The following is a 288358-nucleotide window of genomic DNA, read 5'->3' on the forward strand; positions in this document are numbered from 1 at the left end:
ACAGTGATGTTGCGCTCGGTTGGTGGTTTCCATCCGTTAGGCCTTTTGCCGCGTCGTTTGGGGCTGTACAACAACGGCTCCGATTCGGCGGAGGAGCACTTGAGGCCCGTGTGGTCGAGGTAGGATTCGACAGTTTCGGCTGCCTCCTGCAGAGCGGATTCGATAAAGCCATCCGACCCCGCGGAGCACCAGATGGTGATTTTCTCCGCGTATACCGTATGGTTGAGGCCTTGTATCTTCGACAAGCCTTCGGAGAGCCCAATCATCACCAGGTTGAACAGCGTCGGCGAGAGGACGGAGCCCTGGGGGGTGCCACGCTGTCCGAGCTCGACTTCTTCCGACGTGAGGTCTCCGACACGGAGCAAGGCCTTGCGACGGGTTAGGAAGGCGCGGACGAACTCGTAGAACCGGCGCCCGAGCCCTAAGGCCATGATCGCCTTTAGTATTGCCGAGTGCTGTATGTTATAGAAAGCCTTCTCCAGGTCAAGGCCAAGTATGGCGCGCGTGCCCCAAGTAGCCCCGGCGTCTACGATTTGGTGTTTCAGGAGAAGCATCGTATCCTTAGTCGAGAGCCCGGGTCGGAAGCCGATCATGTGGTGTGTGTAACAGTCCTGGTCTTCGAGATACCGGCCGACTCTGTTGAGTACGACATGCTCGGCCACCTTACCCACGCACGACGTCAGCGAGATGGGGCGAAGGTTATCGACGCCAGGCGCCTTGCCCGGTTTCGGAATGAGGATCGTCTGGGCGAGTTTCCAGGCATCAGGTAACTCGCCCAGCCCCCACACGTCATTGATGGCGTCCGTGAGGTACATGGCCGAGGGGTCGTCTAAGTTCCGCAGGAGCTTGTTGCTTATGCCATCGGGGCCTGGGGCGGAACGGCCGTTTAGTTCGTGGAGAGCCCGGCATATCTCTTCGACGGAAAAATCGGCGTCTAGGAGACTGTTGTCGGTACCGGTGTAATCGGGATGTAGGGTCGGCGGGCCTTTGGGTATCGACAGGTACTTATGCACAAGCGTCTTGACGATGTCATCCGGCGAAGCGGTGCCTTTGGCCTGGTGAAGGACTTTGGTGAGCGAGTGGCGCTTGTTTGTGTGGGTGTTGGTGTCGTCCAGCACGTGAGAAGTAGTATGAAAGTATACGACTGGGGTAAACAACAAATACATTGAGAACTTTTTAGAATCATATCTTTAGTCATATAGGCTCTTAAGTCGGAATCTAAGCTCGCTGTTTGATGACACTTTTCTTAAATCGTAACCTATGCAACGCAAGAACTTTGGAAATTGCACAGGAGGAACAGCTAAGTGGCAATATCATCATCAGCAGCAGCAGCAGCAGCAGCAGCAGCCTGGTTATGCCAACTGCAGGGTAAATGCCTCTCCCATACTTCTCCAACTACCGCGGTCATGTACTAATTGTGGCCATGTTGTCCCTTCAAACTTCTTAATCTCATCCGCCTACCTAATTTCTGCCGCTTCCTGCTACGCTTCCCTTCCCTTGAAATCCAGTCCGTAACCCTTAATGACCATCGGTTATTTTCCCTCCTCATTACATGTCCTGCCCATCCCCATTTATTTTTAACGCGATAGCGTTAAGGAGCTCGTGTCGTAGAAAAGCCGGTGTCGTCGGCGTCGGTGTCGGGTGTCGGCGTCGGCGTTTTGCGGCGTTGACCGTGAGCGATAAATCACGGCAGGCACTCCATAAATAAAAAGCAACTTCCAAGATGGGCTGGGTGGGAATCGAACCAGGGTCTCCGGAGTGTGAGACGGAGACGCTACCACTCAGCCACGATTTCGTTGCTTCCAAAAGGTACAAACGCGCCTCTAGTGAATGCGGTGTTGCCTTCGAAACGAGCCGTGGAAAGTTATACTGTGGTGTATATCGGTAATTATGAACATGTAACTTACAGAAGTCGCAATTACACGAGTAGCGAAGTGCGTTTCGCTGCATTTCTTCTGCGCTTTCCGCACACGGAGAGCCATCTTGCGGCAAACACAGAAGACCCCCTCCTCTCCATGTACGGCGCTGCCCCGACAGATGGCGCGCCACGTGCGCATTGGAGCTGTCGCTCGGACTCTCTCCCCTGACAACGCTTCGCCTTGCTCCCTCTGTAGAATCAAGCGTCCTTCCTTTCTTTAGATCACTATCTCTCTATCTCTCTGCCCGTGCCGATCACGGCGTTTGGCTGGCGTGCATCATTTCCCCCTCCGGGATACCGAGTTCTTTGGTTCGCTCCGCTTGCTCAGGCGCACGTTTCGTTGCTGCGCCGAACGCCGCGTTGCTCGACCATATGGCTCGACGCTCACCGCGTCTGATGCGGGGCGCCTCGTAACTGATGGCTGCCCTGTAGCCCATTGTCTTACACCCATTGGCGGGTCGACGGGAACGCTGTCGCGTTCCACTCTTGAAGGCGAAGCTTAAGCGTCCTCCAATTTTTCTTGATATCAACTAAGATGTCATTAACTCGCGTTTGCTCCCTCACCCAATATGCTGTTTCCTTATCCCTTAACGTTACACCTATCAATCTTCTTTCCATAGCTGGTTGCGTCGTCCTCAATTTAAGTCGAGCCCCTTTCGTAAGCCTACAGGGTTTCTGCCCCGTACGTGAGTACTGGTAAGACACAGCTGTTATACACTTTTCTCTTGAGGGATAATGGCAACCGGCTGTTCATATTCTGAGAATGCCCGCCAAACGCACCCCATCCCACTCTTATTCTTCTGATTATTTCATTTTCATGATCCGGATCCGCGATCTCTACATGTCCTAAGTAGATGTATTCCCTTACCACTTCCAGTGCCTCGCCACTTATCGCAAACTGCTGTTTTCTTCCGAGACGGTTAAGCATTACTTTAGTTTTCTGTAGATATATTTTTTGACCCACCTTTCTGCTTTGCATCTCCACGCCAGTGAGCATGCATTGCAGTTGGTCCCCTGAGTTACTGAGTGAGGCAATATCATCAGCGAATCGCAAGTTACTAAGGTATTCTCCATTAACTCTTATCCCCAATTCTTCCCAATCCAGGTCTCTGAATACCTTCTGTAAGCACGCTGTGAATAACATTGGGAGATCGTATCTCCCTGCCTGACGCATTTCTTTATAGGGATTTTTTCCTTTCTTTATGGAGGCCTACGGTGGCTGTGGAGCCGCTATAGATATCTTTCAGCACTTTTACGTTCGGCTCGTCTACACCCAGATTCCGTAATGCCTTCATGACTGCTGATGTTTCGACTGAATCAAACGCTTTCTCGTAATCAACGAAAGCTATATATAAGGGTTGGTAATATTCAGCACATTTATATGCCACCCGATTGATGGTGTGAATATGGTCTATTGCTGACAGTAAAAGCCACGGTCAGAAAAACAAATTCCTAATTATCAATCGGCCCACTCTAAGCTCGTAAAAAGAGCTATAGCAAAAAACTGCATCCGCTCTGCTCTAGAGAAGTCATGCAAACATCAAGTTCGTGACAGCGTCGACGCCCAGCTAAGGCGTCTGGAGAAGGCTGGGTACCACGGAGAAATCGCGGCCTCAATGGTAGAGAGCCAGATTCGCGAGGTAAAGGCTGGTGGGAGGTGCAGGCTGAAAAAAGACGCATGGCCGCTAAAGCACCCTGTCGTAGTGCCCTATTGACACCAGGTTTCTCACCACCTCAAGAAGGTTGGCGACAGGTGCGGGGTGCGTGTTGTGTTTTCAGCACCGGAATAGCTGGGACAAATGTGTCGCCTAGTAAACGTATCCCAGAAGAAGCCAGCCTGCACAATAAAGCACACCAAAGCCCTCGTTGAATGTGACGTCGGTGCTGTGTATAGTATTCCCCTCGACTGTGGGACATGCTATATTGGCCAAACCGGGCGCTGTCTGAATGAACGCTTGCTAGAGCATCACAGGATTGCTACTTCACTAAGTGGCGCTGGTCATTTAGCAGACCACATTTGCCGTTGCTCGCACAAGCCAGCATGCAAGGCGTTTTTCGAAGGAACACGTGTGTTGCGCAAATATAGCAATCAGAAAAACCAGAAAATGTTTGAAGCATTTTGTACCTCCAATGAAAACGAATAATCTGTCAGTGCTCCTTCTGTTGTACTCGGGAAAAAAGAAGTTGATTATCTCAGGGCAAACGGGTGTGTCGAATCAGCTAGGTAGGGTGGGAGATGAGCAAGATTGTACGGAGTGATGTAAAAAAGACAGGGAAAGGTTTTTTCAGCTTTTTCTTTCATATTTTGCATTTATTCCTTTCTTCTTTTGGTTTGACACTTCTGATGACTGTTGCTTGACAAAGCAAATATTTTTGGGTGGTCCTGCGCACTAGCAGCCTCCCCCCTCCCTCCCCCTGTGTACATAAAGCCCTGTTTTCCTTGAATAAAGTTCAGTTGAAGTCCGGCGTTCGTGTTGTCTTTCTCTTCTCGTCCGTGTTCAGTTTTGCGCTGGAACGATGTTTCATAATGCTAACCACAACCAACTAGCCCAGCTGTCCAAACTTACGTGTTACTTAGTTGTTCCAATACATTTCATTGAAGCACTAAAAGCTCAAGGAGTGAAAGAAAGGTTCTTTGCAACCAGCTTCCAAACCCTAATGACGAGCCCATCTTTTTACCGGGTAGAAGCTCCATCTGAACTTGCATGTACAGCACGACGTGCAGGCGCCTGTGCGAAACAGCGAAGCTTTTAGTCAATTTCCCCGCAGCCAGAATGAATCTGCGATGAAGCTTCCTAGACCGATTTATTCAGAATAAATCCAACACAATATCCAGACGCAAGGTGCAAGATCTACAAACACGAACACGCAGAAATGGCACACATCTTGTGGAAGTGCACACAGATCGGTTCAGTATAGGTAGAGGACAAGATAGAACCGGACCTTCTCGAGGAGCGATGGCTAAGCGCTCTGACTAGCTCAGAACTACACGACCAATTATGGGCTATCCAGTGGGCCCGGGCAGCGGTGGAAAGGCTATGCCTCACCGCACACAATGCCCGGGTGGCCTGAGCCCGGGCTGGCAACCTCGCAGGTCGTTTTTCCATTCAAGTTTTTTCCGTCCGTCCGTCCTAGTCCGATGAAATCCTTTTTAGGTTATTATAGCTGTATAGACTTGGTAAAAAGTTATTGCGTAGTCCGCTTCCCGAAGTGCCAAATGTTTGTTCCAATGTAGTTAACTTCATAACACAGTCATGAAATAAACACAAAATAAGCATACTAATGAGCCATTACGCTTGGTTGGGCTGTAGTCGAGTTTCCTCGATAAGCCCTGATCGAGCCCACGGGTCATGCTGGTTTGAACTCACCGTTTTTCCTTCGCGCAGCAGATGTTTCATGCCTAACTTGGCTTAGCTTAGTAATTAGCTGCACATGATAAAGCAACTAGTTCTAGCGTCGTATAGGGAGTTTCGGATAATAAGGCAGAGGGGACGACGCTTTGTAGTGAAGACGCCAAGTGGTACTTACATATGCCTAATTGCTGGGCACCAGGAACATTGGGTTTATTTATTTTATTTGTATTCAAATCGCCACATCTTATTGCAAATTCAACAGGCAGGACGGTTATGAGAAGAGCCATAGTTTGTGGTGGAGAAAACTGTTTGCGCTCCACGCCTTCACAGCTATGCATCAAGTTATCCGAACTTTGTATTTCACTCAAACTGGTTCTAAAAACTGCGTGTTGAATTGTGCTTCACTTAGTTGGCCATTTTGATTTTTTGAGGCGCTCAACCAAACAACTTCGCATTCCAATCAAAGAATCCCTCATGTCACCTGGGTTGGCTGCTAAAGAAAGTGAAACCAGAGATGAATGGTGAGATCAGCATGGCAGAATCTGAAATGGACGGCATACATCAAGGATCTTTCTGAAGCGCAGTGCGCACAATTATATTCTGTTAAGTCACCTACAATGTTGCAGTTTCGCCCGATAAGGGAAGCATTGAGCGCGATAGCACATTGTTAGACAGTTATACGAAGCGAGTTGTTTATTTTCATCGTCTGTAAAAACTGCCGAGAACATTCGCCTACAACCTAAATTAACAAGCACGGTGCCATGCTCGCGCATGCAAACTTGAACGCCTCTCTCCCTGTATGACCGGCGACGCTCACTGTCAGAGCACTCGAGTCAGGAACAGCGGCAGCAGCGGCGACGGAATTCCCCTTCGCGCAGCCTCTCGCTTCAATTCGAGGCAGGCGCTCGTAGACGCGGCGCAGCTGAAGTCCCGCCGATAACCTGTGCTAGCGTACGTGCGTCCCCGCTCAGGCTGCGCCTTGCGATGCGGCGACCGTAGTCGCAAAGGTGCACCCCTGACCTGGCCCATTCCCCGTGAGGACGCCGCCGCACCAAGCTACGATCCTTCTCGGCTCACGCTCGCTCGCCTGACCTTGCACCCACGGCATGCGGCTCGCGTTCGCGACCTTATCGCAGTTGTACTTGACGCGGAACGTCGCGGCGGCGACGACAGTGGAAATTCCCCTCGAGCGTCCATACAATTGCTATCGAAATAAAACATTTGGAACGCACTGTTATGACCATCTCATGTCGCGAAAGTAGGCAGCAATCGTGAGAGTGAGAGAGAGATCAAGACATTTATTACATGGAAAAAAAGAAGAATCTAACGAAATATAAGGCAAGCACAGTAGCTTTCTGTTGTGAAAACGCATAATGTTTAAGCCATCCCAAAAGATAGGCTTAATAACCATGAACATGGGCGAATCGAGCTGCTCTAAGGTGAGACAATGTGCTCCCTCAGCGTCAAAAATGTTTTGCCATTGGGATCAATCTTGTGACAAGGGACTTTCTCTGTAGTGAAAAAAGCAAACTTAAGTGACTTGAGAGCGGGGTTTTTTTTAACCCCCAGAAGGACTTTGGAGTCTCGATGGAAATTGGTTGCTAGAATTCCGCTATCTACACTCCAAAAATGTTGGTAAAATGTTAGTAACAGTAGCAGTTACTACTTTTCGGGGCCACTATTACCGTTTTATTAGCTTTTTCCTAAAAAGGTTGCGTTATAGTTAACCTGTTCTAACGTAAATCCTACGTCAATGCAGTCATTATGAGTCGATACATAATACTTAACCTATAGTAATCGTGGCTATACCGTTTCTCCTATTTATTATAGCATGTGCGGTTTGGCGGTTCCTAATGCAACGCTTAGGTGCAGCTTACAAATACCACCGCGCAGCTGGATTTAAATTTATATTGTACTTCACTTACCTCTAAGCAAGGCAACGAAACCAATGACATTGCATGCAGAGAATCCCGCAAAACACTGAAACAAAATGTGAATCTAGTGCAGACAAAGCCCAAAGAGAACGGATTAATGGATAATTAAAGTGTTCTCCAAGTTATTTAAAATACTCGTTGCTTTCCGTTCGTGACGATGTTAAACTTTCATCATAACCAATCACCAGCGGCTGTCGTTTTCCCTTCACGAACCGCCATCTCGCGAAACGTTTCTTTCTTTTTGTCTGTGCACATATGGCACCGCACATAACAAATATAGTCCCCCAGAAAAAGTAAACGTACAAGGAATTCTAGGATAACGCCGATTTCCTCCTCCGCATACAAACGTAAATGAAATTGTGGGATAATACTCGAAGCTTGGCATTGCGTGCTTTCCAGTTCAGCCATCAATTTCACTTTGACTTCATTCAGAATAAATTAGGCTTTTTCTGTGATCCTGTGGTGCATGTACTTTCGCTCAATCTAAGTTTGGAGCACAGTTCCTGCTTCTTAGCGGACAGATTCAAAACCTTAGTGTGTGAACCGCGTTTCACTGAGAAAAGGCAGAACCGAACAAAGCTGTAGGCTGACATTGCCTGAGGATATTATGACGTCCCGAATGTGAGACCCACAACGTTTGCGATTAAATTAACATATGCTATATTGTGGCAACCATGGTAACCATAATGAGCCCAATGGTGGTCCAAGTTTCTTCTCTTTGAAGCTGTTACTGCAATATAAATCATTAGAAAACGAAGTGCTGCACTGCTTAGTAGAAAACAAGTTCGATTAACGATAAAATTAGGATTATAAGGTATCATAGTACTCTGACGAGTTTCGAGTTTTGCGCGAGCACACGTCGCACGAGGCTTGTTATTGGCTGCTGTATTATATCCGGTACCTTGCATTGAGCCGCGGATGCTTTCCATTATACAGGGACTTTTTCGTCTCGAATCACCCTCAATGAACAACTTTCAGGTAAATGTATACTAATCCAAAGAACCTTGAAGTATGGTCTGGAGGAAGGAACAGAAAGGGATACTGGCAGCCTGGTGCAGCTTCTGTTAAAGTGCATGCACTGGAAACGTTTAAGACGTCAAATAGTGTTGAAATAACCCATCTTTTAACATGCCGATTCTTAAAATCTTAGGTATTTTCAGGCATGCAGTGTGAATACGCTATTTATGATTTCCACCGTTTTCTTTCACACAACATTAAGCACTTCACTCTAATAGAGCTGCGTAGAGAAAACAGCACTCTCTCGTTCTGATAGTGGGTCATGTCCAATGTCAGTTTTGGGAACTTATTAATATGCACTGCAATCAGACGTGCGAATTGAAAAACAAATGATCTGACACGCTCACCGACGCCTCTTGGTTCTGAGCCGCACGGTAAGTGCGGGACCGGTGTTTTGCGTCGAATTATGGTTTTCAACATTCGTGGATTGCGCAAGATTGTCGCGGATTTCATTCGAATGTGCGAGTTCAACCTTATTTTTCAGAGATCACACACAAACACGCACGCACGCACACACGCACAAACACAAAACCTTTTAAGCAGAATACATCTGGTAAGCTTAGCTGACAAAATTTGAGGATTGATTAAAGACTACATGATGGTTAGAGGATCGTATGAGATATATCAATGTTGATAATAAGCACCTTTCGTAAATGCTTGCATGTACTGGCATCGCCGTGTGAGAGCGTATTACAATTCAAATATCATGTGTTGGAAAAATTATCAGCCATGAAAAGTGAACACATCTCTAGTTCCTTGTTTGGAAATGCGCCTAGACACAAACAGATATGAGGAGTAATTGCGTAAGTATATATATACTACCCGGTCGCGTTGTTAGATTTAAAGGCGTGCATAAATTGATGAATATGAAGTCCAGCTATACATCATACCGACTGGTATAAAGCATGACATAATACTGAGGACATCGTCTGTTACCCGAAAGTAGTTAAACGCTAGACTTATAAACATTTGCGACCAACAATAAATATTTGTGTCTTCTAACTAATCATTTCTGTTTCCTTCTGTTGCAGCAACGCGGCCAGCATCTACAATGAACTGTGAAGACTACACCATTATCCGAGGTCTGCCAATGGCCAACTTGTTTCCCGAAGTCAACGTTCGTTCAGCGATGAATTACCAGCCACGCAATAGGGATGTGATCATCGTTAGTTACCCAAAATGTGGCACGACGTGGACCCAATACATTGTGTCTAACATTATAACCAAAGGCAACCCGCCAAATGATCCAGGAGAATTTATGCTACACTCTCCCTTCATAGAATTGTATGGTGCTGAATCTGCAATGAACCCATCGAGGAAAGGTCCCATTATAACGCATCTGCCAATGAACGTGTTCCCGTACACCACGCACGCGAAGTACACTTACGTCGCCAGGAACCCTTACGACTGCTGCGTCTCGAAGTATCACTTGTTGAAAGGCATCACTCCAAAAGCTTACGAAGATGTCTCCTTTGAAAGCTTTGTTAAAAAATTTGTTTCCGGAAGACTGCTCTACGGAGACTACTTTGATCACCTGCTTCCTTGGTATGACCAACGAAACGAAGCAAATGTGCTCTTCCTCACCTACGAGCAGCTCAAAGCCGACACGACGCAATGGATTTTCAACATTGCCGAGTTTCTTGGCGAGGAGCATATTATGGCTCTTAGGGAAGATGACTTGCTCCTTCAAAGGGTAGTAGAAGCGGCGAGTCTGAGGAATATGAAGGTTGTCTTCAATTATAGCCCACACGATAGAGTAAATCGCATGCTTGAACTTCCACCGGAAAAGTCTCTGAAACTTGCCGAAGTCTTTAAGAAAGCACCCGTAACGTATAAAGAGACGCACGAAGGTTGCGGTTATGTCCGCAAGGGAATTGTTGGCGACTGGAAGAGCCACTTCACACCGGAGCAGATTAAAAAAATGAAGGCGTGGACTGAAAAGAAGACTAAAGGAAGCGATGTCATGGACTTGTGGAAAGACATAGATCTCCCTAGAGGTGTAGGGCACTGAATATTCGTCATTGTTCAATAAAACACCAGAGGGCTTGGAGACAAAACGGATGTTTTAAAAATAACAGTGCTTGTTGTTATTAGAGCATTGCCGCCCAATTGTAGCTTGCTCAATTTGTAACCTCGTTACAAACATAGATATCTCAGCGAACCGGGGAAAGGTAGTATATCAATCTGTGCAAGTTCTATAGCTTATGAAGAAGCTAACACGCCTTGCAGTTAAGTGGCGATTTTAGTACTGTTGGTATTCACGACACTAACTTCATGCTGCAGCATGATATAGGCATAAACAGTAACAATGCCTACATTTTAATTTTTTTCTGTCAAAGAAACACAATATAGAAGAATAAGGTTACGTGAAAAAGGACATCACTCTTCCACAATGGCGAAAAAAAAACATCCCCTCTTGCCGTGAGAAAAGGCGAGGGAAGGCAGAAGGGCCAAGACAAAGGACGAGTGGCACAGCCATCTTGAAGTTCTCGAACCGCCTCACGGCGGCCTCAATAATTTCGATGATGCATGTTGGGACTAAGGTAATGTCTTCTTCGTTAACATGGAATAAATCGTACTTTTGAGAGACAAAGACTGAAGTAAACGTGTTTTGAGGACATTTACTGAGTCGCAAGGGCACAAATACGAATAACGGAAAGGTAAAATTTTTGATGCCTTACTGGTATACTCGATCTCTCGTGGTGGCGCGAAAGTGCTAAAAGCCACGCCCAAGTTTCTTTTTAGATACTGATTTATTAAAAAAGAGTCTGCTAAAACATTTTAGCACGGTTGTAAGATAGCAACTGGTGCGCACCTGGTCCAGCTGTATTCACGCCGTTGTGCGGGCGGTGGGTGAACTTGGCAAGTTCGCCGGTTGGAACGTGCCGTCATATCGGAGTTTATCCTACTATACGTTAGGTACGTGTAATCGCATAATGTTAAAAATAAGTTTCCTTCATATTTGTTTCAGTACATCAAATGCACTCTCGCAAAGCCTGTGAGCATATCGCGGAATCCATATAAACAAATTTTTTTCTATATTTTCGTTGCTACTACACTACATAGAGTACGCTTGAGTGTGCACAAAATTTGCGAAACACATGATCCATAAGTATACGGTAAGCGTGACAAAGAAAATTATCTACCGAAAAAAAGCCGGTGGGAGCTGGACTGAAAAACAATCGAATTCCCCAAGCCGAAAAGAAACGCAAATTAGGGGGGGGGGGGGGGGGGCAAATTTTGCAAAAATAAAAGGAAAGTGCAGAACCAACTCAAAGGACATTCAATTTACGTAACGCTTAACTTCGTGGCGACTCGTAAACCAGTGATCAGCTGACAGAATAGCGAGCCCTATTGCAAAACACACTACTATTCGTACCAAATACCCATGTCTGCGCCTCAATGTGGGCCCAGCGTCACAATGGATGTTGCAGCGCTGCACTGGTGTATCATAGTATGAGGTACTTGGTATTGGTGCACAAAGAGACTTCAGAGCGAAAAAAAAAATGACAGCACGTGCACGGATGCTCGCACCGCGTCGCAATTGTGCTCACTATTACGTATGTGAGCACTGCAGACTACGGATGGCAAGAATACCGTTGACAAATCTGTACTCTATATAATTTTTTCTTGTCAAATTTGTTTATGCTTGAGTTCACTAGCGCCAATTTTGTGCAAAGGAACTCAGCTGCCAGGCTTATTCTTCACTTCATTGGAAGGGAACCAACTCGGCGAAGGTGCTCGGCGAAAGCTAAAGTTTGCGCATTTGAGCTTCAGAAGATTTTCATTACTTTATTGAGTATAGCTAACGCAAACGAAAGCAATAAACTTATCTGAGCAGTGTTTTCGGTCTGGGCCTGGCTTCTTCGTACCTGTTCTAACGCGTTAGAACTACTGTGGAAGGTGCATTGCCTGCAAACCCTCAAAGATGGCGATAATATCATCCCAGCGACACCTCAGGGATCTGCCATTGACATAAGAAGGGTGGTCAACGTGCGAGGAATGAAAGCATACGGCTGATGCTGGGCATAAGCCCTCGTTGACGCTGCATGCGTAAAAAAAAGAAGAAACAAAAAACTACTCAGCAAGTAGGTACCTGGGTTCACGCATTGCGGGTAAACAACATAACAATTCGCAAATTCTGAAGGAAAAGCTGACTTCAGTATTGTTATGGAAGAATTAACGCAGTCGAGCAGCTCGTGCACCTTCAATCCAAGCTGGTAAATTGTACAGATATTTGTAACGGTCAAAATACATGTACATTTACGACAGGAGAATAGAACATCCCAAAAATACGAGATCAATCATTTCTCGTTGAACGAGATCCGCTCAGGAACGTGTGCAGGAACGTGTGCGGAACGTGTGCGGGACAATTACTACCCGCACGAGTTGCCGTACGCGCCAGTCAGCCCCAACAAGAACCAGCTAGCTTCCAGCGCCTGCTAGTGCACCCCATTAGCACAGCCGTGGAAGCAGCGCTCTTCCATTGCGGTGCAGCACTTCTCACCTGATCTCACCGGTGTTCCAATGACTCCCAGCAAGCACCAGTTTCACTAGGGCAATACGGTGTAAAAGCGCGGGCTGGCCTCGCGATTCGAGGCGGGGGAACACGCTGGTTTTCGCCATCTGCAGAAGTTTGAAGTAAAGTTTACATTGAGGCTGGAGCAATCAGTGCTGCCCCTCGTGGCAGTTCGAGCCGTTCTTTGAGAAGGTTGAGTCCTACCACCAAATTTAATTTTTGGCGTGGTGGCTCATGTGGTCTCTCTAGCCTTCTCTCATACAAAATTGTTCTGCCTGCTCAATGAAGATGCATCCCTTCATGAAGGGGTGTCCTCTATGCATCCGTGAAGTACTCCAACGGTATGTTTCAGTAAAATGGCGCTTTCTTTCTTTGTATGTGACGAAGCACTTAAGTTTGTTCTCCTTGTGAACATTTTGCCGCATAGTTGACAGAGTTTATCCACGTTAGCGATGTTGAGAGACTCTATCCACGTTAGCGATAACGTAGATGAAATGAAAATCAAGTCAAACGTCCAATAGTTCGCATTGGTAATTCGACGTGTTAAACGATAGCGCTAGCAGAAGAAACTACGTGAACATTAATTGGCGAAGCAAATTTTTGAAAATTATCATGTCGCAATAGGACATATTTCTCCCTTAAACTATCACGCTCTAATTGTCGACAACAGCTTTCATATGCCCGAAAGTAATGTGGTTTCCTCAAACCTCTATATTACATGTGCGTCTTTAGGCATGATTTATCTTTGTTTCATCTTTTGCCACGCAATATCGTGCGGGGGATCCTGATCCCGAGAAGAAAAGTTACAGAAAATTGACCACTTTTGTTGAAAATTAAACCCCAAATTTGTTGAATTTTGCCGTTGATAGTTTCTAGGGAAACAACCTGGAAGTTCATAGTGAATATCTAGGGCAAGGAAAGGACTGGGAAAAGAGCGATGGAATGAAAAATTCGGGGCGTAACGCCAAGAGACACAAAACGAGCGGTGAGAGAGAGATGCAAATGGGAGAAATGCGGGGAGGTAAACCGGACCTAATACCTCAGGTATGTTACCCTGCACTAGGGAACATGAAAGACGAAGAAAAGACGGAAAGAAGAGCGTGACAAAAATAAAAGTGTGAAAAAAAAACTAAAAGGGATGGAATGGAATCGTTACAGTATTTCTAATAAGCCACTGCCACGTAAAAAGGTCAACAAAGCCTCGACCGACTTTCGGTGCGACGGCAGTTCATGTCGGCATTCCAAGCCTTAGGCCCAAACAATGAAACGTTCCTTTCCTTCGAGCGTTTCCTAACCTTACGTGAGGCCTCCTTACAGCGAAGGACCGATTGAGGAAGCAAGCATACTCTGAAAGCTCCCTTCACCCGTCCTCACGTAAGGAGCGGTTGCCGCCATGCCTGGGTTCGAGATTATCTCTTAAAAGCTTTAGGCGAACACCAGAACACCACTCTTCAATAAAAAAAGGTTGTATCCTCGCACAATCTTTAAGTTGATGAGCTAATATAGAGAAGCGTGGACGCTTTTTCTAGTTTTCTTTACTAAACCTAAAGAAGTTGCGCATTACAGTGCAAAACTTGATGTGCTCCAGCAACGCTAGCACGCCGGCGTCGTGCAACGCCTAGCAACGCCTAGCAACGCTTACATGCCGCACGCGTGACTGAAACGAACGTGCCTGGCAAGACGTACCGTGCTCGCGCTTCTCCGAAGGTGGGCGACAGCGCGCATGCGCAAGCAAACGTCACGTGGTCGAGCAGTGAGGCGAAGCCGTCGTTCAGGGCCAGGAGTGGCGTAAGGACGCATGAAGGTGGCTTGGCCCAAACAATAAACCGTTCCTTTCCTTCGAGCGCTTCCTAACCTTACGTGAGGCCTCCTTACAGCGAAGGACCGATGGAGGAAGCAAGCGTACTCTGAGAGCTCCCTTCACCCGTCCTCACCTAAGGAGCGGTTGCCGCGTGCCTGGGTTCGAGATTATTTCTTCAAATTTTTCCGCGAACACCATTATTCTATTAAAAAATTTTGTATCGTCGCACAATCTTTAAATTGAATAGCTAATATAGAGAAGCGTGGACGCTTTCTTCTAGTTTTGTTTACTAATGTTAAAAACAAGTTGCGCATTACCGTGCAAAACTTGATGTGCTCCAGCAACGCTGGCACGCCGGCGTCTTGCAACGCCTAGCTACGCCTAGCAACGCTTTCATGCCGCATGCGTGACTGAAACGAACATGCCTGGCAAGACGTACCGTGCTCGCGCTTGTCCGCAGGTGGGCGACAGTGCGCATGCGGAAGCGAATGCCACGTGGTTAAGCAGTGAGGTGAAGCGCTCGTTCAGGGCTAGGAGCGGCGTAAGGACGTGTGAAGGTAGCTTTGGAGCTACCTTATGCTGAGGAAGCACCAAGGAAGCCTTCACCGAGGGCCCCTCAGTAAGGAAGCTTTCAGAGTGACATAAGGTAGCCTCACCGCAATGATGGCTTCCTTAGTGAGGTAAGGAAGATTTATTTCTTTGGCTCTTTATGCTGAGGAAGTACCAAGGAAGCCTTCACCGAGGGCGCCTAAGTAAGGAAGCTTTCAGAGTGACATAAGGTAGCCTCACTGCAATGAAGGCTTCCTTACTGAGGTAAGGAAGATTTCATTGTCTGGCCCGTACTGTTCTGAAAGTGGCCTGTCATCAAGGCGCGCCAACGCGGTCGCAAGTAACAGCCTGTGCGCGCTGTGTCGAGAACAGTGCCAAAGTACGTGTTCTATAGTCTCCTCGCCACCGCAGCTACTGCAAGCGGAGCGGTGTTGATCAGAGAGCTAGTGTGGATAGCCGACAGTCTGGTTGACGTTAAGAGAAATAAATGGAGCAGGGCAGGACATGTAATGTGTAGGGCAGACAAGCGCTGGAGCGTAAGAGTTACAGGATAGGTCCAAGGGAAAGATATTGGCTTCGAGGACGGCAGAAAATTAGGAGGTTGAAATTGAAAATTTGCACGTGCAAGTTGAAATCAGCTGGTTCAAGACAGGGGAAATCGAAGACCGCTAGAGAGGCCTTTGTCTTGCAGTGAACATAAAGATTGGCTGATGATGATGATTATACTTCAGAGTCATGAGAATTCACTTACACCAAAAAGCTTGCTACTACGCGTAATGCTTACTTCTTAAATCTATCTAACAATTTGCAATAGGGATCGATGCTTCAATTTTCGGTAAAACTGAAACTTCCGTTTCTTTTCTCGCTAGGTATTATCAGCACTTTGCAATCGCTTAATTTCCAACCATTCTTCCCGAGAAAGGGGACGTTCGTGTCTGAATTTTCAGATTGTGTGACGGCTTATAGGCCGGGCGGGAAGAGGAAAGAAAAATTGGTGCATCAAGTTGAATTTAATTCAGTATTCTTTGAAGCCGCTGCTTTATCTGCTCATGAAATTGGTAATTATCATATAACGAAATTAGCCAAAACTCTACTAGCAATGCCTCTTGAATGGCAGTTGCACTCCCTTCTCCCGATTTATTCACTGTAGGCAGCTGATTGCACATTTTTTATTTTTAGTTTGCAACCTAATATCTAAAAATCTTACATCTTACTCACCCATGCAGGGCATACTACGACTAGTTTGAGTGCAAAAACTGCGTTGTTGCCTTGATTTATTACCACACTGATGAGCGTAGTTTTACTACACTGCATTATATTGCCGCATTCGCCCTCAAAGAGTTTAGCAGCAAAGTGTTCTCTGTGTTTCCAAATAGAAATGTAAACATGCCTCATGCACCAGTACCACCGTCAACCGCCGCCATAAGACGGAACTTCAATTCTTACTTAGGTGTTCGATGTGTGTATGGTTTGCAGTTTGTTCTCTTTGTTACCATGAAACAGAACTTGTGCGGCATACCGAGCCAGGCGGTTATATCTCAAAAGCTCAGACTGAGAGCCATTCCTGTGCCAAGTTCCAGTGCTTTCTTTCCGGAGACTTATGACCTATTGCTTACGTTTTCCAGAGTGGAATGCGGCGTTCACCCATATATCCACTCCTAGCTCTATATTCGAAGACTCAACAGTAATCTGAAACGCTTCTGCGAAGTCTTCTGCATTTCGGGGATCTAGAACTGTATTTCTTAGCAGTATTATCAGTATGCTGGATCTAGCAGTATTTCTTATGTGGAATAAATTAAAGTTGGCCAGTTATAAAAAGCCGTAGATGTTTGTTGGACATTATTATATTGCTAGGTGGAAAGATGCGGGAGGCCGCAATATTGAAGTACATTTTCAAATGGACAGGCTACACCGGCCTTTTGGCAAAATCCTTGGCTAGCTTTAAATCATCATGCACGATTTATACATTACTAGTTTTAGCATCCTTTTGTGAGACTGGTCTTTAACAGTGTCATAGGGCACAAGCCGGATTTATTTATTGCCATCCTTAAAATTTCGAGTGGGCAGCAGGTGTATCAACAGCAATCTAAGAGGAATGCTCTTTGCAATCTAGGATCCATGACTGCGTGTGTGCACGTTTCAAATAAATCGCTTGAGGATATATAAAAGGCGAGCTATTTTGCTAGAAACCAATAAAGATATGCTTTTCTCGTATGATAGTGCTTTCTTCGGTATTAATTATTTTTAGCAAACCACACATTTGGTGGTTGTGTAACCGTGACAGCCCGCACGCTAATCAGCAAACATTCAAATTACCTTTTGATTTGCCAGCTTTTTATTGTATAGCGATGCCGCAACAGGCAATACCAGCATCTGTAAGTTCACAAATGACACCTCATTGTTCAACAAACCATGGAGAAAAATTCGCCTTGCGTCACGCTCATCCCAATATAGGGCGCACCAAGAGCGCTGGCATCATTGCCACGATGTCCTTGACGCTGTCATGACGTAAAGCAGCTTACTACGATGACCTCCTGAGTAGTTCAATCCGTCATCGCGGGTCTATACCATAAGCGGCGGCAAATCGCCAAGACAACGGCTTCGAGAGGAAAGTGATGAGAGCCGCATGCAGTCGTCAACCCGTATAGGTACAGAAACAAAATGAGGTAGGAAGGGCCACCTGGGCAGTTTTCACTGCTGAAGCGGGAAAAAATGAAATTTCCTTTACTAATATGTTAACAACGGATGGGGCTTCCAAGATATCGTAAAAAAATTTTGCTTCCATTGGCGCGATACTCCTACACGCTCATTCTATCGTGGGCGTTACAACCAGCCATTAGAAAAGTCAGTTACCGATCTTAATTATTCAGTGAACGGATTGCTACGGTCACTGGACCAGCGTGTATCCGCCGAGCTGGAGAACTACTAGGGACCGAAGATTTATTGCATGTAAAAAATTACTTAAAATTAAATTCTCATATAATACGTCATTGGCTGTGCCCTACAACAGCGTACATATTAAATTATGGAGCTTTACGAGGCACGCCTTACTGAAGGACCCCCGAAATTTCGGCCACCTGGGGTTCTTTACCGTGCTCCTAAATCTCAGTACACGGGTGTTTTCGCCTCCATCGAAATGGGGACGCCGCGGCCGGGATTTGATCCCGCGAACTTGTGCGCAGCAGCCCAACCCAATAGCCACTGAGCAACTACGGCGGGTAACAGACTACACATAAAGAAAAATATTTTAAAAAATGATCAGGGTTCAAGATGCCAATAAATGTTCACCTACCGTCCGTGGGTATTCATGGCGAACTAGTTTTGGAGTTAATGCATTCGATTATTCACGTGTTTCAGTGCACGGCTCCTATGACACATTTATACGGAAACACTCGAAGAATGTAGTGGTGCGGAACCCACTTCGGCGGCAGCAAAATCCGCCGGAATAGGCCTGTGCGCGTCGATATTTCTCAGACCGACTCTTGCTGCAGCTGCTTCCGGATTCCGTGACTGGGGAGCAATCGGAGCATGATTAGGAAATTCGAAAGATGCCGGCCAAGTGCGACGCGCTCGTCATGTCGCAGTCTTCAAAGTTCGCGGCGACATCGAAAATGCTCATCGTATTGCTGCGTTAGCAACCCGTTTTTTCAACAAGAAACACGCCAAGCAGAAGGAGAACGTGCTAAACGATTACCTGTGGAATAAGATCGGCCACGAACCCAACAACACCGCTAGGATCGTCTCTTCGGCGAATGCTTCTTCTGAGGGTCATGCATCGCCAGAAAGGTCTTTGCCAGCCGTCCTAGCAGTACTGCCTCTTCTTGCTCAGGGTGTCTCATCGTGGTGGAAGCAGTGATGAAGAGGCGCAAAATAAAAAAAAAACACGGAAGGTCTACATGAACGGAGATAGCTGCACAGTTTCAAGCCAGGGTAACATCTGAGATATCCGGCACTTGCTTGGAGGTTAGCACACTAAACAGCGGATGGCGCTGTATCACGTTCCGCAAGCGCGGTGGGCAAGCAGAGTGAAGAGCGCGAACTTCGATGGCTTGAGAATTCTGTTTGCCGTAGACGCCAGATTCTCCAATGTCAACGTGCTCTTGGGCGGCCTTTCCTGCGGCGAGGGTCAGCGTCGTCCTTCCGCTTCCTCGTAACCGAGCAAAGATAAAAGCGTAAGACAGAATAAGTGAACAAGGAGAGCGTATGAAAGACGGCTATAGCGAAAAGAGCGTGAGGTGGAAAGCAGGCGAGGCGGGAATCACGAAAACATGGGAAGAAAACGTAGTGCCGCGCAAGACGGCCTTTGCGGCGACAATGGCAACAGGGTAGCACCAGAGTGGCGCACGTTCCCTGTATAGAAACAAAGCGCTGCATGAGCTGAGATCTGTCTGCGGTGTCTGCTGTGAATCATGCCCACCCCTTAACCACGCGTTACCTCTCGCTATTTCCCCAGTTGCGGCACTTCCACACTTAGTGCCACACTTCGCTAAATTTGCAACCTGCCGCACGAGACAAATTGCCCTTGCCATCATATATATCGAAATGAAGTCACGTCTACAGCTGCTCACAAAATTCGCATTAGGGAAAACCATATTCACCGCTGAATTTTGGGGATGCCTCTCCTGAACTTCTTTGTTTCCTGTTACGCAATTTATGTCATTAGCCAAGAACTGCATCAGGCCCTAAATATTTTAACGGAATATTCTAAAAACAACAACAAAATATGATGTATGTGGGCTTCTTTATGATATTTTCTGTTTATCTGCGTCTGAATAACCTTTCGATCGAAAATCACAAATACTCCGTAAATCATACGCGACTTCACTTCAATGAGAAAAATCTACATCGCAAGTTTTGCAGTGGAGCTGTCCGAAGCGCGCTGGGTTTCTCTTGACGTGCGCGCCTTCGCCGGTCTGGGGGAAGAAGAGCTGAGAGAGAGTGAAAGAAATCGAATGAACGTTAGTGGAGAAACCAAGGAAAGACAGCTTGTGCAAAATAAAAGAATGACAAATTCTGTGACACGCCTGAAAATCAAGTAGATTTCAGTCGGCGTCCAAACCTTTATTGAATGAGAAAAGTACATTGTGAAAAACACTTATTAATTGTGTAACGCGCAAATGTACGCATCAAAATTCTTATTGTTATTCCCAAAAAAATATATTGATTGCAATTTTTCGGAATATGCTTGTGTAAATATCGTGCTGAGGGACTTTGCGAAAGACTCTAGTTCGATATTGGGCCTGTAATTAGTCGTACTTTCCCCATACCTGCTTTTATAAACTTGAACAATGTTAGCAGTATTCCGATCGTCAGGAGGTTCATGACTAGTAAGTGACTTGTTTGCATTACTGACAAGTAATTAGAGATGATATCAGCGAAGAATTTCTGGACAAAACTGGAAACGCCACCAGACCCGGGTGCTTAGATGTGTTTTACTTTTTGAGGTAAGTACGCTGGTGTGAACAACAGATATATCAGTCATTAAATTGTTAATTCATGCGGTTTGGAAAAACAATGGGGATTGGTAGTTGCGAAATAGAGCAATACTGACTACAAATACTTATTTATGCAATGAGCTTTGTGTCTGGAACATTGCTAATGGAATTGTTGTTGCATGTAAGAGGCGGTGTGCCGACGCTATCTTTGCCATTTGTTTTCACCATGTTCCAGAACTGTCAGGGGATTATTTTTGATATATGATCTCAGCGAGTCAAAGAAGGCTGCCTTGTTTTGTTGAAACGTTGTATTCAATTTATATTTCTATATGACTGTTGCTACTTTCACCAAAATTGCCTCACTGTACGTCTTCTGCACATCATCGTTTTCTACAAGGAAATTGAGCCCTGAAGACGAGTGCCAGAACACGGGTGTACTTGAAGGAGTGTGTGCACTCGGACTTATGTTTTGGTTGTACTATGTTCACCTAATCGATTTCATTGTGATTCTTTGTGATAGGAGTTTGGACTATTTGAATGTCGCGGCCGAATGCGCGTGATTGCTGTGCGGCGGCGACGGACGAAGAAGAAGAGAAGAGCCGGTGTCTGGGCGGAGACGGCAGCCATGCGATCTGCCTGAGCTGCCTGGGCTGGCCTTCCGTACGAGCCGAGCAGTCATCTACCCAAGGCCGGTGTTCCTGGGTGTGCTGGCAGAACAGGCCGGGCTGTCCTTGGTCTTCAACCGGCCTGCTCCACTGCTGGGCGAGCATCCGACAGCGGCATGTTCCGGCGCAGCTAAGCCTCACGAACGGTCTACCCTGTGGCGGGCCGACGTCCCGACCCTGCTGTCGCGCGAGTGGCTCGTCGTGTGCCGGGCACCCGCCCCGGCCTCCAACACCTGCGCCACTCGCCGCTCGAGATTCATCTCTGCGCCTCTTCGTGCCGTGAGTGTGTGAGACCGACGCGCTATCGGACGCCTTCCGACATTGACGCTGAGCGCGACGATACTTACGCGACAGACATTTATGAAAGGAACTCTGTGTGTGTTATCGTGTACGTTATCCTAGTCCCGTCCCCGTGTCATTAAAGCCTCTCTGTGTTCATTGTGCCATCCCTGTGTGCTTGAGGCCTGGGCCCACATCCTCCTATCACATTCTTGTAAGAAAGAAGAGTCGCACTGCAATGTTCCGTCGCCATGGTGCGTCTCTGAGCCATAAGAAGATCGGGCCGCAAGAAAGTGACGCCCCTATCACATTTCGCACGGCCAGTTCGCCGATCTACCAGAGCTATCGGTGCTGCCGCTGCGTTACTGGCTCACGCTTCACAGGTCCGATAAACTTTGTCACACACTTTATATCTGCGAGATGAAGGAAAATTGAGTACGGTAGAAATATTTTCGTACCTTAGTACCTATGCCTGCTGCCTAATACGCATAATCGTCGACTATCAAAACAAAATTGGGTGTCTTATGCTGTCACTCAGTTTATTATGACTACTTGAAGGCTGTTCACGTTACCATCACCCAGTGATGAGCTAACCAAGAAGTATATTGTGACGAGCTACCAGTTATCGGCGCTCTGGAAAAACTGAACCCACTACCAGAATTTTTATCGGCCGCAATTTCGCGACATACGACTCCATACTCGACGTGACGTCTGGAAGTATGGAGCCAGTTACGAGGGCTGCTATAGTGGAGCGCTCTGCAATAATTTTGTCCACCTGTGGTTGTTTACCTTGCTATAGAAGCCCCGTACACAAGGGGCCGTTCATTGCCCCCCCCCCGCCTTAGAGTCCGAGAACCGGCACCACGATCAAATCTGCGACCTCGTATTCAGCAGGGCAACGCCACAGCCATTGGAGGGCCCCAGCAGATTTAAAAGAGCATGCGTTTCGGTAAGGTCGTGAAAAAATGTCGAAAATAAATGTAATAGATCTTTCGAAATGAAACAGACGCGCTATGAGATCAGCCGGCTTTATTTGTTGTCCTCCAAAATCATGGCAGCGCCCTTCTCCCCAATCATATAGACGGCTGCGTTCGGATTGCCTGTCACAATATCGGGCATTATAGAGGCGTCCACTATGCGGAGTCCAGTGATACCACCGCGGACTCTGTAAAAAAAATCGTTGATATCTGTTTCAGGGGAACTGAGAAACGCTGAATCAACATAGCCACACAACGGATCGCGACAGTCAAAAAGGGCTTATCAGTGCCGCCGCCGGGAGGCCTGGAGTGGCATCCCAAATACATGACGCAACTTTGCGCGCGAACGTTGAGGAACGCGTCATGCGAGATACGGGCTTTTCTCTCACGCTTCTTTCTGGACACGCTGCACCGTCAAGTAGCGTTGCCCAGAAGTCCGCCCGTAGCATCCGAGATATGAAGCGCGGCACGCTAGCACCTGCGAACGCTTATAATTATACTCTGGCTTGCCTCAAATTGAAGGGCACATACTCAGTTACGCAAGTTGATGAGAAGTTTATTGAAGAGCGGCCTTCAAGTGCATTCACGGCGCAGCTAACTAAAGCATTGGCGTAAAGCGCATTCATTGAAAAGCGACGCACATACATGGTGCATTTGTTTCCAAGACTACAGACGGGTCAGGTTGCTGTCTTCGAGCAACCCTACTGACCTGGGTTCCATTCCGTTCAGTATAGAAGAAATTTAACGGAACTTGTTTCTCATCAGAGGGCGTCTACCTGCCAGTGGCCGATAACTAGTTACCCAGCTTGTCGTCAAGGAGATTTATTGAAGAGCAGCGCACTCATACTAGCACACACCTGGGGACTCAAGACAGCATCGACAAGGTTCATTGAAGAACAGTCCAGACAGATTAGCACATACCCAGTGTTCCATATCAGCGTCAGCAAGTTTTTTTGAACATCGGTGCCTACCCAGTCCCGTATCTAGTCACCCATATCGGCGTGGAAGAGCTTAGTTGAAGAAATCTACGTATGTACATTCTGGCACATGCTGAGTGACCCAAATTTGTCCGATGCGTGCGTTCCGATTCCGTTACCTCAGCACAGCAACCATATGTGCTAACCATTCGACCCCGGTAGGCTGTAAAGCGGCAAGATACAAATATTGATACATGTATGTACATACAGATATATAGCCCTGGGACGTACGTGTAGTACCCTAATAATCCTAACGCATCAAAAGCAGTTGCAGCCTTGTTGCATATTCAAAAAAGAGGTCCATAAGTGTGCAGCTCTCTTAGGGTACTTTAAGCTCTTTCTGGGTGCTAGCGATCTTTTTCTATACATGTAGATATGTTTGTATCTAACCACTTTGCCGCCGTCATGTGTCACTGGGTAGGCCACGGACAAATGGGTAGCGCATCAGGTTGCTAATCTGAGAGAACACGGTTCGAAACCAAACTTCGGACCAACTTGCGTCTCTGATTATATGCCAATGTGCATATATGTGCCACTCTTAAAAGAGCTATAAAAGAGCTTCTGTTGGATTCTATAAACTACAGTTTCGCACGAAAGGTAAAGGAATGACGGGATGGCAAGCACGCAAGGCATGTGCTGCTGCGCAGCATTAAAAGCACTGCGACGGTCGGGCGACATGTGGTATAGACCATAACTTCTGTCGCTTATAGACAGCCAAATAGAAGTGAGGCATGCAGACAGGACACACGAGTAGAGAAGTGGACAACACTACTCTTGTGTCCGGTCTGCACGCCTCACCTCTATTTTGCATAATGCGCACTTACCAACTAGCTCAGCTTTCTGTCGTTATAGACAGCCGCGGTGCTTTTGTTGTGTCTATAATAATGGTTAGTACACTGCAGAAACGGCGCGAGCGGCATTCACCAACAGCGCATTTACGTTTGTCATTCGCCTGCGATGGCAGTTCCAAAAACACTGCAGCTACACTGTCGCCTTTAAGGCAGGTTAATGTGCCTTCTTTAATTTAGTCACATTTCAGGTCACAGAAATATATCGCAGTGAAAATTAGGTGAGAACACTCTACGGCGCCATCTGCTTCGATGTCTCCAGCTTCATCTTCTTCAATGGTATTGCAACGTCGTGCAGTTGCCCAAACTTTTTTCGGAGAGACCTACATAACTATATCTCATAACAAGTACAGCTAGACAATTGCACAACTAGTATCAAAGATATTAGTTGATGTATTGTAGAATATGTTTTATTTTAAATACGAGCAACATATTTATGCCGCGCCCTCCCGCCATACATTGTGCTGCATTCTTACCCTCCTTTGTCGTCACCATCGCAGTGCGCTCTTAGCATATCCCGATCGATATAAGTACAATACAATTATTAAGGCGAAAGCCCGATACGTCTCATCAGTCAGTCGACCTTCAAAGACTGAGCGAGAACGTGTCGACAACACGAAATGTACAAAAAAGGCTATGAGCATTCATATTTAGTTGGAGTCAAACGCACAACCTTTGATAACACTGAAGGCGAAGTGAATTCAGACACAGTTTCATTTCATTTCATTTATTTTCGCTCAGGGCCGAAGCATTACACAGACAAGTGGGCGGTATAAAAACAACACACATTTTAGCGGCGAAGTGGCCTTAGTAGTAGTTGACACGCGTTTTTTTGATGTCTTGGCATTGGCGATTGAAACTATAGAAGCAGGAAGGTGGTTCCAGTCACCGCTCCTTCTGGGAATTAATTAAGACGCAGTCAAGGCAGTCAAACCCATTATCATTGGTGGGAGTCGAACACATTAGCATAGCTAGGAGTTGAACCTTCAGCCTTTGGCGGGAGTCGAACGCTTCACCTTTGGTGGAAGTCGAGCCCACCATATTTGGTGGTAATTAAGCCGAAGTTAATGAAGCCGAAGTCACTTAAGGCACTCGAGCCCACTACATTGGATGAGAGTACGAATTAAGAGGATGAATATGCAAATTAAGAAGGAGCACTGAGAGAAGTACTAAGCAAATTAAGGGGGATGTGCATTTCACGTGTCCGTCTTTATTGCATCAGCACTGAGGCTTTAGCTTTCAAGTCGTCTTAGGGATAAGATAGCAGACCCTGTGGATTTCTTTATCTTCTGTAGGCTTCATGCGTTTCCAGGAAAAGCTCTATACGATAGGTGTTCACGTAAGAGTTTGTCAGGAAACAAGTATGCACAGCCTTTCACGCCCACAAGGGACACACTCAGCTTCATAGCTAATCAGGGGGCAAGCATAACTATTTGGATCCTGTGTGCAGTTACAGCGGTTCTATTTTCTCTCTTGGAGCTGCGGAACACAAAATTATTTGCGCATCCGTGTGTAGTATAGCTTAAGGGGACATCACCTCCATTAAGAACGGCAGGACATGTTTCTCGTGTGGCTTAGTGTAAGTATCGCACAATTATAGTAGTTGAAGCACCCGCCTATTGCGCGTAGGAAAAAAAAATCAACTGGAGCACTGACGCGAGGGCCATGCTGTTTCTGTGCACGATATTCACATATGGCTCTCTATTTTTTGTCTTCACGAGCACTCGAATGTGACTTATTCATGCGCAAGAAAAGCACACCAGACAAAAACAACGCAGTTCCGTGCACTCTTGTTTATTTGCGCTAACGCAACCATGGCTGTGAAAATTTCGGAGGATGTTTTTCTGCTTACAGTTGTTTAGTATTGAAAACGCAGTTTTAGATGCTGGTCGACTTCCCTGGCCTTTCCATTCCGAAAGTGATTCGATGACGCCGAAAGATCCTAAACGGCACTGTTATATTTTGCCCCAGGCCCACAGCAGGGGAAGGCAAGGCGTGCACTATCGCCTAGTTTACTGCAACAGAACAAATACCAAACCGAGCAAGCTCTGTGGGCACCAGGTCAGTTCTATTTAAAGCCACTCTCTTATAGTGTTGTTTCTCAGGCGCTGCAGGAACATTGTGCGCATATCGAGCGCAATCCACAGAAACGCAAACTTGTGCCTCTGTGAACATCGATCGCACGGCTCTTGAATGAGCAGCTCGCTGGTTGTTGAGGTAGCAAATGACGGCACAGTGCCGCTCTGGCGAATAATCAACGTACATCCAACTCAGCAAATGCTGTATGACGTCGTCTAAAGCAAACAGCTGAGCAGATGACGGAAAGACCATTGGCGCATCGCGTCCGGGACGAGAAACGTCGTGCGCCTGCGGCAGCGAACGCTGAAAATTGTCCTCTCGCTTGCCCCACAATGAGAGCCACATACTCAGTGACCGAAGTAGCGAGACGTTCACTGAAGAGCGGCACATGCCGAGTGCATTTGGTTCGCAGCCTGCAGATGGGTCGGGTCACTGTCCTCGAGGAACCGTTATGAGATGGATTCGATTCCGCTCAGCATCGGATAAACTTAACGGATTATTTTCACCCCTGTAGAAGGGCACATTCCCAGTGGCACTGACCCAGTTACTCAAGTTATCCTCAACGCATTTCATTGAAGAGTGGCGCAGACCTACTGGGAATCCAGGGATACAAGTTGACATCAAGGAGGTTCCTTGGAGATCAGCACAGATTGAGTGGCACATACCCAGGGCTCCAAGTCGGCGTGAAAGAGGTTCGTTGAAGAGCAGCACGTATGCACACATTCTGCATACTCAGTGACTCAAGTTGGTAAGACGGGTGGTTTCGCACCCTGTTGCTTCAGTAGAGCAGCTCCACGAACTAGCCATCTCATCACTGAGTACCCGTTGGCCCACGTATGTGGGAAAATGGTTAGATATAAATATTCATAGATAGGTACACACATGCTAAGAAACAATCAAACACACACACACACACATGGCCGCACGCACGCACACACACAGACAAACATATATATATATATATATATATATATATATATATATATATATATATATATATATAGCGAGAGAGAGAGAGACAAACTGTTGCCGCTACTTTGGCTGCACATAGTGTTTTGCCTTCGATAAGTGAAGTTTAGCGGATGGCTTCTGTATTCTACATTGTCATAGGCAGAAGACGTGATAGAGCACGCGAGATAAGACCATCTTTGACTAAAGCGAATTTCATGATAGCCGCTATCGTGATTGTTAACAATGGGAAAGTGGAGGGTCTATTCCCTTTCAGAAATAACGTATTCAGCCAGAGAGCGAGAAAATCCCCTTCTAAATAAAATATCTTGTAAATTGCTTTTAAACCAATGCCTCTCGTGATAACTTGTGACGCACCAAAATACAACAAATACCGTGATCCGATTTCGCCAGGATCGTTTGATCAGTAACACCAATAAGCAGACCAATCAGTAACATAATTGAAATTAATAAATCAAAGTAACTCCACTGAAATGAAGGAGACTGTTCGTACCATAGTTGCCCCTTTTATTTATTTATTTATTTATTTATTTCACAATACTGTCAATCCCGTTTGGGATTATTACAGGAGTGGGCATATGGTCATCAAAAAGTACAGTGTGAGCAAACACTGAGCAAACAAGGAGTTAGCATAGAAAAACATGGACGCTTTCATTTATAGAGTAACACACTGGTCTTCGCACAGTTGCTCTTGCAGAAGAGAAAAAAAAATAACTAAAACACTAAGTGGCGATTACGATTTCTTCTTCTAGATGATTGGTAAATGTTTCTAGTGTGGGCTGGGCAGTAATAGCAGGGTTTAAGCAGTTCCACTCTCGCACAGCTCGCGGAAAGAATGAAAAGAAATAAGTGTTGTTATTACAAAGAAATTCCTCTAGCGTGAAAGCGTGTTTATGCCGAGTCGGTCTAGTGAGCTTGTACTTTAGAAAAGTGGCGGGATCCAATTTCAGTGCACTGTGTAATACCAAGTATAGGAACTTCAATCGTTGAACCTTGGCTCGAATTTCTAGGGTAGCGAGGCCTGCGCGAGAAAGAAGTTCGGTTGGTGAATCTGTGCGTTTGAAACGGTTATAGATAAATCGGGCAGCTTTTCTTTGTATGCGTTCCAGCGTATGAATTTGGTTTTTGGAATGTGGAAACCATACTATGTTAGCGTATTCGAGTGCCGGTCTGATGAGGCTGACGCAAGCAAGCTGTTTTGTCTGGCTGGTGGAATGCGATAAGGTGCGTTTGAGGTAGAACAATTTGTTCAAGGCTTTTTTAGCTACGTACTGTATGTGCGCATTCCAGGTGAGGTCGGATGAGATGATTACGCCTAAGTATTTATACTGGGTGACGCTTTGTAGAATAGTGCCGCTGAAACCGTACGGGAACTGCAGAGTTGATTTTTTGTTTGTGACCGACATGCAGACAGTTTTATCAGAATTTATCACCATTCGCCAGTCTGCACACCACTGCACTACCTTATTTAGGGATCTGTTCAGTTTTGCTTGATCTTCGTGGTTACGCACAGTATGATAAAGAATGCAGTCGTCTGCAAAGAGGCGAATGGTGACGTCAACTTGGTTGGTTATATCATCTATGTATAATAAGAACAGAAGTGGGGCCAGAACTGAGCCCCGGGGAACGCCGGACAAAACAGGGACAGCATCAGAGAGGTGATCATTGTATTCTACGTATTGGGAGCGGTTTGACAGAAAGTCATTGATCCAACCAACAACAGGGCCGTTACCAAGTAGGCGGTTAAGTTTGTTAAGCAATTTAACATGGGAAACACGAGCAAACGCTTGAGAGAAATCCATAAAGATTATGTCTACCTGTAGTTGCTCATTAATGTTTTGAGTTAAGTCGTGAAGGGTTTCCACGAGTTGGGTGACTGTTGATAAACCGTTTCGAAAACCGTGCTGGTTTGAATAGATTAAATTGCTTGCTTCCACGAATTCTGTTAAGTGTTTCAAGATTATGTGCTCTAGTATTTTGCAGCACGTGCCTGTTAAAGAAATTGGCCGGTGGTTAGACAAGGAAGATGTGTCACCTGATTTTGGTATGGCAATTATTTTGGCAACCTTCCACTCTGCAGGAAGGCGGCTCTCACGGAGTGACTTTAAGAAAATTAAATGAAGAAACTTGCTTACTGGTTCTGCGTACCTTTTCAAGAAACTGTTCGGAATTCGATCTGGACCATCCCTTTTCTTTTCATCTAAATTCAACAAGAGAGATAATATGCCAGCCTGTGATATTTTTGGGGTGCCCAAAGTGCTTTCTTGGCAGTGGCTAGGGACGAAGTGGTTGAGGGAACCGTTATCGACGGTGAAAATGGATTGAAAGTGCTTGTTAAACGCGTTAGCCTTTTGTTTACTTTCTTGAGCATTCATGGAGGGCAGGTTAGAGCGCTTCACGCTTAGGTAGCGCCAGAATTTTTGAGGTGATTTCCTGATAAAGCTGTGTAATGAATTATTCAAGAATCTGTTTTTGGCACAACGTTCTTTACTTTTCAATGCGTTAGCAGAGTTATTTCCGAGTCAGTTTTTTTACACATATGCGACTTTCTTCTTTTCCTAAGTCTCTTTATTTTGCGCTTCAAGTGGATTATATCACGACATATCCATGGACTGCGTTTTCTAGTTTTTCTTTGAACTCGTGGAACAAAGGCGTTTATACAATGCGTCACAATGGCTTTAAACTCGGTCCACACCACATCGATAGACGACTGCTGGTCAGAAATGAGGTCAAAAAAATTTTGATAATTGAAGGCAAGGTAGGTCATGATAGCTGCATCGTCTGCATCTTTGAACGAGAGCACTCGCTTTATAGGACCGAGCGTTCGTAGAGGACTTGGGAATTGTAAAGAACAAAATATTATCTTATGGTCAGACAATCCTTCAAGGGGTTCAACGTGAACAGTATTCTCAACGAAATGGTCACTAATAAACACAACATCTAAGAGTGAACTTGAGGTACCGACTACCCTGGTTGGGAAATCGACAATTTGTGTCAGGTTATATGCTAACTGTATGTCTGATATGGTGTCAAGTGTAACATTTCCTGGTGTCATTGAGTTCCACCTTATGTCAGGCAAGTTAAAGTCTCCCGCCATTATTACTTTGCTGCCATAGGAGATGTGTTGTTGCATGTATTCTGAGAGAGATTCCAAGAATAGAGGGTCAGCATCAGGCGGCCGATAAACCGCACCAATATGGAAAACATCATCTTTCAGACGGACGGTGCACCAAACAGCCTCGATGCCTGTAGCCTCAGGCATGACGCTGTAAGATATCCCTTGCCTAAACAGCAGTGCAACGCCCCCACCTCTTGTCTTTCTATCTTTGCGTACAATTGCATATTCCTGTGGCACAATTTCTTGGTTGAAAATGTTCGAGTGAAGCCACGTCTCTGTAATGACGGCGATATCAGGCTGGTAAGCAAGTAGGACAGCTTCTAGTTCGTGGAATTTGTTCACCAGGCTGCGCGCGTTTAAATTTATGATTGTAGCTGATTGCGGTTTTGAGCACTGCGCGTCCGCATGCTGATGTGTTCTTTGTTTTTTTTTTTTGCAGTCTACGATATCGTTTGAATCGTTGTCCCAGGCGAAAAGACGGCCATCAATGCGGACTTTGTTGTAGACTAGAAATACCTTTTCCTTGCGATCACGGTTTGCTTTAGTTTTTTGCCACAACTTATATCTTATTTCCCGGATAGGTCGTGAAAAATCTTCGCCGATTGAATAGCCGGACCCTTTTAGCCTAGAACATCGTTTTAGAATAGTCTACAGATTAGTCTTTAGATTAGTCTACATATTCCACCAACATGTAGCAGTATACATAGTTTGATGTCCCTGGCACTCTTGCGTCATATCTGCCTCGTGCCACAATAAACTACGATATACGTTATCATATATGATTTTGTTCACGCCACCTGCACGGATCTACGCGATATTTACGCAGCCTTGGTAAGCACTACAGCTATTGCGACGCTTAATATAACTGTTGCGAAATTGTACACTTCGTTTGTAGTTTCATAAATCCTGTGGCCTTCAGATTCTCTGGGGGCCTTTATTCGTTCCAGTCCTTCATTACCTCAAGGCATCCTTCAATTCGGCAACAATTCAAATAAATGTACTTTGCTGTGAAATCGATCGCCCATCATACTTTAATTGATTTGTTCACAACAACTGGCATACTTGCAACACAACCAGCGGATGCATCATTTGGAGAACACCAAAGAACAATCCCTAAAATGACGCCGTGAAGCTGACGATAAATTTTACCATTATAATCAGAAGGAACCTCTTTTAGGTGTAGGTAAGGAGCATACATGGCAACTATTTTTATAATAATAGTAGCAGCTGGTTTATATACGTGCAATGTAGCAATATTATCCATTCATTCTCCTAGTAAATATCATTAGAGCCCAAATTGGGAGGATGACAAAGCGCGACTCATGTAAGAGCCGAGCCATGAGGGACTGGACATAAATCTTATGGGTCTGACTTCATTTCGCCGCCAAGTGGGGCCGCATAGATTAGAGCTCAAGCACGGGTGTTTGATACTCTAGGTTAAGTTTGCAGGAACTAAGTTGGTTCAGAAGATATTGTTGTGCGCATAGGGGAGACAAGTGGTGCTCGTTTAAAGCCTGACTGACCTCTCTCTTTTTCCCTCGTTATTTCCTTTTCCTAAAACATTGATATATGTGTGAAATGACAGCAAAGCATTCAAAGTCGACAGAGGCTTATGAAATGGGAAGCGATAGGAAATCTGCATGCGTGGAATGGATCGGAAGGTATACCATGGTTTTGGAAGGAGGCTGGTACCATGGTTATCGGAGGCTGTTGGTGCAAGCCGTTGACCAGCATCGGACGCCTGGCTTTGGCGATGATTATGATGACGATGAATAAACATGTACCCACTCTTCTTACCTTAGCCTCGGGTCCACGACTGCTTTGTTGCCAGTTCCCATGGGATTTGTGCAGCACTGATGCCAGGACGTTGGCGAAAGATGCCTGGCCATACATTGCATGTACTCGTTGCTCCACATTGAGTGCATCTTACATGGCGGAAAGTGCACGTCCCAAGGCTTTGTTCCCAGCGCTGCAAAGGCTTTCGTCTTCATCAAATGAACGACTTGCCCTATCGCTGAAAATACCATATTTGGCTGTTAATCCATTAATAAATTTGTCTCCGATTTTCAGACACAATCTCGGAAATTATGTAATAAGGTGTATTGAGCACAGAAACTGGTGCAAAAATATTATGTGTAATGTGCATCTCCGCATTTTCAACATAGTGCCTTGCTTAGGTGGACAACTTGATTCCGACTTCAATGGCAGGAAGTCTCAGTTGAAATGCGGAGCATGTGGCTTTACCGTTCAGATTAGATGTTTTTTATCAGCCTTTTCGTTGGTCAACTTATTGAATGAAAGGAATCTTGGAGCCAGAAATGATTATGAAAAGCACATTTACAGTTCTGTTGATTTAAATCGAAATTTCAAAGAGCCTGTGGTCTTCCGAAAGTGCCAAATAAAGGTGCGTAACATTACATCTCAAAGTTATGTTAGTACAACTTGCAGAAAATAAGAAATGGCCGGATTAAAGAAGCCAGCTTGCTGCAATGCACGAGGTCCCAACGGTTATAGCAAAACCGTAAAGCTAGACATTGGCTGCCTTGCAAATATGATAACATTCCTGCTCTTTCGTTTCGTTTTTCTTTTCTTTGCAGTTCAGCTGAATGGATTATTAAAAAGCTATTTCGCCTCTAAGGACCATGGAGGTGTACTAGCGAGAAAACATGACGGCGGCCAATGAAAATCCGTACTTCGTGTCTGTAGATAAACATAAGCAAAACGACTACCCGTTCTCGTGGTTCAAGAATGGAAAGTTGTTTCTTAGGAAAAGGCATGAACGACCCGCCATCAGGTTGGCATCCAAACATGAACTGGCTCGTATTTCACAGAGATATAAACATGGATGAATGTTTCAAAAATGGCTGACAGCAGCCGCAATATTAACTTTCGGTCGAAGACGTTTGTTCGTTTTTGTACGCGAACTCGGCAGCTATAAAAGATAAGCTATTCCTTTTTATACTTAACGTTAGAAGTGTACGTAATAAATCTGAAGATGCGGAACGATGTTCATATTTTTCAGCCATGCCTTTTCTATTGTCGCCTTTAGCGAAGGCTCGTTCACTGCTTCCGGTGACGTGACTGTTATACACCGATGCCGCTGCATGTCAGTCAATCACGAAAATAGAGAAGCTGGGATGGTTTACTAGACTTTGCTCCGTATGTGTCATGCCTTTGCGATTACTGTACTATTACGCGTTATGTTGAACGCATAACGTTGGGTGTTATTTGTGCCAGGATGTACCTTTTCACACGGGGTAAAATTTCTGCTTTTCTATACGTTATTGAAAAGCCTAGCTTTGCTGATTCTATTCAAATATCTATTATTGCACAGGGCGACTTCAACATTGATTTGTTTTTTATAAAACACTTACGTTGCAGAAATCATTCACTTGTTAAATGCTCACCGCTGTGATAACATTAAACGTCTACCGACCAGAACAAACAATATTGTTCTTACACTGGAGGATATTTGCAGTAATGAAAAATATGTTGTCAATGATATAGTTTCCCACGAAGTAATGTCCTGTTTCTCTAACCTTTGGAGTATTATGTACTATAATTTGCTTTCAACTTGTCTCAATGACTACTTGTCAGCATTTTGATTTCTACCAAGAAAGACGTCAGTACCCCAGCTAAATATAAAAAAACCCTACAACGTAGCACAGAGCATTGAACAATATAAATATGCAGGCTTCTTGTGCCTCGCCGTCGACTACTGACTTGGAGGATTTTTTCGATGGAACTTACTAGAAAGAAGCCTATGCTTTATTCCTCCCTAAATTCAGACTCAGTATTTCGAATCATTCTTTCTTTGATTACAAGTAGAACGCAATAGCATTATAGTGGGCTTGGCAGCACTCCGACAATGCGGTTTACTGACGCCCGACGCCTCTTCGCATTACAGGTGCTCACAGGCTTCTGCTTCCCCGTTGGCACCTGCTGTTCTCCTGGTGCCGCCACGAGGCCTGCGGGCACGCCCGGCTTACGGTGTGTTCGCTTGCGGGATACACTTACCTGGCGGAGCATCCTCTATCGTCTGCCCAGGAATGCCAATGCCGACCGACGTTCAGCGCCGCCTCACGTCTACAGTCAGCTGTATGCCTTCGTGCGTGGTGTAGGCTTGCCCTACCCTGAGCGCGCTGGTGTTACAGACGGGCCAACCTCGTCTACCCTCCAGTGCTCCGAAAACGACGCAAGCGCCGTTGACTACTGCGCCGCACCGCCCCTGAACGGAAATTCATCGCATCTATCGTTTTCATACAACCTTGCCTCAGCCGACGCATCGAAACAGACATCAACCTTCACGCATAAAACACGTCACCCCCTCGCTCTCATCAGTGGGCTTGGCAGCACTCCGACAATGCGGTTTACTGACGCCCGACGCCTCTTCGCATTACAGGTAACAACCAATTACGCTATTTATGCTCGTCGTTCCCGCTATGCCGCTTTGCTAGTGCTGCCAAGCCCAGGCTGCTGCATTACCATTGTTCGCGACTGCACGTATGTCATCTTACAACTTCTTTCTCTCTCTGGCGACATAGAATCAAATCCCGGCCCTAACACCCTTTCCACTTCTACGCAGGCATCCTGTGACCTAATGGCTGCATTGGAGGAAATAAACTCAGGTCAGGCATCCCTTCTAAGTGAAATGAAATCAATTCGAAATAAACTATCGCAGAACGACAAAATTTTTGACGACATTAAAAGGCGACTAACAAAAATTGAAGGTGATGTTTCCGCCATAACTGCACTAAAAACCGAAGTTAATTGCATCAGGACAGTGGTCGATACAAACACTAAAGCCATTTCCGACATTTCATCAAGACTAAACGATTCAGAAGATAGGGCTCGTCGTTCTAACCTTGTGTTTTTTGGGGTATCTGATACTGAGCGTGAAACGTGGCAAGAATCTGAGAAAAAAATTGTGGAACTCTGTGCTTCTAACCTTAATGTCAAGTTGGATCCCTTAGATATTGAGCGCGCTCATAGAATTGGCAGATATAGCTCTAATAGAAACAGACCCATAATTATCAAATTAGCTCATTTCAAAGTAAAACAACACATTCTTTCAAATGCTAAACAACTTAGAGGGTCCAGCTACAGCATATCGGAAGACTACTCAGCTAACACCCGGCATGCACGTAAACAACTAATCGAGTTCGGCAAGTCGCAACAGAAACCTTTCAAACTCCGGTACGATAAACTAATCGTGGATAACAGAACTTACAAGTATGATAACACTACAAATAAAGTTACCTCAACTTCATAGCTACCATCACGCGCTATCGCAAAACCATATAGCATCCCTGTATCATTCGTTTATACTAACATTAGAAGCTTGTTGCCCAAACGTGAAGCACTCTGTAGCCTTATCGATTCCTCTGATTGTAAGCTTCTTGTACTAACAGAAACGTGGCTGAATTCTACCGTCGATAACACAGAGCTTAATTCTTTCCTTCCTGATTTTGACATTTTTAGGCGAGATCGTGTAGGCAAACGCGGAGGAGGTGTTCTGATAGCTGCCCATCGTAGCCTTTGTTGCTCCATTATCAATATCACTTCACCTCTAGAAATCTTATTCGTATTGTGCAGTTCTTCATACCTACAAACTATTATCGGTGTATGCTATCGACCCCCCGATGCAGATGCTTCCTTCACTATTCACTTCCACGAGGCACTGCAAACTGTTACTAAGTCATTTAATCATGCGCAACTACTCCTCTTAGGTGACTTTAACTTTCCTGATATAACATGGTCCGAACCAGCCATAACACTGTCTAAAAATAACCTTGAATGTAATTTTCTTAACACATGCCTCACCTTTGGTTTGACACAGCTAGTATCTACCCCAACGCGGAAAAACGAACAGTGCTCTAACATACTCGACCTTATCTTAACATCCCATCCCGACAGTGTTTCTTCTATAACACATCTACCAGAACTAAGTGATCACTCGGTACTACATGCAGAATTATCCTGGCAGCTACCTCATTGCAAAAAATCAAAAAAGAAAATAACACTCTACGATAAAGGTGATTACATCAGCATCAACAATGCACTAACCGAGTTTTACAACTGGTTCATTATAGATTTCCCGAAGCGCACAGTAGACGCCAACTGGACGCTATTTAAAAATAAAATGATCGAACTCGCTACTACTTACATACCAACCATCATTTTAACAGAGCGACCTTCGTCCCCATGGTTCAACAACACATTAAAACGACTAAATAATAAAAAGAAAAGATTGTTTCGTAAAGCCAAGCATTCCAATACCGCTCCGGCCTGGGAAAAATATTACGTCACTGAAAGGGAGTTTGATTCCTTGGCCGCAACAGCTAAACGAACCTTCTACTCAACTACACTCCCTAACTTGCTGCAAAACAATCCCAAACAATTCTGGAAATACATTAACCCAAATAACCGTAAACCATTACTATTATGTGATAACGATAATAACCGTGTTCCAGACCATAAAGTATCTGAAGTACTAAACTCTGTCTTCTCTTCCGTGTTCACTTCTGAACCTAACACTGACCTCCCAGACTGTCCTTACCTCAACAACCCAACGATGCCTGACATAACAATCGAAGCACATGGTATAACGAAGCTAATCGAATCCCTCAAATTAACATCCTCAGCCGGCATCGACGGCATCAATTCCAAAATGCTTAAGAACACCGCGCACATCTCTAGTGTATTTTTGTGTCATATCTTTCAGCAATCATTATCATCTGGAGTGGTGCCGCAAGACTGGAAAATAGGTAAGATAATTCCAGTACCAAAAAAAGGATCATCATCATCGTGCCACAATTACCGTCCAATTTCCCTCATCAGTGTTTGTTCTAAACTAATGGAGCATATAATTTATTCTCATATTGTAAACTTCCTAACATCCGCTAATTTCGTTAATCAAAATCAACACGGTTTTCAGAAAGGCATGTCCTGCGAGACTCAGCTAGCCCTATTCGTTAATGACATCAGCTCGCATCTTGATCAAAACATACCCATAGACGCCCTCTTCCTAGATATCCAAAAGGCTTTCGACAAGGTTCCTCATGAACGGCTCTTTCTAAAACTATCATGTCTTAATCTTAACCCTCATGTTCTCCAATGGATACGCAACTTTCTCACTAACCGTCAACAGTTCGTTTACGCTAACCAATGCTCGTCTACCTTATCACCCGTTATCTCTGGCGTGCCACAAGGCACAGTCCTGGGACCACTACTCTTCTTAATATACATTAACGACTTACCTATAGGTTGTTCTTCCAAAATTCGTTTATTTGCTGATGACTGTGTAATCTATCGTCCTATTACTAACGACGCTGATTCTCGCGCCCTCCAGTCCGACCTTAACGTCATTGAAACATGGTGTAATAATTGGCTAATGTCCCTCAACGTCAAAAAAACGTCACTACTTACTTTCCATCGTCGCCAATCATTTACTCAGCTAATTACACTATCGCCGGTTCGGAAATATGTGCTGTAACTTCATATAAATACCTAGGCGTTAACTTGTCCAATAACCTCAGTTGGTCCTCACACATTTGCAACATTAGCAATGATGCCAATCGTGTACTAAACTACCTGCGCTGTAATCTACGTCTTGTTCCGCACTCAGTAAAACTACTCGCATACATAACAATCGTTCGACCCAAACTAGAATACGCATGCTCAGTGTGGGACCCACACCACTCTAACCTGGCAACAGCACTAGAATCCATACAGAATCGTGCAGCAAGGTTCATTCATTCTGACTACTCTTACCACACTAGCGTTACTAAACTTAAATCATCTCTGAAACTTCCAACCCTCGAGCAGCGCCGCAAAACAGCAAGAGTGTGCCTCTTTTACAAATTTTATCACTCACTACTTCATCAGACCGACATCACGCCTGCGCATCGCACTTCATCCCGTCAGGGCCATTCAAAGGCTGTTTATCCCCCTCCAGCTCGCACCTCCGCTCATCTTAACTCTTTCTTCATTCAAACAGCGAAAGACTGGAATCATCTACCTGCTGAAGCGGTGCACCACTCCAGTCATTCATCGTTCAAGGCATTTATTGAAAATATTATGTAAATATGCCCACCCCTCATGTAAAACCCCAAATGGGGTATTTGAGGTACCAATAAATAAATAAATAAATAAATAAGATTGCAGACTGTTTCTCACGCTTTCCAGCAACTGCAGATTATGTAACCGTTTTGTTTACCGGGAAACGCTGGCAGCGGACATTATGAACGAAGGCGAGCCTTCTGGTGTAAATGGCACGTGCTGTGGCGGAGGAGAGGGCAATCTGAAAGTGTTTCAAAGAAATCGGCGCGGCTTCCCATGGCCTCAGAGATTTGCGTACATGCATGCGTGGGCTGGCGCACACAAATTTGGAAGCTATGGCCACCCTATGAGAGGTGACAGACAGACAGACAAAGAACTTTAATAGCAAGGTCCTGAGAAGCTTTGCCCTAGGGCAGAGCTGCGGGCCGCTCCCACGTGGGGACTGGTAAGCCGAGCCTAACCGCTGCATCGTGGGCTCTCTGGACAGCCCAAGTTTGAAGTGCATATTCTGAGCTCCGGATGGCAGAGCTCCATTCTTGTTCTGTGATGCGATTTGGTCCCTGTAACGAGGGGCATCGCCAGAGCATGTGTTCGAGATTGCTAACAGCCCCACAGTCGGGGCAAGTAGAGCTGAAAGCCTCTGGAGTGATCATGTGGAAAAGGGCCAGGTTCGGATAGCACTGCGTCTGAAGCATGAGTAAAGTGGACGCCAGAGGTCTAGCCAGTTTGCAGTGAGGGGGAGGATAAGTCCTCCTACCCAGGTGATAGTGCATAGTAATTTCGCTGAAAGTAGTGAGAGTGTCCCGAAACTCGAGAACCCCAGGGTCTGAGCTCAATCTTGCTCCCGCGCGGTGGGTTAGTGCGTGCGCTTGGGAGTGGGCAATGTCATTAAGATTGGGAAACGAGTCAAGCTGGGGTTCGAGGTGAGCCGGAAACCACGTGATGGTGTGCGGAGAGATTATCTTGTTCTTGAGAATCTTGTGAGCCTCCTCAGCGATGGATCCTGAAGCGAAAGCCCTGACCGCCGATCCCGAATCAGTGAAGATTTGTGATCTGCTGTTGTCTAGGAGTGCTATAGCAACTGCGACCTGCTCCGCTCTGGTTGGTGTTGAGCACTTCAGGGAAGACGCATTCACTATCTGTCCGTTGTGATCAACGAGGGCAATGGCGAAGTTAGACGACTGTCCATATTGGGCTGCGTCGACAAAACATGCCGAGCAAGGATCGTCTTTGGTACGCTTGAGGAGGGCGAGGGCTCTTGCCCTGCGTCTGCCTACGTTGTGTCGAGGATGAACATTACGGGGAAACGGCGCAACTCGTACGTTGTTCCTTTGATTTTCTGATATTTCATATTTCCGCTCTTCCATGAGGATAGGGTTGATCCCAAGAACTGCCAGGATCTTCTTTCCAACCGGGGTACAGGATAGACGGGCCAGTTGGGCTGACTCCAGGGCCTCGATTATCTCGTCGAATGTGTTGTGCACTCCTAGTTTCATAAGGAGGTCCGTGCGCGCCCGTAACGGAATGCCTAGTACTTTTTTATACTTTTTTTGAAGGGAGTGTTTAATCGTTTCTTCTCGGAGTTATACCAGTTGTGCATGGCTGCCACATAAACTATATGACTCATGACGAAGGCGTGGAACAACCGAAGGAGGTTGTCTTCCTTTAAGCCTCCACGCCTATTCGAGACTCTGTTGATGAGTCTCATCATGTTCTCAGTCTTGGCTGTCAGCTTGTTGAGCGTAGTATTATTACTGCCATTCGATTCGATGAACATGCCAAGGACCCGAATGGTGTCTACTCTGGGGATGGTACAGCCGCTTTTAGTGTGGAGTTTGATGTTTATTTCAGACAACGGTTTCCATCCTGTAGGTTTGGGGCCTCTGCTGACTGGCCTGAAGAGGAGGCGCTCAGACTTGCTCGGGGAGCATCTAAGCCCCGTATTTTCCAGGTACATCTCTGTTTGATCTACAGCCTCCTGAAAGCCTAATTCAACAGCTCCCTCGCTTCCTCCGGTGCACCAGATTGTGATGTCATCAGCGTAGAGCGTATGATTGATCCCTTCCATGTTGGAGAGTCTTTGCGATAATTTCGTCATGGCGATGTTAAAAAGCAGTGGTGAGACTACCGCTCCTTGTGGCGTGCCTCTGGGGCCCAAACTGAAATTGTCGGTCTTGAGGTCACCGATTTTGAGCGTGGCCTTGCGATCCCGTAGGAACGAGCTGATGTATCTGTGGAAGGCGTCTCCCAAATTGAGCTCTGAGATGGAGTTCAGAATGTGAGCATGGGATACATTATCAAAGGCTTTCTCTAGGTGTAAGCCTAGGATGCCTCTTATATCTCTTGTGGTTTTGTCAATGATTTGACATTTGATGAGTTTCATGACGTCTTGCGTTGACAGGGCCGGACGAAAGCCGATCATGTTGTACGGAAAGAATCCTTGTTTCTCGATGTGCTTAGAAATTCGACTGTGTATGACATGTTCCGCTACTTTCCCCACGCAGGACGTGAGGGAAATGGGTCTGAGGTTTGAGAGACTCGGGGGTCTTCCAGGCTTTGGAATGAGGATGACCGAGGCCATTTTCCAGGACTCCGGGACAACCCCTCGTTCCCATATTCCATTAATCTCCTCTGTCAACCATTCTATAAAGCAGTCGTCCAGGTTTCGGAGGGCGCGGTTGGGGATGCCACCAGGACCAGGGGCAGACCTGCCATTTAGATGCTGGAGAGCTTCCCTTACCCCGCATGCCTTGAAGGGGTTATCTAGCTCGGGGCAAGATGAGCCTTTGTAGGGGGGATAGTCTTCGTCACTCGAGTTGCCCAGTGGCAGATACTTGCGAGCTATTCTGTCGAGTACGGTCCGCAATGTCTCTGATTGTGATGCCTGGTGTAGAACCTTCGCTATCACTTGTCTTTGGTTTGACTTGGTATTGGTATCATCCAGCAGATGCTTAAGTAGGTTCCATTTAGCTCCAACTCTCATCTGGCCATCCACAGAATTGCAGACCTCATCCCACTGTTGCCTGCTCAAGGTTTGGCAGTGATCTTCTATAGTTCTGTTGAGCTCCGCGATCTTTTTTCGGAGCCTTCGGTTGAGTTTCTGCCCTTTCTATCGTTTCAAAAGTGACGTCTTAGCTTCTAGAAGATGAGCGAGGCGGCTGTCCATCCTGTCCACCTCCAGTTCAGTCTGGATTTTCTTTGTCGCCGCGCTGATATCCTCCTTTAACTGTTCAGCACACTGCTCGAGGCTAAGTGGAAACGTGGGCATAGGGGTTTGTGCCTAAATTTTCGTGACAAAATTAAGTCTTCTAGTAAGCTAAAACATTAGTCCGACGCAATTCCGCCTTTAGATTGTATTCAGATTTTACTTTAGAATTTTTCTGGTGCATGCTACTTTGAGTAACGCCTCTGCGCCACTTGGATGGGTCGCATGGTTGTGGTTCAGAAAGATTTTTCGCCAAGTGACTTCCAACCCTGACATCGCATATTTTGTAACAAGGGAGCCTTAAGGCTTTCGCGTTAAAATTATGAAAGCCATGGGTTTTGAAAAAAAAACTACTTTAAAAATTCGATAGCAGCTATACCTACTCGCGGTGTTTTTTCGAGCTAAGAAAGAAGAATATTTTGGGCAGAAGAAATTCAGAAATAAGCTTAACACCGACTTACGCAAACCGAAAAAACAACACAGCACACGCACATTTTTACGTTCACAAACTACCGTTATAAGTTATGGAAACACTCAAAAACCTTCACCAAAATTATAATCTCACTGACTTTAAGGAAATGAAGTCGCAAAGTAGTCGCTATGTTTATTTCACATTTTCTTACGTGCGAAACTTTTATATTTGTAAATAGTTCCCCTAACGATTCCCAGTGCTACATAAAAGAACCTATTACATCAACTATTTCTTCACATCCATGCCCTGCCACCTAAGTAAATGAACAGATTTCAGCTCTTATCCCTAACAAGTCGTCTCAAGGTTATGTTTATTAAACCGCCAAATCAGCCCACCTTTTGCACATATTTATTTTTGCTAAAGCCAGATAATATATTCCTGCAAGTTTAATAAGGTAGCGCGCATTATCATTCTTCATGAGCTCGGGGCACTGAATGATCAAAGTTATTGGCGTCCAATTTCATTGCTTCCCGTTCTCCCTAAAATTGTTCAACACTTCATCAAACGCACAATAACAGAAGTTTTGTTCAAACATGAACTTAGCAGTAATAACAAATATATCTTTAAAAAAAAAAGCTATTCGACAGCAATTCGCCTTTGCACGCCAAGAAAAAAAATGCAGAAGACGCAGAGAAACAGCTTCTACAATCCTGGATTTTTTTATACTTTGAAGGAGCTTTTTATTCAATAAATATATACGAGGTCTGTTAGAAAAGTATCCGACTTTTTGGTGAAGAAAAAAAACTCAAATAACTAGAGCGTTGGAAAACTAATCACCTCCAAAGCAGTCTCCTTCGGACTCCGCGCACTTCTACCAGCGGCTCTGCCATTGTTGTAAGCATTCCGAAAAGGCCTCTTTCGGAATGGAGTTTAGCTCAGCTGTCGTTGCAACCATAATGTCCTCTCTTGTCTGAAATTGCACTCCTTTCAATGGCCTCTTGATTTTGGGAAATGCCCAGATTTCACAGGGAGTCATACCAGGAGAGTAAGGAGAATGTTTACTACAGCAGTCTGGTTTTTCGCCAAAAAAAGGTCTGAATCAGTGCGAGTAATGTGCAGGAGCATTATCGTGATGGATGCTCCAATGTCCTGTTGACTCCAACTCCCGTCTCTAGCACCGCACAGGATCACGTAGGTGACGGAGGACATTCCTGTAGCACTCATCGGTGATTGTTTGACCCTGTGGTCGTACTCGTGGTGTACCGCACCGCGGGAGTCAAAGAAAGCAGTCAGCATCACTTTGACGTGGCTGCGCAGTAGGCGGGCCTTCTTTGGTCTTGGTGACGTGGAATGCTTCCACTGTTATGACTGGGCTAGGGACTTGGTTGGCCTTCTTTAAACGGGTTGTAACGCTCCTTAATTTGTGTGCTGCTCATACATCGTCACCGAAAGCAGTCTGAATCTTCCGAATGGTTTTCACTTGGCTGTCGCCCAGTTTCAAGCAAAATTCAATACAGTAGCACTGCTCAAGTCGCTCCGCCTATTTCCTTACAATAAAAAACCGAAAAGAGCACTGCGCGCTACCTCACTCAAACGCTGCGTCCCAGCGCCTGACGCTATCGGCAGGCGGGAAAAAATTCGAACATGCGCACGAAGGTTCAAGGTTGGCTGATGCAAGCACGCTTGTTTCATATACATCAGGTAAAAGGAAAATAAGGCCGGAAACTTTTTTAACAGACTTCTTATTTAGTTAATGAAAAGGAAAATGCGGGTACAAGAGAAATAGTGGCACGACTAATTGAAAATTACTTGTTTAATATGTGCCGGATTTTTAAAGAAGAACAGGGTACTCTAGATGGCAGTGCCAAATTTTTAGCATAAATTTATTCTGTTGCTTATCTCCACCTCTTGAAATACTCTAATACCGGTATCCCCGCCTGCCTTACATTCCATCAGAATATAAAAGGTTCTTTGCCAGTCCATCTTTCTTTGTCCGTCCTTCTTTTAGTAGTTTTACTTCAGTTACCCTAATCTACACGCCATATTTTTCTTTCACCTTGTCCGTTTAGGGTGAGGGGAGTGAGCAACGCGTACGTGAGAACATCACTAACAAAGGTAGCTTCTCGCATTGCTTCTGCTCCTCACTTCAACTCTTCCTTTTCCTGTGGGCTTACTCGGAAGCGCTAAAGGTATTTTCATACTCTTTGTGCAATTGAACATTCTAATACTATAGCTTGATCATGCACTCCCTACGTCGGTAAAGCAACACTGTATCACAAAACATCTTATTCCCCCTCCCCGCCTCCTCACTCTGACAAAAAATTGGCCTGAGCGATTCATTATCATCATCATCGTCATCAGCCTATTTTATGTGCACTGCAGGACGAAAGCTTCTCCCTCCGATCTCCAAGTACCCTGGTCCTGCATCAACTGATTCCAACTAGCGCCATAGGAATTTCCGGATTTTATCGCTCCACCTAGTCTTCTACCGTCCTTGACTGCATTTACCTTCTCTTGGTACCCATTTTGTAACCCTAACGGTCCAACGGTTCTCTAACCAGCGCCGTACGCCCACCTCATTTTTTTTCTCTCATTGTCAATTAGAATATCGGTTATACCCGTTTGCTCTCTGATCCAAACCGCTCTCTTTCTATTTCTTAACGTTATGCCTAGCAATCTTCGTTCCATCACTCTGCGCGGTGCTTAAATGTTCTCAAGCCTCTTTGTCAGTCTCCGAGTCTGTGCCCCATGTCTCAGCATTGGTAAAATGCACTGATTGTACACCTTCCTTTAAATGATAATGGTAAGTGTCAAGTTAGGAGCTGACTTACTGTATGTCTCCCGTATGCGATTATGAAGAATACCTAACATGTAAAATGAGTTATTGACTGACCATGATACAACAAAAAACACATCCAACTAGTCCATTTTTCTATCTTTCCGCGGATAGCACACCTGGAAGTCCAAAGAAGGCGTCAAATATTGCTTGCAAAGCAAATATTTTGAAAAAAAGTGCATTATTGTGGGTTCAATTGGTATTTTCATGCATACCTAAAAGTTCTAACAGTTGCACGATCCAAAGCCAAATGCCTTTAGGTCTCGCCCCTGTTATGCCTTACCTGGGGTCTAGCTTTGACTGCATCGACGCTATTGTAATCAATGCATAATATAATTACACATGAACTAAACGTTTAGGGAGTTGGCAGTAGTAAATATAGTTTCGAAATCTCCAGAACATGACACCACTGGTTCGACTGTAGCACACATGTGTGCTCCTCGGGGTGTCGATCATCCATGGGAGTGATGTTCGAGGTGGGTTGTTCAAAACGGGTACTGAAGGATGCTGAATATGTCGTGATGTGGCGTTCACAAATAATTTGAACAATGTTGTGTTATATGTTCGGATACATTTGGCGTGGCCGGTCAACCAATGCCTACTCGGCATGTTTTGTCGACGCAGCCCAATATGGACAGTCGTCGAACTTTGCCATCGCCCTCGTTGATCACAATGGACAGATCGTGAATGCGGCTTCCCTGAAGTGCTCAACACCAACTAGAGGAGAGCAGATCGCAGTTGCTATAGCACTCCTAGACAAGAGCAGATCGCAAATGTTCACGGATTCGAGATCGGCGGTCAGGGATTTCGCTTCAGAATCCATCACTGAGAAGGCTCACAAGATTCTCAAGAACAAGATAATCACACTGCACACCATCACGTGGTTTCCGGCTCACCTCGACCCCCAGCTTGACTCCTTTCCCAATCTCAATGACATCGCCCACTCCCAAGCGCGTGGACTAACCAACTGCGCGGGAGCAGAGAGAGAGAGAGAAACAACTTTACTGGTCCATTGTGAACTGAAATGCGTTAAGCGTCTGATGGGGTGGCTCCCTCTTCGCGGGCTCCATATGCTTCCAGGGCCGCCTGGCCCCTGTGGATCAGTCGGAGCTGGTCTTCCAGGGCGGGGCTGGACAGCATGATCTCCCATCGCTCGGAAAGAGTGGGGATAGCAGGGGGGTTAGATATGGGTATAGGTGGGGGGTGGTCAATGGAAAAATTGCACTCTCCTATGACGTGCCGAAGGGTGCCTAATGCATTGCAGTGAGGACATGTGTTCTTATATCTCTCTGGGTACATTTTGTTCTGGAGGCAGGGGTGGGGAAAGGATCCTGCCTGGATTTGCCTGTATATTGTTTGTTCGGCTCTGGTCAAGGAGTGGTGGGGGTGCGGGAAAGTCTTCCTGCCGTCCCTGTAATATCTGACTATATCTCTGTAATTTGTGATGGGTTGCCATCCCCTTGCCCCCTCCTCGTTGGCCCGGGAGTTTAGCGCTCGGGCCTGTTGATGAGCATATTCATTGCCCTCAACTAAGGAGTGAGCCGGGACCCAAACTAATTCGATTGCTTGTTTAGGAGGCGTAGCTTTACCAAGAATTTTTAGTGCCCCAAGGGACACCCAGCCAGATCTGTAGTTCTTGTATGCAGCCTGTGAGTCCGTGACGATCTTGGTGACGTTTGGTTGCAGGAGTGCGAGAGCTATCGCTGCTTCTTCTGCTTCCTCCGAAGACGGAGTGTAGATTGATGCGCAGGTGACCAGCTTTTCTAGCCCGGTGACCACGACTGTTGCCCTCGTGGAGCGTTTCGATAGAGAGGCGTCTGTATATAAAACAGTGTCGTCTTCCTCCAGGGTCCTGGAGATGGCTCTTGCGCGGGCGTCGCGTCGTCCGGCATCCCTTGTGGGGTTCATGTTGCGTGGTAGTGGTTTGCATTCCAACTTCTCACTCAGCTTTTCGGGTAATTGGTCGTGGCGGGTGTAGTGCGATTCTTGCCATCCTAGCTTGCGGAGGACGCTTCTGCCCGCCTTGGTCTGGCTAAGGCGTACCCTTTGATTGCATAGGTGGGCTTCTACGAGCTCGGCTACTGTGTTGTGCACTCCCATTTGAAGTAATTTTGTCGTGGATGAATGTATGGGAATACCCAGGGCCTGCTTCGTGGCTTTCCTGATTATTGCGTCAAGTAGTAAGACGTCCTTCTTGAGGAGCTGCAGGTACGGCGCCGCGTAGACGATTCGTGATATAACAAAGGCCTCAACGAGGCGCAAGGTGTCCGATTCCTTCAGACCCCTCTGCCTGTTGGCCACTCGTCTGATCATGTTCAAGATTTGGTCTGACGTGAGCTTCATTTTTCTAATCATGGCTGTTGCCTTGCCGTCTGCCTGGATCAGGAGGCCCAGGATCCTGAGTTGTGGTACCGGGAGGATCCGGTTCCCTTCCAAAGTGATTGCTATATTTTCTGCTTGGGTACTTGATGCGGGAGCAGGATCGAGCTCAGACTCCGGGGTTCTCGAGTTTCAGGACACTCTCACTACTTTCAGCGAAATTACTACGCACTATCACCTAGGTAGGCGGTCTTATACTCCCCCTTACAGCAAACTGGGTAGACCTCTGGCGTCCACTTTACGCATGCTTCAGACTAAGTGCTATCCAAACCTGACGCTTTTCCACACGATCACTCCAGATGCTTTTAGCTCTACTTGCCCCGACTGTGGGAGTGTTGGCAATCTCGCACACATGCTCTGGTGATGCCCCTCTATAAATGGACCCAATCGCATCGAGAAAGAAGAATGGAGCTCTCCCATCCAGAGCTCAGAACTTTCACTTCAAACTTCAGCTGTCCAGAGGGCCCACAATGCGGCGGTTAGGCTCGGCCTACCAGTCCCCACGGGGGAGCGGTCCACAGTTCTGCCCTAGGGCAACGCTTATAAAGGACCTTGTAATTAAAGTCTGTCTGTCTGTCTGTCTGTCTGTCTGTCTGTCTGTCCATCCGTCCGTCCGTCCGTCCGTCCGTCCGTCCGTCCGTCCGTCTGTCTGTCTGTCTGTCTGTCTGTCTGTCTGTCTGTCTGCCTGTCTGTCTGTCTGTCTGTCTGTCTGTCTGTCTGTCTGTCTGTCTGTCTGTCTGTCTGTCTGTCTGTCTGTCTGTCTGTCTGTCTGTCTGTCTGTCTGTCTGTCTGTCTGTCTGTCTGTCTGATCATAAGTGGAATGCTTACTTCTTAATACCAACATATCATAAATATTTCTGTTCATGAATTCAACAAAAATGCTAGAAATTTTGCAGAATTGTGCAATAGGTATGTCATCTATAGACGAGCACAGGGAGACAACCAATACGTCCGAACATATAAAACTTCATTCTGCAGCCATCAAGCCTGCTCAAAATCTGCTTGCTTCCCGCTTTTTCTCAGGTATTGTTACTAAATACACGCATCTTCGCTACGTTCCACGGATGCCCGTCTCTATTTCTTGAATAGCTCTAAAATTGGCACGAGAATAGTGAAAGGAAAAAAAATATGCAGTTGCTGATCTCACCTTCTCCTGCCATTTTTGCATCGTCGGGGTGTGTATAGTAGCGGGGGTCCAAGATGGGTGCGTCTTTGTAGTTTCTACTGCGAAGCTTGATAACACCTCTGCTCTTCAAGCGATTCATTACTATAGCGATATGAAATGCGTTGCTACCGCGCTTAGGCTTGAAGTATCCATCGTATATCTGCAGGTCGGAAACAAAACAAACGTTTCAGAAGTAACGCCAAATATGCGTGCCCACTGTCTCGCCACTCCCCGATATTTTTGTGAATCTTAGCTATGTAATTTCAATGAGCTTCGGTTCAAGAAAGTATTGAAGCTACTAAAACGCTAACGTAAAACACTGCAAAACAAATTTGCAGGGCCACTTATATTGACATACTGTAAGCATTTTTGAACAGTTGCAAGGCTCATTTTACAATGACGTGTTTCGAGAGCCACCTACAAGGTAATTTCTTCCTGTTGCTGAATTGGCATCGATCGGTGTCATTTTGTTAATTTAATGGCGCAAAAAGAATGCACTGTAACTCTAGAAAGACGCCAACTGCTTTGCCGGTCTCATTGATTTGGTGGCAGGGGCACTTGCTTGAGACTGAATCCTTACCCTTCATTTTCGGCATCGAGAATCTGTAGTGATGATAAGTGCTTCGCGCTGCGAGAAGTCGCAACCGGATGGCCAGTTCACGCCATTTTCTTTGACCCACACCAGTCAATTTACTGCTGTTGCGTCTGCTTCCTTAACGGCATTGGGTGGCTACACTGAACATTCGTGGCAGTGGCACTTGTCTCGAATGGAATCATTGAAGTTATTTTTCGCCGTGGAGGACCATGGAGGTTCACCGTATATTTCCCTTGTGGTGTGTTGGTACTGCTGAAGCGACCACAATTTGTTTACTTCCTATGGTATTTAGCTACACCTCTCTTAATGTGTCTCTACAATTTTTTTTCCTTTGACGACTAAGTGAAGACTTATTAATTTCACTTTTATTCAATTTTGTCACCATTTATTGAAACTACGAAATATTGAAATCATTGTGTGGACTCATACACAACAATGGTACTACAAGATCCAACAACAATTCGTACATTCGAAATAACAGTATGTTGCAGGCTATCAACAAATTTCGCTCTATAATATACATATTCTCGTCAACAATTAAACAGCAATACTTCGTTTTCACAGTGCTTCTTGTGTATGCAATCTTCATTAAAATCCGGAAGGCTGGCCGGACTGTTGCATGGCATTTGTTGGGGAAGATTTGTCATTACTTATTCGTGCAATCGTACTACGTGCGTACTCATGTGGGAAAACGGTTCCAGTACTTCAAACGACGAAGAAAGAGACGCTTTGGGAAACGCGTGAAAATGTAGCTGCTTTAAAACTTATAAAACGGACGTAACAAGTAAGGCCTCTTGTTGAGCAAGACAATGTCATCAATGTTGTAAAAATATATGTAGACCCAACGCATGAGTTCCTATGAATTTGAAGCGAAGTACTTGTTAGGGTAATAAATGAATCATATGAAACTAAGTGCCATCCATACAAGTGTTTTTATAAGCATCATATACGACGTGTATTCTGTTATGTGTTTAGGTTTCTCCACCATACAGGTCACAACATTGCTGTCATTCAAAGTTTGTTTATGGGCCACATCGTTCACAAACTATGCCTAACACAGACATAATTTAACGGTAATGTACAATGGTAAAATGTCGATGCAATGGTGTGAACAGGAAGAAAGCCATGTTTATTAGTGGTACAGGTGGGAAATATTAGGGGAGGTGAACGCAGAAAGGAGTGTGATGCTACATATATTGCTAAGTTTGATTATGCCAATCGAAAATTTTATTCCTACATCTTTCGCGTCATTGTAACTGGCACGAGCGCAAGTACTTTTGCGTGAACAACTCTGGCAAGCACATGCTACGCGGTGGGACACACGTCCCAGTGGTCTGGAAGACGCGCACAAAGTCCTGAAAAAAGACATTCCCTCAAACACATAGTTAGCATTGGGCAGAGAAAAAGTCTGCGTACGATTTTGATCCATTGGTTAGAAAATCGGCCTTCTGTGCTTGCAGTCTAAATTTTCATGACATTTTCGGACGTGTATATCTTTTATTTTTATCGGTGTCTGAGGTATTCGGCAAAAGACCAGAATCAGTAGCATAGTGTACAACGGTCGGTATGGCATGAGAAGAAAGCTTAGTTTTAAGTGTGTCTATATGTTATTGAGAAAACTGCCTTCAGCAATGCAGCAACTGAAGCTCGAGATTGTTGAACAAAATGTACATAGCCAGAAGACAGCATCTAGAAGCGTACTAAAGCAGCCGCTCCACCAGTTTGATTAGAATCAACGGGAGAAACAGATCCAACACGAGAACCGCTCCTGCAAAACTGGATGCAATATGTGTCGGGGAAGACCTTATAAATAACCGATAGTGAGTGGACAACTAAGCCAAATAAAGTTGAGTAAAATTGTGGTTAAACTCACACTTTTTGGATTAGGTGTCCAGTGATTTACCGATTGAGCTTCTGTTGAAGTCGTTTTTCTGCATACTTTCCTTGGTATCATTGTATGTTTGCTAACTCTAGTCCTTGCTGCGGTAATCAGAGCCACAACACAAGGTTTTGATGTCGTACGCATAACGTCTTTTCAACCATAGATACATGTCACACAAGAACTTGGGAAGAAGCAAATGGCCAATAAACCGTCATATGTTGCCTCATTATATCATATATGCACATGTCGAGGCCTAGAATATACGCAATATAGACAGGTGTGTTAAAGGCCACTTTGGTTGGCAATTTCCGTATTTACTTTACGTATAGGCTGCGCCCAAGAGGAACCATTAATGAGTGAATGCTGAGCACTGTTTGTAATATCGTGTTTCAATGCCAGACAGAGCTTTGTTTCAGTGAAACAAGGTTGAGCTTCGATATGATAAATCATCATCATCATTATAATAATTATCAGCCTATATTTATGTCCCCAGCATTGCGAAGGCCTCTCCCTGCCATCTCTGATAACCCCTGTCATTTTAACTTTGAGACGTTGGATATATAAGTACATTTAGGGATGAAATATATACAAAAGGAGGTTTCATAGTCAAATACTGTAAGGGCGAGACCTCATGTATTACTTACAACAGGAAAATAAGATATGTTATTAAAACGAACGGGAAATTGGTGCGTACGTGAATAATGTAAGAGCATAAATACGTAATAAAAATTGAAACATCGGTCCAAAAGAAAGGAAACTATGAAAAGAAAAAAAAAGATACATAAAATATATAAAAGACAACTTTACACATATTGCAAGAATGCGCGCAATTCTAATTTATATACTAATTGCAGATTATTCTTTAAGCTTAGTGGGTAAGGCATTCCATAGTGAAGCTGAGGCAAAATTAGCGGTGAATTTTCCATAATTAGTTCTTGGTGTAGGCAACAAGAAGTTATTCTGTGAAGCGAATCTCGTAGACGCGACCTGGGGGAACTGATCTGGCTTAATAAGGGCTATTGGGAGTTTTGCATTCACAAACTTCTAAAATAAAATGCCGGAGGAGTATCCAGTAGAGGGATAATGCGAAGGATAAGTGTTACCCCATGTAGAGATAAAGTGAATAAAATGACTGTGAATAAATGCGTAACAAACTGATGGCTTTGCTTTAATGTGAAAGTATGACCTAGCATTTAGTAAAATTTTAATGCCTAGCTAATTAAAACTTGCGCTTGCAAATTTCCTGATGTAAGTACATAGTACATCAAAGTTTGGGCAGCACACATGTAGCTTATTCCACGGAATACGTTACATGAGGCAATAGTCTAATAACTTAAGAGAAACATAGAGATAAGTCCAGTTAGAATAAATTTCTAAAAGTTTTTTTGTTGGGCTAAAGCAACCACCGCGATCTCCTATAGGGAAACTTCATGCGTAACAAAGCATTCCTAGCTACGGCGGTCGATCAAACTCATCGTCTCTTTTCAACAAGCGTTGATTTGCTTAAGAGGTACAAAGTACAATGAACGTTGTCATGCCCTACCAATATCCCCTACCTAAGGGATAGCTTATTTATTCCTTTCTTCGCTTGACGAGCACCAGACAAGCGCCATTCGAAATGCTAAACATACTCAATATATAATGAAGCGAGAGTGTTCATAAGCGCCTCTATATGGGCTATGCACCGGCGTCCTCGAAGCTGTCATATAGGTGTGCATATATAACGGTGACAAGCTACGCGCTATATTGGATTGAATATCTCTAGCAGCATAGTTGAATCCTTGAATTGGACACTGCTTTGGCATAGGTGGTGTCACGTGAATACTTTCTATAAAGTCTTATAATAACGTTTCGCCTGGGGCAACTAGCCTTTCGATACAGCTTAAACACTAACTGACTCTTAGAAACAACCGAATGTGTCTAAAATTATGTATTGGCCAAATCACGCCACGGCAAACATTCACCCGTAGAAGCTAACGTTTTATTGTGATTGGAACTCTCGTTTTCACTAGTAAAGTGTGAAATAATAAATTTACTGGATGCGTGGGCCAAACAATACAATGAATATGGATATCTCCCTGACCTTGCCAGAGGAGATAAGCCATCGAGACATTTGTCTCGATGGCTTATCACAAAATTAACACCTTTCCGTGTTCTTTGAAAGCGGAGCTTTCTAAATGATCCTTCCCAGACATTGCGGACTGTTGGTGTTACTTTTTAATTTGCCGTGCCAAATGGTTCACATAGAGGAGAAGAATAATAATGTGAACAGAAGGGCTTTATTTCTTCCTTATAATCATTAGAAATGACAGAAAATGGGGCCAGCCAAAGCACCAGATATGTTTTTTGTAGCATGAGATAGAACAATGTAGACAATGAGGTAGGAGAAATGAAAGAAACGTTGAAATGTTCATGTCCGCGGCCTTGGCTGTATGCAGAGCTAGCTAACACTCCCAGGGGTAATCGTGCGTACAAAACTCCCCGAAATGTGGCCGGAGCCATGGCGCCCTGACACACCAACAGGTAGAGCAGCGCATGCCTAATGCAGAACCGTGACTTCGGTCTCCATCTGTCGTAAATCATCTTTTCCTCCAGTTTAATTTCATTTTAGCACAATATTGTCGAACTTAAAATAAGCATTACGGTTAGGTTCCCCTATGCTTTCTCTTGCTTCAATATCTGTCATTTCCTATGACTGATACGCAGGCTACCGCACTCATACAAGGAATCAGATCTGTACTAGCCTAGGATTTGTACGTGACTCGAGCCTGCTTCGTTCTTTAAAGAATTACACATTGAAAAAACAAAAGGTACATCCACGTTGTCACCGCAACAAATATATACGTATTCAAGCACAAAAAAAAATCCACACAATAACTCCTCTGGGGGATCTCCAACCATGTGCAAGCATTGTGCCATTTGCCTAACACCACGCAGTCGGATAGCAATGCGGTGACACCAACTGCTGCGTACGGCGGCGCAAGGCGCATTGAGGACGCAACCTAAGTACCGCAGGTGCCGGCGCCAGTTGCGCTATTTCCTCAATATCCTCAATCTCCTCAATCTACAAGCAAATGTCCACAACCAAACATCCACAACCAAATGTCCTGCAAACTTCCTTTGGAAGACTGGTAAGAGAAAAATGTCCAAGAAGCGTCCTACATGTTGACAAAAATGTCCTTAGGACGTACTTGGGAATATGTAGTAAGTAGAATTCATATTCAAATATGTCTTGGGGGTCCTAATATTCATTTGTGTCTTTCTACGTATGTTCATTCGCGCGCAAGGGGAGATCCTGTGGACATCCACAAATGATCCACACAATTTTTTCGCATCTCTTAGGGATGTTTGAATGTCCCATTCCTGACATCTATTCGACATCTGTAGGACTTTGCTGATCCAATGGTAACAAGTTACGTCAGGGGTGTACTGCAGCGGGATTCCTCTTTCGGGCTTCGACGGTGATTGATGATCATGATTTAATGACATCCCATTTGAAATGGGTTGGTGAAATATAGTCACCCAGCCTGCTTGATGTAATCAGGTATGCTGTACATGTTCTTTATCTGGCATTTTTCGGTACATCTCGTTAATATTTTTTTCCTTCTTCAAAGTGTACTTTGTACGGCTAGCTATGAGGATAACAGTCGAGTCCTATCAATCTCTTCCCTGTTTTTTTTTTCTGCAAACATTCTAAACGTCTCTTGCTTCTCTCGACTACTGACTTGTTGATGCTTCCGCCCACTTTAAGCCCAAGTGCTTCTGGCAGGTGTGCGTTATGGTTCCATCTGGGTGAGTCTCCCCGCATTCCATTACAATTTGCTTTCTTTTACTTTCATTACTTTCGCTGCAGCATACACATGCCTTATCCTTTTCCGAATATTTGCTCTTCTATTTTTTGGTCTTTAGACAACCCGCTCGAACCTCAGATATCAAGGCACTGTCCCTTCCATTATCAAATATCCTTCCCGAAGCCTGCGCGTGTCGTCCAAAATGCATGCTGCGCCAGTGCGTGTGAACGCTGAGAAAAGCATCATGTGCCAACCGATCTCCTCTCTCGTACTTCGATGGATGCATGGATGTTATGAGTGTCCCCTTTGGAACGGGGCGGCGGGTTGCGTCTCCAAGCCATTGTTATTATACTGCCTAATGTCCTACCTAGGTTAAACAATAAAAAAGAGGGAAAAAACTATGAACTACCCCACCCAAATTTTCTGATCCCCTATTTCAAACTGTGCTTTTGTACGTCTTCGTTTTTTGCCGTTTCCCTACTTTTGTTTCATTAATCCTCTAATCGCCTCTTACGAATCCCTATTGCGGACCTGTGCAGTTTTCCACTGCTCTCGCTGAACCCAAGTGCTTCAAGGAGGCCAATGGCGCCTAAATCGACCGCTGGGTAGACGTCTTTCCATTCCAATAAAACATGCTCCATAGTCTCCCTAGCTTCACCGCAGCAAGCACATGCTTCTTCTTCCTTCTTATATCTCGCTTTATAGGTGCGTGTTCTAAGGCATCCCGATCTCGCTTGGAAAAGTAATGAGCTTCCCTTTGAGTTATAAATTGTTTCTTTCCTGATTTAGTTTTTTCCTCTTAAGTAGTTACTCATGGCAGGTTTCTTCTCCATTGCCGCCACCCATGATTATTTCAGCCTCTCTGACTTTCCACTTGGCCTTCTTTGTTGCCGTTTGCTGCTTCATTTTGGACGCGCTGCGCCATCTAGTGGCCCTGTCTTGAAATCTACGCGAGGCCTCCGACACGTTCAGCATTTTGCTTATTTCCCGAGCAGGCACGCAATCGCTGCGTTGCTAAAGGCGTTACAGAAGACTCAGGGTTATAAAGTGTAAATCAGCACTTCAGAAATGCTGCTCTCCAAAATCGGCGGATGTGTAAAATCTTCCCTATGTGTCGACCTTGAATTCATTGTCACAATAATACGTGATGTTTTTCTTTCTCCCACTCACTGTACCTTTCTTCCAACGCCCCATTTGTGAATGATACTCACGTCCTGCCGAATGCCGAGGTCTTTTATGAACCGCTCGCCTTCAACACTCGCACCCGAGATGCTGAGCAGGTACAGTTGAAAATCCGGGTATTCCCTTGACGCGAACGATGTGTTCATGAAGGCGGTAGCCTCGATTCCAGCCGGAAGAGAAAATGGACCTGCGCAAGTGCCCAACTTTTGACCATGGCATAGCTAAGAATAAATGCAGCTATATAATGAAAAAAGCACGACCGCTGAAGTACAACTAAAAGAATTCATTTGGAGTCCCAGAGGTATTCGCTGTTCGCTGTAGGTACCACTGTTTGATGAATCATTTTGATAGGGACTGGCAGAACCGGGCATGTGGCATTTGGTCGGTGCTGATCTCCAATGAATCTCTTTCATATCCACGTGAGTCATTCGATATCTGCCTGTGGATGTGTGTTGCTGTTCAAGAAACTTTTTGACACGAAGTTGGGCAACTATATATGTGGCACTGGCAATGCGCTGCACTAGAATTAGAAACAAATCTATTAACCTTGTCCTACGCTCAGCGGAACCAAATTCACGTCACAACAGCGCCCTGAGGACAGCAACCCGATGCAATAGCAGCGATGCAATGGCGATGAATATATACGCCACGTTTCGATAAACGCCTTTCACACTAACGCTTTACCGGCCAGCGACAGAAACGCACTTTGTATGTGCAGCTCCTTACTAAACCTATCGCCAGTTTGAGTCACTGATGTACCATTGAGTGTGCGGTATGCGGGGAAAGAATTCTCAGCGGTGCGCTCCAAGTTCATTGTTTCGGAGGCTACCCTTAAAATCCTCTGCATTGCCGCTGATGGCACAGCGCGCCTAGAAATAAGTGCGATAAAGGAGCCTGGTTTACGCATGATGCGTTTCTCAGCGCTGTCAAACACTGGCCCGCTATGCAGACCACGCGCACGTTTCTCAATGGCGCTGCTAGGTTGCACAGAGTGTTCTTCGGGAGGAGAGAAACAGGAATCCTGCTGCAGTACACACCTCCTACATAACTCGTTTTGACCGTGGCAGTACGTTGTCTCGCTATATATAGAGTTAACGCTAAATGCAATAAATGCATTGCACTGTCCATGCACGTGGACAGTGATAGAAAGATATGTCCTGACATTTTTTTTTTTCGTGCTTGAGTACGTATATTTGTTTTGGGTAAAATGTTCACCGTGGTTTCACTCCGTAATTTCATGATGAACAGATATAACTTGTTTCAATGATGGCAGTACGTTAATTGTGCTGCTATACAACGTTTTTTCATTGGCGTCACCGTATTACTACGCAGTGGCGCCATCTATGGGCAGTCGGCATGCTGGCTTGGGGGAGTGCTCCGTCTTGCATGGCAGGTATACACTCGGCGGTAGTTTCTGGCGTTTGCTTTCGCGCTCGTGTGGTCTGTTTAGTATGGCGCGACGTCTTGTATGTTGTAAACGATTCTGTGAGACGTCCTTAAGTGGTTTAAGTTCGTATGGCCGGACTTTCTGCTGGCGTTGAGGCGGACGGAGCACGCACCGCGATATGTGCGCGAGTGTTTGAGCCTACAATCAGGCTCGAAGAGAATTTTGTCTTTCCGAATTTTTCATTCACTAATGTGACCTTATTGTAGTATTCTTCTCTAGTCCTAAGCTGCGGTTTAGGAGCAATGGAAAATACGCGATGATCGCAACAGCGTGGGTGCCGTTCTGCTACGATAGGAGCTGTGCTTTTATACTTTTACAAGCGTTCAAACGGTTAGCTGCAGATTACATTGCATGACTACTAGGTTCGGTGGATAAGGTCTCCATCCATGAATCAAATAGTTTTGGTGAACAATAACAGCATAGCATACAGTGTGAATTAGGCTTTTCCAGCAAAGTGACCGTTTGCGAACTGCGCGAACGTCCTAAGCATTGGTAGGTGCTGGATTACAGATATCTTTGTTCTATATAGCGCATGGTTCAAGCATATGGAATCAACGTTTATAGATCTATAAACGTTGCCATCTATAAGCTATGCGAGGTCGTATCGCGGCGTTATCCCGTTTTCTCTCTCTTTTTTGAGGAAGAGGACAACCGATGTTTTCTTTCGGTTACGTTCGTTTTGTTCTCTACTACGCAATTACGCGTATTACGGAAATTTGCTCCTAAAAATCGCCATCGCATTCTTATTATGCGATCCCTCTCATATAGTATAGCTTTACGGGGCAAAAAGGCAATGCCTCAGCACATAGCTTATATATGTATCATGCTGGTTCACCAACTGCAGTGATCACTGTATTGAGCAGCGCCATCGGCCTCATGCAGGAGGCTAACGTAGACATATAGTGATTTCAAGCCTACTAGATTTCACATGCGTGTGAACGATGACAGTAGATCACAAATATTTGATAGCGCCTGCCCTATGCGCTCTTACGTTTTAAACCCTACACCAAGTGATCAGATTGTGAGCACATTTACCATTTCATGCTGGTAATAGAGAGACACTGGTTTGCTTCGTTGAATTAAAACCGGAGTACGCAAAATAGCTCACAACACACACACACATACACACCGCGGCTGATAATGCGAGTCACATGTTTGCGCCCCTAAGAGATATTTCTGCGTACTGTAGTTACCGATGCACCGAAAGGCTTCCCCGACGATCTTATATCAGAATCAGAATTAGAATCAAAAATTTATTATTAGAAGTTGGGTCACAATTAAAAGTACTTAGTATGAAGAAGGAGGTCTCATAGTGAAAGACTGTATCGGGACCTCCTGTAGAAGAACAGTTATTGTTACTATTATTATTTTTATTATTGAACAGCTACAACAACAGCATATAATAAGGAAGTATACAAGCAACAAGAAAAGAACGGTTACAGAACAAAGTACAGGATTGATTACAAAAAATAACAAGGTTTAGCATATCTCATGGTAGCAGCAAAATTGTGCGCGAACAAAATACCAGCAGTTTATTTACAATAACAAATGAAAAAAAAGAGAAAGAAAAGAGAACAATGACCGAGTACAGTAATCATTGTCGTTAATCTGTCAATAAAAATGAATTTTTAGTTCTCTTTTAAAATGTGATAAAGATGTTGTCTTTTTTATTGTGAAAGGAAGGATGTTCCATATTGATATGGAAGAGAATTCTACAGTCTCCTTACCATAGTTAGTACGGATTCTTGGTAAAAGAAAATTGTTATTGAACGCAAATCTGGTGGGACTATGAATCATCAGGTTAGAAGGCGAAAATGGGATCGATGGTAGTTCATTACTCACAAATCTGTAGAAAAAAATACCTAGGTTGTATATAGTGAGTCCAGATATGGTAAGTATGTTATTCTCGTGTAGTAGGGAAGTGGCATTATAAAAGTGGGGGCTGTAAGTAATTATTCGTATGGCTCGGTTATGAACTGTCTGGAGTGATGCAGTATGAGTATTATAGGTGTTACCCCAACATATTATGACATAAGTAATGTGAGAGTGGACAAAAAAGTGGTAAATTGAGAGTAATGTGGCACGTGAGAAGTAAGGACGTGTTTTAATTAAGATGCGTATACCATAAGCTATTTTCTTTTTATGTGCAATATAATTGTGATATGTCAAATTACGATCAAGTAGAACACGAAGAAATGATGAACATGAACTTGGAGGAAGGTGGTGAGAAACGAAAGTGATAGGTGGAATGGATGGTGTGTTTCGCTGATGAGAAGAGAATACAACAAATTTAGTCTTAGTGGCATTATTAGATAACATGTTAACATTACACCACCTTAGGATATTTTCTAGGTCAGTATTTAACTTATTAACGAGAGATGAGATATCTTTATGAAATGTGAATTTAGTGGTGTCATCTGCGTAAAGAATGCATTTTGTGGAAGAAAGACAGTTAGGTAAATCATTAATATAAACCAAGAACAGAAGTGGCCCCAGGATAGATCCCTAGGGCAGACCAACGTTAGTAATTCGCTGTCTAGAACAAGCGTTGGAAATGGAAACAACTTGAACTCTGTTATATAAGTAGCTTTTTAGTGGTGAGAGAGCAGGCCCACAAATGCCAAGAGCTTCGATCTTCGAAAAAAAGATATTATCATTTATGCTATCAGATGCTTGCGTTAGATCGATAAAAACTGAGGCGGCGAAAAGTCCTTCGTCGATTAATTTTTTTAGTTGATCAGTAAGATGAATAAGTGCCATCTCTGTGGAATATCTGCGGCGAAAACCAAACTGGCTTGCAGAGAGAATATTAAATTTAGAAAGGTATTTCGTTAGCCGTATTTTAATTAGCTTTTAAATAACTTTCCCAAAGAATGGCAGAATGCAAATAGATCTGTGAATATTTAATAATGAGTTATCGCCTTTCTTAAAAACTGGGATGATTTTGCCACGCTTAATTTGAGAAGGAAATTAACCAGTCTTGAAAAATAAATTAACAATAAATGAAAGTATATCTGAAATTAAGTGCACAATTAATTTATTGTTAGGAGGGTGGACCACATCAATTCCAGCACTGGCCACTCTTTGAATATTTATAACTGCAGGTATTTCTTCCGGCGTTGTAGGAAATAACAAGAATGAATGAGGTAGGCGGTTCATGCTGATGGTCTCTGTAGGAGAGGTAAATTGTTAGGAAAGAAAAAAACTACTAAAAGCCTCAGCCATATCTGCAAGGGAATTTAGCTCGACGCCATCATTTAAAATTCTCGATACTTGGTTTGGTCGTGTGTTCCTGTTTAAGAAAGATAATAATAATAATATTTGGGGTTTTACGTGCCAAAACCACTTTCTGATTATGAGGCACGCCGTAGTGGAGGACTCCGGAAATTTTGACCACCTGGGGCTCTTTAACGTGTACCTAAATCTAAGCACACGGGTGTTTTCGCATTTCGCCCCCATCGAAATGCGGCCGCCATGGCCGGGATTCGATCCCGCGACCTCGTGCTCAGCAGCCGAACACCATAGCCACTGAGCAACCACGGCGGGTGTTTAAGAAAGAGTTGACAATCTCCCATTTTTTTTTTACTTTTAATAGCCGCCTGTAAAATGTTTTGCTCGAAATACAATCACTTAGCTGATTTCAGTTTACAGGTAAGAGTGTTACAGAAGTTTTTATATCGGGCAAGTAAGTTAATGTTAAACGGTTGCCTTTTGGTTTTCCTATATCAGTTATCCCGTTTACGCAATGATGTTATTAACTGCTGCGAGATCCATGGATTGTGAGAAAATGCTACGGTTTTTTTACATTTCTTTTTGCAGGTGAACTGCCGTAGGTATGATATAATACATATCAAGGGACATTGCGCAAATTTCACAAAGTATGATCTAAAACATCTCGAAATCGTTGCGCAGTACGCGACAGCAAAACTTTCCAGCAGCGCCGCGCCGGGTCGCCCAAGCCAGAGAGAAGAAAGGGCTCGCCTCGCGCCCTTTCCTCCTCGCCCGATGAAAAAGGCTATATCAGTTAGGTGAAAACCAATTAGCGTTGACAGTGATCGCGAGATGTGTTCTGTCACAATTTTTTCCCTTGTTTGTTGCCGTTTCGTTCACACTGCGCCTGTTGCTCTACTAATCTGATCGGGCACGCATGTACCCAGTGGCACATGGCCAGTTCAACATACCCAATGGCTCATGTGGTCTATTCCAATGTTATCCATGTCGGCAGGTACCCAATAGTGCCAATCCAGTGGCTCATACAAGAGACACGTTTTTTGTGACATATATCCAAAGGCGGAAATTGGCGTGAATTATGTCAAATACGATCACGGCGCCAGTTGTATGTAGTAATCAAATGTGGTAATAAGAAAAATAAATTTAGTTTGCGAACTTCCTTCCCAAGGAAATTACTCAACAGCATTATCGTATTGCTTCCGAACCCTGAGTTATCTCAAAGCTTCACCTACGCGACACCTGCAGTAGTTCCAAATGGGTCTGACTTAAACGTGGCAGGTTCCCACTAATCAGCAGAGTTTAATAGAATATTCTCACAGTGATGTGCACGCGTACCTCTTTTAAGCAGAGCGTACTCGGTGGCGGCGGCGACGCTTTGAGGCCACACTTCCACGTTCCTAGTTGTGGTGGCTGCCGTGCCTAAAATGCAGAGGTGGTCCTGGAGGTTCTCGCCCACCGGGAGGTCCGTCACCACTGGGATCTGTGAATATTCCGGGTGTGTGTCTAAATTTGCTTAAGACTAATATGACAGGCACTATTTAGTATACTTGTAGATTCCTTTCGTAATCACCTCTCCTCTAGTTATTCTATTGCGATGAAGACATGATATTGAGAGACGATGTGGCCTATCGGTGCGATAATTCAGAATGGTTTACGAATAATATCAACGTGCAAAGCATGGTGTACGTACGGATCCGCAGCCACTGTGCTATTTTTCCTCATTTTACAAACCCTCATATCAAAAATTGATTCACTTACTGCATGTTTGTATCGCTGCTGTATTGTTGCGCCTGCACTGCGTGAATGTATTGCACTTTTGTTGGGCGAATACGTGGTATTTGCATTTCTCCACAGCGTAAAACCCAAATTCACTAATATCTTGTTCAGGGGTGCTATGCAGGATGCGCGAGTTTCGCGAAACTCGGTATCTTCACGAGCTCTGGTGTCGAATGGCACGAATGGTACCGAGACACAGTTTATCTTTCGACAAGCCTCCAGTTTCATTGGTTTATCTAGATTCACTCTGGCTGGCTATAATTCCTTGGGCGATGCCTTCTGGGCGGTCGAAAAACTGGGGCTCATGTGATCATACCGTCGGTGCATGGTCGTGCCTTCTTTCACTTGTTTCTCGTTCCACCGAGTGCATTACATGCACAAGCGAGTTATAAAACAAACGCATTTAGTACAATATTATTAGTTAGTTTAACGTGGTTTAGAAGCATTTTAAAGCTTACAACATGTACACTGAATGTGCATTAGACTAATTTGTAATTTAGTACGCTTCGCATTATACCACGAGGGAACGCTGTGGTGGCGCCATCACATCCATTCACCGGGCGAGCATGGCGGCTAAGCATCGGAGGCGCCCAGTGTAAACAAACTCGTACAACAAGCTTGCAGTGCGCGACGTAGTGATCACGCTCGACGATGACCACTATATCTTGGATAGTTCTGTTCCTCCGTGAGCAATCTTTCCGCGCACCACGAAAGACTGCCAATAGCTTCGGCGATTTTACAGATCGCAACGCGCACCTACTGTTTACGGCGCAGTACTGAGGAAACAACTTGTCCAGTGCTGCTTCTGCGAGTGCGCCGAGTTTCTCCACTCAGCGTGACTGCGAGCGTCACGAACATTACATAGTGTGGGCAAAAGGCAGACATCCTATATAGCTACGATGCGACAAGGAGGTGGTACCGACGATGGATCTCGCTACCAACACAGTGAAGGAGACATCGACAAACTGCAGATAAGTAAATTTCTACTGTTTCATATTTAGCATAATAAGAGTGCACGGATGAAGTCGCTTTCGTAGTAACGAACTGAATGTCCAGCAGTTTAAAGAAGGCAGTGAGAACCAATGAGTGTTCGTGCTTCTATATGCAGGTAGGCCCGCGAAAATATGGAAAAGATGAAGGTAACCTTCACTAACTTGCTGAGATAACAGAAAGTCATGAGTGACATTAAGGCCGCAAAATTTATGAAAGAGTATCTTTATCCAAGTGAAATACCAATAGCAGGTACTGATATAAAGTAGGACACTTACATAAAAATTTCATGGGTTGAACAGCACATGGAAGGCATTACCGAATCGTGATCGCCACGTTACCGATATCCTTGAAAAAAAGTTTAGAATCATTGCATTCTACCGGTTATGCAATATGGTACATAAACCTGGAGGCAAACAAAGAAACTTGAGATGTCAATGACTGTGCAGAAAGGGAAGTAACAAAAATTGTTGGAGATAGCATTAAGGCAGGAAGACAGTGGCGTAGTAAATCGTGGCAACTGATATGCTAGTTGAGATTAAGAAAAAAAAAAGAATCGGCAGGTAGGCCATGCAGGTAATTGATCACTTGTTGCCAATTCATAACATGTGATTACATAAGCGTGACAGAATGGATGTCAAGGAGAGAGAACTACAGCCGAGGGTGGTAGAAAATTGCGTAATGGGACAAAAATATGATGTTTGTAGGCACAGGATGCAATCAGCTCGTATAAGAGGGGATTGTAGGGTGAGGCATTTGTTTTGCAGCGAACAAAAATAGTTTTGTGGTGCTGACAGTAGAGACTCGTGAAGGTGCGGGGCCACCTTAGCTGTTGGCACATTAATCAACATGACAATTGGCTGTGAAAAAGAAAACCCCAGTTATGAAAAATAAAGCAACCTTGTCCCAACGCATTGTTTAATTATGCATACTACACTAGAGGTTTCCACAGTTAAGGGCACTTAGTACTAATAGTGCAACGAGCATATTTATTTGTAAATAATGGTTTGTATGCGGATGATTCATTCCAATACACCGTTTTGCAGCAAAACATTCTTCTGCTGGAGGCACTCAACCGCCTGGTGGCAGTAGGCGAGTGCCAGGCACGTGCTCTTGAGAGTGTGGCAGAGGTCCAGAGGGCTGCTCTGCAACAGTAGCATCAGTGCCCTCAATGCTCTCCTGTCGAGCCCACAGAAGGCACCTTATAAAGCAGCTTTCAGTTTAATATTTTGTTTATTATTCAAGAACATGAATATAATTATTGCAGTAAACATCGAGCTGTGCATATTAGGAGACTTGTAACATGCATTGGTGTCCCTTCAAGATAGGCAAGAACGTTAGACAACCTGTGCCACTCTTGGACCATGTAAATAAAAAAGACACTAATGCAGCATACACGTCATTGTGCTGTTTGTTCTTTCTATGTGCAAGAATACAGTGCGTGTTGATTGGCCACAAGATGAACGGTGCGTGTAATTCACAAAAAAGACAGGAAACAGCAGGAGCTTAATAATGCTATCACCTATAGACTGTGCATATGACTGCAACACACCCCGATTCAAATGTGCCATTACATGCATGTTCGATACCACATATTCTTTAACATTGCCTTATAATTACATGTACTATATTTCACACATCCTAAGCCCTTGCATAGAACACTTCTGATGTATCCATTTCATAGGCGAAATAATTGAACACTTTGTCCTTTCGTGTTGTATAAAAAGCAGCATGCTTTACAGTCGGAAAAAAGCTTCAGAAGACAGGAGAGGCTCCGCCCAGATGACCAAAGCGCAGCAGCCGATTGCCTCCACGTCTAAAGAAATAGTCCCTCTCCAACGAGCAGGTATTAGTCTGTCCGGCGGCGCGATGTCATTCTAGAGTGCGTGCCCATTGGCGCAGGCTTGTGTTCACCTGCCTTAAAGTGCAGATTCCGCAGGCTCCTAAAGTTTTATCCGCCTACAGAAACACGTAATGCCTTGCACTAGTTGCATAGACTTCTGCAACTTGATAGCACACAATGATCAGGGGCAGAAATCTATAAAGGGATCCAAGCAAAGCTGGCTGGCCACACTTCCATTATCAGGGGCTGTAAAAGGTCTCAATATTCCCATGATGTCCTTGAAAAAGAGGTGGTGTTTGGCACTTCTTTAGAATCAAAAACAGATTACAGTGAATGTTGTGTAGCACGTCAAAACAAACTGAGCTTGGTTGTCTGCACAGCATGTAACGGGAGGTTGTCCTTCACATAGGAAACAAACTGCTTTGTCCAGTACAATTTTGAGGCCGGTATGGCACCTATTATGTCAACAGTGTCAATATACAAATTACACTTTTCACAGGCCATTGATTTCACCATTATTTTTGTCTGATGGTTCTTGCAATCAGTGCTTGTATAACATGAGCAGGTGGATTTGAAAGCAAAGCTTTGTTTGCAAACCTTCCGACTTCCATAATTGTACGGCAATGCACTGGCATGTTGTCGAATAGCTCACACTTCCTCGGTCCTGCACCAAGGAAGCCCAATGCTCTATTTGAAGTTGGATCGCACAACAATTCAACGGCACACAAAGAAGAGTAACACACACAGCAAAGCATTCTGCTGTGTGTATTTCTCATCTTTGTGTCCCGTCAAATTGTAGTGCAATTAAACTTCAAGCGACTATACCAATACACCCAGTCTTCAACATCACCAATGCTCTAGTTATTAGGCCACAATGGTGCCCATCTTTGAAATTTCCCGACACAATTTAGCTCTCCAAAAAATCACAAATGTTAAATTTTGCAGCACAGGTGTATGCATGCACGTGCCATATTCTTTACCACTAAACTCACAGGAATCAAAGGGGCAAGCATTAACCAGCCTTGCTGCTGCCGTTACCATTATCATCATGACACCAATGGAAAGACAGTGCCACATTTCAGTAAAGGGAGTGTCGGAGGGAAAGGTGTGACAGCGAGGGCTTACGATAAAAATAACGGTTATGAGACATGTTCAATGCCAATATACGCTGCATGTCGCTCAGCCTATTTTGGCATTGCGGCAAGCGTTTACTCGTTTGAGCATGTCACGTTTTGTGTAATCATTGCTCTAAAGCTGTACAAATGGTCTATTTGCTCTGCAATTTTTATTTTTATCATGGTGGGTTAAAGACCCACTTTTCATTGGCACCTGGACCCCATTTCTCCCGATATGTAATTTCGCCTTGGTGGTTCATGACATCTTCACGTACAGAGAGTTCTGCAGAGCATTGGATGTGCATTATTCTACTGCGCAAGAATTAGAGCCCCATTATGAGACGAAAGTATACAATTTAACCATCCAGAATAACGCCGCCCCCCCAAAAGAAGAAGATACACTGAACCTCTGGCACATGCATCGACGGTGAACAGAGCAAACAATCTGAAGTGTTTTCTTCATGCAAGCCATAACATTAAGATTCTCAATTCATTTTCATTTCGCCACAAATGCACAGGCACAACCGGCTTGGCGCAACATCCACATCTCGAGCTGCAACAAATTGTGCAATGCCTCGCTGTTTCATACTGCGGCCGATAGATTACGCATAACCAAAATTCAACATTGTGCATACTAAGTAACTTCACCAATGAAGAACCCCAAGTTCTTTATGAGATTAGGATTCATAGGTTACTTCACACAATTTAGAATATCTATTTATCTATTTATACTTAATTAACCTCTTTCCCAACAAAGTGAGCCATTTGGAAGGCACCCTGACAGACAAGTAGAACAATCGCCAAAAAGTCATCAACCAGCGAAAAAATCAGTATCATAACAGCCGCATATGAGATGTCGCTAACACAAAATTTAAGTCGGCTACACAGACGTGACAAATTTGGCAATATGGCGTGTCTAAACATTGCTTCAATGTTAATCACAGTAACGCTGACATTGAAGGCGCCTTAATTCCTACGTACGTTCCGTCGACACACCCGACTACGTTCGTAATGTTCCCACGAAGTAGGAAGCATTCTTTTATATATTCCCGCTCAGCCGCAGTATTCTGGAAAGCTACCCACCGCTTACGCACTGCCGCATCGATAAGCGCGTCAGACACATCTCTGGCACAGTGCCTAACAGTAGTTTGATGGCGTCCAATGTAACGCTCGGCGCCGACGCTTCTCTGAAAACTCCCAGTCTCGTAGAAACGGAGCGCACAGATGACTTGCTCTATGACGGTGAGCGAATGAAGCCTGCCACACTGTCTCCGCAGACGAGAGTCTTCGCCTAGCTCGTCACACAGCCGGCGCACTGATGTCTTCGACAGGCGAAAATGACGCTCAAACTCCCCGTCGGTCATGTAGGTGAACGGGTCCGGACGGTCATACTGACGCTTGCTGCCGCTGGACGCAATGAAACAGGCTGCTGCTGCCGCCGCCATGTTTCCGAGTTGAACTCGGAGGGGGTTTCGCGAAGTACGAGTTTAGCACGAGTTCGCCTGTTAGTCGAAACCAGAGGTCACGCCGCGCGCGAGGCATGTAACTGTTGTGCGCGCACCCACTACAGTTGGGCCACGCCCAACTTATCTTCCGGCAATAGCGACGCGGTGTCGAGCTGAGAGGCATCAATTATCTTGACCGCCGACATAAAACGCGCACAACGCACTGTCATCGGTGATGTACTGAGCACCACTATCAAAAACAAAGCGTTGACTGTCGCTGCCTTATGCATACATCTTCTCGGGCTGAGATGGCCGCACAACACGGTTTCATTGCCTGCATTATGGCGCGTAGCGCACAGTAAATAATTATCGGCACGTCATTGTAGCTGCTCACAAGGCGTCGATGCGGCGAGGAGGACGACGATGCTGAGGAGTGCGTATTGCAGCAGTCGTTTGAGATGGCTGCTCTGTCATCGCTGATGAAACGGAGCCACAGCGTCGTAAACACGATCAGCATCCGAGAATCGCTCGCTCTTCTAGACCCAGTGCAATGACATTTCTTCATCACAAGCACTGCGCACTCAACAGTTCCAACACCTCTCTCCGTTCGAAATATGATTTCATAACTGCACACAATAGCCCTCATCCGCCAAATGTGAGTGCTGCGGTGTCGTTACGATATCCACCTGCGTTCGCTGCTGGCTCCAGCAGAGGTACCTTCGACTGCAGAAGCAGAAGCACCTTCGACTGCACAACACACTCATATACTGTGTACATGCGCTCAGAGGCACCTTCACTGGGCAAGCGATGACAAGCGATGAAATGTGTCGCTGGGGAAGCACGCACTTTTCGCAATGTATTGCAGAGGCTTCGCGCACAAAGATAAACTGGTACATTTTCACTAAACTGCGTCGCTACGCGGTCTAAAATAACATACCGTCATTTCGCAGCGACAGCCGTTGTGTGGTCTTCAGTTGGTAAAGCGGGGGGCCTTAATGGCCTAGTGAAGCGCCTGCGATGAACAGCCATACCATGGCGCTGCGTTTCTATTCCCCTAACAGAGAAAGAGTGGCCATGACCCTCCATGGATCATGATCGACATTATTGAGAATAGCTCTGCAGCGCCCCTAGGCGACTTATCACCGTATAAACGCCCTCGTGCGTGCGACACGCTTCAATGTACCGCTTCTAAGCTTTCGCCTCACTGTCGCCACTCGCGGCAGGAAGTGCAAAATTTAATAATTTGCTCGATCTCCGTTTGGCGTTGAAAACGAAAAACAGATACTTAGAGAAATAAAAACGTTCGTTATTTTATTTGTTGTATTTTAACGTATTCGTTTGAGTGAAAGCGTGGGTGCAAGAATGCGCCGTATATACCCTGTTCGCATTCGATGGAGGAAAGGAAGATAGCGCCCGAAAGAGGAGGCACGCCCTTGACGCGCCCGGGGGCGCTATTCTGGACATTCCGCCATTTTCTTCGATGCGTGACGTAGGCGCGACGCAAACAAAATGGCGCTGGTGGCCCGGTTTTGCTTACGTAACGTGACGCCAACTTGACGTTTCGCCTAAGAAACTGAAATGAAGGCACTGAATGTAGCGTTATCGGTAAAGCAAAACAGTTTTCCTCCGCAGTAAAAATAAAGCAGCTATCTCAAAGCGTATGATTATTCTGTCGAAAACGCTTCTCGCTTCCGTCGTCTGCTGCGTACAAGCCGTCGTCTGCTTCAGTAGCTCGGATGCGTGTCCCTGGAAAATGGAATGAGTCATCGCATGTTGGCGCCAACGCGCTTGTTTTCTTTCTTGAGACAACATACGCGACCTACCAGTGGTGATGCGCGCACGTTCTAGGCCACGTTATCGCTATTTCGTGAAACGCAAGTGACTCAGCCCGACTCGGCTGGCTTAGAAACGGCCGAATATCACCGATAGCGTTGCGCGCGCCAGAGATATCCACTAGAGCGACGCAAGCGCCGGCGCTGCCATCTCTTGTTCATTTCGCTGGTTACTCGCACCGCGGGAGGGAACTTCAAGGCGCCGCCTTGCGTACATTTCTTTTTGTAAGTTAGAAAAAGGCCGTTGTAATAACTTTTGATTGTGCGAAAAGGCATTAATCTCGATTACAATACAAATGCAGCAGTGAAAAGTGGACAACATTGCTGAAAGTTTGCTATATTCAACCAATATTATTTCGTATAAACGCGTTCTTTTAAAAAACGATGGCCCAAAACACAAATGCCAACACCACCCGAGAGCGATGCAAATACTATGAGCACGCGTTATGAACAAAAGATTTTCGTGGCGCCAAACGACGGGGAAAATGTGGCGATACGCATTCCTCTTGGCTGCCATTGCATATGGCTTCCCATTAGCATAATTCGCGCGGCTCGTCGCAGCAAAAATTATGGCGGAAAATCTCAGCAATGGCGGCCCTGCGAAACGTCACGCCTCGTCAAAATGACGTTTACGAAACAGCCCTTCCTGTGACGCTCCTCATGAGATATTCCTTCAGCCAATCAGCAAGCTGGCATGGCGCATATCTTGAATCGCCACCACATATTCGCGCAATTGCAGATGCATTGCACTGGCTTCTGCACGCTACCGCTCACATTCTTTTTGAAGCGCTAACATCACAATATATCTGCCAAGGACCAAAAAAATGTATTAGTCCATAACATTTGCAGCTCCACGTCACGTTTCGTCATCTTGATGAAAACGCAAGATTACATTTTGCAATACTTCCGCTTCCCGGCACAAATTTCAAAACACGTGACCTCTCGACAGCCAATCAGAGAGTAAACATGGCGGATAATGGCGGCCGTGCAGCCGCCATGCGTGTCCAGAATAGAGCCCCGGGAAAGGCGTGGCAAGCGGCTCACGGCAAGTGTGCAGACAGACAGCGCGACAGTCACGGTATCACTACGTTGCGATAATCCGTTGATATCAATACGCGGCGCTGACGCGTTTCGTTGTGCAGCCTTCTGCGCTTGAAACATGGAAGCAGCGTGCCGCGCAGGGTGCGCTCATGTTGTCATACGCGGCTTTTTGTCTACATATTTTTTTGCCTGCACCTTCGGCGCGTTTCGCGCTATCTCTGTTCACTTACTGCCGTCCAGCAAACTCGGGTAAAACTCGGGTGAACGAGAAACTCGGCGCATCCTGCATAGCACCCCAGAAGTAGTATTTTTTTATTGGCTCGCCTTTTTCACTAATATAAGTCTATGCCGATGATCGTACCCCACCTGATTTTAGAAACTATTCTAGCATTAGAACTTCTTTAGCAATACGCACCCAGAGATTTCAATGAAAAAAGAATAAACTCCCATGACGTTGTCTAAATATTCGTTAGCATACCCGGAAATTTAAGTAGGCGTGCCCCCCGAATCGCACTATGAGGACCCCTCAATTTCAATCTGACCCACCCCTAAATTTATGTTTCGTCGCCCGAATAGAAGCGATCCCATCTCCAAACTTTAGTTGACCACCCTCGTATATCAAGTTCGCCCACCGCCGAATTGAAACTTGTCCACCCCCAAATTCAAGTTGACCCACACCCAAATTACAATTTGGCCCACCTGCAAATTTCAAGTTGATCCACCTTCAAATTTCAAGTTGGCCCACCGGCAAGTTTCAGTTGGACCACCCCTGCTATACGCCTCCCCCTGCATTTTCTACGAAACCGTATGTATCCATATGGGTACCCTTTTTGTCATATTATTTTTTTCAAATTATTTCTCATTGATTACAAAGCTGCCAATAATCGACATTTACATTATGATAATGGTTAAATGTCTTAACATCGCAAATTAGTACCTCAGTTTTACAGATTCCAGGCATTACACGTTTTTCCATGTCAGGGCTGGCGTGCTCGCCGAAGAACGCTTACGCGTTAATATAATAGCACCACAGTGCTCCCTGCAAATAATGCTTATTTGTCATTTTCCCATAGCGCCATCTGTTTAATTATTAATTTAGTGGTTCAGAGAACTCTCGTAGCCAGACACAGGTTTCGAGGTTCTTTAATTATGTCCTAACTTTAACAATGTTTTACATTTCTTCCAAAGTACGCACATTTATTTGTACTGCTTCGTGTTGTACACCCGTGAGGAAAGGTATACGGACCAGGGTTTGCGTGATGAATCTAATTTTTTCCTCTGTCAGTGAATGTGACTTCAAATGAAAAAGTGTAGTCCAAACTTGGCATTACGTACACTCTAGTGCACTGATCAGTTTCCGTTTACGCCTGTTAATTACAAAGAAATTCTGTTTTTTCAGTGACCCTGTGGTCCGCCGTAGTTTTGCTCAATGGTATGCTGTCCTTCAAGTGTCGTGGTTTGCTTGCGGTAACTTCCCAAAATCATAAGAATGTGTTTCATTGTCCAATAGTGCGTGGTAGCAATTGTGAAGGAACATATGAAATGATAAATTAGTAAAGTAGGGCGCAGCCAGCGAACGAACTGGGTACGTGCCACGCAATGGCAACGGCGCTCTTCTACCTGCCGATCTTCTTCGTCACAATCACCCCCGGAATCGAATAGTAGCCATCCTGGCGACCTAGGCAGAGGTTGGCGGTTTGTAATACTGCTTCAGCCGGTCAATGTGCACAGTCTATCGCCCCCGATGACGCAGATCGGAAGATGGCGATACGGGCTCGACCACGTAGTTCATGGTGATGTTTGTGCAACCACGCGGTAGGGCCCGTGGTACTTCGGGAGGAGCTTCGACGAAAGGCCAGGAGCAGCAACAGGTGGGACCCAAAGCCACACGAGTCAGTCGACGGGGAAGGGGTGAGGGGGAGGATTGAGGTCATAGCGTTCTTTTTGGCGGCACTGTTAAGCAGAGGTCCAAGAACGGGCCAGTTGACGGCAGTTCATATCAGTGGTGCTGTTCATATCAATGTTCATATCAATGGTGCTGTTCATAGCAAAGGTGCGTATCAATGGTGCTGGAGGGATGGCAGCCATAAAGTAGAAAGAATAGTGAGAATCCGGTAGTGGCTTGAGAGGCAGTGTTATATGCGTAAGTGACGAACGGAAGTACAAGGTCCCAGTTGGAGTGGTCAGATGCGACATACATTGATAGCATGTCACCAAGAGTTCTTTTGAATCGTTGCGTTAAGCCATTGGTCTGTGGATGATAAGCAGTTGTAGTGTGGTGAATAATTTGGCATTCAGATAGGAGTGACTGCAGGGTATCCGAGAGGTACGCGGCCCCGATCGCCCAACAGTTCACGAGGTGTGCCATGGCGGAGAACGAAGTTGTTTAGAATGAACGAGGTGATGTCTTTCGCTGATGCGGCAGGCAAGGCGGCGGTTTCAGCATACCGTGTCAAATGATCTACGGCGGCAACAATCCATCGGTTGCCAGCGCCAGTAGATGGAAGAGGCCCGTATATATCAATGCCGACACGGTCAAATGGCTGAGCTGGGCAGGGAAGTGGTTGGAGAGGTGCGGTGGAGAGATGCGGGACACATTAGCGTCGCTGGCAGGCAATGCAGGAGCGTACGTATTCGTGGACGAAGGTGTACATCCCTCACCAATAATATTGTAAGCGAAGCCGTGCGTAAGTTTTTGACACTCCGCCGTGACCACACTGCGGGTCCGAATGAAAAGCGGAGCAGAACTCCTGTCATAGGTGGTGAGGCACTACTAAGAGCCATTTGCGGCCGTTATTGTGGTAGTTGCGGCGGTATAAAAGTCCGTTCCAGACTGTGAAATGCAGCGCCTGTCGGCGTAACGGTCGAGGTGCCGAAGTTGCCGGAGGATTGGACAAAACGTCGAATATCATGACGATCCATGGGTCTTTTCGTTGCTCCGAGGCCATGTCCAGGATTTCAAGAGGCGAGATGTCATGCCTGTCGGTAGAAGTGCTGCTGTCTGAAGTAACTGGGGAGAGCGAGAGAGCATCGGCGTCAGCGTGTTTGCGGCCAGAGTGATAGACGACTTGGATATCATATTCCTGGATTCGGAGGGCCCACCGAGCGAGGTGGCCCGACGGGTCTTTTAGGTCGGCAGCCAGCAAAGTGCATGTTGATCCGTCACCACGTCAAAGCGTCGACCGTAGAGATATGGACGAAATTTTCGAAGAGCCCATACGATAGTCAGGCACTCTTTTTCTGTTACTGAGTAATTGGCCTCAGGTTTCGTGAGGGCACGACTGGCATAGGCGACTACGCATTCGGCATTAGTGTTCTTGCGATGTGTGAACACGGCACCAAGCCCGACACCACTGGCGTCAGTGTGATGTTCTGTAGGTGCGCTTGGATCAAAATGACGCAGGATTGGCGGCGACGTGTGTAGGTGACGAATAGTGGTAAAGGCATCCTCAGAGACTTCCGAACACGCAGAAAGTTTATTGTCGCCTTGGAGCAGTAGGTTTAGTGGTGCGATCACAGTAGCGGAATTGCGAACGAAACGTCCAAAATAAGAGCATAGGCCAATGAAGCTGCGTAGTGCTATCAAGTTAGTGGGCTTCGGAAATTCCGATACGGCGCGAAGTTTAGCAGGATCAGGAAGAATGCCTTCTTTGGAGACAACGTGGCCTAATATAGTCAGTTCTCGAGCCGCAAATCGGCACTTTTTTAAGGTTACCTGGAGACCAGCATTCCGGAGACAGGACACAACTTGATGTAAATGCCGAAGATGTGTCGGAAAATCAGCAGAAAAGACGACAATGTCGTCGAGGTAGCATAGGTAAGTATGCCACTTCAAGCAGCGTAGGATGCCGTCCATCATGCGTTCGAAGGTGGCGTGCATTGCACAGAACGAACGGCATTACAGTGAATTCATACAAGCCGCCTGGTGTTACAAACGCGGTTTTCGAACAGTCAGCGTCAGCCATAGCCACCTGCCAGTCGCCGGAGTGGAGTTCTAAGGAGGAAAAAACTCCGCTCCTTGCAAACAGTCAAGTGCGTCGTCAATACGTGGGAACGGGTATACGTCCTTTCGGGTAATCTTGTTAAGCCTTCGATAATCGACGCAAACTATATGGTGCCGTCTTTCTTTTTAACTAGGACGACTTGTGATGCCCAAGGAATACTAGAGGCTTAGATGACACCGCGATTGAGCATATCGTTCACCTGGTCATTGATAACGCGTCTTTCAGTTGCCGATACTCGGTAGGGACGCTGTCGAATTGGTGCATGGCTCCGAGTGTCGATAGTGTGCGAAACACTCGTTGTGCGGCCGAGTGATGTTGCTTGGCAGTCAAAAGACGAAGAGAAGCCTTGGAGCAAGCGAAGTTCGTCGCCCTGCGTCGTGGTAAGGTCACTGGCAATAGATGGCGTAACAGAACGCGGCAGTGACTGAGGAGGCGATGCCTCGAGAGTAGCAAGGTAAGTGAAGTCGTCCATCGTGTCAAATATTGAAGATGAGGTCAGTGGTTCTACTCTGCCAAGGCTGTAGTTGTGGTGGTCCTTCTTCCGGCATTACGAAGACGACCTGCACTGTCGGATTATGAAGTTCCAGAATTCTGGTTGAACACAGCAGCTCCAGCAATTGTAAAGGGGGGTTTATTCGGCTCGTAGAGCAGCAGCGACAAACTCAGCGCCAGCAGGTAGGGCGCAGCCAGCGAACGAACTGGGTAAGTGCCACGCGATGGCAACGGGGCTTTTCAGCCTGGCAATCTTCTTCGTCACAATATGTATATATATATATATATATATATATATATATATATATATATATATATATATATATATATATATATATATATATATATATATATATATATACATATTGTGACGAAGAAGATTGCCAGGCTGATATATACATATATATATACATATATAAATATATGTATATATATATATATATATATATATATATATATAACATCATCAGCGTGGTTACGTCTACTGCAGGGCAAAGGCCTCTCCCATACTTCTCCAACTACCCTGGTCATGTACTAATTGTGGCCATATCGTCCCTGCAAACTTCCCACTCTCATCCGTCCACATAACTTTCTGTCGCCCCCTGCTACGCTTCCCTTCCCTTGGAATCAAGTCTGTAACCCTTAATGACAATTAGTTATCTTCCCTCCTCATTACATGTCCAGCCCATGCCCATTTCTTTTTCTTAATTTACACTAAGATGTCATTACCTCGCATTTGTTCCCTCACCCTAAATACACTCTACTGATGGGCGACTTCAATGCCAAGGTAGGCAAGAAGCAGGCTGGAGACAAGGCAGTGGGGGAATATGGCATAGGCACTAAGAATAGCAGTGGAGAGTTATTAGTGGAGTTTGCGGAACAGAATAATATGCGGATAATGAATACCTTCTTCGCAAGTGGGATAGCCGAAAGTGGGCGTGGAGGAGCCTGAACGGCGAGACAAGAAATGAAATAGACTGCATACTCTGCGCTAACCCTGGCATCATACAAGGTGTGGACGTGCTCAGCAAGGTGCGCTGCAGTGACCATAGGATGGTAAGAATTCGAGTTCGCCTAGACCTAAGGAGGGAACGGAAGAAACTGGTACATAAAAAGCCGATCAATGAGTTAGCGGTCAGAGGGAAAATAGATGAATACCAGATCAAGCTACAGAACAGGTATTCGGCTTTAACTAAGGAAGAGGACCTTAGTGTTGAAGCAATGAACGACAATCTTCTGGGTATTATTAAGGAGTGTGCAGTAGAAGTCAGTGGTAACTCCGCTAGACAGGATACCAGTAAGGTATCGCAGGAGAAGAACGATCTGATCAAGAAACACTAATGTATGAAAGCATCTATGCCTACAGCTAGAATACAACTGGCAAAACTTTCGAAGTTAATCAACAACCGTAAGACAGCTGACATAAGGAAGTATAATATGGATAGAATTGAACATGCTCTCAGGAACGGAGGAAGCCTAAAATCAGTGAAGAAGAAACTAGGAATTGACAAGAATAAGATGCTTGAGTTAAGAGACAAAGCCGGCAATATCATTACTAATATGAATTAGATACGTCAAGTGGCTGAGGAGTTCTATAGAGATTTATACAGTGCCAGTGGCACCCACGACGATAATGCAAGAGAGAATAGTCTAGAGGAATTCGAAATCCCACAGGTAACGCTGGCAGAAGTAAAGAAAGCCTTGGGAGATATGCAAAGGGGGAAGGCAGCTGGGGAGGATCAAGTAACAGCAGATTGGTTGAAGGATGGTGGGCAGATTGTTATAGAGAAACTGGCCACCCTGTATACGCAATGCCTCATGACCTCGAGCGTACCGGAATCTTGGAAGAACGCTAACATATTCCTATCCCATAGGAAAGGGCACGCCAAAGACTTGAAAAATTATAGACCAATCAGCTTATGTCAGTTGTATACAAGCTATTTACTAACGTAATCGCCAATAGAATCAGGAACACCTTAGACTTCTGTCAAGCAAAGGACCAGGCAGAATTCCGTAAAGGTTACTCAACAATAGACCATATTCACACTATCAATTAGGTGATAGAGAAATGTAGGGAATATAACCAACCCTGATATATAGCTTTCATTGATTACGAGAAAGCGTTTGATTCTGTGGAAAGCTCAGCAGTCATGGAGGCATTACGGAATCAGGGTGTAGACGAGCCGTATGTAAAAATATAAAAGATATCTATGGCGGCTCCACAGCCACCATAGTCCAGCATAAAGAAAGCAACAAAATGCCATTAAAGAAAGGCGTGAGGCAAGGAGATACGATCTCTCCAATGCTATTCACAGCGTGTTTACTGGAGGCATTCAGGGACCTGGATTGGGAAGAATTGGGGATAAAAGGTAATGGAGAATACCTTAGTAACTTGCGATTCGCTGATGATATTGCCTTGCTTAGTAACTCAGGGGACCAATTGCAATGCATGCTCACTTACCTGGAGAGGCAAAGCAGAAGAGTGGGTCTAAAAATTAATCTGCCGTAAACTAAAGTATTGTTCAACAGTCTCGGAAGAGAACAGCAATTTACAATAGGTAGCGAGGCACTGGAAGTGGTAAGGCAATTCATCTACTTAGGGCAGGCAGTGACGGCGGATCCGGATCATGAGACGGAAATAATCAGAAGAATAAGAATGGGCTAGGGTGCGTTTGGCAGGCATTCTCCGATCATGAAGAGCAGGTTGCCATTATCCCTCAATGGAAAAGTGTAGAATAGCTGTGTCTTACCAGTACTCACGTACGTGGCAGAAACCTGGAAGCTTACGAATAGGGTTTCACTTAAATCGAGGACGGCGCAACGGCTACGGAAAGAAGAATGATGGGTGTAACGTTAAGGGATAAGACAAGATCAGATTGGGTGAGAGACAAAACGGAAGGTAATATATATATATATATATATATATATATATATATATATATATATATATATATATATATATATATATATATATATATATGCAGCCGACTGTTCGCAGCTCACGCATGTTGTTTCATGTATCATAGGCTCTGACAATTTCGAGAAGCAACCGACCAAGCGACGTCACGAAGATTGTGGCGCTCCAAGTAGATAGCTCGTCATCGGACCACCTGCCGAGCTGCCTCGTGGCTACAGCCTGATCGCCTTCCATCGCGCAGGCGATCTGCGCCCCAACCCACGCAGAAGCGGCTGATATCGCAAGCAGCGCCCTCCACTGAGTCGCCTACAAAAGGGATCGTCCACAAGCACCCAACGGGATTTGCAGCCGACTGTTCGCAGCTCACGCATGTTGTTTCATGTATCATAGGCTCTGACAATTTCGAGAAGCACGCGACCAAGCGACGACACGAAGATTGTGGCGCTCCAAGCTGATAGCTGGTCATCGGACCACCTGCCGAGCTGCCTCGTGGCTACAGCCTGATCGCCTTCCATCGCGCAGGCGATCTGCGCCCCAACCCACGCAGAAGCGGCTGATATCGCAAGCAGCGCCCTCCACTCAGTCGCCTACAAAAGGGATCGTCCACAAGCACCGAACGGGATTTGCAGCCGACTGTTCGCAGCTCGCGCATGTTGTTTCATGTATCATAGGTGAGTGGGTTGTGACGAGAGCTTCTTCAACTTCGGTACTGTTTAGGCTGCAAATCCCGAGTGTCGTTTGATTCACCATGGGCATTGATCTGTGTACTTACCGTGTGCGGATAGGCCGCTTCGTAGCGCATGACCATTTTGCCAGTGTTTGTTCGCCAATATGGCTTAGGCCTGCCTTGGCTACTGGTTGCTGGCGCATGGGTGGACGCTGTTCCTTGGTTTTGTTTTGTATTGCTCATTTGATACTCTGTGCTGGCGACGTAGAGACCAACCCAGGCCCGGATAAAGTGGACCAAGTTCTCGCGCTTGTTAAAGAGTTAACGTTGTCAAATGAAAAATTTCAGAAAGACACTTCGAACAAACTAAAGGATATTCAAACGAGCGTCACTGACATCAAAAGGCGACTCAGTGGTGTCGAAGAGCGACCATAACCTATGTCATGACGTCGCCACCGTTGACTCAGTCGTTCACGAATCGCAGGAGCAGCTGAAGACCATAGAAACTAAACAGTTGGAGCAGGCCAATCTGGTTTTTGATGGCCTAAATAACCGCATGCGCAGAAATAACCTAATATTTAAGGGAATCCCGGAAGAACCAAAAGAAACATGGGTTGACACTGAACGCATCATCAACCAGTTTGTGTTAACTAAGCTAGGCTTCAATGCAGGCGAAATAGAGCGAGCCCACAGAATAGGTCGACCTAAAGCAGGTCACATCCGACCAATTGTCGTGAAATTTCTGAGTTTTAAAGACAAGAGCATCATTTTAAGAAATGCTTCCAAATTGAAGGACCTGCAGAAGCCACGCGTGTGGATTGAAGAAGAATTCTCGGCCCGAATTCAGCTCATCAGAAAAAAAACTCAGAGATTTCGCTCGCGAAGTACGTAAGCCTAACGAAAAATATACTGTGGTCTATGATACACTTCTTCTTGGAAGCAAATGTTACACCTTTGATTCATCGCAAAACAAAGTAACCTGTCTCTCAACGCGCAATGAAGCCGAAGTATGTCGGCTGAGTGAGCAACCTACTGTTGGCGCACGAGGGGACGAAAGTAACCAGAATGATTGACACAGTCATGCTAATCAAGGCGATTCATTGTCACTCCTGCTGTGTTACTTTAGAAGCATGTTTCACAAACAAGACCAGCTATGTGCATTTATTGAGGCTTGTTCTGTAGATATTGTTCTTGGGACAGAAACTTGGCTTACACCCGATATTGGGGACAACGAGCTGTCGCTCTCTACAAACTTTACTATATTTAGAAATGATAGGGTGGGCGCACGGGGAGGTGGTGTTGTAGCTGCCGTGAAATCTAATCTATGTGCTCGCGTTGTTGACACACAGTCAAATATTGAAATTTTGTGGATTTCACTTCAGGTCTGTCCCTCTGTGACTTGCGCAGTCGGGGTCTGTTACCGTCCGCCTGATGCTATTTCTGAATTCATCGAGAGTCTTAATCATTCCCTAACTTTAATCCAAGCCAAGTATCCAACTTCACCTATAATCTTTGCTGGTGATTTCAACTACCCCACAATAAACTGGCAGACGTGTACGCCCCTAGGTTGCGCAAGGAAGAGCGAATGCAAGGGATATCTCGATGTTCTTTGTTCATTTGATCTGCATCAAATAGTTTGCAAACCAACACGTGGGAACGGTATTCTAGATCTAGTCCTCACAACCGAACCGGAAAATATGCTTGTTCACGTCCTTGAATGTATTAGCGACCACAACATAGTACACTGTGAATACCAATTACAAAGTAGTAAACCAGAAAAGGCAACGAAATCTATTTACGATTACTCCCGTGCAAATATCGACGCAATTCTTACAGAGCTGTCATATTTTTCTGTGTGGTTCTTGGAAACCATGGCTTATCGCAATACAAATGATAACTGGCTCGCTATCCGAAGAAAGCTTATTGAACTGAAACAAAAGCACGTTCCCAAAATTACAATAACGTCATCAACACAGAGCACATGGTTCACGTCCCAAGTGAAGAGAGCAATAAATGAAAAGAAACGCCTTTACTCTAAAGCTAAGTTGTCCCACTCGGATGTTGATTGGCAGCGATACCGAGAACAATCAAATAAATGTAAAGCTGAAATTGAAGAATCTAAAGACAAGTTTTTTAACGATGACATCGTCAGCATGATAATGAACAATCCGAAAAATTTTTGAAAAGTAATTAACCCTAAGCACTCTTGCCAATCCATTATACCAATCGTTAATAACGGTGTGCTACTCTCACCATCTGAAGCTGCGACTGAATTAAACTCGTTTTTCAGCTCTGTATTCACAAACGAAAATCCAATTCCTCCTGACCTTACGTTTCGTTCAATTAACTCATCTATGAATGATCTCATAATTACACCAGAGGGAATAGAATCGGCCATCGATCGACTTTCGAATAACTCAGCGCCAGGTCCAGACGGCATCTGCACAAAGATGCTTAAAATGACTAAACCTATAATATCTCCCGTACTAGCCGCCCTTTTCCAGCAATCAATAGATACAGGAATTGTACCAGATGACTGGAAGGTCGGTCGTATCACTCCCATTTACAAATCAGGTGACCGATCAGTGCCCTCAAACTATAGACCTATATCCTTGACTAGTATTGCATGTAAATTACTTGAGCAGATCATATCTTCCGCAGTTATGAAATATTTATCTGAACATAACATTTTTTCTAACAATCAACATGGTTTTCAGAAAGGACGCTCTTGTGAAACACAGCTTTTTGAACTTATAACTGATCTTCATCAAGCTGTTCACGATTCCATAAAAACCGATGCCATATTTATTGACTTCAAGAAAGCATTCGACAAAGTTCCCCATTCTCGCTCAGTAATGAAACTTAGCCGGCTTAACATACATGGTAAAATTGTTAATTAGATCTCAAGTTTTTTAACCAATCGCTACCAATTTGTTTCCGTAAATGATCACTTTTCCGCTTTAGCACAAGTTAAATCAGGCGTTCCTCAGGGATTCGTACTGGGTCTAATCTTATTCTTAATTTACATTAATGACATCAGTAACAACCTGACCTCAACAGTTCAATTGTTTGCAGATGACTGCGTTCTTTACAGACAAATTATCACCTCTGAAGACACTAATATTTTACAGGCCGACCTAAACAAAATTTCACCTTGGTGCGAGCAATGGCAAATGGAAATTAATATTTCTAAAACAAAAACAATGACATTTACCAGAGCCAGTAACGTTCACTTAAGTTCATATTTCATGAACAGCATATGCATAGAGAATGTGTCTACATTAAAATATTTGGGAGTCCATTTAACTTCTAACCTTACATGGAATGATCACATTGATGAAATAATTTCAAAAGCAAATAAAACACTTGGATTCATTAGGCGAAATTTGTATTTAGCAAATCAGTCAACTAAATAATTAGCTTACACAGCTCTAGTTCGCTCAAAGATTGAATACGCTTCCATTATATGGAAGCCAAATCAGACTTACCTAATAAACAAGCTGGAATCTTTACAAAATAAAGCAGCACGCTTCATCACTAAAACATACTCTAGAACATCCAGCATCACGGCTATCAAAGAGTCCCTCCAATTACCGTCTCTAGAAACACGACGACTGTTAGCACTACTTTGCGACTTCCACAGATTGTATCATACCCCGTCATCCTTTACAGCATCCCATATCAAACCCCCACAAAAGATTTTCGCCCGCCTCGACCATCCCTTCAAAGTGCGTCCCATGTTTGCGCGTACGAATCTCCTGCGACAATCACCGCTCTTTCTAGCTATTCATCACTGGAATAAGCTGCCAAAAGAAATTGCTTCTATACGTGATCATGACTAATTTGTAAGTAATTTGAAGCGCAGTTTTACGCATGTTGGGTAAAAGCAGAATTTTATGCCTTTGACGCATTGTAAGTGTATCTACCTTTGTACGGAGTGTTGTTGCTGTTGGTTTTTTTTTCATCAATGTATGCAATTTTCTCCTTTTTTTTCTTTTTATATTTTCTTGTTGTATTTGGTGATCTTTACCACGTTGTTCTATATTGCCTTCCCCCCCCCTAATTGTGTTTGAAATATCTTGTTGTTAACCCCGCCCCCCCCCCCCCATTTAATGCCCAGAAGGGCCTTTAGGGTATCTGAATAAAAAAAAAATATGTTCTGCGTATATGCGTATCTTCTTGTAACCGTAGCACCTGCGAGAACCATCTAGACTAAAGCCCGAATCGCATACAATTCTTAAAGGTCCCCTGAGTTGTCCAAAGGAATAACCTGAATGCATATAGTGCAGACTGATACAGCCAATTTCGTTAAGTAAAATACAAACAAAATATATATTTAAGTTTAGAAATTGCAATCCACAAGTGAATGCAGGGATAAAAATGTTCGCGTGACTGCCATGTCAGGGTTCTCCATTCCGAAACGCAGCGTTCAGAAAAACCAGATGAATGCTTCTGTAACTGAAGAACACAATTCCCTGTAGGTAAATACTTACACCCAGTCTGTCGAGGTCTGATCGGGGACCAACTCCCGACAGGAGAAGAAGCTGTGTGCTGCCGATTGTACCGGCGGAAAGAACCACTTCTCGCCTGGCCCGCACTGTCTTCTCTTTACCATCCTTCACGAATGTCACGGAAACGGCACGTTTGTTATCAAACACAACCTGTAAGGTAACGGGAAATGTACCTTTTAAAGAAGCGTGAATCTGTGAGTGTAATGGCATTGAAATTTCAAGCTTGCAAAATAAGTGGCTAGCACATGAAACTTCACCGACTACTGAAGTTTACACAAATGCTTAGTTCCAGCAGCAACTTTCAGCTTTTTTGTTTGTTTTGGACATGTTTCTTATGCTCTCTGTAAGAACAAGTGGTCGTGGCCATAGAAATTGGTGTCGCATGTTGTAATTAAAGCACTAAATATTTAATTACCTCTTTAAATAACGAAATGTATTTCGTCATGTTCTTTTGCATAGCGGAAATCACGAAAAATGCATCTTACTTAACAGTGATCCCTGGAGTTATGCATGTCAGAGCAACTTGGCGATGCGCATCCTACAGGCTGCACTTCACGGGAATTTACGGAAAATAGTTCTTGTCGGACACTCGGGTGAGTGAGAAAAAATAATGTTTCTATTCAAACCCGACTATAACATTAATTTTTGCTGGCGGGAAAAGCATATATCTGCTGCTGAGTTTTGTTTTTGTGCATACACTTGCTTTGCAGCTATCATATTTCCTAGAGCAAATATTTGTCTAAGAGGCACGCAAGTACATTTTTGTAGTTTGGTGTCAACAGCCTTCAAAAGGCACGAAATAAGTACTCAAAATTTTGGAAAAACAGAAAAGAAAAATAACTTTGGCTTTTGTAAGTGTCGCCTGTCCACTGTAGCCACTCTCTGTATCTTTCAGCTCTCTCTCTCTCTCTTTCTCTCTCTCTTTCTCTTTATATATATATTGTCACGAGAGGAAAAGCCAGTCAGTCAGTTCTAAGCGAACGGCCGTTTACAGTTCGTTTTCGCAGCAGCTACCACGCACACGTCTTCCTCCTCGACATCTAGCGTAACTAGCGCGTGCCATTACCCCTCCCTCCAAAAAAACGAATAAATAGATAAATAAATAAAGTTGGGGAGATGTTAAAGGCCACAAGGAAAAATAAAAGAAATGAGAAAGACAACGGACGAGACGACAGGGGCCGAATCACAAAGTTTGTGGATGAGAGTCAGTGCGAATAGTAGGGCTTCATCCTGGTAACGTGAACAATGTCAGAGGAACGTTGTCTACGGGAGTGGTGCGAACTGTCGGCTGGAATAACTTCGTAGTTGACAGGACTTAGACGACGGAAAACTATGTAGGGTCCAAAGTATCGGCGCAATAATTTTTCTGACCGGCCTCCTTGACGTATAGGGGTCCAAACCCATACAAGAGCTCCCGGGTTGTATGTGACGTCTCGAAGGCATATGTTGTATCGACGAGCACCTTGACTTTGTCGGGAGAGAATTCATTGCCGCGCAAGGTGCCGCGCTGCTTCGGCACGCTGAACAAAGGTGTCTGTATCTGGTAGGGTAGGTTGCGACGAAGTGGGTAGGAGCATCACGTCGAGCATAGTGGTGACGTCGCGTCCGTAGACCAGACGAAAAGGAGGAAACCCGGTGGTTTCTTGTAGGGCAGTGTTGTACGCGAATGTCACATACGGGAGCAGTTCGTCCGAATTTTTATGGTCCGTGGCAACATACATGGAAAGCATATCCGCAATCGTTTTGTTGAGACGCTCAGTTAAACCGTTAGTCTGCGGGTGATACGCAGTTGCCGTACGGTGCGTTGTCCCGCTCAGCTGCAGGATATCTCGGACCAACTGGGCAGTGAAGGCCGTACCACGGTCTGTGATGACGACAGCGGGAGCACCATGTCGAAGGACGATATTTTTGATGAAGAAGTTAGCAACATATGGAGCAGTAGCTCGCTGAACGGCTTGTGTTTCGCAGTATCGAGTGAGGTAATTGGTGGCGACGACGATCCAGCGGTTATCAGCCGAAGACTTGGGAAATTGGCCGAGTAAATCCATCCCGACTTGTTCAAAAAGTGAGCAAGGAGGCCGGACAGGCTGAAGCAGACCGGCTGGTTTCAGTGGTGGAACTTTGCGACGCTGGCAATCTCGACAACTTCTGACGTACTGCTTCACGGTTTTTGTGAGTTTTTGCCAATAGTACTTCTGCTTGATCCTCGCGAGAGTACGCGTGAAACCAAGATGCCCAGATGTTGTTTCGTCGTGGCATGCACGTGTAACGTCGTCGCGGAGAGTAGCGGGAACAACGAGCAGGAAAGCGGTTGCCGTAGGATGAAAGTTCCGCTTGTATAGGATGTCGCCACGTAGGCAGAAAGATGACAAGTGACGCGCGAACTGCCGTGGGGGTTGTGGGCGGCTTCCTTCAAGGTATTCAATCAAGGGCTGGAGCTCGGAATCTTGGCGTTGCTGTTGAGCAAGGTTTAAAGACGGAAGAGTACAAAGAAAACCCGAATGGTTGTCAGTATCTAGTGGTGCGGGTTCGACGGGGGCGCGGGAGAGACAGTCGGCGTCAGTGTGTTTCTGGCCAGACTTATAGACGATGGTCACATCAAATTCCTGCAACCGAAGGCTCCATCTTGCGAGACGGCCTGAAGGATCTTTGAGATTCGGCAGCCAGCAGAGAGAGTGGTGGTCGCTGACGACACGGAAGGGGCGTCCGTACAGGTATGGGCGGAATTTCTGGAGAGACCATATGACTGCCAGACATTCTTTTTCAGTTGCTGAGTAGTTTTTTTTCAGCAGCAGACAAGGTTCGGCTGGCATACGCAATAACGCGCTCAACACCAGCTTGAAACTGTACGAGTGTCACTCCGAGACCAACGTTACTAGCATCAGTATGCACTTCTGTGTCAGCCTCGGTGTCAAAGTGACCAAGGATCGGTGGTGTCTGTAGACGTTGCTGAAGGTCGTGGAAGGTGTCGGATTGTGCCGGGCCCCAAACAAATGTGACGTCGTTCTTGATGAGTCGTTGCAAAGGTTCGGCAATTTCACAAAAATTGGGTACAAAACGGCGGTAATACGCGCAAAGCCCTAAAAATCGGCGGACATCGTGTTTTGTCTTCCGTATCGGGAACAGAGCGACTGTCATAGCTTTGTCAGGGTCAGGGCGCACACCGGTGCTGCTGACAATATGACCTAGAAATTTGAGCTCCTCGTAGCCAAAGTGACATTTTTCGGGCTTCAGGGAGAGGCCGGCGGTGCGGATAGCTTGAAGAACCGCCTCAAGCCGCTGGATGTGTTGTTCAACGTGGTGGAAAAAACAACTACATCGTCTAAGTAGACTAAACACGAGTTCCACTTGAGGTCAGATAAAACTGTGTCCATCATGCGTTGAAATGTGGCCGGAGCGGAACACAATCCAAAAGGGAGGACATTAAATTGATAGAGACCATCGGGTGTTATAAACGCCGTTTTTTCCTGGTCCCGTTCGTCAACTTCAATTTGCCAGTACCCACTACGCAGATCCATTGAAGAAAAGTAACGGGCATGGCGCAGGTGATCCAAGGAGTCGTCAATTCGAGGAAGTGGGTAAACGTCTTTTTTCGTGACCTTGTTCAGTTGGCGGTAATCGACACATAATCGTAGTGAACCGTCTTTGTTTTTAACTAATACAACAGGTGAAGACCAAGGACTTGTCGATGGTTGAATGACATCATCGTCGAGCATTTGTTTAACTTGATGACGAATAGCATACTGTTCTCTTTGCGACACGCGATAAGCGTGTTGGCGAACAGGTTGGACGGTCGGTTCAGTGATGATTCTGTGTTTGATTAAAGGAGTCTGTTTGACCTTCGACGTGGTGGCGAAACAGTCGCTAAATGACGATAGCAGAGTGAGGAGCCTCTGCTTCTCATTTTGGTCTAGCTGTGGGTTGACGTTGATGTGACTGGTCAAGTCCACATCGCTGGGTTCCGGAATCGAGATTGTCGCTACCGAAGCACAGGCGTTGGAAGCGGCCACCGTTTCAAAGTAGGCCATGGCGGTATGCCTCGCAAAGTGCTTGTATTCGCCACTGAAGTTGGTAACTAGAATCGTGGTTTGCCTAGGTTGGAGCTCTACGAGACCTCGTGCGACGCCGACTTCGCGATCCAGCAATATGGCGAGGTTACCTTCGGCAATGCCTATTCCTTGTTGTTCTTGGGGGCATTCAACGAGGACGAAGATGCTACTTCGAGGCGGTAACGTCACGCAGTCATCGACCACGCGTGAAGCCGCGCGGTGATGTGCATCCTCCACACTCGAATCCGAAGAAACGTAGTTAGAAAAAGTCACGAATAAGTCACGAAGGTTTATGATCGCCCCATACTCCTGGAAGAAATCCATGCCCAGTATAACTAGCCGAGAACACTGGGGCAGCACAAGGAAAGACGCTACGAAAGTCGAAGTAGAAATGGCAAGTCTGGCGGTGCATCGTCCAATGGGTGACACGAGGTGTCCTCCGGCCGTAATCAGATGTGAGCCGTCCCACGCTGTCAGCACCTTGCGTAGCCGAGTGGCCAGTGAGGCACTCATAGCCGAGTAGTCAGCCCCCGTATCGACAAGTGCAGTTACCGGATAACCGTCGATTGAAGCAGTAATAGCAGCAGAAGTTCTTTTTGCAGTTTCGAATGAAGGCGTCAGCGGTACGTCGCGAGGGGATGGCGTCGGCGGAGGATATTTGACGGTTCGCATGACAGCGGCCTCACCCCCGGAGGTCGCCGTTTTCAGTTTCCCCGGCGCGGGCTTCCACCGTTGACTCCAGCGGAATCAAAGGCGGGTCGAGCACGGTTTGGTGACGCGTACCGACGAGGTGAAGGCGACCGTGACTGTCTTCGCTGTTGGGCAGGAGGAAGCCGGTTACTTTCTATGTATTGCTCGATGTCGTGCGGGCGTCCGCCATGGCGCGGGCAACGGGTGTCCGGATGGTATTCCCGCAGACCAATCCGTCGGTACTGGCAGTCGCGATACATGTGACCAGCCTCCCCGCAGTAATAGCACAACGGACTGTTATCGGGGGCGCGCCATACTGTAGATTTGCGCGGACCAGGATGAAAAGGTGCTTGCGGATTCGTGCGGTGGATCGGACTTGGGGAGCGTCGAGAAATCCCAGCAGGCGGCTGCGAAAAACGGCCCGTCGACGGCGCGGAAGCCCGAAGAGCATCCGCGTACGAGAACGTGGGAGGTTCGGGTCGTGTTGGTGGCGAGGGATGAACCACTTTGCCGATTTCTTCCCGAATGACATCCGTAAGAACCGCGGCACTGGGAGGTGCCGGAGCTGATGCATAGGACTTCTGCAGTTCTTCTCGAACGATTTGTCGTATTAGCTCGGTAAGGGACTCCCTGTCATCATTTGCAGGTACGAAAGAGCATGCAGCAGTCATGGGGGTCTGGCGTTCATACTGCGAGAGCCGCTGCCGAAGCATACGTTCCATGACTGTTGCCTCACGAATGAACCGAGAGACTGTTGTAGGAGGATTGCGCACGAGGCCCGCGAAAAGCTGTTCTTTTACGCCTCGCATTAACAGACACACCTTCTTGTCTTCTGGCATTAGTGGATCGGCCCGACGGAACAATCGCGTCATGTCTTCGACGAACATGGCGACGGTTTCGTTTGGCATTTGGAACCTCGAAGACAGTGCCTGTTCGGCTCTTTATTTCCTTTCGGGAGTGCAGAAGGCTTCGCAAAGCAGTCGGTAAAACTCCTGCCAGCTGGTAAATGAGGCTTCGTGGTTTTCGTACCATACTCTCGCCGCGTCTAAAAGGGAAAAGTAGACGTTCTTCAACTTACGGCGATCGTCCCAGTCGTTAAAGGCGGCGACCCGGTTGAAATGGTCCAACCAGTTTTCAACGTCCTCAAAGGCGTCGCCATGGAACGGGTTAGGCGTGCGAGGCGCGTTGAGAATGCATGGTACGGAAGCATTTGGGATCCCCTCGGTTTGGCTTGCGGTAGTTGTTGACATCTTCCTCACGGAGCTTGCCAGGGGGCTGTATTGCGGTGGAAGACCTTGGAGGCGACGGCTGCTTCGATAGATTTCTGCCATCCCCGAGGTACTGGCGTCGGTAGCTTCTGGTTGAGGACCCGTGGGCATACGATGGATGCGTACCCCGCACCTCCACCAGTTTGTCACGAGAGGAAGAGCCAGTCAGTCAGTTCTAAGCAAACGGCCGTTTACAGTACGTTTTTGCAGCAGCTACCACGCACACTTCTTCCTCCGCGACATCTAGCGTAACTAGCGCGTGCCAATATATATATATATATATATATATATATATATATATATATATATATATGAACAAGAAGAAAGGGGGTTAGCCGGGACACCCGAGTTTTTCATCATATCATACAAACACACTAGGGACAACACAAGGCAAATCGTACTGACTGATTGAATTAATTGAAAAGTTGCCGCGTCTTCACGCTATGCGTATGATGCTCGATCTGTTGAGCTACCGTGGCGCCATTTTCCCTTCAACTTTCTTGGGTGTTTATGTGTCACTTCTGGAACAGCACCTGGGAGCGTAAGCCAGCACCACCCCTCGGTAACCTCGGCGGAGGATGTGGAACATCCATGCTGCCGCAGGCGCCACAAGAACGTGATTTTTTTTCGCGAGGGCAACTAGTCAATAAACCTGCATATGCTACCTGAAGCCATCAGCGTTGCAGGATGCCTGCCAGTCCTTCGTAATGCTATAAACGTGAAAGAAGGTGGTTAACCGGACGGTACCTATTTGTCAAATCACATCATAAGAAGCCAGCAGACAAAGACAGGAAGAAGAACACAAGAGATATTACTTGTATTCACTAATTGAAATAAAGAAAAAATAAATTAATTGATTTAAAAGTGGTATAAAAAAGAGCTTGCCGCAGGATGGGAACGTGTCTACGTCTTCGCGTTACACGTGCGACGCTCTACTAATTCAGCTACCCCGGCGCAACTTTGAATGTTTAGTTCCTCTAGTAGCACATAAATGCCCCAGAAAGTGTATAAGAAAACGGCGCGCTGGTAGGTCAATTGGCAGAGCATTTCACGCGTAATGCCAAGACGTCGGATCTATTCCCCACATACGGCAAGTTGTTTTAGAGCGCAGCTCTTTGGCGTCCGTTCCTGGGTTTCGCGTCGTCGTCGGCGTTGTCGTCGTCGTCGGCCTCGTAACCAGCTCGCCGACGAATCTGCTCCGCCGCCGCCGCGCATGCGCGCTGTCGGCTCTCCGGGCGAGGGAGGATGATGGAAGGGAGGAGGAGAGACTGTGGAGGAGGGCTGGCTACACAAATGGCTCTTTGGCGTCCGTTCCTGGGTTTCGCGTCGTCGTCGGCCTCGTAACCAGCTCGCCGACGAATCTGCTCCGCCGCCGCGCATGCGCGCTGTCAGCTCTCCGGGCGAGGGAGGATGATGGAAGGGAGGAGGAGAGACTGTGGAGGAGGGCTGGCTACACAAATGGCTCTTTGGCGTCCGTTCCTGGGTTTCGCGTCGTCGTCGGCGTTGTCGTCGGCCTCGTAACCAGCTCCGCCCCCCTTTCATCCCCCCAGCGCTAGCAGCGACCGACTGATACCGCTTTCGTGAGTCCGCTACCGCACTCACGAAAGACGTCGTGCACTTCCTGCAACTCGCATTAACCGTCCATCGATCCACACCGATGTTAGTAGTGGGGGACTTTAATGTTGACATAAAGACAAACAGCAATTTCCTAACACTTATGCGGGAGAACATCCCGTTCCTCTCGCTCGTAACGCGTCCCACGGCTGTGACAACCTCGCGAGGCACTTGTATAGATCTCGTCTTTGAGAATCAAGCATTGGTGTACCAAGTCGAACATATATCAGTCTATTTCTCCGACCACAAAGCTTCCTTCATGACTGTCAAGAACTGTTAGTGCAGTCTTTGTTAAAGGAATACGTGTGAAAAATAAAAAAAAAATTCTGTGATAGCGCATACATGTGTTGCTCGATTTCTTTGCCTCAATCTATCGAAAAGGTGAAACAGCTTATTTGCTGCGCTCAAATTTCGCATTAGGAAGTAACGTAATCGTCGGTAATTTTTTTTCACTCACTTTCAAGTGGATTAGGTTATGTCTTTATTTTAATTGGTAAGTAGAACTATCTTCCCCTATGTAGTGCTTGGTGCCCTTGTTTGTTGGCTTCTTAATATATATATATATATATATATATATATATATATATATATATATATATATATGTGTGTGTGTGTGTGTGTGTGTGTGTGTGTGTGTGTGTGTGTGTGTGTGTGTGTGTGTGTGTGTGTTGTGTGTGTAGAGCGAGAAAGGAAGAGAGGTTGTGGATTGGAAATGGATCTTTGCAGTAGGCGTCACTCTGGCGACCGCAGACCAATAAACCTTGACACGTTATTTTTTGTACAAGATTCACTGTAGGGTACAGGCACGTTGACGTTCGTGACTGGGCAGTGCACATTCAGAGCAGGCCTAGGTGGCATGCCATGCAATGATCGACCCCCTTGCGGATTACCCGATTGCCTCTTGAAATAAAAACGGCTGAAGATGCCTCTGTGAAAGTTATATTTCTTATCCACAGCTATGGTTTGCAATCGCACTTTATGAACCTGAAAAATATATTATTGCCAATATTTTCTGAAGCGTGTCACTGACGCAAGACAAAAATGTCACTAAAATTCTCGCTCTAACTATGAAGTAGATCTTTAGAGAATAGGTGTTGTAAAACACTTTTATGTAACCTAACACGAAATAAATCTTTTGGACGTCTCATGTTGTTCTACTATCTGTGCAATTCAATATCAGCAAGCTTACCAGCAGTGTATACAGGCCTTTGGCTTGAATAATGTATTTAGTATAGAGTTGACGAATATTCGATGTTTAGAATACGAATAGTCGGTGTGCGATATTTTAATAATGACCTGAACTATTCCGTATCTTTTAATATCAAAACTAAGAAAATATTTCGCAACAACCGAAGCTATAATCATCAGAAGCAAAACAACGACGTATTTTTGAAAGCAATGCGGAAACCAAATAGGTGATACAAGATTTGCTTTCGGTTTTGAGATGGAAGTGTGGCTCTGGTTTATATTCCTTCGGCTACATCTTGCACACAAACATAAATGCCCCAGAATGCGTGGACATGGCAACTGCCGTTGCAGTAGCCCGATCGGTAGTGCAACATGCGCGTAATACGGAGGTTATGAATAAAGGAAAAATCAGAGATCCACCCGTTCCTAGCAATTGCTACGAAGGAAACCTGAAGCAATTGTTACGAACGGGTGGATGTCTGATTTTCCCTTTATTCATTACTTCTCTCCACCTTGCGGGTTTCCGCAGAAATACTACGTCAAATGCGGAGGTTGTGGGCTCACCTGCCACGGTCAGTAAGTTTATTTCTCCTGCCTTTTCCTTTAACTTCTCATTTTTATACTTCAAATGAAATCTACAAATAATTTCCAGTAGGCCTTCCTTTTCTTCATTATCTGTGGGTTTCATATGGTTTTGACAAACAAATATATGCGAGCGTTCTTACAAAAACGACAGCCTTATAGAACCACGCGCCCCTTGGGCCCCTTTCTCGTCGGCCAGTACATGACACCACTGAAGCCACAGCGTTTAAACGCAGTCAGAAAAATCTTATAAATAATAAAGAGAGTTAAGTTTGGCGATGACAATGTAAAAACAGTCATGGCCACAGTGTTGTGAAGTAAAACCACAATATGAAGGCCACCAATTATGAAAGGAACCATTGGTTGATCATGGTCACGGAGCCTACGCATGGTATAGCGAGTTTCGGTCATTTACGTGCAGCTAATCAATATTACAGTACGTTGTAGAAGACCACATTAAAGTAACTTTTCTAACTCCTAAGTGGTAAAGAAATGCCAAATTATAATTCAAGTCACTAAAAAAAGCCGCTCAATGCGACGGAGAAAACTTTAGGTAAACAGATAAAATAGCCACTAGTACGAGCGACAAAATCGCTAAACTGGCAGCACTAATTAAATACAGGTAAATTACAAGAAGCAAGTCTGATTTTGTGCGTTCAGAGCTGCTTAAGCTAGACTTCCCAACAAACACGTGATGGCGCAAGGGATGGTAGACTAAACTTTTATTGCACTGCCCTGCGACAGCTTTCTCGGCAATCCAGGCTTGCAAGGCGCGCCCCGCAGGCGTCTCGCACCGAAAAGTGCGGCAACACTCGAATGCCTATTGCGGCCGGCCGAGCAGCATCTGCTGGAGTACGTGACGACTTCGCTCGAAAGGCAATTCTAGCTGCCCAAGGGGATACGCACTAAAGTAATCGTACCTATGTATGGGGGCGCAATTTTGATAGAAATCTTGGCACCAGCTGTTGTTTTGCTGGATTTGTCAGCTTGCACTCGGCAGTGGCCACTTTAACAAGTGTGTGCGTGTGTTTGTGAGGATGAGGGGGAGGGTAATGCCTCCCCCCACACGCTGGTACGTAGGCCTATGGCAGGCGAGGCGTCGCGGACGTACAGCCAAATACCTTAACACATCTCACTCGATGAACACGAGTAGTCGCTGTCACAACGCTGGCGGGATGAAGAGTGCTGACAGCGAGAAGCGAACGCTTCGTGCTGTCTCAGTATCACCCTGAGAACACCTTGCACTACCAAATAAATGAAAGCAATCTTGAAAATACGAAGAACCTCAATTTAACTATCAAGGTTCCACATATAACAGACCAAGTAGCCCGAATAAGTATTCACATCATCTTGAAGTGCCACTGCAGACGTGTAGAGCTGGGCGAATTTACTAACTGTAACCAAGTAGACTATGTGCCTTATATACCGGGTGTTTCAGCGAACAGTTTCAAAATTTGCTAAACGTTGCCTGTGGACGATAAGACAATGCGAGTTCATGAGCTGCTCTACTCGAAAAGGCGGACATTACATGCACAAAGAAGTGAAGTGCATATTTACTAATTATTAGAAATTTAATAATTATGTTTTTACTTGTTACATCAATGCCCAATGTAGAAACTTACAAATTATAGCCATGGATGTCGCAATGCCAACTCATTTCGAAAGAATTCTCTGGATGACTCCAGTTTCGAGATGTGAATACCGGAACTTTGCGGAGAAATGCATTAATGTTCCAGTCACTTTCTCAACAAAACATCGTTTTATTCATTCAATCACTAATGTAACTGGAACGCCAATGTATTTCTCTACAAAATTCGGGATTTAATGAGGGAAATGGACGTAGTTCAGTTACGATTACGGGGCAAACAAAGCTTGAAGAGAGAAGTAGACACTGAGAAACAGCAGCACCGCAATGAAAAATATGTCGCGAACGCGTTTTCCCTTACTAGCTCTTTTAGAATATTGGTGGCCAAACGTTTTTGCAAAAAAAGAAATGCAGCCAAGACAGTCCCTTTTGCGCTGCTCTTTGGCATACTTTAACACGACCAATTTACTTTCACCTTGGTAGCTGTGCTGAGGAGAGATATATGAAGGTTTTTGGCTCTCTCCTTAAACACTGGCCTGATGAAGCTCTTGGCTGAGCTCCAGCGACGACCGTCCAACACAGTAGACTGCATGGGTGAGAAACCTGCGCATAATATATCGGTGAATTTTCATGAAGGTTTCCTTAACTTTTCAGAGGTTGCTACCAGCACCTTTCTTTTTTCCAGTGCTCGCATGGCTATATATTATGTATTGCTACAGTCATCATATCATTCGGTCTAGTCAGTGCAAAGCATTTTATCTATTAAATAGAAAATGATATCGCCCCTCTACTTTCAAAATGACCATAGGTGTGAAGGAAAAGCCTACCGGATGTTTCAGCTAAGCCCAACTTATAAAAAGATAACGTAGACGCTACGCGTGTCAAATCGGCCCAGTGTTGCTCTGAGTCATATGGAGCATGTCAGAAGATCTTTCCAAGCTACCAAGCATAGTAATTAACAAATGTTTTTAATTACAATTTGAAATTTTAACTCTAGCGAAAAATGCTAAATAGAAAGGTTGCAGCGTTTCTTCAGCAACATCGGAACATTTTGCCTACGATAACTGTCCTGTTTTTGGGAGACCTTGCCTTCTTTAACGCTTTGCGCACCATGGCTGTCATGAAGAAGCCGCAACGATCCATTAGGCCGGAGGCATGAGAGCTTACACGTATTCCAGACAGCTGAAAAGGATTACGCCAGAAAAACGCTCCATTTGCTAGTTCATCTATATGACCTACACCTTTCTGATACTGCTATACTTAAGCTTTTATTGATTTTTATATCTTGTCCGCACACAAAAAATGATCCAAGACAATTTGTACAAACCACATTTTTACGAGCGCTTACCTGTCTGCTCTCCGGCGTTATAATCGACGATCTTGAAGCCCAACTCCTCACCGGCTTTCAAGAACGCCGGTTGAAGCTCGGTTTTCGTAACAGGAACGGTCACTGGTAGCTCTCCCTTAAGACCTCGATACGCTGCAAAAAATACCGATGGTTGAGAATAGTCCAGCTAGATTACCTATTGTAACGATTATTTTATCACTGAGTTCCTAAGAAAGGATGAGCATGAAGTCAGTATTAACTTAACAATTAGTTAACTACGGAAAGCATTAGAAGCACTAGTGGGTCCTGCACAGCGATCGGCTAGCGTAAGCTATCTTGCTTTCGACTCCGTCCTTCCTTTGAACTAGCACGGCACGGAGACCTATGCTACATGCGTCGGCATTGATTTCCGTCTTGGCATCCTCGAAGTCGTCGTTTCACTTCGTCAATAGAGTTGTCCTTCCGCGTTTCCGTTAGAAATTCGACGCGTGATTTCGTGACATCAGGTAATGGCTCCACAATACTTGAAAAGTACTTAACAAAGGGGCTGCAATTGCAACACATGCCAAGGAAACTGCGCACTACAGTCTAGTCGAGGGGCCATGGGAACTTAGCGGTGACGGCTGCCTTCTAAACGTGGGAAGGTCTCCAAACTTAATGATGATGTGGCCTATGAACAAAAGTTCTGCCTAAGCAAAACTGCATTTTTTCAGCTTCACTGTTAGAGGAGATGTCTTATCTCTGGTGCTATCTGAAACCGCGTCCGGTAATTGTAAAAACTCGTGGCAAAAACTACAACGGCATCGAAGTAGACGAGATAAATCTGCCACTTCAGTTCTGCCAAAGCTGTGTCTATCACGAGCTCGAACGTTGTAGGTGTAGAGTAAAGCCAGAATGACATGACCTTGAACTCGAAGAGACTGGCTGGCGTGATAAACAAGGTCTTTTGTGGATTCATATTGTCAGTTTCAATTTGACAGTAACCGTTGTTGAGGTCGATCTTCCGAGAGCAGTTAGCATTGCAGAGCCGGTGTAATGCATCCTCTATCCGTGGGCGGGAGGTTATGTCTTTCTTAGTGATTTTCTTCAACAGCCATATTTGACCCTGAATCGCCGAATTCCATCCCCATCTTCTCTAAAACCACAGCAGACGCCCACTGACTCTTCGATGACTGTATAATTTATCGCGCAGCGTTTTATCGATGTCCTCTTTATGGCTTCTCGTTCAAGCGTCGAAACTCTGTAAGAGCTCTGTCGTATTGGCCGAGAGCAATATTGGGTGAGTATATGGTGCTTTCGAACTGGTGCTTGCGCAATACTTGATGACGATGAAAAACAGTTCTTGTATTGCTGGAGTGGACACTGAGCTATTTTTGCTTATCCTCGGGAAGACTTAGATTAGTATCTAATGTCGGTTCAGGAACAGGTACCGCACCTGTAGCTACGGTAGATTCGGATCGACAGATGCATAGCCGACCGTCGAAACTTCATCATTGTATGCAACCTTCGTTCATTTGCGCTGGCGTGTAAACTCCGGGCTGAAATTTGACATCATTACCTGCGCATTGCCTCCGTGTAACTGCACTAAAGCCCTTATGATGCCAATTTAGCGGTCGAGTAGCATGTGTTGGTCGTTCTCGGTGATGGCTTCTATGGCATCGGCTGCTTCTTCCTCGACGGAAATGATGATGCTGCCGCGAGGCAGAATGCGCACTTGGTCTTCAAGTATTCTCAAGGCACGCTGAGAAGAAGTCCTCTCCGGCTGTATCGCTTCGTCTGTGGAAAGCGTTATCGACTTGGACTTTAGGTCAATGATTGCACCGTGTTGATTGAGAAAGTCTGTGCCGAGAATTATCTCCCATTAGAAGTCTTGCAGGATTACGAGGGTTGCAGTGTAAATCCTACCATGGACTGTAACTCTTGCCGTGCAGATTTCAGTGGGTGTTATATGGTGTTCTCCAAATGTCTGTATATGAGGGCGGTACCATGTAGTCTTGATCACGTTCTACAGCTTGGCGGCGAAGAGTGCGCTCATGAAGGAGTAGTCGGCTCATGTGTCTGCTATAGCAGGGACGGTGTGGCCATCGAGAAGCATGTCGACGTCTGTCGTTCTTTGACTTGCATTGCAGTGGGTACTGGCCTCGCATCACAGCTGCATCGCGTTGTTCTGTATCTGGTATGTCCTGCCATTATGCGTTGTTTTATAGGCGTATTCTTCGTTTAGACGTTTCCTAGCGCTGGCGGCATGTCGTTCCTACGCCCTTGCGATAGAACTTGAAGCGTTGTCGCCTTCGATGGAGTACAGGCTGTATTTCGACGTACAGCAACCACGCCTCCATCGGTTCCTGCTTTTTAGTTTTCCGGATGTAGACTTACGGACTGGCCAGGGGCTAGTATTGTGTGCGGTTGGCGCCGCGCGGACAGGTAGCTCCTGGTGACCATGAAATCGAAGACCGTCGTTATGTCCACAGTGTTGCGGCGATGTGTCAGCGATATTACGAGGCCGTTCGCCTAGCTGTGGACGCGGCGCTGCTTGGGTGAGCCCTCGTAGTACCATTTCGTGATATGGGCTTCTGAGCTAGACTTGGAGTGCTTCTCCGCAGTTGCAGCACAGCGGGTGGTGGGCGTTGGCACTTCAACGTCAGTCTTCCTTGGGAAATGACCTGGGCGACGGGTGGACGAGCTGGTGGTGGTGGCAGACGACGAAACTGCGGGCAACAGCAGCGCAGGTCGTTGCTTCCAGCTGGGGTTGTGGCAATGTGAGAAGTTATGGTAATTCCAGTGACCACTGAAGCTCTTCCTTTACTGTGCCAGCGATCGAGGCATCTATAGCTGAGACCTTGGCCAGAACACCTGCAGCGCTTCCCCTGTGACCACTCTGATCGTCTCGCGAAGGTAGTCGGCGCTTAGCGCTTGAACGTCGGAGTAGTTTGTTGCAACTGTGCGGCTGTTGTATTCCCTGGTGGTATTCCCTGGTGGTGACAGCCTTAGGTTAGTTGCGTACCAACCCAGCAGAGAGCTATTATTTTACACCGCACATCAGGAACACCATTTTCTTTTCTTCAGACATATCAGAGGTAAGTCATCGCCTCCGTGAGGATAGGGATTTTCTCGCTCCTTAGGTTTACTTGATTTCCCACAGAGAATTTCGGCCCTTCAAGAAGGTCTTCAAGAAGTTACCGCGAAATAGGTCCCATGTCGTCAAACCTGGTAAGAGCAGCGCGACCCAAAGAAAAATAGTCACGGCGCAACTTCTCCTCGCTGCTCTAACTTTTGACATCGCGGTCCTTTCGTAAGTCTCCAGCCAGGTTTCGGAGTACAAATGATGATCTACCGAACGCCGGTAGCTTTCTTGGCTATCGAAGTACGACGGCAGCTGACGATGCTGATTCCGCTGTCATAGATGTCTGCTCGGTCTTGGACTGTCTTTTCGTCAACAATAGTAGTCCGTGATCTGTGCGCAGGCTTTCTAGCCTGAGGCTTGCTCGATGACCTGGGATGACGCTGGTGCTGTCTTCGGGTTTCGGGCTTGGATCGTGGCTTTGCGAGGGCATTCGGTACATGAAGTCATAAGCGACTCCGTCAAATATCACGTAGTAGTGACGGTAATGAAACACAGTTGCAAATCAGTGATTGACGAAGCTACCCTTTTATTGGGCGAAACTGTGCTGACAAAAGCAAGTAAGACTTGAAGGAGAACGATAGCGATGAAGACAGTTGTCGATCGTAGAAAATATGAGCGGGTCAAGTGCGTGGGCTTTTATACGTCACTCGTCAAAGGGTGTTAGCATGGTTTGCAGAAACTGCTACGCAATTCGTTTCACGCATAAAATCCTATTGCAGAAGGTTCTGCAAGGACATACAAAACATACAGAAATAATAATAATGTCTGTGTAAGTTCTAAATCATGCTTGCATGGCTTCAGCTGTACGATGCCTTCAGGTTGTAGCTGATGAAATTGAGTCCCACAGAAAAGAATAAATAGTTACTCGTGGCAATAAGCACTACAGTGCAAACTGATCATAAATCTCTACTAGAAGTTTGGATTAGTCCTGCACGTGTTTACTTCTGTAGCTTGTGTTTATGTGCAAATTGGGTGAAGGTAACCGAAAAGTTCTAGCTAGAGATCAAGATAGTCATGGTATTGTTCCTGTGACATATTGTTAAACCAAATAATTTTTGTATGGATAACCGAACTATTTGCAGTTTTCAGCTCTATAGAATCTCCCGGTCTGACGGACAGCGCTGATCAGTTTTGAAAACTGTTCTATATCACTGAAGGAGAGCATTCCGCAATCCCGCAATTTTTAATAAGAACTATAGTATCCAAACCTTTCCTAAACTTTTATTGCTAAATATTGTTGTCCTGACTTCTGCAGTTCTCACAGCGGTACCTTGCTCGAATCTCCGTTAGCAAGTGTATGGTCTTTAAGCATCCGCACTTGGATGTGCCACAGTAGAGAAACTTGAAAGCGTTCGCAATACGGGCTGTCCCAGCTAGCTTCAACTGTGATGTTGAATGAGCCCGTATATTATACCATTAGAAGAGTTATATTCTCTCATCAATATTTTCCTGTCACCGGGATAACTTTCTCTGCTAATAATATGGCTGCTTTCAAAAGCATAATTGCGGCTATTGCGTAGGCTGCACCTGTCACCCTGGACATGCACATCGCAATCAGTGGAAGCCAGCACCGAGAATTTCCCTGTTTTCGGCGGTTGTCGAAAAGGGAAGTTTGCGGAGGTAGCTTCCTAAAATAAGTTTTTGGACAAATGCTATTGCCGCTCGATGAAAACAATATATAGCGGCCATGCCGACTGCGTCGCGATGCGCGGTGACGCAATCAGAGGGCATCGTATTGCACGCGGTATGAGTGAAATTATTACACAGGGCACAGCACAATGAAAGCATATGGATGGGTTACATGAGAGTGCAGTTAGCTTTTTTATCAAACGTAATGCCTTGAATTCAAGAATTAAGCTCTTCATACAGCGGATTTCCCCTAAAGGAGACATCAAGGGACTAGGTAACTTAGCTCCATTTATCAGAAGTTCAATATATCGAGAGATTCTGCTCAGAAACATCTGTTTCATTCACTTCAGGAGAAGCCAATGACTGGAACGGCCTTTCCAGCGGCATTGTTACTAAAACCTACATATCAAGCTTCATGCAAAGCGTAACAAGTGGTCTTTCACATAGAACCACTGTGACAATTATACCTTCTTTGGTACAACCAATTTATTATGTAACACCTTATCGGTGACCTGTACGGAAATAAAAATGAAAGAAATGAGATTGAAGAGGGCGCTCTCTTGTAAGGGGCCGATACTTTATTTGCAATAGCCGACAATGTCTGTAGCAGATTTCACCACAAAACTTGTGACAAGGTTTCTAACTGAACTCAGCCGTTTTTGGGAGAAATCAGCACAAAACATTATTACAAAAAGAAAAACGTAGACTCAATTATGCAAGAAATAAAAATGCGCGTTTTAGTAAAGCAACCATTTTCAAAGTCGCCAATAACCGTGATTTTTTTCTGAAGCGTGATCGCATTGTGTATGCGTTGCATGTGATTTAGGAAACACTACGCAAACTCACAGCTCACAAGCATTGCTAACTCAAAGAAACCAGAGCAACCAACGATGATCATGACACCGAAGCGACAAAAATACAAACCGGGCCAACAAAAGCTATCAAAACAGGTCTTGGCGATACAGTAGAGAACTGGCAACAAAACCCGAATAGTGAAGGCGCTGACAGTGAGACCTGTTCCGACGATGTGGAGATTGCCCATTCACATTTCATTTCAACACTTTTATTTCCGCGTACCTGGAATTGCACAACAGGTGGTTCCGTGTAACGAAATTTTTTGCATTGCCTCTTCGCTAAATCAACTGGTGATGACAGTGTTAGTTCATTCACGCGGTAATTCCGTTTAAGCGATTTACTTTCATTGAGATTTTCCTGTACTACCCGGATATATTTATTACTTTGCCGAACTAATTACACACAATATTTATCCTGGTTGCGAAACAGGGCAGGCGACAGAAAACAATGTTCTCATACTGTCATATTGTTCAGGTTTTTATTAATAGATGGCCGACACGTTATCAGGTACACCCTTTTGGGGAACGTTAACAAGTCAATTCTATAACAAAAATTCAGAAACCAAAGACGGAACATCTGCAAGGCCTACTCATACAAAATCGCCTGTGTGTAATAAACAATTGTTTTCGAGATACATAACGTCTCACTAAGCGGATGCCAGGTAGGAAAAACTTGCAGCAAAACGCATCTCATGATTACTGTGATGGCAATGCCTTAGCATCGAATCCATATAGCAACACAACGTATTGCCGCCGTCTGAACGAGCTGTGCAAGAGGCGTGTACTGCTGTGGGACTCCTCTTGCTTGCGTCCCTAAGATTGCTCAGCGCCATCTAGCGCCGCCGATGCGAAACCTGCGCGCAACCTTTAAAATGCAAGGTGCGCCGGTGAGTGCGTGCGCTTAGGACTGCGTCACGCGGCAATCGGGCTCCTCTCTCGCACTTCCTTCTGCACAGGCTGCGCTTTCTAGTGGTACTGCCTAGAAGTCCGCAAGCAGCCTCCGATAAAAGAAGCGTGGCGCGGTGATGCCTCGGAAAGCTCATAATTGTTGCCTAGCTTGGCCGCAATCTCAGTGGCACATGCCCAGTGAACAAAGTTCGCAAGAGGTTCAGTGAGGAGGTGCACATATCCACTCATATGTAGTCCTTTTTTTCAAGATGCCGCTTCACTGCTCGGCGAGCTGGGCGCATAGGAAGCCAGCGGAAATACGGTGTTGTGCCGCGCCTACTCTCGGAAGCAGGGCCTATGCTGCACTTAGCAGGGAGAGTGGTCACATGCGTTTAAAGTTCTTATGCGTTTTTTACGCTGTCAAATATTGTATAAACTCCGTTTCACTTTTCTTTCTTTCTTTTCCTTTTTCAGTTCTCTTTTCCTTTGACGCTCTAAGTTTTTTTAATGTTACTAGTGCCTTACTGTATTATGTGCATTATAAACGTTGCACTTGCGCTTAGCCTTTACATGCCCTCCTATGTGATGTCCTAACGGGTCCTTGGGGTACTAAGAAAAGATAAAGAAAAAATACTGCTGACGTAAATAATTTTGTTCGTAGTTTTGCGCATTTTAGGCGATGTTGTTGTCTCTCAATGATTAATAAGAGTTTTTACCATAATCGGAACACCTACGCGACAGCATGTTCTTACATAAAGTGTTTCCTCATTCGCCAGTGCTTTCAGCACGCCCCACTCATGTTAGCGACGATGTCAGCGTTGTGATACAAAATTCTGGACATATCCTCAAAACACGTTTTAGACCTGCTTGGTTGGTTAGCGGCACAACAGTCAGGTATTTTAGGGGTATAAAGGCCGCGCCCCGGTGTCGGCGAAGTGCTTCTGCAATGTCTGGAGGCACCCACTTCCGAGATAATACTGATTTTAGTCCAGCGCACTTGATGTGCTATCCAGCCCCCTATAGTAGATACCAGTGAACACACCTATTGAATATATGGCGCCGGTCACTAAAGCGCTGGCATGAAAGGTATTCATTGAAAAGCGGCGCCTACCCCTTGCACTTTTTACACGACCCGCTGATGCGTAAGGTTGGAAATATACAATCTGTTTCGCCATTGTGGAGGCACACTTTCCCAGGCGCATTAGCTTGTTACCCAAGCTGGCGTCAAGGATGTTCATTGAAGAGTGGCACGCACCTACTGGCACATTCTGGGTGGCCCAAGTACCCATCAAAATGGTTCATTTGGCAATCAGCGCAGACTGAATGGCATTTACCCAGTACTGCAAGTCAGTGGGACAGCGGGTTCGTCAGTGCGCGCTTGCCTTCCTCCCTGCCCCAGCTCGCGTTCGGCCATTCGGCTAAGCACACAGAAAGTGTGCTTGACAGTGTCTGATTTGGTTTCAAGTTTCATGTTTGCGTGCGCCACGCATCCGTGTGTCCCGCAATTCCATGCTTGGTGTTTGAACTGATGGCGCACGTGCGGGCAGGCTCTCAATGAAAGACGCAATGGTAAGGCATAGGAGTAGCAAGCAAAGAGCCACCACTATGTTGGTGTCAACGCCCGTCCTGACTAATGTTCCATTCTCTTTTAAGGCGAAAGCGTTACTAGGCTCACATTGCAGAACCCGCCCGAACCTGCCGTCCGTGCCCGGAAGCCGTACGCCGCCGCCGTGCCAAGAACAATGGCAGCACGGCAAACGAAGCAAAATGGAAGCGCCTTCCTGTGTACTGACGACCAGCTGCGAAGCAGCCGAATGCTGCGCTTGAAATTTATCAAGTGCGTGTCTTGGCCGCAAGAGAGTGAGGGCGTCACTCGGTGCACCGTCAAAGCAGGCGCCCGACGGAGGTAGCAGCGCCGCGGTGGGGCCCCACAACCACTCCTGCACCCGGAGTGGTGGGCCGCGTATTTTTGATTGTGACTGTACATACATACATACATACATACATACATACATACATACATACATACATACATACATACATACATACACACACACACATACATACACACATACACACATACATACATACATACATACATACATACATACATACATACATACATACATACATACATACATACATACATACATACATACATACATACATACATACATACATACATACATACATATATGACCCACGAAAATTGCTTGAAGTATCCTAAGAATCATCAAGCACTATATTTTCCTCGTGCCCTCAATAACAAAAGTTACGACACAACCCATCTCACGATGACTGTCGATGGTAACGTGAATAGAATTCAAGATGCAACGTCGGCACACGTCACAATGGTGAAGAGAAGCTTATTGAGAATTGTAGCGGGTTATTCTAAGACTTCTGTTACTTCGACCATATGGGAGACAGACTGGCGCCGACATCAGCTTACTTTTGGATGGCACTCCCTTAGCAAGGTAACCGATGAACTTGGCGGAATGACCAAGTAGGCATAGCGTCGAGGAACAATGAATGTCTTTTCACTGCGGAGGAATGGCGACTTTGAGAAGGCAACTGTGAAATGATTGCAAAGACATAGTGACGACCGCATTACAACGACCTCATAAGAACATTGGGATGACGATGAATGAATAACAAACATCACATGTCGAATCCGGAATGACAATGAATGCAAGTACACAAAAGAAATTACATCGACAGAACGACGAAGGCAGTGTCACGACGATCGCATGATCACATTGGGAAATTGTTTCTGAAGTGACGATGATAGTAAAATTTTGGCATGATGACGACAGCGTGAAGACGATGGCATGGCGACGACGTCAAGAAGAGAGTGGCATTACAAACTTAGAGCGGCGACAATGGAACGACCATGACCGCATCAGTACGACACTACGACAACGAATACATGACGATGATGGTTTGACGACAGCGCAACGACGAAGATGACAGGGAAAATATATTAGGACATTGTGATGAAGAGGAGTGTTTAGGACGATGGCTTGACGACAATGGTGTTACGACGATGGCATGATGAAAGTGGGATGATGAGAAAGTGATGAAGAGTTACAGCTATACAAAGCCGTGGTTACATTGAGGCGATAGTATGACACAGAAGTCTGATACCAAGGCGACGATAGGGGCCACGATGTCGTGGCCACAACGCATTGAGGACAATGACTGAAAAACTGCGGAAATCACTATTGAATGACCACATCATGCCTACGTTAGAGTGACGGAGAATGAACGGTGCGTTGGAACGACAATGGCAGTATCACCTTGACAGCATGAGAATAGTGCGATGACGTTTCTGAAGTGATGACGACGTAAGATGACAGCGTGAAAACGATGGCATTAGTAAAATTGTTTGGCAGTGGCTGTGCGATAACGACTCATGACGTCAATGACGTGAAGAAATTGAATGACGAAGATGGAACGACCAAGACCGCATCACGATGACAATTGGGCAACGAACGGATGATGATGACGCTAAGGCGACGATTACTTGAAAACGATATGAAGAAGACGGGAAGACGCCGAGTGTATTACGATGATGGCGTGGCAAACACAGCATTAAGAAAGTCGGGTGACGAAAATGGAGTGACATGGGCAGAACAGTCGCGACAGCATCACGACGATGGTATGACAATGAATGTCTGACGAGTGCATAATGATAAGACCAGAGTACAATGACATAGATTGAATGACGATGACGTAATGACCACGATCTGTCACTACCACGACAAGATACCTAGTGGCCGAAGCTCCTGAATAGTCTAGGACAATAGCAAAGCGTCAAAGAGGTGACCATTGTGGCATGACGAGAGTCCGATGTCGAAGTGGGAACAAGGACGATTGAGCGATCATGACAGGAAGGCCAGGAGCAAATACTACCTTGTGGTTCAAGCCAGTAGACAACTTGTGTCACTGGGTCGGTGCAAATGATATATATATATTTCGTCCTCCCAACAAACCATTGTACAGAAACGTAACTCTAAAATTTGAAGAAAGCCTAATATAAACATGTTGAAAAACAAAATTTTCTCGGGGCAAGATTGCAAAGCTCCCCAGAGACTATTTCAAGATTATTTTGCGACCGAAGGGTCACGCAGTCAAGTCACTCCAGCAATTTCAAGTGGCCCGGGCCGTAGCCGCGGCATGCATCAACAAATTCGAGGGAAGAGACCTGATCACCACGCTCCGCACAGAATCCAACATAATAATTGTGAGCACGCCGAACGAGGAGGCCGCCCAGCTCGCGAGGCGCATCACTAGCCTCACGTTCGAGAGACGCTCATCGAGCGCTTACGTGGCCGTACCGGAAAACACGTGGCGTGGCCTGATACACGGAGTGGACCCCGGAGCGACACCGGAGGACCTGAAAGCCGACTTGTGGACGCGCACACAGGGTGTCACCATCCGCAGCGCCCGAAGACTAGGCAAGATCAAGACGGCCGTCATCACCTTTACGGACCCATCACATCTAAACACGTCATCTACTGCGGAGCTGAGTACAAGTGCTACGCGTACCGGCTTACAAGAAAAATCTGCTACGTTTGCTGACAACAAGGTAACCGCTCCGACGTGTGCCCTACACCGGACACCAAGGCTTGCAAACAGTGCGGGATGCAGAACCCGTCAAACGATCACCAGCGCACTCGGAGATGCCTGATCTGTGGAGGCAACCCCACTACCGGATCGTGGGAGTGCCAAGACCGACTGAACAAAGCCACGGACGTGCGAGGCAAGGCCAACGGCGGCAACAACGGCGGTGGACGCGAGAGCAGACGTCGCAGCCGGGACGACCGCGACAACAAGCCGAGGTGGTTCAGCTCCGACGGGAAAACTTCGCGGAGCCGTTCGAGATCCCGGGCGTCACGGAGCCGTTCACGGAGCCGGTCATGGTCCTTTCCGCCCCTGACGCCCATGACCATCAAGGGAGGAAGCCAGCTGCAGCAGCTGCTAGCAGCAGAAGAAGGCGAAGAAGGAGCCTACACGAAAGAGCGGTGGCGTCAAGGTGAGCTAGGGAGCCGAAAACCCCTAGTTTGCTCCGCGCAAGGGGGGGTAGCTAACAAAAAGATCAACACAAACAGCTACCGTGGACAGCCTAGACAGGAGGACACGGCGAAAATAGAGCGGAGACATGAATTAGAACTATCACGCGCTAGGCAGAAAGAGCTAGAACGAAAAATAGCAGAGCTAAAGAAGGCAGAGCGAGACCTTACGCCAAACAGCCCTCCGCAGCCACAAACCGTACAAACCCAATGCTCATGGCAAGCAGGCAAATAGGATTTCGCCAAGTTTAAAGCAGAGATTCAGGGAATGATGCAGCAGATGATGCAGCAACAGATGCAGCAAGTGCAATTACAAGTCATAGAGCTCCAGAGGAGCATCCGCAAGCAGAAGTTCACCGTGAACATTAGAGAGAAGGCCTACCACCACTCCACGCTGACATTTGGCGCCGACACATCCGCAATACATTCGCACACAACTAACACCGCCCGACATCATATTGCTTCAAGTGACGGGTACCACATCAACACTCGCAGGATACACGTGTTACGAGACTCAAGAGAAAGGAAGAACGGCAACCCTTGTCAGCAAAATACTCATCACCATAAGTCACGACAGGATAGCCGACACCGACCTAGAACACCTGATCATAGAAATTATACCACAGAAGAAAAGAAAGAGGGGCAGTACCTTTATTGTAAATGCATACAGCCCCCGAAACGGAGGGATGCGAAATTCTGCGAGCTTTTCCGTGGCGCACGCAAACTAGCGAAGGACAGCACGCTAATCATCCTAGGAGACTTTAACGCCATGGACAAAAGCTGGGGATACCAAACAGCAAACCCAAAAGGCAGCAGAGAACACCGACTGCAACCTCCTCACAAACCCAGATACTCCAACCAGAATCAGAAACAGCGTTAGTACCGACACCTTCCCCTACCTCACGTTCATACGAGGAGCGGAATAAGCAGTGTGGGAGAACTTGTTAGAGAACCTGGGCAGTGACCACTGCATACTCGAGACGCAAGTAACTTCGGACAGGCTAAGGCGTCAGCTGGGATCGGCAAAAATTACGGACTGGGGCGCTTTTCGAGAGGCATGCGATACGAATCTCGCCGCGAACGGGATCCAATCGATAGAACAGTGGGGAAACATGCTCAACGAAAAGCAGCGCAAGTACACCAAAGAAATCGCGCGGACGACGCAAACGCCCGATGTAGACGCCAGACTGCTCAAGCTGTGGGAAGCTAGACGCGGGCTCGCCAAGAGGTTGAAGAAGCAAAAATACAACGGGAAGCTAAAGATAAAGATCGCAGAAGTCACAGCAAAAGCAGAGGAGTACGCGCTGCAATTGGCAAGGCAAAATAGGCAGAAATTCAGCGACTTCCTCAACCGAACTTTGAACACAGTGACGACGTGGCATGTCCTCAAGACTCGCATTGACCCGACCAAGACCAAGGGAGAAAACAACAAAACCATCTACCGCTTCATCCACCAGTTCGAGGGACTAGACTCGGAACTCCTGGAGAAGGTACGCATTAAGTGCTTCGGGGGCACAAACCCAGCAGCTTACGCAGAGCGCTACCGGGGAAGAGAAAACGTTAGCCTGGACAGACCCATCATGCGAGAAGAGGTGTACGCATCGATTCGAAACACAACCAGAAACACGGCCGCGGGTGCAGACAAGATCAATAACACACTCATCCGCAACCTCAGTGAAGAGTTAGTCGCAGAATTACCATACTTTCTCAACAAACACTGGGAAGCTGAGACCATCCCCGAGGCGTGGAAGCATGCAGAGGTAGTCATGATTCCTAAACAGGGCAAGAATTTGCAAACTGAAAAAATCAGGCCGATCTCGCTCGCATCGTGCCTGGGAAAACTGTACAAATGAGTGGTGACGCTGAGACTACTACAGTACATGGAGGACAATGAACTGTGTCCCCACAACATGTTCGGCTACAGAGAAAAATTATTGATCCAAAACGTACTGCTTCAAATCAAAAAAGACGTACTCGGAAACGGCCCCAGTAGCGGGGAGAATATAATAATGGCATTGAATATCAAGGGGGCTTTTGACAATATGAGCGACGAGGCTATGCTCACGGGCATGAACGACCTGCACTGCGAAAGGAAAGTTTACGGCTACGTCAAAGCCTTCCTTTCGAACAGAACGGCAACGATTGGCCTAGGAGAGCTTCGATCAGAGAAGGTCCTTACTCCAACCAAAGGGACGCCTCAAGCGTTAGTCATCTCCCTCAAACTTTTCAACATAGCCATGATTGGCTTGGCAAAACAGTTAAAAGAAATCGACGGTATACACCACGCCGTGTATGCCGACGACATCACCATCTGGGTTAACACAGGCTCGCTCAGAGAGAAAGAAAAGTTGCAAGAGGCAGCTACCTGCGTAGAGGACTACGTCAGAGCAAGAGGGCTAGCATGCTGCACTGAGAAGTCCGAGCTCCTGAGAGTTTGGAGACGAAAGCAAAACCGCACAGTCCCCACCAGCTACGAGTTAAAACTCAACGTCTACCTCGAGGGGAAGACGACACCGGAAAAGACGCTCATCAGAATCCTGGGGATGTGGGTACAGTCAAACCAACGCTGCACCCACACCCTCGCCCTACTCAAGGCATCCACCCTGCAAGTAGCCCGCATGATCACGCGCATCTCACACAGACGCCACGGCATGCGAGAGGAGGACACACTCAAGCTGGTCAGAAGCCTGGTGGTCAGCCGAGTGGCATACAGCCTCCCATACTACGATCCCATCAAGAGTGAGGTACAACAGGCGGACGTGATTCTACGCAAAGCCAACAGAACCGCACTCCACCTTCCCCACAACACCTCAACCGAAAAGATCCTAGCCCTAGGACTACACAACACCTTCGAGTATTTGAAAGAGGCGCAGCTAGTCTTCCAATAGCGCGGACTATAGCAGACTCCATCTGACAGGGAGCTCCTGAGGAAACTAGGCTGCGCCGATGAACTTCAAGGGATACAGAGGACCAAAGCAATTCCGGACGAGTACCGCAACACACTAAAAGCAGCACCCATACCCCAGAACATGGACCCCAACCTACACAAAGCACGCAGAGAAGTGAAGGCTGTATATATACAAAAGACACTAGCAACCCAAGAAACGACGGTATGTGTGGACGCAGCCACATACGCCAGAGCAGCGAGGCAGAGCAACAGCAACGCGTTAGCAACGGGTATTGATTCGAACCTACGCGAAATCACCAGCGCATCACTACAAGGCTGTACGATAGTCGAGGCTGAAGAAGCGGCCGTCGTTCTAGCGGCAGCGGATGGATATCGGTCTAAACGGTCTCTAACAATCCTTACAGACTCACAAACGGCGTGCCGCAACTGCCGACGTGGAAGAATAGGGCATGGAGCGCTCCGCATACTCCGCTGTGGAGACCACATAACAGCAACCAAAAGGAGAACCAATTAGGCAATTAGGCTGGGACACACGGGAGTGGCAGTGAACCAAGAGGTGGACAGGATAGCTCGAGGGTACACTTATTACCGAGCATCCAACGTAGGCCACCTCGAGGGGACCGACCCTGCACCCCAAGACTATTCGGGGATACTAAATTACTACAAGGGCTGCAGAAAGCGCTATCCACCACCGCACAACTTCCTTAGCAGAGAGGACTCTGTCGCGTGGAGGCAGCTACAAACGGGCTTGTACCCGAACCTAAACGTACTCAGTAAAAAGTATCCCACACAATGCAATGACAAATGCCCCTGGTGCCACGAAACACCCACGCTGTGTCACATAACGTGAGCATGCCAGAAGATAGAAGTGGTTTCCGTTATACGAAACCCGAGTGCGGAGCAATGGGAGGGAGTGCTTTACAGCGATCGCCGGTTCGACCAAGAAGGTTTGATTCGGCGAGCACAACTGGCAGCAACATCCAGTGGAGCCCTGGACAAAGGGCAACCGACCATTGTGCTGGAAGATGGACGAAGCCATCTGAAGACCGCAGAAGACCAGCGAATCTAGAGCTAATAAAGCTTTTCACTCACTCACTCACTCACACACTCACTCCCTCAAGACAAACTAAGTTGGACTACACATATAAATTATCTCATTTCAGATTAATTTATTAATTTATTTATTTATTTATTTATTTATTTACAGACTCTGCCAGCCCTTACACAGGGCTATAGCAGGAGAGGAATACGAACAATTATAAATCACATATTTTGTACATGGAAAATTGTACATTGAAACACAAAAGGGACAATAAATTAAAATTAATAACACCAAGAGGTAACAGCGTAAACCGCTGAAGATAACAAGGACACAAAGTTAAGTATATAATTTACAAACTAGGATATTTCCAATGTGTTTTGTGAAGAAATCAATTATTTATTTATCTATTTGCAATACTGCCAGTCTCAGTTGAGACCAAAGCAGGTGGGCACAATTTTACAGAAAGAAACAAACAGGTCATGTTACATGGTACACTAAAAGGAAAAAAAACGAAAAACGCTTCCTTAACTACTGCAGAAATCACCATTAATACAATACTTTTGGTTGGTATAACAATATGGCCATAACAATATAACAATGTAGTTAGTATAACAATATAACAATATTGTATTACTAGATTTCATATAAAGAATAGCGAATGAATGACACTTGTAAGATCAGAGAACTTATACAGGTAACAGATAACCGCGCAGAAGCGGCGAGTTTGGGGTTTGAAATGCATAAATTCCACGCACAGAGATAAATATTACAGATATGTGGTTTAAGATTAAGATATGTGGGTGTGTTAAGTGGCGTCTTCTCTGTTTGATGTCTCCAGTAGGTTGATGAACGATGAAAGTGACGGAGAGGAAACTATGTCTGAGTGGAGGAGATCCCATTCTCTGATCGTACGTGGGAAAAGTGAAAACTTGAACGTGTCATTGCGAATACTGTACTGGTTTAGTGTAAATGGGTGATTTTTTCGCGACAGGCGTGATGTAGACAAAGTAACGTACTTACTTCGGTCTATCTTATAGCTGTCGTGGATTAGTTGGTAGATAAATTTTAAGCGGGCGTGTCTGGCCCTAACAGATAGTGTTTTAAGACCTGCATCAGCTAAGAGGTTTGTAGGGGAGTCATAGGGACTGTATTTGTTAAAAATGAACCTCACAGCTTTTCTTTGCACCTTTTCTAGTTTTGATATGTTAGTTGATGTGTGTGGAAACCAGATGATGTTAGCGTATTCTAAGACGGGGCGAACAAAAGTTGTATAGGCTAGTAGTCTGGTGTGTTTCGGTGCAAGGCGCAAACATCGTCTAAGGAAAAAAAGCTTGCGTAATGCGACTGAGGTAATATTATCAATATGTAAGTTCCAGGAAAGGGTAGAAGAGAATGTCAAACCTAGGTATTTGTGGTCATTTACTTTATTCAGGCAAGTGCCACCGAGGGCGTAAGAAAATTCTGAAGGCTTCTTTTTTGTTGTAAAGGACATGCATACAGATTTAGTGGTGTTAATTGACATTTGCCACTCTTTACACCAATTGCACACCAAATCGAGTGCTCTGTTTAATAATAAGTGGTCTGCGTAACTGACAATTTCTTTATAAATAATACAGTCGTCCGCGAAGAGCTTAATGTCGCATTCAATGTTAGCAGCAATGTCGTTAATAAAGATCAAAAATAGCAATGGGCCCAGTACTGACCCTTGGGGAACACCGGAGGTGACAGCTACAGACCTGGAAGGGGTGTTATCTACAGTAACATATTGTGTTCGATGTGATAAGAAGTTTTGATGTGATAAGAAGAATTGATGAGGATGAAACGGCTTCTTCCGACAAGGAGTTCCATTCTTTGATAGCTCTTGGGAAAAAGCTGTGCTTGAAACAATCAGTATGTATAACAGGGGGACGAATAAACATTGAATGATGGTGTCTAGTGGTTTCACCAGAAAGAATTTCAAAAACACCTGTATGCCTTATATGAACATCATGATGAATGATTAGGTAAATATATTTAAGTCTTTCATATTTAGATCTAGCCTGTAATGTCGGTAGGTCTGCCTGTACACAAAGTTGAGAAGGGGAGTCCGTCCGCCGATATTTATTGAATATAAATCTGACTGCCAGACGCTGTATATATTTATAGCAGTGTAAGGGTCCCAGACAACCTTAGCATATTCAATTATAGGCCTAATTAATGTTTTATAGGCTAGAAGTTTTGTTTCTTGAGTTGCGAATGGCAATTTGCGCCCCAGACACCCGAGTGACTTGTTGGCCTTGGCACACACATAATCTATATGGTGGTTCCAGCGAAGATCACTTGCGAAAATCATGCCAAGATACTTATGCTGATCAACTCTTATCAGTTCATGATTATTAATAAAATAAGAGTAGTTTAAGAAATTTAACTTTCTAGAGACTGTCATGACTACAGTTTTTAACGGATTTAGCACCATTTGCCATTCATCACACCATTTCTTTATTTTCTGTAAATTTGCTTGTAATTTAGCCTGGTCTCCTACCGCATCAATTTTATTGTATATAATGCAGTCATCAGCAAAGAGCCTGATGGAAACATCTATTTCATTAGGGAGGTCATTTATAAATAAGAGGAATAAAAGGGGGCCCAAAACACTGCCTTGGGGAAATCCCGACTTAACGCATGAAATCTGAGACCTTGTACCACTAATTTCGACATATTGCTCACGAGAAAGAAAATGGGATGAAAACCATTGAGTAATAGCAGCATTTTTGAACATAACATCAATGTTTCTTAGTAGTTTATGGTGAGACACTTTATCAAATGCCTTCGCAAAGTCCATGAAGATCATATCCGTCTGTCCCCGAGAGTTAATAGTTTCTGAAAGATCATGGGCTAATTCGATGAGCTAAGATGTTGTGGATAGGCCTTGACGAAAGCCATGTTGGTGGATAGATAACAAATTATATTCAATAATATAAGTTAACGGATGTTTCGAGACGGTATGTTTAGGCATCTTTGAACAGCTACTAGTGATTGATATAAGGCGATAATTTGCTAAATTATCAGCACCGCCGCTTTTGAGGACAGGAATCACTTTAGCTTGCTTCCATACCTTTGGGAAAAAACCACTATGAAGTGAAGACCGAAAAATTAATGCAATAAATTTAGAATTCCATTCGGCATAGCGATAAAGAAACTCGTTAAGGATGCCATCGGGTCCAAGGTTTTTCTTTATGTTCAAACGAAGCAAAAGGTTGAGCACACCTTGTTCAGAAATTTCAACATCAGCAATAGGCGGCCTGTCAGATGGAGTTTCAATACTCGGCATAATCCCGTTGTCTTCAGTGAACACAGATGTAAAATAATCATTGAAACTCTCGGAAGAAGGATGCTCATTGGATTGTGTCATTTTTTTTTTATTATTTATTAATACCTCAAGGGTCCAAAATAGGACATTACATGAGGGGTGGGCATGTAAAAGGCGGGATTGATGATGTGGAAATTAGAAGGATGAGTCGGAACACTCAATGGCAGATCGAAAGCGTGCTGTATCGCGGATGAGTGCAGTTTGTCTGGGAAGGCCATTCCAGTCTCGGGCAGTTCGGACGAAGAATGACTGCAGGAACGTAGTGGTGCGGGCTTGTGGTGGGATTACGGAGTTCGGATGGCCTGTTCGACGAACACGATGAGCCAGCTGAACCAGGTGGCTGTCAGGAGGTATGGAATAAAAAAACTTGTGATAGAGGCATAGGCGAGAGATGAGACGACGAGAGGCAAGAGGCGATAGGTCTAGTTTAGATTTTAGGGATGAAACGCTAGTGTGATATGAGTAATCTGAAAGAATAAATCTAGCAGCACGGTTTTGAACGCTTTCAAGGGCTTTAGTGAGATTAGTTTGGTAAGGGTCAAAGATAGCACATGCATATTCAAGTTTTGGTCGCACAAGCGTTTTATAGGCAACTGATTTCACGGGTGGTTGTGCCATGAAGAGATTACGGCGAAGATAACCAAGAATTTTGTTAGCTGAATTAATTATGTGGCTTACGTGATTTGTCCAAGACAAATCTTTGGATAGGTGAATTCCTAAGTACTTGAAGGAGTCGGTAGTAGATATAGTGCAGTTGTTAATCTTGTAGGCAGGGGGAATGTAGTTAGGTCGACGATGGAATGAAACATGTACAGTCTTACTAATGTTTAGGGACATGAGCCATGTAGCACACCAGTCTTGAATACGAGAGAGGTCCTCCTGAAGAGTAGAGACGTCTGCGATGGTTTTGATAGGGCGGTACAGGACACAATCATCAGCGAAAAGACGTATTGCAGAGGTTACAGCGAATGGCAGGTCATTAATGTAGATTAAAAATAGGAGTGGCCCAAGAACAGTGCCCTGAGGTACACCAGATAGAACGGAGGAAACGGAAGATGTAAGGTTGTTAGCACATACAAACTGTGTTCGGTTAGTTAAGAAACACTGGATCCAGTTAAGAACAAGTGGGTGGATGTTTAGGCGTGATAATTTTAGTAGAAGGCGAGAATGTGGAACCTTATCGAAAGCCTTTTCAAAATCTAAAAACAGGGCGTCAGTCGGAATGTTAGAGTCGAGGTTTAAATGAATATCATGAATAAATAAAGCTAACTGCGTTTCACATGAGTGATCTTTCCTGAAGCCATGTTGATTAGGGTGAAAGAACTTCACTGAAGTTAGGAAGTTAGCAACATGAGAGTAAATGACATGTTCCATGATTTTGGAGCATACGCTGGTGAGTGAAATGGGGCGGTAGTTACCTGGGGAAGACCGATCACCTTTCTTGAAGACTGGAATGACCTTCCCTGTTTTCCAGTCTCTTGGAACAATGCCTGTGTCAAGTGATTGCTGAAAGATGATACAGAGGATCGAACTACAGACATACTTCGTATTTTTTAACACTTTGGCATTAATGCCGTCGGTTCCACAGGATGATGAGCACTTCAGGCGATCTATTACCTTAACTATGCCTTCCGGCCTAAAATTAATACCTTCCATTAGTGTAAAATCGTAAAATGGTACATCTGGTAGTTCATTGGCAGGTTCTTTTGTGAACATTGAACAAAATGCAAGGTTCAAGGCATCAGGAACATTTGAGTCAGGAATGGGTGAGCCAGAATTATCACATAGAGAAATAGAGCTATTAGTTTCGGGTTTTATCGTTTTCCAAAAACGCCGCGGGTTAGAGTGCAACATGTTTGGGACGGTAGTAGAAAAGAAATTACGTTTTGTGTGTGCTTTTAATGAGTTATATTCCTTAGTAGCTTTGTTATATTTTTCCCAGGCAGAAGAAGAACCTGAGCATTTGGCTACACGAAATAATCGTTTTTCCTTATTGTTTAAGCGCTTTAAAGTAGTGTTGAACCAAGGGGAACGCGCTCTTTCATTTATCGTGATAGTTGGAATGTAAAGACCTATTAAACGCAGTATTTCTGTTTTGAAAAGTGCCCAGTTACTCTCAGTCGACCGCTGCTGATACGTAAGGGCAAGTTGCTCATGAAAGATAGAAAGTTCACGATTAATGCTTGGATAATCGGCTTTATCATATAGTGTTAGTACTTTCTTTGATATTTTACTTTTGAGTATATTGCAAGGAAACGTGGCATGAATGACGGTGTGATCGCTAAGACCACTGACGTACGTAAGAGGAGGCATCTTATCGGGGTGCGACGCTAAGACGAGATCTAGGATATTTGATGAGTGTTGAGTTATTCGCGTAGGATTAGTAACAAGCTGCGATAGACCGAACAGCAAGCAAATGTTTAAAAATTCGCTAGCCATGTTTGTTTGTGTTAGACATGAGGCAACGTTACTCCAATCTATAGTTGGAAAGTTGAAGTCCCCGAGTAACAATATGGGGGTGTTAGGATAAGCCGTTGTTAGTTCAAACAAAGCATCGTGAAAAAACGAAAGAAAGGAGCTATCAGTGCAGGGTGGACGATAGCAACAGCCGATGAGCGTGCGCGGTGAAGTGGCGTGGCAACACGTCCAGATCATTTCTAGAGGCGTTCTTATATTGACAAAAGAGCACTTAAGTTGGCGATGAGTTGCAATAGCCACACCGCCGCCACGGGTTCCATCGCACCTGTCTTTGCGAAAGATATCAAATTCTGGTAGATCTGGAAGAATTTCGCAATCAAGTATTGTGGAATTTAACCATGTTTCTGTTAGTGCAACAATGTTACTGGATGACGAGGAAATGAGGCTGCATAACGAATCCCGTTTGGGTATCAGGCTGCGGATGTTAGTGTAGAGCAACGATAGATTGTGCTTAACACGCTGAGTCGGCCTCAGTGGTTTTTGCACTTGCTGCTAGGATTGACGTTCCACGACCGACTGTTTAGCGTGATCGTAAACGTAGGTTTTTCGGCCAGAAATAAGTTTGTCGTAACGGAGCTTGAATGAAGATTGCTGCGCTTTTCCAAATTCGATTAGACGTCTCCTGGCCAGACGAGTTTCTGGGGAGAAGTCTTCGCTAATGCCGTATTCGGTGCCCTTCAGCTTACCGCTTGAGAAAAGGATGCCTTCTTTATCTTTAAAGTGGGCGAATTTTACTATTATTGGCCTCCGTTTTCCCTCCTGAAAAGTGCCAAGTCTGTGGGCACGTTCTATATCACGGCTTTGAATAGTTACGCCCAGGTTTTTGTGGCAGTGTTCAATTATTGATTCCTCAGAAACACGCCACGACTCATTACGCGCATCGCTGATACCGTAAAAAACCAGGTTACATCTTCGGGATCTGTTTTCTATCTCATTAATGCGGTCGGTCAGCACAGTTACCTGAGCAGCGCTGCTATTAGCGACGCTTTCTATGTTATTTACCTGGGACTTTATATTCGAAAGTGACAACAGGTCGGATTCAATCTTGGTCAACCGTGTGCCGAGTTTGCTGAACGTTTTCTCATGATCAGCAAGGGAGGGAGCGAACAGCAAGGGAGCGAACATTCGACGATGGAATAATATATCTCCAAAATTTACCCGGTGCTTCTTTTAGAAATTTTGGGATTGTGAGGGAAGAAGACGAAGTGCCTTTCAGGCAGAACGCCGAGTCTTCCAGCTCTACTCAATTTGTGCATTTCTTGGACTCTGCCTTGAACTGCTGTTTCCTCCTTAACTGCGACGGAGATGGAATCTCACGCGCGTCCGTCGGACTCGGCAGTACCCGCGGCGGCTGCCTCCAGGAAGCGCAACGGCAGCGAAGATTTCTCATCGCATCATCGAATTCGAGTGAGTCCACCGTGAGATCTTCGCGCAATACCGAGGAGCTCACCATCCTGTTCGCGCCAGTTCTCGCCACTGACAACCTAAGACGCCTCAACAGGCAAGCCGTGTCTTCACATCTAGAGGCGCTAGTTCCGAACGAAATCAAAGACATCAGAGTGAACACCCGCAAGAACGTCCTAGCGATTGACGTAGAACACGCAGCTGCGTTGGATTCTTTGCGCAATGTCACGGAACTTGACGGGATAAAAGTCCGCCCTCATATTCCGATGGGCAAACAAGTCAGTACTGGCGTAATTTACGATGTTGACGAGACCATTGTCGACTCCGATCTGTTGATCTTAATCAAGCCGGCTACCGAAAACACCATCATCACAAACGCGTTTCGCCTCGGCACGTCACGGTGTGTTAAGATCGTATTTAAGGGCGAATCCCTCCCATCGCATGTAAAAGTGGGCCACGTTCGACACGCAGTTCGCCCGTTTATACCAAAACCGCTGCAGTGTTGGAAATGCATGAAGTTTGGACATGTCAGTAGTGTGCGCAAGAACACTACCGTCTGTTCTCGCTGCACTGGGCCACACACCACTACCACGTGTGAGGCCAATGTGCTGAAGTGCACAAACTGTAGCGGCCCTCATGATGCATCCTCGAAGGAATGCCCTTTGATACGAAAGGAAATGGCCATATTGAGAAAAATGGTTAGAGACCACTCGTCTCACCGAGAAGCAGCAGCATCTATTAAGCGACGACGATCACGTCGCCGACGTCGATCAAGAACCTCCAAAGCCTCTGCAGAACGCCAGCCGCGTACATTACCACCCGCTCTTCCGCCCCGGCCAAACACAGTCAGCTCAAAGGACACAGGTGCATCGAACAGCATGGCTGCTGACGCTTGGCCTGCACTCCCGCGGCTACATGCCCCTACTGAGCGAAACCAGAGCTCTACAGCAAAGGATACCTCATCTGTTCCTGATAAATTGTCAGACCAGGATCAACAATTTGTTGTCATGATAAGCTCTCTGATGAGTGCTATTCGTGTTCTTCTGGACACCAACACCAACAGCTCGAAGTGCGTTGCAAGTGCTGGATGCCATCAATCCGGTTCTTGAGAGCCTTCAGAAGTCCAGTGCTTGAGGGCTTCTACAGCAGAACCATGGCTCATCGACAGCAACAGCGATCATTCCGGGATGATGTCAGAAGTGCCTCCATATTCCAATGGAATGCGAGAGGCCTGAGGTCACGTATTTCGGAGTTGCGGCAGTTCGTGTTTGACAACCACTTTCCTATACTGGTTATCTGCGAACCGAACTTATCAGCCTCCATAAGACTATAAGGATATGAACCTTTTGTTTCAACCACGTGTGTCCGTAGTAGTAAGGTTTTGGTTTACATCCGCAAAGACCTTACGTATTTTTCCCAACCCGTAGCGCCCCACGACGGTAACCAATACGTCTGTGTTACTGTGAAAAAGAAGAGGCTGTCTTTTACTCTTATTGGCGTCTACATATCCCCAACCAGTCAGTTTAATAGCAAACGACTAGAAGATATTATGACTGCTACTCCCGGTCCTTGGATAATAACAGGGGATTTCAACGCCCACCGCCATATATGGGGAAGCTCCAGGATAAACTCGAGGGGCAGGTCACTAATATCATTTGCATCAGGCCGCAACCTATGTCTTCTCAACGACGGAAGCCCGACATTTCTGCGAGGAACAACGTACAGCAGCTGCCTTGATTTGACTATTGTGTCACGTTGCCTGACTTCGAGCGTGCAGTGGTTCACCGATATTGAAACCCATGGAAGTGATCACATTCCGACCTATGTGAGAATCGATGGACTAAACGCCGCATTACCGGTTGCATCTCGCCAAATCGACTGGTCAGTCTTTCAAGCTCGTGTAGAAGACACATGCAAGAAACGTATCGCACGCAAATTAGAAGAAATAATTGCTGACGCAATGCAAGATGGCACGCGTTGCTTCACGCATTCATCAAAGCGTACAGAGAATGACATTGAGTTGGAAAGGCTTCGTTCACTTCGTCGTCGAGCTGAAAGGAGGTACAGGCGCACGAAGTCAATTCATGACCTCAGAGAAGCTCGGCGTATGCAAAAGAAGATAAAGCGGCGAATGGATAAGCTAGCGGATCAAAGATGGAAATGCTTTTGCGTGTCACTGGACCCCCGCAAGCCATTATCCCGTGTGTGGCGCACCCTACGGGGCCTTAGCTCAAGCCCCCAGCAACGACACCCTTTCAACGCCCTTGCTCTCTATGAAAACCGCCGTGAGGTAGAAATTGCGGAGGAATTTTGTGCGAAAGTCGCCGGCGGCACAGTTTTAGCCTTTGACATGACTTCAGGTGACATCCCCGGTCCACGAGATACAAGTATGGACGCTCCATTCTCTATGGAAGAGTTAGAAGCTGCTATGGCACTCTGTAGGAGTTCATCTTCACCAGGGCCCGATGGGATAACATATAGTGCTTTGCGCCACCTAGGTCAAGAAGCACAAAGACAACTCCTCAGCCTTTTTAACAGCTCATGGCGAGATGGTGTCGTCCCACAGGAATGGAAACGAAGCCGCCTGGTACCACTACTAAAACCAGGAAAGTCACCGCTCGAACTGGCATCGTATCGGCCGATAGCACTTGCCAGCTGCGTCGGGAAACTCATGGAACGTATGATCATCATGCCTCTCGAATGGTACCTTGAACACAACAAAATTTACCCTGACTCAATGGCGGGATTTCGACGAGGCCGTTCATCGATAGATAGTGTCATCGATCTGGTATCTTCTGTAGAACAACAAAAATCTCGGAAGCGATTATCAGCCGCACTCTTTCTTGAGGTGAAAGGCGCTTACGATAATGTTTCCCATCAAACCATTCTCGACGCACTTCTCACAGTTGAACTAGGAGGGCGAGTATATCGAGGGATCAGAAACTACTTGACACAAAGATCCTTGTTCGTGCGTACGGAAGATGGTCCGACTACCGACCACTACACATGCCGAGGCGTTCCCCAAGGCGGTGTTCTAAGCCCTGTTCTTTTCAACCTCGCGCTTCTGGGGCTGGCTGAATCGCTCCCGGAAACAGTGAGTGTTTCAATATACGCCGGCGACATCTGCATCTGGACATCAGCGGTCACTCGCCTGCAGGTTCGCACAAGGCTACAGCAAGCAGCAACACAGGCATCTGACTATCTTCAGACACAAGGCCTTACCATCTGAACAGAAAAATGTGCGTTAGTCGCTTTTACGCGAAAAGGAATGTCTGGTTATCCAGTATATATCAATGGCCAGCCTATCAGCTACAAGAAAAATCATCGGTTTTTGGGTGTCATTGTTGACCGGGACCTGTCTTGGAGCCCTCAGGTTGCCCACTTGAAGAAGAGGCTCACATCTATTGTTCACATCTTCAAGTTCATCGCCGGCAAAACATGGGGATCGTCAATAGGCTCCATGCTACAGTTATATCGAGCACTTTTTATCGGATTTCTACGTTATAGTTCTCCCGTGCTTGCTAAAATATGCAAGTCCAATCTTAGAGAATTTCAGAGCGTGCAAGCACAGGCACTACGTGTTTGTCTAGGCCTTCCGCGGAGCGCCTCAACAGCAGGAGCCATTATAATGGCTCAAGACCATCCGATCACGACTTACATCAGCACCGACTCGCTCAGGGCCCATGTTCGTCATATTTCACGGATTCAATCAAGCTTTCTTGCCTGTCTGCCAGAACGACGACCACAGGCATCCTTCTCCAACGAGGTCAGCAAGTATCGTGCCTCCCTACCATCGGGGTTTACACCATCAGCACGCTCAACCTCAGCTTTGTGGTGTTTAAAACAACCTGAAGTGCGTCTTACGGCTCCAGGAATAAGAAAGAAGACCGACCTATCTACCTTGGCCTTGAAGCAAGCAGCTCTGGATTGTTTGCACACTTCCTACTTTGACCGAGTCCACATATATACGGATGGCTCTTCCACCCAGACCAGCTCCAGCGGGGCAGTGGTTATACCATCACGATCACTAAGCATCCGATACAAGATTTCTCACATGACAACATCGACCGGTTCGGAGCTTGTTGCCCTCCGAGGTGCCGTTGATTATATTAGCAACCAACCGGCTAATCGGTGGGCAATATTCTGTGATTCAAAGGCGGCCTTACAATGTCTTCTGTCATCTCTTCGTCGCGGGTCCTGTGAACAACTCGTATCGGAGATACAAGAACTTCACCATCACATGATTGCTAAAGGGCACGACGTCGTGTTTCAGTGGCTGCCTGGCCATTGCGGTATCTCCGGCAACGACCTCGCTGACGACGCTGCTAAGAAAGCACACGAAGGAGCAACCCTTGTTTCTATACCTTTATCGCGTACTGACGCAGCCCAACACTTAGGCAAGCTAGCGCACCGTATGACATTGGAGAAGTGGCACACACCTGATTTCACTCAACATCGATTGCATTCCCTCGATCCATCTATGCAACTGCGGCTGTTACCAGGGCTTCCGCGTAATGAGGAACCAATGCTGTGCCGCTTACGCTTGGGCGTCGCATTCACGAATGCATATACATTTTTGATTGGCATGGCTGATAGCGCCGAGTGCGATGCCTGCGGTGTCGAAGAAACTATAGACCATCTACTGTGCTACTGCCCATCATTTGAAAATGAAAGACAAGATCTCTGCACAGCTCTCAACAAGTTAGATAGAAAACCGTTCACCTTGAACAAGATCTTGGGACCATGGCCTCGTATATCGCAGCTACAAAAGGCCACAAAAGCGCTGCTGCGATATTTGAAAGATACAGGATTGAGTGAGCGTCTGTAATCCGGACTGAGTGACTGAACGATATCCCCGGTGGACTTTCTCTTCTTTCTTTAATCTTTCCGTTCCCATTTCCCTTTCCCCAGTGTAGGGTAGCCAACCGGGCTCAGTCCTGGTTAACCTTCCTACCTTTCATTTATCATTTGCTCTCTCTTGGGATTCTGATGCAAAAGAACCTTTGTTGGGATTCTTTCACAAGTATCTTAAGATTCCTTCCAAGACCTTGAATGGTGGAACGAGTCTGAGAGCTAGGATTCTTTTTACAATTCTTACGTTTTCGTTTTATTAGCCTCTTTAAGTGTATTATTTCTCTAGTTATCCAAAGGCTTCTATTGCTAGTTTTCTTTAAACGCTTAGGTATATACAGTTTTATAGAAGACATGACCAAATTAGCAAAATATTCCCAGAGACAATCAGGACCCTGATTACGCATATGAAGTTCAAAGAATATCTCATATGACTCCTCTAGTAATTCTAGAACCCCAACATCATCAGCTCTAGCAGAGTTTAACAAGACATTTTTGTGGGGATGGTTTACAGTATTGGCGGAAAGGCTCAAAGACAGTACTACAAGTTTATGGTCAGAGATGCCATCACTGGTCTCACAGTCTATTAGTAAAGGCAACAGGTGATTAGACACGAGAACAAGATCAAGGATAGACGAAGAACGAGCACTGATTCTAGTATAGTCGGTCACCACTTGGTTTAAACCAAAACAAAAAACAAGATAAAAAAGCTCATTGCAATTCAAAATTTCTGTATCTCTAGGAGAGTAAGCATTCCAGTTTATTCCAGGTAAGTTGAAATCAGCCAAAAGTATAATATTGTCTCCTTGTTGCATATTGCACTCCATAAAGTGCCGGAGAGAAGAAAGAACCTGGACTGGTGAATTTGGTGGCCTATGTATACCGGCTATGTGGACTGAACGATTCTTACAAATTATCTTATTCCAAACTGCCTCAATATCAGCGGCGACAGGAAGTATAATAGAGGCAATGTTATCGCGAATCATTAACGCAACTCCACCACCTCTACCATCCCGGTCCTTCCTTACCATTACATAAGACATTGGAGTTACCTCGCTATCTAATATACCTTTATGAAGTCATGTCTCAGTAATCATTGTAATATCCGGATCATGCTCTAAAATCATAGCTTCGATATCCTCGATCTTATTTAGTATGCTTCTCGCATTCACATTCAGTATCCTCAAGGAATCGCTTTCCAAAATTCAAGCAGGGTCTTCCTGAGGGTGTGCTTGACACTCATAGAGCTCTTTGGTGATTTCATTCCACGCATAAAGGGCATTATTGACTTTCATTTTGTCATATAGTAGTTTAACTTTTGCTCCCTTTGACCTTTCCTCCTGTGTAGAAACCCATAGACATTTTCGTACTTCAACAATCCTTTTCGAATAATCCTCACTGATGCTTATATTCGTACCCTTAAGCATCGAGCAATGACGCAAAATTTTAGATTTGTCTCTGAAATCAGCCACCCTCATGATTATGGGACGGTCTCTACCTTCAATCTTTTTACCTAGGTGATGGATTCTTTCAACTGAATTGATTTTCAGCTTCAAAATGCCGCTAAGCACATCACCGTTCACCTTTTTCAACAAAACATCATGAGGTTCCCGTGCGTCCTCACCAATTCCTCTTATTATCAAGTTATTTCGCCTGGACCTGTTTTCAAGTTGATCAACCTTTCGATTGAGAGCATCTAAATTCCGGTCATGTACATGCAGATAGTCCTCAACTTTAGATAGTCTCTTATTAACAACGTCGAATTCCTTCAAACTGTCTTCTATGGAAGAAAGCCTGGTATTCATTTGAACTAACTTTGCTTCAGTTTTTCCTGGATTTCAGAAAGTTTACCCGAAATCACTTTCTGCGTATCAAAATTTCCTTGATCATTTCAGTGTTAGTAGGCCCAGGATTCTCTTCAACATCCCCTGATAACAACAACAACATCCCTGCCAAAGAGAAACACTCGCCGATACAACTCACAATAGTATGTGGACACGGCAGCACGACCAGACAAAGGTAATCGCTACGAAATACATATTTCTTATCACTAACCTGCATGTACAAAGGTACGTGAGCCAACATTGTCACGGCCGTGCCGCCGAGTCCACTGAAGGCCGTCACTGCTGCAGCTTCTTTTATACCCAAGAATCCGTCATGCCGATGTCGTCTTAGTGACGTCAGGGTGCTCCAGGTGGGTGCGCGGTAGACAGTGGCCACGTGTAGATAGAACGATGGCTTGCCAAAAACGGCACTTGCATTGCGGAGACAGCCTTGGTCGACGATAGACGTAGGCGAGATCAGCGGCGCTTTTGCAGAAAGATGCACTCCATCCGCCCGTCCCAGCATTTAGCAAGTACAGTTGGATGTTTGTATAGGATAACCCACCATTTGCCACTCTGGCTAAAGCGAACTCTTTATTATTATCTTTTCTATTACAAACTTACATTTGGTTTACTTGTCTGGGGTACCCCAACAAAAACAAACTGCAACAAGCTTGTTATACTAAAAAAAAAGGATCTTACGGTCTTTTCAAAGTTATTAGGGTAAACTGCATGGTTTCAGAACGGCTCCCTTATCTATAAAACATGGTATACTGCGGGCAGGCGAGTTATATTATTTGAAGCTATTGCCATTAAAATACACACAAACAAACTCTACAAAAAAGATGAAATAACTCCTAGCTATTGTTTCAGATTCCGAAAACTACGCACTCTTGAAATACGAACTGAATACGGACTACAGAAAATTCAATATCAGGTAGCTGATGTACCAAATAAGTCGAAAAAAAATTGTATTTCTGTACCACAATAAATACCTTGAAAAATAACATAAAAAAATTAGTAATCAATTTTGAACTAAAGTACTCTCGGCAATATTGCTTGCTGTGGTTCTTTCTCCACTTACTATTAGATTTTTGTGTGTTTATATATACAAACGCGTTCAATATGTGCATGTATACAAACGCATTCGTATGTTGTATGAATATAGTTGCATAATAAAAAATAACACGCACGTGAAATGTATGTTCAATGTGTATATGTACTTCATACATTATGTTAGTAACATAGATCTGCATAGACATTGATACTGTTCTTATAAAAGTGTAAAATGGTTATATACTGTGTGTTTTTGGTGTTTTTTTTACTTGTTTGTGATGATATCTAGACTGTTATCCTTTCCTAAAAGCACTTGCCAAGCTCTGAAGGGTCAGAGGCTGTTGTCAGGCATTTTAAGCATTTAGCCTCTGCCCCTCTGACAGGCTCCGTATTGGTCTTGAAAAATAAAGCATTCATTCATACATACAGATAGGCTGAAAATGCCTGAAGTAGGCAAACAATGATAATCGTATTGATAAATTCGTATAACTCAAGCCCATACAATATAATGAACTAGAACGTACATTAATGTGATGGCTTTCGGTTTCGCATGAGCAAACCTAGAGCAATATGAACCGCACCGGGGCCAAAGTGGTGAAGTATATGTCTCAGGAGGCGCGTCAAGATTTCCGATGCGAAAATGTGATAAAACATCTTTCACTCCACTGATGAATTTTACCTACGCGATGTCGTTCTCAACTTTTAAGGATACCGATGTGTGCTATCAGCTTTCAATATTATCAGAAACACAGCAACAATATCATTAGTACCTACCACTATCTGCTTTCGGCTCCCTGTAGCTCTCGAACTTCTTGAAGTAGGGCAGAACGTCTTTGTAAGACCAGCCCTTGGCGCCGTGTCGCTGTTCCCACAGGTCGAAGTCTCTCCTGTTACCGCGAACGTAGAGCTGGAAGTTGATAACGCTCGAGCCACCAAGAGCCTTACCACGTGCCCAGTCACACCTCTGCGTTGTGGATGTTGGTATTACGAGTATTTCGCACAGTCACTAGGAAATATTGGAAGAATCAAATAATACAGGGCAGCAACTTGCATAAGCTATAATGCCTTTCCGTGATGGACAAAGCATTGCATGGCCAAAAAGTTTGTGCATTGTCCTTCGGAAATTGGTCGAACAATGCCGCAATACGCCTCTGTAAATTAAAGGGTAGAATTTTCAAAACTATTATATACAAAATTGAAAAGATGCGTAACGTGAATCGTGCGCTGAAGTTCAATAGATTGCCGAAAGGGTGATGTCCAAAATTACTGGTCAGTCCTTGAAAAGTGTGCTTGCTCACCGGGCTTCATTACTGGATATATGGCATTGCGCTGCAGAGTACGAAGTCATGGGTTTGACTCCTGGCCATGGCGACTGTATCTAAATGAAAATAAAATGCTATTTCACATGTTTTTCTGCATTTGGGTGTCCATTAACGAACCTCTGGTGGTCAACATTAGTCCGCGGCCTTCCACTATGGGATCTATTGTTCGTAAATAATTCTGAAGTTGTGTAACAGTAAAGGCCAATTAGAATGAAATTTAAGACAGCGTAAAACGCCTGCGTTAAGAAAATGTGGCCAAAGAGGAGCCTCCCTGCAGAATTTAACGTTTGAAATACAAGCGCAAGCGTCTCGAAAAGGTCGCCAAATGTGATACATGACTCGGAATGCGCGGTTCTTCGGCATTCCGCCAGGTACAGATGTCGTCTGCTTAGATGCCGTTTACTGCCTGCTATGCACTTATCAGCTCTGCGGATTGGTTAAAAATGCATTAGTGGTACATACTTCAATCGCATATATAACAGATTCAGCGAAAGTGAAACACTTGTTTTTGTGTGCTTTAAACCGTGATATTTAATATTAGCGGAGCATTGCTTCAGAGAAGAAAGTACTGCTTTCAATGACAGTTAGGTGGACACCAATGTAGAACCCTTACAATCCGCCAGAAATGCCTCTCGTTTCTGCGCGGTATATATGTGCCAGAACAATTGAAATATGCAGTGAGTATTCGCTGTTAGGTTACGTTAGTGGACAGCATAGACGATGGTACACATTCGCGGTACCTAATTGAGAAAATGCCATCGACAAAGGGATGAGCTGCCAATTCAGCACAGACAAGACTACTACTAACTCAGAACTCACCTAAACAAAATAAAATAGCGCATCAGGAAGCTATCGTTTCATTACGAAATCTCATTTAAAGAAATCACATATAGTGTGATTGAATTTGCTAACACTGATTGCCTGAGCAGCTACACATTCCAAAGGTGCACTGAAATGTCCAAATAACTTACAACAAAAAATAGTTATTATCTCTTGAAATATTACCTTTCAAGCGCATGTTGCCATTGTGAAATTGAAGCCTACGCCAAGTTTAGCATTAAATAATAAAGCAAGCAACCCTTTCAAAATGGAATAATATGATGGGGATTTTGGATGCAAAATCCGCAATATGGTTATAAGGCAGACTGTAGTAGGGAGCTGTAGAATAATTTTGAACAAATGGGGTTTTTACCAAGTTGCCAATGCACGGTACATATGCATTTTCGTACTTCTCTATTAATACGCGGCTGCTGCGGCCAGGATTGAATCCCGGTCCCTCAGGCTTAGCAGGGCTACGTCAAAACCCTGAAACCACCACGGCTGGGGCAAATCTGAATGTTCTTCCTTAACTGGTGCTAATATACAGAGTGACCACGATTGAGCTTTACGGAATCTTTAAAGTTCGCCCGTGGTAGAGGGGAAACTTCTTGTCCTTGTGCTTTATTATTCGAACATAAAGACGTGACCAGCACGATACACCTAACACATATGCAAAAATTTAGCGCAAAGTTCACTAATTGCCTTCCTTATTATTTACTTTATGGCACACATTTGGAATTTACAAATAGTAGCCAGTGAGTTTGCAAAACGTATTTACTTCAAATAAATTTGCAGGACTACAACAGGCTTGAAATAATATTTCCCAAATTGTGGGACAAAATACATAGTTGTTCCAGTTACTCCAGTGTGTGAACGTATATAAATCACTTTTTTTAAAAAGTAAGTGGAACAACACTGAACTTTTATGGCGAGTTTGATGCCGCATGTCTAGAAATTGGCTTCATTTTATATAATCATTCCAATTAGATGAGCCTTGGATACGCTACGTTTCGTAAATTCAAAACTGTAATGTAACATAAATAATTATAACGATAATTAGTACGTTTTTGTAATTTTTTGGTTTCCATTTCTAGGGCAAGTACTGTCCCCCACTGAATAATCTAGTTCAGGGATAAGAATTCTTACCTCCAACAGGATATTTTCAGAATTCCGTAAAACTTAAATTTATCACAACGCATACACGCATTCTCCGCTATCATGTGCTGAGTAGTGAAAAAAAATTCCGCCGTTAACATTCATGTGATGACGGGTTAGAACATTCTCTTGAATTTGGAATTTTCGCTGGTAAAAAGCTCAAAGGAGGTGCCCATCACGCTTCTGACGCTTGGAAGCAGACTCGAACGACCTCACTTGGCGCTTACAAGCTGCCTCTAGTGCGCTACCTTCATTAGTAGCTTGCGCTCGACGCTGACGATTAGCCTTTCGCGTCTGCTCTCGCTAATGTTCTTCGGAGGCAAAGTCACTGGCCGCATTCTCCGCTTTCGCACGGGCACTTTATCGTTGGCTATAGTGGCGCCTCTGCTGTCAACGCCTCTCCTCGTATTCGGCTTGTTATCCGGCTGTGTCCACAACGCGTGGTCTTCCCAGTTTTCCCATTTCGTTGAAGTTACAACTGTTGCAATGGTCTGCTTCTGCAATGCGCAAATAATTTCTTACACAGCACGGCGGCTTCCGCGGCGCACATCCCTGCCACAACTGCTGCGTCGTTGTATTGAGGGCAGACAACAGCGGACGTAGCCGGCAGCAGCGGCGGTGAGAGCATGTGCGCTGCCCCACTCCGCAGCTGCGGCGCGCGGTGCAATCACGTGTCCTTTCCTTCTTCGCCACCGTAATATCCTTCGTACTCCCCTATTCGGCGCTCGCGCCGCCATTTTTTACGTTTACCTTACGGACGTTAGCCAGCCCAAACACGCCGCCCCCCTCCCTCACTACGAGACCAAGCGTACGGCTCATTCCTACGGGTCCGTCAGGTAAACAGCTGCGCTGTAAAATATGCATTATCCTCGTAGGTCGTAAAAATATTTCGTACTCACGCACTACGAACATTCTACCAAGGCGGCTTACTCACGCTCAGATTCAGGAGAATGCTTGTACGCCGAGCTAATTGGGCCTTAAACGCAGAAACATTTAGCTCAGTCGAACTCACGCGCACAAAAACTAAGGAAAGTTCAACACAGCCAGGCCCACACGACCTCCGACTATTCCGAATTCTATTCAGGGCGCATCATTCGAACTCTCTCACTCGGCCCCAGAATCAGATTCAGACAGATCTACCCTAATAAAGTGCATCCGGGACGTCTCAAGAGGATACGCCGCACTATTTGCATCCTAATTGGCACCATACAATTGAAGCAGTGCCAGGTTCCGGTGGAAGGAACACCCACTATGTCTTTGTATACTACTTATACACTTTCAAAAGTCTTGTGCCTACGCAATCTGAAAGAACGCGAGTGTCTGAGGGAGTCAAGTTTCGTTTTCACTTAAGGATAAACAGTACAGTTACTTTTACCATACCAGTGCAAGAGGGCCTTTGTTTTTTTCCCATATTTTAAATTATGGTGTTTTATGAGCCAAAACCACGATCTGATAATGAGGAACGCCATAGTGGGGAACTCCGGAAGTTGGTACCGCCTGGGGTCCTTTACCGTTCACCTAAATCTAAGTATACGGGTGTTCTCGCACTTCGCTCCCATCGAAATGCGTCCACTGTGGCTGCGATTTAATCTCGCAACGTCGTGCTTAGCAGCCTAGCACCATAGCCACTAAACAACCACGGTCAGTTTTTCCCATATTTTACGTCAATACTCATTCTGAATATATATATTTCATTTTTTCAGTGCAGTACATTCAGCTGCAAGAAAGTGTTCATTGGGCCTGTTCTTTTTTCTCTAGTAGGCACATGTCTGGGCTTTCTTGCAATTAGTAAGTAATAACGCAAACTTCCTTTAAGTGAGCTCAAGATAGTACGCTTAGCCAGCATCTATATAGCCACAGAAATACTGCCTTCAAAAGCAAGGGGCGCATATCGCGGCCTTCTAGCTGTATCTAGGAATCTAGCGTTTGATGCCTGCCAAAAGGATCTATAGAAGGCTGCCAAAACATGGAGAAAAATAATTACAGTAAACAGTCTAATCACATTTTCCATTTGGTGTCTGAACAAGTATACTTGCTTAAACAGGAGGACTCGTACGACATCTCCAGATTTTAATCATTAATAAATACTGAACTAAATGATATAACAAACACCAAATACCTAAGTTGATCTTGTCCGGCACTTGAACGCCTAAAAAAATTATGCGCAGCGAACACTCTACTCACGTTGTCCTTCATGCCTAAGCATCCTTGCTGCTGTGGCTCGGTGCGATAGTCCCAATCGTACTCGCCGTGGAAGTGCAGGAGCGCGAACAGCGGTATGTCGGTTGCAGCATTCTCGACGCCACCAGCCTCGATTAAGAGAACGGTCCTACGGCTATCCGCCGACAGCCTATTGGCTAGTACGCAGCCCGCTGTACCACCACCCACTGCAACGTACCAGGTAAAGGTGGCACATGAGGTGGGAGAAAGCCCGTGCTCAGTATTACGAAGCCATTGCGCAGTGGCGCACCAGCATTCGCGCTTCCAAGTAACAACACTACTTCGACGTTTTCACGCACAGGTTGCAAAAGACTTTCGGATAAACCCTCTGACAATGTCCACTAAATATGCATGCAAATGGGAGAATATGAGCTGTACTTATCTTTAAATAATCAGGGCCCTGCCACTGTTACCACTATTGCTTTATTTAAAGCAGTGATTTCTACTGAAAACGTTGTTACATTAGAGAAAAAAACACTTTTTCTCTGAAACCAATATGCAAACCACCTAAATAGGCGAGATGTATGGAAGGCGTTTATAACAATCGAACTCATAAGGAATACGTGCTTTCTTAGAGTATGGGACAAACTACCTTCTTTTTACAGCGAAGCTGTATGTATGTCAGATCCAAGGTTTCGTGACGTCTGTGTGCGGAAACTATCGCAATGTTCGCTGATCCATGTGAGAGCGCACAAAGGGTCCAAGTTCAATGGTATCGGGAACCTGTAACGCCCCTTTAACTACCCGTGTCACACTCGGGTCATAAAATGTCCCATGCACAGGGTTACGAAAAAATGTTTTTTTTTAATGTCTTGTACAGCTTTTTCAAAAAGGACTGTTTAAAAAAGTCGTTAGATCCCGCGCCCTGTGGGAATTATTATGCGAATCACTGTGCGGAGGTAGCAGCGTCGTGGTGTGGACCCGTCGTCGCTCCTGCGCCCGGAACCGTGGGCTGCCTATTTTTGGCTGCGACTGTACATACATACATACATACATACATACATACATACATACATACATACATACATACATACATACATACATACATACATACATACATACATACATACAATCAGTCAGCCTACGACGTTAACGAAATGACCATGAGAGCACCAAGACAAAGGCGGCTGTTTCATGACATACATTACTGATATATCATGGTATTCATTTCATGACCGATCATTTATGTTTGTCATACACGCTTCTCATATTACGCCAATTGTGGTACATACCAAGTTAACGAAACAACCATGAGTCACCAAATTGTAGGTGGTTGTTTCATGACCTAGACGAAACACAAGACATGATGTTCTTGTCATGACCGATCATTTACGTTCCCCATACACTCCTCTCATACTGTGCCAATTTCGGATCACACGTTTCACGAAACGACAATGACAGTACGAAGATGTAGGTGGCTAGATAGGGACTGTTAAAGTGGCAAACGTTCGCCAAGAAATGCTTCGCATTTAAAATTCTCGGCGCCATCATGAATAAAATTAATCCGGACTGCGGGGTTTCAGTCTATTGTAGTAAGTGTGGGGGTTTGCTCGATTTACAACACATGCTGTGGCGCTGCTTGGCGTTGGCCGGTGATGGTTCTCGAGGTGAACAGTGGTGGCAGCGAATGCTGCACAGTGAAGTGCTGGCGGACCAGCTCAGGGCTGTCCAGAGGGCCCGTGTGATAGCAGAGGGGCTTGGCCTCTCTGTACCGACGTGGGAGTGGCCCGCATCAGTCCCAGACTGATCCCTCAGGACCTCAATAAAGTTCTTCATACCATCAGCGAGAATGCGCTTGTGTCATTTTCACGTGCTCGACGTCGTCTTCTTCCACAGCTGGTGCCACTGCCGCTTATCATTCCAACGTAGACGGTCACTTCCCTTCGGTCGTCGTAACGGGGAGGTGGCGTTTACGGGGGGAGGTATTGTGGTTATTCCAGCTTCATGACATATCGCTGTCGTCATGCCGTCTTAGTCACGCCTCCTAACCTGGGCATGAAACATTCCTTAAGGTAGTACGAGTTATACGTTCTCTTACGTTACTGGCACATTTAATCACAGAGGCGATAGGCGATTGCGCGTGCGTACATATATCGTCACGATGACCACAGATCAGGACAATACGACAGTTCGTGCCTATGCTCAAAATTAGGTCACCTCAGTGGCCTGCGCTAAAAAGCTTCGCTACGATTTTTTTATCTAATTGAGGGTAAAAAGAACTTGCGTGCATGTTTTGAAAAAGCATACCCATAGTGCTGCCACATTTACTACATTGAGAATAAAATGGTGCAAAGACTGTTTCTCTCTCTCTACTTCGCAGCGCACATTTTTGCCTTGACAAAATTGTGCGCTGCGAAGTAGAGAGAGAGAAACAAAACATTTATTTGGACCATTGAGGTCGTTACTCTTGAGTTCGAGTGGGTGGTGTGCTCATTCCAGGACTCCACTGGCCATGGCTGCTTGACGTATTGCTGGACGAGAGCTTCTTGTCCAACCAGGGTATCGCCGGTCAGCTGTACCTGCCACCACTCAAATGACGTGCTAGGCGAGACTACTAAATCCAGGATTTGGGAAACATGCTTCACTATTTTATTTTACGAGGCAAAATTGAACCAACTTTTATAGCATTATGTGACCCTGAGGGCCATATACTTGGGTAGTTCTAATACTAAACTCCAATTTACTATCATATTGCATTCCGAGCTCGCTGTTTTTGTGGTAGTAAAGGAAAAGTTACTCATGTGTCTTTTTTGCCTGTTCTTAGATACTAAATGAGTTGAGCTAACATTGAAGGGGTTGCTGATCCGTATTTATTCCAGGGTTCGTTGAAGTTCCAAGCATGCCAGAGCACTCACAGTGATCTGTTTGAGGCAGGTCTGCAGAAAATATTCCAAGCACTACCGTTCGATTACACTTGGCCGAAATTTTCAGCGTTTATGTTACCGACGCACCAGCCTAATGTAAAAGCCGGAGGACGCCACGGCGAATAGTATTCTTTCCCTAGATGAGCCATTTTGAGCATATCTATCTATCTAGCTATGTAGCCTTTAACGCCGGTCGAGTGGCCCAAGTCACATACCTGCTTGGGCCACTGCCTGTGCGCTTCTGACCGCGATGCCGCCATGGTCGTTTTATTGTGGTTATTCCAGCTTCGTGACATATCGCTGTCCTCATGCCGTCTTAGTCACACCTCCTACCCTGGCATAGGGTGGGAACTTCGTCTGCTTGGTACGTGTCGGAAGTAAATTCAAGTAACGACGCAAAATACTGGACGTGCAGATTCAGGCAGACGAAGTGCTCAGTATCAACTAATATTTTATTGCGCACGCATTAGTATATGTATACAGGAGTTTGAACAGGCCGGATGTAGAGGAGAACATACAAAAGCAGGAATATATCGTCGAAACATAGATACAATGAAGAACATACAAACAGTACAACTAAGTAGTCACCATTTATGTGCAAGATACGTGAGTTTCTTGGTGAGGAGCTATACCTAAGGCACACTCACGCACGTATTGCCTTTTTCAATGATGCAAAAAGCCTCGCACACCCCACCTACACGCTGGTCACCATAGCGCCTGAGTATTTTGTATTGAATAAATAATGCAGGACAGCCACAACAGCAGCTATGTGAGGCTAGATGACTGCCAACAAGCCGCTTCATTAAAGAGGAATTTTCTCTTAATTTTCTTAAATTGGAATGTTCGCAGGGAAAACTCCGAAGCCTAATAGCTTGGGTCACTGTAGCTATTTTCTCGCAGTTGTGTCCTCCTCATTTCGCGTTTGTCCTACAGCTGTCATCATGCCACCGTCATTACGTCATCGTCGTCCATTAGTCGTCCTGATGCCACGGTTGTTGCGCTCTCATTTTATCATTGTCATCATTTCAAGTAACGTTGTCTCATTGTCATCATACCGCCGCCGTCATACTGCTTTCGTCGTTCCATCGACATCTATTTATCTTCCTTGCAGTATTGTAATCATACAGTCGTCGTTCGATCGCGGATATGTCGTCCTACATACATACAGGATTGCAGGATTGTGATACAGTAACCCTCACGCATTGTCATCACACACTCGTCGTCATCCCATTGCACTCATGCCACGGTCAGGACGTCGCGGTCACTGCATCGTTATCATGCATTTTCTCCACCAGGATGCCGTGGATCTCCGTCAGGATGCCATGGCGGTCAGTTCATCGTCATCATTGTAACTGCGTCATCCGACTATCTTCATGCTGCAGTCGTCATATTGGCACGTCGACTTGTTTATCCTTTTCGGGTGAGCGCTTTTCACCATCTAACAAAGGCTGTCGCTCAGCGCGGAACGCGCCTGCATGTATCGGAAGTCTCTCGAATCCTATCGATGGTTCTATTCGCCTGTAGTCTGTAGTCACCATTTGTCTGTAGTCACCGAAGCTTGTGTTACCTTATTTCATGTATGCGTGACGACAATGGTGTTGAACTTTCTGGAAGACACATGGGCACCAGTGATTACTATGGAACCTTCGATGACTGAATGTATAAAAGCCGACGCACTTGACCGGCACATGTAATTTCGACGACCGCTGACCTTGTTCGCCGCTCTTGCTGTGCTTTGAGTGTAACTTGGTTTTGTGGGCACAAGTTTGCCCAATAAAACGCTAGTTCCACCAATCACAGTTTTCCTTTCTTCACCGTCACTACCACGCGACAATATCGTGGCCATGCCATCGTCGTCACGCTGTTCTTTCACAATCGTCCTCACTTCGGTAACCTCATTCAATTGCCATAGTGCGGACGTCGTCGTCATACCAACTTCGCCGATCCATCAACGTCATTCCTTGTTCGTCAGTGTACCTTGATAATGCTGTCGTTATTCCGTCGTGATTATACCGCCATTGTCATGACAACGTCATCATTAGGTCTTCATCACACAGACGCTATCATGCAGCCGTTGTCATGCCGTCATTCTCACGTCATCTTGGTCATGCCATGGTCATTATTTCCGCTTGTTCTTCCGGCTGTAGCCATACTGCCGTCGTCACATTAGCGTCGCCATGCAGTCATCTTTTTGTCTTCTTGTCGCCGTTATACTATCGTCACACGTCAAGCATCGACATCCCGTTCTCATGATGCCGTCTTCGCTATACCCGTTTATTTTTACGTCTATCGGCTATACGTCTTTATTTTTAGGAGTGTGTGGATCAATGGGCTTAACATTAAAAAAATTTACCATTGTTCGTCCCGTGTTAAACTAATGCCAACAAGTGTGTACACCAATTTGTTGTTCTTTTTTCTTGGAAATGTATGGTATATGTAAAGAAGAAAGATGAAAATTCAGCATATTGTGCACCTTTACTTTGTAAATAAAAAAATAACTTCCAAATCGTGTAACACTACTTGACGTTCATTTTCTGTGTGAGATTCCTACAAAATTATGATTGATATTCTGGTAGTAATGCATATATGTGACGTAGACTAATGTATCCACGTCAGAGTTCGATGACAGGAGTAGTTTCAAGGTCAACAGCGTTTTTATCGATAACATGTTACTGAATCAACGAGCTTTCAGGTGTCTGGAGTTGGTAGTATGGCTAGCATGTAGCACAAATCGTTATTGTTATAAAAGGTTGTTAAGATTCTATGAGGAGGCTAGCAGAGATTGTCTAGTTTATCGTTCACATCTTGGGTTGAGACGGAGGGTGTGATGAATGTATATAAATGTGCACGGACCACAGCTTCGGTTTTAAGACTGGAATGTAATTCCAGTAAGTCATCAGTCAGGAAAAGTGTGCAAACCGAACATTCACAACTTCTTCGAACCTGAGCTTGCGCTTCGCGCAACGTTCCAGAAAGTTCCATGGTGAAATCTTGTGCCTTTCTGCTTCCGGTATGACAGAATTCTTTCCATTATCCTGACACAGTATCCGCAATTCTTGCCTTGTTACTAGAAGAAATAAATTTGCCCACTTATGTTCATGTCATGTTAAGACCAATTAAACGCAATTTACCTTAACTCCGAGAGAAACTTTGTAAAAGTTTAGACTAACATGTCTAGAAAACGGCATTCTCTACACAATGTGTAGAAAACTGCAGTCTCTACAGTACCTTGTTAAGTTGCAACACCTTGCAACTCGGCAACAAGATTTTTGCCCTTTCTGCCAGTGAATTTTTTTTCACTGTGACACAAAGAGGTATGTGGGATAAGTAGCTTTCGTTCCATTGTGTAGGAAAGATTTTCAGCCTAATATGAAAATTTAAAGGGGGAATTAAACGGTGACCCCACAATTTATGAATGTCCGCGAGAAGTTGTAGTAGGGGGTCATAAAAGCCCATTTCTGCCCAAAATATGAGCAAGAACTCGCCGGCTCCAAGCCCTGACCTCCGGCATCGACCTCCATATTGCCATGCCATGTGTGTTGTCATGTGCTGCAAGGAACCGAGCTATTGTGTGCTACAATATCAGCCACCGCGCCACTTGAGGACGGAGCATAGCTGCCGTTTGTTGCCGCATTTGCTCCAGATATCGAATGCCATGTTTTCTACACCGCCAACTTCGCGTGATGAAGCAAGCGACCATTCTTTGAGCAGCAAAAGCAGCGATGTCGTTGTATACACCGCGCATATTGACTCCGATTGCATAGTCACCAGCTCATGTGACGAAACATGGCCTACGACATTTGCGGTCCCGGGCTGGTGCGCGTAATTCTTGGAGACCATGAATGAATGCAGCGAAGAAAACGTAGCCAGCTCAGCTGGCAACATTGGTGTTTCGCAAGATGCCGCTAATGCCTTTGTGCGCTGGTGAGTCCCGTAGGGTTCATTTCATCCTGTTTCATGCATGCAGCGCTGTTTAGTCAGCTGTTCACGGAAGAAGTATTGCGCTACTTCGCGCGCAAGTCGTTATGCACGCAGACTGTTTATTGCCATTCATTCCATGCATGCATGTCTCTTGGATTCGTACTGAATAAATGTACGATTTTGTTGAGCTGCTGCGTGTTGCCAGCAGTATTTTTTCCCCTCTGTGGTTGCGTGCAGCACTTGTAAAAACATAACCACGCACATGTGTATGTGGCTCTAGGATTTCTCACGATGTACTCTCTCACTGAACCTTTACTTGAGCTTGTTTTATTGCACGATCTGCCCAATATTCATAAACAAATATTGCTGGTGCTCCATTAATCGAGAGTGGAGATTAAACATGAAATGGCAACCGGCAAAGCCGATTAGTTGGAGAGGATACTAGCCACAATCTTAAATGGGTGTAGTGCATGTTCTCCACGGTAAACCCAACTACACCACATCGCACCACGTCATACTGTACACTGGTTCATGTGGATGCTGCCCCGCTAAAAGAAGAAAACTGGTTCAAGGCCGCATGACAGGCCGCGAAAGACGCCGACGAGATAGAATGCACTGCTCTGCCGGAAGAAGGATGAATTGAATTCTAGGGCTTTACGTGCCAAAACAATGGTTTGATTATTAGGCACGCCATAGTAGGGGACGCCGGATTAATTTTCACCACCAGGGGATCTTTAACGTGCCCCTAATGCAGGGCACGCGGGCTTATTTGCTTTTCGTCTTCGTCCTAATGCGGCTGCCGCGGAGCAATATGATCCCGTGGCGTCGTGCTTAGCAGCGCGACATCAATAACTCCTAACACAGCGCAGCTGGTAGACACACCTTAAGAAGGCTCCACGCAAAGCGTCACCATCTGTTGAGGTGACACAAAACATGGGCAGCGAAACCCGCGGACAGCCGGCGTTCAGCGCCTAAAGATGACAAGGAAGTGTATAGTAACCTGTATCTGCAATTTCAACGTCGCTATTGGAATTGACAAATACAACTTCAGCTTACTAAAAGTTACAGCTTTAGTATTATTGTGAACAAACATTACGAAGAACTTCCTTGAGCAGTAAGTAGCGTATGTAATGCGGTCCTGTACAAAGGGTTGGGGGCCAGAGTGAGTGAGTGAGGGAGTAAACTTTATTTCGAATCAGAACGATTCGCGACCGGCGAGTTAGTGGGCTGGGGCAGCTGCCGAAGTTACGGCCATGAGTTCTTGTCTGCCGGCAGCTTCCTTGGCCCGCTGGACTGCCCAGAGTTTTTCTTCCAGGTTACAGCTTAGCAGCACGGCCTGCGCGCGGAGGCTGTGGGTGGATGTCTCACTGTCATTATTGTGTATTCATTCCGGGCATTCCCATAGCGTGCATTCTAGCGTGGCTCTGGTGCCACACACTTGTGCCAAAACAGTGTGCGTTAGTATCCGATGCGCATATGATTTTATTTGTAGTTCTCTCCACTGGACAGGTTGCACTCTATTGAGTTGTGGATGCGGTGGCGGTGCATCTTTGCATGTTGTAGTGGTTGGTAATATCGTTGAACCTGGTCATTCTGTCTTCCCATTCATATACCTCGGAGGGCCCTGTGGAGGAGTTCGTCGCAACTCGGAAAGTGAGCCCTCGGGATACGTTGTACGCCGCCGCGTTAGAGTTGTCCTCCCCTGTTGAGTCAGGGGTGTGGGCTGATATCCATAGAATTTGGACGCATCTGTCTTCCCTTGTTCTGCCTTTTCTGAGTATGCTTAGCGCCTCAGGTGAGATGCGGCCGTTTGCGAAGTTTCGTACTGCCATGTGAAAATCGCTGATTATGTAGTATGCGTTGGCTTGTATTATGGCTAACGCTATAGTCGCTTCCTCCGCCATTTTGATGCGAGTCGTGTTTATAGTCAAACTTCTGCAGCACTGCATATTTTGATTGAGTACTGTCTATTACAGTACTTACTTCGTGTCGATTATTGTGGTTCGCACTGTCTGCTATGTACTGGTTAAGTACACTGTCTATTGTGGTTAAGCCACGAGGAATGAAGGAAAAGTTGCCCGCTCAAGTTATCGCGATTGATTGTAAATGTCACGGACATTAGGAGGAAGCTTTAGCTCGGGGGCTGCTACCTAAATACGTGGAAAAGGAGAAATAAATTTTCCACGCAACCACTGCTCCAAACTTAGTCAGGCCTGTTGTATTTAAAGAAGATTTCATACCTAATACATGTTGCCAACGAACTTTTGATTTCAGCCATCATTTCTTCTATTAAAACTTTTCAAAGTTGTGAATTTCAAAAAACGATGCTAGCAAGATTACAGCTGTCTAATTCAAAAATGAAGAAAAATTACACACCTTTGTCACTTTATCTAAAGCTACGTGTAAAGCGGACAAACTTGTATTATCCTACATAGTTGTTAAGTAGACCAAAAATGTGTGAGTAAGGATTTTGTAAGACCCTTGTAATCAGCGTACGAAATTCACATAGGACACTTGTATTCGCGAGGGCTGCACTGTTGAATCGCTTCCAAAACGACGTCCTTGACACTTGACTCCGTGGAAAGGCTTGATGGTCAGTGTTGGGAGACGATGTCCCAAGTTCAGTGACGCCACCGTCGGTGGCGTATTTAGCGTCGTCAAGGGAGGAATCTGCACCGTGTTGCGGACGCTGAGATCTTTGAGTCGGACCCGCAGGCGTGTCAGTGCCTCAAGCGTCTGTTCGTTATAATGCGCTTCAGACTCACACTACCTTTCAAAATTCTGGACAGGAACGACCTCCTCGAGTACAACATTGATCTTTCGAAGCTAGTCACGGCTTGCTATGAGCGTGTCTAGAGCCTTGCTGAATGCCATTCGTTCGTCGCAGCCACTATCCTACAGCGTCATCGCCTCATTCACAATTTTCGTTGGTTGGCTTGGTCTTGCTCATATAGTAGCCGGCTCCGCGTTTTGCTTGCCTGGGTGCAGTTCCGATGAGTATTAGGCTGCGCCGGTTGCAGTTCTTATAATAAACTCGTCTTTCCCATCGCTAGTAGTCCACGTCATTGGGAGCCACTCGTTGTCCGTGGGTTGTCGGTCCCATATGTTGCCAAATGCTGACCTCTTATAGGTAGCGCCGCCTGAATAGACGCAGTCGCAAGACGTCCACTAAACACTTTCATGACCAGAGAAAAAACACAAGAGGTAACATGATAATGATAAAGGTTCACGCACTTCTTGGCGCCAGCCGCAGAGGCAGCAGCCCATGGTCCATTCTTTTTCTTCGTTGTCTGCTAATCTACGACAACCGTGACGTGACCTGGTGCTAACAACATGTTGGCCCAAAATTGATGCCTCGGTTGCAGTACTGTATATATTGAAAGAAAGTTACTGAAACTTTGCATTTATTGCATCATCAACCTCCTTGCATGGCGCGAAGTGTAGTTGAATTGTGTTCCCCGGAAAACTTCACTCCTAATGAAAGCCGAAACAGGGTTTCCAACATATAACAATGTGCCTCTTAAAGCCAACCATCTATGAGAAATACCAGCTGCATTCAACTAGCAGCAGAACGTACGAGCTTTACCATGGTCGCATGGGTACAACACAGTGCACTCTGCCACAGTATTTTACACTCATCGACAAAACAGTCAGTAATGATTATGAGGGAAAGTACAACACACACCTACCTATGATGTAGTCGTAAGAATCGTATAAATCTTTGGTGTCATAGCTGGATAGGTCCGGGCTGAATTCCAGGTGGAGAAGCGAGATGACGGATGCCAACATCAGCACGGGCCACTTGGGAATAAGAAACCGAATGTAGTCCAGGGGCGGCATTTCGTTCACACAGATACCCAAGCGCACGTACGGAAACTCCAGTCAGCAACGTATCACGTGAAAATTTGTCTTCGCACTTGCACATATAATATATCGCGGATGGCAAGTGCTTATTCACTTGTCGACTCAGAAAGATGACAAGCGCTGTCGGCCGTACTGCATCTGGAATATGAACAGAGAATTCAGCTTTGATTTATGCGATTGAGCAGGAGGTATGCCTAACATTTCTTTAGTAGTTTTCAGAGTCGGGCTTCCAGGAAGCTTCATTCAGCAACTGTCACGTTCCATTTTAAAAATCACCTGCTTTGACATACGCGACAAAAAAAAGAAAGAAATTAAGAGCGTGGTCTTGTAACTCGCGTTCGCGCTTCGGCGCATTGAAATGCTTGTAGAACGTTACTTCCGCTCACAATAGTAGTTTTTATTTATGTGACCACGCTCCCTTTAAAGAACTGCATTTGCGAAGCCTGTGGAAGTATGTACACACAGTCATTAGAAATCCTGAAGGTTTTCTTCTTCCAAAATGTGTCTTTCTTGTATACGCATGTGGACGCAATTAAAGAAAGTGTCCAGCACCGTGTATATTTCAGGACGGTCAGGTGCTTTTTCATGCTGAAGACATTTAGTGGAGCCAGTAACTGAATATTGCTTTTTTACGAAAGATTGCTGCCATTACGAGGCCAATAAGCCACCTTACTATCTATTGCCATCGGAAACATGGAACCGTGAAGCAGAAAGGGCAAAAATGAGAGGAGCAAGCTAGGAATTCACATTTGAATGGGCAGCACAGTTCTCCGATTCGTTAGGAAGGAAGCAATGAAACAATCAAGGGCAAGAAACACGTCAGAAATACAACAGCTCTAACAGATCATCCCGGGAATGTTACGCTATTGTCTTGTTTTAAAAAGAAAAACCACAAAATCACTCCGTATGCATGGTCAAAATTGAATGGTATGGCCCCAGCGTTTATCACGGCGTTAATCCCGATGGTTCATTAAACGACGGCTTGGTAGCCTGCCGAACCCTGGGTTTGCAGTTGCTGCTTGTGCTTAGCGCCACGAATCTGTTCTTGTGCTCGGCTGCAGTTTCGGCATGGCGCAGACGAGCTCCTTCTCGGTTCTGCTCACGGCTTTGCTTGATCCATAGATACCAGCTCCTCAGGAGTACGTATTAAGCGTGACATGACATGACAAGGAGTTTTTTTAGTCTTGAGGGACTGAGATTTTGGGGAGCCAAAACCGATGGCTCCCGAAAATCAAGTCGTTGGCTCCGCCCACGGTGGACCAGGAGATCAAGTCTCGCCGCAATGCCGTGGGTCCACTGGACAGCCTGGAGTTGAATGTGGAAATTGCTGCTCTTGAGAGATTCCTGCCATTGTTCTTTCGTGATGGGTGGAGAGCGCGTTAAGGACTGGGCACAGCCAGAGTGTGTGGTCAAAAGAGCATGAGTCATGACCACATTTGGGGCACGACTGTGAGTGTTCAGGATCTATCTTGTTAAGGGATCGAGGAGTGGGATACAAACGGGTTTGCAGGAGTCTGAGTGCGGTAGCCTGAGGTTTATTCAATTTGGGGTGAGGGGGTGGAATTGTTCTCCTCCCTAGTCGATAATGGGAAACAATTTTGTGGAAAGTACATAATGGCTCTTTGTGAATGTTGACCTCGTTCCAAGCCTGGCTATCCGCGACAGTGCGGTGCGTGAAATCGTGCGCTCTCCGGTGGGCATGTTTGTTTGGATTACATACGAGCGGGTTATTTAGCTATCTAGATGGGCTGGGAACCACGATATTTGGTATCCTCCTTCGCTGCTCTCCATAGTCCTTTGAAGTGCTTTAATCATAATACTGTTCGCCTGTTCAGATATGATAGTGGACGAGAAAGATCTAACCGCCATGCGCGAGTCTGAGAAGACGATAGCGGGAACTTTTGAGCTGTGAAAAGCCAGAGCGATCGCTGCTTCCTCCGCCACATGGGCAAACTTTGTGTAAACAGAGGCATCATTGACCAGGTTGACCCGCGTCTACCAACGAGACAGCGAACCTATCCCCACTGCTATATCTGGCAGCATCGACAAAGAAGGCATCTAGTTTCTGCTGATTAATCTTTTTAAGGATGGACTTGGCTCTCGCGAATCTTCTACTCTCGTTATGCACTGGGTGAATGTTTCGCGGCACGGGTTCAACCATGATGCGACTTCTGGTTTCCCGGGTCAAGCTAACTTTCGTCGCTGGTTCATGTATGGGTAGGATTCCAGCTTCTTCTAAAATCTTAATTCCTGGCTTAGTGGATGAAAGTCTCATTATCTGAGCCCCTGTGTGAGCCTCTATTAGCTCATAGACGGTGTTATGGAGTCCTAGCTCCAGCAGCTTCTCAGTGCTTGTGGACTGCGGAAGGCCGAGCATGCGCTTGAGGCCGGTCCCGACTAGGGAGTAGAGCTTGACCTTTTCCGCTTTACCCCAATTAAGGTATGGCGTGATGTACATTACATGACTCAGGAAGAATGCCTGATAAGCTCTGAGCAAATGGTCCTCTTTGAGACCACCTCTTCCATTTGAGACGCGGGCTACAAGTCTTAGGGCAATATTAGCCTGTCCAGTGAGCCTGTTGAGGGCCGTCGAGTTACAGCCCTTGGCATCAATGAGGAGACCTACAATTTCGACCGAGTCCTTCCTCGGTATGGGATGCCCATTTTTAGCTCGAATTTCTATCGGGAGAGTTTCCAGAGGCGCAATATTTCTGATCCCCTGTCTGGACGGGCGGTATAACAGTACCTCTGATTTAGCGGCGGAGAGTTCAAGGCCCGTGTTTAAAGAAAATCTTCGGTAGCCTCTAACGCGCTTTGTAAAGAGTGTTCGAGCACGGCTAGCGATCCGTCAGGCGCCCAGATCGTGATATAATCCGCATAAATGGCGTGACCCACGTTCGGGATTGCAGTCAGGCGAGTGGAGAGTTTGTGCATAGCTATATTAAGTAAGAGTGGGGAGAGGAGTGAGCCCTGCGGGTGCCGCAGGTGCCTAGTTCGTATGGTCCTCCCGTGACCAAGCCTAGTCGGAGGTGTGCCTTTCGATCCGCGAGGAAAGATCTGGTGTAATCATGAAACCATTAGCCCAGGTTGAGAGACGAAATCTACGTCAGGATGTGTTTATGCGTGACCCTGTCGAACGCCTTGGAGAGGTCCAGCGCGAGGATCCCTCTCACGTCGCGAGTAGAGTTATCAAAGATTGCTTTCTTAAGCAAAAGCATGATGTCCTGTGTGGACAACGCCTGTCTAAAGCCGATTAGGTTGTGTGTAAAGTGCTCCTTGTTTTCAATATCTTCAGTGATCCTGTTATGTATCGCATGCTCCGCAACGTTGGCGATGCATGATGTAAGGAGAATAGGCCGCAGATTTTATATATATATATATATATATATATATATATATATATATATATATATATATATATATATATATATATATATATATATATGGGGTTTTTTTGGTTTGGGTATGAGTACCACTTTTGCGGTACACCAGCCTATCGGGACCTGTCCGCTTTTCCATACCTCATTTATTTAGGCCGTGACTACCTCGATTGTCCTATCATCTAGGTTCCTGAGGAATTTATTCGTGATTCCCTGAGGTGCCATGGCTGATCTGCCATTGAGATTGAAGAGAAGGTGTCTGATCTCTGACACAGTGAAACGTTCGTCTACATCAGTTGTCGAGAATCCCATTGTTGCAAATGGATCGCAAGCCCCAAGGGTAGCGTTGGCCTGGTGGCCTGGGGCACAGCTGGAAGCATCCGAAGGTCCTGGCAAAGGATGAGTCGACTGCCAACAGAACAACATGTTTATTCTAGCATCGCAAAAGAGCGGCCGGTCAGGTCTACCGAAGTGGAGAAACGGGAGACCCGTTACTCGACTGAATAAGTCGAAGCTTCTCTCTTGGCGTCCGGGGGCAGCTGCATTTATACTCTCGGAGTCGAGGGCAAGCAGGAACGGCTCGGTAGAGGCGCACGTGATGGCGGCACGCGGACACGTTGTGACAAGAAGTGACGCATCCACCGGGCCGGCGCTGGTTAGACATCCTCGCTTCACAGTTGGGGAGCTCCTCTCCCCGGCGGCCGCGCTTTGACAAGCGTGGGCATCAACATGCACACACACACACACACACACACACACGAAGACACGTGGCATTGAAGCATGCCTGGACGCGCATAGCAGGAGGCGTTGGGACAGAGCTGAACTGGCCAAAATGTCCGCCGCTGTGATCGAAGCACGGCGTCCGTTGCATCCGCGCCGGCTATACCGCACGTCGGAGGCTAAACGTAACAGACCGCCCCGCCGGAAGAAGGAGATCCCGATGGTCAGGGGACTGCATCCGCTGTCCGGGGGATGTCACTCGATGATGCGCATAACCGAAGTCGGTCGTCCCTCGGCGTTTTTTGAGCGCAGCGCACAGAGGAGGCCTCGTTCTCACGTTCAGGTTCACACAGGACACTGCAATGCGACTTCGGGAGAGTTGCCATTTTTTTCTCGTTCCCAGCAAGCATGAGAACTGCGCTGAAACTCAACCGCTCAGTCAGCAAGCACGACACAACCCTCACTAAGCCATGCCAGGCTCTTTCCCCTTTTTTACTACTGGCTAGTTCCTTACAGTAGTCTAGCAACACTAAGAACGCGTCCACAAATTGGAAAATTGAACTAGAAAGCGCGTCATTACTTTGAAACACTAAACAAAAGCGATATGTTAAAAATCCGGCCTCAGGAAGAAGAACAGCAGTAACAAACAACTTTGAGGTTGATTCCTACGTTAGGGGCCTCGACTTAAGCCTTCAGCGTTACCGTTGAGACTCCCCTTTTTGTTACGCACCTCAAAGGAATATTGTTGCAAAACGAGGCTCCAGCGCAGGAGGCGACCATTTTAGGAAGAGATGGCCTGCAGCCATTGGAGAGGGCAGTGATCCGTCTTAAATCACAGAGTTTCTCACTATAACACCTAGAGGGTAATCTGGCGCCACCCTCTATGGGAGTTTCTTAAGGGGGCACCGTGCCGTCATGGGAATGACGGTATATGTGTCTGCGAGGCTCGTGTTGGTTGGTGTTGTAAGAGGCGTCGTCTGAAACGTGGATATGGCAACGCAGATAAGGCGTTCTCAAAGTAAAATCTCCATAAACATTTCGATTGACGCATATTACATCTTTACTCACCCACGATGCATGACCAAGCGAATAAAAGCAAGAACAGACGGCCAACTGTTTCAAAGCGAGCGCGAACCTTGTCGTCTGTCCTCCAACTTTAGCGGCCCGCTCATACTTTTTACGTAACATGTAGTCGTACATACAATAACAAGTTCTCATAGTAAAAGAAAGCATGTTTTCGCGTAATAATAAAGCTAAAACAGCTTTTCACGTGCTGCTCTAGTAGAAAATGAATCATTGTGACAGACGGAACGGTACTTGCAAAGCGCGTCTTCAAGGTGTCCTGTCTCTACGAGAAAGATGCCAATCCGAATCCACAATATACCGGCACTCCCATGCATACCACAGCGCAGCAGCGCCAGATTTCCCTCTAGGTAATCGGATGAGAAACTCTATGGTCTCAATGATAAACCTCGAGCCGGCCAGGTAGCAAGACAATTTCTGAACGGCCCACACGAGACACGCATACTCTTTCTCGGTGACGCTGTACGCCTGCTCACGACTGGTCAACTTACGACTAGCATACAGGACGGGGTGTTCCACTTCTCCATTTTCCCGTTGGCACAGTACAATGCCCATGCCTCACTCACTAGTATCGCACTGAACAATGAACTCTTTTGTGTAGTCTGGCGATCGTAGCACAGGCTGGCTTGTTAGGGCGTTCTTTAGGGCGCTAAAAGCTGTTTCCCTTGTCTCGTCCCAGACGACTGTTTGGGGCTCTGTTTTTCTTAGAGCATCCGTCAGGGGAGCCGCGATATCAGAGTACCTGGGGATGTACCTCTGATGCTAGTCGGCGACACCTAAGAATCACCGAATATCGGTCTTCGTGCGAGGTTGCGGGAAGTCTCGCACAGCGGCCACCTTTATTTCAGAGGGGCGGTGACGACCCCGAACAATCACGTGACCGAGGTAGACAACCTCGACCTGTGCTAACTTGCACTCGGGAGCCTTGACTGTCAAGCCCGCATCACGCAGGCGGGTTAGCACTGCCCGCAAGTGTGCCATATGCTCAGACCAGGATACGGAGAATATCGCTACGTCGTCTAAATACGGCAAAGTGATTTCTTCCTGTCCCCGCACCAGTTTGTCCATGAGGCTTGAAAAGCAGTATGGCGCGTTCTGCAAACAAAACTCAAAACTTTAGGACGGAATGTTTCCTTGGTGAAATGAACGCCGCATACCTACTAGACTCTTCTGTAAGTGGAACCTGCCAATAACCCCGGACAAGATCTAGGGGGGGAATGAACTGAGCGCTACTAACTTTTTCAAGGCGCTCCTCGATGTTAGGGATCGAATAAATTTCATCCATAGTGATGGAATTAAACCTGCGGTAATCGACGCAAGGACGAGGTTTCTGGCTCGGTACCTCAACTAAAATCAAAGGGGAGGTCTAATCGCTCTCACCCGCCTCAATACCACCGAGCTGTATTATTTTCTTTACCTCAGCCTTTATAATATTGCGCTGGCGGGGTGACACCCGGTACGCCTTCGATCGTGCTGGCTCTGGGGAGGTAAGTTCTATTTCATGAGTAAGGACAGAAGTCCTACCAGGCCTCTCAGAGAACTGACCTTGAAACTCTTGTAAGAGCTGGTGTAGTTCGGTTTTCAGCTTAGGCGACAGCGGTGCTTTACTGATTAAGTCAGTGATGACTTGATCGGTGTCTTCCCTGTTCGTCACTGAGCCTAGTCCCGGAAGCTCGACCGGAAGCTCTTCGGGAACGTTTACCATCATACACACCACTGCTTCCCGTTGTCCATAGGGTTTGAGCAGATTACAGTGATAAAATTGCTGTGCTTTCCGTTTTCCTGGCTGACTCACCACGTAGTTAACGTCCAACAGTTTTTGAACCAACTGTGCTGGGCCCTCCGACTACACGTCGAGTTTGTTTTTCAGCGATGTGCGAAATATCATCACCTCATCGCCCACCTCAAGACGACGGGCCCTGGCTGTCCGATCATAATAAACCTTGGCCCTCTGCTGGGCCTTTGCCATTGCTTCACCTGACAACTCCTGTGCCCTTCTTAAGCGTTCGAGGAGCCTAAGCACGTACTCCACCACGACTGAGTCGTCGCCCCTGCCTTCCCACGAGCCTCGAAGCATGCGAAGCGGAGACCTCAGCGAGCTATTGTACACCAGCTCAGCTGGCGGAAACCCCGTAGCCGCATGCGGCGCGGTCCTTAATGCAAACATCACCCCAGGCAAACACAGCTCCCAGTCAGTTTGTTGTTCAAAACACAATGCTCTCAACACGCGCTTCATGACGGAGGGGAGCTTCTCAACGGAATTCGACTGTGGGTGGTACACTGAGCTGTGTAACAGCTTTACCCCACACCTTTCGAGAAAGGCTGTCGTCAAAGCGCTAGTAAACACTGTACCCTGATCTGACTGGATTTCTGCAGGAGAACAAACTCGCGCAAATATGGACAGTAGTGCATTGACTTTATCAACTGAGCTGAGTTATTTAAGCGGCACTGCTTCAGGGAACTTTGTCGCTGGGCAGATCACAGTCAAAATGTGTCTGTACCCCGTGGTTGTTACCGGCAGAGGTCCCACTGTATCAATAACGAGCCGTCTAAAAGGCTCCGTAATGATAGGTACCAACTTCAACGGCACCCTCGATTTGTCCCCTGGTTTGCCCACCCGCTGACAGGTGTCACATGTCCTCACAAAGTGTTCTACGTCATGAAAACACCCTGGCCAATAGTACTCTTGCAAGAGACAGTCCTTAGTATTCTTAACTCCTAGGTGCCCGGACCACGAACCTCCATGCGACAAGCGCAACAGATCCTGACGGTAGCACTGAGGCACGATCAGCTGAGCGAACTCCACTCCCCTGCGGTCTAGATACTTCCGGTACAGGACCCCACCTCTTTCCACAAAGCGAGAATTTTTCTTAGCGATACCTTCCTTGACAATGCAGCGTATGTTTTCTAGGCTGCCATCCTTCTTTTGCTCGGCTATCAAAGCCGACCGGCTGACTTTTAGCAACCTATTAAGTCCGTCTGACGTAGGCGCGATGAGCAAATCTGCAGATAGCTCTTCTAACTTTCCCGCATCGGGAATTTCTTCTCCAGTATCTGGTGTCTTTAACGCTACAGGCTCAATTTTATTCATTTCGGGCGTGCACTGAATATCAGCTTGCTGCGCCTCTGACCCTTTCTCATTGTTCGACAACGTCGGCCCCGCAACTACCGCCTTTGCAGCGAGCTCCCGAATTCTCGATCTGGTTAAGGTCTGAACGCTAGCCTCACCAAACAAAAGCCCCTTCTCGCGCAGGAGGTGATCGGACCTGTTCGAAATAGGTACGGGTACTGGGGGGGGGGGGGGGGCAGCACAGATGACACTGAGGCCTCCGTCTCAATAAGCGCTCCGAAAGGTCCTTCACTAAGCACTTTTGCTACGGGCAGCCACACGCTATGAGCTTCCACGGCTTGTTTGATCCATGCGCACTCGCCCGTGATCATATCGGTTTCTACGTAAGAGGGGTGAACTACATCCATTGTAGCTGCGGAGTCACGAAGCACTCGGCACTCTTTCCCGTTCACGAGGAGGTCTCGCATGTAAGGCTCGAGAAGCTTCATGTTCTCGTCAGTGCTACATAATGACAAAAACACGACTTATGTTTTTGTTTCTGGACACTGCGCCGAAAAGTGACCCGGCTTCTGCCACGTATAACACACGCCGCTTGCCTCGTCTCGAACCGCTTTCTGTGTTCGGCTTCGGCAGCCGCCGTCTCCTTACGTTCGGTCGGACTGCTTTCACTCGCATCCGCACTACGTGTGTCCCCCCTTGCTCTCATGGGTGTGAACTTCGGCCTCTCAACCTTGGAGTCAAATTCACCCTTTTAACCGTCCTTAGGTCCGCGAACCCGACGCGTCACAAACTCCTCGGCTAGCTCGGTGGCTTTAGCTACCGTGCTAACGTCTGGCCTTTCAAAGACCCAGTACCGCATGTTCTCAGGTAACCGACTATAACACTGTTCCAGCCCGAAACACTGCAGAACTTTCTCGTGGTCACCAAACGCTTTCTCTTTTTTGAGCCACTCCTGCATATTTGACAAAAGCCTGTAGGCAAACTCTGTATATGACTCACTTCTGCCTCTCTCATTTTCCCGAAACTTCCAACGGAACGCCTCCCCTGACACCCTGTACTTTTTTAGCAGACTCGATTTCACTTGGTCGAAATCCTCTGCCTCCTCTCTCTTCAAGTGAGCGACTACGTCGGACGCCTCGACGGGTAACAAAGTGAGCAAGCGCTGTGGCCACGTTTCCTGAGAGAACCTCTGTTTCTCGCACGTTCGCTCAAAGTTAACCAGGAACAAACCAATGTCTTCTCCAAGCTTAAACGGCCGCATCAGGTCAGTCGTTTCAAACAATACTCGTTCTCCTGAACCATGTGCCTGACTTCCATTACGAGCGCCTTCCATCTCTCCCTCAAGACGCTTCATTTCCAAAGCGTGTTGACGGTCGTGCTCTTCTTTCTCTTTCTCTTTTTGCTCTTTACGTTCGCGCTCCTCTTTCTCGTTCTCTTTTTGCTCTTTACGTTCGGACTCCTCAATTGTCTCAAGGCATTCCGACAGCTAGTCATCCTCAGCTTCTAACTCAAAAATAGCCCTTATCAGTTTTGGTTTTCTGAGTTTGTCTGAGACACCCAGACCCAACTCTCGTGCAAGCTCCAGCAATTTCGGTTTGCGCAACGACTTCAAATCCATGGCTGCTCTGAATGCTGCTTTGTCTACTGCCTACTATTGTCTTGCCGCAAACTAGCCCGGCAGCAACGACAACCACAATTACCAGCTCTGTTTCTGACACTAACAAACCCTGGCAAAACTCAGAAGAAGAAAGTCCCGCTCTCACCAAATCTCGCAGCCAAGAATTCTGCGCAGTCGTTCCGCTGCAGGCAACCAGTCATCACACAGGGTTCGTTGCACTGCTCCTGGATGGTCGTTGTGTTGCTCAGCATAAAGTCGACCGCATATCTTCGCTGCTGGCCTCCGTTGTCGCGATCTCACCGCTGGCGAACGTTGTCGTGAATGGGTCGCAAGCCCCAAGGGTAGCATTGGCCTGGTGGCCTGGGGCACAGCTGGAAGCATCTGAAGGTCCTGGCAAAGGATGAGTCGACTGCTAACAGAACAACTTGTTTATTCTAGCATCGCAAAAGCCGAGCTCTGCAGCGGTGAAGGCCAAGTTCGTCCCTTTTGAACTCTTGTAACGGTACCCCCCTTCCGTATTTGGTTCACTAAAGTCACCCGCAACAAGGAGAGGCGCGCTTCTCGCCGCCCTAGACGTCGTGCCTGTAATGTTTTGAAGTCTCTTTTCCTGTCCGATGGTGGGCTGTACATGTTGAGAATGAAAATGTTAGAATTGATTGTTCTGTTGGGTACGATTTCAATTACCTGGGCCTCGAGGCCCGCTTTGTACGCGCGGACCTCGTGCTCAATGAACGAGATGTTCTTTCTGATTAGGGTAGCGATACCCCTGCCACTTTCTCTCCTGTATGCTACCATGCGGTACCCCGAGAGGGAAATTTCAGCTGTACATAGCGTTTCCTTTAACAATATAACTTGCGGCTTGTCCGCAATAGAATTGATAAGCTGTCCCAAAGGGGCTTTGCGCCTCTGGAAACTTGCGCAGTTCCACTACCAGATTTTGAGATTGTTGGTATTCGCGTTCGCCATTTTGCCTACTGAGAATGATGCATCAGCCCTTTAGCACCACCTTCGGGATTCGGGTGTGCCTGATTCTGTGCTGTCGACAGCGTAAGCCTGCCTTTGGCTTCGACCTTGGGTGTCTCTAGTTGAGTTAATCTCGTCTCCATCCCGGAGAGCATTTTCATCATGCATCCTAGGGTCTTTTCTATGGCAGCTACCTTGCCTCTGCTGTTTATTTTGGCAGGAGGATCGGCGGTGGTAGCTATGGCTTCACTGGGCTCAGCCATGTCATCCTCCTCTTCTATCTCGCTCACCGGTTCTTCGTTGGGGGCTTTACGCTTGGATTTGCCAGCAAGTGGGCCTAGATCTTTAATTTTATCCTCATCGCGATTCGAGATTGTCCCTGAATTGCTATTTAAGGCCTCTTTAAGGTCTGCATGATCGCGCCTGAGCTGTTGATTTTCCGCCTCAAGGGATTGGATTCGGGGATCATTCACTTGCTCTGACTGTGCCTCACCGCTTGCTCTTTTGGCCGTCGTAGTCTTCTTTCCCATCGACGGCGCTGCGCCGGAGCCCTTGACTTTGCCGGCCCACGTTGCCCGCTTCGCGGGCTGGGAGCGAGACCGGGACCTGGGATCTCGATCTGGATGCGCTGGAATTCCCGCCTTTCCTTGAGCCGGTTCACCTCCTGGAGTGAGAGCGCCACCTCGATTGGGAGCGAGCTCGCAGGGTGGAGCCACCACATTCGGCCTCTGTGCGAAGGAGATACTGATGTCATCGCCGCTGGTCATCTGTGCTTTCCGCAACATTTGTCCTCGCCTTCGACGCTGACGCCTTACGATGTATGGGATCTGGTAGGGTTGTTTGCACGTCCTATTCCCGGTGATATGAGGGCCGCCGCATGCTTCACATTTGGGTGTGCATTGGTGTTCCTCCTCTTGTGACTGTGATGACTTCATTTTCCCACAGCCGCGGCACTTCTTTTCCTCTTCGCTACTGGGGCACACGTCGGCTCGGTGACCCACGTGGCCACACGCGTAGCATGCATCCACCTGCCATTCGTACAGAAAGCATAGAATGAGGGCGGCTCCGCACATGACCGCGTTGGGCACTCGCATGCCGTCGAAGAGTATAACAACTACTTGTGTGTTCTTAATTATTCTGACTTCTAATGCCGTAGGGTTTCTTGGGTTCAGAATCATCCTCTTAAGGGCTGCTTCTTCAAATGAAGGGTCGCTGTTTCTTAATACTCCTTTGCAGGTGTCATCAGAGGCAGAAATGTAGGCTGACACCTCAAAGGCGCCGAGTTTAGTATGTATCTTGCTGATTCTTGCATATGCCCTCGCGTTTTGATCGTGAGGCGTAGAGATAACCAAAATATTCTGCATCTTGTTTGGCCACACGGTGTCCTCGGAAGTCTGCTGTTCCGTCAAGACCGCCGCCATGGCCAGGGCTTGGGCGAAGATAATAATAATAATAATAATAATAATAATAATAATAATAATAATAATAATAATAATAAACTCTTTTATTACTTCTATGAAACCTAATACAGTCATCAAGCCTGCCAAAGCCACACTGGGCTTGACTGGCAGAGCGTGACAGGCAGCGTACGATATCCAGAAAGAACGAGAAGAAAATCAAAAAGGAATGCAGGGAAGCGATAAATGTATGTACATACACTGATAATCACATTGTACGCATTTATAATAGGTGTACGTATATGCACATATACAGGTTTGAGAAGTACATCTTGCGCGTACAAGAACCCCCTTGCCACACGATTAATTTGCTATATCCGTTTTGGAAACGCCGAGGCCTCCCTCGGGGCGCACGATGATCTTGATTTGTTCCTTGGGTAATTTTGGTAGCCTCGAGGCTGCCGTTACCTGCTTCATGAACCTTTTGGCCGCCGAGTTGGCCGTGCGGCTGCCAACCGGCATATTCTTGGTTACACGTTGCCCGCCCTATGACGGCGTATTCGTTGGTTGTTTTCGTTTGCTGCCGAGGGCGGTCGTCCATCCCACTTCATCGAGCTCCTCCGGGGCGATTTGCATCCCCTCGACGACTACGGTCCCAGGCATGGTTTCTGTTGGTTCGCTTGGAACGCCGGTCGTCCACGCCGGTGCGGGGGCTAGGCCTACGCCTTCTCGCGCTGCCGCGCCGTAAGTTGGCATAGCCCGTTAGGGTTGGCGCCCTCGCGGCGTGGTCGGAGATTCAAGGGTTCACAAAATGGTGAAAAGTCCACCCACCGATATGAGTCCACTATCTGCGCAATCCTCGGAACTTGCCGCTTCTTAAAAGGTATACTTTCCGTGGGTCAGCTTCGCAAAACAGCCAAAAACCTTGGAAAACGGCCTACACATTTCGGAGTCGGAGAGAAACTGCTGCGCGCGCACTCGACTACGACGGAGAGCAACGGTGTCACTACTGGAGCCGCCAATCGCGCCGCCCTTTCTGTCATTTTTACGCGCAACCGCATGGCGTTGCACCGGAGGAGTTTCCGGCGTACAGGCGACAGATGGACGGACAGACGGACGGACCAATCGGCTAGGCATATAGAGTTTTGCGGTAAAAAATAGTCAATATGATTCGTGCATGTTACGCACAAAATGCTAAATGAACACGCGAAAATAAACGACGACATGAAGACTCGTTGCAATGAATGACGTTCGCCTTTTGTTTACGCCAGCAGAACACGGCAGGGTACGATTTAAACTTCGCTCCAAACTTTTTTACGCGGTGTTGTCCAGCCATGTCTGTGTGCATAACGATAGCTGGATGCTCCGCAACAGTTTCATACATTTTTAGTTGTGGACATGCTACATGCGTTTTTCAGGCAATACTCATTTTCGATGGAATAAAATAATGAGCGTATCTACCGCGGTATTATGGCAGACGAGTGCCGTGGCGAGGTGGACATACCTTGAAGCAAATAACTCGAGCTTCAAAAGACCACTTAACAAAAATTCAATAATTAACTTTTTATCAGTGACTAGGTGACAATTGCCTAAACAGCACAATTGCAGGCTCTCACAATTTCGTGCACAACCATTTTTGAAGACCCTGGAAGTCAAACCTATTTCTAGAAATGAATCGTCAAATTCCAGGACTCAGTCGATGAAATGTCGAAACTGAGCGCGTATCGCTACTCGCCAGAAGGCAACGACCCGTAAAGATGGCGGGAAGTTCGAATCAAGCAACGCCTCAGCAGATGCTGACCCAACACGCAGCCACACATGTTAGCCAGGTAAACCGTGAGTACCAGTAGGTGCCGCGACTGGCCAAGACGTTCGGTTTCCGCCTTCCTCGAGCTAGTCCTCTCGGGGCGTTTCGGTCCGGTATGACAGCGGAGCGGACTATTCTCCTCTCCCGCAGCGCGCAGTTTCAATATTGCCTGGATTTACTGTTGAAATTCGATGGAAAATCTAGCAAATTAGGCGCGAATTTCAAGATTTTGTAATGAAATTGGGTACACTAATATATGACTGCCTCTTAATTAGTTATATAATTAACTCCCCTTAAGACACTAGTAATAAATAAACTAATGTATATTTATTAATTAGTCTTCTGACCCACCCGTTATTACTGGCAAAGTAGGTATGTTCGCCTCGCCCGTGGACTTGCCTGAATAAACTCTTCATTCGTTGCACCTAAAGCCTCTTTAGAAAAAAAAATCTGCACTGTCGAAAGAAACATTTTGTATCTACTCGTGTTAGCCCATGATTGTGAATATGAGGTGTGCCAAAACATTTTTGTATTAGCAGACCGGAAGCTCTTAGTTCCGCATTTTAATGCAGTGTGCCTTTCAGGCTCAGCCATGTCCGATATAATGAAATATGCCTACGTGGGAAACTTCTGCAACACGGTAAGCCGAAAGCCTGCTGCACACTTGGTAATACGCCGTCTCGCATCGACGCGTTGCTGCCTTTGCAATTAATCTTCTTCGGCTAGTTTTCGACGCTTAGGTCCGGCTTTCGGCGCTCTTATAGCGTGGTATGGAGAGATTAGTCTAGTGGAATTCGACATCCCATAAGTAACGCCAGAACAAATAAAGAAAACCTTGAGAGCTATGCAAAGGGGGAAGGCAGCTGGGGAAGAACAGGTAACAGCAGATTTGTTGAAGGTTGGTGGGCAGATTGTTCTAGAAAAAGTGGCCACCCTGTGTACGCAATGCCGCATGACCTCCAGCGTACCGGAATCTTGGAAGAACGCAAACATATTCCTAATCCATGAGAAAGGGGACGCCAAAGACTTGAATACTTATAGAGAGATCTGCTTACTGTCCGTTGCCTACAAAGCATTTACTAAGGTAATCGCAAATAACATCAGCAACAAACACCTTATACTTCTGTCAACCAAAGGACCAGGCGGGATTCCGTAAAGACTACTCAACAATAGACCATATTCACACTATCAATCAGGTGATAGAGAAGTGTAAGGATTATAACCCACCTTTATATATAATTGCAATGCATGCTCACTGACCTGGAGATGCAGAGCAGAAGGGCCGGTCTAAAACTTAATCTGCAGAAAATTAACGTAATGTTTAACAATCTCGGAAGAGAACAGCAGCTCATGATAGGTAGTCAGGCACTAGAAGTGGTAAGGGAATACATCTACTTAGAGCAGGTAGTGACCGCGGATCCGGATGAAATAATCAGAAGAATAAGAATGGGCTGGGGTGCGTTTGGCAGGCATTCTCAGATAACGAAAACCAGGTTGCCATTATCCCTCATGAGAAAAGTGTATAACAGTTGTGTCTTACCAGTATTCACGCAGGGGGCAGAAACCTGGAGGCTTACGAAACGGGTTTTAATTAAGTTGGGGACGACACAACGAGCTACGGAAAGAAGAATGATGGGTGTAAGGTTAAGGGCTAATAAAAGAGCAGATTGGGTGAGATAACAAACGCTAGTTAATGACATATTAGTTGAAATCAAGAAAAAGAAATGGGCATGGGCAGAACATGTAATGAGGAGGGAAGATAACCGATGGTGATCAACGGTTACGGACTGGATTGCAAAAGAAGGGAAGCGTAGTTAGGTGGGCGGATGAGATTAGGAAGTTTGCAGGGACATGGCCACAATTCGGAGATGACTGGGGTAGTCGGAAAGATATAGGAGAGGCCTCTGCCCGGCAGTGAGCGTAACCAGGATTATGATGATGATGATGATAGCGTGGTTAGGCTTACGCGAACAACGTTTCTCCCCGAGTTTACGTTGCATCACTTCAGCCGGGGATTAAAATTTATGGTGTTCTGTGTGTTGTACGGTTGAGTTCAATGAATGTATGCCCTTTTCGTTTCCCATTACTGAGGGCTTGTGGTCTCTGCATTACGAGAGGGATGAGCCATTGGATTTTATTTTTCTCGCTTACGGGGGTATGAGCCTTTGCTGATGATGATAGTTTGTGTACCATTGGACTGGACTACGCGTTTTTTCAGGGTCGTCGAGGGCATCAGCCATTTAAAGTGTTCGCCTTAAAAGCTGAGTATTCGTCGGTGCGTCCACATTCTCTTCTCGAACGCCGCCTCTCCTATGCGGTTCTAGTCATCCCTCGTCATTTGTTTCCTTTTACCACAACCCTTTCGTAAACCCTCAAAGTTGCTCAACGCTTACGCTTTTGTGTAAAGCATTTTGCGTCGAAGAGAAACCTAATTCAGAAACTTGTGCGCACGACACATTTACCTTGACATTGCGAAAGCCTACCACTTAGGCTAGACGGAAAATGGTGTTTTTCATTTGCCTTCTGGCGCATGAGACGGCGGCCAGAGGAGCAGTATAGGGTCGGTAATATCGATTAGCTAAATTGACTTAATCAATTCACAGCATCTTGCAAAACGAGTAACCTTCATCAATGTCGAACTTTGATTTATTCGACCTAATTGATTAGATCTGGCCGAATGACAGTTTTCTAGAGTTTAAAAGGAGTGGCGCGAAAATTTTGAAACCATACATGAATAACGGCGCACGAGCCATGACTGTGCGGTTGCAGTACAGCGACTGCTTTTTCGAGTCACGCGTGATGCCGAGCGGAGCGCTTCCCCTATCTTCCCGCCAGGCCAACCGAAGCCGGAGGCATACTTTCAAGGCATACTTTAGCAACCCAGCTGTTGATAATCGTGCCCCTCCCAGTACTCAAAGCATTGGCGCAGCACGTGCGCCGGATGGATGGATGGATGGATGGATGGATGGATGGATGGATGGATGGATGGATGGATGGATGGATGGATGGATGGATGGATGGATGGATGGATGGATGGATGGATGGATGGATGGATGGATGGATGGATGGATGGATGGATGGATGGATGGATGGATGGATGGATGGATGGATGGATGGATGGATGGATGGATGGATGGATGGATGGATGGATGGATGGATGGATGGATGGATGGATGGATGGATGGATGGATGGATGGATGGATGGATGGATGGATGGATGGATGGATGGATGGATGGATGGATGGATGGATGGATGGATGGATGGATGGATGGATGGATGGATGGATGGATGGATGGATGGATGGATGGATGGATGGATGGATGGATGGATGGATGGATGGATGGATGGATGGATGGATGGATGGATGGATGGATGGATGGATGGATGGATGGATGGATGGATGGATGGATGGATGGATGGATGGATGGATGGATGGATGGATGGATGGATGGATGGATGGATGGATGGATGGATGGATGGATGGATGGATGGATGGATGGATGGATGGATGGATGGATGGATGGATGGATGGATGGATGGATGGATGGATGGATGGATGGATGGATGGATGGATGGATGGATGGATGGATGGATGGATGGATGGATGGATGGATGGATGGATGGATGGATGGATGGATGGATGGATGGATGGATGGATGGATGGATGGATGGATGGATGGATGGATGGATGGATGGATGGATGGATGGATGGATGGATGGATGGATGGATGGATGGATGGATGGATGGATGGATGGATGGATGGATGGATGGATGGATGGATGGATGGATGGATGGATGGATGGATGGATGGATGGATGGATGGATGGATGGATGGATGGATGGATGGATGGATGGATGGATGGATGGATGGATGGATGGATGGATGGATGGATGGATGGATGGATGGATGGATGGATGGATGGATGGATGGATGGATGGATGGATGGATGGATGGATGGATGGATGGATGGATGGATGGATGGATGGATGGATGGATGGATGGATGGATGGATGGATGGATGGATGGATGGATGGATGGATGGATGGATGGATGGATGGATGGATGGATGGATGGATGGATGGATGGATGGATGGATGGATGGATGGATGGATGGATGGATGGATGGATGGATGGATGGATGGATGGATGGATGGATGGATGGATGGATGGATGGATGGATGGATGGATGGATGGATGGATGGATGGATGGATGGATGGATGGATGGATGGATGGATGGATGGATGGATGGATGGATGGATGGATGGATGGATGGATGGATGGATGGATGGATGGATGGATGGATGGATGGATGGATGGATGGATGGATGGATGGATGGATGGATGGATGGATGGATGGATGGATGGATGGATGGATGGATGGATGGATGGATGGATGGATGGATGGATGGATGGATGGATGGATGGATGGATGGATGGATGGATGGATGGATGGATGGATGGATGGATGGATGGATGGATGGATGGATGGATGGATGGATGGATGGATGGATGGATGGATGGATGGATGGATGGATGGATGGATGGATGGATGGATGGATGGATGGATGGATGGATGGATGGATGGATGGATGGATGGATGGATGGATGGATGGATGGATGGATGGATGGATGGATGGATGGATGGATGGATGGATGGATGGATGGATGGATGGATGGATGGATGGATGGATGGATGGATGGATGGATGGATGGATGGATGGATGGATGGATGGATGGATGGATGGATGGATGGATGGATGGATGGATGGATGGATGGATGGATGGATGGATGGATGGATGGATGGATGGATGGATGGATGGATGGATGGATGGATGGATGGATGGATGGATGGATGGATGGATGGATGGATGGATGGATGGATGGATGGATGGATGGATGGATGGATGGATGGATGCTATAAGCATCCCCTTCGAAAGAGGGCAGTGAGCTGCGCCACCAAGCTCTTCATATTAATTTGCCAAGGGACCCTACTCATATTCAAAGAACCCAAAGAATTGACAGCATCATGCTTTGTTACCACTTTTGCCTTTTTGTACGTTTGTCATCTTCTTATCTTCTGCCACAAATTTTCTTATCGCCTCTTAGTAAATTCTATTGGAGACATGTTTACTTTGCCTCTGCTATCGCCTAATTCTATGACTTCCAAGAGGCCAGAGGAGCCTAAACCTGCCGCTGGGCAGATATCTTCACATCGTTTCCCTAGTTTACGACAGTATGCATACACTTCTTCGCTCTTGTTGTACCTCGCTTTATAAGGACACGTGTTTAGGCATTCTTATCTCGGTTCGAAAAGTGAAGATCTTCCTTATGAGTTATCATAAGTTATCTCATTGCTGACTTCGTTTTTCCCTCTTGAGCAATTACTCATAATAGGTTGCAACTCGAAGTAAATACTACCTACCTAGCGGCCGCACTGAGAAACAGTCGATCCATGTTCCGGCTTGAATCGACAGAGGATATGATATCACGACTTCTTCTGAATGCCAATTAGTGGTCAAGCCACCGTGCATACGACCCAAAAAGAACAAAGACGCATGTCGAAGGACTTTTGTTGCGTTCGATTACGCGTCTGAACGCGCTGGAAAAACATCAGTGTGGGGATTAATCATTTCCAGAAAAAAAAAACGACGCGCACCCGAGAGTGACTTGGACAAGAGACATGGATATTGGAAAAAAAGTGGCTAATACTGCGAAGGCTTGTTCGAGCCACTGTACGGGCAGCGACTTATTTCTTGTCCATTGCTTTCTTTCTATCTGTTTTAAGTATCTCGCTGGTGTTTCAAACTGCGGAGAGTACTTTGTTTAGTCAGGTGCTTTGACAAATCACCGTGATGCACACTCAAGCTTCACTTCATTTGCTTCGTGTATAATTTTCTGCCACAGTAGTAGTGTTCCATAATACCCTAAGCAGCGAGAATGTTATCGCTAATGTACTTTTGCCTGCAGGCACGCTAGCAGAAATGATAACTACCTCGGAATATCTGGGGAGGTATTCCGTAACAGTCCACCTAGTGGACATGTTCATTTCATCCGCTGCTGAACTTCTGACTGGCTGGGCTGGGCTGCGCGCCCGCAGCAGAGAGACGCTACAGCCTATCAGCACTTCAGCAGCAGACTAAATGAACATGTCCACTAGGTGGACCCTTACAGAGTACCTTCCCTCAACTGGAATCATGACATAAGTTTTGCCGGGAGGCGACATGCTGTTTTCGCGCTTTAGTTTAATAGTTGAAGCATCAGATGCTGTTTTATCATTAAACGCGGCGAGATGCTAATTTATATAAATTAGCATCTCTATAAATTTAGAAGCAGCTGCAAACGGCGCTCGTTCTATCCTTGCAGCGTTAGACCTGTGCACAACGCCCTTAATTTGCTTTAGGGCACTGTGCACACAGTTAAATCCAATTATGACTGGTTCAATTTTTGTCCGATTCTTGCATATACAGTAATACAACTAACTCTGCTAAGACAAAAAATTCACTAAGTTTTGAAAACCTGTGGGATGGATATTCTTTACTTCTCACGTTTCCCCAGGTTTCATATTTTCTACGCGCGGCAGGCGTCTTCTGTGTTGCCCAGCCTGAGCCTTAGCGAGAGCACTGCGAAAGCATGCACGAACAAGCGCAGGCCTTCAGACCTATACTTTATTACCCAGATCAGCATACCATAAAGAGAAAGGTGCACCCCGACTCACTAATGAAACTCGTATTCGTTTTTATACAGAGACACACTGACCAGGCAACCTAATAGTTTTTTGCCTCGGCCTAGAAATGTGCGACTCCTATATTTGGTTTTTAAAAGCACCACAGACGTACCTGCCTACTGCCCATATATATATTGCGTGATGCTGCATTATATTCTGCACGCCGAGTAACGCAGTTTGGAGTGGTCAATGACTTCCGACAATTTATTCTCGCTTGGTGGTTGTCTGAATATTCGAAGAAGGGGTCGGTTCTACCCAGACATCCCAGCCATATTACATTACTTCGCTCTGTGGAAAATTGAATGTGGCTTAAAAAAGTAAATGAGTATTATTTTTTCCTTGTGCATATGGAAATTTCTTGCATTTGCAAGCGGACTTCACTTTTCACTTTCGTAATTTTTCTTATTTATAGTTTAACTGTACTTTGTGCTTATATAATTTTGCAATAAGTGTGATTTTATGACATGCATCGTTTATCTCATCAAAAGCCACCATTGCCAACTATAGTTTGTTTCTAAACGAATAAAGATTACCTTTATCAAGCGTTTAGAAACTTGTGTTTTATACTTGGTTCCAGCGATCAAGCATTAAAGCATGTTTCTACAGAAATAGATAACTGTCTTTCAACCTTTCTTAAAAATCCTGGCAAAAGTTTTCATGAATCAATTATATGACGAAAAAACCTGCATCTATTGGGATTCATCGATTAAAGACAAAAATGATGCACAAATAATTGTTTTTGTAATAAAAGAAACGAATCGACCATTCCTAGAACAGTAATGAAAGCTTTAAACGTGTAAAAAAGCATGCCAGCGGGTTTAAAGTGTTGGTCGAGATAAAATGTAGCGCGATCTCATCCGATAAATTAAATAGGCCTGGGTGCACATCTGGAGAAAGCCTTCGCGTACGTATTATCTAAGAAAGCTTGCCGTTCCAATAGCTACATGTGTTGTACTGGCAATTTTTGCTTGCACGCAGGATGGTCAATGCAACTGACATCTTCCAGAAAACGTGCCTGGCTGCTACTTCTATGAATTAGAAGCTGCAGCAAATGACTATTCTTCCGATGGGCTTCGGGCAACTGCACCAACTGGTAGCAATACGCTTTGACAACTTGTGTCACGATGTCCGCTTCACGCCTACGTGCCCTAAAATTGAAAGATTAGAACACGAACGCAAGTATAGGCTAGGTGTCACAAGACATCACAAAATCAGTTACCACATAAGTACACTAGTGAACATACGTCATGGTAAAAATAGGATAAAACCTGCATGGCTACAGCTCCGCTGGCCCCACCTCACCAATGCATTAGGCAGCAAACATGGAAGCAGAAAAAAGGAAGCTACAGAAGTGAAGCATATAGGTACTCTTAAACAATTCAAGAAGGTGCGCACATGCGAAAATATTACAGGCATTATGAAGTATTAATACTGAGACCTAGTTCTGGTTATCTGCGGCTCGAAAATGTTTCACAGCATTCTTAGCACTTATGTTGTCACAGGAAAACGCATTGTCTACGGCAGAAATGCCTTCATCGCCGAAAACTAGCTATGGTTTTGTTTCACACATAGAAAAAAGACACGAACTTTGCTTTCATTTTTTTGTGTAATCATAAAACATTTGCTAATAAGGTTGTAGAGTGTTTAGATGGAAGCACTTTTCTTTTTTTATCGCCCGTGTTGATCTGGACGTCCGCATGCCCTTTGTGTAAAAATGGGTATGAAACCTGGCTATTTCTGTATCGGAATTGCCGAAACACATTACAGATTCCAAAAAAGTTTAGAAAAACTGTCCTTCCACATAACGCATCAGTGATGAAAACTACGCTAGCTCATGAAGGTTACCCACTCTTACTGCTCCATGGAATACGCCATTTCATAAGCATATCGACCTCCCCTATTTACTGCAGTTTCTATTCGCCGTATAGGCAAAAGTAAAAAATAAGTTTGATCTTTCGGATTTCAGTTGGAACTGTTTATGAATGCAATGCCGATACGTCGAGTATTTATTCTGGCAACAGTAGCGATTCTTATACATGCAACAGCTTCTTGCTTCTTCTTTTTCGTCTAGCTTTTTACTGTTTCTTTTCCATTTCTTTTTAATATATCGCCAATGTAAACAAATCTTCTTTTGAACAACATTTACCTTGCGTGTAGAAGGTTAAGCCCGAACAGAAAGCAGATGACGTTGCGAGGGGCGTCGAACCTCTTGCGAAATTTCGTGGGATTTCGACAGTGCATCGCTTTCATTCCTCTAGAGGTGACGTTGCGGAACCACGGCCGCAGTAGAGATGTATCCCACCACCCCCATATGTCGTCAACCTCGCTGCGTTCGAGACACGCTTGTGGAATTTATGGCAGCTACTATGTGCGTCTCATTTTTCTTTGTGTACCGATTATCTTGATGTTAATGTATGCTGTGCCTCTGTAAGAGAGGATTGGTCGTTGTTGAATTATGCTTCAGCCTGCGCCAGCACAACTAAAATCCACTAACATACCTGCAGGACAACGCGAAGTTTAGCGGATGCCACGAATGTTTGAGCATAGAATATTTAGACTCGTGCAGTAGCGAGGTTTTTTTTGCCCTCGTACACTTCCCGTTCTTCTGGAACGGTGGCGCATGTCGATAACTTGAAACCATAGGCTCGTTGCCGTGTGCTGTGGGTTCCCCCCGCAATTCCGTGCTTCCCAAAATCAGCCACGTCCCCCGGGAATGAAACAGACACCCTAAATAACAGCCGACGTTTACAGCTTCTTTGGACGAAATAGACAGAGTATGGGTTTCTTGATGTGGTTTTCTTTCTGTCCTAGTAATGGTCAGCTAGATTTCCTGGGCTCATGCAATGCAGCTTCAATCGCGCATTGCGAACCATGCCCCTTGTTTCTTCTGGCGACCATGGAGAGGTAACCTCAAGCCTAAGCCTGCCTTTGGGACTGTGAATACTGGTAGCAATGACACTTGCAAAAGCTATGCAGTGTTAAAAGCACACATCTTGGGCGAGTTGACAGCTAACCACAAAGGCGTTCATCGATGGGCATGGGGTTCCCAGAGTAAAACCAAGAATGAAGCTGTGTCAAGTGACATTGATTGCCCTCTTTGGAAGTCGGAATAGTGATGTGTAAACGGGGTTTTCAGAAAAAGCTTCAGAACATTACTGCAAAGAAATGAGTCAATAGCACGAGCAAGTACATTTTGCCATGAAAACGTAGAATAGGCTTTTATTGATCTACAGGACAAGTGGATGCACAAGTAGAATGTCCTTGTTCACCACAACTACAGTGCGAGGGAGAGAGATACTCCACTAGAGCCCCATTGAACATTCGGACATAGAAAGAGCCGACAGATTAGGTTGCTTTAATAGTAACAAAAATAGGCCTATATTTTTTTTAATTCGCGTAGCTCAAAGTAAAAGAGTGTGTTTTGTCGTGCGCTAAAAAACTAAAAGGGGCTGAATAAAGGATCTAGAAGGCCATTATCATAACACGCTAACTGCTACAAGCCATCTAGTTCAGTTTGCCAAAGCGCAACAGAGACCATTCAAACTGCGCCACAACAAATTACTAACCGGAAATACATCTTGCACGTACGACCACAGTTCTAATAAGCTAATAGCTCGATCACCTGGTTCCTAGCATCCGGCATTGACAATAACCGTCCCAACAACTACCCTTGATTTCATTACACCAATATCCACAATCTTCACCAACTTTATGCCCTCCAAAGCCTGCTCAGTATAACGACATCGAACATCGCCATTCTTACTAAAGCTTCTCTTAACATAGACGTTAAAAAGGCAGAAATTCCTTCAGATTTCCCTAATTGTTCCATATTTTTGTCATGACGGGACCCACCAAAGGGGTGGCGGCGAACTGACAGAAAAAGATCATTGAATTTATTGACAGGAATTTCAGAGAGGTCGACCTGAGCTTGTGCGCTCTAGTTTGCTGCTCTGCACTAGGTAAGAAAGAGGGAACGGGAGTGAGAGTACTGGGATGGGTGATGATGATAAGAGAAGTGGTGAGTGCATATGTATATAAGACAGCGGACCTACGAGATCCATTCACCTAGCTTGGTATCCTGCAGAAACTTAGATAACGCTTGAGTTGCCCGCATTGAAGTTGCACTCTCAGGTCCTGGGCCGAGGATAGCGTCCTCCGACAGGGGTTGCCTGCCAACGTTGGCTTGGAAACTTCCTAACGTCTTTCGCTCCAGCATATATAGTATGCTGATATGTGCACACGAAAGTCTTTAGTGCGCTTAAATAACAGTAACAACGTCCTTGGAAATTGTCTTTGTGATAAGCAACGCTTCCCACCCGACCGCTGTTATCGGTACATTCTGTCACCCACCGGACGCAGACCTCTCTTTCGTAGCTGACTTCCATGAGGTGCATCACTCGCAAACAAGGCTTTATCCCCAATCTCCTCTCGTACTGTTCGATAATTTCAGCTTCCTTGCCACCAATTGGTCCAACATAGCTGAAACAGCGTCAAAAGAAGATTGTTGAAAATGGCTTCAATAATTCATCTCTTACGTTTGGCTCAACACAACTCGTCAGTAACCCCATGCCGTGCAATGATAAGTCTTCTAAGATATTAGGTCTTATCTGCACTTCGCACTCCGATTATGTTTCGCCCTAATCCATTTACCCAGCCTTAGCTACCCTTCAATTCTACATACCTCATTCCAATGTTGCATCGCTGCCTTCAATAAAACTAGAAAATATATACTAGGCTTTGCGACAAAGGCAAGTTTGCTGATATGGATTTTCAATGTGCCGAATTGGCGAGCACGTTTTTTTTTTTTGTCGGTTCCTCACAACGTTCCGTGGAATCTAACTGGCTGACGTTCAAAATTACAATACCTGAAGTAATAAAAACTTACATACCTACTATCACTGTAACCGAAAAGCACTCACCACCGTGGTTGAACGTGGCATTAAAGCGTCTCAACAATAAAAAGAAGTGGCTTTACCGCGCTGCTAGGCATTCTGACTCTGAGTGCGCGTGGCATAAATACTACACCGCTGAAATACCGCACATGTCCCGTGCAAGTCAAACAAACCACTTTTTTCGACTACTTTACCAAATATTCCACACAAAAAAACTCTAAACAATTATGACATATTATAAATCGAAAGCGTTTGTAACCGCTTGCACTGTGTGACGAGCAAAATAAGCCTATTCCCGATCACGAAATCGACGAAATGCTTAACCGTGTATTCTTCTGCATGTTTACTAAAGAACGCAAATGTGACCTTGTTCAATCTTTATGTTTAAGTTCCCATCATCATCATCATCACCACCATCATCATGATCAGCCTGGTTACGCCCAACACAGGGCAAAGGCTTCTCCCATACTTCCTCAACAACCCCGATCGTGTACCAATTGTGGCCATCTCGTCCTTGAAAACTTCTTAATCTCATCCGCCCACCTAGTTATCTGCCACCCCTGCTACGCTTCCCTTCCCTTAGAATCCAGTCCGTAACCCTTAATGAACATCGGTTATCTTCCATGCTCATTACATGTACTGCGCAACCCATTTTTTTTCTTGATTTAATCTAAGATGTCCTTAACTCGCGTTTGTTCCCTCAGCCAATCTGCCCTTTTCCTATCCCTTAACGTTACACCCATCATCCTTCTTTCCATAGCTCCTGGCGTCGTCCTCAGCTTAAGTAGAACCCTTTTCGTAAGCCTCCAGGTTTCTGCCGCGTAGGTGAGTACCGGTAAGACACAGCTATTTTACCCTTTTCTCTTGAGGGATAAAGGCAACCTGTTTTTCGTGACCTGAGAATGCCTCCCAAACGCACCCCAGGCCAATCTTATTCTTCTGATTATTTCCGTCTCATGATCCGGATCCGCCGTCACTTCCTGCCCTAAGTAGATGTATTCCCTTACTACTTCCAGTGCTTCGCTACCTATCGGAAACGGCTGTTCTCTTTCTGCTGTATCGTAAACTGCTGTTCTAAATTGCCATACTATGTGCGGAATCAACTTTAGTTCTTAGGGCAGCGCAGTGAGCAGGGCAGTGAGCAGTGCAGAATCGCACTGCTCTAGGGTAATGATGGGAAGGGGAGGCAATAAGCTAGTGCGTTTTCTGTTCCTTATCAGGGCACATGCTCACCTGATGTGGTGAAGATCGCCTCCACCTGCGCATCATTTACATCCGCTGTATATAGCATTGGATAGAGGATGTACGTCACTGGGTTTGGGAAAGTGTGCGTCTGTAAAAGTCGCCAGGTGACTGATTTCTTTTTATCTAAATTTTTATGAGCGGCAGGGTAATGCCCCCTGGCCTGAGGGTAGAATCGTAGAATTTCCTTGCAAGATACCATCCGGTCTTTGTCTGAGAGGCGGAGGGACTCAAACTGCTCATCGCAAGAGGTTGTCGTGCGGCCATTGATGGCAGTTCTCGCGCCACACTGGGAGCAGCTTCCTTTCCCGGAAGACTGGAGTCCGCCGGTGCCCAAACGAGTTGCGTCCATCTGTGCCGGGTTTCGGGTACCCTGGCCAGAATGTTGAGGGCTTCAGGCGAAACGTGCCCTTCTACGAAATTTCGCATAGCTGTCTGTGAGTCACTGACTATGAATTTGGCTGTGGAGGAAGCGCCAGCAAGGCGATTGCGACTTCCTCCCCGACCTCCGGCGAGCTTGTAATAACTGAGGTTGCAGCGATTATTTAATTTTGCTTATCTAGTACAGCCGCTGTCATAGCGCCTTGGTCACGATACTTGGCAGCGCCTACAAAAAATTTAATTATGGGGTTTTACGTGCCAAAACCATTTTCTCATTATGAGGCACGCCGTAATGGAGGACTCCGGAAATTTAGACCACCTGGGGTTCTTTAACGTGCACATAAATCTAAGTACACGGGTGTTTTCGCATTTCGCCCCCATCGAAATGCGGCCGCCGTGGCTGGGATTCGATCCCGCGACCTCGTGCTCAGCAGCCTAACACCATAGCCACTCAGTAACCGGGGCGGGTAGCGCCTACATAGGTCACGTCCTTAGAGTTTGCAAAGCGTTTTGCTTTGCAAACTTCATGATTGATGTCAGCCATGGCAACCTGTTACAATTCCTTCAAAAATTGCTTTCGTGAATCTACTAAACGTTTTAGTGAGCGCTACATTATTGTCTAAATTGAAGACGTATGTGTCATTTCCAGTGGAGTGCCTAATTGTGAAAATTTTATTATCAAGTCCGCGCAAAGAAATTTAAGCAGTCAGCTCCAATCGAAAAAAAAAGGATTGGCAGGCACAAAAATTTTTTAATATTCTCTTACTTTTCACTCTGCCCCTCATTTTATTGTTTTTACTTTTTTCTATGTTGGAAAACTGTGAGCTCTTCTACGACATTTGGTGCGGATACAGACAGTGCATGTTTTCTATCGACAATGGCAAACACCCACTGTGGGAGATAGACGACTTACCTTATCTTATTACAATTGCACAATATTATCGAGTCTAAGAGAGAAACCGATCTTAAATGATGTAATGCCTAACTCATTATTCAGCCTCGCAAGAACAAGACAATACTGAGTAATAAAAAAAAACATCAGGAATTGAAACGAGTGCATAAAAAGTGTCTCAGAGACTTTTTCCTCAACATTAGAAAATTTCTATTTTTGAAAATTAAACATTTTTATTAGAGACCAAGTAATGGAAATATACTCGCGAACGTGTAACACAGAAATTATTTCCGAGGTATTTCATTTTGGACAGATAATATACACATGTCCCAGGATTTCAGTTCACTTTGTCTTCTTCAGGCGTGCGGAGTATTCGTTTAAACGAAGAAGAGCTTTCTATCGCACCGAAGACATCTAGGTTTAATATCATGCCTTCGCGGGACACAACAGAGGAACCTGATGACAGAGAGAAATGTAAGTAATTCTTATATCGCGAACTTGTCTGGCAAAGTTTGGAGAGACAAGTTTAACCCCCCTAGTTAACCAAGAATTTTATCTGAGCGATCAGGATTGAACCTTTAAGAATCGCTCGTCGCTGGTCACCGTTGTGGGCTCTTTCAGGGTGCAGAAGCCTTGATGACGTTTCCCTGCACTTGTCCGCGTGATAATAATCATTTCTCGAATGTGTTACTACACCACTGTCATTTCTGCAGTCTTCATGCATACCAGGCAACACTTCTTAGCTTTGTATTGAAGCTTTTCTATAAGCTTTGCTCCATTCTTATAAGTGCTTTCGTTTACCTTATATAATTTCCCAGACCATGGTTGAAAAACAAAGTAAGGTTCAGGGATATTAAACATGCGCTTATTTCATTCAGCTCCGTGCCGCCGGTGTGAATTTACGCTTACTGCCTGAGCGCCTTCAAAAAAGCTTCCCGTAGAGTTTGGACTTGAAGTTATTGTTTCGTTTCGCGGTTCCAAAGTACCAGCAGACATTAAAAGATGGATTTGACGTGTTGCGGCAGGCCAGCAGGAAACGCATTGGGGCATGTTACGTTTTGTTACGTGCTCTGGAAGAATCCTTTACAATATATAGGTGAACTCTTAATATGTAATTCCAAAGAATGGCTTAAACTTTTAAAAACACGTCAATTATTTCAAGACTCATAGTTTAGCTGATGCCCCAGTGTTGATAGAGGCAACTCAAATCTGCATATATTGCAGAAGTTTATTAGCTGACTGAGCGCTAGAAACCTGTATAAGGCTGGGTTCCGGCTCTTCTCAGGCACCGGCGTCGCCAAAGTGTCATAGCAAAGTTAATTAGAAGTTTGTTAATGAGACACTTCAGAATTTTAGCAGATAACTTTCATGACTTTCAATGGTATGTACAGTGGACAAAATTGGTATTTGTAAAGATTTACTTCCAAACGAAAGCGTGGTATTCAACTATATAATTGGGATGTCACTGAAGACTACTAGGAAGAGCCTTTAAAAGTCGATGAGCTTTTAACCGAAGACGCTGTGAATGCTCCTCCGAAGTACTTTAAAGGAAATGGAAATAAAAAAAACATGCTTGCTAAGTTTGTGTCATAATTTAAGAAAAACGAGAAAGCGTAGCGTGAAAGAACAGCCGGTTGTGGCAAATTTCATAGCACGCTCATGACAATGCACAATTTACGAAATTCGCATTAAAACCATAAGGCCCCCTTTTGTAGTAAAGTTTCCGCACAGAAATGTAAGCAGACAATTATATGCAGTGCGGAGTTTGAAGTCGCAAGTCGGGCATCATGCGTGCAGAGACAACTAACTCAACTCCTTGTGGGAGACTGAAACATCAACTGAGACAAAGTAGAAAACCTCAAGACAATACATATATCAAATTCTGTCAACTATGTGAAATGTCACCAAACTAATCTCTCTAATAAAGAAAGTGACGCGCTTGTACATAGCATATGTTCCGTATACAAGTTCGCTTCAAATCATTATCCTATGACGAAACCACAAAACCGCTCTTGTTTCGTAGAAGATACGTGCGAATCGACAGTATAATCTCAAAATAAATGGCTAGTGTCCTGCATCTGAGCAGTTATTTTTAAAAGTATCACAATTTGGGCGAGACTAAGAATTCAAGGTTGAGAATGTTAGCTGCAGCGTGCGAAAAACGTTGACGCATTTGTATATATATTACATATTGCTTCAACACACTTCAGTAAATAGTGCAGCCCTTCTCTAGTATTCCTCTGGCCTTCTGTTGATGTTTTTTCACGCTTCTTGTACCTTTCCGAACTAATCTTAATTGTGGTACATTAACGCGGGCGCGATATGAATTCCGAGTCGTTATGGCGATCGTTATTGCGAGTGGCAAATGATGAGATGGGCTTGTACAGCTGCTAGCGACATAAATCATAGCTTACTACAAGTTCTGCGAATACGTGTCGAGGAGTTTAGTAGCGTCCCGTTGAAATGCCATGATTTTCCTGGTCTATAGGGCAAACGGAATGCCCTCTTTTCTAAAACACCCACTAGCATCTTTCAAAAAATTTTGAAATGTGTCTGGCAATATACAAGAAATTATTCTCAGCATCGCTTCTGTTTACTTGAGGGCATAGTTGCCGCTAATAAGATGAAGACCCAGTATGGAGCGTAATATAATACTCCAATGGCACGACTGCCTATATCGTCATTCATGTTCATCACTCTATTCGTCTTTTCAGTGCCTAGTAAAACACTTATGATAGCACATTATATCTTGCCACTACCTTTTTTGCGGCAGGATATCATCATGTACGGTCAAAAATTTCTGCAATCGAATGATGGTGCTTGATAATGATTGGTGAACAATTTATGATGTTTCTTCACGTTTGCCATTGGCAGAGGAACTTCTCAGTCGAGACATAAAGAAATCAGTCCAATGGTGCTCATGTTAGTGGACAACTTATGGAACTTTGCGAGAAGTACACTGACTAGAGGAATGATCATTGTGATAATATATGTATTAGTAATCAGCTCATGATAATCAAGTCGGCATTTTATTACCGCCTATGATACAGACGTGATTGACACAGTTGACATTCTTTCTCAATTTCAGCACCATATGATGACTTGTAAGTATAAACAATGACAATGAAGCCTCATTGCAATGATTTTCTTAATGACGTATTGACGCCTTGAACGCAAACCAAGATTACAGGTGCCTACCTGTTTAGGAATTATGACTAGAAGACATTAAAAAGAATCGTAACGTTTACAACAATCAATCAAAGCCGTTTGACATATGCGCGTTTGATTCGATAATTTATTCGTGCTGTTTCACGTAATAAAGCCAAGGCAAGACTGGGGCTGTGAGAAACGCCTCACTGGAAGGCTACGGATTACTTTTCCCAAATAAGGTAAATACCGGGTACCTCAATATAAAGCGATCAGTGCTTTTCATTTAGCACGCGCCTAAACGCGGTCATCGCTGCCTTAAACGAAAGCAGTTAAGTGAAGCACAGTGCATGAACCTCATAGTCCCAGATCGAACCCGCCATTGTACTATCGTAATTCGAAAATCACATGCACAAGTAATCAAGAGGTATTCACGCCGGCGCCGTCGTACTCTCACTATATATGTGCATACGCGGCTCGCGCGTGGAGGGTTACAACATCTCTACATACATGCATTGCGTTTGATCGAAATACCACGATGCGAATTTGACGCACTGGCAGGCTCCACTCAATCGGCTCAGTTGGAGCCAGGGCAGCGTAGTTGGTTTCTACCAATGTTACTACACTAGCTTCAGTTGTAAAACTCCCCGCCCGCGCGCTTACAGCCGCTGTCGCCACTTCTGTGACAGCCGCCAGAGGGCAACGCTGTTCCATCGGGCTCCACTGCAGACGCCTCGTCACAGCCTTGAGCTCGTGCGGACGGGCCGCCGTTGGTGCGTGTTTCACGCTCGCTGGCGTTCCCCTTGTCCGAATTAGTGAGACCACGAGAAAGCGATATCCACCTACAGCAATAAGACTTATCGCACCAGTTCGTTAATACTGAAAGAAGGGTAAACTGCACGAAAGGAAGAAACGCATACAGCGAAGCGCAGAAGCTGCGTCTGTAAATGTCGTGTGTTTCTTCCTGTCGTCTTAATGATTCGCGCAGTTTAGGCTCAGGAGCCTAAATGTCTGGCCAAAGTGCGTGATTTTAGGATGATCTTCATCCCCACCGAAGCTTGCCAAAGAAGCGCTACAAAAAGAAAAATGAGGTCGGTCTTTGTACACACAAGCCCCCCCCCCCCCCACACGCACACGCAAACACACACACACACACACACACACACACACACACACACACACACAAAAGAAGCCGGATTTTTCATTCCGTCAAGGTGCTTAATCAGCGAAGCTGAAACGTGCGGCCCTTGTGTTTAGCACTGGGTTAATCCCGAGGGTTCATTAAAGTGTTTCTGAGTTATGAGGTTACACACACAATCGGCTGCGAGAGAGAACGACGTCACAGATGGTATGCCCGCAGTCCGCAGTTGTCGCTTGCGTTCGATGTCTCGAGTTTGCTCGGCGGCGTGGTTAGCAGCCATCGCCTGCGATTTGCCGCTTGTGATTCTTTGAAATTAAATTTCTTCAAAATTAAATCTTTCCGTTACGTAAGACCATGAGTGGCTCATACTCCCTTAAGCAATGGCTCATACCCCCGTAAACGCGGCCTCCCCATTACGACGACAGAAGTGAAGCGAAATTCTACGCTGGAAAGATGAACGGCCACGCAGCCAGCTGTCGAAGACGATGACGAACGCGGGAGCAGTGGCACGAGCGCGAGCCGTTGATTTCGCAGAGTGTTCCCTGTCTTCTTTCGTTCTTTCGTTCGGAGCGTCCACTTTGGGATTCAGCCACAGGGATGCATGCTTCGCTGTCGCAACATTCCTTACGGAATCTAAGCGAATGCCCTGCTAAATTCCTTTCTCTTTGTTTTTACTATTAAATTAATTATTACTCATTCAATATGACCTTCCTGATTTTATTTAACAGGTAATTCTGCGCTATTCAATGCTATTTTAATATCTATTAGGAAATTTATGCTCAATAATAATTTCAAATAATCCACCCATTTCTTGGCCAATGCCCCATCGTGGGTAGGAGCCACACGCATCACAGGCTACAACAACAACAACTGTTCCCGGTCGGCACGAGGAATCGCTCTTTTTCACGCCGAGCGAAGCATCGCATTGCTGGGAGCACAGAAAAAGTGCTGCGCCAAACTGTTGACATCGTTCCGATAGCGGCTTATGCAGCCAGGTACGCAGCACGTCGGCATCGTCAGCTGATATTCTTAACTCGGCGAAGGCTACAGTTCCAAGGATGACATGCTTGCTGAAATTCGCCGTCAACAACAAACCACACAATGCACCAACGCTGCACCGCGTGCTTACTCCGGCCTTCCGCGTAGCCGGCTAGTGAGGAAGTGACGCCGGGTGCGACTGCAGCGCCACGAAGGCGCGGGCGGGTGGCAGTTCCGCGCAACGGCGCCGAGTTTTAAAATTGAAGCTAGTCTAGTAACGTTGGTTTCTACAGCTGTGTTGAGGTATGTGCACACAAACATATGCGCTCACGGTTTTCCTTCGATATGTTTTTGTGCACCAAGAAACTGCGACAACCGCAGCTTTTTTTTTTTTTTCGGGTTTGTGCTAGAGAGAAAACGCGATTGAAATCTCCCGCTCTGTAACCAAACAATCGTCATCGTTTTGCAGGCCCATGATATGGGACACCAAGAGCATCCTGCTCACCGTCGGGTTTTTCGGCGGTGCCCTCCTGTTTGCCTGGGCTGCCTTCACGGTATTCACGTGGCTTGGCGGTGAGTGCCTCTCATGTAAAGTGTAGAATCGCTTTCAGGCAGCGTTTGCGACTATAGCTTACTCGGTAAGATTAGCAGGCGCTTCATCAGTCCTAGGAAACTATAGCTGCAACATTAGTGCCAATGTGGCCTAATTGAATGACAGGAAAGACTGTTTCAACGGTAGGGCGACGAGGCGCACAGATATGCACTGCCTTGGACAGCACGTATTCGAACTACCGTGGGCTATTTATCATGGTCATTAGCGGTATCTAAGCTGTCTAGAAAATAAGCATTGCGGCTTGGTGATAAGCTGTTTGTAAATGTCTCAATAACGTACGCGACTACAGGTATACAAGGGTAACAGTTTACCACTCAATGCCCTAGGGAGTGGTATTAAATGTAATAGCAAAGCAAACATGCCATTTCTCAAGCGAGAAAGAAGATTATTTCGATGACAAAGTCAACCACAAACGAACAAACTAATACTACTGTAAAAAAATCAAAGCAATTTTCTTCCACTTAAGAGCATGCAAACTAACTTGCACAAGTACACATGATGACTGCACAAATTTGATTGTCGCTCAAGTTCACCATTTGACACAATAAACATGGTCCCTTGCTCCTAAAGCCATATCAGCTTCTAAGGGGTGTATAAATATGCATTTTTTCATGGTTACGAATCAAAAAACTACAAAAGGGCAACATATTACGCACGATATACATTTCTGATACGCCACATGGAACGCCCTGATGCGTCCTTTTGATAATGTATTATTGCTGTTGAACATACCTTATCAGCGTTTACTTTCGGATCACCTTAGGCAGTAAAGATGCTATTGCGAACATATACAGTGCTAAACGTAAACCCAAACGCGTAAGCTTAAAGAAATTTAGTCCAAAAAGTGCTGTACAGGGGCTAATCTGCACAAGCAAAAACCAAATCCGAACAGCGTGCTGAAAATCCTAGGCACTGTGGCAAGTACAATACATTGCAAAAAAAAATGCAAGTGTGTAGATAAACATGCGTATTGTAAGGTATTATGTAAGATTAAATAACTACTTGCCAGAGGCCATTTGCAGGCTGCATAGAAGAGCCGGGAGAGAGTTGGTTGCGTTCCGTCCTACCCAATTCAGTCCACTGGTGGCGAAACCAGTTTGGTTCAATCTAGTAACAGACAGCGCAAGAATATATACCTTCTGAGAATGTAGTACATACCTACGATAACATGCTGTTTTATTGTGGAAGTTGTAAGGGCGAATGGGGGAGCTACAAGCGATTCATGGTAGTCATTACGGCGTGACAATGGTTTCGTTTTGTGGACATACGGTTGCAATAGTGGGCCATGGCTGTAGCGATTTGGCACCATGTGCAAGAATAAAAATTTATCCAGGCTATTTTTCATACCAGACATATTTTCTATAAACAATAAAAGGCTATGAGCGTGATAAACGTGGTACTTTCGATAAGAACTTGGCGTACGAGGCAAACATGCTTTGGTCGCTAATAACGCAAGTTTCTGAAGACGTTGTCAATAAACTTTTTGTTAAAAGCTTGGTGCAAATAGTTTGTAAGCGCAATTCGTAAACAGTATCATTTTACTGTAGATCAATTTTAAGAAATATTGCATATGGTCGCAAATTTCATACGTCCATAATGGGATTGCAGCGCTCCTTCCAAGGAATGCCAAAACCGAGCGCACCAGGATAGCAGATCAGGCAGTCCCGCCATCATGCCACCCAAAAATGGCCTGTAACCAAAAGCGGGACGCAGTATTAATTGCTCCAGACCTTGGCAGATATTGAAAGTTTTGCCAAGCGAGCATAGGACGTGATGTGCCGCATTCGTATTTGGCGCGGCACGGCGTCATTCGAACTTGTCGTCATGGGCCTTTTCCGTGTGCCGCAACAGCGGGAGTGCCTTTGCTACTTTCCGGGCGCACTCGATGTGATGCTGCTTGTATTGAGGAATGTAATACCATAATGAATATAAAATTATCAGGTGCAATTTGAATATTCCCTTTTAAATGGATGTATTAAATGTAACTGCTTTCAATTTCTCCATACTGGCAAGCACAGGCGAAGTTCTCAAAATAACATGTTGAATTGAATCATGTGGTTTTACGTCCCAAAACCACGATTTCATTATGAGGCACACTGTAGTAGGCGACTACGGATTCATTTTGACCACGAAAGGATCTTTTATGTGCCCCCAATGCACGGCATACGGGTGTTTTTGTATTTCACCCCCATCGAAATGCGGTCGGCGCAACCGGTATTCGATCCCACGACTTCGTGCAAAAACACCATGCCGCTAAGCAACCGCGGTGGGTCAATAGCATATTAAACAAACGTTTCTTAGTAGAACTATGGCATTCGTTATTAGCGACAATGTATCTCCGCGTCGCCTTACATATTCCTTTGTAAGAAAGCCAAGCTCGCTGCAGTCGTAGCTGTCTTATAGCTGTCCTAGCTTTCTTTCTTATCTATAGACACAGTACATATGTGTGGGATAAGTCTTCATTAGAACAGTGGGCTTTCCATAACATCCTTGCATTTAGAAAGCGCTCCGAACGCAGATCTCTGGGATTATGGAAGGCATGAAGACTCATCCTACCAAGAAAGCACAGAGAAGGTAATGTCGCCGACGCGGTGAAGAGCCGTTTTTAATTGATGCTACGTCTTTCTTGGATCTCGTTGAGAGGAAACAAACGTCTTACTGCTCAATATGAATGATGAAATCACCCAGCATTTATTTAGGGTACAGAAACTATTAAATCGCTGTTTCGCATTAACTAAATATCAGCTCATAACAGCTGGATTACTTGAAAAGCCGGACATTACTTGCACAGAAAATACAAACGCATATTGGAACAAATATAAAAATTCAATAATCACCTCTTTAATTACATAAGCGCACGCATCCTAATCAACCTAGCGATTACGCGAAGCATAATAATTGGAAACGAATATTTCATTCACACTAGTTCTGAAATAGGCACTGTCAAAAACATGCGGGTAATATTGCACTGTTCTTCCGTTTACGTTTTTCAAAAAAACGGTTTCTTTAGTAATGAAGCTCAAAAATTACTTAACACCAAGCGTTTTGACGCACAGGGGCGCTATCAGGTAAAACTATTCCAAACTTTCTCTTCTGCAATCAATCCTACGCAATTGGTCAAAACATTTTTGACCGCCACCACTTCACCAGTCTGTCACGCGACGTCACGAAAACTACGATAGTTCCCCATCCGATATGATGTGTACACACCGGTCATGCATGATTTGTCCGAAAAAAGAAAAATTGTTATTTTTGATTCGACGCCTTTTAGCCATTAGCCCTCGGCTATTGGTCAAAAGTTTTCGGGCTGCACCCACTTCACCTGCCTGTCGCACGGCGTCACAAAACCGCAAAAACTCACCACGTCAAAGTGGCGTGTACGCATTAAAGACGCATTAATAGCCGAACAAAACTGAGTTTCTTTCTGAATAGCTGCAGGCAGCCCCGTTTCGAAAGGAATAAGAGATGACTGCCACCGATCGCTACGGCACTGGCTACTTGCACCTGCCAGAAAGCATGTGTTTATTTGCGTATAATAAAACTTCTTGTGTGGCTGTGTAGCGTTTTAGAGCAGTTTCGGCATGTTTACGACCTCGTTCTGCCAACTCTTCTTTGCTGAGGATCCGTTTTAGCGTCATTCTTAAGCATCCGTTGCATGCCGCCGCTATTTTCGGCCAACCACCATAAGCTATGCTATGTAAGGGAAAGCGGACCAATCGCAGACGCCGGCACCACACTCTTCGTCTGGCTATCAATGTTCAGTGCAGCGGCTCAGCCCCGTCGCATTCCTCTCCACTTGAGCGTGCTCCTCACCGCTAGTCAGCCAATTGGATCCGACAAGCCGCTCAGCGTAGGCAATGTTATTAGTTTTTCAATTTTAAGCAAACAAAAGTGACCTCCTAAGAACTAGGAGAGCGCTTGATTGGTCTGTTCAGACACCCCTTCGGGTGACCGCCCGATGCTTGCGTAGGCGGTTACTTTGACGTCAGGAGATTGGAATAAAAACATATTGGAATAGTTTTACGTCATAGAGCCCCAGTTCTCGAACGCATATGTGGAAACTCGTATTACTCTAAGAATTTGTTCCAAGAGGATATTTATTTAATTATTTATTTATTTATTTATTTATTTACAAAATACTGCAGGCCCAAGCTAGGGCCCATGCAGGAGGGGTAAAAAAGATTTACACAAGCACTGGCAAAACATCAACCAGAAATCATCATAAATCATGAAGACAGAAAAAAAATAATATATACATAAAGATGACACATAAATGAGCACCTTACGGCCGTGAAAACAATTATGAACATTGAAACTTTAGGAAAAACAGTACTTTGCAAGAAAAAACAAGAAAAGCGCTTCACATTATGACGTCAATGCCTCGAATGATATGATATGTGAAACGACCGGCTACAATTCCACATGGTAATATGTGCCGTATAGTTACTTTAAAGATAATCAGCGAGATGTTGGTATTTTATTCACAATGTGTTTTAATTTTGTAAGCACATGATGTCCGAAATTCGGCACATCCCACCTTACGATGAGTGTCGACGGTAATGCGTTTACCATTGAACCAATGTAGCGACACAACATATTGTCACCGTCGAAATGATTGGTGTATGCAGCGTGTACTGCTTCGGGACTGCTCATTGGCGCTTCGGATGGATGGATGTTATGAGCGTCCCCTTTGGAACGGGCCGGTGGGTTGCGTCACCATGCGCTTCCCGAAGAGCCGAAAGTGCCATCTAGTGGCGCCACCGCAAAACCTGCGCGTCACTTCTCGAATCTATGGCGCGCCGCTGCGTGCGATGGCTGAGAAACGCGTCGTGCGGTAACTGGGCCTCTATTCCGCGCTTTGATGATGTCTAATTCATTAGTGTTCCCATTTTGAAGTGGGGCAGAGGCAAATAGTTCCTCATCCTGCTTTATTTAATGACCTTTTAGTTCACCTATCCCAATATGGCCTTTTGTCAATCTGATCTTAATCTTAGCGTTCGTATTTACCACCTCTTTCACTATACTGTACCTTTACTTACGCTGGCACTGACTCTGGCTCCCCCAATTGGTTTCCCACTTTTGTTACCCATGCTTTTAATGTTTCTGACTTAAGCAGCTGAGAAGTTCTTAGCGTGCAACGCTAAGAGCGTCGCCTTCTTCGGACTAATCTTAATAAGTTACTTGGTCTGCCTGTCACAATATATATTTAATGAGAATGCCATTATACTACGCGAATACTTTTCAGAACCGACGCACTTCTTGCTTCGTCGAGATAATTCACGAAAAGGATCAGAATACCCGTTCAACACGTGCACTTTCAATAGTTCGTTCTTTCTAACAAAATAAATATGAAACAGGCTCCCAGATGATATCGTGAACAAAACTCACAATGAACTTTTGTTCTGTTCCCTATGGTAACGTAGACGTGAATAATGTCGACCTAAATAGGAATGTTCTGCCGAAGTGATTCAACTAATGAAAATGTATGTTCGCGGTAATTTTTGTATATTCAGTACAGTTCCGCCTAATTGTCATTGTTTTGTCCTTTCTTATTGTGTACAGTGCACAACGATATCTTGTTATTTGTCTTATGTTCTGATCCATGTACCCGTCCCCCTACAGAATAACTTGTGGGGATGTAGCTAAACATATTTAAAGTAAATAAAATTTAGGATGAACGATACTGCTTTTCTAGCTAAATCGATTCGCAGTGTGGTATGATACGCATGCAAGAAGCCTGAAGCTGTGACATGGCAGTAAGCCAGCATCGCCATGCGACCGTTGTTACCGGTAACACTTGCCGGCATTTACATGAACGAAATACGACTTCGTGTAGCGGGAGCTTAGTACACAGTGTTCAAGAGCTATAGAAGTGGTGATATTCTTCCGCTGACACGTTTCAGTTCAATTCAATTATGGGGTTTTACGTGCCAAAACCACTTTCCGATTATGACGCACGCCGTAGTGGAGAACTCTGGAAATTTCGACCACCTGGGGTTTTTTACCATGCACCTAAATCGAAGTACACGGGTGTTTTCGCATTTCGCCCCCATCGAAATGCGGCCGCCATGGCCGGGATTCGATCCCGCGACCTCGTGCTGAGCAGCCCAACACCATAGCCACTGAGCAGCCACGGCGGGTTTGCCGACACGTTTGTTTAGCTAACAATTCAGACGGGCAACAAATGAAGCCCTCCCACGCACACAATATTGCAACGCGCCTCGCTGAATTATACGAGTATACACAAGGCATGAACCTTTCCGAGGAAAGCTGCGTGCTTTCTAACTGAGTGCTTATAGACAGAGAATTTCCTTTTACGATAGTTCAACGAGCATGCGGTGTGCACGGTGAAGAGTTCTACAAGAAAAGCAAGAACCAGCTGTCAATAACTGACGCCTGTCTCCCTGTCGGCGTTTTTATAAGTGCCCCTGGAGCCGCCAGCAACTCACATAATGAGCTCGCCTTAGCTAGCTTGATGCGACGGCGCTCATATTCGCAAATCAGCATGTCTTGCTCGTCATTATTTCGTGTCAGCGCTGTGCAGTCAGCCCTGTGTTTGAAGCGAAACGCAAACTGTTGCTGCACGTACCTGTGTCAACAATTGCACCACTCGAATAAATCGGTTGTCAAACACGAAAAGTTAGCGTTGGAACTTTTCCTTGCCCCGAATACGCTAAATGATTTCTTTAGAATGAGTAACAGAAAACACACAAAAAAGTGAGGCGCACATGTTACAATTAGCGGCAAAAGTTCCACAGCCACTACTTCAACACAGGGGTCCGTTGTGTCTGTTGGAGTGGGGAAAGAAAATCATCTTGACCTGCTTACCGATGGCTCCACACCTGGCAACACGGTCTTCGGCACAACACAGCTGTTTCAGGAAGTCGCCACTTAAATATCGGAGTTGTGCCGGCCTAGAGCGATAGTGCTTAAACCGATTTCCATCACTGTAAACTGCCAAAGCAAGCCGACAGCACCGGCCATCATAGCCTCAGCTGTAGTGGCACCCATAGCGGCCGCTCCTGTTCATATTGCAAACTCGGTCGGTAGTTTTGTCGGCAATAAAAAATTATTCAGGAACTATGGTATTAGCGAAAAAGAAACAAGGGAGAGATCGACAGAGGTGACGTTGCTACCCGTATAGACAAATTTGGAAGTTAAAGATAAAGGTTCCGATAAAATCAAGTCAAATGAAATGAAATCATTAATCGCAATTGTGCATATAATGCCAGAAACACGGACAAAAAAGTCCAAAAGAAATTGCGTGACTGGCCTTGAGCGAGATGAGCATACATCGAAAGGTGCAAAAAAAAAGAAAACACGGAAGAAATAATAATGAACAATTAAAATTCATGATAAAAACAATGACGTTTTAAAGAAGTTCAGCAATGTTCCTTGCACACAAGATAAATGTTGTCCATCATTAGTTCCGGTATGTGGAACATGCCATTTCTGGGAGTTTCATGTATCATATTTATCATACATTAGTGTAAGATTTGATAGATTCAAAAGGAAACTCAGTGCAGTTCTTGACTTCAAAATTGAATCGTTTAATTAGCGTGTCAGTTTATAAGTTATTGAATACTAGAGACACCAAGGCTCAGGGAAAAAGAGTCCGCATGAGCCATCGTAAGCTAAATTTTAAAAAGCTAGAACAACGTTTCACTTCGTGAACGCGGGTGACTCGCAAGCGTGAGGGTGCTATAGCGCACACGACACAATCGGCCCTCAGTGAGCCTTGATGGCTGCGCTGTCCGCATCGCAGATCGTATTCACGACAGGGCTCACGCGGGCACGTTATGCGCAGCAGCCCCCGCAGTAAAACGTACCGTTGTAAACATTCCCTTATTATTGCGTGAACGCGCATGGGCAAACCTGAGAACTTAAAACTCGATGAATGTGGACACTCGCAGTCAAAACTCTGGCGTGTGGAATCGAGGCAGCAGCAGCGAGCGATGTGACTTTCGTACTCTCTATCGCTTCAACGCAAACTGAGCGATGAGAACACAGCGCATGCAAAGCTACGAGCCCTCTACCTACATACACTGGGCACCCAAAGCAGATGGCTTTCAAGAAAAAGCCCGCGACGAATGCGCACGGCCGGAGTACAACACGCCCCCCCTCCCCCTCCCTATTGCCATAGTGCCAACCGTGCACGCGAGCGAATACGATGCACTTCCTGCCCTTGCGCACGGCAGATTGAGCCGCCATCATCGGATCACCGTCATTAGCTTTCATTCGCACACAGAGCGTACGGCGCGTAAGAGCGTTCTTAACACGACCCGAACCCAGTACGTATGCATCGCAAAGGAAACCTATAGTAACTGCCAGAGGAGGTCAACCCGGCGTACAACCGCGTAACTTCCTCTTCCGCGACGCTTCCCCTCGTTTCTGGACCCGTCGTGCTTGCTCAGTGGCTATTGTGTTGGGCTGCTGAGCATGAGGTCGCGGGATCAAATCCCGGCCATGGCAGCCGCATATCGATGGGGGCGAAATGCGAAAACACCTGTGTGCTTAGCTTTAGGCGCACGTTAAAGAACCCCAGGTGGTCGAAATTTCTGGAGTCCTCCACTACGGCGTGCCTCATAATCAGAAAGTGGTTTTGGCACGTAAAACGCCATAATTAATTATCCTCTCGTTTCTGCATCCCCACTTCGATCAACGTTACCTACACATTCTTTTATGTGGCGTGCTGAGATCGCTCCTTCGTACTTTCCCGACCGCGCGATTCTCTTCACGTCCGGGCGCCTTCTTCATTCACCTGCTTCGCTTCCTCAGACAGACACCATCGATTTGGAGAGCTGGCCAGTCACGCTTCCGTGTAAAATAGCAGAAACGGCTTTCTCTTGTAGCAAATACATGTTCCTGGTGTTGGTTTCTGTTATATTTCCCCAGGGTAGACAGCAGTAAATATGCGGCAAAGAAAATTCACCGACAATTACGGTACTACCTAATGTGAAGTTAGAAAACCACTATATACGTGTTTTCATTGCGCGTATCAATATTTTGAATTATGATTACATAGGTAAAGAGTTTATGTTAAGAAGATAAAGCTGTGAGTGGCGTAGCTGGCACGGACAGTCTCTCTCCCGAGGCCCACTGCAAACGGACTGAACTGTGACGTGACTGCACCGCTAATCGGCATATGGCGAGGGGCAGCGCGTGGGTAAAGCCTGGGCGCGATTCACAGCAGCCACACAGCGCATAGTTGCCATACAGACGACGCGCGCCACTGCGGTGCCGTATCGCAGCTATCGTCAATGCACAGCCCGTCTTGCGCGGCACTACGCCTATCTTCTCACGCTTTCGTTCCACCAATGACTATAAGGAGCCTTCGTAGCGGGGATATTCTGTCACCCGTCTCAGCGGTGACAACACCCAAGGGAGCCTTACATCGAGCTTTACTCGTTTCCCCTCACCATCGCCCCTAGCAGGAGCAGTGACCCCGTCACACTACCTGGAGTTGGGAAATGACCTTAGCAGTTGACGCCGCGGACGATTGTAGTCCTCCGCAACTCACACCAAACTTCCCACCTCTGACGCGGAGATGAGATCGCCCACGCGGGTGCAGATTCCTTGGCCGCGGGCCACTCAGGGCATGCGCAGGGCGTCTGCCCTCCACTACTGCTCTGCTTTTTGTCCAATGCTTTCATAATAGCCACCTCCTCCGCTTCCCTTCTCGCGCTCTCTTCTTTCATAACCCGCATCACTGCGCATTTGCGGTCATCTTTCGCTGTGCTCGTTCGCTCGGTTGCGAGGTACGATGCCGAGGCACACCGACCCTCAACGCAGGAACGGGCGCCTAAGAGCTGTGCTCTAAAAGCAAATTGTAAATAACAATTTTATGTTTGTTCGTAAAAAGAAAGGTAGTTTATCTAGCACTCCAACATCAAGACTCTTTTACTGAGTTCACAATGTCAAAGCAAGAGGTACCAGTTTTATAACACACTTCATTGTTTACACCCGACCTTTGGTTTTAAAAAAGTACTGGCTTTGTTTTAGTGCTGTTTATGATAAGATAATTTGTGGTACTCCATTGGTTAACTCCAATGACTAGAACATTGTTTGTGTTATCTATCAGCTTTTTTCTTTCATGAGATGTAAGCATCAAGGTGGTGTCGTCTGCATACGTGATAAAATTAATTTCTCTATGGTTACAATTCAGTCGGACGTTTCATTATCAATCACAACATTTTGGCATTGAGATTTCAGGTAGTATCGTCCTCCATATGGGCTGTAAAACTCCAGCCTTCACCGCATCCACGCTCTCCAGCAAGAAAGAGAGAGAGTTACACTATTCCTCAAAATCGCATGCTTCCTTGCACTACGCGGTCTGCTTCTTTAGCGGAACTATAATACTGTGGCCCGCAGAGGAGCCCGTTAGTACTATAGGTTAAGGCAGCGTGCGTCGTCATGCTGGGCTTAGCTTCATAACTATTCATGTTGTTCTTTCTGGATTTTTTTATCCGCGCTGGAGTAATGGCTGCACCCTCTCCACTTCTTTATCGAGGGCATCATGGTAGCCACGTTTTGCATTTTTCTGTCTCATATGGAGCGCGATAGTACCTGTCAATTGGGTTCACAAAAAAAGCGCTTGATTGTCTATTGCTCTAGCTTTATTTTAATAGTGTGGTTTGCTCGATCAAATGCCGGATTGAGAAGTCCAAAAAGGCTTAAAGAGTTAGTAACTTGTTTTGTATGGCATGTAAAATGATTTTGTTTTTTTTTTGTTAGAAACGCCGACTAAGTTGATGAGACCTTCCTCAAGCCACATTGGGAATTGAACATTATGGTCTACCATTGAGAAAATTCCGGAATTCTCACATCGATTAGTTTTTGTATGCCCTTAGCGAATACAGCGACTATCGACACTGACCTGAAATTCCATAATTTATTCTTCTCTGCGCTGTAAATAAAACACCCACTTTTGCCAGTTTATTTTGTTTAGAAAACGTGCCGTGCGGCAAAATAAGGCTGTACGGCTGTTGAAGGACGGCACTGATTAAATCGAGGCTGTACTTCAGAGGCCAGATTTGTGTGTCGTGAACATCAATATATTTATTATATTTAATTCGACACGCGAGATGTAGTCGGCAGTTATTATGTGGGATAAAAGAGCGCCATTCGAGTTTTGTGTCGGCATTAAGTCGATGGAGCGCGTGTAGTAAGGGTCGTTTGCAAAGAGAGAAAAGATGAAGACAGAAGAAATAACGAATGAAGAGAGAGAAGATAAAAAAAAAGATAAGAAAAGTGGTAGGCTGCGATAGATGTAGGGCAACAAGATTAACTCAAAAGGCACTACTGGCTATTTGTCACCGCCCCGTTTAATAAGTAGTGCATGAGAAATCGTCGCAGTGCCTATTAAAACATTCTCCAATGGGAGCGCTGTGCAGTGCCTCCCTATTGTCATCGAGGTATCTGACGCGATATATTCTGCGTAGTCTCATGAAATGCATCGCTCCGCAGGCAACAACCGCATGATCCTGCTGAGCCGTGACGAGGCGGCGCGCATGGTCCGTGAGCGCGGCTGCAAGTGCCGCAAGGCGCGCTCACCGACAGTCTCGGGCAATGGCGTGCCCCGGAAAGAAGATTACGTCTGCAACTGCCCGGATTCGTCGAAGATCAAGTCTAAAGGAAAGAGGCGGCTCAAGAAGAAGATCGGTGAGCTGAGAGTCACCACGAAATATTGTTCAGATATGCACAGGGTGCACGGAAACAGGGGATATATTAGGCTTCTTATAGAATGTACGCTATCGCTTCCGCTAATCTAAAGTAAGCTCATCCTCAGTGAACTTAACCCGAATTTGTTCCGGCTGCGCTTACGACAGCAGACGACTGGATACGCAAGGTCACATATCGCAGCACGTAGACTCCTTCATAGCCACAGCTGCATGCTGTGCGTTAACGCGCCTGTCTTGCGTAGCAATGCAATTTCCGCGAGCCTGTTTCCCGAGCAACAATTATGACTTCTCTTCCATATGTCATTTGCATTGCGGACAAAATCGTTATGAGGAGTTTCCATTCTCCACTCATCAATATGGACCTGAAACTGATACTGGCGGAAGTGTCTGCTGTGGGGCACTTACTCAGATAAAATGAAGCACAGCAGTATATTTTCCTCCAAAGGTCGCAACAAATTGATACGTGACGCTGTCGGTGAGAGTGTCCTTACACTAAACGCGGTTCAGATATATCTGAGACAACTGATTTCTTGCTCTTGCAATCCACCGTTCATAGAGTCAGTGTCGGCGGTCATCTGAGATCATGTAAAGAATGCTGAAATAATACTTCTGTAGAGCTGCGAATGCTCAGAATTGCTTGCCAACATGTACTTTAGAAGATTTCTTTCATGCGAGAGGCCGAGATTGGTTTGTGAATTATCATAACAATTGGCAATCTGCGAATGATAAACCGGATGCCACTTTGGGGTCAATGTGTTATCGAATAAATGCGACAGCTTTAGCTGGCGGGACGTATACAAAAAGTTTGAGCAAGTTTCATTTCCATGATAGAATGCATCTAGAGTTAAACTTCATCCTATACAATAGCATGTATAGATTTGACCACCTAAGAAACCATCTATCCACCTCCAAGATACAAGATGATGATGATCCACCTCCATACAAGATGACGGGGATCCCCATTTAGCACTTTCAGTTAGCGAATGGCTTTCGGACTACTACTAGAGGCCTTTGTATGGTTCATTGTTCAGGTGGTCGGTTACCGCGGTTGATCAATTCAACGCCGTACATTGTTTTCCAAAAGACGCTTTACTCTACAGCAGTAAAAAGTTCTAAATGGAGATGCAGTGTCCGTCGTTCCATCTTTCCGTCAATACATTATATCACACAGACGATAAAGGTCATAGTCGTGGGCGTCAAGCAAATACGTGTGCATTTATTATGTGTCGTTTTAGCTGCGCCAAATTTTTAAAAGACCTGCCGGGGTTCCCTAGTGGATATGGTGTTCGGATACTAAGCACGATGTCGCGGAATCGAATCCCGGTGACGGCGGCCACATTTAGATGGAAGCGAAATACTAAAACACCAGTGTACTTAGGTATTGATGCACGTTAAAGAACCCCAGATAGTCCATTTTTTTCGGGAGTGCCACACTACGGCACGCCTCATAATCAGATCGTAGTTTTGGCAGGTAAGAGAGCATAATCTATTTTCTGAAATTTTGAAAGAAAAGCAACTTACACACGGGGAATTCCCAGTCACAATTCCAATTTTGAGATTGATAGGTGTTAGAGAAGTAGTAATTGGGGCACATATGTTCGAAATGAACGATATTTTATAGAGTAATCTTTTATAAGTGTTCACAGGTGGCTAAATGAACAGAGCAGTTTGGAGTCCGTCCACGGTATTACAGTTTCAGAATAGCGTTTGACGCCTTCCGTAAGTTAAACGCAGGCTCCTTTATGGATGGTGACGGTTTGCATCCCTTCAAGACTTGTAGTTTAACGCACGAGAAAGCAGGCGTAAAGAAGACGCTAGAAGACAGAGAACTGGCTGGGGGCTCGCGCCAAAGATATTCAAGGCAATAGAATCCAATAGGAAGCATTATACGGTGTCTATGACGACGTGTGTCGTTAAGCATATGGTCGATGGATTCGCCGAACGACCTAAGTATGTGACGGGCTATGCGCTCATGACTATCATTTATGATAAACACACAGAAAAGAAATGCTCACTGAAACAGTTACTAGCAATGAGCTATAGCGAGAACCTCGCCATCACTAGAATTCACGCTGAAGCCAGAGCCACGGGTGCCGCCACACTGAACAATGCTATTTCTTAGCATAAGCAGGTATTACGTTAATCTTGCCAAACAAAGTACGTTTGAATAGTGTTCGTTGCCCGTGCAAACCAAATACCTTATCAAGCATGCTAAATGAGGACAACGGTATTTTTTACATACGCATTGTGTTTACGTTTCGTTGCAAACTCAAATCAAAATTCCCACAAAACGTGTCTTGGTCAAAGTGGGAGGTCATGCGGAACGTTGTAGTGGTGAAGCCATATTGCCTGGTAATGGCAGGCAAGATGGCATTACCAGCCATCTTGGCTGGTAATGAGCTTGATCATTCTTTGTCAAGTCATAACCAATTTCAGAGCATTTTCTTTGTAGTTGGGCTACTTGTTACCTGGGTCGGCATTCGGAGGTGTCAGGCTCGCATGGAAGTAGAGAGTAATGCGTGAAAAAGGGTTCGTTTTCAGGGAACCTAAAGAGTATACTATCGGTTGTTCGTATGGAAGCTTTATACACGTGGATAAGAAAATAGGGAATCATGTGCCAGTTCCAATAGTCGTACACGACGTATGTAGTCAGCATTTCGCGAAGACTGCTATTGAAGTGCTTAGCCTCGAGTACGCCAGCGTGAGTACTCTAGGGATCACTATGAAAAGCGGCGGAGACGTCGGAGTGCATATGACGGTCTACAACTACGAGTCGCTTTTGTCGTCAAGCTGCAGCAGTACAGGATGTCTCGCACGGTGGAATGATAGGCTTGACAGCGGAGCGTGCGTGAAGGCAGACAGTTGTTGACAGACGGACGGTTGTTGCCGAGCAGTCAGACAGTACGTATGCTCAGCATGGCGACATTCCACGAATACTCACGCTGCCCCACAGCTATAGTATCAAACTTGTGTGTGGAGACAACTCTTAAACCTCCAGAGGCAGTGTCAGATGTCAGGGGAGAGTAAGTAGAGGCATCCGTGTCACTGTTTTCAGCCAGATCTGTACACCGTTTAGATAAAGTATTCTCGCAGTCCAACTTTCCAGCGGCCAAGGCGGCCAAAGCGATAGTTTAGGGGCGACTACAAATCCGTCTTGTGGATCCTTCATGATGTAAACAGCATGTACATACAGCTAAGGCCAGAACTTCTTAAGGGCCTACAGGATCACACACAGAAACACACAGAACAAACACATAACCAGGATGACCAGGAAGCCATTTTCACTGACGAAATATTTCCGCTCGACGTTTTTATGGATCGACTCACGTAGGTGACAACGTATTAGTCATAGGCGGGTTTGCGTTTAGCGAGAACCGCATCAAGGCCCACTACACTGACATCTCTACGTGTACATCCGTAGGGGCTTGGGAATCGTAACAACGAAGCTTTGGTGATGTGAACGGCTTAAGAAGGGTCTGAAAGGCAAAAGCATGTTCAAGCGACTACGTGTAGGCGTTGGTGCCCACGCTGAGGAGCTGCGTCAAAGGGTCGATGATCGTCGCGACGTTGTGCACGAGATTACGGAAATATAAGTAGAGGCCAGTGAAACATTCTTGGGCCTTCTGAGATGGCAAAAGCGGGCAGTTTCGCTTGGTCGGGGAGGCCGCGTATGTCTAGTCAAAACATGGCCCAAAATTTACGCGAGATGACACTGTTTGATGTTCTATAGATCAGAAATTTTAGGTATGCCAGAACTTGATAGAGACCGTTGAGCTCAAATGAAAAATCTTGACAAAACAAGTGTTATTGAGTCACCGTAAATAGAGATTCCACGTAGGTGCGCAGAGGCTTGAATCTGCGCCTAAATGTGGTCAGCCCATTGTAGAGAGAGTCAGGCAGGACAGTAAACTGATATAAGTGATCAAGCCTCAGGAATGGTGTCTCAGGGCGATGATTTCTGGCCAAGGAAACCTGCCAGTAGCCATAACGCAAGCTCACCTACGAGATTTACCCCGCACCTTCCAGTCAATGTAGTCAAAATCTAGAAGACAGAGCACCTTCGCAACCGCGGTTGAATGCAAGTGGCTGTAAAAACCGCCGGTGAAGCTCGACGCCCCTGCAACCACAAAGAAACAATATCGCTCCACCCTAACACCTCTTACGCTAACCTAACCTGATGTAACCTAGCGTTAGCCTGCCCAAACTTGACCAAGATGAAACGAACCTAGTCCTCACGGCGTAACCGCTATGAGAATACGCCGCGCCACTCTAACGCCTTTTACGCTGACCTAACCTAGTCTAACGTAGCCTGACGTTAAGGTAACGTAATGTGGCCGAATCGCAAAGATAAAAATTTGCACGACGTCACCGCTGTGAGAATACGCCGCGCGATCCTAACGCCTTTAACGCTAGCTTAACCTAACCTAAGGTAGTGTAAACCTTACCTAAAGCTAATTTAACCTAACCTAACGTAGATGAGACGCAAAACAAATAATTCTTATGGCGTGACATCAGGCAGTGACGTTCAGGCTGCTAAGGCGCTGTGCGTTTATTTCGCTCTTAGGGGACCACTAAAAATGCTGCTGAAAAGTCGCGGACAGCCGCATACAAAAGTCTGCCAAGAGCGAAAATATTGTACTAGGAGAGCTTGCCGAGCCTCTACTAGGGCCCCTATTTCTCCACCGGAAACATCAGTGATGTTTTATTTTTGAAGGCCGAGCACAAAAGGGGCAAGAAATGTTTAATCCGGCATGACTGACTCCGCACTAACGCCGCAGGCGCGAGAATCTCTATCCAACGTACCTTCACGAAGTACCAAATGGGGGTGGGGCGTCCGTGCCCATTGATCCACCACGCGGGGAGCCAGCATAGAGTGGGGTCGAGTGCTGAGTGGGGTCGAGCTTAAACAAGCTCGACCCCACTCAGCAATGCCAGCGTGCCTAGGGTACAAACGCATACAACACGAGCAAAGGAAATTCTCCTCTGCAGTGCCTAGGCAAAGTCAAGTATGCAAGGAGCAAAAACCGCCAGATTTTCTCTCTCGCACCCACTCTTACTCGCCCCTGCGCAGAAACGTCGCGCGCCTCCTAAAGTGCCAAGGCCCGCTGCGCTTACTATCAATTGCAAAAATGTAACAGGGCAAGGTAGCATGACGTTGCAGATCTAAATGCGCCGGCGTTGTGCTACCTAGGAAGAGTGATCACAGCTTGCATCCCACCAGTGGAATGTAGGAAATCGCACTGTGGGGTGCGGTGGTGGACTCGGCCGATTTCGTATAACTTTAAGCAGCGCTAAGCGACGAGGAAAGAAACAAGGAAACGATCACGACAGGACGTCCCTGTTCTCCCTTCGGGCAGGTTCAAGCTATAATTCAGATTACCGACTCGCCTAATTCAAGTTGTTGCTGACAGATTGCCTGTGGCATTTGACAGTTACAGTTGTCTTGGGAAGTACGTCTCACACCTGTCCTTGTGTACCGAGGAAACTGGATGCGCTGTCGACAACGAGCGGTTTAGAAATTTTGGATAAATAGAAAAAAATGAAAAAATTTCGCATCGCCTTCGCCATAAGAAGGCGAACGCGATGTGACATCGAGAACAGGCTGAATTGGAGGAACCTTACACTACTCGTTTGGCTGCAGCTTCTGAAGCGAAGCTCTGAAACCATGCTACGCAGTCAGAGGAGGAACGCCAGCGTCACGTTGACGGTGCAGGACTGGTGTATCAAATAGCTTGCAGTTCCTGCCTTCAGACCTGCAGCAGTAATTAGTTTCCATCGTTACAAGAAGCCTAACGACGGCAGAAATTGGTGATAGAAAGTGGTGGGGCTGTGATGGGGAGCGACGGGCGCTGAATTTCGGTACAGGGGTTCAAAAGTTCGGCGACGGTGTCGGATCATTATTCGGGTGGCCTGGAGTCACGGCCGGATCAATGATAACGCTTGGGCGCGGCAGGCGGTATTCACAATGGGGCACCAGACGTCGGGCGAGATCACAGGTAAAGAACACTGGCTGAATGTACCACATGCACCAGGAATGTTGTGGCCGGAAGTACGGAGTGGGAAGCACAATAATTAGCGCCAGACTCGAAGGTTCTAGGAGCAATGTATGTGAGTGGTGGGGCAATCTCAGCCCGCTGATGTCCGGTGTAAAAATCTTTGTGACCTGCACACAGATGACCCACTGGATGACCCCGCACAAAGGTCGGACATCTACTTGGGTGAGGAGAAACCGTAAGCACTGGATAACGGGCTCTAGCAAATGAAGGCCCTGATTGAAGGAACCAGCGAGCTTTAATCAGTTTGTATGGGAGTGATGGCCAAGCACTACACGAAATCTCCATGAGGAATGGCTTGGAGTACAAGCGCTCATTGCTCCCGCATTTCTTGAAAGGATTTGGTAGTGGTTGACGATTTTCTCCAGGATAACATAAAGACGCCTTCTTTGGGACACCTCAGGATTCGCTTAATCTTACAGTCCTAAGTTATTGTTGTACTCGCACACTTACAAAAATGGGATACCTGTTCTATACGTGTAGCTTGTATATTCATTTTTTGGTTTATGTGCTCGTTGGCAGACGCGGTATTTGGCGTGACGGTTTCGCACGGCGGGATGGTTAGGTACCTCTATTGAGGCAGTCCTAATTTCAGTCCGTGTTGCAAAAGTTGCCTCGTTGTCCCTGAAACAATGATTGGTGATATCCGCAAGACCTTTCTCGACAGCTCCAATTTGTCATCATCATCATCACCTCATCATCAGCCTGGTTGCGCCTACTGCAGGGCAAAGGCCTCTCCCGTACTTCTCCAACTACCACGGTAATCTGCTAATTGTGGCCATGTTGTCCCTGCAAACTTGTTAATCTCATCCGCCCACCTACGCTTCCCTTCCGTTACGTTCGAATGCAGTCCGTAACCCTTAATGACCATTGGTTATCTTCCCTCCCCATTACATGTCCTGCCCGTGCCCATTTCTTTTCCTTAATTTCAACTGAAATATCATTAACTTGCATTTGTTCCCTCACCCAATCTGCTCTTTTCTTATTCCTTAACGTTACACCCATAATTCTTCTTTCCTTACCTCGTTGCGTCATCCCCTATTTAAGTAGAACCCTTTGTGTCAGCCTCCAGGTTTCTGATCCGTACGTGAATACTGGTAAGACACAGCTGTTATAAACTTTTCTCTTGAGGGATAACGGCAAGCTGCTGTTCACGATCTGATAATGCCTGCCATACGCAGCCCAGCCAATTTTTTTCTTCTGATTATTTCAGTCTCATGATCTGAATCCACGGTCACTGCCTGCCCTAAGTAAATGTATTCCCTTACTATTTCCAGCGCCTCGCTACCTATCGTAAACTGCTGTTCTCTTCCCGAGACTGTTAAACATTACTTTAAATTTCTGCAGAAAAACTTTTAAACCCACACTTCTGCTTTGCCTCTCCAGGTCAGTGAGCATGCATTGCAATTGGTACCCTGAGTTACTAAGCAAGGAGATGTCATCAGCGAATCGTAAGGTACTAAGGTATTCTCCATTGCCTCTTATCTCTAATTCTTCCCATTCCAGGTTCCTGCATACGTCTTGTGCACATGCTGTGAATAGCAGTGGAGAGATCGTATCTCTCTGCCTGACACCTTTCTTTATTAGGATTTTGTTGCTATCTTTACGGAGGACTATGGTGGCTGTGGAGCCGCTATAGATATCTTTCAGTATTTTTCATACCGCTCGTCTACACCCTGATTGCGTAATGCAACCATGACTGCTGAGGTTTCGACTGAATCAAACGCTTTCTCGTAACCATTGAAGGGTTGGTTATATTCTGCAGATTTTTCTATCACCTGATTGATAGTGTGAATGTGGTCTATTTTGAGTAGGCATTATGAAATGCTGCGTGGTCCTTTCGTCGACAGCAGTCTAAGGTGTTGCTGATTCTATTTGCGATTACCTTACTAATACTTCGTCTGCAACAGACAGTCAGCTGATCAGCCTATAATTTTTCAAGTCTTTGGCGTTCCCTTTTTGATGGATTAGAATCATGTTAGCGTTCTTCCAGGATTCCGGTACGGCCGAGGCCATGAGGCATTGCGTGTACAGGGTGGCCAGTTTTTCTAGAATAATCTGCCCAACATCCTTCAACAAATATACTGTTTACTGATCCTTCCCAGCTGTCTTCCCCCTCTGCATAGCTCCCAAGGCTTTCTTCACTTCTTCCGGCGTTACCTTTGGGATGTCAAATTCGTCTACACTATTTTCTCTTCCATTATCGTCGTGCGTGCCTCTGGTATTGTATGAATTTCTATAGAACTGCTCAACCACATGAACTATCTAATTCATATTAGTAATGATATTGCTGGCTTTGTCTCTTAAAGCATACATTTGATTCTTGCCCATTCTTAGTTTCTTCACTGCTTTTAGGCTTCCTCCGTTCCTGAGAGCATGTTCAATTCTATCCATATTATACTTCCTTATGTCTGCTGTCTTACGCTTGTTGATCACCTTCGAAATTGCTGCCAGTTTTATTCTAGCTGCAAGGTTAGAGGCTCTCATGCATTGACGCTGCTTAATCAGATCTTTGGTCTCTTGCTAACTTACTAGTATCCGGTCTAAAGAAGTTACCGCCGACTTCTATTGCACATGCCTGAATGATGCCCATAAGATTGTCGTTCATTGCTTCAACGCTAAGGTCATGTTCCTGAGTTCTGTACCTGTTCTGTACCTGTACCAAAACCTGCTCTGTAGCGTGATCCGGAATTTCTCTATTTTCTCTCTTACCGCTAACTCATTGATCGGCTTCTTATGTGCGAGATTCTCCCGTTCCAACCTCAAGTCTAGGCTAATTAGAGTTCTTACCTTCCTATGGTCACTGCAGCACACCTTGCCGAGCACGTCCACATCTTGTATAATGCCAGGGTTAGCGCGGATTATCAGGTCTATTTCATTTATAGTCTCGACATTCGGGTTCCTCCACGTCCACTTTCGGCTATCCCGCTTGCGGAAGAAGGTATTCATAATCCGCATATTATTCCGTTCTTCAAACTCTACTAATAACTCTCCCCTGCCATATCACTCACTGACGTGTCTCCATCCTGCTTCTTGCCTACCCTGACATTGAAGTCGCCCATCAGTATAGTTTATTTGGACTTTACCCAGCGCCGATTCCACGTCTTCACAGAAGCTTTCGACTTCCTGATCATCATGACTGGATGTTGGGGCGTAGGCCTGTACGACCTTCAATTTGTACCTCTTGTTAAGTTTCACAACAAGACCTGCCACCCTCTCGTTAATGCTATGGAGTTCCTGTACGTTACCAGCTATATCCTTAATAACCAGGAATCCGACTCTTAGTTGTAGTCTCTCCGCTAAGCCTTGGTAGCACAGGACGTGCCCGCTTTTACGCACTGCAAATGCTTCTTTTGTCCTTCTAACCTCACTGAGCCCCATTATATCGCATTTACTGCCCGCTAAGTCCTCCAATATCACTTCTAGACTCGCCTCACTAGATAACGTTTTAGCGTTCAACTTTGCGAGGTTCAGATTTCAATGGCAGCCTGTGTGGACCCAGATATTCTTAGCACCCTCTGCTGCGTCGCAAATCTGACCGCCGCCTTGGTCAGTTGCTTCGCAGCCGCTGGGGACTGAGGGCCGGGATTTGATTGCTGTATTCATATTGAAGCTTGCGGCCAAGTTCTGCACCAGGGTGGCCAATCATGCTCTGGTAAGGGAGAGCATTACTGGTACTGGTCACCGGAATCGGGCTGCACTCCAGGCCTGTTCATGCAATTTTATCAACAAGCGGATTTTTTTAACCCGGTGGAAAATTGCGCGGCACAGGGATTAGAACCACGGTCTTCTTGCATGCGAGGCGGATGCTATACATCTACACCACCACTGCACGTACCTCCAATTTGTAATCTACACCATATAAGTACGACGACCGCAAACCTTCTACGCCTGTTTCATCGACACCACTGAACACAGCTGGGTCACGTTGGCCATCAACGGCACCACGCGTGACTGGTCAGTTTGACCTAATCTGTCGTTTACCGGTGTCATTGGGCATGGTGGTGATTCCAGCGGCGGAATGTATGCAGCTGACGAATTGTAAGGTGATGCATTAGGTGCTCTGCTTCATTATCAGATGTAAAGAGGTTTATTTGGCATAAAGGACAAGTACAATAACTCGAGATCCAGTGTAGAGCAGTCGTTGACAAGTGGAAGCTCGAGTAGTGATACCGACGCATCAATGCCTTTTCTTCTGAAGAATCGATGCGTGACACTGATGCTCGGGTTCAATTCCTCCCTGTCAGAAATAATCATCACTTTCAGCCGACATTTATCGACACTGTAGGACTAAGGCCTCTCGCAGCCATATAAAATTATGTCTGTTTTGCGCTAGCTTATTCCAACTTCCGTTTCCAACTTTTCTAATTTATTCACCTCACTAAATAAGGCGTTCACAGGGTCCCATGTGTGTTGAGCGAAAATTTGAAAATCTGCAAAAGCCACGTAGCTGGAAAGAACCTAGGCAATGTTTGCCGTCACTTGGTGATACTCCAATTAAAATAACTAGTCATAATTAAAGAATAAACATGGCGAAACGTGTCAATGAGAAAATTTTAGAGCAGCATAAAATGTTCTTTATACAGCTTTCTGTTGCTAAACACGTGCTACATAAATGTGTTTTTTCAGTGCCTGAAAGACACCCGCGAATACACGCAAAGCGCCCCAAGCAGCCAATCGCGTGGCAATTTGGTCGTGTATTCGCGGGTTTCTTTCCCGCTCGTAACATCACTTCTGTAGCACGTACCGAGCAACACAGAGATGCATACCTTTCTACCTTTGATGAAGAATTTTCGTCGCCGCAGAGCAGACACATGGTATTGGAGCAATGCAATGATTCCTAGATTAGCGCTCTTCTTCGCTGCCTCTTGAGCTTGCCGACTCATTCTGAACCCCCTTAAGCACCGCGTCACCAAGATACTCAATTTGAATTTCGGAATGGCCTCCTCTACCATCGCAACTACTTGACCATCGGCCGCAATAGTTACTCGTTGTACCTAAGAACCTGCGTTCAGAAATATGCTCCGCCTTATAAGTTGACACGCAATGCGCACACGCGGGCATTTTGAAAACGTATACGCAGTTTCGGTCTATTTTTCTTTCATTGACGTGGCATGAGCAAGTACATCGTAGTGTCCGCAGCGCCGATGCCGTAAGACACGTGGGTTATTCTGTATGTGATCACCCTGTGGACATTTCCATTTCGTCTGCTGCCGAAGCACTGATTTGATGGGAGGACCTATCTCTGTTTAACATGTACACCAGCCCAGCCAATCAGAACGTCTCAATCAAAGGCGATCCCAGGCCTTCCTCACTATGTTAGCGCCCTCTAGCTTAGCTGCCTGCAAAAACACCATTCCACGATCCGTAAACTTTACATAAAGCTTTATAGGCAGCCAGAAGATCTTTCTAAAAAATCTATCGAATCAGCGTGACGCATTGTTCATAGGTAGATACTACATCAAAATACCCGTTTTGGAATATACTTTAGTTATTTCTGATATTACAAGAATGGTAGGTAGGAACATGGTGGGGTCATTGTGGTTGCCACTTCTTTTCGCCCAGCTTTCCTTCTATAGTTAGAATACGGACTCTATTATTTAAATCAAGGCTAGCACTTCACCAATCTATTCAGTTAGGTAACCCTTGCTCTCAAGCTTTCCACTGGTGAATCGTATGCAATCATGTATTTCAAAGTTTCCAGTGAGCTCACTATTCGGTAGAGCTGCAGCTCTTGCAATTTATATGTGCACTCGCCCACAAATTATAGCGAGACAAGCAGGTGCGTCGCCGCTTACCACAGGGCGACACCGCAGCCGCACAGCAATGCAAACCGGTGGGCAGTAAGCGACGGCTAGGCCACAGACAAGGATATTCAAGAAGAGTAGACATCCCCATAGAGCCCAGTGGCCACATCGACTGTAGCGCACCAAGCCACTGGCAATTATATATGAACCACACTTCCATTTTTCGTTATAGGCAAGCGCGCTGTCTTGGTGCAGAATCGTTTCATTATTGATTAGAAATGATTGCAAACAATTTTAGAAGCCTGCATCAAATCTGTGTCACGTGCAATTTCGTAGAGAGAACAGGTCTTGTCAAATGCTGAAATGTGTGTTTTGCTCTACATAAATGCTCCTGGACTTTTTTTGCACTCATCCAATTTTGCGGCACCAAGTAAGCAAAAGTAGTTCCTGTACGAAGCTTCACTGGGCGACATCAGTTTGAAAAAAAGAAGAAATAAATAAGGTGCATGTGTTATTTTTGTATTTAGACTAAGATATCTGACTGGTGCGGCTCACCCCCGCTCCGAGCAGGTTGCGGGTATTCTTGCAAGGGGTTCTCGCCACCTCGACCAATTTTCCCGCCAGCCGCTGCCATTAGGTATCTCTCTTCGCGAGGCGACAGGTGCGAAGGAGGGGTGGCGGCCGCTTGGTTTGGTCTCTTCCTTTTTTAGTAGACTGACTAGCTGCTGTGTGCCCATCAGCATGAAGAATCCAAGGAATGGTTGGAAACGTTGCTGTTTCCTGACACAACGCACCAGAAAGCTGCAGTGGATCGAGAAAACTAGGCGATACCTCGCCGACATGCTGGGAGAAGGCAAACACGAGCGCGGAGTGGTGGAGGCCGATGTCATCGATGAGACTGAAATTTCATTCGTTGAAGAAGTTGAATCAAATGAAAGCAATATCCTATTCTACATCAGTGGTTTCCTTTTAAAACTGATGCTGCCAACTATTACAGCATGTGAGCAATGCAAAACTGCCTTATTAGGCTCAGGTGGCAGCAAGCACGCGCATCTGACTCTTTCTAAAATACAGACGTAAAAATGGCCCACCACCATGTTTCTTCTGACTTGAGACTTCCACGGAAGTCAAACAACGCCACATCTCAAGCGCAACTATGACTTATACTGATGAATCGCAGTCTACTTGCTATCCGACAATAGGTCGGAGGGAAACCACCACTGAGTTCTCTTTTATCATGGAAGGCAATGCAATTTCACCCGTCACGGATAAACCACGTACTTTAGGAAACCAAACCAATCCGCAACACACAAACTTTCTTCCGCGTGCAGCACCCGAACGAACCTCTGCCTCTGCAGAAGCGTCGCAGGCACCATGCGTCACATGCTGCCATATGACAGTAACTCTCATTCATTATCGCATCGCAGCAACCTCAAACAGCCTTCTGTGAAGCTTGGCACAACGCTTTTGCCACCAGACGAGTCTCTGAAAAGCAAGGAGTGTACTGGGTGCCCACACATCGCCACGTGAAAGTGAACCACAAATCAAAGGCCAATTCGGATGGAAATACTACCTCAACAATTCCCGGAGAATAAAGACCAATATCAACTCCATCACCAACTTCAGCGACCACGACGACGGCTTTGACACAAACGACGACGAAGAGCATCGCCGGAAACACTGATACCACAAAAAATACGTGAATGGGCAAGCCAAATTAACCCAAATCGAACCAAAGCACGTCATGCTGCAAGAAAAGTATTTTACCAAGGACCTTATCAACACCACCAGTCAAGACTGCGCCTATTGAGGAGGAAATCGAGACAACACTGCATGCGACGGCGAAAAGCATGGGTGCCATTTTGTGGGGTCAGAAACCGCGAACAACGGGGAGTCATTTGAGCAAACATGCATCTTAAACCAACAGAAACGAGGCGACTCACGCGGCAATGGTACATCTCTGTTGAGCGCAATATCCCAAACAAAACTCGCTACGCGCATCCTTTCGTCCGATCTTGTTTCAGGAGCAAACAGTGCACATTACACATCGAGGCGCTTGAACGGTACTCAGCTGTGTCAAGAGATGAGCGTGTACTAGTAAGATCAGTGTTCACCTGCTTAAGCGCATGAAGGCATCCTCTGGAGTTCAACAGTAAGTCTCATCCATCAGAGCACATGCTAGACGTCACCGGACAAGAGAGAGAGAATGAAACCTTTATTCGAAGCAGTGACTTCTCAGTAAGGTGGGAGGGTCTCTTATTCCAGGAGCCCTCTGGCTTGGATCGCCCTCCGGGCCCGGGCGACGAGCTCGCGCTGGTCGACCAGGTCCTGCTTGGAGATCGGACAGATACATTTTTTATGAAGTTTGAAGAGCTATAGAACCGTCGTGGAACAATGCGCTAACTGCACATTCGGATACTACTCATTTATGAGCCTCTTTGCTCCCTCTCATGTTATTTGCAGCACGCGCTTTCTCAGGGGGAGCGGCAATATTTAACGCTGTACAAATGGACCGAAGCTGGAAGTGATCGGGTGACCACGTTTGTCCCTGTCCGCAACCTCCCGCTCGGGTAACACACCACACACACTCACATAAACATTGTATATATATATAGTCATATATATATATATATATATATATATATATATATATATATATATATATATATATATATATATATATATATATATATATATATAGTCATATAATGAGAAGCCAACAAACACTGACACCAAGCTTCTCATTATATGACTAATAAATATCGGGTCCCTCGGTTAACCCCCTTTCTTCTCGTTTATATATATATATATATATTGTCACGTGGTAGTGACGGTGAAGAAAGAAGCAATAACACAGTAGCAATACTGTGAACGAGAAAACTAACTTTTATTGGGCGAACCTGTGTCCACAAAAACAGGCTACACTTATAGCACAACGATAGCGGCGAACACGGTCGGCGATCGTCGGAAAAACTGATCAGCGGGTCAAGCGCGTCGGCTTTTATAGATCAGTCGTCGAATGTTCCAGATTATCTGATGGGACCCGCGTGTCTTCCACAAAGTTCTACACCATTCGTGTCACGCGATGAAATCTGATAACACAAGGTTCGGCGACAACAGACACGCGGATAGAAGCATCGGTAACTTTCCAGAAACTTCGGATACATGCAAGCGCGTCCCGCGCTGCGCGATAAGATTTGTTAGGCGGTGAAACCTGGTCGCCCGATGAATATAAATACACGTGTCAATATATATATATATATATATATATATATATATATATATATATATATATATATATATATATATATATATATATATATATACGGGAAACGGACAGGACCGATTTTCATTAGTCATACCATAAGAAGCCAATGAAAGCTGACACCAAGAACTGCATAGTAGAAAGCATCTGTATTTCTAGGTAGATGAACGATATAAATAAATGGAAATGAAAGTGAATTAAAAGCAAATTGATGCAGGTTTGACACTATACTACATCTTTACATTACGCGAGTGATGCTTTTACGGATTGTTTATTTCAATTAAGAAATGCCGATGATTTCACCTATGCTAACCTTGATGTCACTGTTCCCTTCGGGGTCGGGCCGAGTATGGCGAGTGCATAACGGCTGCTTCGCGTCCGCCGCTGGTCGGTCCAGTATTGCACAATCTTAGGGATCGGCTCACGTATGGGGAGTCCTTAATGCCGGCTTCACCTCCGCCACGGGTCCTCCCGCCATTGCACTATCTTGGGATTTCGTGTCGGCACACGGACGCGATTGTGGGGTAACTAGCCCTGAACAGCGTCGCTGTAAAATCGGGTGACTCCAAGTTTCCTGTTCATCACGTGGTGCGGCTCGCGAATTTGGCACGACTGATGCCTTCAGGTAGCATGTGTGAGTTCCTTGACTAGCTCCTTTCACTCAAAAACTTCACTTACTCCTGACGCCTGTGGTAGATCGGATGATCCAAATTCGCCACCATGACCTTGAGTAGTGGCGCATGCTAACACTCCCAGTGTTAGTTCTACTAAATTAACATAAATTCCCCAGAAAGTAGATGGGAAAACACCTCCGGGTAGCTCATTTGGTAACACACGCGCAAGGCGAGGACGTGGGTCCGCACCCCACCGGTGGCTAGTACTGCACTCATCCGCCTTGATTTGCATTTACGCATGTTCGTTTTTCTTTATTGCATTAGGAACTGCCGATAACTTCTCTTATGCTGTCGTTTGTGTGTTTGTTTGACGGCTTCTAAAGATTACATATATGTATATGTAACGCGAAGATAATTTTTTTATGTCATCTGCACTAAGCACAGAAAATATACATTTATTCTGATAACTAGCTGCTTATGCGCTACACTTCTGACTGCGATATAAATAATTGCAATTCATTTCTCCTAATCGAACAACTTTCTCTTTCCTGCAGTATCAACCCCAATTCCTTCTGCAGAGCCCGAGAAGAAGGCCCCTGCATCCCGGCCAGATGTTCCTGGCATCAAGGAATCCCTGTGACCAATTGCCTTCCGACCTGTTTCACAAGACTGTGCTTGTTTAAAGTGCTCTTGAGCAAACTCAGCCACCAGATTTTGTTTCTTGTTCTGTGTTCTTTAAAGTTACAATAAAGAAAGTTAGCCATAGCGAATGATTCTGCTGCTGCCGCCAACGGTGCCATAGCCGCATTAACCTGACGTGCTTCATCACACGCTTCGCGCGGTTGCATTTAGTCATCCCATACGCGATATTGATAGGGTGAAAGACAGTGTCGGAAGATCTAAATTGTGCTAAAGCCTCAAGAATTAGCCATCAAGATGCTGAAATCCAATCGCAAACAATTTATGATCATCTTGCTTTTCTAGTTAGGGTAAGTAAGGTAATCAGACTGCTTGGCGTCGCACCACACTGTGTCACCTCGACAACACAAATAACGTTATTAACGTCATCAGCGCATGTTCGTTTGGTTCTTCATATTTTTCTCTTCGTTCTTTTTTCGCGCTACCTTGAACTTACTCAAATTTTAATTCAAGATATGTGAATTCTTTTGTTCTAGTACATGAAGACTGTGATATGGGTACTACACAACTGCTTCACAAGTTAATATACCTTAGCGCTGCTAAATATAAAGAAAAAATTATTGCTATTGTCTTGCCCTTCTCGTTTATAAAGTCGTAGCCAAAGGCTGGTAATAAAGGTAGTATTTTTTTTCATTTGTGATTGATATTAGGCGCCGAAAGTGGAGTGCTTGTAATTAGGTCTGAAAGAGTTGAAAAGTATTGTATTTCAACCAATGTAGCGTGGGGTAACAAATACAGCTGATTCCATGTTCAACATTTAGAACACAATATTCTAGGAGGTCGCGGTGCTTGGATTCCGGACAAAGAGATGTGGGTGCGGGAACATCACACAGTCCACGCCAGCAGGCCCCAGTCCTGGCCACCCTTGCCAAAGAGCACCCAGGCCAGGCTCAAACCACCGCTTGAGCTCATGATTCACTTCGTCCTCCACTTCTTCGACTGCTGGACCCGAAGCCCGAGTTGCAATACAACCCCTCCTTCTGCGAAGGCAAAGATAGCACTGGCACACGGCGGTTTGCAGTGACTGCACCATACACCCAGCTGTGGGCAAACCTTGCAGACTGCTGCGCTTAATGAAGATTCGCAAAGAAGATAACGTCAAAGTCACCAAGGTCTTCCAGGAACCTGAAGACCCTAAACCAGGCTGGCTTTCCGAACATACGCTTCGCGAAACTGCGGCAGACCATATGGTGGAGCCGCCGAGTTCTTGAAGAAACAACAAGGCCCTAAATACCATTCGTGGAGGCACATCTGGTCTGCTCTTCCTCCTCGACCTTGTTCAAACGAGTGCACGCAGCAGATCCCCGAAAGTAGCAGCCACCCGTTCGCTGTCATTCCACCGCACAGAGACCACAGGGCACCGCACCACGCAGTTCGCAGATGATGACGATCGTCGCTGGAACGGTGCCGCTTCCGCTACCGCTGCCAACTGACCTCAAGCGCCCTCAAGGTTCTTGTCGAAACCGTTGCTGAACTCCTTTTCTTCGGAATCATTGTCATCGTCGTCCTCGTTGCCGCTGCATCCGACCGGCGGCGAGGAACCGCCACCACAATCCGAGACTTCGCCATCCTCGGGCTCGGACAAGGACGACGCGCCCCTCTTGTTCTCGTCTTCGCTACTCGACTAGCGGTTCTTCTGTGAGACGTCACGTATTCTGGCCACCTTGTGTCGCAGGAGATCAGTTTCGTAGCCGCGTTCGGGGTGCGTGTGCACCATCACTAATTTCGCCGTGTTCTTTTGCCCATAAAAGCAGGTTTATTCTCTTAGAGGTTGTGTGCACATTGTCCCGTCCTCACATTTGGTACAGTCGAAGACAAATCATGCCGAGGAACCCAGAGCCACCCGTCCGCTTCACCTGCGTTAGCAAATAAAGTTGGCCACCCGCCTTTGCGCCTTTGCCTGTCCTAGCTCCCTTCGAGCTTGCCTGCCTGCTCGTCCTCCGTGATGCCACTCCTAAATTGGATCGAAGCCTCCGCAAAAGACCTCTTTGGTGTCACAGCCAATTACATTCGACCTGAACTATTGGGTCGTAACTTGGAGACCACCGATTCGAAGGACGAATTGATCAAATGGTTGCTTTCCGACAACGCCTACAACCGCACCGTTGAGCAGCCCTGCTTCGTCCGCACCCGCCCGGAACAGCCATTGGCTCTTCACAAGTAACAACGCTATCCCACTTTTCATCGCCGTTCCCCACGCTTTGTGGCGACGGCTGTATTTCTGCTCGCCAGTGGATCGAAGAACTTGTGCATACGCAAGTATTGGCCTCGTGGACACGTTCTACTCTTGTCGCCATAGCGATTGGTACACTGCGTGACCCTGCTGCAGACTGGAAAAGTGTGGCAGGAAATCACTACGACACCTGGGGTGCTATGCAGGATGCGCCGAGTTTGGCGAAACTCGGGATCTTCACGAGCTCTGGCGACACCCCAAGATGAAAGCACGAATGGTACCGAGACACAGTTTATCTTTCGACAAGCCTCCAGTTTCATTGGTTTGTCTAGATTCACTCTGGCTGGCTATCATTCCTTGGGCATTGCCTTCTGGGCGGTCGACAAACTGGGGCTCACGTGATCATACCGTCGGTGCATGGTCGTCCCTTCTTTCACTTGTTTGTCGTTTCACCGAGTGCATCACATGCACAAGCGAGTTATAAAACAAACGCACTTAGTACGATATTATTAGTTAGTTTGACGTGGTTTAGAAGCATTTTAAAGCTTACAACATGTACACTGAATGTGCATTAAACTAATTTGTAATTTAGTACGCTTCGCATTATACCACGAGGGAACGCTGTGGTGGCGGCATCACATCGATTCACCGGGCGAGCATGGCGGCTAAGCATCGGAGGCGCCCAGTGTAAACAAACTCGTACAACAAGCTTGCAGTGCGCGACGTAGTGATCACGCTCGACGACGACCACTATTTCTTGGATATTTCTGTTCCTCCGTGAGCAATCTTTCCGTGCAACCCAAAAGACTGCCAACAGCTTCGGCGATTTTACAGATCGCAACGCGCACCTACTATTCACGGCGCAGTGCTGAAGAAACAACTTGTCCGGTGCTGCTTCGGCGAGTGCTCTGAGTTCCTCCACTCTGCGTGACTGCGAGCGTCACGAATATTACATAGTGTGTGCAAAAGGAAGACGGCCTATATAGCTACGATGCGACAAGGAGGTAGTACCGACGATGGATCTCGCTACCAACACAGTGAAGGAGACATCGACAAGCTGCAGATAAGTATGTTTCTACTGTTTCATATTTAGGATAAAACGAGTGCACGGATTAAGCCACTTTCGTAGTAACGAACTGAATGCCCAGCAGTTTAAAGAAGGCAGTGAGAACCAATGAGTGTTCGTGCTCTTACATGCAAGTGGGCCCGCGAAAATATGTAAATGAAGGTGACCTTCACTAACTTGGTGAGATAAAAGAAATTCATGAGTGACATTAAGCCCGCAAAATTTATGGAAGAGTATCTTTATCCAGGTGAAATATCAATAGCAGGTACTGATATAAAGCAGGAAACTTGTACGAAAATTTCATGGGTTGAACAGCACATGGAAGGCATTACCTAATCGTGATCGCCACGTTACCGATATCCTTAAAGAAAAGTCTAGAATCATTGCATTCTACCGGTTATGAAATATGGGACATAAACCTGGAGGTTAACAAAGAAACTTGATATGTCAAGGACTGTGCAGAAAGCGAAGTAACAAAAATTGTTGGAGATAGCATTAAGGCAGGAAGACAGTGGCGTAGTAAACCGTGGCAACTGATATGCTAGTTGAGATTAAGAAAAAAAAAGGAATCGGCAGGCAGGCCACGCACGTATTCGAACACTTGTTGCCCATTCATAAAAGGTGATTACATAAGCGTGACAGAATGTATGTCAAGGATACAGCCGAGGATGGTAGAAAATTGCATAATGGGACAAAAATATGATGTTTGTAGGCGTAGGATGAAATCAGCTCATATAAGACAGGATTGTAGGGTGAGGCATTTCTTTTGCGGCGAACAAAAATAGGTGTGTGGTGCTGACAGTAGAGACTCGTGAAGGTGCGGGGCCACCTCAGCTGCTGGCACACTAATCAACATGACAATTGGCTCTGAAAAAGAAAACCCCAGTTATGAAAAATAAAGCAACGTTGTGCCAACGCATTGTTTTATTATGCATACTACAGTAGAGGCTTCCACAGTTAAGGGCACCTAGTACTAATAGCGCAACGAGCATTTTTCTTTGTAAATAATGGTTTGTATGCGGCTGATTCATTCCAATACACTTTTTGCAGCAAAAGATTCTGCTGCTGGAGGCACTCAACCGCCTGGTGGCAGTAGGCGCGTGCCAGGCACGTGCTCTTGAGAGTGTGGCAGAGGTCCAGAGGGCTGCTCTGCAACAGTAGTATCGGTGCCCTCACTGCTCTCCTGTCGAGCCCACAGAGGGCACCTTATAAAGGAGCTTTCAGTTTAATATTTTGTTTATTATTCAAGAACACTAATAAAATTATTGCAGTAAACATTGTACTGTGCATATTAGGAGACTTGCAACATGCACTTCGTGTCACTTCAAAATAGGCAAAAACGTAAGCCAACCTGTGCCGCTCTTGGACCATGTAAATAAAAAATACACTAATGCAGCATACACGTCATTGTGCTGTTTGTTCTTTTTATGTGCAAAAATACAGTGCGTGTTGATTAGCCACAAGATTAACGGTGTGTGTAATTCACTATGAAGACAGGAAACAGCAGGAGCTTAATAATCCTATCACCTACTGACTGTGCATATGACTGCAACACTCCCCGATTCAAATGTGCCATTACATGCATGTTCGATACCACATATTCTTTAACATTGTCTTATAATTGCATGTACTATATTTCACACATCTTAAGCGCTTGCACAGCACACTTCGGATGTATCCATTTCTTAGGCCTAATAATTGTACACTTTGTCCTTTTGTGTCTTATGAAAAGCAGCATCCTTTACAGTCGGCTAAAACTTCAGAAGACAGGAGAGGCCCCGCCCAGATGGCCAAAGCGCAGCAGCCGATTGCCTCCACGTCTAAAGAAATAGTCCCTCTCCAACGAGCAATATTAGTCTGTCTGGCGGCACGATATCAGTCTCGAGTGCATGCCCATTGGTGCAGGCTTGTGTTCACCTGCCTTAAAGTGCAGATTCCGCAGCCTCCTAAAGTTGTATCCGACTATAGAAACACCTAATGCCTTGCACCAGTTGCATAGACTTCTGCAACTTGATAGCACACAATGATTAGGAGCAGGAATCTATAAAGGCATCCAAGCAAAGCTGGCTGGCCACGCTTCCATTATGAGGGGCTGTAAAAAGGTCTCGCCAAATATTCCCATGACGTCCTTGAAAAAGAGTTGGTGTTTGGCACTTCTTTAGAATCAAAAACAGATTACAGTGAATGTTGTGTAGCATATCAAAACAAACTGAGCTTGGTTATCTGCACAGCATGTAATGGGAGGTTGTGCTTCACATAGGAAACAAACTGCTCTGTCCAGTACAATTTTGAGGCCGGTATGGCACCAATTATGTCAACAGTGTTTATATACAAATTGCACTTTTCACAGGCCATTGATTTCACCATTATTTTTGTATGATGGTTCTTTCAATCAATGCTTGTATTACATGAGCAGGTGGATTTGAAAGCAAAGCTTTGTTTGCAAACGTTCCGACTTCCATAATTGTGTGGCAAGGCACTGGCATGTTGTCGAATAGCTCACACTTCCCCGGTCCTGCAACAAAGAAGCCCAATGCTCTATTTGAAGTTGGATCGCACAACGATTCAACGGCACACAAAGTAGAGTAACACACACAGGAAAGCATTCTGCTGTGTGTATTTCTCTTCTTTGTGTCCCGTCGAATTGTTGTGCAATTAAACTTCAAGCTTGTATACCAATACACCGTCTTCAACATCACCAATGCTCTAGTTATTAGGCCACAATGGTGCACATCTTTGAAATTTCCCAACACAAATTAGCTCTCCAAAAAACCACAAATGTTAAATTTTGCAGCACAGGTGTATGTATGCGCATGCCATATTCTTTACCACTAAACTCGCAGGAATCAAAGGGGCAAGCATTAACCAGCCTTGCTGCTGCCGTTACCACTATCATCATGATAGTGGTAACGGCACACAATGGAAAGACAGTGCCACGTTTCGGTAAAGGGAGTGCCGGAGGGAAAGGTGTGACAGCGAGGGCTTACAATAAAAATAACGGTTACGAGACATGTTCAATGCCAATATATGCTGCATGTCGCTCAGCCTACTCTGGCATTGCGACAAGCGTTTACTCGTTTGAGCATATCACGTTTTGTGTAATCATTGCTCTAAAGCTGTAAAAATGGTCTATTTGCTCTGCAATTTTTATTTTTATCATGGTCGGGTAGAGACCCACTTTTCATAGGCATCTGCACCACATTTCTTCCGATATGTAATTTTGCCTTGGTGGTTCATGACATCTTCACCTACAGAGAGTTCTGCAGAGCATTGGATGTGCATTGGTCTACTGCATAAGAATTAGAGCCCTATTATGAGACGAAAAGATACAATTTATTCGTACAGAATAACGCCGCCCCCCCCCCCCCCCCAAAAAAAAGAAGATACACTGAAACTCTGGCACATGCATCGACGGTGAACAGAGCAAACAATCTGAAGTATTTTCTTCATGCAAGCCAACACACTAAGATTCTCAATGCATTTTCATTTCGCCACAAATGCATAGGCACAACCGGCTTGGCGCAACATCCACATCTCGTGCTGCAACAAATTGTGCAATGCCTCGCTGTTTCATAGTGTGGCCGATAAATTACGCAAGACCAAAATTCAGCATTGTGCATACTAAGTAACTTCACCAATGAAGAACCCCAAGATTTTTATGGTATTGAGATTCCTAGGTTACTTCACACAATTTCTGATATCCATTTGTCTATTTATACTTAACTTCTCTCCCAGGAAAGTGAGCCATTTGGAAGGCACCCTAACAGACAAGTAGAACAATCGGCAAAAAGCTATCAACCAGCGAAAATGTCAGTATCATAAGCAGCCGCATGTGAGATGTCACTAACACAAAATTTATGTCGGCTAATCAGAAGTCATAAATTTGGCAATATGGAGTTTCTAAACATTGCTTCAATGTTAATCACAGTAACGCTGACATTCAAGGCGCCTTAATTCCTACGTACGCTCCGTCGGCACACCCGACTACGTTCGTAACGTTCCCACGAAGTAGGAAGCATTATTTTATATATGCCCGCTCAGCCGCAGTAATCTGGAAAGCTAGCCACTGATTACGCACTGCCGCATCGATAAGCGCGTCAGACACATCTCTTACACAGTTGCTAACAGTAGTTTGATGGCGTCCAATGCAACGCTCGGCGCCGACGCTTCCCTGAAAACTCCCCGTCCGGTAGAAACGGAGGGCACAGATGACTTGCTCTACGACGGTGAGCGAATGAAGCCCGCCACGCTGTCTCCGCAGACGGAAGTCTTCGCCTAGCGCGCCACGCTAAGGGACTTTACGTCACGCGAATGAAGCCCGCCATGCTGTCTCCGCAGACGAGAGTCTTCGCCTAGCTCGTCACACAGCCAGCGCACTGATGTCTTCGACAGGCAAAAATGACGCTGAAACTCCCCGTCGGTCATGTAGGTGAACGGGCCCGGACGGTCATACTGACGCTTGCTGCCGCTGGATGCAATGAAACTGGTGCTGCTGCCGGCGCCATGTTCCCGAGTTGAACTCGCAGGGGGTCTCGCGATGTGCGAGTTTAGCACGAGTTCGCCTATCAATCAAAACCAGAGGTCACGCCCCGCGTGAGGCATGTAACTCTTGAGCGCACCCACCATGGTTGGGCTGCGCCCAATTATCTTTCGGCAACAGCACCGCGGTGTCGAGCTGAGAGGCATCAACAATCTTGATTGCCGACATAAAACCCGCACAACACACTGTCATCGGTGATGTACTGAGCACCACTATCAAAAACAAAGCGTTGACTGTCGCTGGCTTATGCACACATCTTCTCGGGCTGAGATGGCCGCACAACACGGTTTCATTTCCTGCATTGTGGCGCGTAGCGCACAGTAAATAATTATCGGCCCGTCACTGTAGCTGCTTGCAAGGCGTCGATGCGCCGAGGGGGACGACGATGTTGAGGAGTGCGTATTGCAGCAGACGTTTGAGATGCTTGCTCTGTCATCGGTGATGAAACGGAGCCACAGCGTCGTAAACACGATCAGCGTCCGAGAACCGCTCGCTCTTCTAGATCCAGTGCAATGGCATTTCTTCTTCACAGGCACTGCGCACTCAACAGTTCCAACACCTCTCTCCGTTCGAAATCTGATTTCATAACTGCACACAAGAGCCCTCACCTGCCAAAATGCCGGTGCTGCGGTGTCGTTACGATATCCATCTGCGATCACTGCTGGCTCCAGCAGACGTAATCCGCAAGCACCTTCGACTACACAACACACTCGTATACTGCGTACATGCGCTCAGAGGCACCTTCACTGGGCAAGCGATGAATTGTGTCGCTGGGGAAGCACGCACTTTCCGCAATGTATCGCAGAGGCTTCGCGCACAAAGATAAACTGGTACATTTTCACTGAACTGCGTCACTACGCACTCTGAAATAACATACCGCCATGTAGCAGCGACAGCCGCTGTGTCGTTTTTAGTTGGTAAAGCGGGGGCCATAATAGCCTAGTGAAGCGCCTGCGATGAACAGCCGTACCGCGGCGCTGCGTTTTTATTCCCCTAATAGAGAAGGAGTGGCCATGACCCTCCATGGATCATGACCGACTTTATTGAGAATAGCACTGCAGCGCCCCTAGGCGACTTATCACCGTATGAATGCCCTCGTGCGTGCGACCCGATTCCATGTACCACTTCTAAGCTTTCGCCTCACTGTCGCCACTCGCGGCAAGAAGTGCAAAATTTAATAATTTGCTCGATCTCCGTTTGTCATCACAAATTTCTAGCGTTGAAAAGGAGAAACAGATACTTAAAGAAATAAAAATGTTCGTTATTTTATTTGTTGTATTTTAACGTATTCGTTTGAGTGAAAGTGTAGGTGCAATAATGCGCCGCATGTACCCTGTTCGTATTCGATGGAGGAAAGACAGATAGTGCTCGAAAGAGGAGGCACGCCCTTGACGCCCCCGGGAAAGGCGTGGCAAGCGGCTCACGGCAAGTGTGCAGACAGACAGCGGGACAGTCATGGCATCGCTAAGTTGTGATAATCCGCTGATAACAATACGCGGCGCTGGCGCGTTTCGTTGCGCAGCCGTCTGCGCTTGAAACGTAGAAGCAGCGTGCCACGCAGGGTGCGCTCATGTTGTCATACGCGGCTTTTTGTCTTCATATTTTTTTTGCCTGCACCTTCGGCGCGTTCCGCGCTATCTCCGTTCACTGACTGCCGTCGAGCAAACTCTGGTAAAACTCGGGTTAACGAGAAACTCGGCGCATCCTGCATAGCACCCCTGGTTAAACTTCATAGCTGCCTTCAAAGAACTGTTTCGCGACAAAATTTTGCTGCTGCAGTGGCAGCCCAAAGTCATCAGATGCGTCCAGTCTCCTGGAGAGAGCCTTGTCGACTATTCCCTGGCCAAACTACGCATCATTTCAAGAATTCCTGTCCAAGTGAGTGATCATGAGAGCATTGAGTATACACTACAGGGGGTGCGTGGCACACACTTGGCAACCACTATTTCATCACAACGTCCGCCGACTGTGCGTGTGTTACTTGCCATCGCCATACAGCTTGATAGAACTATGGAACATTGCTCTGTCTCCCGAAGTCCACCCAACTGTTGCAGCTAGAGCACCAATTTCACAAGTGCCTCCCTTGCTTGGGCAGCATCCTGGTGTTTTGAACAACACAGCTTCTTCACAAATGAGACCACCTGATTCATCAGCCTCACGTCGAATTTCCTCCTTACTATTGGACCAGCAAAATATTCGCTATCTTACAATCAGCTCTCTACATGGCGCACCTTCCTATCCTCCTGGGGAAGATCTAAGCAAAGCCGTATGCTATAATTGTTGCCAAAGCGGCCATCTTGCATCGAAGTGCCCTCATCCCAAGTCCAATGCCGCACAGCCATCCAGCCAGCAAACGAACCTTCCTTCCATGGCGTGCCTTCGGGCTTCAGAACCACCTGAGGGGTCACTTCTGCAGTGTGCTGTAACTCGAGCAGGCATTCCAATTATTGGCACGGTTGATTCCTTTCCAGGCAGTGGTTCTAAACAGACCATACTCTCGCTCAATGTCGTTGGATTTGCCAACATGTTACCATGAACCAAGCCACCCATATCTGTACATATGTATTCTGGCAACCTTGTGTCGCATGTTTTGCAAGCATGAGCTCAGTTTCGTAGCCGCGTTTGGTGGGCGTACACCATCACTAACTTTGCCATGTTTTTTTCCCATGAAAGCAAATTTATTTTCTTACACCTTCTGTACACGTTGTCCTGTACTCATACGTCCTAGCCGTTTCCTTCGACAGCTTGCCTTGCGTGTCTTGGCGGCTCCCTTACCGTCGCCAGTCCAGTCATCGTCGCTCTCTGACGTCTCCGAGTCGCTGGACGCAGCCGCACCACCGGGTTTGCAGCCAGGCGTGGTCTCCGTGCTTTGACAACTTGTCGGGTTGATGCACTAACCGCGCCGGCACGTCGCTTCGTCAACGGTAACCGGAAGCTTCAGCAGCGTGTATGAGACCACTCCACCCCTGTGTCCCATGCCAGGCCCGATGACGGTAACAGGGGTGGAGCCGGCGGAAATGCTTCTCAGCGAACGCCTAAGCTGCAGCTCGCACCGCCGAGGTGGTCACGCGCCAGGCTAGGCAGGCGTCGCCACTGGCCATGGAACAGGCGCCACCCAATTTCCCCACGGTCATCGTCCGTTCCCGAACGCAGCCGGGGCCCCGCGTTATGGGTGCCAATGTGGGCAAGGCACGCTCCCTCAGTCTACGCCAGCAGGCCCTGTCTTAGCCCGCTGGCCCCAAAAGCACCAAACCAAGCCTCGAACCACCGCTCGCGCTCACGAGTCACTCCGTCCTCCACTTCTACTGCTGGCTCCGATGCCGAAGTTGTCATACTGCATACGAAGAGCGCGCGCACAGACACTCCGCCTCCGCCGAAGCTGGTGGTACCGGTGTTTCAGCCGGAGCTGTAGGTATTTTTTTGTATGTGATGCGATTGGCGACTATGTCTACCTATCTGGAGGGTATCTAAAGCATAGCATTCTTCGGATACGCTCCCAGGGTCATTTTGTGATCCGTTCCATTTGTATTTATCTTTCGTCTTCCAAAAAACTTCTATCGCCATCAGTGATAAAAGGTGCATTTCCTTGAATGCACAAACAGCCGTACGCTTACCGCTATTTACTTCTGGTTGCACGAACCCCCGACGCTACATTTCTTATCCATCATGCAAATGATAGTCAATACATATATTTATTGGAACTTTGCACTTGTGGTTTCAGATGCCTGCATGAACTTATCCTTTTAATTGAATTACTGCTTTCTAATTGATTAAACACCATTCAAATTGTCCGACGGCCGTATTCAAACACAGGACGTCTAGTACAGAAGCCAGATATCGAAACCATTACGGCATGGGCATTTCTTTATGCGTAAACGTCAAATTGCTCATTGATCGAATAAGCCGGCGTCACTCGTCTGTAGCAGCAGCTACATTTCCATTGGCTGCGACCGCATGGCACGTGCTTGCCTCGAGAAAGCAGAGCGGGCGAAAGGGAACACCTGCTGCCGCAGTAGCGCGCCACATGTTAGGAGACGGGAGGGCATACCATGACTTTGTAGAGCCCGAAACAGTGGCGTAACCATTTCTGGTAACTCGCCGCCGGCGTATCGAAGTCCAGATCCAAGCACGGTCGCCGGGCTGGTACTCGGCGTAGGTTCATCGAAGATTACTTGGTCTTAGACCTCTGCTAGTTCTTAAAGGTCAACTACAACGAAATTGAGACCGTCTAAAAAGCTTTGTTTTAGAGAGTTTGAACAGGCAGTAGCCTCTGCACAAATCTTCCGCTTGAAATGCAGCTGAAATTAACACAAAGCGCTCGCAAAAATCAATGTTTTTAATACCGAAACTGAAACAAATGACGCCATTATCACCCGGCAGAAGTGACGTCAAGTGAAGAATGTGCAGAACCAGTGCCCGTGCTGTCTGCTTTCTTTCTTGTAGCATAGAGGAAGCAAGTTCAGCAATCGCAGACACTTCCATAGAGCCCAGTGACCGAATTGACTGTAGCGCACCAAGCGGCTGGTATTGACACCTTCCGGTATCGTTTTTGGGTGCGCGCGTTTTGAACGCCAGTTGGTACAGGTCACGCCGGCTCCGCTGATCGGCGCGACTTTTCTTTTTTCGCTTACGCTGAACCACGTGCGGCCTTGACGCAGAATCGTTTTATTATTTAGTAAACATTATTGCATACGATCTTTACAAGCCTCTACCAAATCTGTGTCACAACCAATTTCATAAAAAAACGCAAATGATTTTTACAAGCCTCCAGCGAATCTGTGTCACGTGCCATTTCATAAAGGAAACGCAAGATGTCTTGTGAAATGATGAACTGTTTATTTTGATCGATATAAGTGCTCCTTCCGGGCTTCTTGCGCATTCACCCAAAGTTGTGGCACCAAGTAAGCAGCTGTCGCCGCCGTACGAAGCTCCACCGGATGCCATCAGCTGAAATAAATAAATTACAAGCATATATCATATGGGTATATTGACCTAACAGGAAGATTGCTTGTAGAGGCGAAACGTGCGTAGGTGATGAATGAGCGGCATTAGACATAAATTCACATTTCATAAGAATGCCATAAAATCTGAAGAAAACATCCAATCTTCAAGCAACCCTCCCTTCCCGGGCATTATTTCTTGCACTTTAAGAGCTCAAATACACAGGTGACGGCTGCGTTTCCAAAACAACTTGGCCTCAGCCAGCGCCATGGTACGCCAACTACACAGAGGGTGGCTACAAAACAGGCTCTCAGGCAGACCATGTTACACGCTAGCAGAATGTCTTCTAGTCGCACTCAAGACCGATTCCTGTGCGCAAAGCCTGTTTTCAGTCGCTCAGAAGACAGAAATGTGGTCTTCAGCTCCTTGATGTTATGTGTTACGCGTCCTGCCGGCGCAAGCAATGCTCCCATGTTATCACTCTCGGCAATCGCTCGTAGCGTTTTCGACAACCGTGATTACCGAAGTAAGGTATATGTTGTTGCAGGGCCATAGAAAGCGTAAAAAACTTGTCCCACTAAAATTCAGTACACGGAAAACTAACTCACCACGGCCGGCTTGCTTTTTTGCTGACAGCTTCAGAACCTCAGGCGGAGCTAGCATGCCTCAAAAGTGTCCCAAAGTGTTACGAAATTAATTACAATAATGTTTGGGGTCAGAGCATGCGTCACAAACTTCTCCCAGTACGATTCAGTGCACGCGAAGATAACTACGGCAGACAGCCGAGCGCGGCCACTGTGATTGAAAAGTACTCCAAAAAGTAGCGAACTTAGTTACAATAATCTGTGATGTAAGGGAAAGCGCCAAAATCAGGCCCGGTAAGGTTCAGTACACGCTAAACTGCGTCACAGGGCCGAGGTGCTTTTCGTCACAAAACCAGGTGCGGCGAGCGTGCTTAAAACCTACCGAAATAAGTCGTAATAACGCTTGGGCTCATAGAAAGTGTAGCAAACATCCCCCAGTACGAATAATTAACTGAAATTAACTAGACTTGGACGGCGGAGTTGTTTTTCGATAACTGCTTCACTATATAGGTTTAGTTTTCTGCGCTAAGCCTAAATGTGCTTGAAGTGAGTCGCAGACTGTCAAACAAAATTCCTCACCTTGTTGTAGTGGTGCAGCGGTGCCGTGTCGAAATGCAGACGAAACACAAGAGAACGCTGGGAGCTGAAACAACGGGCTACACCCAAAACAGACCGGTCGCCGAACTTCACATGCGCTCGAACATGAAAAGTTCAGAAGAAAGATGAACATGAACAGAAGGAAATGTCTGGGAGAACATACGACAGGCATTATCAAGTCATGACCAAAATTTTACTGCTACCCTTGTAAAAATATTTACGAAAGTCTGATTGTATTCATACTAGCATAGGCTGCACAAACTTGCATTATAAGGAGAATGTTCTTAAAGTTAGGGATCTCACAACGAACGATAAAATGAAAATTGGTGTACGGTTAACTGACGAGAAAACAGCGTTGGGGAAACGAAGCTAACTGATATTCTAATTTACCTGACGAGGACGAAATGGGGTAGGCCATATAATGCGTACGGCTGCTGCTGGTGTTGGCGCTGTTGATGATGATGGTGCCTGGCGTGCACAGTAAGTCATCGACGTTATTGCAAGACTTCAACTGTTGATAACTTTTCAAGTTACAGTCTCCACGAGTGGACTTTATAATACCGATTGCCACCGGTAGAGGTCACACCAGAGTTTACAGAGTGTTTTATTTTCATCAGTTTAACCGCTCAATAAGTACCACATGTTTTCTGCCTGTTCTTGGTCAATCCTTCCGAACTGTACCATTATGATCCCTACATAAATGCTGCTCATATGGCATCAGCTCACAAATATCGCTACAGCGCGCCGATAAAATAATGTGCAGGGTGTTCGAGTTAACTTGGGCTGAGATATAAAAAAAACCCAAAAGTTCTAGAGAAACCGTACCGGCTGCATAATAACAGTAGTCGAGCGTACTTACAGGCAGTATTTCTTTACTACACTAAATATTATTGATTGCTTTTAATTCGTTAAATTTTTAATTATTGGTTGGATAGCAGACATATCAATTACGAAGTCGTAGGTCATCTCAAATAACCTCTAAATCCAGCATTTCTTTAGTGCTGAGCATGGCCTCGTTGGTGTTTCTGAGAAAGAACAAAAGCGCGAGATACACCCAAGATACGAAACACATACGCGCTCGCGCGCGGCTACTCAAGCGCTCCTAAGTGAATAGCCACAGATACACGGCTTTACTAGTGGCGGCAGCTCAATACAGGGTTTCTTGCTATGTGATGGTGGCGGCATCATGAGAATACGTCGTTGATGCAATGATAAGCATAGCGGAGCCGTAGGGGGAGGGGGGATTTCGAATATGGGAAACCGTGACGACATAGTGTGACTGTAATTTTGTGCACACATACTGTTCTGTAGATAGCCATGCCAGGAAAGTATGTTCCTTTTGTTCTTTTTAGCAATAGAAACAAACCTTGCCCGAGTTACATCCATCTAATGCATTTTGGCGCATCTGTTCGGCCAGCGCATGAGGTTGTCAGTTACGGAAATTATTTTTGCTTGACGTGTCAGTAGGTAGATAATAACGGCGCATTTCAACTGTACGACGTCAGTGACCTGCTCTTCAAGAAGACAGTCATTCCCTTCACGAATGATCAGAAGGCTAGAATCATCCTGGTTGCTTCTTCGGTGAGATATTATTTTCTGTTTTCTTTGGAGAATCAGTGCTGTGTTGTTGAGACTTCACTGTTGTCCAGGGAGAACAGACATCCCGTGGGTTCCCTGTGTGCCAACAATCGCGCACAATATCGCGTGATTTTGCTGCGCTTCGCAGCGCATCTACGCCTACCACGGCGGTAGGCAGCAAAGAACACCGGCACGAGCCATATGTCCGACAACGCGTTCCTATGCGCATGAGTGCCGCAGAATTGGCGCCGCACTCGGAAGTTCCACAACAAGCGCCCAATGTCATCAAGCCGGCGGCGCTAGTTTGCAACGCTGCCCTACCTTCCAGCGTACCTTCAGCGAATATGGCTGAGACATGCGAAAGTGAAGCCAAGAAACCACGGGTTGACAACGACAAAACATCTACCCATGATCTAAGTGAAGCTGAAGATATAGACTGCGATGAAACGCCGTTCTCCTTGGTAACGTATAAAAAGAAGCAGCCTGAGGGCATTCCAGTTGTTTTTCGTCCCTCACTGGAAGGACGCAACTTCTGGCAAGTGAATCCAAACCGCGCTGCGTCGGAAATTGACTCCGCGGCAAAGAAAAAAGTGCAGTAATTCCGCGTGATAGAGATGGAAGTTCCTGTGTCAACGTTACTTCAGTCTCATCTGTAAGACATCTACTGTCGATGAGCGAAGTGGCTCGTTTGGAAGTCAAGCCATTAAATGCGGCGTCTTATACCAAGAATGTTGGCAAGATACGCCATGTGCCAGTTGAGTAAACGGAAGAACAACTGCTTGACTTCCTGAAGGATTTTGGAGTGACATCTGCCCGTCGTCAGGCGCGCTACAATCGCCAAGAAAACGGTGCGGTAGAATGACGCCCTCTGAGAAACGTCATCCTCCATTTCAGAGAAGACAAACCAATGCCGCAACGAGTGCATTTAGGTTTCACTAGTCACCCCGTAGAAGAATATCATGGCCCTACTCTAAGATGCTACAAGTGCTAGAGATTTGGACATTTATCGAGGAACTGCTACAGCTAGCGTCGCTGCAAGATATGCTCAGAAGACCACAACCATACAGAGGGCAAGTCTGTGTGTCACCCAAAGTGTGCCAACTGTGGCGGAAACCATACACCTTCCTAATCTGGGTGCCCTCAGAGCACAGATGCCTCAATTTACGCAGACACAAATTAAAGTACGGAAAGCTGCCTCCTCGTAATGCGTCACCACCCAACCTTGATGCTGTAAGATGCGTGCCTCCAACTCCTAACAAAGAAAAGGAGCAAGGGGTCCATATGAACTATTCTGCAGCTCTAAAGCACTCAGGTCGACAACGTTCTGACTGCGCGTGACAATATCCACCTTCAGAGAATGCTGCTCATCTTGCCCAGGCTTCGAGTGAAATTCGCCGGCCTTCTCAGCAACGCCCTCAGCCATTGACACAGCAGCCTCATCTAACATCTGAGCGACTACCTCAGCATTCGCCTCAAACACACAAGTCATGTCAGCGACCATCTCATTCAACTCTTCAGCGACCTGCTTCGAGCACGCATGGAGCTTCAGCGTCGTTTGGTGATTACGCGTCTTTACCCGTAGCACAGATGATCCTGCCCATGCTATTCACAGCTCTGCGTGCAATTCTAAGTGCCTTTCCGCAAGGAAGCCAGAGGTAAAAGTACTGCTTTCTATCCACACACTTCCACAGCCACCAACAGCTCCACGGCAGGCTTACAATGATTCATTGTTACAACAATGTTTTCGTATTTCAGTGGAATGCTAATAGCCTTCGAAATAATTCAGCTGATTTTCTCGAACTACTCATAAGTTTCCTATTTTATGTATACAGGAGGCAGGCGTAAGATATGACTTTCGTCTTTCAAACTATGTTATACATAAATCATCGCGCATTGTTGGCAGTAGGAGAGCGATGTTATGCGTGAAAAAGGACCTGCCATCCTATTTAATACAGTCGATTGATTTTAATCCACCGGAATTTGTAGCATGCAAGATATTTTTTTTAGAAATGCAAGCGTCACCGTGATCAGTTTTTATCTACAATGTGCTCAGTAGACAACTTAGTGAATATGTTTGGTATCACAAACTCACGTGTGCTGGTTTGTGGGGACTTCAACGCACATAACGTCATCTGGGGCAGTGAATATAACGTTGCCCGTGGAAGCATTATAGAGTCTGCCGCAGAAAAAGTAATCTGATCGTGTTAAATCGCAGCTCTCCAACGTTCTTGCGGGCGTTTCGTTACTCAAGCTGCATAGATGTTACGCTCTACTCACAAGACCTTCTTGATGGCGTTGAATGGTCAACGGACATAGAAACGCATTGTAGTGATCATTTTCCGATCCTGGTAAAACATCGCCTCATAAGGACTGAGGGGACCCGGCGCTATTCAAAATATACGAATTGGCAAAGTTTTCGTCAACATTTAAGTAACTCATTGGGCGAAAATCCAAGCTTTCAAAGTTTTGCAAACATATTGTGTGAGGCTTACAAGATCTGCACAAAGCAAGTCATTGTTCCAAATGAATACGCTGCAATCGACGGGGAATATGATTATCTAAGAGCAATTAGAAGACGCGCTGAACGGACTTGCCGCCGCAGTGGAAAGCTGGATGACTACACGATGGCACAGAAAGTTCGGTCAACTTCGCGCTGGCGCTCACAAAAATTATGTGCGAGAAGGTGGCGAGAATACTGCGTGTCGTTGTCTCCGTTGACTCCAGCTCCCAGAATATGGTCACCTGTCTGATCTTTTAGTGGTCCAGTTACCCAGAGCCATTCATTCTGAGCCCTTGCCGTAGCTCGAAGTACTTCGGAAACGTCTGTTGCTGACAAATTCTGTCAACTTATATCCAGACAAGGAATTGCAATTACTTGCCTACAATTCATATGTTCGACTATACTAGCAGAACAGAAAGTTCGTGCGTGCTTTATGTCAGAACATCCTCAACTTGGCTGTGAGTTTAATCTAAATGAATTGAAATTTGCAATTTCGTCATGCCGTACAAAGACACCCACAGGCCCAGATGGTGTCACGAATATGACGTCAAAGAACCTAGGTCCAGCAGGAAGAACGGCTCTTTTGGAGATATTTAATGATATCTGGATAAGAGAGACTGTTCCAGATTCATGGAAATTAGCCCGCGTAATTCCAGTACTAAAACCAGGAAAGACTCCCCTTTGTCTAGACTCCTACCGACCCGTCAGTCTCACAAGCTGTTTTTCCAAGCTAATGGAGAAGATGATAGACAGTCGACTGCAATGGTGGTGTGAACACACAAATGTGTTTTAAAATCACATGACCGGTTTTCAACAAAATCAGTGTACAATGGATTCAGTATTAGACATTGCCACATGCGTCGAACATGAACGAAGTTGCGGAAATGTGACGGTAGCAGTATTTTTAGACATTCAAAGAGCATTCGACACTGTAAGTCACATACACATCCTTGCTGGTATGTTAGAGTTGGCCTACACGGTCGAACACTGCGATGGGTGTCAAATTTCTTGAAAGACAGGAAAATATTTATGGAAACAATCGAAGGAGAGAGTAATTATCACAGCCGCACGCAGGGCGTTCCGCAGGGCACTGTTCTCAGTCCGTTTTTATTCAACTGTGTCATGGCAGCCAAGCCACTAAAACTCCCGTCTGGTCTACAGTATTCGCTGTACGCAGATGACATCTGCATATGGGCTTCTGGATCTCATCTACAAGACGTTCAAACAACGCTTCAAGAGGGTCTTGATAGTATCGACACCTTTTTAAAAGAAAGAGGCATGAGTCTTTCATACGCAAAGACAGCCGTACTTCCTTTCACTAGACGACAGCTGAATAATTTCCAACTTACGCCTAATGGGTAAACTTTGATTTTTGTGAAAGAGCATACGTTTCTTGGAGTTATTCTAGACCGCCAGCTAACATGGGCTTCACACATCCGCGCTATTGAAAAGCAGACCAATGCAGTAATAAACGTACTTCGGCGGCTCGCTGGCACAACATGGGGGGATCAGTCTCTTCACTACTACAAGTTCCTAACGCACTCATAAAACAAAGAATTTCTTACTCGGCACCTATTCTTCATGGTTTATCGCAAACTTCTTAGGAATGTCTTCAAAGTTTACTGGCAAGAGGGCTGCGAGTGTGTCTTGGGGTTCCGCAGGCTACCTGGAGTTCTTTAGTAATTGAGGAAACTCGTCACCCACCATTTCCCGTCATACGAATGGTTGAAACATGCCGACATTTTTATCGCATCTTAACCCCACAAGAGAAGCATCCATTAAACCTCGAGCTTACCGAAAGAAACAAAAGCAACATTCACGTTGTTGTTCGAGAACATAAACATTATTACCAAGATTTGAATTATGCAAAGTGGATGTTTGTTACCCTCCCTGGATATTACCATGTCCTAAAATAGAATGATCGGTTGACGGGATTATATCTAAGAGAGACATGTTCATAGTAGCCGCACAACAACTGGCACTCTTCCAAATTTACTCCTTATATCCTCAGTACATCCACGTTTATACAGATTGTACGTGTCATAAAAATTCGTCTGTTTCAGCATTTGTCATTCCACGTTTAGCGCTAGAGAAAACATTTAAATTATCCCGAGAGACATCTTTCCCCATGGCAGAACTGTTTGCAATCCCGTGTGGTTTGCGTTTCATAACATCAGAAAAACATTCGCAAAAATGGGTTATCTTTAGCGATTGCAAGCCGCTCTCACATTACTACAGAGCAATAAGAAAAATTCTGTGAACACTTTGCTATTGTATGAAACACACAAAAACTTACAAAAGCAAGCGGAATGAACCACCTAATTGCGTTCCAGTGGATACCTGGGCACTGCAATATTCCTGGTAATACTGCAGCGGACGCAGCTGCGAGTTGGGCGCACAATTAGGCGGAGACAACCAATCTTCCCCTATTGCGTAGTAAAGTCCGTCGGCTCCTGAGACAGATTTGTTGTCGCCTCAGCAAATCTACCTCGTTTGAACCGCAAACTAAAAACTCGGAGTTATACTTTATTGACCCATGCATAAACTTATGAATGCTGGAATATCTAAGAGACAACAGAAAATTTGAAACGTTGGTACACCGCCTGCATCTTGGTACTGCATTTACAAAACACTTCTTGTAGAGGATAAAACGTGTCTCTAGTCCGCAGTGTTCTTGTGCCCATCCAGACGAAGATGTGCATCATCTTCTCCTCGAGTGCACGAAACATGATCCACAAAAAAGGTTACTGCAAGCAAATTTGTTGATATTAGACAGAGGACCACTCACTCTAAAAAAGATACTTGGCCCATTGCCAACTGCGGGCCTTCAAAAAAGAGCGCTTCTTGCTCTGAAAAAGTTTTTAGAGGACACCAACATTTTGGGAAAATATTAGGGATCAGGTGGTCCGAATACGCTAAATGCGTAACACAAACGTTTTTCGTAGTTCACAATTGGTTCATGTGGTGATCACAACTTTTACGCAATATGTATATTTCTGTTCTGTACTTGCAGTGCATTACATGTGTTGTGTGTTTTGGCTGTTCAAGATATCTGACTTTACATATGCGTACGTAGACTGACCTAATGCACAGAACTTTGCGACTCGTGTAATGTTGGACTGTATATTTTTTATTCATCCAGTGTTCTACTGAGTGACATATTTTGTGTCGCTATTTTCTCTTTTTACGGAAATTTGTTTCCTCTGCCAAGTCACAAGGAGTAGCCGGTGCCGCCATGAAGGCGCGAACCTCTCCTAGTATTCATTTCAATAAAAAAAAGAGGAAGGCAGCCAAGCTATTCGGAATGTGGCATTGTGGAGGACGCCCTAGCCCGTCAAAAATACTTAGAACGTACGAAGTCCTGGCGAGGCGGGTAGCTTTACAAGAAAGCGACACAGGACTGCGTCGTTAGTTCAAGAAGTGGAAACAAATGTTCTTACGTTCTTTACAGCTAGCCCTCACGGTAGTGTGCGCGACGCCAGTGCGGAGGGCGGAAGCTCTAGGTCATAAGTGGGGAGGATTTAAAAAAAAAGGTCATGTGTACCCGTACCATGTACACCTTTATGAAAGCTTTGGAGACTAACATTTTGAAAACGGATTTGACTTTGTCAATTGAATTTTTACGAAATGTGAAGAAGAACCGGACATTCTCACTCGCGTGCTTAGACGCGTGAGGCTAATTACTCCAGAATAACACCAGTTAATCTTCACAACGCCCACTCCTGGAGTGATAGGAATTACCATTGCCTAGAACAAACCCAACGCCAATGCAAGTGGTAGTTTTTTGTCTGGTGCGGTGTTTTGGATTCTTAACATCATCGGCCGATATTTCTTGACAACACACTAACCACGCAGCGCTACGTCAACGACATCATCGAGGGCCTTGTGAACGGCGTCTGTTGCAACGTTCCACTTGCGCACCTGCGAAACATCTGGTTTCAACACGATGGTGTTTCTGCACATAGTAGAAGTCAATCTAGAGCGTAGTTCGAGAAGCTTTTTTCTGCGCAGTGGATTGTCCGGCATGGGGCTCTACCCTGGCCTGTGTTGAACAGAAGCAACTACTGTCCTGCTTCAGACGGTGACATATTTGAACACGTGCTATATTGGCAGTGGATAATAACCACTCAAAACTCATGTAAAACGTGTCTGTTTAGCGCACCTTCATTATGTCACCCTATTGTTACGTATAAAATGCTTGTGACGAAGATATAAATGCGTGAAAAACTGCTTCGTTTTGCGTCTTTTCCAGGGTTGAAGAGTCAGAAATGGGTAAAAAACTTCTTTGTTTCTTGATTCTTTTCCAGGGTTCAAGAGACAGAATGGGTAAATGAATAAACCAGTTGCGCCTTTCGATGTTTCTTTGTGGGCGGCTGAGACGCCTTACGTGCTTTTGGTTTACCTTTTACTGAAATAAACTCATGACTAGCTCTCTTCTGCTCTTTCGAGGGCTGCCTTTTCCTTTTTTGTGCTCTTTTGGGCACTGTTTGTTTTTAACTTTGGTTTAATTTCTTTTGCAGCTTTGTCTCATGATACGTGAAGGTTAAAGATATGCCCGAGTGCCTCACAATCGAGCAGAACATACGTGCGTCCGCAGATGCTGGCGCTTATCGCACCACCCTAGTTGAACCGCGCAAACTCTCGAGTCATGCTACATGACGAAGGATTGTACGACGCGGCGATAAACGAATGTAATGGTATATCCTTCAAAGGCTGCTTGCAGGCGACTGACTAGCAGCGCGAGCACGCATCTCCTCAGATTTCGCGTGTTTCGCGGAATCTTGTTTCTTTCTGGGAAAAAAAAATACAGGCACCCTTCAGCACGCAATAAATGCCTAAATTATGTGCTCTACAACTTTGTAATTGACGTGTTTGCGATGCAAGCACTTGTTCAAAATTTCACTAAGTAAACGTAATTATTAATTATTACTTCGTGATGAAAAAATACTGGCTGTAAGTACACACGACTGCCGCTACTACGCAGTCGGTACGACTTCTGGTCGAAGTTAACTGGTACACCAGGTATAATGGTAAATTAAGTTTCACGGATTCTTTGTCTTATAATATTTTATTTTATTTACCCATAATATTATGCGCCAGAAGGAGTGGGCCCATAGTTCAACAATTTTCCAGAATGAGTAAGTCCCACTGTGACACAAGAGGTAAAAAAATTCCGAACTGCTGCTTGGCACGTGCTGTACTCTTTTGTGCGTAAAAATCTCATTACCAACTTTCCTTCAACAAGCGTCTTACGTGGGATTCGTCCTTATGAAATCGTTGCGTCTACGACTCAAACTTAGCGTTCCCCGGAATCGCAGTCTGCACTTCGTCATAGCTTGTGAATGATGCAGGGCACAAACGCAAAAAATTGCCCATCAATAAAGGTGTCACCTTTGTGGTGGGTACGTATGAACTTTCCATGGCATCGAATATTGCATATGATAAAATAATTAAAATTAGCTGCACTGTCTTTAGTATCTCTGACATCATTAACCGCTTCACTAAAGCTCCCATTCAGCTAGGTTCCAACAAGCCTATTTTTTCCGAGAATTTTTTCTTTAAGAACATTTCAACCTACCGATTTCGCTTTCCGCGGGGCGTGCAAAGCTTCTGATGGAGAAGGTGAACAAGCACCTCGCATCCTTTATTTTCGTTGCGCTCCGCCTTTATCGTCAGGGCGTGACACAGCATGCCGGATGCTATAACGACTACAGATGCACTACAATGAACCGCCTGCAATCATACCTGCTTTTGCTATGAAGACCTTTGGCTTGCTCAGGATAGAATATCGGTAAAGCGCCTACCACGCCTTCGACAAAACGCAAAGAAGCAACTGAATTGGGACCAAACATCTATGTGTGAATTGTGTGAACACCGCCGATCCGCAATTCACGAAAGTTGCACAGGGGCTTGGAGAAGTCCCCTATTTTCGTTGCTGAAATACCGATTTGTAGAGGTCATTAGAGAGAGAGAGAGAGAGAGAGAGAAATTCATTGATAACCACTAGTTTAGTCAGTTGGGCCTAGGCGTACCACGATGGGACGTCGAGGTTTTGCCTCTTCGCCGCTTCGTAAGCCTATTGGGTAGCCCAGAGCTGGTTGTCGAGATTGGAGTTGCGTTGGGTGGTGTGCGATCTTGACGAGAAGGTCACAGAATTAGGGGCTGGGTATTGATGTTTGCACTCCCATAGCATATGGGGGAGTGTTGCTTATTGACTTTTACAGATCTTGTACGTGTGGCTTGGGTAGATGTCGAGGTATATAATGCGATAGCATGTTGGGGAGGGGTATGTATCGATCTGTAACAGGCAAAGTGAGGTTGCCTGCGCTCTGTTTAACTTGCAGTGAAGTGTGGAAAGGTTTTCCTTTCAATGTAAAATGACTACACATGATCGTTGTATCTTGCAAGGCGCTTGCGTCCTGCGGGTGCACCTGCACCGCCTCCTGCACGGTTGACTAGTTCCCGTGCTACGGAGTATGAAACCTCGTTGAGGTTCGTGATGTGCGGGTGGATATCGCCGGCGTGTGCTGCGATCCAGATGAGAGTGATTTCATTTTCACACGAATGCGCGGCTTCTTGTAAGGAACGGAGTAGTTATTGAGAAATACGACCCCTGATACAGTTGTTTATTGCTGTGTAAGAATCATTCAGTATGGTGTGACAGGCTGGGTCGAGTGTGACCATCGTGATGGCCCCTTCCTCGACAGTCTTGTTATTTCGGGTAACGATGCTGGGATCATGTTGGAGCAAATCACCTGTTGTGGTAACCGCCGCAAAGCGACGCCCATCTTGGTATTCAGCTCTGTCGACGAAGGTGAAGCTCGCGGTGTTGGCATAAGCTTTGATGAGGGAGGTAGCTCGTGCCTTTTCCGTTTTTTTGTTGTGGCCTGGGTACAAGCTTTTGGTAATAGGGTCGGCATGTACCCTTTGCTAAATGTCCCGTGCTATTGGATTTTTGTCTCCGTGTTGACGTTGGTAGATGATATCAAGAATGGCTAGAATGCTGCAGCCCGTTTCCACAAGGGTAAGCCGCTCCAGTTGGGATCGACGTTGAGCTCGGTTAACCCCTCTAGGGTGTTGTGGATACCTAATTCTAGTAGAAGTTCCCTGCTGGAGTGGTTGGGTAGTCCTAAGACCTGCTAAAAGGCTCCTTTGATGAAGATTTCCATTTATTTTTTCAGCTTTGTACCAGTTGAGAAAGGGCACGACGTAAGTAATGCGACAGATGATAAAAGACTGGACTAGGCAGACGAGGCTTTTTACCCGCTCGTCGGTTGGTCACTCGTTTCGGCCCTCTGGACGTATTAGCGGTCGGTCGAGGGATCTTTGAGATAGCCGTAGAGTTGGCTCCGTTGTCTTCTATGGTCATACCAAGAACGCGGATGCTAGGGACCGCAGGTACGGGTCTGCCATCCCTCAGGTGGAGTTCGATCTCCTCGTATTGGCATTTATTCGTGGAGGTCCGTGGGGGGCGTCCACGGAGTGTGAGGTGGTATAGGAGAAGCTTCGACATTTCAGGGGAACAGCGGAGTCCCATGCATTGAAGATAATTTTCTACGACGTCAATGGCGTCTAGAAGGGCTGTTTCGATTTGGCCGTCACTGTTCTTTGCAGCCCTGATTGAAATGTCGTCGGCGTATATGGTGTATTCAATGCCTCCGAGTTCTGGTAGTTCTTGTGCTAATCTTAGCATAAGCACAATAAACAGTATTGGTGGAATGACAGTGCTTTTGGGTTTGCCCGCGCTGCCGAGAAAGAGTTCCTTTGATTGAATGTCTCCGACCGAGAGGAAGGCCTTCCGAGTGGATAGGAAGTCTCTTACGTAGTTGCAAGTGCGTTCTTCAAGCTTGAGCAAGGAGATTCGTTCAAGTATGGTGGAGTGCCCGATGTTATCGAAGGCGCGCTCGAGGTCGAGGCCGAAGATCGTCTTTGTGTGACGGGATTTGCCGTCTAGGATTTCACGCTGAATTTGGAGCATAGCGTCTTGGGAGGAAAGGTGCTCTCTAAAACCAATTATCGAGTGGGGGTAAACAGAAGTATATTTGAAGTGAGTGTTTATCTGCGTTCGGTGTGCGTGCTCCATGACCTTGCCTACACATTAAGTTAACGAGATGGGCCGTAGATTGGTGAGGCTAGATGGCTTACCGGGTTGGCGTATAAGAATCACTTTGGCCGTTTCCCATGTCGGAGGAATGAATCCTTGCCGCGAGCAGTTGATGTATAGGGTGAGTTGTTTCACCGATGGGTCATCTACATTTCTTAGTGTTTTATTCGTATCACCATCTGTGGCTGAAGCCGAACAGCTGTTCAGCTTGTGCAGAGCAGCATGAATCTCTGCCACGCTGAGATCCTCATCAAGGGCAGGGTTGGAGGTTCCCATGTATGGCCCGTGAGGTCGAGTGGGCCCAGACGAAATATGCTTTTGACATCAGGTATTCTTAACGTGGTACTGGCCATGCGTATTCTTTCTGTGAATGAAAGCTTGGTGAGGCACTCTTGTTCATATGAGCGAGTAGTTGGGCTGTCCAGCAAATGTTTGAAGATTTTCCACGAGCAGGGGTGCTGGACTTGCCCGTCTAAAGTGTTACAGAGCTCTCACCATTCCTGTTGACTTAGAAAGTGGCAGTGTGCTTCAATTTTCTTGTAGAGAATTGTGGCCTTCTGTCGGAGTCTTCTATTGAGCCGTTGTCCCTTCCATTTAGAGAGGATGATGTTTTGGCCCCCATAAAGTGGACAAGTCTACTGTCCATGTGCTCAAACGGGGCATCTGTTGTGAAAGTGCAGGTGGCCGATTTGGTAGCAGACTGTAGATCACACGATCACGATTCTCTGTCGGTAATTGGACAGTCCATTGTTGCTGTTACATGGAGTTTACGGAAGGCATCCCATTCCGTCCAAGTAAGGTCCTTTGTCCTTATCGTAACGGCTGTTAGGTGTGGGAGAAAAATTTCAATGCTCTAATGATCACTCTCGAGCTCGTGTTGGTTGTTGCGCCATTGGGCGTTGTCTGCATTTTTGGTGAAAGCGAGGTCTGGCGTCGTGTGTAGTTCAGCGGAAGTTCCGAAGTGAGTGGGTAAGGCTGGGTCAGTAATGAGTGCAAGACCAATATTATGGGAGACTTGCAATAAGTTACGACCTGCAGCAGAGCTGTGTCTGCAACCCCATGCTGTGTGCGCGAGATTGAAGTAGCCTCCGATGATGAGGAGGCTGCTGCCTACGATGTTTGTGATTTGAAAATGCCCCTCCTACTAGGGCCAAAGAATTGGCCTGTAGTATGAATAAATAAATAAATAATAAACGAAATAAATAAATAAATAAATGTTCCGTGCATTTTTGAAGAGCGTTAGAAGTCGGCCTTGGCGTTGACAAAAAAGTATTGTAGATATTGAGGATAAAGATTCCTTCCTTTCACTTTCTGCGCGGGATGAGCTCAATAAAGGGGTGTTTGATGCGCCGATCATGTAGATCGTGTTCGATTGCGGTAATTCTTTTTCGAATGTGTGTGGAGACTCCATGTGGAGCGTTGTTAGCGTTGAAAGCTTGATATCCAGGAAGATTGACCGGAGTGTCGTACGTTTCCTGGGGCAAGATTACGTCGGGTTGGCATGAAGTAGTACGGAGGTGTTTATGGAGAACGGGTTGTTTGTTGAGGTAGCTTTGGCAGTTCCACTGCCAAAAGGCTATATCAGTGTTAGTGTGGGCCTTGATGAAGGATAGGGGATGCCACAGGTGGCAGGGTGGTGACGACGGTTACTGTTATGAGCATGTCCCTGACTTTGGAGTGCACTTTCCCCTAAACTCCTTCTTGAGGAACTCGCGTTTTCGGGGCTGGCCTTGAGAGTTTTTCGGGTTGGGTGTTTCTAGCGGGTTCTGGGGTTTTGGGTGTGAGTTGTGTTTTCGGTTGTTTGAGGACGTGAACCTCCTCGGTAAGCTTTTGGATTAAATCACGCAAAATTGCATTTTCTTTCTTAAGGTGTTTGATATGTGTGTTGTGTGTGTTGGGTTTAGACAGAGGGGGGGGGGGGGGCGGATTTCACGTGGCCCTCTCGCGAGGCACCCGTCAGGAACTCTGCGAAGCACACCTTTTCTAAGGTAGGTCTGACTCTTGGAGTAGACGTGCATTTTGATCTATGGCCCGTCCTAGGTCTCGAGAGGGAGCGGGACCGGAACCGGTGGTTGATCACCATGGGCGGGAAATCTTCTGATTGAAGGGTTGATTACGTGTCGCTCGGCGTTCTCGGAGACGTCTACGTATAACGTACGGTGTTTTGTATCTGGAAGTACAAACTTTGCCCGTGGTGAGGTGGGGTTCACTACACAAAGTGCACTTGCGGGTCATTAAAACAAAATAATAAATTGCGAAACAGAAGAAAAATTCATACACTGCCATTTATAAAATACCAAAATTACTTCAAAGTGAACTATTAGATTACTCGGCAATCGTTTTATTCAACATTTTCGAGTGGTTTTCGCCCATGGGTTTCTTCATGGGGTTCTCATCTTACTTAGTGACGCTTCATTTGTGCAGCACTCCATGATGTGCCATAAAATAAAATGCATCTTAAAACCCATTGCCTGAATGGCAATACCTTGTAGTGTGATAAACGTGGCGGTGGTAAAGTTTGTCTGTCATTATACGCACCTTTCGCACGTTATGGGAAATTTGTTCTTGTGTTTTCTAAAATTTCTGGGTGCTGCATCTGCGAGGTGTGGTTCTTGATGCATCAATGATTCCTTCAAAAGCAGTGAGTCATCCCCCCCCCCCTTAACTAGGAAATATTTCCTATTTGGAGCTGGCTGTGATGGCTCATGGGCTCAGCATCTGTATGGCCTTACGCACAATGAGACCCCCATTGAAAACGCATTGCTTTCTTTGGTGCGCGAATAATGGATGTGTTGCACTAGGGCGAAATCAGAACGCTCCTAGGGCTGGCGCTTCGCGGCACCTTTTGCACCCTAAAGAAGCTGCCCTGAGGGCTGGAGAGGAAAATAATTTTGGCGCCACTGTGAACAAAAATGACATGCCTTCTTTTCCTGGGCATGGCGTCACTTCATTTTTGTACCCCCTTAAGTGTTCCCACGACACGCATATTCGCCTAAGCTCTTTGTGCACATGCGCCTAAATGTTTCCAATGTGTTTGCTTCTATTGAAACTCAGATTCTACGTGGAGATCTTCCTTGGTGACCATGTATACATGGTGCACTCAAGCTTTGTAGACTCAAAATTCTTGAGGCTTCACTGCCTCACGCTGCCGCCTGAATATTCGTCAATCTTCTGAAGGCACTCATGATATTTCAAGATGTCAGAGTCAGGGTTGTCGAAAAGGTAATACTCAAAATTCTTGAGGCTTCCATTTGCACGTGCATAAAAGCGACAAAATGCATTTCGCAGCAACATTACTTTTTGATCAGTGGCCCTCTGCTTTGCCGAACATAGTCAAAAGAGTAGGAGACAAACACACGGACATTTCACTGCGCACATGTCTGTGGTCTCTAAAGTTTCGGAGGATGTATTCTATTTATTCGGGCTTTTATTTATGCGTAATACTGTTTGTTACATTTGCAGTGGTATATATATATATATATATATATATATATATATATATATATATATATATATATATATATATATATATATATATATATATATATATGCTGTCAAGAAGTAACATAACTTTAGCGCACAATTTAGCGATATCAACAGAAACATACGCAGGAGCAATTAGCGCTGTAGTGCAATTTTTTTCTTTTGAGATGATTTGGCACGCGTGCGCCCCAATTACTTGTGGCCGCTCATTTATATAGACACAAGCGCAAGTGATGTAACTGAACACAATTCTTTCACCATACGGATGCGCCTGTTGTATACCTTCGTGCGAGTGATCTTATTTAGTGGCGTCTCTAAGCAAAACTCCCTTTACCATCCTTCATTCTCCGTTTTCAACGAACCATCTGTTTCAAGCAGTAGGCGGTATTCTTCATATGCCATACGAATGCGTGTATCCCTTCGTAGCTGCACGGGAACACGACAGCAGTTATGCATAATGTACAGTCATCATCATTACGGCTTTAGGTTTATTTGAACAGCCGAAATGCAACTGCTTAGAACTTTCTAAAATAATTACTTCACGTTAAGTGCTATTCGAGGTTCCTAAATTCCTTTCTGCAGCGTGTCATAATTATTCATGGGAACAAATAAATAGTGCAATAGACAACCGCCGAATGGTGCGAATGTCTGCGTCATTCACAGCCTGGACGTTCAAAGACAGCTGTGGGTCGAGCTCACTTTTGCACTATGTGCGTGAACAAGTGCGTTCGTTGTCGGCTGGTCACGTCCCGCAATGATTCGATCCCATTTTCGAACTTGCTATTCTCGTCCTTTATTAGAAAGAGTCAAAGTTACACAGCGGGCCAAAAAAAACACTAAAATTAGGTGCGATGAAAGGGAAGCGGACAGTGCACAACCAGTCATTAGGATTTTTTACTCGGCTGCTTCAACAAGAGGGAAGAAGTGTGCCCGCATGCCCACCAATTTTGTGTACAGCTATGTGGTTTGGTGTTATTGTTCGCAATGTATATATTGCCAAGTCATCAGCTCATTCAAGAGAAGACGAAGAATTAATCCTATAACCTGATGCTGCACATTAGGGCTTTTCGGGAATCTGCTGGCACTTCGAGAGGTCCCGCAGGAATGTGACGCTGCCGCCTGAGTATTCGTCAATCTTCTGAAGGCACTCATGATATTTCAAGATGTCAGACTCAGGGTTGTCGAAAAGGTAATACTCTGAAAAAGAAACCTGATTTCCTGAGTCTTCATTTTAACATACTTGAACATGCATTCTCTTTGGATACCACTCCTACCCCTAGTGTCAGAATATCGCTACTCAAGAGACTGTCACTTTCTTGAGATTAGCACTCTGAGCCTACGCCGCTGGCTTGTGTCAATCTGTCAGCCTCCTGAAGTCCCACCTTTCAAATAAAATATATTTTCAGTTTTTCTCCAGTGTGCATTTAAGAGAAGCCGCGTCACACGGGTTTCTCAAATACAGCAAGGGCTGCACAGCTAATGCCAGCTGACAGCGGGAAATTATTTCTCAGTGTTAGCCTGCACCCGCGCGCCACACATCTCGGAGGTGACGCAAAAACTGACGCAGGTAACGGGGACTTCGCGGGCGCGCCGCTTACGGGGCAGCATGTCCAAATGAAAGTGTGAGACAGAAATCACGGTGCGCTACATGGCTCATAGGCGAAAGCGCGCCAGCGATGAAATGTGGGACACCATGCAGAATGAGGAAGCATAGTACAGACTTCGTGCCTGCGTCACTAGCTGCCGTAGCGTACTATGGTCACAGTCGCAGTGTACTGCAGCAGTCTGCTCATACATGAAGCTTTTTTAGCGCTAGCAATACGCTTTGTTGCAGCACTGCTGGAACGATAATGGGATTACCCTGGACAGTCATCGTATACAGTGACCACATATACTAAATGAATGTCGAGGTGGCAAGTCGTCAGAAAACAGTTTTCAAGGAAAGACTAAGTTTTTAATGGTCTAAATGCAGGTGTGTTTGCGTCCGTCGATGGTTGGATCTCATTATTGCGTTTCATAATGCCCTTGCATTCAACTAAATACTATAAACAACGTAAGAAATATATCGTACTGTAGCTACTTCTGTGAGCACAGCAATATCAAAGCTGAAGTTTTCAAAATGCACTGTTCAAAACGCAATGCAAGACGTAATAAAGATCATAAGACCTCAGTTCGATTATTGGTCTGAAAAACTGCAATGGGGTGACTTGAACTTGGCAAGCCCTTGTTTTCATTGTAATGTTTCGCTTCGTCTGCCCTTTTGCTGCTTTCCGTGCCATTCTTGCGCATGAGATCATGAAGAACTATCCAGCCTACTCTCTTGCATAACTAACTTGGGCTTTGGACAAGTGTTGAAATTTAGCTACAATATTGGTAGTTTTGCCATGTATCAGTTTGCGCAGCGCTCAGCCTAACAGACATATGCAGGCTGAGCAGAAAAAAAAAGAAAAGAAATCATTCCCGTCCCCGTTCCCGAAACAAATCTGTTCGCAACGCTGACCTTGTCGTCGTGATTGTTGTATCGTGCAATGTGTCTTCGTATGCGTTTTTTTAGCGCCTAATGTGCCTTAGCACTAATCACTTATTCTTGTGCTTAATAACCTTCTGTCTGCGTACATACCAACTGTCTACGAAAATAAACTTGATGAAAATGCCTGCTTTCGCATACGAGTAAACAAAGTCCCATAGGTGGTTCTAGTTTTCACAACTGCGTAGAATAGCCTCTAGTTCCTTGTGTTACGATTGCATGCTAAACTCGAGTTTCCCGTTCCCATTTGGTTTTGCTGCGGTAAACGCCTATGTGCTATTATTAGGGTATTATAATGGTGCCACGCTTATCACTGGTAATATTAAAGACCCCTGCAAAAATTATGCCATTCATTCACACAGGAATCTTTGGCATTGCACCTATGTAAATCTTTTAAACTTTGCCGCAACATACCAGCTTAACACAATGGACAGGCCTTTAAAATATATATTTCCAAATACCAACCTAGTTTACACGGTTTTGTGTAAGAAACAAAGGAAGGGTACTTCCTACGCTTCAAATACGCATTTGGGACACTTGGCAGGTATTTTATAGCTGCGTTATAGATCAGTTTTGTCCTGAGCATGGCATTGGTAATCCTGACGAATACACTGCTATAAGGTAGCAGCAAAGTTTGTACTAAGTGCCACAAATGCGTATATTTGAACTAAGTACCCACTGGAGGTTGCCGATTAAAATTTATGAAACTTCGGCTGCCCTTCTGCAATATATTTATTTTTAAATTACCTGCTGAGTTATGCTGTTGTATTGCGGTGAAGTCGAATGACATTCGGAGGTGTAATGTCGAAACTTTTTGATATATATTGTGTGATCGAAATGCAGGTTACACCTCAAATGTACGCAAGGGCTAACCTAGCGAGCAAAACTGATATCTTCGAACACTAGAAGAAGTAACAATAAAAGCACGAAATACATAAATATATTTTTGCTCACAAAAGGTCTTTTTTTAAATCTCATTAAATTTATTATGGGAACAATGCAGGTTTTTTGTTTCGTTATTGAAATGGAATGTGAAGGCATCGAGCGACATATGAAGACAGGAGAAGTGTGCCTCGCCTGTTTCTTTTTGTTTTTGTAGGTTTATAGTACAGAGAAATACATCAAAGCAGGCCGAAAATTGTCTAACTACCAAGAGAGCCAGAAAGAAAGTGCGCCACACTCGCATACTAACTGGCGTTAGGTAGAAAAGATAAGGATTATATCAATATATTGCTGCTACTGCGTTTGTCGGAATATAAAATGGCCCTAACATAACTGCATAACAATTTATTTTAGGTGGCTTTGCAGATAATTATATATCCTTTACTTATATTTGGCCAGAGACTGCGAAGGATCATATATATGCAGCGAAAAGAGCTATACGGCATCCGCGCAAAGTGTTCTGAAATATTAAAAAATACATTTTGTGGTTTGACGTGCAAAAACCACGATATAATTACGAGTCACCCCGTAGTGTGGAACTACGGGTTAATTTCGACCACCTGAGCTTCGTCAACGTGCCTGCAATCCGTGATACACGTGTTTCTTTTTTGTTTTTACATTTTGCCCCCGTCGAAACGCTGCCACCGCGGCTCGGATTTGATCCCATAACCTCGGCCTTAGCAGTGCAACACCAAAGTCACTACACGACTAGGGTGTGTAGGCTATCTTGAAATCCACTGTATAGTATGTGTGAGTTAACTTGTGCCAATAATTAAGAGATGCTAATTGATGAAGTAACTCAGTATTTTTCACCTTTGCCTTCAGCAAATGAAAAGGTTTTTAGGGTCAACTCATATTATCAGTAGACACAAATGACTGTAACATATCTAAAACATTGATTTAGGTGAATGACCCTCAAAGGAAAAGTTATAGAGCCCCCTGAGAAATATCCAAATTATTTCATTTTAGAAGATAACGACTGTGGTTCTCCTTGTTCAAAAGAACACGGAAAATTTCCGTGTTCAAAAGAATTGCGCGAGATTCATAAAACATGTACCATGTGACTAGAAGATTGTGTGAAACCACATTAGTGCCTTCAAACATGCCACCAGCAAAGGAACGATTGTACAGTGAGACTGAACACTTGAATTCACCTTAAAGGGCCTCTCACTAGGTGTGGCCATTTTGAGCTGACCAAAGTACTTCATACAGTCAAAGGAAGAGCCATGTTAGTCAAAGGAAGAGGGAAAGAAAGCTTCCCTTTGAAAGACAAATGCAAAACTTGCCCAGTAAACCCTGAAACTTCAAGATCACGGCTTCACGGTTCTTCATCGTAGTGGTTCTTGTTACCAAGACGCTGACTACGTTTCATGCAAACCTGTCATTACTAACTACTCCGCGGCGGCAGTTGCAGTACTCGACTTTCGAGCTGCACAGTCAAAGGATACCGAAATTTGCGACATCACCCGGAGCCTTTCTGTTTATTACAGTGTTCCCCCTGAGCGCAACCTCGAGATACTTTCTTCAGCTCATACAGTCCGAAATGGCATCCTTTATCCCCGACGTACAGGAAGGGATTCATATATACCTCTGGTGCCGGAGGTCGTGCGACCATCGGTACTTTTCATGTGTCACGACACCCCCTCTGCTGACAAACTGGGTCAGCAGATGACTCTTGCTGACGTTAAAAAAGGGTTTTGTACACTATTATCGTGCACTATTCATAGTGCACCACTTGTCAAGTTCGGAAGGTCGTCGCAAATCCACAACCTGTGCCTTGACAAACAATCGCCGCGCCTAACGAACCGTTTGATATAGTGCGCATTTATCATATGCACCCACCTTCTCTCAGCAAGCATGACAACAGATTCCTCATGGTGGTCACGCACTACCTAACTAAGTGGGTAGAAATTGCAGCCGTCCCTGATTCTGCAGCCACTCATGTCGTGACATTTATTAACGAGGGCCTGATATTATAGCATGGCACGCCACATTTGCAGATTTATGACACTGACACTTACAGTGTCAGTGCAGATTTATGACACTGACAATGACACTTATGTCGCGTGCTTTAAGAACTTTCTTGTCTAAACATGAAATACGACATTCTTCAGCGTCCCCTCAACGGCCACAAACGAATAGACGGTCGGAACACACCAACACCACTATAAAAGACATCGTTTCTTCCCACGTCTGTCCCACACACCATGACAAGGATGACTGCGTGGCTACTGGGGTTTTCGCTCTACACATATCCCAACAGGGTCACTAGCGCCCCGGCGTTTCAGCTGCTCTACGGGTCGAAGCCATGGTTACAGTAAGAACACCTTCTTGGCTCTGACACACCTCACAAAAGTGGAGTCCAGTTTGACTCTGTACCTGGCTCAGCTCCAAAGTCGGCTATCATTATTTTACCACCAAGCACTGTTCAACACGTCTTCTCAGCAAAGTGCTGCTCGCTTTTTCCAACCAGGCGATATAGTCATCGTTCTACGGGCATTGCATTTAACTCGGCGCTGCGAAAAATTGTCACCCCGGTATTCTGGCCCTTTTTGTGTTGTGGAAGCTCTGTATCCTACGACCTTTCGTTAAGCAAGGATTCCCGAACTTGATGAAAACTATCGCAAACGCACTTTTCCTACTCATGCTAGCCTGATGAATCTTTTTTTTCTGCGTGAAAGCTGTACTGAACTCCCGTCTTACTCCTGTGTGAACTTGAGCGGAGAGGGGGTGGCGAGTGTAACGGTAACAAACAACGCTGTAAATGGAAGAAGAGGACGAGAGTGGCAAGCAAAGGGACATAGATGGAGTTGGTCAACGGAATAGTTGGTTTTTGAAACAGCTGAGATTTGGATCTGCCATGCACCACTTGGAATCCTTTAAAGGCATCACACTCCTGTTACAATAATAAATTAGTTGAATTCGCGTTGCGCCTAATGCTTGTAACAAGGTAATACACTGCAGAGAATGCATTGTCATTATACCCCACTAAATTGTTATGGCCCAGGAATTATTGATGTAGGTAACACCACGAAATGGCAATTGGGCAATACTTTACCTCTACGTAATATTGACACGTGTACTTATCTTTATCGGGCAACCACGTTTCGCCGCTTAACAACTGTAATCGCAGAGCGAGGGACGCGCCTGCATGTATCCGACGTTTCTGGAAAGTTATCGACGCTTCTATCCGCGTGCCTGTTGTCGCCGAACCTTGTGTTATCAGATTTCATCGCGTGACACGAATGGTGTAGAACTTTGTGGAAGACACGCGGGTCCCATCAGTTAACCTGGAACATTCGACGACTGATCTATAAAAGCCGACGCGCTTGACCCGCTGATCAGATTTCCGACGATCGCCGACCGTGTTCGCCGCTATCGTTGTGCTATAAGTGTAGCCTGTTTTTGTGGGCACAGGTTCGCCCAATAAAAGCTACTTTTGTATTCCACCGTATTCTTGCTTTCTTCACCGTCACTACCACGTGACATCTGGTGGAGGTGCTTTTGGTCCATGTACCGGACGCCCCCGACAAGCCGTGATCCAAGCCCGGAACGCAAAGACAACACCAACGCAGTCCCGGACCATCGAGCAAGCCGCCGTCTTCAACGACTGCCCCCGGAGCACGGACTTTTGCCTGAGACGACCAGAAAGATTGCCACCAAGTCCACCCCAATGGCAGCCCCGGCATCGCCCATCGTGCTACAGCAGCCCAGGGAGCCTCCGACGTTCCGTGGTTCAACTTTCGAGGACCCGGAAGGCTGGCTTGAGACGTACGAGAGAGTCGCTACGTTTAACAACTGGAACAGCGACGACAAACTGCGATGTGTCTTCTTCGCATTGGAAGACGCGGCCAGGACGTGGTTCGAGAACCGAGAAGCCACCCTAACGACCTGGGAACTTTTCCGAAGCGGCTTCCTGAAGACATTCGCAAGCGTCGTACGCCGAGAACGAGCCCAAGCGCTATTGGAAACCCGGGTGCAGCTACCTAATGAGACGACCGCGATCTACACGGAAGAAATGAGCCGTCTCTTCCGCCACGCCGACCCTGAAATGCCCGAGGAGAAGAAAGTCCGCCTGCTGATGCGTGGTGTGAAGGTGGAACTTTTTGCCGGAATGGTACGAAGCCCACCGAAGACCGTCGACGAGTTTCTTCACGAGGCCACCAGCATCGAGAAGACACTCGAGATGCGAAACCGGCAATTCGACCGCCGCACGACCTCGACAAACTACGCCAGAGTTCAGTCACTGGCCGCCGACGACCTACGCGAGACTATCCGAGCCGTCGTGCGGGAGGAGCTACAAAAGCTGTTCCCATCATCACAGCCTCAAGTGGCTTCGATTGCCGACGCCGTGTGTGAGGAACTCCAACAACTTGGAGTAGCCCCTGAATCGCCGCAGCGTGAGCCGCAAGCGATGACCTACGCCGCCGTCGCACGCCGTCAAGGACCCACTCCGCGACCGCGCCAGGGCCCTGTCGCGCCACAGTTTCGTCGTCCGCCGCCGCCAGCACGACCACCCGTCGCCCAGCGCACCTACGCGAGGAAGACGGAGATCTGGCGTGCTCCTGACCACCGTCCGCTCTGCTACCACTGCGGAGAAGCGGGTCACGTCTACCGACGATGTCCGTACCGGGAGATGGGACTGCGAGGTTTCGCCGTCAACGCGCCGCGTCCACAGCTTGGCGAGCGCCCACGTGACATCGCCGATTACCTCGCTGCTACTCAGTGGAGCCCTCGACGGCCGTCCCGTTCGCCATCACCAGGCCGCTATCTGTCGACGCAGCGCCGACCATACAATGGCCCAGCCCGGGGCCGGTCAGCGAGCCCATATCCGGAAAACTAAAAGCAGCAACCGATGGAGGTGCGGTTGCTGTTCGTCGAACTGACGAAGATCCTCCGCCGCCGACGAAGACGACGACGAAACGATCTCAACGACATAACAACGACACGCCGCCGTCCCGACGAAGTCAGGAAGGCAAGACTACACCGACGAACGACGACTTGACGACGCGACGTTCCAACTTCAGTTCAACACGACGCAGCCGCGATCCGACGCCACGACCTAACTGCAACGCAAGACAAAGAACCACCGACCTCGACGTGCTTCTCGACGGCCACGCAGTCACCGCCTTAGTAGACACAGGAGCCGATTACTCCGTCATGAGTGGACCCATCGCCGCCCAGTTGAGGAAAGTTAAAACTGCATGGGAAGGCCCTCAAATTCGGACCGCTGGAGGACACCTGATTACGCCGACAGGGATCTGCACGGCAAGAATTACCGTTCATGACCGGACTTACCCTGCCACCTTCGTTGTCCTCCAACAGTGTTCACGAGACGTCATTCTCGGCATGGACTTCTTGAATCAGCATGGCCCAGTCATCGACCTGAAGTCGAAATCGATAACGCTGTCACAAGCTCAAGCGATACCGCCGGAGACCTGTCGTAGTCACCACGCCTTGAGTGTGCTCGAAGATCAAGTGAGCATCCCGCCGCGTTCCAGCATTATTATTTCCATCGGCACTGAAACACCCGCTGACGTAGAAGGCGTCATCGAGGGCGACCAACATCTACTGCTCGACCGTGAAATTTGCGTCGCAAGAGGGATCGCTCGACTCCATGCAGGGCAAGTGGAAGTTATGCTAACCAACTTCAGCCAAGAGTTCAAGCACATCAACAAGGGCACGACAGTCGCATACATCGAGGAAATTCTGGAAACCAGCAATGCCTATGTCCTCTCGGATTCAGCCGTATCTACCCCGACGAGCATTATCCCCGAACCAGACTTCAACGTGAATCCAAGTCTTCCTATGAGTAAGCAGCAACAGATCAGAAGTCTTCTCCGACGATACAAAGACTGCTTTTCGACGTCATCGAGGATTCGACAAACACCAATTGCAAAGCATCGTATAATAACCGAAGAGAGCGCTCGACCAATCCGCCAGAGCCCCTACCGAGTTTCGACGCGAGAACGTGAAGCTATTAGACAACAAGTCGACGAAATGCTGCGCGACGACATCATCCAGCCGTCAAAAAGCCCGTGGGCTTCTCCTGTAGTCCTGGTAAAGAAAAAGGACGGAACCCTACGCTTCTGCGTCGATTATCGTCGACTGAACAAGATCACGAAGAAGGATGTGTACCTCCTTCCACGGATAGACGACGCATTGGATCGGCTCTGCAACGCTAAATACTTCTCGTCGATGGACCTCAAGTCTGGCTACTGGCAAATAGAAGTCGACGAGAGAGATCGCGAAAAGACTGCCTTCATCACGCCAGACGGCCTGTACGAGTTCAAGGTCATGCCATTCGGACTGTGCTCGGCGCCTGCAACGTTTCAGCGCGTCATGGACACGGTGTTAGCCGGACTGAAGTGGCAGACGTGCCTTGTTTACCTGGATGACGTCGTTGTCTTCGCCGGAAATTTCGACGATCACCTTAGGCGGCTTGCGACAGTGTTAGAAGCCACCAAGTCATCAGGGCTCACTCTGAAGCCGGAAAAGTGCCGTTTCGCTTACGATGACCTTTTGTTCCTAGGCCACGTGATCAGCAAATCAGGAGTACGCCCCGACCCACAGAAGACAGCTGCCATCGCAAAATTCCCGCAGCCCACCGACAAGAAGGCAGTGCGCAGATTCCTTGGCATGTGTGCCTACTACAGGCGCTTTGTCAAGGACATTTCACGCATCGCTGAGCCGCTAACGCATCTAACCAAATCTGATGTCGAGTTCATGTGGAAAACGCCGTAGGCCGATGCATTTCAAGAACTAAAACGACGCATGCAGTCGCCGCCGGTACTTGCACACTTCGACGAGGACGCCGATACCGAAATCCACACTGACGCCAGTAGCCTAGGCCTCGGTGCCGTCCTTGTCCAGAGGAAAGAAGGACTTGAAAGGGTGATATCGTATGCTAGCCGGTCGCTGTCAAAAGCGGAAAGCAACTATTCTACGACTGAAAAGGAATGCCTCGCCATCATTTGGGCTACAGCTCAATTCCGCCCTTACCTCTATGGCAGGCCATTCAAAGTCGTCAGTGACCATCACGCATTGTGTTGGCTAGCTAACTTAAAGGACCCTTCAGGACGGCTGGCGCGGTGGAGCCTCAGACTACAAGAATACGACGTCACGGTAATATACAAGTCCGGAAGAAAACACTCGGACGCCGACTGCTTATCGCGCGCCCCCATCGATCCCCCGCCGCAAGACGACGAGGACGACGACACCTTCCTTGGGATAATAAGCGCGGAAGACTTCATTAAACAGCAACGAGCCGACCCGGAGCTAAAAGGTCTCGTCGAGTATTTGGAAGGGAACACCGACGTTGTCCCTAGGGCATTTAAGCGCGCGTTGTCTTCGCTCACGCTGCAAAACAACCTGCCCGTGAAGAAGAACTTCTCGCCAGTCCGCGCCAGCTACCTTCTTGTTGTACCGTCAGCGCTGCGTCCAGAAATACTGCACGCCCTACACAACGATCCAACCGCTGGGCACCTCGGATTCTCCCGGACGCTGTCGAGAATACAGGAAAGGTATTACTGGCCGTGTCTGACCGCCGACGTCGCCCGTTACGTCAAGACATGCCGAGACTGCCAACGACGCAAGACACCACCGACAAGGCCAGCAGGATTACTACAGCCGATCGAACCTTCTCGCCGACCATTCCAGCAGATTGGGATGGATTTGTTGGGGCCGTTTCCGATATCAACATCCGGGAATAAGTGGATCGTCGTGGCGACGGACTATCTCACCCATTTTGCTGAAACTAAAGCTCTACCAAAAGGCAGCGCAGCCGAGGTGGCGAAATTTTTCGTCGAGAACATCCTGCTGCGACATGGTGCCCCAGAAGTCCTCATCACAGACAGAGGAACGGCTTTTACAGCAGAGCTCACCCAAGCCATTCTGCAGTACAGCCAGACAAGCCACAGGAGGACAACTGCCTACCATCCGCAGACGAATGGTCTCACGGAGCGCCTGAACAAGACCCTCGCCGACATGCTAGCAATGTACGTCGACGTCGAACACAAGACGTGGGACGCGGTCCTGCCGTACGTAACCTTTGCGTACAACACGGCGGTGCAAGAAACAACACAGATCACGCCGTTTAAGCTGGTTTACGGCAGGAACCCGACGACGACGCTTGACGCCATGTTGCCGCACGTAACTGACGAAGAGAATGTTGACGTCGCTAGCTATCTCCAGCGCGCCGAAGAAGCCCGACAGCTCGCCCGCCTGCGAATCAAGAGCCAGCAGAGGAACGACAGCCGACACTACAACCTCCGACGACGCTTCGTCGAGTACCAACCTGGCGACCGTGTTTGGGTATGGACCCCGATACGCCGACGAGGACTCAGTGAGAAGCTGCTGCGACGCTTTTTCGGAGCCTACAAGGTCATCCGACGTATTGGCGCACTAGACTATGAGGTCGTGCCAGACGGCATTTCGCACTCACAGCGGCGCCGCGCACGATCTGAAGTGGTCCACGTGGTGCGCCTTAAACCATTTTACGGACGCTGATGAACTTCCTTAGTTTGTTGTTTTCTTTGCTACGAGTGCTTTTCTTTGTTACTTTCGTTTGTATGCAGCATCGGGTCGATGCTTTTTAAGTGGGGGGTAATGACACGTGTACTTATCTTTATCGGGCAACCACGTTTCGCCGCTTAACAACTGTAATCGCAGAGCGAGGGACGCGCCTGCATGTATCCGAAGTTTCTGGAAAGTTATCGACGCTTCTATCCGCGTACCTGTTGTCGCCGAACCTTGTGTTATCAGATTTCATCGCGTGACACGAATGGTGTAGAACTTTGTGGAAGACACGCGGGTCCCATCAGTTAACCTGGAACATTCGACGACTGATCTATAAAAGCCGACGCGCTTGACCCGCTGATCAGATTTCCGACGATCGCCGAACGTGTTCGCCGCTATCGTTGTGCTATAAGTGTAGCCTGTTTTTGTGGGCACAGGTTCGCCCAATAAAAGCTGCTTTTGTATTCCACCCTATTCTTGCTTTCTTCACCGTCACTACCACGTGACAATATTATGTCAAGCTTGCCCGTGCCAATTTGAATAAAATAGCAAAAAATTCTCAACATGAACAATCGAACATTGAATCCCACGGCAATGCCACGGGAGCTCAACCCCGCTTCCAATACAGTATTGTGTGACACGGCCATTATGGTAAAACGCCACGGAAATTTGCACATTTACCTTTGGAATAAGTTTCCACTGTGACTTTAGTTCACACAATATTAACAGGTCATATTTAAGGCAGCATGCAGCATTCAGCTATCCTGATTGCAACTTAACTGGAAACACGGACGAAAACGGAGCATGTGCTGCGGCGATAACCGGATAGTAGAGGAATGTATTAGCAGATTCTGTAGTCACCGAGATCGAGAATTAGGTAGAGTAGGGTGCGTCGATGCTGGTTCCCGCAGCCTCCCACTTACGTGAAGCACAAACGCGCGGCGTGCGTCAGTTCAAAGTGAAATTTTAGGACGACTACTCACTGGCGCTGGAATTTGTGCTTTATATTTACTTGACGAGGTATACGTCTTCAAAATTGCTGTTCCTGACTCATGCATCCTGACCATTCCTGTGAAGTACTAATTTCACTCAACTCACCGTAAACCCGGACAGCTACTTCGTTAATGATTATCTGCGTTTGCAAGTGACAAAGTGGCAGCAGTTACTTAGCACTATGGTTGTGTTAAAAAAAGAAATATTGAGCACTGCGTCTGTTAGCATTCACTTGGTCACGTCACTGAGATTCTTAGGTGATGCGAATGCGTGCGTGGCAGTGGCGAAGCCAAGCGCCATCTTTGAATTGGGGGCTTTGCTTCGGTGACGCTGTGAACTTCTGCAACTGCTTACTGTCGCTTCGTAATTTGATTTCAACACATTCACTTGGTAACAATAGTCCCCCCTCCCCGTATTGTAAAACGCTCCCTCGCTGAACAGTGCAAGTCGACTGAACAAACACCATCGCGATGCCCCACCTCCATAGAAGTGATCCCTGTGCTTCAATGGTACTCAGCGCCAAATTCGTAAAGAGAAAGACGTCTTCACGAAGAAGACTCCTTCATGAAGAAGATGTCACCGCCATTTGCGTTGCGCCGCTGAGCGCAATGGCGCGGGATGACATCCAGGCAACGCCAGGTGCATTTCGTTGGGGGAAAAATGCAATAATGACCTGGTACCGTAGATTAAGTGCATGACCAAAATTATTCCAGAGTCTCCCACTACAGCGTGCATCACAATCCGACTGTTCATTTGGCACTTAAAACCAAAAATATTTTTTAAATGTTTTTTTTTACCAAGGCAGCGATCGAGAGGGAGCCCTGCGCTCAACTCGGTTGGAGGTCTTCAAGCCTAGGGTCGCTCGAGAACACGGAATTAGTTTCGTAGCGAAGTGTTAACCGCATGTTTTTTTTTTCTCGTTCCTATACCTATCCTAGCAAGTCCGTGTCATGGGGACGTTTCTTGTGATAATTGTGACGTAGCGATGTGTGATCCAATGACTATAAAAAGAAAAAGAAATACATTCATTGCGAAATTTTCCTCGGAACTGCAATACAGAAGTTTCGCGCGATACCTACGGGTTTCAGTGCAGTTGCAGTGTGCAACGAAGCATTGGTCTCCGTTCACATAATCAAGAGTGAGTTGGTAGACAGTGCTGGAATCTGAAAGAGAAAAAAAAGTACCTAGTTTAGGATTATTCGAGGAGGCTCCCTGCGGTAGCAGGCGAGTTATAAAAAATTCCGGAGTTATTTAGTGGAAAATGCGGTAGAAATGCGCCGGCATTACGCTCTACCTATTTGAGGTACAGCATCCATGATTTAAGCCACGTTCACCACATTACACGTTCGTATTGTAGCGGAGCTAGTATCGAACCCTCGTGGTGGCGGCCGCGACCTAGAGCGCTAGAGATAAATAACGCGTCTTGCTACCGGGCCCGAGCAACGGTATGCTGCTTTACCGGCCAGTAATTGAGGCTATAGCGTTGAATTGGCAGGGACAAAGAAAAAACGCCAGCACATGTGATATCCTGCTGTAGATAACCGGACGTAGCACACGTTCTGTCATCTTTCTTGTTCGTGTGACTCTAGCGCTATGTCCGCAACTATTGCAATGAACTAACTTGCCCCGAAATCTGTATTGGATTTCACCGGCTACCTGCCAAACTTAACCGCCGCTGCTTGCAAAAAAGTTAGAAGACCCGAAAAAATTTGGTGATCCAGCCCAATTTGGTGACCTGCAGACGCGATCAGGATTTCTCCTTGCGACGCAACACAGGGCATGCCGGAGAGTGCCTGATTAAACGGTTCAACTCGTCCGAAAAATATTTCGCGCCTCAGAATGTCGTCAGCTGGTTCGTCAAGTTGGGGGCTTCCATGGCTCAGAATCTAATTATCACACAACCCAAATATGAGGTTCTTGAGTATGTCCTCCCACTGCATGTAGTCATGTGCCTGCTCTTCCCTTCACCGTGTGCCACACATTGCAAGTCGAAGCATGGTTCCCTGATCCTCTTCGGTGTGATGAACTCCCGAAGCAGCCCTCTAATACCAGCTGTTTTTGTGAAGGTGGCCGGTCCTCTACCATTGGAGCGCGTACCGGCGGACGTCCCACTTCTGACCTTATTGTCGACTCCCCAAGTGTCACCGGTGAGCTACGTTATCCTGGCGCATCGTGCCTATACCTACAAGCGCCGTAGCTCTTGCATAAGGTCATGCGGGGTCACCGAAACCACCGCAGGCAGCTGAGGGAGTGTCGCTGCCATTTTTCCTGTCGCACACGAACAGCGATCCTGCTACGGTGACGACAACGTCTCAATGAAACATAACTTGTCTCGGAGAGGTGACACCCCCCACATATGCCATGTCGAACGCATAGGCGGACAACCTGCATGGCACTTCGCACACATCCTTTCCTTCGCCGGCCACTCAACGGGGTTCGGCGATCACTTTAGCGCCTTTGTATACATCTCCCTTACCTTTTTTATCGTCCTCAAAACTTCTTTATCTGCCTTGCACCGTTACCTACGTATGTAATGGATCCGGTGCTATCAATGCTCTTCCGGCTTTCTTTCCACCACAACTCTTAACTTCTTTCTTATCACAACAGCTGACAGGCTGATGCTTCCGTCCATTTTACATCCAACCACTTCTGAAAGGTGTATATTACATAAGGGTATCAATGCATGAATTCCTTCTCATTCCATTAGAATAGAATGCGAAGTTTCGCTCTTCGCATTTTGCTGAAGAATACACATACCTCATCTTGTATCGAGTATTTGCGAAGGTAAGTTTGGCCCTCAGGTAAAGAGCACGAGCCTCAAATAGCAAGACACTGCCCTTTGTGAGCCTGCTTCCCTTCCCTTCTTATCTTTTTTTAATATTGTACGTCTCTATTGTCTAATTTGTTTCCATAGTTTGCATCCAATTTGATGTCTGTTTCTCGCACATTGTTTTTTGATATCTCCTGGTTTTCTAATAAAATCGCACGGAAAGGTAATACTCGTAGTGCCATAGCTCGAAAGTGCGAGCCCACATCTCGTCAACGAACAATACAAGTTTAAAAAAAAACTACTTTGTGAAAAACAATGCCCGCGTATCTCTAATAATTTAGAGTGCTCTGGCTTGGACACCCTACGACAAAGTTTCTTCAAAGAATAAGATATTGAGACCTAGGCGGCAATCTTCTCAAACGACATTTGCAAGAGTGGCTGGATACTATTGAAAACTTGTCCTCATAAGCCAAACCCCACGTACAAACCCTATGGAATAAACTTCGATAAACGCTTAGGAAATTTTCTGAATATATGAATGTATAGTCTTTGTTCCGGCATATATGGTGTATTTACCGGTAGGCGTTTCGGCGCTCAGTTAAGCGCCTGTGATTTATATGACTAATTGTGACTAGTCTTTAGTCCTGACCAGCCATTACATTTAAAACTGTCGAGGACGAGAATTGTGGCTGTAATATAAAGAATTTCTTGCTATTCAAGCAAAGGTACTTCTGTGAGCTTTGAAGACGTGAGGCCTGTGCGAGCGCCTTTAGATGCCTAATGCTGCACCTCTTTGCCCACTAATTCACCGATCCTTGATTTCCTCTCTTTCTCTTTCTGTCTCTCTCTCTCTCTCTCTCCGTGAATATTGTCTTCCACTCATAGCCAACCAGGCACCATATCTTTAAGTATCCCAACCTTTTCTTTTCTCTTTTCGTCTCTCTCTCTTGCCAGATTGGCCGAAACAAGCTCAAGCCTCTTATCACTGCATTGCCGTTGTGTATCGTGCCATGAATTGTTCATATATTGGGTCGTTAAAGTAGTACTGACACCAATACGCACGCTTCAGAGTTTTCAATGCATAAATACCATAAACAATGTTGAAATGATATTTCGCATCAGCTAAAATTTAATCAATAAGGCATGCTAATCTGAGGATGGCTATTTACTGATATCGTTCAATCCACATGACGTATCGCATGAGTGAAATTATATAAGGCACGAAAAGATATCAAAGCGAGAACACCAGCTCACCGCTTCCGTAAGTGACGTAAAAGACAGTGTTGTTCGCTACTTCGAAGGTGGAGGTGTCGCTGATGCTGAAAGGAAAATATCAAATACATCAAAGTTAAAATATAATCAAGCATTCTCGTGCGGCCCTGTAAGCAATCACACCACGCTTAATTTTCAGATACCACGTATAGCCTCGAAAAATCTGCTTTTTTTTTGTTTGGCAAAATCAACGACCAAACACTGTCGCCACTCCTATACTTCGCCGACAACATTATTCATTCCGCCGTGCACCAGGTGCGGTACATTAACCGAACAGCGGCACCTAAATTCACCATAACGCTTTTCCCCCGGCAAGGTGCAACGTGCTTTGATTAACAGGTGTATTTATTTTTTTGATGTCGAAATATTCACTCAGAACCAATCTCGAAATATACTGCAGGATAACTTTTTCTTGGAGGACTGCCTGGTTGCTCAACGACATGGTAATGTAGTGCGAAAAACCTGAAAAGTGAGATTCTAAGTGACTTTTTTTCTTCCGTCTGTCACTTAGAATCTTCCTTGTCCGTTTTTTTTTTCTTACACTACAATACCATGTCGTTGAGCAATCTCGAAATGTTTGTGAAACTTATTGGCTTTCTTAGGGTACTCCAAGCACTCTCAAGGAACCATCCATCTATTTATCTATCTATCGCTCCGTCTAGCCATTTTACCGCCTACTTGTGTCACTGCACAGTCCGTGGTGGAAATGGTAGAGCATAGGGCCGATGTTCTTTGAAAAGAGGGTTCGAAACCAACTGTCAGGTCAACTCGGGTCACGGACAGCTGTTCAAAGAAACTCTTTGACGACTACTTGGACCAATGGGTATTTGACACGCAGTCGGCGCTGGTGTTCCATGAATCTCTTTGATGCCAACTTGGGTCGCTCTGTATGAGCCAGTAGATCTATGCTCATTTACAATGAATGTCTACTCGTGAAATTAGGCGCGCGGGAATGGCTATGTTCCTCTCTACAATGACGAATAAAATCGCTAAAACGTTTCCGCCTATGTGGCGCAATATTGAACCCACGTCACAAGTGTTCCTCAAGGAGAACAACGCGACCCCTTCACAGGCTGCGCCACAAATTCACTGCGTATGTGGCACTTTTCAGTCAAGTCTGACGCCGAAGCTTTAGCGAGCTGCGTCATGGTGCATTAGCTGCGCGCCGCTCTTCAATGAGCATTAGGCCAACTGGGGTGAATGAGTTAATACCATACAATGTGCTGCACGTGGAACAGTTCTCAGCGTATGCTGGCACCGGAACTACTCGCTTTTCGTCTCGGAGCTAGCGCCCAGACTTCTCGGCGGCATCACCAGATGGCACAGCTTGTCCAAAAAGAATCGTGAGAGTCCGGTTTTCACATTGCACGTTTATTGTGCTTTATACCCACATGCACACTGTGCATTTCGGGGCGCCGCGTGAAATAATGCTTTATTGTGGACTAGTTGTTTCATGTTTGAAATAATTATGTGCTGCGCAAGACACAGGAAAAGAACAAAAAGTCGAGAGGACAGGAGAGAGACCAGTACTCGCACTATATGTATCCTGTCTCTTTTCTGTCACTCTATCCTGTCATCTGTATGTTTTCCTTTTCGTGCACATCTAGCGCAGCATGCTAACAAGTCATGGGCAGGTTCAGCTGGCCGAGATATGTTGCGCCAAGTTTTATAAAGGAAGAACGAAAGTGGATTCCTGCTGCTGTAAACGCCTTATAAATAATTCATTTCTATGATGGCAATACGTTGTCAAACGCATTACCAAATGCCAAACGCATTACCGTCGACAATAATCGTCAGATGTGTCCTGCCTAATGTTTTCGTTTTTGTGATTGAAGAGTGGCACATACCCAATAGCCCAAGTTGGCGCCAAGGAGGTTAACTGAAATGCGGTCCATACACAGTTACCTATAACTAGGAACTCAAGGTGGTCCACTGGTGGGTTTAGAGCGCGGTAATTCCAACACGGAAGTCAGATCCTTTAGTGATTAGACTACACATTACCAAGTGACATAGCTGGGTGGGAAAGAGGTTAGGCCCGAACAAGACAAACAAATAAATAAACGTATCACAACCTGGGTCGAGTTCCCAAAGAATGCTAATCGCATTAAAATCTCAAAATTCAGCAAAGTTCTAATAATATCTAGCCTACTTCCACTGCACTGTAAGAAATCATACCGCTCTTTACACCCAGATACTCACATCTTCTCCTGAGTTCTCCGTATTGCTGCTGTGCAGAATCATTTTCGCTCACTTACGCCTATTTATTATACTGCCTGAACAAATATCCACATTAGCAGTAGGAACCAGTGCACTGATCCAGACACCGTTCTTGATGGATGACAGCTATTCGCAAATAGCAGCTGCGTATGGTAATCTGACATATGACGAAATATACCAACAGGTAAAATGAGGACAAGGCGTGTGTTGTTCGCGCTCCCCTAGCCGGATCCACGCTGCGGACACTGTTACACAATTTGGCTGACCTGTTCACAGCAGCGTAGACTATCCGGGAAATGTTTTTTTCACCACTCCTGAGAAGTGCTTCACGACGCCTTTAATAACACTATAAAATCAGGTGAAAACGCGTAAACGTGGGAAGAAATAATGAGCGTATAGAACGGATGTACCTCATGAGGAAAAAGGGGGGGGGGGAGATGGAATCCTTGATTGATTGTTGCTGAATGTAAAGCTGGTTCTATAGTAGTCTAACAAGATATTTTCTTTGAAAAACTGATCTGTCGCTAACCGTAAAAAATAAACCTGTGGCTTGTTTTCAACTCAAGCTCCAGTAATTGATTGAAACGATGTTTGAAGGTATCGGCATCGTTTCACCTACATGTATATGAACTTCACTGGCGCAGCTTAACTTCAGACCTTCGCTCATAAGGTTTACTCTTTCTGGAGTTCCATACCAGATGAAAATTTTACTTTAGCATAAGCGATTTTGCCACAAATTCTTGCAAGTTCGTAGCATCTGACGTTTTTATATAGATCTACTTATGTGAATTGGAAGGAGTACTTACGGGTCGCCGCTTCCATCGGCATCCCTGTACACTAGGTCATACTGCGCAGTGTTTCCATCATCTGAAAGTGGTGTCTGGTCGTATCTCTCGCAGAACTTGGAGGGATTAGGATCAGATGTGACGTACTTGTTGAACAAGCTGAAATCAGACAGCACCTGAAAAACGCACGGTATGATTGTAACCATGACGGTGTTTAGTGTCACCTTCACAAGAACTGATCTAGTAAATTGGACATCTGAAAAATTCTCCAGAAGTATTAGTTACAAATGAGCAAATATTGTGCATTTTTTTTGCAATGACCCTCCTTGTAGCCACGAACGACATTTGTATTTGATTGCGTTGAGCCAGTCCTTAAACGCAAGCGTTTTGTTACGTATTGCATCTGTAGCATAATAATAATAATATTTGGGGTTTTACGTGCCAAAACCACTTTCTGATTATGAGGCACGCCGTAGTGGAGGACTCCGGAAATTTTGACCACCTGGGGTTCTTTAACGTGCACCTAAATCTAAGCACACGGGTGTTTTCGCATTTCGCCCCCATCGAAATGCGGCCGCCGTGGCCCATCTGTAGCATAGCCATGCCCCTAATAATCTTAGCACAGTTGCAACATTCGCAAGATAGTGACAGCAACACTGGCGTTCACTTTTGTGCCAATTGACACGGGCGATGGTTTGAACATTGCCCATTATTGACACCTGAGCCTTAGTTATAAATAACTTATCCGTGGAGCAGGATTTTATAAAGAAAATAAAGGTTGTGCAGCAGACAGACGTATAGGTAATTGTTAGCTACGAGCTACCATAGAATGATTCCATACATTCTATTTCATACACATTGCTGCAGTAAATCATGCTTTTGGCAGAATTATATGTATTATTTCAGTAAATAGGTATTTTCATGGGCACATTTTTCTCCGCAATCATTATTTTATTTTGATTTGGGGCATATCATCTCCAAATCTTGCATTATATTACTTTTTGGGCAGCGTTCGCACAAAAGTTATGCAATGAGAGAAATAGGAAAACGTGCTTGAGAAGTCAAGTAAAGGATTACTTTTTACTTTTTCGCCCGCGTAATATAAAGAAGAGGGGCTTATTTTTTGCGTACCCATTTATTCCTTTCTTGTGCACAGAATCACGTTTGAACGTACCTTTTGCCTAGGTGATATACCAGTGTGGCACAGGCTAAAATGTTATCATACTTTAGATATATGTGCACCATGAAGCCATATCATCTATCTTTTAATCAGGCTATCACGTAGGCGCATCCATGCTTCAGAACGCGTCACGGGTGACCATTTTATAACACATATAAAGTTGTCTCCGTGCCATTTCTGTGTCATGTACTGAAGCAGAATACAATCTTCCACACATGCAGCGCCACTGCTCGATACTTCAATGTCAAAGTAGCTGCCTTCTGTGCTGTAACATAAAGATAGCGAGCAGTTATTTAGCGGCAACATTTGCTCGGATAGCCAACTGGCTCCTAATAACCGAACGGCAGCTGAATTAAGCCTGGTGATTTCGACGAAAGGTAGTGATAAATAGAGCACCTGGGCACCATTGCGTGCTACTGCAACTACTGCATTGAGATAATCAATGAACTGAAGTGAACAATAAAAATCCCATGACGAAAGGGCTTTCATTTAGGAAGTCTGATATGACCGACGTCAATATTGCAGGCATGTTTAACCAAGAAATTCTTATCACAGTATCTTCCTTAATGACGTACAAGCACCGTGTAAAGTTCTTTTTTTACTACTGACTGTTCTTTTAGTGTGTCTCATTCTCCCATTGAACTGCATGAGGTACTCGACTTTATTTATTTGTTTGTTTATTTATTTATTTATTTATTTATTTATTTATTTATTTATTTATTTATTTATTTATTTATTTATTTATTTAGTACATACTGCAGACCTTTCGGTCCAAGCAGAGGGGCAATAGAACGTATACAAACAAAAGAGAACAAATTAAGAACAAACAAATACAGATTTATACAAATTTTAGTCACACTGTGTCTGTGAACTGTCGTTCCAGTCTGATACTGTTCTGGGAAAAAAAGAAAATTTAAACGTGTTAGTTCGAGCATAATAGGGTGTTAGTGAATCCGGATGATGCTGTCTTGTTTGCCGTGTTAGTACAGGCGGTATATAAGTCGATGGTTTAATTTAAAGCCTGTTGTTGAGAAGAAGGGAAAGGAATCCAAGTCTTCGCAGCTTTCGGCGCGATTCAAGAGTAGGTATGGAGTTTTCTGTCATAATTTTGGAGGGAGAGTCCAGTCTTGCGAATTTATTAAATATAAACCTGACTGCCTTTCTTTGTATTTTTTCAAGACGCACAATATTTGATTTAGTATAAGGATCCCATGATATACATGCATACTCTAACTTTGGTCTAATAAATGTAAAATAACACAGTAATTTCACGTTAGGAGGGGCATTTTTCAGTTTGTGTCTTAGGAAACAGAGTTTGCGGAAAGCAGAAGAACAAATATCATTAATGTGCATGTTCCATGACAATGTGGAAGTCAAAGTAACACCTAAGTATTTGTAATTGTGAGTTTCACGCAGAGCTGAAGAACCTAGCGTATAAACAAAGTTAGTGGGCTTTTTTATTTATTTAGTACATACGTACATACATACTTATTATTCTTGATAAGATATTCTTGATAAGGGAATTGTTCTTGATAATGTCAAATGTTCCTGCGGTACAGATGACATTAAAGCAAATCCACTAACGGCTGTCAGTGATTATATCCTTTCACCTCTAATACGCATTTTAGTTCCAATATCTACATCAAGTGTCTTTTCTGGCAAAAGTTATTTGGCTGAAGTAGCAGCTGCTCACGAAGAGAGATCAGTTGATGAGCTGCACTATTGTAGGCAAATCTCAGTGTTTAGCTGAACACACCAATAGTTCAATACTCCATACATGTTCCATACAAGCTTAACGAAACAAAATGAACTTTTATCCGCAGCATGCTACTCGATGTACTTGCAGGTATCTGTAGCAGAAAGTTTTCAGAAATGGTCCTATTCAGAAAATGGTAATCACTATACAGCCAATGAACAGGTATCAGTTAAGCAAAAGACTGTGGTTGTGTCCTACCTTCATAGGTAGGCACACTGGTTGAAAAAGTTTGACAGCTGGTTAAGATCGGTAGTTGCTTTCTAAGCAGCTAATAAACTGAGAAAAATCTCTTGATTGAACTACACTGGCCGCGAAACGGTTCCTGGCCCTTCGAAGAGGCTTGGAAACCTGTTCGTTAATCGTGTAGAGGCCGTTGTGCATAAATTGCTATTGTAATGTGGAAGAAAAATACATAGGACGAAAGGATCAGGACACCTAAATGTCCGCCTAAGAGACCGTAGTTTAAAATTAAGGAGTTACCGAGGCCGTCCTGTGTTTGTTGATTGTCAACAGTGCCGATGCGCATTTTTCGTTAAATGATTTCGCTGTTCTGGTTAGTCACAGATACATAGACATTTGTGAAATTATAAAAGCACGGAGAATAAACAAACTAAATCCCTAGTAACGTCCATTGAATCACTTCCCAATGGTTCAGGAAGTCGTGGCAAATCAACTTATGGGAATATTGACATGCGAGCATTGACATTATTGGATGTCAGCCTTAGCAGGGAGAATTCTGTAACAGCCCGTAGTTAAGGACATGCTAGTGCTAACGCTTTGTTATAAAATCCATCGAGGGTTCTGACCTGCGTGGCGCTGCAGTCCTGTGGGCTCTGCTGGCAGTCCTGTGCATCAGTAAGAATAGTCATTGGCACTGTTGTGGTAGCCGCAATGACGCTGACAAAAAGCTTGAAAAGCTTGCAAGAAGTCATGTCGTCAGGACTGGGCTAAACATGAAAAATAAAACGTTAATCAAGGGTGCAAGAAAGGGATATCAGAAATAAGGGTTACGAGACTAACTAAGAAGCTTTAAATTCATAATATAGGCATAAGGGGGCATGCTAGCTGCATGATCGTACAGATTACTTGAAAGCGCAAGCATGTAACGCGGGCGTAAAATCGAACATAAATGACAACGAAAACGCCGACTATCAACTGTCGTGGTGTGGGGCAGTGATGTTAGGACAAGATTGTTTTTAGTGACATGAATTCATGTTTGTTTCGTCCGAAAAAAAATATTTTAAAAGGCATTAAATTTAGCGCTAAGAATGAGCATACCATGAAGCTAAGTAGGCTTAGCACAATGCTGCAAAGGGAGTTGGCTCTCTCACATTCTGATAAACGAAGTTTGCCGATACGTGCAGATCGAAGAACACTTTGCTGACGGCAAATGTGTAGCGTCCCACTGGCGGTGTTATCTAGGGGAAAGAGCCCAAATAAACTGCGGCACTTCAGTTGGAACGGCTGCCTCTTTATGGTTCGAGTTCGCAAGCTGTTTTCAGTCTTCCCTCCGTCAACAAAAACAGCTGGTGAATTTTGTCGCCTTTTTTCCGCCCGTGCTCTCCTTTTATCGTATATAATTGCCTCACTAGGCATGCACAGCTCTGCAGCGTCTATTATCGCGCAGACGGTACCATGTTATAGCAATCTAAATTCCCTCACAGCTCTCTTTATTAAGTGACAAGGAGGTACCTTTTATCACTACTGCAAAAATAGTTTTCGCTTAGATGCCATTCGTAGCTATTTAATTGGATTTAGTGCGTCAATATGCGTGCATTGCAAAGAGGCCCCTTGAATTGGCCTAAAACATAACGAATAAGGTAAAAATGATGCACTGAATAAGTATCCCGACTGATCCTAATTTTAGCCCGGGCATATGCCAGTGACCTTTATTACACTTTTTCTACTCGTCATATTTCGTTACTGCGACAGTACTGTCAAGCTTTGACACTTTTGCATTCCACATTCTGTGCGCGGAATTCCACAACGAAACGATACTACATAAAGAAAGCGAAAACAGACTTCAGCTATCTCTCCCCAACAGAACTGATTTATTGTGACAGCATTCTTCTACGGTGAACACTATAATCTCATTTTGGCTGCATAATTTTTGATTCTTTTAAAATACTTACTATCAAACACTATGCGGGAATGGCAAAGATGCAATCTGCTGGACGAGCGTTTATTGCAGAGTGCGCTAGAAGAGTAAAAATTCGTAATTCCATGTACAAATTAAGAAAAAGGGAAATGTTTGTAAGACATATAAACCATCATTTCTATATGAGATAGATATTTACATTTCATAAACGTTTACCTATTTAGGTTGTGGCGTTTTCTACTTTATGATATGCTATTCTTCCTTTCTGTCAAATACAGCAATGAATATTATGGAATTTAAAATATGTACTCTCATATTCCCCACAAATACGTGTAATTACTTTTCTAAAGGGAAGCTGACTGCACCTGGCTGGTGAAGCACAATTTGAGACAAGGAAAAAAATCAGAAGACGACATGACAAAGCGGGCCCACTAAATTGCACGCTCACTGTCCCAATGGGTGGAATATAAGAAAAAACCGGCTGAGGGGGAGAAAGACGCAATAAGGAGGTGCGGTGGGCAGATAAAACCGACAATTTTCCGTGTTCAAGAATCACCGTTATCTTAAAGGCAACTGATGTTCACTATGTTCTGAATTAACAGAAGGTGCACTTACACATCCTTTGTCTCCTGTCTTGCGAAAAGGAGCGGCTTCATGGATTTGAGCTGCCCTTTTGTTTGTCAATTTCGCCACAAATAGGCAATCGTAAAACTAGTAAACTTGGCAATCAATAATACATCGGCTATCCATACATCGGTGGCAAGAAAGACTGCCTCTGACACCACGCCTATCTTATATGCGGGTCTGTAGGCAGTCGCCTGGCAACTTCCCTTTAGCAACTCACCTGGCAGCGCCTAGCTCGGGCATGGCGGGGTTCATGGAGAGGCATAGGTCTACATTGCACACTATATACATTAAAGCGATACATTATAGTGTTATAGTTAGATTATACACTATATATACATATCTCGTCTTTAGGTTTGTTCAAGTAAACATTGTTACCTTTTCTACTAGTTAGCCAAAATAATCCACATATTTAAGCTATTCACTGGTACTTGGTGTACGTAAATAAACTTCACTTCACTCCTGCTCATTTCCTCTCCGTATTTTTTTCCTTTTTTCTGTAGTTTTGTTTTTCTCATTTGTAGCCTTTATAAATATTGTTGGTTTGTTCTGTTGCGAATGCCTTAAACTACTGTTTGAATTCGACGACTAGTTAATAACTTTATATTATCTTGCAGTTTGTACTACTTTTACTTGGTGTAATCTTTCACTTAGCAGCTACTGTATTGCTGTTCTATGCTGTGTATTTGCTCTAATGTAAAGTTTTTCTGACAGGTGGTCTCCTTTCAGCCACATGCTATGGAAGCTCCTTCTGTACACTTGTGTAAGCATGTGTGTCTTCTCCTTATTAAAGAAAGAAATAAACTGAGATGTGCTATGTGGTGTATTTTTTCACGCCACGATTGTGACAGTCTGCATTGCCATATAGACTATTGGATTCTACCAGACTGGCTCCTACAACGCAATTAGTTCCTTTGTCAGATGTTCAATCTGTACAAGCCCTACTCAAAGCAACTGTCCTCCACATTCAATGAAAAGTTCATTGATCAGGCTTTCATTATTCATTTTATGATGGAACTGGGAGTGGAACAGAAGGAGCGTATTTTCTACAAGAATTAATTTAGTAAGTCGTCTGACTTAATAAATTGTCTGACTTACTACTGTCGGCTGCCCACACCCAACAAGCTAGGATCTAGGACATTAGTACTGTCATGCTCGAGATTGTCTTTGTCATTAGTAATACTGGTTTTGTTCGTAGTGCAAGCGTTCATGCTATTTTTACGATCCTATGCAATTACAACACGACAAAAATTATTTATCGATGTAGAGACTGGCAGTGTTCACATACAGGTAATTAAATATGGTTGCAAAAACCTGCACGACCAGCACAAGGCCAACAGCTACAGGGTGGCTGCGAAGGAAAATTGCATTCGGCGAAACTGCGTTTCGTGTGGATATTCGAGCGCGCCTGACGTCATGATGAAGACAGATTGCTCAGCGGCAATAGTGCAACCACTCATGCAGTCAGCCGCACACATTAACTGGGGCTCTTGTGCAGTTGTACGTCAAAGCAAGCAAAGCACAAGCAACAAATTTGGAAGTACAGCTGTTATGTCTGCGTGTGTTACTGCGGGAGCCAGAACGGCCCTTCCAACTCGGCACCACAGTAGAATTAGGTCATTGCCAAAGCGCTCCAGATAATTTCGCCGGTCCGTAAATCTAGGTTCTTGCAAAATCGCAGTGCTGCTGTTAGACGAAATAATAACAATAAAGCTACGGAGGCTACTGGCCGTCCATCAAAAAAAGCCAACGAGGCAACCGACAAATCGCATGGCAGCCATGCTTGCGCACTAATAGACCTCGATGAATGATTCACGATAGCTTTGGCACTACGTTGAGGTTCTCGGGCTAAATTCTCGACAGTCCTACTCAGGGGCGATTTGTGTAAGACGTGTTAAGGAGAATTTCGAGTGGAAGGCTGAGTCGAAGATTTATGTGTGCTGCTGATAGTATCGTAAAAAATTTATCTGTTCAACTGGGGGTAGATTTGTACGCCGGCAAATAGTTCGAGGGATTCTAAGTGGCCGTGCTCATCAAAGGTAAGCTGGAGGTTGGTTTCCCGACTCATAGTCTGTCTATATTTTTGCGATTTGTTACTACATATGCATAGAAACTATTGTGGCAAATTGTAATAGGTATTACGGGTGTCCTATAAGCCAAGAGCGAATCTTGCTTTCGGTGGTATTTTGTGGCCGTACACATAAACCCCTGTTCGCACAATTACACGCTGTGAAAACGTGTTTCAACATCATCATCATCATAATCATCACCATCATCATCATCAGCCTGGTTACGCCCACTGCAGAAGAAAGGCCTCTCCCATACTTCTCCAACTTCGTTTAGTAGAACTTGTTGTTGGGCGAGTTGGTAGGTATTAGCGAACATTGTTTAACTGCGCGAGCAAACGAACCACAAAGACAGCGAGGGACAAGGACGGGCGCAGACTTGCAACTAAAGTTTATTCCACAATGTACACATATAAGTACACAGCCGACATGCACCACTGCGCGTGCGCGAAAAAAGATAAACAAAGGTAAAAGAACAGTAAAACCTTGTATAGGCGAAACGCGACCTACCTACGCTCGTCAATAAACCTCATCTCACTGTGATGTAAATAAACTGAGGTGTCACTGACACATTGTTGCCCCTTCTTTCTGATGTGGTACGCCTCGAGTAGCTCTCTGGCTCGGCTGTCTCGGCATCGGCACAAAATCTTCACTTCCTTCATTATCGGCTTGCACGTGCACGCCCGGCAGTGGACAGGCAGGTGCCCATTCGTTTTGTTTCTAATAGACAATTCATGTTCACGCAAGCGCACATTCACACACCTTCCTGTTTGGCCTATATAAACTTTTCCGCATGATAGAGGTATCTGATATACTACTCCAACACAGCAATCTACGTGTCCACTGCCTGGCGTGCACGTGCAAGCCGATAATGAAGGAAGTGAAGATTTTGTGCCGATGCCGAGACAGCCGAGCCAGAGAGCTACTCGAGGCGTACCACATCAGAAAGAAGGGGCAACAATGTGTCAGTGACACCTCAGTTTATTTACATCACAGTGAGATGAGGTTTATTGACGAGCGTAGGTAGGTCGCGTTTCGCTTATACAAGGTTTTACTGTTCTTTTACCTTTGTTTATCTTTTTTCGCGCACGCGTAGTGGTGCATGTCGGCTGTGTACTTATATGTGTACATTGTGGAATAAACTTTAGTTGCAAGTCTGCGCCCGTCCTTGTCCCTCGCTGTCTTTGTGGTTCGTTTGCTCGCGCAGTTAAACAATGTTCTCCAACTTCCCCGGTCAACTTCCCCAGCCATGCAAACGTGTGCATTCCTCCTAAGATCTGAAGTGAAAAGAAGACCTACATATTTATCTTTGGTTACCCATTTGACGTTTATTATCTCTGATACTCTGCTGGTAACATCCGCCCCGCTTTTTTCTCGTTATTAAAGTACAATAAAAAACATTTCCTGGTCCATGCGACATTTACATTCATTATCCAATTCCGAAATGTCCTCAAGATTGGTTAGTTTTCCACTGGTCCCTCAAAAGTGTCTACGTTATTATGTGCAATAAATAGAAAGTAAATCTTACAATAACTACAATGGGCCTAATGTCTTTGACCAAATTATACATATTGTTCCGGTTATGGTTACTGTTATTCATATTGCTATTATTCATATTGTTGTTATTCATATTGTTATTATTCATATTGCTGACTAGTAACAACTCGCAACAGCCAGCGTGTCACGATCTTCTACTTCCTCTATCTTCTTTTATCATTCCGTAAAAGGACCCCCAGATGCTAAAGCACCGTCTCGGTAGGCGAAGACCTGCGATCGAAATATGGCTTCAGCCACGAAAGCTTCCCGACGTCAACAAGCCGCGGATCTGAGGATGGGTGAAATCTGTAATGGCGCGATCTCGTAGTTGCCTTCGTTAACTGGACGCCGGACTCCATAAGTCCCTGTGTAGCGAGAGAGAAACTTGTGGCCGACCCGACAACATGGTCACCAAAGGAGCACCCAAGCACCTGGGGAGAAATGAACATCGCGATGGCACCGGTCTTAACGCTCTTTCTTGCAGGTGATGCGAGCCTAATAAATAGAATCGGGTGACTTGACGCGCCATGTGAGCACGATCGATGACTTCACGAGTGGCACGAACTTTTTCCCGATCTACTTGTACATCAGATGCGTCAACGAGGTGTGCCAACACGGTTATCTGAAGGCGCCCTAATTGAGATTTCGTGGAGTTCAGTTGGAGGCCGGCTTTTCGGAAGACCGCAAGAATTGCAGCGAGTCAGGTGAGGTGGCTGCCGAAAGCAGGAGAAAAAGCAATAACGTCGTCAAGCTAAGAAAGACAGGTCGTCCATTTGTAGCCTCGTGGAAGAGTTCGTCATACGTGCAAATGTCGCAGGAGCGTTGCATAGGTCAAAAGCCATGACCTTGAACTGATATAAACCATCAGGTGTAATGAAGGCAGTCTTCTCGACGTACATTTCATCAACTGATATCTGCCAGTAGCCGGATCGAAGATCAATGGACGACAAGTCGTTAGCTCCGCGCAAGCAGTCTAAGGCGTCATCGTTGCGTGGTAGTGGGTAGACGTCTTTTCAGGTGATCTTTTTTAAATGGCGATAATATACGCAAAAACACCAGGTCTCATTTTTTTTTTCACAAGGACAACAGGCCGAGCCCAAGGGCTGGCTGATGGTTCGATGACCCCTTTGCGGACCATTTCGTCCAATTCTGATTGGATGACTCGACGTTCAGCATGCGAAACACGATAGGGATGACGACGAATAGGATTCGTGTCTCCAGTGTTGATACGGCGGTGAACAACAGTGGTGACAATGTTTGTCCTAAAGGCTTGTCACCGAAATCAAAGATGTCAAGGTAAAATTCCAGGAAGAAACGCACGATCGTGGCCTGTGCAAAGGTGAGGTCAGATGCAATCATCTTCGCGAAGTCATCCGTTAGGGAACGAGAGCTGTAAGCTGAAATTGGTGCTAAGAAACCACTCTCGGCATTCAGACTTTCAATGTGAAATTCGGAAGTATTAGAAACGCTGGCCATGAACATGCCGGCTGCAAGCACTTGAGGGCACAGGCTGAAATTCAGAGGCGGGAGAATGACGTTGTTATTAGTAGCAGTCACCTGCGTATACGGAAGAGTAACATTCAGGTTCAAAAGCACGTCGACGATGGGGCGAAGGACATATTCACCTTCTGAAATCTGTGGATGTGCGGTCAAAGCGACGTAATCGACTGCCTGAGGTGACAGACGCACATCTTGAAGCGAACACAAGTGTGGTGGAGTGGTGCTGGAACATCGGTGACTTGAGGCAACTGCAACTGAAGAACGCCGGTTGCGCAGTCGGGGAGAGTGGAATGATGGGATGAAAATTCCAATCCAAGGATAATGTGGTGAGGGCAGTTGTCGATCACAGCAAAGAGCACAGAAATAAGGCGGCCGGCTATACTTATGCGTGCAGTACACATTCCAAGAACAACAAGCACGCCGCCATCAGCCACACGAAGCGCTCGGGCAGCTGCTGGTGTGAAGACCTTCTTTAAACGTCTACGTAGGCTAGCACTCATCACAGATACGCGGGCTCAAGTCTGGATGAGTACTTGGACTGGTACGCCGTCTATTTTAACGTCTATTACACTCCTCTTTCTGGGAACAGACAGAGGTGTGCTACAGTAGTAGCCAATGCAGCACCACCTCCGACGGCTGCATTTCTTAGTTTTCCGAAATGGTGCGGCCAACAGCAACAACGGACGAAAGACGACGTGGCTGCTGCAAACGGGAAGATGGACGCCGTGTTTGCGGTAAACGAGACTAGTGCCCACGCTGCGATGATGAACGACTGTACCACGTGTTCCTAGCAGAGTTGTCGGCACTGTTAGACTAGGCGGTGGGCGAAACATTACGGGCATTTCCATTAAAACGGCTCGTGTTGGTCGGAGTGTGATGTGGTGAGGGCCACGAGTTGCGACTGCATCTGGTGACATGACCAATGCGGCGACAGGTGAAACATATCGGCTGGTCATCGGCGGTTCTCCTCTTAGTCGGGTTGCGATAACGCGGACAGAAGCATCAGAGTTGGGTGAAAATAGTAGAAGGGCGTTCGTTGGCTCTGGCGTTGGCGACAGCACAGACAAAATGTAGGCCGAAGTGTTCAAGTTCCCGTCGAACGATGGCTTGCACTAGGGGAACTGAAAAATGAGGGCTACGCAAAGAGGAAGCTACGGGCACCATCGTGTCCAGTTCACTTTGGACGATTCGCACCACGTCCTCTGATGGTGACGCATGCTGCTGTGCTGGCTGATCTTCACACGTCGGCGTTGCGGCAGTATAGGGAAGCCTGGTGAATGGGGGCAGGACGCGTCGTCTTTTGGCCTGCTCCAGTTGTCGTAACTCTTTGATACTAACATCGACTGCGCTTGAGCAGTTGATGCACATTAGCAGATTAAAAGCGTCGTCAGAAATTCCCTTGCGTAAATGCCCTACCTTCTCAGCTTCTGCCATGTCGTGATCGGCTTTACGACAAAGTGCCAGTACGTCCTGGATATACGAAACATGGAACTCCGTGGAGGATTGGGGACGGGAGGCCAGTTCCAGCGTTGCGGCAATTTATGGCCGGCTGGTTCGCCAAACAACTCCGTTAACTTCTCTCTTCATTGGTCACAGCCCGTCATATACTCTTCATGGTTTTCAAACCACACCATTGCATGCCTCGTGGGTAGAATAACAGGTTAGCTAGCATAACCATAGTGCTCCATTTGTTGATTCCACTCACACGTTCGTACATGGCAACACACTCCTCAATGTCAGTGCCATCGGTCCCGCAGAAAGTTCCAGGATCCTTGGGTTGCACAACCACAACCGTAGGGGACAATGACGTAGAGGGCGTTGGTGACGTTGGAGGCGGCAACGACGTTGATTCCGAGTGCTTACCGTCATTCATGGTGAGAACGGTGATGCGACGTCCACTTCGGAGCTTCGTTTCAGGGCGTGGCACCCCGCACCTCCACCAATATGTTACGGGGTAGTTTGAAGTATAGCAATTCTGTACTTACAATTTATATACAAGCAAAGTCAATCGGGTTAAGATGGCCGACTAGTAACAACACGTAGCAGCCAGCGCCTCAAGGTCTTCATGTTCCTCTCTCCTCTTTTATCATTACGTAACAGTATATATAATAAAAGAAAGAGGAACCATTAATACACTTCCCTGAAACACTTCCCTGAAAGGAATACTTGCGAGTACTTATGTCGTACATGATATCAGGCGCAAAAAGCGACGAAGACCAAGCAAAACAAAAAATGGCAAGTGTTTAATTCTTGTGACCTCGTTTTTTGTGCTTTAAGTCAAGGATGAACTCTTACAAACTCGCCAAAATGTTTGTTCTTGCACACTTACCTCAGCGCATTGGTTTCGACACTGCAATGATCAAGTGCACATTTTGTTATTTTGGCATTATAAAAGCTTGCATCCAGTTTCACTAACACTTTCACGCTCGAAACATAGGACAGTCAGATGCGTTCCCCCTTTTTTAGCGCTCTAAATTAATGAAATTTTGGGAATCTTCTTAGGAGGCACGGCCTACTGAGGAACACCGACATATCTTCGACCACCGTGGGTTATTTAACATCCGCTTAACGCAAGATGCACCAGCGTTTTTTTTTTAAATTTTGCCACCATAATTTCGCCACCATGACGCAAGATATATCTAAGCTCCCGCTCTCCTAGTCATTTATGTATTCTACACTGGCGTAGGAGTCTGTAACCGGGATTAGACAATACTGCGCGAGAGATTGGTAAGAATATTATGTAAAAACTGCGTCTGTGGTTTAATTTTGGGCACCTGAGGTTTCTTAACGTGCAGCAAAATCAAAGTACACGGGTATTCCTGCATTTTGCCCCCATGGAAATGAGGCCGCCATGGCCGGCATTTGAATTCGCGACCTCGTGCTTAGCAGCGCCACACCAAAGCCACTAAGCAACCGCGGCGCTTGTATAGACATTTTAGGAGCAGTATAGGAAATGGGAGGAAGGAATAGCCATGCAGCTCCACTGTATGATCAAGTGGTGACACTTCCACAACGAACTATGTCTCCTTCCTATTGGGGGGACATATCTATCACTGACCGTTACTGCATGAAACAGCGCAGGGCTCAGTACACCCAATATTGCGACGCTGGCGATACTTCATCAGAAAGAACATGAGCATGGAATGCTGCAATTGGCTGATGCTTTGCAGTGGACCTATAACCTATAGCGAGCTCAAATAATTTCAACGAATCCGCTAATAAAAAGGCAAAAGGCAGATAGCAAAAAAATAAAGAAAATGTGACAAATATTTCGACAATTCTCTAGTAATGCGAAACATTATCTGGCCCGGCTGTTACTTCGCTTTTGCTTAGTTGCTTTTCTGGCTTATAGATGTCTACCCATTGGTTTTCCGATCCCAAAAAATTCTAGCGTATTAGGACAATTGCCAAACTATTTTTTGCATTTTTGTTGCTGATCATGTGTATTCCCCATTGACCATATCATGCCGAAGCGTTCCAAACTAAATTAAATTGCACAAAAACACGGCATCACAATTTTCTTTTATTGCTGCGTTCTGTGCAATTTTACACATTTTCTTTAATCAGGGAGGCTGCGTTCCTGCTGTGGAGGCTGGGAACCTGCTTGTATTTCGCTTTGAATGTCATGCTGGTTTTTGTTCTTGTTCCCTAGTGAAATGGTTATGGCTGATTGGCCATGAATCGGATGGTGAAGAAACTGTTAGCATATATTTTTGAATAAATTAGGTTGAAATGAAATAAGTATCTTGCAATTGGGTTTTCAAGTGCCTACTGTTACAGGTATGAATAATCAGTTATGTAGATATTTTTGTGAATTTTATGAACATTATCAGATTTTTGAAGAATATTAACTTGCCATTCTTTTGTCTCACGGAGAAACATGCAGAGGGCTTCAGAAACGTACCTGTGGCTGTAACCCAGCACGGTAGCCCCAAAGGAAAAGTTAAAGGAAGAGTCGAATTGAAGCCAAGCTTTTGGAAGGGTTCTTCTAAAAATATTTCCCGTTGAATAATAAGACGGGGCCATGTCAATAAGAAGTGTTCCAGCTGTTCCTGTGTAACCATAGCTGATTGTTCTTTGTCTCCGTTATCTTCTCTATTTCTCTTCTGTGCTGGTTTGAGTACACAGTATTTCCCTTTAAATTACTTTTTCCTTCCTTCTTTTTGTTACGACGTGAGTGCGGTTACATCACCATATCTTAAGACTACGGATCACCTACTATTACTATATTACAACACCTACCAATCAGCGATTAAATTTTTATATACTCCGCCATGCCAAGGTAGGATGCTTTGCACGCATTCCAATAATGCAAAAAAGTCAGCTTTCAGGGAGGCTTGCCAGGGAGGCATGCCCCCCCCCCCTTTTTTTGTTTCAGTTTCCATTACTTCATTATCGTACCTGAAGCAACTATTAATCCATATTTACGCTAATATAACAAAGACGTGTCTTAACTTCTCCAAATGTGCATTTATTTTGCACATAAAGAATGTGACACTTTTCACGTTATGGACAGATCTCGCCGCATGCTCGCAAAAGAATGCTTACGCATTAAAAAAAGATGTGTCGCTCAGCTCTACCACTCTACGGAGAAGCGCGTTTGTAAAGCCTACTCTGACTAAATGGCATGCTCATATAATGACTTTGCAGAAAATGCTCGAAAAAGTCTCGCGCGGCTTTTTAGTTGCCAGTTGTAAGCGCGCTCATACTCAAAAGCTTCCAAACAAACTCTGAGCGCAGGCAGGATGTTCTGATAAAAAGGGAACCAACATGAATGGAAACTTTTAAATGTATATTTTAGTCAACAACAGGGAAATCAGAGTGCATAACGCTGTGCTAGTGTTGATCTCAGTGCAGTTCGTTCTTCAGAGTGCGACGTATTCATGGAGTTTCTCTCCGGATAAAAATATGCGGCCTGCTGCTCTGCTTTATCCTTTGTTTTTTACCGTCGGAGGTTAACCACAGCGCGCACCCGGGGGAATAAAATTAGGAAAAAAGAATGCGCAGAACGCAGCTGCTTTTCCATTTGCTTCATTGTCCGTCGGTGTGGTGCAACTTTTTTTTTTCCTTCTACATACTCGTGCGTCGCACGGCAACATATTGACGCTGTACTACTATACACTTGCTGAAATGTGAGCAGCAATAACCTTGTACGTACGAGGCAAGCGTTCTGACGGGTGTCCTATGACTGTGTTTGGTGCTGGTGAACAATGAGCGACACCTGCTGTGACAAGAAGAATGCGCCCAGCAACAGCAGCAACGCCGCTTTTTGTACACATTTACACATTTTACTGCGACGACCGGCAATTTCTAGAAGGTCGTGTCCCCCACGGTGTGGCATGGTGACTTTGGTGTTGCCCTGCTGAACACGAGGTCGCAGGATCAAGAAGCCGTCGATGCGGTGGCATATTGAGGGGGGGGGGGGGGGGCAAGTGCAAATTACAAAATACGTTTTACAGGGCATCGGGTTTACGGTAAAGAAACCCTGGCAGTTAAAATAAATGGTGGATCCCGCCCTGATGCATGCCTCATAATCCTGCGGTGATTTTGGCGCGTCAAATGTCCGAACATGATACATTTTAAAGAAACCGCGTCACTAGGCGCCATAGCTGGTTCATTTCTTTTTTCGCAGCTTCATTAAGCATGAGACATTCCGAACACTATTTGGGCCTCCCTATTTGAGCTCGATAACAAAAGAAGGAGAAACTCTTTAGACATTTTTTTTCCTGTTTTTTACACTTGCCCGCAAAAATAATTGAGGCGTGGTAACCATATCGTACTTTCAGAAAGCAACTTGTCACGGCGCCACATCAAATATTCACGTTATAAAATGTGACTCAATTTCAAGATTCCAGTATTTCTAAAATTTGTTTGCTCACAAACGCTTTGGTTACGTATCAAGACCCTCTCATTCGCGCATGAAAACATAGAAAGCCGTGACCTGCTCCTTGCATATTCTGCTGTAGTGCCTACTATGATTTCCTTAACCATTTATACCACCACTGAATGGGACAATATTGACTATTGGCGCAGAGAGTCGGCCACGGACACCTACGGGAGTGTCCACTATTTACGTTTACTCTATTACTCTGTGAGAAATTCCAATAAATCATCATCATCATCATCATCATCATCTTAGTGGAACACCTTGTAGCCACCGTCCATCTATGTGTTGTCCCGCTCGGCGTAAGCCAGTTTGCCTCGCTTTCCGTGCCTCGACGTGGGGCTCACTGCCTCCTGCTCGCACAACAGGGACGCCACCACAGCCACTCGGCAAACCTGAGTTAACTGCTTAATAAAACCATTTGGCTCTCCATTCTCAACCTGTCGAAACATGCATTACTTGCGTCCGTTAAACCTAGCTTTAAACACGTTTTCACTGAGGTCATTTTCGTATTTTTTTAAACGCTAGGCATGAACGAAGGTGCTCCTACTCCTGCCGACAAATACGACGCCTCACTTACGTCTCTGTCATCACCGCACCGATTCAGCTTCCAAGTTTTAGGTGCAAGAATCCCCGAGTTTGGCTTATACAAGCACAGGCCACTTTTAAACTCTGGTGGATCAGTTCACTGACAGCAAGGTACCTGCATGTCGTCGCCACTCCACCATTCAACATCACCGAAGCCACAGACGGCTTGGTAGCGGGCGCGCCTTCGGCCACAGCATTCGACGTCCAGAAACACACAGTCCTGCAGTGCCTCGAGCCATCGCATCAGAGTTGCCTACAACAGCTCCTCTCCGAGGAGCTCGGTGAACAGCGGCCGGCAGAACCCCTGCACCGGTTGTGTCAGTCGTACGGTGTCCGCTCCGCGAGCGAGAGCCAACTTACAAATTTGGGCGAGCTGCTCTTGCAGCGCCCCCAACAGTCAGCACGCGTGGTACTAACGGGTTCCGACAAAGCAAGTTTCGATCGTGTAGGTCACTGACTCACCGCATGTGAGACTGCTCGTCGACGGCACACCTACTTATCTCCGTAGCGGGTGCCTCAAGGAGACCGACTCTCGCGCCTGGAGGAAGCTGCCAAACGTCTTGCCAGTGCACTGGAGAAGCTCACAACTGGTGGCAATACTGGCGACCAACTTCAGCAGAACCATTCGCCTTCACAGTGTCCCAGCGCACCTAGGGAATCGCCACGTCAGTTGTGCTTATACAACCACCGCTTTCGAAAAGAAGCACATCGCTGCGCCCAACCATGTTCGTAGACGAGGAACGAGCCGGCCAGTCACTAAAGGCCCGTTTATAGTCCGACGTTATCGGCGCGCGGGCGAGCGTCGTTCACAGTCAGTCACGCTACGTTGGTTGCGCTGCGCCAACCGAGATGCCATCCTCTCTATACTTCAACGCGCGCGTCGTAGGCTGCTATCTTTGGAGCATGCGCAGAAGGTTCGCCAAGTCGCGCGCCGTCCGCAAAAGCCGTCTGCGGAGTTGTGTTGGCGCCTTTTTCTTCGCGCGCAATGCATTGTGGTGCGAGAGTTCCGCCGACTTCGACGCGCGAATGGCTCCGGAGCCAAATCGGCGCCGGGCCCGTCGGGGCGCGTTGGAAGCCGCCGGTTACGTTGGCTGCGCCGGTGCGCCCGACTATAGAGGGGTCGTTTTCGCCGACGTGACGTAGCGTGCGCGCGTGCGTTACGTCGGACTATAAACGGCCCTTAAGGGCGGCATGCGAAATAAGCCCTCACGCAAGCCGACTATTCTTCGTGGTCGACCGCATTACCGGCACCCACCTCCTCATCGATACCAGAGCCGAGCTGTCCATGGTTCCTGCCCCGGCCGCAGATTGCCAACGTGGTGGGTCCCCACCCACACTCCACGCAGTGAACAATACTGTCCTCGCGTCGTATGGGCTCCGGTCAATAAAGCTGCACTTCGGACTCTGGCGCTTGCTTGAACAGATGGATGTTTGTGATCGCCGATGTCAGCTTTGCCATAATGGGTGCGGACTTCCTCCATTATTTAAACCTAGGTGTGAGTATTCCCGATCGACAACCAAAGGGTAACGTCACATTCCCCGATGTACTTGGCCTGCAGGCCAACCTCACCTCATCGGTCATCCGTGCGTTTCTGCCGGTCTTAACGTACGACACGACACTTGCTGAGTACCCGCCGCTCACGCAGCCCGGAAACGATGCGCTGTCCGCAAAACACAAGGTGACGCTTCATATTGACACGTGTACTTATCTTTACCGGGCGACCACGTTTCGCCGCTTAACAACTGTAATCGCACAGCGAGGGACGCGCCTGCATGTATCCGGCGTTTCTGGAAACTTATCGATGCTTCTACCCGGCTGTCTGTTGTCGCCGAACCTTGTGTTATCTGATTTCACCGCGTAACGCGAATGGTGTAGAACTTTGTGGAAGGCACGCGGGTCCGAACGATTAGACTGGAACATTCAACGACTGCTCTATAAAAGCCGACGCGCTTGACCCGCTGATCAGATTTTCGACGATCGCCGACTGTATTCGCCGCTTTCGTTGTGCTATAAGTGTAGCCTGTTTTGTGGGCACAGATTCGCCCAATAAAAGCTAGTTTTGTATTCCACCGTACTGCTTCTTTCTTCACCGTCACTACCACGTGACATCTGGTGGAGGTGCTGGGTAAGTCCGGTCATGAATGGTTATTCTTGCCGTGCAGATCCCAGTCGGCGTGATGAGGTGTCCTCCAGCGGTGCGAATCTGAGGGCCTTCCCATGCGGTCCTAACTTTCTTCCACTGGGCGGCGATGTGTCCACTCATTACGGGGTAATCGGCCCCTGTGTAGACTAAGGCAGTGACTGCGTGGCCGTCGAGAAGCATGTCGAGGTCGGTTGTTCTTTGTCTGGCATTGCAGTTAGGTCTTGGCGTTGGTTCGCGGCTGCGTCGTGTTGAACTGAAGTTGGAACGTCGCGTCGTCAAGTCGTCTTTCGTCGGTGTAGTTTTGGCTTCCAGACTTCGTCGGGACGGCGGCGTGTCGTTATGTCATCGAGATGGTCTCTTCGTCGTCTTCGTCGGCGGCGGAGGATCTTCGTCAGTTCGACGAACAGCAACCGCACCTCCATCGGTTGCTGCTTTTAGTTTTCCGGGTATGGGCTCGCAGAGCGGCCCCGGGCGGGGCCAGTGTATGGACGGCGCTGCGGCGACAGGTAGCGGCCTGGTGACGGCGAACGGGACGGTCGTCGAGAGTTCCACTGAGTGGCGGCTAGGTAATCGGCAATGTCACGTGGGCACTCCCCAAGCTGTGGACGCGGCGCGTTGACGGTGAACCCTCTCAGTCCCATGTCGCGGTATGGGCATCGGCGGTAGACATGGCCGGCTTCTCCGCAGTGATAGCAGAGCGGGCGGCGGTCGGGGGCTCGCCAAATGTCCGTCTTCCTCGCAGCAGAGGACCGACAGCCGACACTACAACCTCCGACGACGCGTCGTCGAGTACCAGCCCGGCGACCGTGTTTGGGTATGGACCCCGATACGCCGGCGAGGACTCAGTGAGAAGCTACTGCGACGCTATTTCGGACCTTACAAGGTCATCGGACGTATTGGCGCACTAGACTATAAGATCGTGCCAGACGGCATTTCGCACTCACAGCGGCGCCGCGCACGATCTGAAGTGGTCCACGTGGTGCGCCTTAAACCATTTTACGGACGCTGACGAACTTTCTTATTTTGTTGTTTTCTTTGCTACGAGTGCTTTTCTTTGTTACTTCCGTTTGTTTGCAGCATCGGGACGATGCTTTTAAAGAGGGGGGTATTGACACGTGAACTTATCTTTATCGGGCGACCACGTTTCGCCGCTTAACAACTGTAATCGCACAGCGAGGGACGCGCATGCATGTATCCGACGTTTCTGGAAACTTATCGATGCTTCTACCCGGCTGTCTGTTGTCGCCGAACCTTGTGTTATCTGATTTCATCGCGTAACGCGAATGGTGTAGAATTTTGTGGAAGGCACGCGGGTCCGAACGATTAGACTGGAACATTCGACGACTGCTCTATAAAAGCTGACGCGCTTGACCCGCTGATCAGATTTTCGACGATCGCGGACTGTGTTCACCGCTTTCGTTGTGCTATAAGTGTAGCCTGTTTTGTGGGCACAGGTTCGCCCAATAAAAGCTAGTTTTGTATTTTTGTATTCCCCTGTACTGCTTCTTTCTTCACCGTCACTACCACGTGACAATATCACCACCACCAGCCCACGTGTCGCCACGCGGACAAGGAAGCTTGTTGGACGGATGTTGGAATTCGCTCCCGTGAGTCGGAACGCGTGCTTGTGTTCGGCGTTATTCGTCCTTCCTCCAGCAATTGGCCTGCAGCTTTCCATGTGGCTTCAAGACAGGATAGTGGCAAGTGGAGGTCTTCATGTGATTAGCGTGTATCCAATGGCGGCACTTTTCCGGATCAATATCCCCTTCACCACATGCATGACTTTGGCGCTCGTCTCGCAGGAACTAAAATATACAGCAAGATTAATTTGATGAGCACGCACCACAAGATTCTTGTCGAACAGAGTGACCTTCAGAAGATAGCAATCACTACTACATATAACTTATTTGAGCTTGTTTGTATGCGTTACGGTTTGAACAATGAGGCGCACACTTTTCAAAGGTTGATGGACGAGGTTGCGCCCGGACTCCCCTTCATTTTCGTCTATCTTGAGCACATTCTGGTTGCAAGTCGCAGAGACGAAGAGCACAGAGAGCACGTTTGCCTTCTATTTGAGTGACATGGAATAACACAGCCTGTTCCTCAAACCCGAGAAATGCATTTTGCTAGTTGAAGCGCTGCATTTTCTCGGCGATGGTATTTGTCGTGAAGGAAAATAGCCACTGGATTCGCGACTGCGGGCTATCAAGGACCTCCCTTCTTCAACTTCCTTCCGAAAGCTGCGCGAGTTTCCGAGTCTCATAGCTTTTCACAGGTGCTTGATATTACCATGTGCACGAGTTCTTCAGTCGCCTACCAAGCTACTGCCTCGTGACTACAAAAAAAAAATACGCCTGCCTTCCACTGGCGGTCGGAGCACGAACAATCCTTCCAGCAAGCCAAAACGCGGTTCGTGACTATGGTGTTGCTGATCCATCAGATTTCCAAAGCGTCAACGCGCCAGTGGCGGACGCGTCTACCATGGCAGGGGGTGCAGTACTACAGCATCACTATGGCACAGACTAGAGGCCATTAGGCATCATCTCCAAGTGCCTCAAACGTACAGAAACTTGCTGCAGCACCTTCGGGAGGGAGATGTTGACGATATATTGCGCTGTCAAGAATTTCTGAATCTTTACTTGAAGGCTGTAGCTTTTCCATTCTCACCGACCACAACCCGTTAACCTCTGTTTTCAAGAACAACAGCTTATCGTACTCAGAACGCAGGCTTGGGCAACTTTCCATCATCTTCGAATTATTTGCGGAAATCCGCCATACTTTTGGGACCAAAAATCATGCAGCTGACGCACTGTCACGGATCGGCGCTCTGCCTGCTGGTCGCGTTGGTTTCCTAGCTCTAGCCTCCGCCCAGCAAGACAACCCCACGCTTCGCCATATGCGGAAAAAATGCTCGTCGCTCCAACTTGCGGAGGTGTTGCTTTCCTACACAACAACATTGGTAACGTCCGACATATCGCCGGCAACTCGCCGCCCGTTCGTGCCTCATTAGTTGTGGCTCCCAATATTCGCTACACCCGCTAGGCCATTCCGCCATCAGACCGATACAGAGGCTCATTACAGACCGCTTCGTCTATCGAGCCACAATTGACTGCTTCCTATGAAGGCCCCTTTCATGCGGTTTTGCATTCGGAAGAAACCTTGAAGATTAACGCTCGCGGCAAAGAAGAGACAGTGTCGTGCGACCACGTGAAACTAGCCTATCTTCAGCGTTAACTCTTCATTCCTTCCACCACTCGCAAATAAGTCTCCAGCATTCTAGGAGGCAAGCGCTTGTAGCGACCGTCCGCATATAGGTTTTCTTCTCTCCGCGGAAAGCCAGTTTGCCTCGTTGCCGTGCTTCGAAGTGGGGCCATTGCCTCCTGCTCGCCTCACCCGGGCGCCGTCACAGCGACTCGGCAAACCTGCGCTTACTTCTGAATAAAGCCAGTCGATTCTGCGTTCTCAACCTGTGAAAACACGTACTACTTGCCTCCGCTAAAACAAGCTGCCAACCACAAGAACGGGTGCTTTGGACGCTATTGGTGACCGCTTTTTGGCTTGGACACACCATCATTGTGCTAACTTCGTTTCGAACTTTCGCTATCCAAGATTTGTATTAGAAAAAGTCACCCTTAAGGAGGCGCCTAAGTCCTGAAGTCTTGCAGCACTGTCTTCTTGCGCTCTTGCATATCCTTCAGGTGCGTGCACTCGCGTCAGAGGAGGTGCTGATGTATGCCGTCCATCTCGTTTTCGCTCGCCAACATTGGGGAATGTGCTAATGACGTTGTTTCAACACATACAAACTGACCATGTCTCCGAATATACATAACGCCTGGTAGCCTCCGCGATGTTCTTCACCATGCGCAGCAGCACTGGCCTCTCATCGCTGTCACTGCTCCACCATTAGAGCAAAACTGTGTATAATAACAAAGCTGTGTACATTTAGGGAATTGTATTTGTTGATGTGCAGCCAAGCATACCTTTCTTCTTAACGTAGACGTTTGTCATGCAAAACCAAGTCCGTCGTCTCATTCAAGTTAAGCAATTGTGGGACATAGAAGCAAACAAAGCAAACGATCACAACCCAGAAATAAAAAAAGAGAGAAAAATAACTAGAGTAAGGAAAATCGTATCAACTCATTGTTAGCAATAAGGCGCATTCAACGGAATGTCGCGGAGTCTTCTAGGAGACGCACTTTTCCAACTACTTCTAAAAACTACATGCATAAGATAACGGAAAACACTGGGAAGGTGGTAGAGCACATCGAAGAAGATTGATTGAAACTAAAGATCATAAATACATAAATTGAGTTCTTAGACTTTCCATCAGTGTGCACGACACTTCTATAAAGTGCAACTGTACCACCAAGCCGTGATTAGCACGAAGTTAAAATCAAGACCCAGATTTGTTTCGTTACTGGGAAAAAGGGATTCACAGTTTAAGAAATATAATTGCCATCTCTTTGTGTGCTTGGCGACAAATGACGTGTAAGCGCGGTTTTCAGTGCGAGGCATTTATTGTCAATGTGGGCCCGATAGCAACGACATGCTTTAGCTGAATGTGAATAGAGAGTTCTGCTGTCTTTTCCCACTCTCAGATCACTTACAAAAACGGCAATGCATTTCCCTTACCGATCCATTCAACATCATTGAGCACTTCATGTGAAATTCAGTAGAATGTCAATTCATTGAGCCAGCCTAAGAAAACAAGCGTTCGTAGTGCACTACTGAAAAAGTTTTCTTTAGCCGAGTATATACTGATTTCTAGTTTATCATTTTACATAATATGTTACATGAGGTGAATTAGGACAGGCCTCTTGGATTACTGTCGGAGTAACTACCTGTCACTACTAAAGGATAGCAAAAGAACAGAACAAAACGAATTGAGGGACACGAGCAGCGACCATGCTCCTTTTTGAAAGCAGACGAAGTTGGCGCGTCAGTTCCTGTGGTATCTGAATACAGAGCTGGTTTTGTTTTCGCGTCCTGCTTCTGCGTCCTGTTTTTTTTCTTTTTGACATTGTGACACTGGTGCAGGTGCTCGACTTCAACATCTGATGCTCGGGAATCCTCCGCTGAACGGTACTTCCAGTCAAAACCCACAAGCAGTTCCGGCCGTGGATACTCCTGTCCACGGCTACAGTCACCTACAGCGAGCCATTAATCCCGAGGTAATTCCTTTGAAAGTCTCCCAGCCATAGAGCCCTCCGTCTGAAGAAATGACAACGACAGGCGCTTCACAGGTGACTGTTGGGCACCACTTCATTCCCGAAACTTCCACGGTGATGTTTTTGAGGACACTGAGGATTGGCTCGAACAATATGAGAGAATCATCAAGGCGTATTGTTGGACCTCGAAACAGAAACTCTCACACGTGTACTTCGCGCTGGCGGACAGCGCTCGTACATGGTAAAAGAACCGGCAAGGCACATTGTCTTCTTGGGATGAATTTCGGCAGCAACTTTTGGATACCTTCGGTAACAAGAATCGCCGCGTTTTGGCTCAACAACTTTTCGAATCGCGTATACAAAAGCTCAATGGAACGTTGCCATGTTTGCGGGGGACATGACCGCCTCCTTCACCCACTGACCCCACGATGCCTGAAAGAAAGAAAATGCGACAATTGATGCCAGGCATTAAGGAGCAACTATTCGCCGCTCTTCTTCTCAGAGTGCCGACAACTGTTGTGGAGTTCACCAATCGAGCTTCGAGTTCTTCAATCGAGCACTGCAACAACGGTGCCGCCAGTACGGCCGACCGAGCAACGCCTCGATCAGCGCCTCTGCTCTGACTGCTGGCATTGAGTGTTCCATGCGTGAGCTCATCCGCGAGGTCATTCGGGAGGTGCGTTGCAACCTTATGGTGACTCTGGAAGGGCATGTGGTGGCTTTTGTCGCATATGTTGTACGGCGGGAAATTAGACAAGGATTTTCTTTGCCCCAGTCGCTATCAGACCAGTGGTCTATAATGTATGCGTCAGCCATCCGTCATGCAAACCCAAAACCGCACAGCTCGTCATCCCTGCTTCGTCCTTACAACGAGTCGTTAACCCCTCCGTACCACCCGCCGCCATCGCCAACCCCTCCGTTAAATGTGCCCGTGGAAACACCGTCCTGCTACCTTATGTCGACTACGCAAACTTGGTCGCAAGGAGCACCCATCGATCAACCACTTGTTCGCAAGACGGATTTGTGGCGCTCCGTCGACCGACAACCACTTTGCTTCCATTGCGCGGAAGCTGGCCATATTTACCGTTTTTGCACGTATTGTGACCCTGGACACCAGAACTCTGCTACCCCCTTCCCTCGCGCTCGTTGGAAGAACCGATGCGACACCAGCGTATTCACGCCAGCACAACCACTCGGTCCACAGTATCGTCAATCCCGCTCTCCGCCACCTGTACCAAGCATCTAATCGCACTGTTGTAGTTACAGCGATGTAGTACGGGGAAGGTCCCCTAGTCTTCTCGGGGAAACTAAAAGCAGAGGGCTCTGGGGAGAAGGTTGCCGCACGTCGACATGCTACAACACCCCCAATGTCATCAGTATGACCAAAGATACTACGACCATACGACCATACGAATGCCGTACGGCGTCACCGACTCCAATGGAAATTGTTAGCGCCGACCTCGCCGTTTACATAGATAGACGCCTAGTGACAGCGCTAGTAGATACTGCCCTGGACTTCTCTATAATAAGCCAAAAACTCGCTGATTGCCTTTAAAGATCCCCAGGTGGTCGATTATTATCTGGAGTCCCCCACTATGGCGTGCCTTATAACGATGTCATGAGATCGTGCTTGAATGTCATGATTGTCATGGCGTGCCTTATAATGATGTCATGAGGTCGCGCTTTGCAAGAGCCCTGAAAAAATTGGTTCAGTTGTGCGGTTGAACGATTCACCAGTCATTCGTAGTTGCTCCAGTCAAATATATTTCCCTCAAATTGAGACGTCCGCTGTGTTATTAAATATCAGTCATTTATTTGTACAGCTTCACTAAACATGACCGCATAAATATTTTGAACCCCCTTGGCATACGGAAAATAGGAATTCGCCAAGTTTGCATAAATTTTCCGGAAATTAACAAGCTGCTGTATATGTTCTTAAGAGTTTGTATTCTGTAACGTGTAACTTGTCTAAGCCTTGTAAAGTGAGCCAATCTTCTTGTTGCAAAAACAAAATTGCGAGGTTGGGCAGGAAGCTTGCTTCTGCCTTTGTGCATTGCAGAAAAGGGGCATAACGCTTCAAGTATTAAGAACTGCATGCGAAAAGATGTTTTAACCAGAGCTTCAAAAACAAAGGTGTCAATTTTGAAATTGCATAGTTGCTTGATCTGCGACAAAATTGTACTTGAGGTAATAAGAGCCTCTTCCAGGGGAATGTTCATTGTTTCTTAAATCTCTCACAGGTATAAAGGTTGTTCAATGCTAGAGTCCACAGTACATGAAAAGGAAATGGAGGCTGTAGTTCAATGGGGAAAAATGCTACTTGTAAATACCATTTAGTGGGCACGTAACAACTTATCTGGTGAGTATCACTCTGTGCATATGGCTATGTCTGTTCGAAACAAACCATCAGTTGCGTTTACTTTGTGCGTTGTGTCCTTTTCGTAGTGCATTCGATCATTTAATTTTTAGTAAAAGGCTATCAACATAAACCAAAAAACCTGAATCACAACAAATGTTGTTTATGTGTTCTCGGAAGAGCTCACGTAATGAAATTTATGATTTAGAAGGTATTTGTTCTGCGTACATCTCACAAGAAATAGTCCTGCTGTTGGTAACGATTAAAGGTGCCTAACCGATTTTTGTGCCATCCTTTTCAACAAAAACCGAAGGCGTATGCAAGTAACCAGTCATTTCCATATAAAGCGTATCATTCTCATATTTACTTCATTTCTGCTATCTATTCCTGAAAGTTCCTTTTTTTCAATAAAGCGCAATAAAACCACTTCTTTTTCTGCATGTTTCAGTGAATTCATCTTTCTCCGCCATTGATTCCTGAGTACGCTTGGTGTTTAGGAACATTTCCCCGACTGGGCTAGTGCAATAAGCAGTGCTGCATTATTCTAGATGCAGCTTCCCTTTTGTCTGTTGTTATGCCCAGTAATCCTGTTTATTTCTTTCCTGCTCCTCATACCCCTGTGCATAGTAGAAGGCTAGAATACACAAGCTCAGGCAGCATCTCTTTCTTTCCCTCAAGAAAGTTGTTCTATTTCTGTTACTCTTGTGCGTTCAATGCGCACAGCCAAATTTCGACAATACCAGTCAAATTTCTTTTATTGACGCACTGTTCTCTTTTTCTGTGAAGTAAGCCCTTTTTACCCTCTCCGTGCAGTTGTCCGAGGAAACTGGGAAGAAACAGTAAGACTTCAGCAGTGCACATCCATTTTCACTGTTGAATGTTACGCCATATCTATAGCCATAGATAAAATCATCATCATCAGAGCCTGGTTACACCCACTGTCGGACAAAGGCCTCTCCCATACTTCTCCAACAACCCCGGTCATCTACTAATGCTTGTCATGTCATCCCTGCAAACTTCTTAATCTCATCCGCCCACCTAACTTTCTGCCGCCCACTGCTACGCTTACCTTCCCTTGGTATCCAGCCCGCAACCCTTAATGACCATCGGTTATCTTCCCTCCTGATTACATGTCCTGCCCATGCCCATTTCTTTTTCTTGATTTCAGCTAAGCTGTCATTACCTCGCGTTTGTTCCCTCACCCAATCTGCCCTTTTCTTATGCCTTAACGTTGCCCCGCACCATCCTTCTTTCCATAGCTCGCTGCGTCGTCCTCAATTTAAGTAGAACCCTTTTCGTAAGCCTCCAGGTTTCTGCCCCATAGGTGAGTACTGGTAAAACACAGCTATTGTACACTTTTCTCTTGAGGGATAATGGCAACCTGCTGTTCATGATCTGAGAATGCCTGCCAAACGCACCCCAGTCCATTCTTATTCTTCTGATTATTTCCGTCTCATGATCCGAATCCGCCGTCACTACGTGCCCTAAGTAGGTGTATTCCCTTACCACTTCCAGTGCCTCGCTACCTATTGTAAATTGCTGTTGTCTTCCGAGACAGTTAAACATTGCTTTACTTTTCTGCAGAATAATTTTCGGGCCCACTCTTCTGCTTTGCCTGTCCAGGTCAGTGAGCATGCAGTGCAGCTGGTCCCCTGAGTTACTAAGCAAGGCAATATCATCAGCGAATTGCCAGTTACTAAGGTAATCTCCATTACTTTTTATCCCCAATTCTTCCCAATCTAGGTCTCTGAATACCTCCTGTAAACACGCTGTGAATAGCATTGGAGAGATCGTATCTCCCTGCCTGACACGTTTCTTCATTTGGGATTTTGTTGCTTTCTTTATGGAGCGCTACGGTGGCTGTGGAGCCGCTATTGATATCTTTCAGTATTTTGCATACGGCTCGTCTACACCCTGATTCCGTAATGCCTCCATAACTGCTGAGGCTTCGACAGACTCAAACGCTTTCTCGTAATCAATGAAAGCTATATGTAAGGGTTGGTCATATTCCACACATTTTTCTATCACCTGATTGATAGTGTGAATATGGTCTATTGTTGAGCAGGCATTACGGAATCCTGCCTGGTCCTTTGGTTGACGCGAGTCTAACGTGTTCCTGATTCTATTTGCAATTACCTTAGTAAATACTTTGGAGGCAACGGACAATAAGCTGATCGGTATATAATTTTTCAAGTCTTTGGCGTCCCCTTTCTTATGGATAGGATAATGTTAGCGTTCTTCCAAGATTCTGGTACGCTCGAGGTCATGATGTACTGCGTGTACAGGGTGGCCAGTTTCTCTAGAGCAATCTCCCCGCCATCCTTCAACAAATCTGCTGTTACCTGATCCTCCCCAGGTGCTTTCCCCCTTTGCATAGGTCCCAAGGCTTTCTTTAATTTTTCCGGTGTTACCTGTGGTTTTGAATTCCTCTAGGCTATTCTCTCTCCCATTATCGTCGTGGGTGCCACTGGTACTTTATAAATCTCTGTAGAACTCCTCAGCCACTTGAACTATCTCATCCATATTAGTAATGATATTGCCAGGTTTGTCTCTTGACGCATACATCTAATTCTTGCCAATTCCCAGTTTCTTCTTCACTGTTTATAGGCTTCCTCCGTTCCTGAGAGCATGTTCAATTCTATCGATATTACTTCCTTATGTCAGCTGTCTTACGCTTGTGGATGAACTTCGAAAGTTCTGCCAGTTCTATTCTAGCTGTAGAGTTAGAGCCTTCCATACATTGGCGTTTTTTGATCAGATCTTTCGTCTCATGCGTTAGCTTACCGGTATCCTGTCTAACGAGAAAATAGAGAAGGATAATAGTAGAGAAAATAGTAAAGGATAACCTCGCAAATAGTATCATATACTCAGACTCTCTAATTGCACTTACAGCTCTTCATGCCAGAAATGCAGTCGCACCATTATTAGGAGACAATATATACAATTTATTAAAAGCCATCACACATGAACTGAGCATTAAATTGTGGTTTGTTCCGAGCCACGTCGGAATTAGTGGCAATGAGAGAGCAGATGCATGCGCGGCACAAGCCCGGCACAAAGATATCACAAAAGTAAAGATACCGCCTAACGACTGCATGAAGTTAATACATCATAAACTAAGGAAAAAATGGCACTCTGTTTAAAACAATGAAGTAAACAGCAAAAACACCTGTTAAAACCCGTGTTACGTGTTAGGCGAATGGAAATCTTGCACAAACCACGAACCTTTCAAAGAAGCGATTCTGTGCCGTCTTAATAATAATATTTGGGGTTTTACGTGCCAAAACCACTTTCTGATTATGAGGCACGCCGTAGTGGAGGACTACGGAAATTTTGACCACCTGGGGTTCTTTAACGTGCACCTAAATCTAAGCACACGGGTGTTTTCGCATTTCGCCTCCATCGAAATGCGGCCGCCGTGGCCGGGATTCGATCCCGCGACCTCGTGCTCAGCAGCCCAACACCATAGCCACTGAGCAACCACGGCGGGTTCTGTGCCGTCTTCGCATAGGACACACAGGCCTAACACACAACTTCATTCTAGCAGAGCAAGACAAACCCTAATGTGAACTATGTGGAGATGAACTAACAGCAAACGATATCCTGTTTTCATGCAGAACACTTGAACCACTGAGGAAGAAGTTTTTTACCATATGTTACAAAGAACACATCCCTTTTCACCCAGCTTTGATTTTAGGAGAAGATGCACTTGTTGATGTAACATGTGTTTTTAGCTTTTTAAAAGAAGCAGGTGTTCTCATAAAAATTTAAAACCTCGCAGAGTGATTAACTACATATTACAGAACACCTCATCCACCTTCTCATCCCTGAGAAGAAGGCTGAAGTCCTGAGTTAAGTTGTTGGGACTCTCCGGGCTCTTATAAGAACAAGGGCTCACTGAGGTGTCCCATCTTTTTTGAAGAATCTATACCTAGTGTTTGGCGCATGATAGTCTAAGCTGCTTATGTACCACAAAACTCAACTCAGCCCAACACTACTTCCAACTCAACTTCTTCGCTGCTGATCACATCAGCAAGTGGGAATGCGTGACAGGTGGAAAGGGCCGTATCCTTCAATGCCAAAAAAAGCATTTTATAAATCTAAAGACAATGAAATCTGATCGTATCGCTCAGTGGGCTCACCTGATCCACCAACAATACTGTGAGACGCAGAATTGCAGTGTGAACGAAAAGTGCCTTGATCTTTATAGTCTTGCTGCTATGTTTAAAACCTAAAAGATTGCAGATGTTAGAGAGTGAAACTGCTATTGTTCTTTTTTTCACCATCTTTCTAAGAACACTCAGATATGAGTCGTTTCTTCTGAAAAACACCTTGCAACCATGTGATGCTTCGAATAAAGAAGGCACTTTTGCGGCTCGTTGCATTGTCACGTCAAAAAAAACATCCAACGGAATGTTGTATGGTGCACGGGCGCCAAGCGCACGACATATCTCATCGCGCTTAGTGTCAAGGTTATTGGTGCAACTATCTAAGTCCCTCGAGAGTATTACAGGGTACACACGCTCGAGGTTATTGTGAGGGTGGGGGGTTTATCAGACACGTTGCAAACGAAACAGCAGGTGTGTTAGACTTCTTTCCCGGATGTGCCCGCTGCGCTTATTATTCTACAGTGAAAGAAAAAAAAGAGATTAGCTGCGAGGTATCCAACGTCATCGCCAAAGCAGGCATATTGCCTCCTTGCCTGGGAAAGGATGAATTGCAAAAAAACGAAACACCGGGTGTGTTCGCCATTTGTTCCTATTTTCGCACATGATTGGCACAGCCGGACTTGTTCAGCCTTAGCAAAGAAAAAAATAAACTAAAAATATGCAACGTATAAAAACTGACTATGTGGCACGTTCCGAACTGTGATGGCAGTTTCATTAGCTGTGCGCACAGTGTCCTCACGGTGTTCTCACTGAGCCGCTGCGGTTGTAGCCAACCTTGGGTGTATTGTAAGGTAGAACTCATTCGATTCACTAATAACCGTGGCACGAGATTCCTTTATAAGTTCTTCTAGAAGCTGGCTTCTAATGATCAAATATATTTACAATTTTATTCTTAACAAAAAACGTTCTGAGAAGGTGGCATAGCTGTATGTCAAAGAATTGAAAACAGATTAGCGAAGTTGTTACGAGTAATTGCCCCCCCCCTCTATACACTTAAGCTTGTCTCGGACGCCACAGAACATATGTGATGACGATTATGTGATATAGATATTTAGAACAGATTTTACCTGTAGCTCTGCAGAGGACTCTTTCGTGTTGCAAAACTGGGGAAATGCGCTCATTGACACCATACTCGGCTACGAGCAAGTATGCGGTAGCGAACACACTTACCTAGAGTTATCAGGCGCGGTGTTTTTCCAATGTTCTAGTAATTTCTAAGTCGAGGTAGAATACATGAGAGCATGCGCGGCCTCACTGATGGAGCGCCCCTAGTATTTTTGCTCTTGGCAGTTACCTTAGCTTCATAGTTGCAAACAACCAGAAGCGGTTAACGAGCCGGATCGGTCGCCTAACACAAGTGCACGTAGCATGGCTCGGAAGGGGGTTCCCCGAAAGTTTTCCAACGCATTATCTTCGCCTTTGGTCCACGGCCCTGCTAAGCTTTCGCCGATGATCTGAGGGGATTGAAGGTAATAAAGCGACGCAAAACACCCCTGAGAAAGTATGAAGGCCATTATATTGATTATGCTATGAACGTGGTAGCACATGCTGCAATGTAAGCTTTGTCACTCCAAACATTGTGGAGACCGCTTGAACGCCGTGAAGCCTAATCCGACATGTCCTATACGCTTTAGAAAAACCAGCGGACGTCTTTACCCGCGTCAATGCATCACAAATTGTACTTTCAAAGCTTTAAAAGACCGGTTTTTTCTAAGAAACGCCGACTACAAGTTTCGTTTCACTAGCATTCTATTCAGTCTTGATTAGGTTATTAGCATAATGGATCACGGTAATCACCGTGGCATCACTGCAGTGGTGTGACAACGAATGCATCTTGACTGTAAATAGACCCTGGAACACCACGCTGGAACCACGGTAATCACCGTGGCATCACTGTATCGGTGTGACAACGAATGCATCTTGACTGTAAATAGACCCTGGACCACGACGCTGGAATCACGGTAATCACCGTGGCATCACTGTATCGGTGTGACAACGAATGTATCTTGACTGTAAATAGACCCTGGACCGCCACGCTGGAATCACGGTAATCACCGTGGCATCACAGTATCGGTGTGACAACGAATGCATCTTGACTGTAAATAGACCCTGGACCACCACGCTGGAATCACGGTAATCACCGTGGCATCACTGTATCGGTGTGACAACGAATGCATCTTGACTGTACATAGACTATGGTGCGACGACGATGGCATGGCAAGTGTCAGAGGACAAAGCCTCAATGACGGAGATAGAAGCACCGCGGCGGCAATACAACCAGAAGCCCATTCTTCGTGGCCACTGGGCACGAAGAACCACTGTGACGAGCTAACGCCTTCTAGCTCGTCCCAGTGGCCTAAATTGACTAATCACTTGGGCCACGAAGAACGGGCTTCTGGTTGTATTGCCATTGCGGTGCTTGTATCGCCGTCATGGAAGCTTTGTCCACTGACACTTGCCATGCCACTCACTTCTCCTCGACTACAAACAGTATGATGGTAGCCTAATTTGCCGCAGTAAAATAGGCAATATAAATTACGTGTGCAGCCATGCATGTCTGCTTCAGTGTCACTACCATCACTAAAATTGACTCCACGCGACAACCTTTCCAGTTGTATCAGTGTGTGTACACATTATGCCATACCAATGAATATTCTTCGTTATGACCTCAAAAGGTAACGAGTCGTAAGAGCAGTGCCATGTCAATGCGAAAGCATTCTTTGCCTACTTCATCCGTTATCACCCTATCTATCTATCTATCTATCTATCTATCTATCTATCTATCTATCTATCTATCTATCTATCTATCTATCTATCTATCTATCTATCTATCTATCTATCTATCTATCTATCTATCTATCTATCTATCTATCTATCTATCTATCTATCTATCTATCTATCTATCTATCTATCTATCTATCTTCTTACGCCAATCCAGTGACCAAGTAGCCCGCATGCTGAGGCCACTAGGAATGCGGTTCTCGTCGTGATGCCATCGCTGTCTTTCGAATGTCGTCCTCCAAGCATTGTGACAGTTTACTCTCGTCGGGCCATGGTCTTAACGCCTTCTAGCTCGTCCCAGTGCCTAAGTTGACTAATAACTTGGGCCACGAAGAACGGGCTTCTGGTTGTATCGCCACTGCGGTGCTTGTATCGCCGTCACTGAAGCTTTGTCCTCTGACACTTGCCATGCCATCGTCGCCGCACCATAGTCTATTTACAGTCAAGATGCGTTCGTTGTCACACCGATACAGTGATGCCACAGTGATTACCGTGATTCCAGCGTGGTGATCCAGCTCTTTTCATTCTGTCGTTCTGAGGTCTTCCATTGTGGCCCGGCGGGTCAAATTGTCCAATTACCTTGGTCACTAGGTAGCTCGTAAGA

The 288358-nt window shown here is 45.9% G+C and overlaps 3 protein-coding genes across 6 annotated transcripts; 1 reads left to right on the top strand and 2 right to left on the bottom strand.

Moving 5' to 3' along the window:
• Positions 1–22484: 22484 nt before the first annotated feature.
• Positions 22485–142266, bottom strand: LOC135903468 (glucose dehydrogenase [FAD, quinone]-like). Its single transcript, XM_065433793.2, has 11 exons — positions 142029–142266; positions 131519–131721; positions 126813–127002; positions 95582–95713; positions 94709–94836; positions 83240–83407; positions 61960–62104; positions 55976–56133; positions 48479–48656; positions 32236–32452; positions 22485–22635 (listed from the first exon to the last, which is right to left on the bottom strand). The coding sequence occupies exons 1-11, from the start codon at positions 142177–142179 to the stop codon at positions 22500–22502; spliced, it is 1806 nt and encodes a 601-aa protein (XP_065289865.1). The 5' UTR covers positions 142180–142266; the 3' UTR covers positions 22485–22499.
• A 28447-nt stretch (positions 142267–170713) lies between these two features.
• LOC135903516 (uncharacterized) lies at positions 170714–204381 on the top strand. Its single transcript, XM_065433829.1, has 5 exons — positions 170714–170851; positions 173466–173481; positions 176113–176216; positions 187723–187917; positions 204171–204381. The coding sequence occupies exons 1-5, from the start codon at positions 170806–170808 to the stop codon at positions 204254–204256; spliced, it is 447 nt and encodes a 148-aa protein (XP_065289901.1). The 5' UTR covers positions 170714–170805; the 3' UTR covers positions 204257–204381.
• LOC135903514 (uncharacterized) lies at positions 177301–272767 on the bottom strand. 4 transcript variants are annotated; one of them, XM_070521416.1, is made up of 6 exons: positions 272707–272767; positions 257647–257787; positions 253926–254080; positions 250885–250949; positions 247940–248023; positions 177301–177363 (listed from the first exon to the last, which is right to left on the bottom strand). In XM_070521416.1, exons 1-6 carry the CDS (start codon positions 272716–272718, stop codon positions 177359–177361), a joined length of 462 nt encoding a protein of 153 aa, XP_070377517.1. In that variant the 5' UTR covers positions 272719–272767; the 3' UTR covers positions 177301–177358. The 4 variants fall into 4 exon arrangements, with proteins under 4 accessions (XP_070377517.1, XP_070377516.1, XP_065289899.1 ...); XM_070521415.1 differs by lacking the exon at positions 177301–177363 and adding an exon at positions 198169–198230; XM_065433827.1 differs by lacking the exon at positions 177301–177363 and adding an exon at positions 201946–202065.
• Between the last annotated feature and the right edge of the window lie 15591 nt (positions 272768–288358).

Source organism: Dermacentor albipictus, chromosome 7 (genome assembly GCF_038994185.2).
Source record: "Dermacentor albipictus isolate Rhodes 1998 colony chromosome 7, USDA_Dalb.pri_finalv2, whole genome shotgun sequence".
NCBI classification, from domain to species: domain Eukaryota; kingdom Metazoa; phylum Arthropoda; class Arachnida; order Ixodida; family Ixodidae; genus Dermacentor; species Dermacentor albipictus.

What these genes read in the sequence shown, in the direction of transcription:
- LOC135903468 (XM_065433793.2), bottom strand. Translation starts at nt 142,179, where the DNA reads ATGCCGCCCCTGGACTACATTCGGTTTCTTATTCCCAAGTGGCCCGTG. An exon ending in CAGACCTCGACAGACTGGGT is followed by an intron (nt 62,105 to 83,239) that starts GTAAGTATTTAC and finishes GAATATTCACAG; the next exon opens with ATCCCAGTGGTGACGGACCT. An exon ending in GTCGTGGACCCGAGGCTAAG is followed by an intron (nt 22,636 to 32,235) that starts GTAAGAAGAGTG and finishes TTTTTTTTACAG; the next exon opens with AGTCCGCGGTGGTATCACTG.
- LOC135903516 (XM_065433829.1), top strand. Translation starts at nt 170,806, where the DNA reads ATGCCTTCGCGGGACACAACAGAGGAACCTGATGACAGAGAGAAAT. An exon ending in GGTATTCACGTGGCTTGGCG is followed by an intron (nt 176,217 to 187,722) that starts GTGAGTGCCTCT and finishes ATCGCTCCGCAG; the next exon opens with GCAACAACCGCATGATCCTG. An exon ending in GCGGCTCAAGAAGAAGATCG is followed by an intron (nt 187,918 to 204,170) that starts GTGAGCTGAGAG and finishes TCTTTCCTGCAG; the next exon opens with TATCAACCCCAATTCCTTCT.
- LOC135903514 (XM_070521414.1), bottom strand. An exon ending in AGGACTGCAGCGCCACGCAG is followed by an intron (nt 254,081 to 257,646) that starts GTCAGAACCCTC and finishes TGCGTTTTTCAG; the next exon opens with GTGCTGTCTGATTTCAGCTT. An exon ending in GCCGATGGAAGCGGCGACCC is followed by an intron (nt 250,950 to 253,925) that starts GTAAGTACTCCT and finishes TTTTCCTTTCAG; the next exon opens with CATCAGCGACACCTCCACCT.